This window comes from Homalodisca vitripennis, chromosome 4, assembly GCF_021130785.1.
Source record: "Homalodisca vitripennis isolate AUS2020 chromosome 4, UT_GWSS_2.1, whole genome shotgun sequence".
NCBI classification, from domain to species: domain Eukaryota; kingdom Metazoa; phylum Arthropoda; class Insecta; order Hemiptera; family Cicadellidae; genus Homalodisca; species Homalodisca vitripennis.
In genome coordinates this window covers 149,867,657-150,135,897 of record NC_060210.1, presented here as the reverse complement: position 1 = coordinate 150,135,897, position 268,241 = coordinate 149,867,657, and the positions used below count along the sequence as shown (strand labels likewise).

General features: G+C 32.8%; 2 protein-coding genes across 4 annotated transcripts; both read left to right on the top strand.

Annotated features, from left to right (window-relative positions):
- Positions 1-76,799: 76,799 nt before the first annotated feature.
- LOC124360329 (zinc finger protein 107-like) lies at positions 76,800-208,093 on the top strand. Of its 3 annotated transcripts, none has more exons than XM_046813858.1 (4): positions 76,800-76,911; positions 139,434-139,483; positions 150,705-151,156; positions 206,621-208,093. In XM_046813858.1, exons 3-4 carry the CDS (start codon positions 150,709-150,711, stop codon positions 208,090-208,092), a joined length of 1,920 nt encoding a protein of 639 aa, XP_046669814.1. In that variant the 5' UTR covers positions 76,800-76,911; positions 139,434-139,483; positions 150,705-150,708; the 3' UTR covers position 208,093. The 3 variants fall into 3 exon arrangements, with proteins under 3 accessions (XP_046669814.1, XP_046669817.1, XP_046669815.1); XM_046813861.1 differs by lacking the exon at positions 76,800-76,911 and adding an exon at positions 138,151-138,295; XM_046813859.1 differs by lacking the exon at positions 76,800-76,911 and adding an exon at positions 138,512-138,599.
- Positions 208,093-245,121, top strand: LOC124360328. The gene is made up of 15 exons (XM_046813857.1): positions 208,093-208,649; positions 209,528-209,709; positions 211,931-212,252; positions 213,351-213,460; positions 220,005-223,565; positions 225,573-225,701; positions 226,985-227,143; positions 230,178-230,358; positions 230,470-230,632; positions 233,076-233,198; positions 233,398-233,472; positions 234,177-234,455; positions 235,785-235,897; positions 238,394-238,456; positions 243,443-245,121. The coding sequence occupies exons 1-15, from the start codon at positions 208,301-208,303 to the stop codon at positions 244,513-244,515; spliced, it is 6,882 nt and encodes a 2,293-aa protein (XP_046669813.1). The 5' UTR covers positions 208,093-208,300; the 3' UTR covers positions 244,516-245,121.
- The last annotated feature ends 23,120 nt before the right edge of the window (positions 245,122-268,241 follow it).

Here is a 268,241-nt window from a genome sequence, read left to right as displayed (position 1 = left end):
CTCTTATTGGGATTATAGAGCAACATGATTTAAATGAGTGTGAAGTAAAAATATGTTATTATAAAGCTATTAATTGAGATCCAGGTTGAGTGCAACAATATAACATTTTTTTAGAAACATAGTAAATATATAAAATATTGTCATTATAATTTTGTTTCAGGATACTTGAATAGACGTCTAGGGAATACTAATTTAAACTATAAAGTAATATCGCATTTTAACATTGTAATTTTTTGAATTAGTGTTAACAGAAGGTACCACAGACGTGTAGATGACATTGTATTTCGACCCGTATAGACAATGTTCAGAAACTTCTAAGAATTCACCAGATTGGCTGAGAACGGCCTTAGATCGCTACCGATCGTATCTCGTAAGTACATTTGTAAACAAATTAAAAATTCAATATTTTTTAAATCGAATTTGTATACATATATAATTTTAGAAGATTTATTAACAATACATACAACATGAGTTAGTTCTTTTTAGGTACGGTATCGATAATTGAAATTAGTCTATAACTTACGCCAAATTTAATTTAAATCAAGCCGTTCCAATGGTCTCTTACCATGATTTCAAATGTACTGCTACAAAAAATTAAAACGTTATCTTTTAGAAAGTTTTATCATATTGTTTATATGCATTACTTGTGGTGCGAGTATAAAACTTGTAATGAGAAATAATATGATACAAACTTTATTCATCTTTGTAAAGACAGTTTTATACTTTTCAATAAACATGAATTATATAAGTACAAATTTAAATAACGTGTTTTTAAATGTTTCAGTACCATATCTGACCCAATTAGTAATTTTTCCTGTGAAGTATCTAAGCACGTACCTACACAAATGCATCAAATTTTCTTTGTAAAAATCCCCACGTTATGGTATCAGAGGTTGTTTCTTATTCATATTCAACTTCTGACATAAACGTTGCTTTTGCACAAAAATCATGCGTTCTTCCCTATGTACCTTATATTGTATTTGTTAAGTTTTAGTTACATTTGGCAATCAATAAAGTAGTTTTTAGAATTAGTGTAAACGTGTCTATAGTAAACTTTTGTATGGACGAGGCCGATTTGATAATAATTTGCAAAGTTTTTGCGATAACCCGGTCGTAGGCTCATATTTGGGTAGTGCTATCTCTTAGAGGAATATCCATTAATTTTTAGATCCTCATCTTTCCTACTTTTCAGACGTTTCTCATGAATTACTATCTAACATTAAACAGTGGCTAGCTGGAAAGAGTTAATACATATTTGGATATAATTAGTGAACTGAGTGTCTATATTGTGCAATTATACAAAACCTACTGTTGGCATAAACATTAGAGCAGCTTTGGACGAAGTGTATACGCCATAGAGGAAGTTTTACTTTTACAAGGATTTATCAAAAAGCTCTCGTATACAAACTAGCTTACCAACCAGATTTGAAACAAAACACTTCCGATTTGAAGCACACGTCGCGTATAAATGTAAAGATGTTCCAGATGTTTCAGTTTGTTTTTCCTAGTTCGTTCTCTTTTAACGAGTACTCACGTACTCAAACTGCAACAATTAATTAATGCCTCTATAGTTTAATTGTGTTTACTAGTAGCTAAGTTTTAAATGGGTCATGGTGCCTCTTTAACAAGTTTATACTACCATTGGTGTATAATTAATTGTCTTGTAAATGGAACAAGCTTTTCTGACCATAGTATCACACAGTATATTAAAAAGATGTTATGCCAAGTTTTAAGGAATATAATTTTTGTTATTCAAATAATTGTATTGTATCAGGAATATATGTGAACCAATGTTTTGTCATTGAAATGTGTAATCTGAATTACATAAAAAATTAAAAATTCCTTGAATTTATGACAAGACGGTTGTGATAAGAATAAAGGACAAAAGACAAAAGAAAACAGATAGTTACTGTGTTATTCTTTGTTTAAAGTTTGTTATTGACGATGGGAGGGTTGAAAGTATAAAAGGATTTTGGACATTTGCCATCGTTAAAGGTTAAAGGTGTTATAACAGGTATAACACAGCGTTTTGAGCATTGGCATCTATCCTCTTCGTCAGGTGGGGGAGGTATTAATATATACAAAAATAACGAACAGAAAGACACAAAGGAGGGACCCTTCTCTTTCCCTTCTATACTTATTTTTGTTCGTTATTTTTGTATGTATTAATAACTCCCCCACGTGACGAAGAGGATAGATTTCAATCCTCGAAACGTTGTGTTATACCTGTTATAACCTATAACGATGGCAAATGCCCGAAATCCTGTTAATGTGTTTATTTCCAAGCAATTTTATTTAATGAGTGTGTTAAACCAGTTCGAAAATAGAAGACGATATTTCTGAACTTCGATTAGCAACCAGCTGTATTTGGAGTTTTAGAATTCAAGACCATCGATAAAATTAGCAAATAAATTTTACCGTTGATGTCCTCTAACGTGTTTCCAGACCCGATGCTATAACACTAGGTTAGATGCGAGGATGAGGATTTTTCGAGTCCATTTCTAGTTTGGAGAAATCTTGGGAACATACCTACGTTCAGGTTAAAAGATCCAATAACGCTCCTTGTAAAGATCAATAGCTTCAGGTTGTAGTGCAGTGAGACTAAGTACGTTGTTATCAATGCATCAGTTTATTCCGTGTCTTATGTATACAGTATATTTATCTAGTGTTATCGCTAGAATATGCACAAGAAAATTACTGAGTTAGATTCTACTGCATCTTGTGTGTATTCTCAATGTATGATGTACCGGTACATGAAAACGCACAAGGTCGAGGTTTGAAATATCAACATTGGACAACTGCTATTATTATTTAATATCTGTAACACTTTATTTTAATACAGTTAAAACTGTCGACCATTATATTGGCTCTAAATTATTATTTTTAAGTGTGATCTTTTTTGTAGATTTATTGTTTCTTCAAGATTCAAGATATTTATTCGTAAATGCAAAATAAATATTTACATTACACGTAAAATACTAAGAACTATATCTAACCTAACAAATCTTTTACACAGTAACAGCATTTATCAAGAAAGCGTGTCTTTAGTTTTTGTTTAAATATACGTAAATTGTGCTAATTTTTTATATCCAATGGTAATGAATTGAAAGCTTTTGCACCCAAGTAGTATGGACTCCTCTCAAATGCGCTGGTACTATGTGCGGATTCTGTGAATCCGGTTTTGGGGTTAATATTTAAAGTGGACTTTCAGAAAATTTTTTAGTTGAAGTTTTATTGTTTTTAAGTTGGCAATTTTGAAAGTTAATTTAAAAATAATGCTGTGTTTATATCATCAATTATAAATTAATTCTTTTATTAATTGTATTTGATGAATCAATTAAATTACGCAAATATAAATGGTATATATTATATATAATATATGGTATATATATATATATATATATATTATTATACATTCTATATCTATTATGCTAACCTGTTTACTTGATGGTTACAAAGTTTAACAGTAAAAAATGAACAATCTATATTTAGCATAAAGTAAAATGGCCGTATTATTAACTAAACATTCTTATGTATAAGAAATTTGCAAAGTGAGCTTTACGATCGACCTTGTGGAACATCCAATAGAGAACGCCAAAATCGGAGAATATCTAAGTTTGTAAAAAACTGAGTAAAATCATATAAGATTTTTATATGTCGCATTTTTACACGTTTATCGTGTAACCACCGCAACACGTACAACATTTTATAGACTAGTTCAGTATAATTTGATTATACACTATCATTGAACAAAACAATTAATGTATCATGTGGGAAGATATCACCCATTATTCAATGGGATTTGGTTGAGCGTTAGCAAACATGTTTACATTGGACTTAGGGATTGCCATGATGGCATTGAGAAAATTGCAGAGTGAATAAATTGGTTAAAAATCTAAGTAAAATCATATCAGATTTTTAAAAGTAACTACAACCTAACTTATGCAACACATACACCATATTTTATGTTTTTTTTAAGTAGACATTTATTACACACTGGTATGAAACTCAGCTTATTGGGCAAAAACATAATGTATCGTGAGAAAATTTTTCTTGAGAAGAATGGCATCTGTCTAAGTTAAGTTTTGCACGAAGCTTCATTTCTTTATACGCAACATTGAGTTGGACGATGTTGCATGTCACTCCATGGAGTTTGGCTGAGCGTTAGCGATAATTTTTACCTTAGTAAACCTAATGCAATGAGCTTAATACTTGAAGTTTGCATGGAAGCTTATCGAAGCCTGTTACACGACACTTGGTGAGGCGTACTCCCACCTTGTACAAGTAATAAACAACTCTTGATGAGCGACTACAACAAGCATCAACAAGGGCATTCCAACTAATTAGTGTTACGACAATTGCCAGCATATGAACAGGTTACTGTTAAAAAAACTACCAACGTGTAGATCAGAGTGGTGAGTGGTGGAGGGGTTGGGTTCTGTGAAAGAATTCTGTCAGATAAGATTGTAGTAGTTCTTATAATTCACATTTTAAAATTCCTCTATCCCTTAACTCCTTCCTTGCGGCCTCGTACTATCTGGACTTATACTGAGAACCATGATGATTGCAGTTGCCGTAAGGTATCTATCGCAGTCAACGTGTTAATGATTTTTATGGTTAGTGTTTTCACAGTTTACTTTTTTAAGATAAAACTAGTCAATGGTGAAAATCTTGAAATAAGTAGTACGTGTATATCTGAACTAAAAGCTGTGTATTGTGGTAAAGGACGTTGTTTTTTAAAGGAGATATAACGCCGTCCATAAATCCATAGTGAAAGGACTTCGGAGAGAAATCTCTTTCCTCTGGAGCATATCCGAATTAACATGAAAAGTTTCAAATCTTTTGTTTCAGTAGTTTCTGTGCAGGCTGTAATAGCCAGTGGGCCAGATCTCTGAGCTAGACGAGATAAATCGTATCTAGAAGCAAACAGTATTAGCACAAATGTTTGGGCTGCCCCAGCAGTCGATTCAGTAATAAATTTCGTTGGCAGCGAACATACATCTGTAATGTTTCAAAACGTTTTGTTTTCAATGTTTTCTCCATTATTTTGAGGACCCGTTAGGTTCCGTCTGTACGTACATGCGACCTTCGTACTAGAGACTCGAAACTTGATATATGTAGGAGCTAGTGTATCTTGTGTAAAGAACTTTAAAAAACTTTCTGATATTATAATATAGTTTTCGAATAAATAAAACTATAAATTAACAATACGTTTAAATTAAGAATAAAATGTTATGAAGATTAAAGCAATCAAAGTACAGTGTTAATATAATATGTTACTGATTGTAAAACGTATTTTGGAGATTGTCCAGCATTTCTTGTTACTTGAAGAACAACATAGACCATAAAAATATAAATGTTGATGATAATAATACAAATTAACTCATAAGCTATGTATGTTGCTGAGCTAATTATCTGAGTTAATTATCTCTCAAATGCTTGAACGGTTACTAAACGATGAGAATGCAGGTATGAGATAGGATAGGACTAGATCTGTGAAGCGGCGAGGCGCTGCCTTATAGGGGTGGGATAAATAATCACCTCCACCCTTCGTGAGGAGAGGGGATGGGGTCGCACCCTTCGTGCTCGCGGCAGCGGCTGTAGACTATTTCTTGTTGCTTTGCTGGCCTCGGCCGCTACCTCTCCTCGTGCGCCACAACACAAAGAGTTACCTCATACAACACAAAGAGCTGTCTGAGATACCTGTTTTGTAAAGCAAATATATATCGTATTATTAACTCTTAGACAATTTTAGCAAATACACTAACTGAGAATATTAGGACAATATCAGAGACCCTCGTACATAAGCTTTATCGAATATGCCGTACTATGACTGATTTTATGTTTCCATAATGCATAATTTAAATGTTCCGATATCACACTCAGTTATACTACTAGTTGAAAAGTCGATGCAAATTGCTGCTCCATGTTTCCTGTAAGTAAAACATAACACAAGAACACGATGTTTTCACATATACATTTGTGTTTAATATTTCTTTGTCCTTATTACATTTCCTCTCAACATAGGCACGTTCATTCATTCTTATCTGCTAATAGAAACAACATTGATTGCAATATCGATGAAATGTCAAAGGAAAATTGTAAAACCTGTAACAATTTTTCTCAAATATGAACTTGCATTTTTATTTTATTTACATAATTATCACAGAAGCCTTACAAGCACAATGCCAAAGCAACGACTCGTCAATTATTACAAATTGTATACTAAACTAATAAAACTAAATTTTTAATACACCAATACACAACAAATTGTACATTTTTTTCTTTTCTTATAGCAAGTCGGATGTCTCAAAGTCCTGACGGAGAAGCCAAATACTCAGCTACACTGTAGAAACAGTGAGAAAGTAGATAGTCTTTTGAAAGTATTTTGACTATTGGAAGCGATTTTTCTTTCCTTATTGAAGGTGGCATTCATTAACTATACCTTTACTTGAATGACCAAATCGAGGTGGTTTACAACCTTAAACATTGGTATAAAACATCTTTTTCACTAAAAAAAACCACCAAACATTGAAATATTCAACTTCGTACCGTATGAATTACGACGCGATACCATCCATACGACACGACGGGTCAAGAACGTAGCCAGGAAAACATTTGGGGGGGGGGGAGGGGGGCTCAAGGCAACTGATATTTTTCCGTAGTGGGCAAGAATTAAGTAAGGCAAGAGCAATCAACCGCTCATTTCCCATTTTCTTCCTTAAAGTATTCTTGACCCGTTCCAATGTTGAGAACGATCTTTCAGCAGTACATGTCGGTAATACTGAATTATTTAAATAATAATAATCGTTCACTAAAAAAGTGATTGAAAAAATGACAATCTGGTGGGGTTCCGGACCCCTTGGACCCCCTCGCTGGCTACGTCCTTACGATGGGTGTCTGATTAGTTATCCTAAACGTATAACGGATAACTACTAGAGCTATAAGGATCAAACAAAATGGAAGCCCTCTAAATTACATACAGGAAATACAGTTATAATGAGTTCATCCAATTTTATGAATAGAGAATGATATAACTGAAGGGGCCACGATCGAATCTAAGAAGTTTCAAACCTATACCTCTCTTTTAGTCTCTTGTAAAAAGAACATTTTGAAAAAATCCCATTCCTCTCCGATATTAAACTGCTTTAAAGTAGCGGACTAATAAAAAAGTTATGGCTTTACAAAAAGATAGAGGCTGTATAGCAATTATCTTGACCTTTAATGAATTTTCTCCAAAATAAAGTGTTAAATACTTACATTTACCAAAAATGTCGAAAAACTAAAATAGCCAAACCTCAAAAAATGTCTTTGGAGATGCACAGCATGTGGTAAATGTGGTAAACGTCTTAAAAAAACTATTTTGATATTTTAACCATGTGAAAAGTTCCATCTAACTGTTTGTTATCAAGACCTCTAAAAAAAATTTAAACTTTTTAAAATAAAACATTTCTAGTATTAGGCCTACTGATAGATACTGCAATGTTTTAATGTGGGCGTAGTAATATATTTAATATATAATGTAAAATACCTTTTTTCAATACCACGCAATAAAATAGTATAGCACAATAACCGTAATATGCAAGTAATAATAATTCTTTATTACAGTAAAACAACTGACAAACTTGTCTTGCAAACGTCATTTCATAATATTGATTTAAACATCTATAAACTAAACCTATCTTAAATTATCATAGGCAGAGTCAATTCCACATAGTAATGTGTGAAACAATATATTGGTATTTTGCATGTTTCGGATATCAGAAAAGGAGAGTAAAATAATAATTAAATGCTAATATGCATTCCAGTGACCTATCGTACACTCCTCAACAGAGTAAAACAGTGGTATACTTTAGATTCTACTGTTCTCCATGAATATTCTGCGTAATAAACATTACTTTCATTGAGGAAAGCACGGTTGGAATTGTTATAAAAATTTTTTTAATCAATACCTTGTGAATTGTTTATAACTATACAGGTTTTTGTTAATTACAATTTTTACAGGTGCCATTTTGTTAATACTAAAAATTCAATTTTTGAACTTTTTCGCTTATTTGTCATAACCTATGTCCACTTTTGTTTGAATTATAACTAAATTTAGAATATTACGAGTAAAAATATTGAAAAATGGACGTGTCTGAGCCATACATTATTAATATAATAAGCATTAAATGGCATAAGTAAAAGATTATATCTCTGGTATAACTGGTATAAATCAGGTACTGAAAACTCAAGGACGTAATTGTATAAATTATGCTGCAACTCTGATGTCGAAGTCAACACAGTTTCGTTATTGTTTATTATGAAATCAAGAGGAACATTTGGATAGTAGTCGTAGCGTTCTCTTGCAGGTAGAAATCCATCCTTAGATCTACCTGCGCAAGGGACTGGACTTCCTCTGCACAACCAGTTTAAACGAAACAGTTCGGTAGAAGTTGTATAGTAAAACTGGGAAGAGCTATCTTACGAAAATATACGTAAAATGCAAAATCATCAAGATGCATTACAAAGTTTTGAGAGAAAATTAAAAACATTTAGAAGTAGAGGGAAGGTTATTCGAGGATCTGCTGTGAATAATGCGATAATGTTGAGAACATTTTTATTGTTATAACTCATATCCAGTACTTTTTACTGAAAATAAAACTATATCGTACACAGTTAAACTTGTATTCTAAAAATGTTGTTCACTCAAAGAATACGTGCACGTCACACGAAAATAAAATAGCATGTCGACATGCCAATTATGCCTTAAATCAAAATTTGTAATGTTTCTTGTAGAGTAAAAAACGCAACAACATTTATTCTGAGATTTTTTCATAATAAAAACACGTGTATTATTTATTTAGTACTTAACATACCATTGAAAACATATACCGAGGCAGTAGTTGTAATTTGTAGTAATAATACAAGAAGTGTTTTAATTTTTAACATTTAAATCAGTTTTTGAACTGTAAATCAAAGAAGAGATATAAATACAACTGTTTCGGGACGTAAAACATATTTCTTTTATGAATGCGTTTAATATTAGGTAATCCAACTGCATAACCATACAATAACATATTATATAACACATCATATTTGAGTTACAATAATTTTAATCTCTCCAAAATGTACTTTTTTAAAGATAGGAAAACTTCAGTTTCCTATCTTGAATCATTCCCTTATTTCATAATAAACGTTGCAAAAGTCTTTTGGCACGTTTATTGTCAATGCAAAGGAAGGAAACTCATTACAGGTTCAGATATGTTATGTTCATAATTTATTTTTTATAAACTTTGAATGTGTTAGGTTTTTATAAAATCAAAGATTGTTTGTTTTTAAAAAATAAAAAAAACACTTCACAACACTGTTGAATATCAGTTTGAAAACGTATGCCTTAATCCACAAGAAAAAGTTTGCATTATAATATTTAGAGATTTGAACATAAAACTTTTTATTTTTGGTACCCTCTCTTCTTATCTCGAATTGGATCTCAGTGAACTGCATTTTGTTTATTTTGTTATAGTCTCTGACAGTACGCATTTAGGGACATCTAATAACGATCGCCCTGTATATTATATACTGGATTGGTAGTAATATGGCGAGATATTATAGGAAATGGCCCGTTCCTTTCGGCCCATTCTTGGTTGGAGTGATCTATAATTGGCTGCTTAATGCAACTCAGGTGTTTAACAATTCCGGTAGAAACCTGATGGATAGTGTGTTCTGTCGCTTCCTCTAGAGCTTCGATAGCCTTATCTCGATCAGCTGTTGGTTTGCTGGAAGTTGGACCGAGTTCATGTAATTCAGTTGAATACATTGTTTTGCGCTGTATCACGTTCTGCCTAACTGGCGAAATGAAGGCGCTTATCGCATTATGCTATTGATTTGATAGGGCCCACGCTCAACTGTACTGTGGTTTCCTAAAAGCTGTTTGTGATAATACTTAATAATATATCAAACTAACTAAAAAATACAAACTAAAAGATGTTTCATATTACGAAATTCACTAGGAAAATTATCAAGGATAACGCATTAATTAATATAAATGGACAACTCAAAATGTAATGTAGTACATAGCAACAAAAATCTAATATGTTTTAAGACGACACTACCTACTATTGTCATTCTTAAATTGAAATGAAACTTGTTAATATGAAATAAAGCATCTGTTTGTAACATGTAATGAACTAACAGAAAATATATCGATTGTATTTTTAATACTCAAGTCTCTATAACATCTGTATGAATATAAAAATATTCTATTCATTCAAGTGAGAAGGACTTCCAAGTACGTCTCGTAGAATGAACTCCAGTGCAAGTTGAAACGGTTTTACGAAGTTTTACTTGTAGTATCTAAGTGCTGAGAGAGTGACCGTGCCTTAGGCGGTAATGGCACTTTAGTATATCAGTATACAAATAGAGTACAATAAAAATGTGCACCGTACCTTATTTTTACAATACCATAATAATTTTGTCTGCTATGAAGTATCTAATGAATAAGAAATCTTTTATTTGAGCGGGTACATAATAATGAACATAGGTATAGGTACTGTAAATGTGTATTCGATATATTTATTTAAAATAAAGACGTTATGTACGGTACCAGGATAAAATAACACGGCTATTTAATGTGATCATTGCTTGATTTTAAGGTTTTGAAGTACTCGTCTACAAATAGGTGACAGAGCTAACTCGATATAGTGAAAGTTTATGTTTATGTCCATTACATTCCTGTAATCAGCTTATCGGAGTTGTAGGTTGTATGACCAAGTATGAACGTATAACGAACTTCTTCCGAATGTGCTGGAAAATAGTTCACCTTGGTTGCATCAAGTCATTAAGTAATACATTGGTCCAGGCAATGTACCGTAACCTCATGCCACGTTAGGTAACTACTATAGTTATTACAGGCATGGAGTGTGGTAGTGTTTCATTTGTGACGGCAAATTTCAAAATGTAAGCTACTTTTAACATTTGAAAATTAGTCCATAGTTTGTAGTAGGCTATGTTCGTCCAATAACACTTTGAACTGTTTATTTTCCTTTGTTTATGTTGCGCTCAAACACGGAAAGTATTACCCTACCTATAACCCAAAGTGGGTAAAACAAAATATACACAACGGGTCGTAACCATTTATATTATGGCCTTTTCCTCAGTGAAATATCTACATAGTGTTTATTTACTCGTTGTGAAATAAACACACATATTTACACTTTTACTTCGGTCCAAGATAACTACGTCTCCACAGTGCGTTGATAACGCTCTGCATTTTCGAGAGGCTACTTTATTGACAGTTTCCGGGATAAACGTGATTTCGTAAATTGTACTGTAATTATTGTGCAGGATGTTACGATGCGACTAAAAAAATTTAAAATCAAATTTAAAACACATTGACACGAATATCACTTTAAAAGTAAATAGCCTAGGAATATTTTTGCTCATCCATTTAATTTACATCCATTTAATTTTTGCTCACCAATTTTTAGTGTATATAACTATTATGGTTGCATACAGTATTGATAACCAAATGTGTATGCTTGTTACCTTTTATAAATGACAAAGTAAAAGCTCGCCAGACCTCATGTTGCGTAACAGGCTCCGCTGATGTTGCATGCAAAATTTAAAGTTTATAGCTCATTTCATTCTTGAGGTTTTCTATGGACAGTCAGACCAACAGAGGAAAAATCAGAAAAGAAAATTTTACATCCCCTCGGCAGACAAAAGAGAAACTCAGACTATTGAGTGATAGGCTTCAACGAAGCTCAGGAATTGCACCATGCACTATTACAGAATTCATTTCTGTCTATGAGATAGTTAAGTTTTATGCGAAATAAATAAAGTTTTATGCTTTCACCGTTGCACACAGATGCCAGGACCTACAAGTAGATGTTCATTCTACACTGTAGTATTATGTCCATTATATTTACTTCCACCCCGCAGCGTCTCTGCTCTGATCGCAGATTACTTTCAATAAACCAATCATTACTTAATACAGATAGTGCTTTCTTGTTTTCATTCCACCCAGATCCAAACTATCGTATTCTAGTTCGTATTGTGCTTGAGTGACGCCATCCTTTCGATTTTTTCTTTATTATTGTATATACTTCTCTTAGTATTTTTCTGCCATCAGTAAGTAAATTTATTTTTCTAAAAGAAAGTTTAAAGATTTTTACAATGCCATAACCATGTGATAATATTAGTAAAAGATATTTTATTTTAGCCTAATCTTTATTTATTTACGTACATATTCAGAAAAAGTATATAAATTGTTACTGTTAGCCGATTCTCAATTTTTATCAGCATAAATTAAAAACATAATTGTCATAATTTTACTTTGTTTTTAAGTTTGTAATAGCACATATTGTAAAATGTTAAAATACTAATACTTAGATTGAATGCAATATATTATGCAATATAATATTTTAAACACGAGTTTGGGTCAGTTAATTCCCACGCGAGTGTACAACATCATTCCTATTACCTAAACATTACTCCTTAAATAACTATGAAAATATCACAGATGTGCCTTGTGTTGTTGCTAATGAAATAACTGTGTCTCTTGAATATAGCAGAAGTGTGGGGCTGTGCAACTCCATTTAATATCTTTCACTTAGATCACCAGTAGTGCCAATTTTTGTGTCTCTAGCCACGTGTTAGGAAACATCGATCACACAGAACACATCCAACGGTTCCACTGATATAAATGGATGTTTTTTTATAATTTTTTACTATCATATAACTGACCAAAGTCTTCAACTTTTGAACGTGTACAATTTACAGATAGCCTGAACGGTCCGAAATAATTCTTTGTTATAAAAAAGGTGATCCACATTCTATAAACAATTACAGTTCAATTTCCAATCTTCTGGAACCAATTAAAAATGCCTAAGCAATTAATTGTTCTTCAAATAGTCTATTATTTTCATGGATTTTCTTCTTGTTTACTCTTGTCTCATGATTCTTCGTGGTTCGATCTGATACCATGTGTAAAGAAAATTTTGGCTTCCAGAAGGGGATGTGTAACATAAACGCAGTCATATAGTATTGTTATGGATCGGTCAGACAGCAGAAACCAACTATTTGTGTGTCTGAAGATTTGTTAAACGTTATTGACAGTATACGTTATCTGATTGAACCAACTATAAAAATAGAACTGGTCATAAAATAAAGCAGCTATGCGCTAGGAAATCGACTTTTGTGATTGGATACGTGCCTGGATTAAAACACATAATATATAAAATATATATAAGGTTTATCGTAAAGCTAATTTTTGAAATATGGAGTTCTACAAGAACCATCTTAGGCCCATTTTTTTGTTTCTGTGTTAGAAATTACCTCAACATCGTCATTACATTTTGGATAGGCTACATTATTCGATATACTGTTTTCATTCCTTGTTTCAAGAAAAATAGTTGTAAGGGGCACAATATAAAATTAATGTTTTGAAGTTTATATACTTGCATAACATTTCCAGAACAAATCAATTATAGAAAATATTTAAAATATAATTAAATCCTGTCAGGGTAAATAGCACTAATTAGTAAGGATCGTTTCAGGATACAGAGCACTCTGAATGTTTCGATATTACTTCTGAGTGAGATAGCCATCTCAATCTGAAGTTAAGATAGTTTCTCAAACGAATTTTAATAGAAGATCGTCTTTTGACACTATCTTGACGATGTTCGTGTTAGGCTGGTATAAGTTTATGCAAAGAAGTCGTCATATATTTGAAATTGAAAATTGGGGCAATATTTTTGGTTAGTTTCTAAAAATGACGTTACATGATCTAATACCATTATAGACACAAGTCGTATAGAATTACTTTTAGTGGGGTAGTTGTCAGATTTACAGAGTTTTGCAGCAATAGTTTCTGAAAATTTAAACCGATAAATCTGCCATCCATGTAGCTGATATACGCAAAACTGCTGTTTGTTTTTTCATCGCGGTATAAGTGAAGAACATATGGTAATTCCGTATCCATAATAAATTGAAACACCTTCTGGTGGAGGAAACCTTTAACAACTTTTTCTAGTTTGCAGTACGTGAACCATAAAAAATTAGTTTGGCTTATGATGAACATTAAATCAATTTAGTATTTTTCAGTCTTGCCCTTGCTTTTATTACAATACTGAATGTCTACTTTTAACGGCACTGTGTCACATATTAATGTTTAATTTATGAAAACGTTATGAAGAAGAGGTTCTGTATAGTATACAAATAAAATAAGGACAAATAGTAAGACTAAAGATTTCATATTTTTTAATTTTTTTTAAAACAAACTGTAGTTCTGTAATAGAGAAATCAGTACGCGGTGAACACATAGCCTGTATTATTAACGAAAACAATAAACAAACTATGTTATCTTGGAGCAATAAAACTAAGGCTAAGGCAGCTTTACAATCGATACTGATTGGATTGAATCTCGAATCATTGTGCGATAAAATGTCAGATTTGTTTTAATATGTATGCAATAATCTTGTGTACTTAAATAATTGTTATACTCTACGAATGATTTTCGCAAAGAACAATATTTAGTATGTTAAAAACGCGTTTAATTTTAATTTACACAAAATATCATTGCCCCAACCTGAAAGTTTTGTTTAAATAGGATCTCATTTAAAATTAAAATTAAATATGTTTGAATTTGTTTACGAATCAGTTGCTTACGTTGCCAAGTTGTTACGTTGCTGCTATTCACAATCAACTTTGGAATGAAGTATCGTAACGCATCATAAAGCAGGAAAAGAGTCAAATACAGTATACGTTGTAATGATTATAAAAATAAACTAAACCTATAAGAGAGAACCGCGAATACGATAAGCATATACGATGAATTAATAATTTGAATAATCGAATAAATGCTAAATATATTTTTTTAAATCCGAAATTGGTTCAGTCTATTATAATTAAAGTGTATATTACTGGATTGAATCTAGAATGAAGAAAAAACTTTTCTTATTAATGTTAAATAGTAATTTTACTTATTAATTACATAAATGAGTACATTTATTGTTATTTATCTTACTAATTTTAATTAATTCTTTCCGTACATACTTCGTAATATACTTTGTTCACGATATACTCTAAACCGATTAACTCAAACGTGATTAACCGAATTTGGATAATAAGAAAATGTATTATGACATTTTTGAAATATTTTACTTATATAAATAAATAATGATACAATAAAATTTAGTTTAAAAAGGAGCTTAAAGTAACTCAAATATAGTGTCATGGCTATATAGTAGTATTTCATGCTTACTTAAACGTTTGCGGACCTCACTACTAAAACACAATACCTCAACATGTGTATTATTCCATATTAACTGACACCGTTTAATCAAATTACCTAGGTCATATAAAATTCGGTCATATAAAGAAGTTGAAAATGCGTCCTCTCACCTACTACGGGAAGAATGAGCGTACACCTAGTATTGTGTTTGTGAAAAGGTTCATGCTACTTGTGAATTTAAATTAAACACCGATGTGCATTTGAAAGAATCAATGAAGGTAAGTGACAGTAATAACTACTACTATTGCGTATTGGAGTACATTGTATGTCCGTACTCACCACGAGTTGAGCTGTTGCATTCATTTCTGTGCAATCTCTTCCAACGATTCAGTTCTCCTTAGGAACGGAGCGTGCCTTCATTGTTTTTGTTAGGCAACATTCAGTACTGAAATGTGTTGGTGGCCTATGACGACGCCGTACCGTTTTACACAAACAACACGACATTCGTCTAGCATTGACTCTCACTTATATGGTCGAATATTGCAGTTTTTTGTCCACCACTGAATTGCCGGTATGTATTCAAGCCTTTAATATTGTCTTGTGAATATTGCATTCTTGAATGTTAATTATAGGTTAATTTTGTTTTAACATATTTGTTTTTGTACTTACATTAAGCGTTTTCTAAAACTGTTGTATTAGTGTTCATGTAGGTTTTTCCTTCTTATTGGAATTCTGTATTGTTATTTTCGTCCAGACGTTATTTCACGTGTAATTGATATTAATAATATTAGTTAGTACATAACTTTTTTCGTCTTCTTTAAAACATTGATTTTTAAAGCAATTGCTTTTACTAATTTGGACAATGAGACAGAAATAAAAAATATTTCAGAAATGTTTTAGTGAGATAACAAGATTACGGTATGTTATTTATTTATTTTTGTGACTTGTATGTAACACGTTGATTTGGGATACATTCGTTGCAATACATAAATATTGCAATTAGTAACTTCAATTACATAACTATTTACCTTTTACAATGAACTACTGAATGAATGTGTTTGTAAAACTCAATTTGACACAGTATACGTTTAAAGAGATTTCTGAAATATCCTATGCAAGCTACAATTAATTTCTGGCAGATGGCCTACTGGCATATCTCTCAATCAGCTTATTTGCTATAATGGTTAAATGGCCTTGTATATTATGTAACTGCACTGTAACTAACCAGCTCAAATACGTAACTAATGACAACTGTAATGTACATATTTGTAAAGTTGACGAGCTCGTATTTCGGACATAATGGAAATTAAATAAGTTTCACAATATTTAATAATAATTTGAGAGATTTAATGTGAAATGTAAGCTTACTAGTTAAACGTATAATCGGTAGGGAGCGGGGATATTTGGTGTCGGTGTGGTGGTACTGCAGTAGCCAGTGCCAGCCTGGCCCGTGCGATAGCGCTATACTACAAGGCTGAGCCTACTTACTGTGTACGTGACTCTCCGATACTCGAGGATGGAGTCTAAACTAATGGTATTGTTTACCGAGTTCCTCATTCCCTTCGCAGCACCACTTCAAATGTGGAACATACAACATAACAGACACATTTTAATATAATGCTTACCCCATTAATTAATTTTTACAATATTTTAACTCATGGAACATTTTTACTCGATTAAATTCAAGTTACTTTAGTAAATGAGTATGTTTTATTTCTTTCGAATCGATTTGATACAAATACGTATTAATGAGGTCTAGTTTTATGACATAATAACAAATTCAAATATAAACTTCATAACTAATTTAAATTACGACAAATCACACTTTTACATCATCTGCTAACACACATAGGAGTAAGAGTAAAGAATATCCACTACAAAATAATAAACTTTTTTCTTGAAAAATGGCTTCAACTTTATTATTTTAATGTATGGAGACGTTGTAAATAATAATAAAAGTAGATGCATTACAGATCTTCGGTCATTTCCAAAATATATGTTACAAAAATTGAGGTACTAATTTTTGTGAACTGATTTATCTATTGGTTTGTTAATTTTGTTGCGTAACTCAGGTTTTCACACTTGAATAAGCCGACAGTTTCGGTTCACGACTCAGTGCTTAAATCTTTTTTTAAATATGGAAATGGTTTAAAATACTGCTTATCTTATCAATACTATATAAGTGTGAGTAATGCGCTATAAACCAAAACAGACGGTTTTCTCAGTAAACTAATTCAATGCTAATTTTATAGGCTTTAAATTTTGTGTATATTTTATGACTACTTATTTAACTTCGTTGTGTTACTGTAAATGGTTCTATCTATACTATTTATATATTTGACATAACAGTCTCAAACAGATGATGCGAAATTAGAAAACCTAAACTTTAAAGGTCTGAATATTATAAACGATCATGTAATTATTTATGATGTAACTGATCGTGATTTTGAAACAATTGCTATTCTAATTGATTTTCCTAATAGGCAATTTTAATTCCAACCATGCTTAATCTTGGAGGGTTCATATTCAACTAAAATGTCTGGAATGTCAACAATTTGACATCGGTCAACCCAGAGTGTTATTCCTCACTGCACTATTCTACTTCTTTTGATACTGTCATCAGAGTATGCACATTATGAAACACAAGTTATAAATCTTTAAGTATTTTTTTATATGTATGTGTTATAAAAGCTGATGAAAAATTGAAATCAATTCAACAATTAATAATTGCCTAGTTCAAGTGAAGGCATGAACGGACTTTTTAGTCTTAACTTCGCATCATAAAATAATAATCGTTATTATTAATACTATTATTATTGGAAGACACCTGTGTTTTATCTGTATTTAAATATAAATTTTGACTGAAAATGGCACGAAATAGTAATAAAATGCAGTTTTCATAATTATTTCAAAATGTGAACTATAGTGAATATGAAATTATATGTCTTACTATTCATTTATTAATTCAAAACTGCACCAAGAAGCGTTTGTTTATGTTAGTCCTTAAAGTTTACCCACATAAATTACATATAAAAGCAAGACATTATACGAGTATAGAACGTAACATTTTCTGTAATAATTATTTTTAACGCTTTAGGACATTTCGCATTAGAATAATATGCAAAGTGTTTCATAATACAATAACTACGTATAGAGGCGCCATTTACTAGATAGCGAAGGTTAATACACTGAAAGTGAAGTGTGTCATTGATAAAGAACATCGATGTTTCTGCATAGTACTGAAACCGACAGAAATATTTTCATTGTGTGTATAAAACAGAATAAAAACACTGACCAATACGTGAATATGAGACTGAGTGGTCTGATTCTGTTACCAGTGTGTGGGTAGTGTCACCACGATCAGTAGCGTGTCCGAGCCGCGTGCTATATCTATCCGCAACTGATAATAGCGATCCGTGATGCCATAACAGTCCAGTTATACGATAAATCACGTAAACTTGTTAGCATTCAACGTTGAGAACATTTGTGAATGTGAGACTGAGTGGTCTGATTCTGTTACCAGTGTGTGGGTAGTGTCACCACGATCAGTAGCGTGTCCGAGCCGCGTGCTATATCTATCCGCAACTGATAATAGCGATCCATGATGCCATAACAGTCCAGTTATACGATAAATCACGTAAACTTGTTAGCATTCAACGTTGAGAACATTTGTGAATGTGAGACTGAGTGGTCTGATTCTGTTACCAGTGTGTGGGTAGTGTCACCACGAACAGTAGCGTGTCCGAGCCGCGTGCCATATCTACCCGCAACTGATAATAGCGATCCGTGATGCCATAACAGTCCAGTTATACGATAAATCACGTAGACTTGTTAACAATCAACGTTGAGAAAGTTTGTGAATATGAGATCGAGTGTTCTGATTCTTGTACTGTTGTACATTTGTATGGCAATTGTAAGATGGCAGTCATTTGAGTATAATATTGTGACCTTCTTTGGAACATGGGCTTAAAAATGTATGGCTAAATAGCGTTTTAAATGTAATCAACTGTTCTGCGTTAACATAGTTTTATGACAGCACAACCATATGTACAATTAATATAAACCAATATTATCAATTTTTTTATATATTTTGCATTTATAGTAAGCTTGATAGTAACACCGCTTCTTTTTCTACCTTTTCTGCAGCCGCTGTTGAGCATAGAGTAAGGAAATGTCCAAATAATACTATTAAAAGTTTTATTAAAATATACTTGTAAGTGCTAATTTTAGCAAATATTAGTATGCATATTCAATGCTTGATCAGTACCTACTGTAATGCAGATATCAACGTCAAAGATACTATCTAACTTTTACAATACATTTAAACCCCGTTATATAATCCATCTTAGTTGGGATTTTTACCTTAGTACGCTTCTCAGATCTGTGAATATTTTCTTAATTGGGGTGACAAGGCAAAATCAATTCGAACCAGAATTGCTTATACACTTGCAAAGCCTACGAATATGTGTGCGAATCCGCCGGTAACTGAAGTAGTTCTACACTAATTTGATTTTCAACTCGTTAAAAAATATAAACCAACGTTTAGCGTTTGTCCATCTAATTCTGAAATAAATATTATTAATTTAACTAATGAATTAAACATTACGTAGCAATACGTGTTCTACAAAATACATACTGAAATTGTTCATATTTAACGGTTATAAAACTATTCTATCAATTAAAGTAAATATATATATATAAATTTACTTCATCACCCAAATATAAGAAGAATGTGCATATTATTTGTAATCCTAATTGATATGGATTTTTATTTAATAGAGCCATAAATGCAACAATTCACTTAAGAATGAATAATATTTAATAAATAGCTATATTAAAGGACATTAATATTGGTTTTACTTTTATTATTAATTATCATAGTTATTTATAACATAAGTTAAAAGTACGCTTCATCACATAAGAAGCTTTGCTGAGGTTGTATGCAAAATTTTATTATTGACAGACAAACACAAAAAAAGAAATAATTAAATACTCGGGCAGGCGCTTCAATGACGCTCAGCCGAATTCCATTATTGAAATTAGTATTGCATATATAGAAATGTGGTTTCCTGCAAGTCTAGGTGAGTTGCATTTCGAGATATTGTGCTGACAGACGTCTATCGAGTGATAATGCTCAGCCATTAAAAGTATAATTTAGAATTCTTAGTGTGTAGTCATTTTTTTATCATAGAACAATCCTTTTTTAGGATTGGAATGGGAGGTGTATATTAGCTGTTGCTTATGTACAACTCATTACGCAGTGCTTGCGTTTGTTTATAAGCAAAGACTGAGGCAGCAAAGTTTCGAAAATTAATAATAAAGTATGTTAAATTTATTTAATACAGATCATCATTGTAATTGTAATGCCATTTTGTCAAAGCTAAAACAATAAAGTAAATATTTGTCTCAAATATAGTACAGTTAGATGTTGGTTTTGGTATACCATAAAAGTAGAATTTTTTTTAAATATCTTTAGCTGTCCCACTTTGGTGGCAACCTTTGTAAATAATCGGATAATAATATAATAATTTTCATAACGCTCATCTAAATATATATTTTTAAGTTCATGTTTAAATACAGTTATAGTTGATCTCACTCAGTTAGGCCCAAGCAGGTATTATTACTGGAAGCTAAATGTGACGTTGAAGGTAGTGGTATTTAAATGTTAAATTTTCTCAATAATTGTCATGTTATAATCAAAACTGATCTCACTCAGTTAGGCCCAAGCAGGTATTATTACTGTAAGCTAAATGTGACGTTGATGGTAGTGGTATTTAAATGTTAAATTTTCTCAATAAGTGTCATGTTATAATCAAAAACCGTAAGAGTGTTTCTTTCAATCTTAATTGTATTTGATTTCAATCTGGCCCTTATTTGATTAATACTAATATAGCAAACGTTTACTACTGACATTTTCATCGACATTATTAATTAGACCGGTGGTTAATCTTAAAAATGAACTAAATTTACATGACAATTAACATTCTTATTTTAAAAACCTGTATCACTTTGAAATTTAAATATAAATATAATAAGTATATTTTATATTACTAATTCATATCATATCTTCAAAGGTCTTCTTGAAATTTCTTTTATATTAAGTTTGAGTACATTGTATTGGTTACAATTTTCATTTACTGTATTTATACAAAAATAATTTATTTATATACTTTTTGTCATTCAGAAATATATTTGGAATTTTTTTATATTTAATTGTTTGAATATTCATAAGCTATAAACTTAAAAAAAAACTAAACAGCTTTTTATTGAGCAATACCCAGGGTTGTTCTATTTCCGTATCAATCCATTTAGTATGATAAACATGTCACGCTTAATTTGGTTCTTCGTTGTATATGTGGTTGTGTACTATTACTTCCTCAAAATGCACTTTCTTTCAGAAGATTGTGTACTGCTTGAACTTTTTAAAGCAATTTTCGTTATATCCATCTCAATCAATTTTTAATCGTTTTACCCATTTTTTACAGATTAAGTATCGACATACAATATACTAAGCGGTTCATCTAAATATGTGTTATTTTTCGTACGCTTGTCACAAAAAGGCTTTTATTTGCAAGAAGGCTTTCTGAAATCAGCAATAAATAAGTCCTAGGCTAAAGAATCGAAATTGGAATAATTTCAATTCAGTGCCCTTTCCCAGAGTTAATTAGATTGTGGAAGTCCTTCTTTCTTTAACGTGCATCGAGAATAGGTCTAAAATATGACCTTATTTGATTACTTATGAGACTTGTGTGAAATGTTATTGCGTAATTTATTTCAACTTAAAACGAGAAATTCATCAATTATTTACGATTAATACAACATAATAAATAATGTGTTTGTAATGATTTTGTTTGACCTTTTACACTTCTTTCTACAATATATTTTTCTTGTTCCTTCACAGTCTTGAGTATCATGAACGCATGGTTTGACAACTTACAATACCAATCCTCTATTGTTTTCTTCCACTTGGATCTTTAATGCCTAATACATCAAAAGGACTGTTATACAGCCCAACAAGTTTTATTAACTGCCCTGTTAAACCGAGGGAAATTAGTGATGTCATTGCAAATTAAGCAATTCCGAAACTCTACAAACTTATGAGGGGAGGGTGTTTATGGGGTAAGCCTAACCCCAGTCCCAACTAAAAAATGAGTCAGACGACAGTGTTCAGAGAGAAGGGTCTGTTTGTTACAGATTTTATCCATTACAACTTTCATACTCCGTCCTATACACTGAATCCTTTCCCGTTCAGGCTAGAATTTAAAATTGAAATATGAAGACGATCTTACAAGTTGAAATGTTCAACCTTTTTATGAAAGCAACCTAACTTCATCGCAAGTGTTACTGGAAATCGCTAACTTACTGGAAAATGTCATATGATTTACTTTCACAGTACACTCGGTTTACTAATTTGTTTATTAGGCATTTTCCTCGTTTTAATATTCTTGCTTGCAAAAATAAGGGCGCAGTATAATTCTTACTGCACGTTAATGCAGTGCAACATCATCCACTTCTACGCTACGTTCAAAATTTCAAGTCTCCAGGTCTTCGTGAAATTAGTGTAAAAGTGATTACAAAACTTGTATTTAACAGGCAGACACGATAGTACAAGCGTGACAGCTAGCATCTCCGTTATATTTTAATTTCGCTATTTTATTTTCGCAACGTTTTGCGACCAAAACTATATAACAACCATCACCGTCCCCTAAACATCTTGAATGCATAATTTTGTATATTAACGTATTTAATTTTTATATTGCACAGTAATGAAAATAATTTTTTCAAGTAAATATATTTTGATTAATCGAGTTTCAACTTTTTTGAGACAATTATCGTTTCCACAAGCCGTGTTTAGTAGCATAGCTGAGGGGTTATGTTTGGTGAAGTTATGTGGGAATTTTCCTTAAGGGCTGCCGTGAGGAAAAAATGCAATAGGCCGATTTTACATACAAACTCGACCTGAAACAACCGACAACTGCAAGTTCTATTATAAGTTTCAGATCTTGTAGATCTTGCACACAAAATTTCAGACTTTCGCCACTGTTCTCCTCTAAAGTTTTAAGCTGTTTAGCTATTTTGATATAAATTATTTGAAGACTTAACAAATAGATAGTTTCGAAATTTCATGTAAGTTTTGAATACTTATATTGACTTTGACTGTTTTAATGAGAAAATTCAACGAAAACCAAGTGTAAAATGTTACTTTCTCTGAAAATAATTTAAACATATTCTACTATTTCAAAACCATTATGAATTATTCATAACTCACTTCATAATTATAATGAAATTACATAAACAAGAACATAAGTGCATTACTTGAAAACATCACAACCTGAAAGAAATCTTCAAATATGTTTTATTAATACCACCAATAGCTTTAATAGTTTTCATTGAACATTTCCTTTTTTTAAAGTCACCGTTCAGGGTTATAAATACAAAATTGATTGTGATAATTTTCTTGTGTAAAATATCATTCACATACAAGCAAAAGCTGTACGTAAAGACCCAGGGTTTACTACAAAAAAATATAAACGTGGAAATTTATATTAACAATAAAACGGCAGGAACATACTACTTTAATTTCAATTATGGTCACCATTGTTTTATTCCTGATACAAATGTTTGACTTTGAATCTAATAAACTATAACGGCGTGATAGGCATTTGGTCATCCCTGACAAGTACAACCACCACCGAAGTATATCAGAGCAGAATCAATTTTGCAATCAGTTAGAGGAATAATACATAATAAAACTACTCTTAATATATTTATTCAACGTATCAAACATGACAACATTATTATTAATTTGCGCCTTGCCAGAATCATAACATTGCTTAAAGGGTGTCATCTGTTTATTTTCTCAGAGAATATACAATACTAGCTGTTTCCCGCGGCTTCGCACGCGTCTCTTAAGCTTTGCCCGTATATTTCTTTGCCTTCAAATAGTGTTTGGATATTTTAATATACGTAACTACTGTTTTGTAATTGCAGTTTATAATGTGCAGGCGCTTTGATAACTTTTATATCTTGCAGTACAGCCTGGTGGTTAGTTACATCAATGGGCATTGCGTATAAACCTTCTACATAGAAAAATACAAATTTTCATAGTGATCGGTCCAATAGTTTCTGAGTCTATAAAGGACAAACACACAAACATTCATTTTTATATATTATGATTGCAGAAACAGTTTAAACGAAATTTGTCGTTTCTCTTAAGCTTACTCTATGCTTTAAAACTATAAGTGTAAAGAAATTTATATATATAAATATATTTTTTGTCGCATTATATATGTTTACAAAGAACAGCTGATTAAAAATTTGAAAAGACTCTTTCACTTAATAACATATGTTTGCTGCAATGCATTTCTTACGGGTATTTCTGTAACCAGTGGGGCGGAATCCTGAATCGGGAAAGGGATAAAAAGTATCCTATAACCTTCTACAGATCAAGACGAACAAATTAAAAAAAATTAGGCGAATCCGTCCAGCCGTTTGTGTGAGTGATGCTGTTACACACGAACAGTTTCATTTTTATATATATAGATATTCCATTAGCTCTGCCTTATGCAGCATTATCGGTACACCAAAAACTTGTGCCACTTAAAAAATACAGTTAACACGTTAACAAAATGTACTACAGAATATACTAACACTTTTAATATTCTGCAAAATCAAATACATATTTTCTAATAATGGTATACTGGTTACTTACAGGTTTTATAACACTAGAAGGACCTACTAGTAATATTTGATTCTGCGGTTAGGACGCAAAGGTAATTTGTAAAGTTAACAACTTGTGACATCGTAGTTGTGTCACTTATAATTTTCTCATGCAGCATGGGTATACAGTATGAGCTATCAGCAATGTTATTGAAACTACAAGCTATTTTACAACAGGGGCCGTATCTTCCATTTTGTCGCTCAATAGCTAGTACATATTAACGGATAATACAAAATTACAACCAAACATTACATTGTTAGAGCATTGTGTAAGTATTTCAAAGTTTGCGAAAATGTTTGGAATGCAGCTGGGTGAAAACTGACACAGAGTTGTAAATACTGTTCGCTGGGTCCTTTGTGTGAAAGCGTGCGAGGCAGCATTGACGACATAATTCCAAGAAGGCTTAGACGCAGAAGACCTAAGGGTCGTGTAAGGGAACAAAGGATAAAACTGGTTCTCACAAGACACCAGTTTCTATAGCTACCTCTGTCCAAGTTTTGGAGCGATAGTTCCGGAGCTTCACATCAAGATTTACAAATATGAATATTTGAATGCATTGGTCAACTCGGAGATCTCCAAATAAAACCTCGTAATTAAATTTAAAACATGGATCAATTATAGTGTTTATATTTGTTAAGAACCGGCCGTAGTAAAAATACCTTGATTTTTACCCCGAACAACAATGAAAAACTCAAACACTTGTAGGTCCTTTTTGGCGTGTGATTATGAAAGATATTTTAGCCTATAATATATAATTAATCAGCATCCAAACTCTTTTTAATTTTTATTGTATTGTATATTTTCTTTCGAATATCAAAACAATTAATTACAAAATCGATTGAGGTTTTTTTTTTAATAACCAATAAAAATATTCGAAATAAGACATTTTCCGTCATTCTAGGACTAAAATAAGGCCATACAATTTTTTGAAACTTTACATTGTTTTTAAGGAGCTAAAATTAAGATGGCCACCAAATACACCCGGCTCTTAAAAGCCATTAAAACTGGCAACTGGATGTTAAGCCTAGCATTTTTTGAGGAGTTTACGAAGTATGCATTTTTATTAGCCGTTTATATCACGTATGCTGGTGTAGTAATTTGTCATACAAAGAGCAACTAATAAAGAAGCAGCCTAATGCTTAGAAGAGTTTCTAGTTCGACACATTAGTAGAAAGTACGTTTTGTTCATTAGATGCGGATGAATTTCTCATATATTCTTAAGTACTTGTAAGTACTAGAATAGATTTGGAATATAACTCAAAGTAAACCTGACATAATTAATTCTTTTACTTTAGCTAGAATATCCACTGATACTATGGGACTTTCTCACTGATCTTTCAAGTTCAGTTCGAGATGATGCCACTTTTGAGAAGTTGCATTTTTATAAACATTTCGGGAGAAACCAAACGGAATTATATGCAGAGACGGATTTAACTTAGACTCAGCCTTGTAATCATAGGGAAATTCATTTTTGTTTCGGAACAACGTCAAAACTGGGTTTCATATGCAAAATTTCCTAGAAAATTGGAGAATGAAAAATTTAAAAATCGCAGCTATTTAGCTATTTCAAAAATGGGATGGGATCTATTTTATAACAGAGTTGTAGAATGTAGACGCCGATCTACTAGAGAATCTGTGGAACATGACGTGAAGCAACAGATCGTCCTCAAGTAGTCAGTTGAGATGTTATGCAGAGATTATAATTTATTAAAATTACGATATCAGATTTCAGATCAGTGTTACTACTAGTGGGTCACATTCTACTTGGCACAGTGTCAGATGACGTCTGCTCGGAAACAGCGTGCAACCTGTTGAGCGGCCAAAACACTACAACTATAAGTGAACGACACGATAATGTAGGCTATATCTAACATTGACGTTAGTTTAAATTAATCTCTCATCTAAAACATAGGGTTTTAACTTTTAAATGACGTGTTCTATTAATAAAATGACATTAGTAGCCTATTTACAAATATAAGCACGTGCTAGTTTTTGAAAAAAAAAAAAAAATCACCTGAACAGTTTATTATAGTCTACTAAATATTAATCAGTGGACAGTTAAAATATTTTCATCTTTAAATAGAAATACTAAAAAAACTAGTGAATATTCTATTAATACAATGAACTAAACAGAAAAAATCATTTTAAGTCTTAGCTAACCTTAGTTATTCAAAACGATCCAAATTTTGAAGTCGACGCAACATTTTGAATAAATTAAACAATAATGAAGTTGAAATTAAAAAAAAAACTATGTAACACAATTTTAAAAGTAGTAATCCGCAAACAATTGGGGAAGCATTATAATAGACTTGTTTTGTTCTCTTAGGACAAGAAGCTTATAAATCGCACTTAGTCCTGTAAGGACCTTTACGCTGCTTCCGGAGTGATAGGATATTCAGGATGGGTAAGGTTAGGGAGTAGGGGCCGCCTCCTATCGAGATCCATGAGGAAGAATTAGGGCACTACATCTCAAAGTCATCCCGGAAGAAGGGAGGCCAGCTGTGAACCAGCCTCTCCAGTCAAAGTAGGCAGGGGGTGGCACACCCTTGTTGAGGTTAACAAGAGCCTCTGAGGTAAGGGAACAAACCCCACCAACTCCAACAGCCATCCTCCACAGTAGGCTAGACCTATCGAATTGCCCATGAACCCCAGAATCTCAACATTTGCGGTTAGTGATGTGCCGCTACTGGACATCCATAAGGTTGCCCAGATTGAAGTGGCACATCGGTGTTTGCTGTGCCCAGTAGTGGGTTCAACTGGTAGGTATAAACCAGCCAGAAGTGATCCCTGATGGGTGTTATAATAGACTTCCCCCAATGTTTACCTATTGTTTTTTAATTAATTTTCGCTTGTAAAACAGATTATAATTCTTACGATCCATACTTCGATAGATAGTACACATTTTCATGTGCATTAACACGTGTATAATGATATCCACCACCTATTGGCTAATACTGCTATAAAATGTTTATTATATGATGTAAATATTTATATTCAGCTATTCAATTCGTCACAGTTATAATGGTACGTGCCAATCCACGTGGGTATATAATGAATTACTTAGAGATTAATGATAATATAATGATGATAATATAATGATAATGATAATAATATATAATATATTTCATTTCAATTCGTTGTAGACTTTCATATTTGTGTAGTACCGTGGGTGGCCTTGAACTTGCATGAAATAGACATTTTTTACTTTTTGTGTTTATTAAGTATACAGTTTTGAGTTTTAAGGTTTTAGTTTATTTTAAACACTCGTTTTGTTGATTGTCTTTTTAAGGATAAAAATTAGTTATTTATTACACATTTCGCAGCATTAACTTCTATCTAAGGTTTACATGCTACGGAAATGTTAGATTAAGCGGCCATCTTGGAATTATGACGTCACACTGCGGTTTATACACAGTTCTATACAAACACTCGACACTTCACGATCCTACTGCTTTAAATGTTTACTAAATGCTGAATAATCGCTCGTCATAAAATCCCAAGCAATGCAATATGCTCTTGCGCTGTGTCAGAGTTTCCAAATCAATCAATGTTTGTAGTAAGAATGCTGACTGGGTTTCTAACCTAAAAAGAGAAAAAAATCAGCTTCGCCAAAAGCTTCATACCTTTTTGATCGCTGACTTTTTTAAGACCTTTGCGATTTTATGTATGAAAGAATAGGGACTATCAGGTTTCTAATTTTCAATTTATTTGATCTGAATTGTCCATTATAAATATTCTAATGGTGGATATTGATTTTAAAATTATGTTCGAAGTGTTAATTTCGTTATTTGTTTCGTTGGAAAAAACAAGATTCGTAAAAAGTCTGTTTTATCTGTGTTTGTCCGTTTATTTGAACTAGATAGTCCGTTTATTTGAACTAGTGCGTTTTAACTGCTGAAAACCGCAATTATAATCCGTTTGTAAGTTATAACTTATAAATAACTTGGGCCCGTTTTATTTCAAAATTTTAAATTGATCACTCAAACAAGTATGTTTTTAATAAAAACCATAATTAAAAGAAATATAATAAATAGTTTTAGTGGTATTATTTTAATGTACACAATTTACATTACAATAGTAAATAAATTGTTGTAATCAAATAGTTATAATAATTACAAATTGAAAAACATTCAAATGAAATTTAAATTGAAAATGCGATTCTAACCATTGTTAATTTATGGTTTACAATTTATTATATTCTGATTAAATATCTTTACGCTATTATTTGTTTTTATCAATGTGAAATATTCAGGTTTTAATATTCAATAAGCGTAGTAATAATCAAAAATAGTATTAAAAAATTATTAATAATACTCTTTTTACCTCAAAAAGCTTTAAAAAATCTAATCACGAGCTTAAGAACTATATAATTGACCACTATAATCTGACCACAAAACTAGTTGTTAAAATAGGTTCTTGGGCAATTTTTATTTTTTTACATTTATGTTAGATGTTATGCAAAAACACGCCAACTTGCCCTTAGCGTGTTTTAGTATAGCATCCTTAGTTTAAGAATTGTATTATTGTATTTATTTTCTTCAGTAACTTTTTTTCTGGATTATTGCGAGTTTCCCGCCCGTTGAACTTTTGACCCAAAAATCAGTCCATTAAACCAAGAGAATGCAATGTACTAAGCGTCTAGAACATTTCTATCAAAAGTTATCGCTCAGGACAGAAAGACGATGCGATTTTAAGATAGATCTGTCAAAACCTTAATAAGCAATAAGCAATGTTAAATAAGCTAAAAGGCTTTTGGATACGTTATAATCCGATATTAAAAATGAGTAATTTTTCATGTTTCTACAAATAAGGTTTCAGTTTTGCAGAATCACAAATAATCTCGAAGTTCATTAAAGATATTATTATAATTTGTGTAAACTTGAACATTACTTTAACGAAAGCACGAAGAGCAGTCAGTACTAAAGTCAGTGAATGGAACTGTGAGAACGTAGTCTAACGGGGTATGTATAAAAGTTTACTTTCTACAATAACCCGGATTACCTACATCGCTTTCACAACAGTATCTAAATATCTAGCACAGGCGAGTACACTCCTGATAACCAGAAATGTCATGGATTCAACAGAATCGGTAGTACTTCTTAATTTAAACAATAATATCAACTTTTGTACAATGAAATTATACTACCACCTAATAGTACAGTGGAATTTAGTCGAACATGGAAATAAACGATGCTTTAGATTATTGCCGTAAAAGAAATTTGTCTAATAGTTTTAAATGTATTGCACCAGAACTGTCAACTTCAAAGATGCCATCATCAGGTGTGAATGCAAACAATGGCGTATTAGATGTTGAAAGACCTGGTGTATTAGATTTACAACCATTGAACTATGATTTTAAACGCCCTGTGCATTTCTTTGAATGCAATACTTGTTATCCAATAAGAGTTCCTCCTTCAAGGACTAAGCATAAAACATTTCAAGTTTCTCAGAACGCCTGCTCCTGACAACAGTTACCAAGTAGCCTATCTTTGTGTACACGTTGCAGGCAGTTCACAGTTAACCTACTTCTGACATGGTTCTGCGTACGAGAACAGTAGGCCTTGTTTCCTCGTACACCGCTGCCTCTCAATGTTGTTATTGTTAGAAAATATCTGTCGCACACTGACAAATAGAATTCTTTGCAGCATAAAGATAGTGGTCGAAGCGACGTTACTAACACGTCGTGTATATTAAGCATATATTGCATATGATAACGTACCATCAGAGTAAGATATCATTCCTTCTGACATGGTAGTACGAGACAGAGAAATTCCCTAGATGAACATGAATCTAACGCTGAGAATTCATTTGTTTATTGCATGAGCGTTAGCCAAGCCAATTAGTCGAAGGCCTGGAAAATTTTTATTTCTGTCTCTCTCTGTGTCTGTTGGTTTGTCTCAAAAACAACGGACCTATAGACTTGAAATTTATTGTGCATGAAGCTTTACTGCATTTGAGGAACACTGGGATCGATGTTGGTTCGTATCTATCCACGGGATTTTGATAAGCGTTAGCAATTATTTTCACATTTATCTGATGGGTAATTAACGAGAAAATATAAGAATACACGATTTTTAAAACATACCGATAAGAGATTCAAACATGTGACATATAATAACATATAACATAATTATCCCAACACACAAAACATCATTTTAGGGTAATTTAGTGTGTGTAATTATAGACTTTTATTATTTAAACACTGATATGATACCCAGTTTATTGGCTAAAAATGTAAATGTATCATGTGGCAAGATATGACAAGAAAGATTTCATCTATAAACTTGAAATTTTGCATGAAACTTCCTTTCTACGTAGGCAGTTAGGCAGAAATATCATGTGATTCTCTTTGATAGTGCATGTCTAACCATGGAATGTTACTGAGCGAAACTCAAAAGTCTGACACAATTTTGTTTTGCCGTGGAAAAACTTTCTTTCCCGTTTGTTGTTCTATCTATCAATAATGAAATGAGTCGGTTTGTCTGGAGTTTTATAGACTATACCATTTTGCACTAAACTTCAGCGAAGCCTGTTGTTACGCGATGTGTGGTGGCCTCACCTACCCTGTAATAGTAGGCCATAATAATAACACATGTTTAGTATAATCGATCTAATAGGAAAACATTAGCGTGGGGAAAACTTTACATTTTAGAACTACTTAACCATTAATTATCTCTATTTACAACATTCAGGTTGACTAATCCCAGAGTTGTGGTCGTCTCAAGAGAACTTGTCGATACTGGGAAATAGGTAAATTTAAGCAATCTCCAAATTTTTTACAACTTACCCAAACCTATACTTTTAAGGCCTCCTTGTTCAATGGGATTACTTTAGGTCAGTAACCAACGACTTCAACTACGTATCTATCTCATATAAAAGATCTAGAGTTTTGTCTGTGAAAAAGTGCTACTGGTGTAGAACAAAGAATGAGTCTCTAGGTTTCAAATTGATTGAAATTAATTGTTTGGTTTCTTAATAAGTTTATTTCCATTCAAAGACTTTAATTATTTTAATTTTATGTTATGAAATTCCAACGCATTTCATTTATATGAAACATCTTTCACATTTTAATATCCCTGACTATATAATATTTTATAATTATAATGAATAATGAAATATTTATATAATATTTTAAGTCTATATTTTATATTTATAAAATAATAAATAAAATTATAATAAAGACAGTATTGTTTTGTAAATAACCTTTCAAAATATATTCTTTATAATACACGACTACTTTCTTTCTATTCTTAATAGCAGTAACATTAAAGGTAATGTTTTCAGTAGTTTCATTCACTAAAGAGAATTTTGTGAGTGTATTGACATATTAACTATTTATTCTTTTCAAATTAACAGATTTTTTGTATTTGCCTGTATTGTTTGCATGGAAGATTTTGCTTTTCAAATCATTCATTATGTGTAATGAAGAATTTCTAAATTTAAATCAGTGGAATGTATTTTATAAACGTAGTTCCTCTTTGTGTTTCATGCCGTAGACTAGTCTACAGTATGAAATTTATAGCACTTATAGAAATGCTATAAATAGACCATCAAAGTGTTTCATCACGTTTTGATTATGTTTTGCTGTGCGATAAAGAAGATTGCATATTTTCTGTTTCTTTATATAATGTTGTTAGAGGCTACAACATCGTCCTATTTAAAATATGCAAACAGGGGGCAATTAGACATTTTTTGAAACCTTAAAACCTTATTCAGGCCTAAGTAGAATAAACATTTACAATGGTGAAGAGTGCCAAAACAAAGAGCGGATAGCTATTATTACTTATTAAACATATGTACAAACATCACCACGTAATAAATAATCAAAGAACATTCTTCAAAAATAAAATAAGGCAAGCCTACAAAAGGCAAACACTATAAATTATGAGACACGCGATACACCGAGCAGAGGCGTGCAATACTCGTAGTCTATATCACCCAGAGAATAACACAACGGACCTATAAAGCTCAAAATTGAGTACAATCTCAAACTGCCTCTATATGAAACAATCTCGTGAGAAACCAATAAATCAATTAATAACGCGTCCTATTATAAATAAAATCAGTAAATTCAATCGGATTATTACTATTTTGAATACAATCTTCCGATTATAATCTAACTGCTAGTTTTAAAAATATTTATCGTAAATTGCTGAGTAACGTGAAAAAATAAAAAGTCAATCATAATAGATGCAACGTATTATATGAGTAACGCAGAGTTGAAATCGCCACATCAGCATACTGAATACTTACTGGCCGTTTCCCGCCAAGACAGAGAGTGTATAGAGCCGCCATCTTGGCCTCTCAGTCCCTTCACTGCCTGCTTTACTCGTAGATCAGTAGGCCTACTCTGTAGCGTTCAGTCAATCATTATTATTTGAACGCTTATTGCACTTATTTCGAGTAGTGTTCAGTCATCAACATTGTGATTTTTAAAGATTGACTGAACGCTACGTAGCACTAACTATGAGTAGTGTTCAGTCAACATTGTGATTTTTAAAGATTGACTGAACGCTACGTAGCACTAACTACGGAGTAGCGTTCAGTCAACATTGTGATTTTTAAAGATTGACTGAACGCTTATTGCACTTACTTCGAGTAGTGTTCAGTCAACATTGTGATTTTTAAAGATTGACTGAACGCTACGTTGCACTAACTACGAGTAGTGTTCAGTCAACATTGTGATTTTTAAAGATTGACTGAACGCTACGTTGCACTAACTACGAGTAGTGTTCAGTCAACATTGTGATTTTTAAAGATTGACTGAACGCTTACGTTGCACTAACTACGAGTAGTGTTCAGTCAACATTGTGATTTTTAAAGATTGACTGAACGCTTATTGCACTTACTTCGAGTAGTGTTCAGTCAACATTGTGATTTTTAAAGATTGACTGAACGCTACGTAGCACTAACTACGAGTAGTGTTCAGTCAACATTGTGATTTTTAAAGATTGACTGAACGCTTATTGCACTTACTACGAGTAGTGTTCAGTCAACATTGTGATTTTTAAAGATTGACTAAACGCTTATTGCACTTACTTCGAGTAGCGTTCATTCAATCATTGGGTTTGTTAAAGATTGAGGTTTACTATTGTTTGACTTGAAAACGCCAAATAATTACGCGCAATTTAGATCACACATGAATAACCTCTTTTGAGTTATCCAAAGTTTAGAGTACAGTTACCGGATTATAGTTATTTTGTGTTTAGTTTGACGGGATATAAGTGTTATAAAGCGTTTCATTATACTGTAAGCAGCGCCTAATTAGGTCATCTCCTTGGGTTCCTAATACTAAATTAGTAAAAACACAAGGAGTATTAATTAGCCGCTGTTTACAGTGTAATAGAATTGTGCAGGACTAAAAATTGTAATTAATATTGATTTACAAGACAAAGCAAATCATCGTTTCTTTTGTCAGAAATTTATGACTAGGCCTTCTAATTGTACTCTATTATGTGAATTCTCGTAGCTGCTGCAGTCCGCACTGATGGTCGGGTCATTTGGACACTACAAATACTTTCTAATCTTGTTCAAACAATCACAAAGACTGTTTTTGTTAGTTTGAATTACTATGTCAATAGTTAAAATATCGCAGAAAAGGTCGTTTTGGCGCAGTAACCGAAACTCGACCGAATAGTTGAATATCCTTATTATATCAACTGCACATTAAAGTATACGATCTTAATCATGTATACCGATAATAAAAGTTTATTTAATTATAATATTTATTGAAGTACAAATAGACAATAAATTTCAAAAATCTAATCTTAATGGGTAATCATTTTGTGGCAATTTACCCCCAAAAAACATAAACCAGATAACACCCACAAACAGTCAGTTTCAAATGTAATACAAAACATCAATACACAAACTAATATTGTTTCAAGTGTAATTTGATTTATTTTGGCTAAGGTTGCAGTGACTAAATAACTTAGAAAAGTAAGATGAACAACTTTCGGAAGTTGCCGAAGAAAGGTACTTACACCCTAGTTCGAATGCTATATTTACTTTTAGTTTAAAGAGGTTGCCTATTGAATATGAGAAACGTAAAACGGCATTAAATCTCGTACAAGTGTTCATAGCAGGGAAAGAAAAAATTGTGTATGGCAGTGTATCTGCCATTATTATCATTTTTCAAGCTAAGCTAGCAGCTATATTTGTCCAATTCTCTGAATGACACTAGACTAGTAGAAATCTCGAAAAGTGGAGTCCGTAATACAGGACTCGAGCGAGTAACATTTACAAAGAATGTTATTCAGTTAGAGTTTATAAACTCGGCTGCTTTATCCCATTTGATCCCTTGTCGGTTTGTATTTATCCGTCTGTTTTACAACCACTATTGGCAGTGAAGACGTGATACTGATGGGCAGCATTGCAAATTTGTCCTGAAGTACATACATCATCATCCTTGGTTCATCCAAATTATGTCTTATCATCCTTATTCTCCCCAAGAGAATTTTGGAGCCACGTGCAATTTCTATAAAAACTTATACTCCAACTCAACGTGTCCTGGAAGGATAGACTCATCCTGTAGACTAAAAATGCCTAAGTTGGAAATAGATTCTGACCACTGGTTGCGTGGTCTCTGTTCGTTGGAAAGCATGGTATGTGATTCGTGGTGACATCATGCTTATATATCCAGCTATTCGTAGCGGGGCTGTCTTTCATTAAGCTAGTAATGATAATGTTGAAGTTTGAACTTATATAGGAAAATCTCAGGTGGTTACTTCCACAGATCTGTCCGTACCGACAAATATAGTTATTAATTCATAGTATTGTTGGAAGCTGCTGTGCTATTTATAAAATTTCTTTTTGAATAGCACGGAAATCTTATTACGAGTAACAAGTCCTATTATATATACAGCCGCATGTGAAACTGACTGACTGACTGACTCACTGATATATAGATACAAATTCTAACATAGTTCTAGAAAGTGCTGGAAAACTTGAAATTTGGCATGCAGGTACCTTTTGCAATATGAACCCGGAGGAAAAGTCTGAAAACCGGAACCTTTTTTTTACTTTTAAACCCCTCAAAAAAATTCGAGAAAATTCATGCATTCTTCACCCCTGCAGGCATTTTTTGTAAGCCCGATAGCGGGCGAACCGTTGGAGCTAGCTCGGATCTGACGAAAAATTCATGGTCAGGAATGAAGTGAACTACAAAAAAGGTCCAGTGACTTTTTGCTCTATCTTCCATGGTTAAGCGACAAAACGCTCTAATATTTGACATTCCAGAGATTTTTTTCGCTAAAAATAATGTTTCGAGCCCGAATAGCGGCCGAACCGTTGGTCGTAGCTCAAATCTGATTGACCCATGAAGTTAGAAAATTGCGCGATCTACAGAAAAAGGTCTAGTGACTTTTTGCCCTATCTCCATTGGTTTGTCTGAAAAACGTAATTACGTGCATTTTTTGTGTAATTTTTTACGTGAAAATTTTGTTTTTGGGGTAGAGATAGCGGTGAAGCCATTGGTCGGAGGTCAAAATAAAAACAAAAGGTGAATTTAGGAAATAAGATGATCTACAAAACAGTTTTAGTGACTTTTTACTCTATCTCCATTAGTTTTGACCGCAAAACGCGATTAAGTGAAAATATTTGGAAATTTTCGCGTAAAAATTTACATTCCGGGCTTGATAGCGGCTAAACAATTGGTCGTAGCTCAAAACAAATTTTTAAAAAGGATTTATGAAATTGCGTGATCTACAAAAAAATGTTCGGTAACATTTTTGCCCTATCCTCAACGGTTTGGCCGCATAACGCGTTTTAAAGTATTGATTTTTAGGTTTTACGTGATATTTTTAAACTGCCCAGTGCAGTCTTTTGTCCTAAGCTCTGTTCTGCCTAAATTATAGGTCGTATAGCTTAAATCTGATGGCATAATCGAAAGACAAAATTAAATTTTCGACAAGAAAGGTCCAGTAACCTTTTTTCTCTTATCTCTAACAGTTTAGCCGCAAAATGCCCTTAAATTCAAAAACTTTGGTTAAATCAGGATAATTCGATAAAATAGGTCTTCTTTTAACTCCAAGATCCCTAATCTAATGCTCGGACATAAACTTTCTCCGAATACCGCTAATCCAGTTAACGAGTGAATATACACTAGAACACATTAGAAATTGGCTGAAAAACGTTAGCTAAGCTTCAATAGTAGATAGGGATAAAGTGAAATTTTTATTATGTTCACAGACACAACACCTTCAAAAAATAGGCCCATGTGTCATTAACCCCAGGTAACATTAACCCCCCCCCCACGGAAATTTCCTGGTATGACCAGATAACCTCGAGGGTAAACTAAACCTCCTGATGTCTTAACCCCCGGTAACATTAATCCTCCCCCCAGGGAATTTCGTGGCATGACCTCATGTCCGAATTTTACCAATCACCAAATCCCTCTTATCCCCGAAATTGGCAAACACCCAAAAGGGGGTCTGGGTTGGAGCTAGCTTGGATCTGACGGAAAATCGTTAGTCAGGAATGAAATGAGAACTACAAAAAAGGTCCAGCGACTTTTGGTCCTATCTCATGTGGTTAAGCGACAAAACGCGGGAATGTTTGACATTCCAGAGATTTTTTCGCTTAAAATGTAATGTTTGGAGTCCGATAGCGGTCGAACGGTAGGTCGTAGCTCAAATCTGATTGACCCATCAAATTAGCAAATTACGTGGTATACAGAAAAGGTCCAGTGACTTTTTGCCCTATCCCATCGGTATGACCGGAATACGCGATTATGTGCAAAGTTTTTGTAATTTTCATATGAGAATTTATATTTCGGGCCTGATAGCGGCGAAACCATTCGTCGTAGCTCAAAACGTGTTATTACATATTAATTTAGGGTATAAAGTGATCTCCAAAGAAAGTCCAGTAATATGTTGCTGTATTTCCCTTGGTTAGGCCGTAAAACACGATTATGTCCAAAATTCTTGTAATTTTTTACGAGAAAATTCTGGTTTTGGGCCCGATAGCGTTCATACCGTTGGACTTAGATAAAAAAATTCCCTATCGTTATCTGATAACCCCCGATAACACTAACCCCCCCCTCCCAGGAATTACTCCTGAATAAATGAAACCCCCTGATCAACTTAATAACCTGATAAAGACAAAAAAATGTGTGCAATTCATCCCGGTTCCAGATTGAGTATGTATTACTATGTAAACAAATGACTAGTATACGTCTTCTAGCCCACATTGCGAATTGACTGAGCGTTAGCTAAGATCAATAGTAATTAGGGCCAGAGTGAATTATATTTATACTCACAAACCCAACACCCTCTAGAATAGGCCCAAGTGTGTCATTAACTCCGGTAACATTAATCCCCCCGTGAATTTCCTGGTATGACCAGATTAGATAACCTCCTGAGTAAATTAAACCCCCTGATGTCTTAACCCCTGGTAACATTAAAACCCCCCTTGGGAATTTCCTGGCATGACCTCATGTCCGAATTTTACCAATCACCAAATCTCTTAAACCCTTCCTTGGGAAGTGTTCCTGGTATGACCAGATAACCCCCTGATGTCTTTAACCCCTGGTAACATTAAACCCCCCCAGGGAATATCCTGGGCATGACCTCATGTCCGAATTTTACCAATCACCAAATCTCTCTTATCCCCTAATTTAAGGCACTTACTTTGGGGGCCTGGGGGCGAAGCCCCCAGCGAGCCGAAGGCGAGTCTATAATATAAGTTCAATATTTGGATTTTACTGGTAACCAGGTTTTTCGCTACGACTCTATTATATTTAGTTGTTACGTTAAAAACAAGTAATTGTCTGTGGTATCATTCATTGTTCGTTTATTATCCTGGTGAACGATTCCTATCACACTTTCCAACTATTTTCCTGACAAGATGGGGATAACATCTTTTTTCCCAACATTCATAGCGAACGAACGATCCACCTATCCAACATCCATATTAAACCATCAGAGACGCAGAACATTAATTACCCGGTCCAATTGCAAAAAAATAAGTACAATGGAAGTGATTTGTTTGTTCTTTATGCTATGCCTTGTTCTTAGATGACAAATAATTTGGATTAAATTAATATTATTATTCATATTGGTTTTAACAAACATAAAGACTGATTCATATGAATTGTCTCAGACCCTTTTGATAACGGATATTTGACTTATAAAATAAACATTTAATAAAATGTATGCTATCAACAGAGCGGAAATATGTTTTTATTATGGTTTGACAAGAAATTCAAATTAAATCAAATTTCATGAGAGGCAATAGAAATTTATTCTTTGTAATTTTTAAAATTATGCACGGCACAATAAACTTTATTGAGATTTTTTGTTACGGCATATTTAATACAATTAAATCTTGAACTTTTTGAATTAATACAGTTTTTTAACTAGTCTTGAAGCATGCTTATTTCGTTTTAAAATATTATTAACTATAGTCTTAATCTTGAATCCGTTAAAAAATACAATGTGTTTTTCGCATTATGTCCAATATTGCGAAACGACTTGTATTTAATTTGCACTTTAACTGAATGATAGGATTTAACGTTATACGTAAATAAATAATCCTTTTTTACTGACTGAGTTTCAAACTTTAAACCTTTGGTTTTTAGTGTACCCTGATTTTGAAACAGTTTAACATAGTATTATATTGTTACCATCTCATTTGATTTATTGGGTTTTTATTTAAAAGTTTTCTTGTATTTATTCCTATTAAAGCAATTAGTTGTATATACTCTGTACACGGCTGAGGCAAAATAAGCATGTTTACAAATACACAGCTCGGTTCTTAAGTAGACAAGGAATAACATAACGATAAAAACAAGTTTCTAATGTCCTGTACAGCTATAAAAGAAAGATACACCAGTACATGTTTTGCAAATACAGTGTAGAGAATTAGAGATCTCAAACAACAGGTTTCGTTGGAGATAAGATAAAAGCGTTTATCTACAGTAGTCGTTAGAGGGGAAGGAGGAGCGGTTAGTCTGTGTCACACCGCTATGTCATCGGTCATCGTCAGGTCCACGTGTAGATAGATGACCTTGATGATAGGCTCAACACCCTCCATGCCTGTGAATAGTAAAATATCTTTATCGCCGGTCTTCAACATCCATAACGACGTCAACTGGAAGATATCCGTTATTAAATTGCTGATGGAAGTTATTGATAGTGTTCGTTCGGGAGAAAAGTTTAGTCATTAATTAAGAAAGTAAGTCCTAATCTTAGGACTGATGTTGTGAAGCGTTAAAAAGAAGTTAATTATCTCCGACATGAGGCCAGCTGTAAAAGTCATGTCACTCCGTGGCCGAATTTTTCAAAACATTGCACTTAAGTAAATCAAATTTGGAATCTGTTTTAAAGCTGTGAGTATCTTCCAATAACACAAAACTCACACCAGAAATACTTCATATTCTGTTTTAAAACTATTTCCCACAATGCCTCTGCACAAGAAAAGCCGTTCTAGCTGTATGTGCCAAGAGTGTAGTGGTCAGTTGCTATCAAAGATAATGATGGTTCGGTGACTGATTGTATTGAGTATATACACTTGAAACTTTGGGAATTTTGGATTCAGACAATGTAAAATAGCAGTCAGAATAGATACATAATGGGGTGCAACATGCCATCAAATTGTTGGTTGGTTTTCCTACACATAACTGGGAGAGGAATTGTTATTTATTTCTATATTGACAAAGAAGAATCCTTTTAAGAGCAAATTGTAGTGTGCGAGAAACAATGTCGTTATTCACAATAAATAAAAATATTGCCCTAACCTAAGACAAAGAGCCAATTGGTTGACAATGTCCTAAATTTAACGTCTCAGCATAACAATTTTAACACTGCTGAAGCAGTATGTGAAATGTTTGTGTTTCAGAATAGGTGGTAAAACACTGCGAAACTAGCCTATTTCTTTGTAGCAATGGTTCACGCTTCCAGGCAATTACAACACGACAGCTCATGCGAATAACAAATATTGATTTTGTTGGGTTCCTATTGAGGAGCTATTGAGCCGGGTTTCCTTACAATTTGCGGCTCAATATTTTGGAGCCATCGTTAAGAATATTGTGAATGCAAGAACAAGATGGTAATATGTATATTATTTCAAAGGTAACTCTTAGGCAAGAACAATGATGTGAGAAAATTTAATATGGTTTTTCTTTACAAGAAGCGGCCATTCAATGAACTATATTATTTTGCACAAATGATTTGCCAGAAATTGGTATAAAAATTAATTTCCCTGTATTTACATCCTTGTTGTAGCTTTATGTAATAGTTAGTTACAACATAGTCACAAGTGGAATTTCCTTTAAAAGTTATTTCCCATCGTCAAAGATCTCCTAAAGAGGGGTTTGAACGATAACCCGTAAAATTAATTATTATCATTTTTTGTGAACCATGTGTATAAAATAATATAACTAACGTAAACAACAGTGACTTGAGGCAGTTTGGAGTTCTTCATGTTTGTTGTTCACAAACATTCGTTTACAGTTTGAAAAAAGTCTAAATTTAGACACATTTTGACACTATTAATAATTAATAATACAAAAGATATGTATTAATTAATTAATTAACGTAAATAACTACTACAGATCGCATGTTTACAATAATGCAGAACATAAGGATAGAATAAATTAATATAACTTAATGTTTGGTTATATCTATTACTAGCAGTTACCTACGGCTTCGCACGCAATTTCATTTTGCAAAATAGGGACACCATGAGCATACTCTTTTTAAATGGTATTCCAAACAATCCTGAAACGAGTGATAGTTACTGAAAGACATTACAATCTATTTATCCATTTTACATTTAAGTTTAAAGATGGGAGCCTTGAAGTAGGAGAGTGAAACTGTTTTTATAAAGTGCCCCTGAAACTTCTTGAATTTCTCACCAATATTTCATGATATTTTATGAATAGCACCAACGATTTCAGTAACAATTTAACTATTTTATCTCGGTGTTGAGATACCGTAAGTCTAAAGGGAGACTAAAGTCAAAATCCTTAGTTTTTCAGTTAAAATAATTACGATACTATAAATGGCGGCATTTTACTGTAGTTGATTAAAATCTCAATAAAAATAGACACAAAGAAAGAAAAGCTTGTGCACGTAACATGCCATTTGAGAAGTGTTACTGATTTCAACATATGAGGTACGACAAAAATGTATACGCACTTGTTTAAATGTGTATAAATTATTTTACTTATAATTTTTTGTTTTGACAGGTGATTAATGACACATTTATTATTTGCTGGCAGTTCATGAATATAATGGATAATGGAGTGTTAAAGTAGTTTCAAGACCATTGGGACGTAGCCCGGAGAAAATGCATATTTGTTGACCAGAGACCCTAAGCATGTACATGTTAAAGATTAGAACAATCGGTCAATACGTAATTGAATAACACACAGATAGATAGCATTAGATATTTATATAACAGTATGGATTTGAAATATAGCAATATTGATCAAAACAGAATTTTGTAACAATACTGTAATTATCAAACATTTCTGGGGTATTATAAAATAACAAGTAATGGAGTAAGCTAAATGAAACCGTGGCTCCAACCCCGAGATCGCGATTGGCTGCTGAGCCCGAGGAGGGGTATCGACCCGCTGCTGAGTCTCTCAGTGTGGCCAAACTTTGGCTTACAACAGTCCAAAAGTGGGGTAACATGTTCAGTCAAGACGCTGCAAATCATGATAGAAGTCTGTTACCCACAAGTTTTAAGGAAACTTTTAAAACTATTAATTTTTACGATGTGGAACTTTATTAATTGTCACTGTTCAGCAATACTCTTTGTAAAAATTAAATAATGTTTTCATTGTTTAATTTAAATTTGGAGTGAAGATTAGTAACCGTGAAAGGATTATAATTATTAATTGGTCAGTGATAATTTCAAAGTTCGAAATATCTGTTTTCGTAAACGTAGTATCCACCCTTCATTTTTCTGTATCAGCTATCCACTGCAGAAAAGCTCGTTATTTATGTCTTGAGTTTGGATCTTTATCTCTAGGAATCACATTATTTTAACGAACTCACAGAAACAATTGAAAAACGTATGATTCAGTAAACAATATCATTGTATTAACTACAATTTTTATGTTACACAGGTTGGCGATAAATAACATGTTACGTTAATTTCAATGTAATGCGTCGGCAGTGTATAAAAAATATGTATCTTTATAAGGGTAAATCAAATTTGTATTACCAAGACCTAATAGCCTTTCAATTAGAGAAGAGTTCTTACTGATGAAAAGTTTATTGTAAACCTTGTTGTGATTATTTGTTAATATTCAAACAAAAACCCAAATTTACGAATTTTGTAAACTCTTTTAGTACTTAAAATTTATATAATTACAAGTAATTAAATTAAATTAAATATAACTATTGAATATATAATTTAACTACTGTACTCAAATAAACCCGTGTATAAGTGATGTTTATAAATAAAAGCTTCCATAAACTAAGTTTTTCATTACATGAAATTTTATTATAAGCCCAATTAATTGGGGTAATTGCCATTTTATTAATTATTTTTAAATACTTAGGGGTAATTCATTTAATGACGTTTATGAGTTAAGCTTTATTTTGAAAGTCTTAAAGGGGGAGGTATATAAATAATACCTCCCCTATATTCTAATAAAAATATACATAACTATATTCTATACATTTCTAATAATATACATAAATATACATAACTAGTTCCTATATTTCTAAATAAAAATATACATAAATTCAAATTTCCATACAATACGAGTAAAAGTGTTACAGTCACAAGATTCTTTTACAAGCTACATGGAGCTAAAGAAATTCTGAAAATTTAATAGGACTATGGGACAACAGTTTTAATTGATTTTCCTTATTTATGTAAATTGACATTCAAACATACTCATTCACTTGAATACATAGGTCATTATTATTATAATGACACCTACATATTATACACCTACATTATATATTACTCGTACATAATATAGTTCACGACCCAAAAGCCAGTTTTGCACCGTAAAGGCGCATAATATAGTTTTTAGTAAATTAGATAGACAGATTTTCCCTCAGAAGGAAATCATTAGTCAACCACGTTAGTCTAGTGTTTGGTAGGGGTGGGCGGTAGACATGAGAGGCTATTGAAAAGAAACCTATACATTTTTGCATTGGGCTTGTAGTTTGAAAGTCTGTCATTCTGTTCTGTCAAAATTAAAAAACAGATAGTTCCGTTTTTGTGGAGTTTTATGATGATTCTCTAGTTGTAAGGTAGTCTTTGATGATAGCACAGACTAAGCTATTATTATGTTTCAGAAGCTTCAAACCTTGCATATATTAAAAGTGGATTTTTCTAATAATCTTTTTAATATTTAACTAATTGAACAACGGATTTTATCACTGATATCTGTTCTCTTCTTCAAAATAGAAAACAAATTTAAAGTGGCACGTCACACGATCCTGGTTGTGTTTAAAATATTATACCTTATCTAAGATGTCTGGTTTAAGATTGACTCCAAAACTCAAAGCTTGCCAAACTGAGAGTAAGTTTTTATTTTGTTAACGAACAATTTAACGTCACTGTTGGGATTTTCATAAAATTTATTCCTTACACATACACTCTATATGGATAATTATATGCCGTAAATAATTCAATCTGTATCTACAATGTTTTATCTCTTACATTTTATTTTGTGACATAATTATAAAATGAGTATTAAAAGTAACAATTTAAAGTGATTACTTAAAACCAATGTTTACAAGTATTGTGAACAATAAAACATAAATGCAACTTATCTCGAAAACAACCTACGTACCTGTAGTAGAACAAACACCATACTTAACTTTTACCCGGGAGTAATAATCTGTGTGTACAGTATGTATTTTTACACCGTTACAGCGCTATATTTAACTGAATGGCGTTATGGCGACTAATAGTGACGGTAGGTGCGTTTTGTGGCTCCTGCAAAGAAATAGTGAACTCTGAAGACGACGCATTATCTTGCGACGGATTATGTGAATTGAAGTTTCATGCATCTTGTGTGAGTGTGACTTGTGGTAAATTTCAAGATATCTACAGCTTACAGTCAAAACTTCAGTAATTGTGTGATAGTTGCGTGAAAAGGTTATGTTCAATGAAGAATCACTTAGTGTGTACAAGCGGGTATTTTAATCTCCATTAAATCGTTGGAAACATAATGTGGTTAGTAAGGAAAATAGTTAATACCAGTTTAAATCATAAATAATAAATTGGACAAAGTTTCTTTGCAAGTCTGCTCATTGCAATCATAAACATATGGTTTATTCTAAATCGGAAGTTGAAAATATTTTTGACGTCAGTCACTAGTGAGTCGACGCCAGTTGATATACAAGAGACAAGTTCGAAAATGATATTACATTCCTCCGCGAGAGTGAGCAAGGAATGGGATAAAAGAAGCAGATAAACAGAACGGAACATTTAAACCTTACCAAAGAGAGCAGGAATGCAGAAAAAGAAATTTAAAAATCCTTAATGTCAGAGTTAGAGAACCGAATAAAGAAGACAAAATAGTGGTTGGGAAGGATTATGGATCTAATAGTTCTAGTGTGTTTTTAGGTTTTAACGATTTTCCTAATTTTGCAAAAGAAATGGAAATGGTTGTGAAAGACAAAAAAAGAGCGTTGCATCAAAATTAAAGAGAAACGACATGAAAGAAAATAGGTCTATAGGACAAATCAACTCTGAGGCTAAAATCAACACTTACCTTTGGACTAAGAGAAAAAGGTCCAGGAATAGACCCAAGGAAAACGTTTTGATTGGCATAGCCGAGTCGAATCTTATACTAGGAGTCAAAAGGCAAGCTAAAAAATTGTAAATCTGAAGAAGACGTAAAGAAATGTCTAAAAGTAAATTATAATATTGAAAATACAAATCGCACTAGGCATAGTAGGCTTATTATAAATAGTAATGAGTCTGGATTAAGCCCTAATCTAGGACTAAATATATTATTCAATAATATCAGATCAGTTTTTAATAAGGTAAAAGCACTGGAGGCATCACTTTATGAGGATAAACCTGACATCCTATTGAAATGTTGAAGATGGAGCTTGTATTGGCTACTTGTTAACTTAGTTACATTCAAACACATAAACCAAACACAAAAGTTGTGATCTGTGTGAAGAAGATAACCTTGCTATCGAAAGGCTTCACAAAAATAGAAGTTTTAAAAAGTGGTTTATGTGTTTGAATGTAAATAGAAGTTTTAAAAATTGGTTTATGTGTTTGAATGTAAATAAGCTTACATCCTATTTTTAGCTGAAACTTGGTTGTCCAATGATAAAAATGTATCTTTTAAAGTCGATGGATAAAATAAGTTAGCAGATAACTGCAGAGTAAATTGGATTGGTGGTGGTGTTGCAACGTTTATTAACGTGACTGTAGAATTATAGTAAATCCTACAAACTTTAGTCAAATTCTGTTGAGGATATATTTAAATATTGCGGCAAAATCGTAACTTCTAACAAACTGAAGTTTATTTTGTTTAACTTGTACAGGTCATTTGATAAAAATAATCACTTACAATTCTTAGAACTACTGGATAATACATTACGTTTGTTAAGCCATTACTATTGTGATTTAGGCTTACTATTAAATATTATGTGGTGACCTCAAAATTGATAAACTTGCTGAAACATGGGGCAAAGAGTGTTTTAAAGATGTTCTTGACTCTTATAACCTCAATATTGCTTTTAAGAGCGTGACCCGGGTAGCTGATAAATACAGTAGGCCTAGTCAACTTGACTATTTTATAACTGATCTGGATAATACTATGTACTCCGTTAATATATTGTCACCTACCCTATCAGATCATAGCCCAATTGTTTTTCAACTTAACTTGAATGTTGCCAGGAACTTAGTAAAAAAAACTCGAAAAAAAAGGAAAATAAACAAATCCAACATGGCCGTGTTTGAGCATCTACTATCTTCTCAACCTTGGCCTCAGGATGGCCATAACATTGATGTAAATGTAAAATATTTTTAACCATTTTATACAACCTTTCCAAAGGCGATTTTTAAAACGAAAGACGACTCACATGTTAAGTGGATGACCGAAGACGTTATAAAATCCCAAGATCACCTGAAATAATTATACTGGAATACAAAAAATTCACCTGATAACAACAGTGTAAAACTTGAATCTAAGAGGACAAAAGTTCATCATGCAATATTACTTACTGATATAAAAAAAAACAGTTTTATACGTTTAAAATTGATATTTTAAGTAATATAAGTAAAGAGTCATGGAAGGTGATTAAAGATTTAACACGTGAAGAAAATGTAAACAACACTAATATAAGTTTGATAGTTAATGATGAGCTCGTTACAAATATAGGTAATGTAGCAAATATTTGTAAAATTATTTTGTTGAAGAGGTTGACAAACTAATAGGACAAAACAACGATCTTCCAGACCAACGACAGACTGAACATCCATATAACCCTAATATGGCTTTCTATTTGGCTGTGGGCCACCTACTTAGAGGTGGTGAAAATGCTCATTGATAGAGTCAGTACCTACTAAAACAGTGCTGGTGTAGATGAAAGACTATGCAGTATATTAAAGATGTGTTAGGAAATTGTGGCGGGACCTCTAGTCGTGATTATAAATAAATCATTTGATTCTGGTTATTTTCCAAGCATTTTAAAGACTTCAAAGGTTTTCCCAATCCATAAGCGCAACGATAAAAACTTTGTCAGTAATTATAGACCAGAAGCAGTGAAGAGTGTATTTTTAAAGGTAATTTAAATAAATTACCTTCTTAAGAAGACTAATACCCTACTTGAATTAAAAAATCTCTTAACCGATAACCAGTACGGATTTAGAAAGCACCGCTCAACTAAGGATGCTATATTTGACCTTCAAATTCAAATATATGATAATTTAGATTCAGTAGGTGAATCACTTTGCCTCTCTTATGACATGACGAAGGCCTTCGACCTCCTTTCTCACAAAGTTTTTGTAAATAAGCTCATAGCAATAGGTATAAGAGGAAAATCACTGAAATGGATTTCAACTTACCTTCAAGATAGGAAGCAGGTGGTAAATGTCCTATACACTGGGCTGGATGGATTAACACAGCATTATCGTTCATCGGTATCTCCTATTATAAAACACAGGTGTGCCACAAGGGTGTAATCTTGGCTCTGTGCGCTTTATTCTTTATGATAATGACTCACCAGATTCAATCTCTGAAGGCAAGGTTTGGCTGTTTAATACACCAGAAAGATGAAGTCATTGATGAATAAAGCACAGATAGGACTGAATGAGATGAGCTACTGGTTATGAGCAAAATAAATTGTTGCTGAACAAAAAGAAAGCAACACCTTGATGGGTCCAGTAAGCCGTATTTGAATCCACTAAATACCTAAGCATCACTATCAGTAGTGATCTAAGATGGTAGAAACATATCGAATCCGTATCTACAAGGCTTTCAGCAGTATGTTACATGGTACCTAGGTTACAGCCAGTCGTTGGTAAAGATGTACTTTTGAAAGTTTATTTTGGATGTTTTCACAGCATCGTGAAATATGGATTTTTTCATGGGGAAAAAGCCTATTAGCCCAACGCATATTCTTGCTACAAAAACGTGTAGTTAGAATCATTTGTAAGGAACATTATCCGACACACTGTAAATCTTTGTTCCTGCAGCTAAAAATATTAACCCTGCCAGTTTTTATTTTTTTTTTTTTTTATTTTAGAATGTGCGTTGTTGGTAAAAAGCAATTCTGAGACTTTTATAAACAAATGAAGAAGTACATAGGTACCCTATTAAACAAAAGGAGAAAATCCATGTACCTATAGTATCCATATCCATACTTTCTATAATAGTAAAGTCTGGTTAGGCTCATAATGGACCAAAATATACCTGTACAAAAATCCATAACAAGGTTCCTCAAGAAATAAGAAATATGGAAGACATAGAAAAGTTTAAATCTATGCTAAAAGAACACATTGCAACGAGGCATTATTCTGTAGAAGAATTTTTAACTGAAGAATATGCCAAAAAATCCATTTTGACGACCACGGTGCAGACTGCACTTCTAGTAGAAATATACAAAACAAAACAAAACACCCTTGCGCTAAATACAAATGACATGTGTGGTTGACGTAATTTAAACAAACAATGATTCCGTGTATGAATTGTTCTGCCTTCGATCTGTTCATTGCCCATTAACCTCGTAGTTCACCAACTTTTCCTCTATTCAGTTCGCTACTCATTCAGTACCGAGTACATATACACATATCGACCCATTAATTGGTATAGAATACAATCCAAATTCCTGCTGGCGCGTTTTATTTGACTGATATCTGTAGCTATATTTTTATCATCTACGATGATACGTGAGACGTTTATCAGGATTGATCTTTTCCACAATTTTTTAAAATACACTCTTTTACTGTCCTTTATGTCCTTCGACAAAAATATTTCCAGCCTCGGTAAAGATTGAGACAATGCATTTTACCATCACTAGGTAAATGTGTAATTGGAAACATTTGATTAATGTTATTCCGTATGTTATTAATTTGATTAATGTTAAAGATATTTCTGATTATTGCTTAGCTGTCAATAAAGCATACGAACTCTTTGAATGTTCTCAATTACTAACTCTGAACTACAGTCTGTTTTCTCGGCAACTTTAGATTTTTTTTGGCGGCAGAAACATTAAACGACTTTACAAAATATACAGTAGGACTGTAATAAAATTAACCGAACGAACTGTTCCGTTACTGCAATTAAACGATTTGGCAAAACCAAACGCTATAATAATGTGACTAAAAGACTAACCGAATATCGTGGCTGAAAAGAAGTTGTAGCGTGGAAGGAAAAAAAGGATTCCAGAGATGATACCTGAGGATTGCCTTTCCTGCTTTTGAAAGAATAAGCTAGCGTCTGCCCAAGGTTAGAGAAGGATCGGGAAGGATGAGGATAGGGAAGAGTCAGTGCTGACTCTGCCGCGCCTTAGGTGTAAGTACATATTAGTAATGAATACGTTGAATCTGCAAAGCTGACATGGATGTTCCATTCTCCAACTTAAATGTAACTGTTTGTAATATCGTTCGTTTATTAAATTAGAATTTTGTGCACACTTTCTATAATCTAATATTATTTATTGTAACCCATTTTGTCCATGAAATCTTCGGAATTTTAGATAAATATGATCTTATGACGTTTCAGACTGCATACTACCCTCCCTGGATGCATCTGTGAAAGTAGTGAATAATAAAGACTGCAGCAAAGAGAAATTATAATCTTATTGTTAACGATTATTGTCACAATACGCGTACTGAATTTCGCTAGAGACTATGAACTCCTAATTTGGGACTAAGCCTATAATAAATAGTTAAAAGGATATTATATTTCGCAAAATGAAGAATTTTCATTATATGATAATTTAATTTTAAAACTAATACGAGAGTGTAAAACATGTAAGACTTATTTTATGAGAGCCTGTTCTTTGTCAGCTTTGGCAGAGGGCTTGCTACATACGACGGTGCCAAATGCTATTAAATGTGTCCACAATACTTGAAAGTTATTACTACGAAAACAGCGTTTATGAGGCGGGTGAAAGAGAACCAGATCTCCATGCTAAGATCAGTAATTCTCAGCGAGTTAATACAAAAACCGTTATTAAAAGTTGACTGAAAGGATAAGGTATCCGTGGGGATGTGTTTGAATGAAGATTTCGAAAACAATTAATATAAAGAGTGGCTGAAAGCTTAAAAAATAAAAGCACAGTCATAATTTAAGACGTTATTGAAAGAACACAAGGTTTACATAGGAATATGTCAAGTTAAGGAGTTCCTCGCAAAATAATGCAACGGCAATAGGTTCCTGAAAAACACCAGAAATCCATAAAAACGTGCTGAGTTTATTTTTAGCAAATTACGAACGCAACTATTTTAATAAGTGGTTGAAATAATGATAGGTATCCGTAGGGATCTAATTTAATAAGCAGTTTTTTTTAACAAATTAATGTAAAGCCAGTGTTTAAGAGAGAGCTAAAAGATATACTCATGACAAAAACATTAAGTATCTATTGGGATCTGCTCTGTTGAGGATATTTGTACAAATTAATGCAATGTCGGTAAGATGTGGCTAAAAGAGACCGTCTTAGCGAATTAATGGCTGAAACAGCACCAGGTATTTGTGGGATCTTAACGATTACCACCTTTTTGTTGACTTTTGTTTTGTTTACCGTTGATGTTTTTTAAGTAGTGGCCATTCTCCCTAAATTATAAATAATTTCAAGAAATAGTTTACATTTGTAACTATTATTCATTTACTTAGCATTTTTTTTTTTGACTCTGTATTATTTTTAAAAGTAATTAGATCAAAGAGAAAATAGAATCAATATCAGTAAGATCTAAACGAAGTTGATATCTAGCCAAGATTCAGACCAAACGCTTGAATAGTAGACAACCAGCAACGACTGCAAAATGTATGTTTGGTTAATTAGTAGACTAATGTAAGTATAAGAGATTAGAATATACTTATTTTAGTTTTTAGATGTTTATATAGGAATTCAGAACTTATTATTTTGGGATGAGAAATCTCTTTTCTTCCTACAGAAAAGATTAATTTATGTTCTCTATTTTACAAGTATTCAAGCTCAAAAGGTTCGAACTCGAAAGGTACGCTTTAAAATGGAGTACTGTAAACACACTTTTTATTTATGAGTTTGATGTACCACTATCGTCTTGCCAACCTACTTTTTAACGAGATATATCCTATAAAATATGTTCTGAATTAAAATATATTGCATTAGAAGTCACCTTTAAAGAAATATTTTTTTTATTTGCAAAAAATATCAAACATATTAATAACAGTCAGACTAATGTGTGGTTGTCATCTCGAAATATGAAACTGAAGATGCATTATTAGTTGTCAAGGTTAACGTTTGCGCTGATTGTATGACGTCTCTAATGGTAATTTCTGTAAAATCTGTAATTTAATAAAATCGTAACACCGTAAAATTTTAGAAACAATATCATCTTAAAACCTTAAAAAATTAAAACTGTTGTGAATTTAATCACGTTTTATTTGATATCACACTATATTTGTTAATAATTTTTACAGCGGCTATCCTGAAAAATAAAAGCAATGCATAATATAAGAACAAATATTTTTAAAAGTTACTAGAGAATTCTAACACAAACTAAGTTTGGCTCTATGATGCCTTATACCACTATATTATGAATATTCTTTCCAAACTTTGAACGGATGCCGCACCATCTTGGTGATGTAATAATCGTCGTTGAAAAATGTGTAAGCTTGAAACATTTTTTAATTACCTAAAATTTCTGCTAAACGTATCAATTTGATTTGTGTTCTGAAAAGGGCGAAATAAAAATTTACACAAATTAAAACAACCGCCGTCTTGAAACAGGGAACGAAGAACGAACCAAGCCATGTCAATCAAATCAAATCAAATCAAATTCTTTTATTGCAAGGACAACATGTATGAGTTGCATAGCAAACGTCAATATTGTACGAGTAATCTTTAAAATTTTAAACATTCATACCACATTACCTCATTCAAACATCACAGTTTTACAATCACGCATCTTTCATTCCTGGCCAATGAAACCCACTTCAAACATTGGAGTCAGTCATTCCAATTGTGTGGTCTCCCAGTCGAATTCAAAAAACTCATCTGCATTATAAAATGCATGCGACACCAAAAGGCGTTTGAGACGAGCTTTTATCCAGTAGTTTTTATAGAGTTGGGCAGTCTGTTGAGGAAATATTTACACCTGCCGAAGGCAAGTGTTCACAAACTACCGTGCACTGTTGAACCATCTCGTACGGTATACTCTGTTAAAATATGTCCCGGCCTCTGGTTTTGTACATACAAAACATGGTTGTTTCTAAAATGTAGAGACACGGCAACGTCAACAGCTGCAATTTCTTGAAAACCGGCCTGCACGACTCTCTGTAATTGATTTTTGCGATGATTCGAATCGATTTTTTTTGATTTGAAAAACTCTCTGGAAGTGAGTGTTTGCACACGCTGTACACCACAGAACCAGACCGTAGGATAAATCAAGCCGTAATACGCCGTTATCAGTACCTGACTCGGGCAGTATTTTGCTAAAGACCTCAGAACGAAATTAAATAGAATTTTGGCACAAACGTGGTCAATATGATCATTCCAGGTCAACCCTCTATCAAGGTGTATTCCCAGGAATTTGAAGAGCAGACTTCGTCCAGTGTGGAGTCCCCAAGAAAACTGCGGGTTCACTAAGGTTTTCCACCACACGCAAAGAGAAATTCAAAACATTTGATTTTGATGAGTTTGCTGTGAGATTGAGGCTGTTGAAGTGTTGGACACAGTTGTTGATGTCAACAAAAGCCTGTTGTTCCAAAACTTCACTGGATTTCCACTGAAACAGAGAGTCGTATCAAGCATACTGCACTAGTTTTCCATGCCGAAGTGATGATCCTATGTCGTTGACATAAAGCAGGAAAAGCACAGGACTGAGTATGGATCCCTGTGGGACACCATATTTCAGTTTTATTGGCCTGGACAGTTGATTTGAAATTTGGACAACTTGGGATCTGTGGCTTAGGAATGAGCTAAGCCATTCAAGGGGCACGCCTCGAATGCCATGATGTTTGTCTCCAGTGTGTTATGGTCAACGCAGTCGAATGCTTTGGACAGGTCAAGAAACACACTCATTGTGTGTTTCCGATTTTCTATCCCCTCCACAATCATATCAAACAAGACTAACAACTGCGTCAGTTGTCGATTTGCCCTTTCCAAATTGTTCATCAGAGAACTGATTGTATTTGTCCAAAAAAGAAAGCATTCTTATGAGAAAAAGTTTTTCAAATATTTTGATACTGGCAAAAATTGAGACAGGCCTATAATTATTGATAGACAGCGGATCATCTTTCTTAAATATTGGGACAACTTTAGCGACTTTCAGGAGGGAGGGAAAACTCCACTTTGGAATGAAGAATTTATCAGTTGGGTTAATGGTCTCACTAAGTGCTTGAAGACACTTTTAATGAGCCATGTTGACATAAGATTTAAATCGTTTGATTTTTTGGCTGGGAGCTGCTGAATAATTCGTTTAAGCTCATCCTCAACAACAGGCGCACAACACCATGGAGTCTGTGGGGCTCTGTCTTCGCGAGGGGCGTACTTGAGGTTCAGATGGTCGAGGACTCAGCCCACCAGCAACGGTTGCGAAAAACCCGTTAAACTGGTTCGCAATCTCAGTTGCATCTTCCTCAAGTTTTGTCCCCAATTTTAATTTTGATTTGCTTGTGAACTTTTGTTTTATTGTTAATGATGCTCCAAGTTGTTTTTGAAATGTTTTTGGAAGAGAGAATTGATTTAGAGACATCATATGCTTTTGCAGCTTGGATCACTTTTCTGTTAAATGCTTTTATATTTCCTAAAAAAAAATTTTGAAGTTGTCATTTGAAGTATTTTTATTAATTTCCGAGAAAAACTTTAATTTTTCTCTAGAAACCAAAATGCCTTTAGTGATCCAATGTTTGTTGTTTGATTTTTTTTCGCCAACACTAATTTTTCTGGTAGGGCAGCAGATGTTAAAATGAAAATTTAGAGTGTCGTTAAACGTTTTGAATTGCTGCTCTACAGGATCAGATGAATTTAGAAAAATTCCATGTCTCTTTAGACAGGGAAGTGTTGAGGTGATGTCTAAATACGACGGCTTAGTTTGAATCTCCTAAAATTATATCAGTTGTGGCAGAATAAATTTCAAGATAATATAGCAGTATAATTATTACCGTCCGATGTTTATATTCTTCCATCGAACCCTTCTCACCTACGCTCTAAATCTTTCTTTGTATCTTTACTGCGCAATTTATCAGCAGTTAGTATAAAAATATTTTAAATGCAAATTCCAGCTAAGCAAAAAAATTTAAATACAATTATTAATACTACCAAGTATTTAAATCGGTTTACAATGACCCCCATCTAGTATTAAAGCATTTAATTCATAAATATTTCTTTTATTAAAAGCCATTTTACTTTCACAGTGAGTTAAAGGCAAAGCAAATTCGACTTTTTCTCAATCAGTTTCACTACAGTATACTTCAGTAGCAGGACTGATGTATGTAGCGTTTACAGTATGATAATTACTTATGTAATAACATTTAGGTTATGACTGTGAGCCATTTAATATTTAATTAAAATTTATTTAGTTTTCTTGTATTTTATTCTTATTTTTATATTTAATTTTTAACATAGCCTAATATTATTACTTTTAGTTTTACTTCTTTTGAAATCATTGGAAATAGTTGATAATTGAGGGTCATTTGATTGAAAAGTGAGTTTGAGTACTAGTAAAATTGAAAAATTACAAATAGCTTTGAGGCCTCACAGAAAAGGAAAATCTCTTCGAATGTAAAATTGTAGATTCAACTTAACAACATATTTAAGCCTGTAGACATTGAAAAGATATAAATGTAGTAGAATTTTTTCCCCTTAAATAAGCTATAGAATTAGTTTACGTTTGGAGTATTTATTTTTTAATAATGAAAATTTGTTTGCAGCCGTTTATGATAACCAACCATTTTTAAAACTCAAACAGATTTTATATGTTTGTAATTTAATTACAATTGTGAATCGTCCCAACCAAAAACTTATATACATCTTTAAAACTTTTTATATCTTTATTTCTGGCATAACATATACAAACCATCACCGAGGAAAGGTTACCAAATCGGAGTACACGAATAAGCTTTCAATCAAACCAAATCAAATTGGTACTTATAAACGTCGCAGTTCAAGAGAAGAAAACTGATCCTGCAAATCCTGGTACGAACAAAAAGATACTTTAACGAATTTTTATCCAGCATTTTTGTAATACTTGAAAATATTTTAATGAAACAGGCAGAACAAAATAGGTGCACTGTGGAACCATCTACAGTATACTAAAGTTAAAATATTCACGAGCGGTTTTTTAAAAACTATTGGATTTTGTAACGCCATTGACTTGACTCAACGCATGGATCCAAAACCTAGTCATTGTTATTAAACTACGACATTTTAAGATGATATTTTAAATTATACCTGGGGACTCTGTCCACCAAAATAATTTATTTTAAAATGGCTATCTATACTGTGAATGTTCCAGGCAACACTGTACAACTGTTGTCATGTACATGGAGGTTGAGTCACCATTATCAAAAAACAGGTTAAACAGTACCTAGGATTATAAGTTATACAGATCATATTACAAGCATGTAGCATAATGTTTGAATACTGGCCGCATAACTTCACCGTATACTTTACCCCCAAATACATGTAGTAATACCTCAGCATCAGAATCATTTTAAAGATCTCTTAGTTCTACTTCTCTACTGGTGATGGCCGTTTGACAATAACCTTAAAACTGGTCCTTAAACATTTTTACTTATACATCGCCCCCCCTATACCAAATGTAACTTAATAATAAAAATGCTAGTCACGTTATAAAATCCATGTCAAGGTCCTCAAAGTTTATATTACATTTAACCTTATCGTAATTTAGGGCTTATGTATTGAGACCTCTTACATTCTGTGTTTTGTCTAAGAATCTTCTATGTAACGAACTTCGACTTCTTGTAGTCTTTGACAACAAAATTGCTATCTTTAATACAGTTTCATCCATAATTCACACAGGCAGAACTATTGTTTCAATAGGTTTAAATTATCAGGTTAATTACTCAATTACTGTCAAATACAAAGCAGAACAATGTTACTTAAGTTTTTCAAAACGTTGCACTGGATAAAGCTGTATAAGTAAACCCAACTATCAAATGACGAAAACCGAGGTTTACAACTCTATTGTTAGGTTTGTGCCATATAAATAGCTTATTTTTCTTACTGTGTCCCCAATTTATTCTGTTCTTGTTTCGAACAATTTTCAAATTGTTTTCAAACTATGAGTTGCACGATGATAATTTGTTTTGTGTATATTTCGTTGTAAACATAAACACCAACAAGTCAAAATAAATTTAATTAATTACTTAAATTTACAAAGAAAAAGCAACTATTATTACTATAATATTTACCGGTTAGAAACTATATGAATAGCAATTACAAGTACACAACACGGGGATTTAAATAACACAAATGTTAACGAATTCATTCAGAGTCTGCTGGACAGGTTTCGTTGTGTGTGGGAGTTCGTAGTTAGGTGGATATTATTTTTATCACTTCACTGATGGAATGCTAACTGGTTAGACTACAGAGATGTGTTAAAAATATAGCGAAATCGTTGGTACAAAAAGCAAATAAAATCGTTGACAATTAGAGAACGGATAGGGGCTTTCACATTTTTAAGTACCGAAGATAGTACCGTCCAACAATGGCTAAGTAAACTCTTTCCAGGATAATGGCTCGGTCAGAGAAAATGGTGGAGTGAACCCTTTAGATATTTTCTTTCTTAGCCATTTAAAACTGTTCTCTTGCAGCACAGCTGTTCTTTGTTTGAGATATTAGAAAAAATATGCAGAGAGTAGACAAAATAGTTTATTTCTATTTCACCAATACGCTTTTACTAGTTATATAGGTTTTAATGGTATAATATCAAATACATGTTTAATATAATGCATAAAGCCCTATAACAATAAACGTTTGAACCGATGGATATAAAATGAGTATTTATATTAGCACACGTTATAATACTATACATTAGAGGAGACACATAACTGCTAATAATTTATTAATAATAAGATATCTATTGTTTCATACTTTATTGGTCGGATGAAATAACTGTTTTTATCAGAAATTATATACTTTTGTAGTTCAAATCCATATGATGTATCACATTTTTACTTTTTAACAGCTCAGAATATGGGTGTTATTCACGTAAATGTCTGCATGCCATATTAGTAGAATTACTGGAATTTTAGTAGTTGATATTATACTTTTTGATGTTAGTATGATATGTCCTAAATTAATGTCAGAGAGCATAACAGTTTCTGTATTGTCCTTTGTCTGTGCCTCAACGATGCAATATTTTACATAGCATTTCTTGATATTTCAATAGTTTCAATATTGAGCTTTTTTTCGAAGAGATTTCTTTTGTAAGATACATTTTCTTATGGTCTTAACTTAGGTATGTTGGAGCTCCGTTTCAGAAGAGTTTGGGCTAGTATAGGAGTTGTAGAGTGTGATTTTTTACTCTCAGGACTTCAGGGTAAAAAAATACTGTTATTTAAACTTAAATCTAAAATGGATCACGAGGTTGGAATATGTTTCAGTGATTATAACATCTCAGGAGTGTTTAGAATGTCCTCTATAAAGAATATGGCAATGTTGCTCCTGTTTTTCCAATAGGAAATTAATAGAGAAATATGAATGTCTATAATAATTTACTTCGATTTGCTTGTCTCTTAGCTTGAATTGATAAAAACATTTAGCTTTCTACTCGGCTAAGTTCAGTATTGAAAGCTCATAATATAGAACCTGTTTTAGAGTGTTGGTCTATTGATATTTTGGTTGATATTTTAGAATAATGTTTGTTGTAAAACTGTATTCAGTCGTACTTTGGGTCTTGTGTTTTCTTTGAGACACATGATTTTAAATTGGATATTATTAATGAGATTAAATGTGTTGGGAAAATACCAAAATAACAACATATTTAAGGGATTTAAAAGATTTAGATGGACATTTTTTGTGCAGCTTTTGCAGTATTATTTTGTTGGTTATACACTACAGTGTAATAATTTGTACGATAAAGTAAATATTTGTTACATAAAATAAAATAACGGACAACATGTTTGATTCTTCTTTAATATTACATTATTATGTATGTATTTTGTATTTAAATGTCAATAATTATACGATGTACCAAATGTATTATATAAAATTTCCAAATGTACATAAATAGTAACAGTACAGTACTTTATATTTTGATATTGTAGGTTTTGAAATAAATAATTATTAATATAGTAATATTGTAAAATTGTGTTGGCAAAAAATAGGAAAGTTGCATTCATACTGCTGTTTGATATAAAAACTTTGTTCTTTGAGTTACTTTAAAAATACTCAATTAACAAACATTTGTTCTCTTTTAACACCATAAAGAAGAAATAAATAAAGTATGATAGTTAAAATCAAATTATATCTACCGTTACAATGCCAAAGTTTGGATAGTTTAAATATGCTGTAACAGATATTTCTTCAGCCAGCGGACATTGAAGTTGCTTTTCTTAGCTGTTGCTGACTAAGTTTATGTCATATTCCAAGTTGTACATAATGTCTGAAATAATTTTTTTTTGTTTTATCGATCAGACCCTCAAATCACGAAATATTGGGAATATAGGTGGTACCTGTAGGTAAGATTACAGCCGCAATTCCTGGCAGATGACAGACCAAGCTTAGAGAGGAATGAATACATTACTTTTGATACCTGGCCTAGCCTCACTCAATAAAATTACTAATCGGACTTTGATTAAATATGTATGGATTTCTTTATTTCTTGTTTCGAAAAAATAGTGAATTTTGTTCGCTATCAGCGTTATAGAGCAAGAGATACAATACGGTTTAGTAATTTTAGACCGTTGACAATAACTCTTGTTCTAGTGAATTTTATAATTGTCATAACAAGTAAAGGTGAACACGGTTATGATTATGAGCAGAATATTATAACATAGCAGCAATGTGAGCAAACACAGACACTACCATCATTCTAACTGATAGCTGCCAAACATGGCTCGACAGTGTTTATATTCTCTGGCAGAGTCTGTACGCTATCTTCATCAATTAAACGATTACATAATAACGGCTGTTTGTATTTTGTAAGTATTTTTTACTCAATTATTTAACATTACAGATTATCTTATTAAATTATCTGAAATTGTATGATTTTCACTTACACTCTACGTACAGCAAAAATAAAGAATTAGAAGTATTCTACACTTTTGAATAGGTAACCAGTTAGACAATTTGTAAGGTGACAGAATGGTGGCGCTTTTACGCGTTTAACAATAATATTAATACTTCAGTCGTTAAAGAAATGTTAAAATAAACAACTTTGTATAATTAACCTTCAATGTATTTCCAATTTGAATCTCAAGATAGCTGCCGGGCATGGAATCTACGTTCAACGAAATACTAAAAAAAAAAATTTTAATACTACTGTTATTGTTGTGTGCCTGCATTTTTATAACAATTAAAATATTAGTGTTGTATAATGAAGCCCGCACCGTATCACCTATCTACTTTCTTCTATATGAGTTACACAATCTTGTAATTAAGTGTAAAATGGTAATGAGCGTTATAAATAAACTCTACATAACCTGCAGGCAGTAAAAGTAACTAAACAAGAATAAACATCAGCAGCGTGTAATGTAAGGTAAGAAGTGGAGCGCCGGGTGGACTGCGGATAGGCAACAAGTGATGCAGAGATTTGGCAACAGCGCACGGTATCGTGCCAGTGCCCACGTCCACACAGACATTGCAGGCCACAGCCGTTTCTACTCTAGCCTTGCCACTCACTTCGCTTCTGCTACCACTCTACTCGTCACCGTGCTATTGCTGAGCCTGACTGGTCGAGTCTCGCAATATCGCCTTACTACAATAGAGATGTGATTGTACAACACGTACAAGTATACGGCACACTTGGTTTACTAATGATATTTTAGTGTTTTACTCTAGGTAGTGACTTGTATAAATGGCCGACCTTAATTGGTCACACGATTTCTAACAATTCCTGCCCCTCGAGTTGTTCATAATCCTTTACATAGGCTAAAAGTCCAGTGAATAAATATGTTGTAACATTTATATTTATTAGAAGACCAGTAAAACACTGAAATAGAAAACACAGCTTTTGTGTTGAAAAGGTCCTTTCTTCATTTATTAATTCGTATAAAGTATTGTTAATAATTGGTATATCAACTTCTGTTTCATTGCTTACCAAATGGAGCTATTCAATTACATGCTCTTGACATATCAGCATAACGATCGACGGATGTATCAAGCACAGGTCGTTCAAATAAAGGTTTTGACCACCATCATAAGTAACATACTATTATTTATAACACACAATTTCGTTTTTTTACCCTAGAACTGGCAATGGTGTCACTCTGTACTGGCGGCTCTATTTTAACAGCCTCGCAGACGTTTCTTATAATGTATCACATTTCATAACTGTTAGTCCAAATATAAACTATTATAATTTATGTCAATGTATTCACAACTATATGGAGAGCATTATAATAATAATATCTTATTGTTTCCATGGAAACATATTTTTTTTTTTTTTTACAAAGTGTAAGAAAACATTTTTTTGGACATTATTTTTGTAAATATTCCGTTGTGTAACTGCTTAGCAACAAGCTTTACATCAAAACTGTAAATGTATAACTTATTCAACATTTTGTCCTGACTCCAAAAAATATACAATTATTGTAACTTTTACCTCAAAACGTTTGTGTTACAGGGCTTTGTATGAAAAATCACGCGTATTTACTTATTTTCAAAAATGCGTAGATTTCTAAATAAATATTATTTTTCGTGGGTAAAAATAATCTCATGACTGGATTTTTACTTATATAAGTATGACAGATAAAACAAAAATAAAATAAAATAATAAATTTTTAATCTTACCTTATTTACATATGTACAATATATACAAAGTTTCATTTTTCACTCAGCGTCACTAGATTTATCGGTCTCTAAAGTTTTCACCCATACTAAAACTATAATCTAAGAAAGCTAAAAAAACCATAATAACAACACAAAAAAAACTATAAAATACAATTTCCACAAATACTATTGGATTCGTAACCTCAAACACAAAACCCGGCACTTGTTTACAGTTTCACAACAATGTGGTTGACCCGTACTACGTTCACGTCACCTGTTCATAGAGAACGATGTTTTACGGTAAACAAAGAAGATAATAATCGAAGTAAGAACAGTAAATCGGTATAGTTAATGCTGTTCCAGAATATATCAAATAAAAATCATTTATATGACCTTAATTGCCTAAAATTATAACTGTACATGTCTACTTTGGCGATGAAAATTCGTTTCATGCCAGCTGGAGGGTTAAAAACAAGCAAGTAAAAACACCGAAATGTTATCGCAACCGTCAAAACGTTACTTTCATTTGCTGACTCGATTTTTAACAATTCCTGCCCCTCGAGTTTTTCGTAGACTCATTAATATTCCTTAACATAAGTAGACTAAAAATTCAGGGGGATATAACAAAAATGTTGTAACAATTATATTTATTAGAAGACTAGTAAAAAACACTGAAATGAAAAACAAGGCTTTTGTGATAAAAAAGTCTTTGTTTCTTTTTTTTAATAGATTACCGTTCTTTTGCACACTAATTTCTATTTAATTACCAAATGGAGATATTTAGTTTCATGTTCTTGACATGATTGATGGATATATCAAGTACATGTTGTACAAATAGAGTTTTGACCACCATCACAAGCAATATACTATTATTTATCACACAATTTCGTGTATTTAAATACAATCAAGTAAAAACACCGAGATGTTATTGCAACCGTCAAAACGTTACTTTCATTTGCTGACTCGATTTTTAACAATTCCTGCCCCTCGAGTTTTTCGTAGACTCATTAATATTCCTTAACATAAGTAGACCTAAAAATTCAGGGGATATAACAAAAATGTTGTAACAATTATATTTATTAGAAGACTAGTAAAAACACTGAAATGAAAAACAAGGCTTTTGTGATAAAAAAGTCTTTGTTTCTTTTTTTTAATAGATTACCGTTCTTTTGCACACTAATTTCTATTTAATTACCAAATGGAGATATTTAGTTTCATGTTCTTGACATGATTGATGGATATATCAAGCACATGTTGTACAAATAGAGTTTTGACCACCATCACAAGCAATATACTATTATTTATCACACAATTTCGTGTATTTAAATACAATCAAGTAAAAACACCGAGATGTTATTGCAACCGTCAAAACATACTAAAAGTTTGCATTTATCCACTACGTTAGAATCTCATATGTACATTCAACTTTTACATTCACCCCAATAGTCCGTATTTTCCCACTCTTACCCCAATGTCAGTCAGCCAATCACGTGGTCTGCCAAACTTGAGTCATAAACTCGTCTATACTGTTGAATGTTTTTACAATCAATGGGGTTCCAGACGAATTTTAAATGCCGTGGGCATTGCAGAATATTTGATTGAATTGGGTAGTTGATTGACAAATTGAACTCCTATCTGAGAAGGCAACAACAGTTCATAAGCTACCGTTCTGTGTCTCCCAGTTCGGTAATTGTGAGTTCATAAGTGTAGCCTATATTCCTACTTCTAATAGGATTGGACTTTATCTTAAAAAAAGGGACGTCTCCAAATACTAAATCTCATTTAATCTACACATTCCGATGTATAACTTGTGGTTTAGTAATAAATGTTTAAATTACAATAACACTACTTGATAAGCGAAAAGCGTTGAAAATTTGTTGTACAGTAATAAATTTGACGTCTGATTGTAATACGTTCTAATATTGCAAGCACAAGTGTTTTATTATGATGCGTAGCACTTAAAAATATGTGTATAGGATTATTATACGTTCGGATATTTATATGAAACGTAAAAATCTGTAGCCAACATGCCTCTATATTTTTATGTAAATTTCATAGAATCTTTGTGTTATAATCATCATGGATTTTTCGGAAGTTTTTGCCCATCTTTACTCTTAGTTATAAAAATAAATTTGATTCTGAGATAGTAATTACGAATGCCTTAAAACAGGCGCTTTAGCCATCCTCAGTTTCATAAAACTTCAAGTCGACGGTAGTTTCTATTTCCGAAAAGGTTTCATATAACATATATTCCTCAATACAAACTAGAGATAGTTTTTAGAAACATAAAACAATCTCAGACAACTTTCATGCCTGCACATTTCACGGTATATTTTTAAGATTGCAAGTGCATTGCCATTTAAAGTATCAAAATGTAATAGTTGCATTTCAACCATTAGAAATAATATAGAGTAAACGGAGAAGAGTACGAGATTCCTAAGTCATTTACAATAATGTTTGGTCTTATAAGGTTTTAAGATCTTGTCAATTTTAATAATAGCGACCGTACACAATTTTGAGAAGAATCCAATAGAATGGCGGCAATACGACGAGTAATCGCGATAACTTCAGCAATAATTGATTCAAAATAATCTTAGTAGAGAATTATCATTTGTAACCAATAACAAGATTCAATTTGAGAGCAGTGTGTATTTGTACAATAATTATATACTAATTATTTATAGACAAAAGTGGAAATGTTTGTTGGAACTTGAGCAATTTCAGTTTATATTCACACATTTTTAGATGTCTCTAACAGTTTTAAGATAAGCGACGCTTATAGTTTCCAAATGAATATATGTATATATAAACTATTACGTATGGGAGAGTCTCAACTGTTATTGTTATAATATTTTTTTACATCTCGTAAGATTTCTAGATATTTTTCATATGCAATTATGAGAAGCAGTCTTGTGCAGCCTAGATTGTTGTAAACGGTGTTATTGTATATAACATGGAAGCTATACACGTAAATACGTTTTACAAACATAATTTATAACTGCTTGGCTCTTTGAAAGACATCAGTCGGATTTCTGAGTGCACCCAAACCCTGCACGATTACATAAATTATTAAGTAAATGTACTGAAGGATTTCCATCCAATTAAAAGTTTCAGTATGACAGCTTTATTTACTAATTTGTGAAACATTTTTTCAATGTTATTTCACAACGAAGACTAATTGTTTTATAAGATTAATTTAGATGATCTAAACTTTTGTATCCATATAACCTTTTTCTTTAGGATTCAACCTTTCTTTATAATCTAAAACTAGAACATGAAAAAGTCAAAAGTAGCCTATGCTTAACATTATTAAAATATTGTGAATCTTTAAGATCATTGCGCTTCTAAACTATGGACAATAATATGTTAACAAGCTAACTGATAAATCACGAAGTCATCGTACCATCAGCGTTATATAAATTATCTTCTAAACTAATAATGCAATGTGAGATTTTGAGATGGCAGCCATACACGAGTTAGGTTCTTTAAACTGCGCCAAAGGGATAGCTAGATTAGGAGACGTAACCAGTAAATGTTTTCAAGATAATGATGTATCCACAAATTGTTTTATAATCGGAGATAATCAATTACCACTTTTGTCAGTTATAAAAAAAATTATAAGTAAATATTTGTCAGTTATGAATACCAAATTAAACGTTATTTAAAGTATTACACATATAAAGGAGAAGCTGTCTCCCGAACATTAAACTGCATCACATTGACAACTGATGTCAACATGGGCGACCAGGTTGAACCCTGGTCCCGAATTTGTAATGTATCTTCGTACGTTTTAAAATTGTCAATGATGTCTTTTTAATATCTCTTTGAATGCCCATCCGTATACCCACTATATCCCTCCCTTACTTTATAATTACTCTTATTACTTGATATCTTCCGTAATGAATGGTATACTCTTGATGATTTATAACATACTCGTATAGTTTTCACATTGAGAGGTCAGACGTGCAAGTATGCTAAATTGTATAACAAATAAGGTTTTAATCGAGCGAGGCTATCAGTGTCAACTTACTGATTATCCGCCGTTATCTCTCGTCAAGTAAATTGTAAATTGATTACTGGTAAGGCTCTTTTGCTTACTGTCACAGAATAATGTGAGCTAGTGAACGAATAACACGCCAGCTCAGAGCATCACTATATTACACAAGGCAACATATAGTAGATATCACTGGAAAATTTCCACTTCATATAGCTGTACATTACAAATTTTTGTCAAAACGATATTACTATTTGATTTTGAAGAATAATATAATTATACTATAGACCAATTTTTATGGCTTACTCTCATTTTTTAATATGTTTACCGAATTGTGTAGGACAACTGATATAGGATTATTGTTTTACAAACAGATAGGCCTAATTGTTTGATAATCGTGGTATTTTGTTAACAAGACTAATCTAACAGTTAGCGAAACGTGCGAACAATGTTACACAACAATATCAGTGTTTAATACAAACATATTTCTACTGATGTACCATTACTACGGCAGGAAGCCAAACTGTGTTGATGACGTCACTCAACACCGACACTCCCGCCGTGCGTCATCTGAGTTACGTCACTCGGGTTTCTCTTCATCTCGGTTAACTTGCGATAATTTGTGCTTATCACGTACCCACAACTGTAAGAGTATTGCTGTATCGTGTCTTGGAAATATTTTCGACTATTAATGTCACATATTACATTACACTAATCAAGAAAGATAAAGCTACTTTACGTAGGCCGTAAAATACCTCTTGACAATTTAAAACGAGTTTAGACAAAATTAAATTAAAAATCTAAAAACCAGACATTTCCTTAACTAATTTGATGTATATTAAAAAACTATAATATCCCACAAATGTTTAGTATAGCACTAGCCTTTGTGTTCGTATTTATTTAAAGTGATACATATCCGTGATTAAACTGCCTGATTAATGTTATTGTTCCTTTTAGTTTATTTATAAGCTGTATAAAATTGCCAAAGTAAAAATGATAATCCCTCAAAGATAAACAAAGTCATATTAAAATAAACGTAGGTACATATCACTGAATTCACGTAACCATATCCAAACTAAATTTTAGGAACTGCACGTTAATATAAAGAACGTTTTCTGGTAACTTTACAATGTATAACGTTTCTTGGCGTTAAAACATGACTTTAAAATGTTCACTTCTCTTATTTGTGAAGGAAAAACAATACTGACAATACTTGTTGCTGTCACAAACAATACAATTATTAAGTAGATGAATAGGAATAAGTTTAAACTCCATTTCACCTTCCACTTTGTGCAGCGTCTGAAGTCTAACGCTGTGGCAGACTTGACTCCTGGAATCTGGAATCAACATCCGTTTAAAGAGATCCGAAACAGTCAGTGACGGAGAAGCTCAAAACGAACTCTTTACGTCGTTTCGACATTAGAGACACCTAGACTACAAACAAATGTAATCCAAATGAAATGATGTCATTGTCTCATCAGGTGCAGTTGAGTGCACTCATCATTACATCACACACTTCAGACGCTGCACTAAGTAGAAGGTGAAGTCAAGCTGAACTTGACATTCGTTATTAAAGTAACCCTTCACACCCTTACGTTATGTGTAAAAACAGATTGTGATAGCAAATACATGCAAACACTACTGAATGAAAACTTTAAAATTGTGTTTTATTGCAAACTCGTTAAACATAATAAGGAGAACTGTAATGCATTAATATGTAGTTTTAGATCCCTAATTGAGACCAATATTTAATCTTACATGTAAATAGGAATTTATGCGTTCGCATCTGTTAAACGATGGGGTACAAGAAAAAAGTTTCAGTTACATAAAAGTTCTTTAAGAAAAATGCGTGTATACACTGGAGATTTAAAGGTAAAATGCATTTAGAAAATAGAGGGAACGTTTGAATTTTAATTGTATATGTTAATATCACACAAAAATAAGATAAAGTTAATTCCTTACTAAAAAATTGTTTCCGTTGTCTCAGTTAATAACATCCAATTGGAGGTACATCTACACCAACTGTTGTATATTTTTATGATACCTAGAGCACATTGTGTTATTAATTATAAGCCGCTAAAATAAGCCGTGTTTTATTATTCTAAACTAAAATAGTAAGCACACACACATTTTCTCCTTAATCAATACAAAAAAATATATTTCCCTCTTCTGGCTTCATCAGATTTTGTCCTTTTGTAGCAGAAATGTTTATTTATGAAAGAACCACACTTGTTACTTTTCCGCAAATTAATGGTGGTGATTATTTAACCCAAAATTCAAAATCTCTACATAATTTATTTACAAAAAAAACTCATGTCTTTTTAAATTGATTAAAGAAACTGGCATGTTATTTCTTTATTAATTTTGGAATGCAATCAATTACATAGAGGCCAGCGATCCAGGTAGTATGCATTTAGATAAGGGGGTTTCTTTAGTACATTTATAATATCCGATGTCTGCATCTTCTTCCTTGAAAATATAAATACATCTTGAGAAATTTTAGGGTTCAGATAGCCAGGCAATTCCACTCGGAACACGGGAATTGAAACGACTACCGCAGATGTAGTAACAAGGTTATATAAGGGTGCAGGTGATACGGTTTATTCTAAAATCTAATCGTGCCGCACATAACCACTCAAAACTCCACAAAATAGAAAATATAAATACATCTTGAGAAATTTATTGACAAGGGTAGGATACGATTTATTCAGTGCCGCACATATCTCCACTCGGAATTCACCAGGGGAACATGGGAATTGAAACGACTAACCGCAGATGTAGTAACAAGGTTATATAAGGGTGCAGGTGATACGATTTATTCTAAAATTATAATCGTGCCGCACATAACCACTCAAAACTCCACAAAATAGAAAATATAAATACATCTTGAGAAATTTTTAGGGTTCAGATAGCCAGGCAATTCCACTCGGAACACGGGAATTGAAACGACTACCGCAGATGTAGTAACAAGGTTATATAAGGGTGCAGGTGATACGATTTATTCTAAAATATAATCGTGGCCGCACATAAGCCACTCAAAACTCCACAAAATAGAAAATATAAATACATCTTGAGAAATTTTAGGGTTCAGATAGCCAGGCAATTCCACTCGGAACATGGGAATTGAAACGACTACCTGCTAGTAACAAGGTTATATAAGGGTGCAGGTGATACGGTTTATTCTAAAATCTAATCGTGCCGCACATAACCACTCAAAACTCCACAAAATAGAAAATATAAATACATCTTGAGAAATTTTAGGGTTCAGATAGCCAGGCAATTCCACTCGGAACATGGGAATTGAAACGACTACCGCAGATGTAGTAACAAGGTTATATAAGGGTGCAGGTGATACGAGTTTATTCTAAAATATAATCGTGCCGCACATAAGCACTCAAAACTCCACAAAATAGAAAATATAAATACATCTTGAGAAATTTTAGGGTTCAGATAGCCAGGCAATTCCACTCGGAACACGGGAATTGAAACGACTACAGCAGATGTAGTAACAAGGTTATATAAGGGTGCAGGTGATACGATTTATTCTAAAATCTAATCGTGCCGCACATAACCACTCAAAACTCCACAAAATAAAACATATAAATACATCTTGATCAGCAAGTGCACACCACACATATGCAATATACACACGCTTGTAAATGTGTCGCCATGACCTGTGAACGCGTACGAAACATCGGAGATTAGAAAGGTTACCAAACTAATTCATTTTTATCAAAAGATCGAATTTAAGCACATCGCAAAGTTAATTGATAATATAATGGTAATAGATATCAAGATAGGTTTCTTAAAGGAATCAAATAACATATGTACGCCATAACACTGTCAGGACCTCAAAAACTAAGCTTTGTTCATTCTAATACCAAGTTTCAAAGTTCCTTCCGAGTTGCAGTTTTTTTCTGCATTAATAACATACAGTAGCCGGTCTCTGGCCCCTGTTGGTGTGGAGTAAGTAGCCCGTGTCATACAGAGGCTGAACTCAACAAGTCTACTGAAACAGCTAGTCATTCCAATTTTTTTTAAAGATGATCCTTGCAAAACTAGCAACTATTGTCCAATTTCAGTTCTACTTTAAAAAAATGTTACTGAACGCTAAGTAAAATTTTTTTAAAGTTTTATGTGAAAGATTTGAAAGCTTTCTTGAAAGCAATGAAATTATCAATCCTGATAAAAAAAGGAAAATTCAGGAAAAAAATTAACAATTGACGCTGTAAACAATCTTTTGAATGTGTGATGGCTTTGAAAGGCGAGAACAAGTGCTCAGAATATTTCTTGCAGCAGACTCAACTCAGTGTTCCAGCATGGTGATCTGATTCAGTATGCCGATGACATGACTCTCTACTTCAAAGGAAAAACTACGCAAAATTTGTAACTCACGTTATTTGTGGAACTCAATTCGTGCATTCAGTAATTTAGTGACATGAATTTGAAAACGAATCAATCAAAATCAAATATCATCTTTCTGCCTAATTTGCAAGGCAAGCTGTTGTATTTCTGAATAATGTTCTATTAGAGCAATCTGGATCTACTAAATTCCTGGGGATGTACATTGATTGAGGTCTGACTTGTGACGATCACGTTGACAATATATGTGCCTTTTGTTATATGTATGAGTTACATTTGGTATATTCGCCTCGCGAAGTCTAGCAAGATACTGTTCCCCCGAAGTCTTACTGAAAGGATAGTTTGGCCTCATAAATTCGCATTTTGCGTGTGGATTAAAAATATGGGGAGGAGGGGGCGGGCTGTGCCAAACACAAGGCGGAACGCGTTTTTAGGCTTAACAAAGGGCTATTAAAATTATTGCAAAGTTGAATTATAGGGAGTCGTGTAGGGATTCTTTTAGGGCGTTAGGTTTGCTGATATTGCCCTGCCTCTATATGTTTGATGTGATCTTGTACTGTCAATCGAAGTACGCTAGGGTCTGGAGCATGGACTCTCATCAATATGGAACAACAGGCAGGAACAACTGACCTCTGAGAGTCCACAGCCATAGACTGGTGTGTCCCAGCACTTACCGCATCAGGTCGGCGTCAATTTAATCATCAAGCTCACTGAATGAGAACAATCAAAACCGATTCAAAACTCGTCTCAAACGCCTATTGGCGTCAAAAGGATTTTATTCGCTCGAGGAGTTAATGATGAGTCGCTGTGAATCTAAAAATATCTAAAATTACCAAAATTTAAAAGCTGGATCCAAAGACAGCGTGAATTAGTGTGAATGAATGGTGTGTAGGTCTGACTGAGTGTGTAAGGTATTTGCTGCATGAATATTCATATAGCCTATTGACGACTGCTATACAATGTGATAAATTGCCAAAAAGCAATAAAGAGTTTATTAGTAGTCTAATGTCCAATTTCCAATCTATTTTATATTGAAAAACACATACGTTATTCTACAAATAGACAGATGAGTGCATTTTATCAAAATAACATATATGCCAAATAGCAAATAAATTATAATAGTATAACGTTAGAAATTAGGTTTTAGACATATTTTAAGTACATGACAAGAACGAAAATATTTGGAAACACTAATATTTTATGGAAATAAATACTTTATGTTAAGACACGAGTATGTTTTAAAGGTAAAGTTTTTGCGGTTCAAGCCCACTTTTCGTCCTATACTTCAATACAGATTTTTAAAGCAGTGAATTATTTTGAGTAACAAGCAAAATAAAAATCCAGCACTCACTTTTGATTTACGAATGAATGATAAGAGAGAATAATAAAGTAGCGTATTATTGACGCGATAGTGTTAATGCGATAAACCAAGATTACTAATCAGTAGTCAAGTGTAAGGCGTATGGTGCTTGACTGCATGTAGGCTACAAAATTAAGATCTTGTTTTCTTTTACATACAGATTTGTATAAGTTGAAGAATAAGTAAATAATTTTAGTGTAATATTACTGTAAATGAGAAATTAACTAAGTTATTGCGGAACGTTAGATAGTTAGATTCAAATGTAAATTAACATTGTTTTTGATCTTAATTATATATATATATATATATATATATATATATATATATATATATTGTTATTTGGACATATTATTCGTTAAATTTATTTTCTTCTATGTACTCCATAATAATATTCTCTATATATGTCTGTTGTGGACATCTGTAGAAGAAAATATTGTTGCAATTGTTATAAGAAACAAACAGAACATATTATAAACAGAAGAGAAATCACAAGGAAGTAAAATTAATTTTGTATGACAAAGAGTATTTAAATAGTTTGGCACTATACAAGGAACATTATATTGACTAAAATAATACAGTATGCTAATGAAGTAATTTAAGTAGTCAATTTAAAAGACAATATCCAAGACGTTTTTAAATTTAAACTAAATATGAATATCTAAATACATCTTATATTCAATCCGTTAGGATACTTCGTTTCTAGAACCCTCTGATAAGCTATTTATAAATTAATAGTTTTAACCTTATGTATATTTTGAATTGTGCTGCATGGGTCAAAATCGAATAGAACTAAAATTATATAAAACACAAATTTGTTAAGAAGGAATTTATACAGTTTGATTGATAGTGTGTTTAGTTTGTAGGCTAACCTTATTCCACATTAATAGCCAACCAATGCTAGTGTTAACGAACGTATATAATATAATATAAAATATGACTGTAGGCTTATGCAGCAGTCGAGGGGATTCTTATTAATTTTTCAAGTTTTCTTTATGAAAGAACAATATATCCCTTCCAGCTTAGTTGGAAAAAGGTAGATTTCATACGTGGCGGTCTTCTCTAAATGTCAAACTGAAGATGTTTTAATGTTTTAACACTGATTGGACATTAACCCTCAATGTAGTACTTTGAAACATTTAGAAATTCCATAATGTTGAAACAAAGACTAAAATTGTTATAAGCGTATAAATTTATTTGTCAAAGCATGGTCTTGGTTTTGCAACAGTCAATTAATTCTATTTTTAAACATATTCACTTGTAATGGTTCAATCGTATAGGCCTACTTCTATAATTTTAAACGGTCACTATGTTGAAACCGTAAGATTTATCAACAAATAAATATAACTAAATGTTACTTAAAATTGATTGACGATTTTAGTAAAAGTGGAAATTTTGATTTGAGCTATGAAATATCAGAGATTGAAATGTTGCCCAAATGCGAATGATCGCCATCTAGAAACGTTTTATTGGTTAAGACTGGCAAACGAACTCAGCCAAGCTATGTAAAGTACTGTACCTGTACCACGTTTAGTCTGAATCTATTAAAAACTATGGTAGTTAACGTGTTAACAATTATTTCCACAACGTCGTATACTACTTAAAACTGTGTACGCCCGATATCTGAAACTCTTATGAGATATAAAAAAACGTAAAAATAAAAGTTATTGTAAATAACGTGAGAATTATAAAACACTTTTATCGTTTTGCGCTATAATGCATAATAACTTATATGCAGTATAACCATTTCATTTCCAGACTTGGAATGTCCGCTATAATGAAGCCTACGAGATATCGAAAAAGTAAAAGAATAAAAGTTGTTTATAATTACCTAATATATTTACGAAAAATTGTTTTGGGCCTATGAATTAGTTTGGGGTTAAGAATTACTTAAGTTAAACATTTTGTTCTAAAGATTTACTCACAAAAAGTACTTGCTCCGCCGGGACAATACATATATGAATCTATGAAATCTACCTCAAAACTTGTACTACTTTAATTACGCATCAGTGGTCATAAAATAATAGGGACTTTGTTTAGATCTATAACCTCCAAAAACTGGTCATCCCATATAATGTTTTAAAAGCTGGAAAGATAACTTAGTTAAAAAAAAACATTATGGCTACAATTGTGCGATATTAATCAAACTTTTACTGTTCTGTTACGATTTAGAGAGACGGTGTTGAGGAAAGCTGACTGCCGAGTTGTTATAAGTGCTGGACTTCGAGCTTGGACCCGAGATAACGTGAGATCAATATTATCTTTGAACTCAGCATTGCATATCAGTCCAATACTTTACCATTATTCTTTTCGTACTCAGGACATATGTGTTCAGTTACTGTACTGGATGTTTTCCTTATGGACCTTCATAAAATCATCTTCCACTCAAGCCTCTGATCCTTCAGAATATCTCGTTTTAATTCAAATAAAGTAATCGAAACATTTGCGTTACCTGATGATAGTTATGCAAAACTTTTAGTCTATGGTCATTTTATTCTCTTATATGTCCTGCGGACAGATAGACAAACTGTCAAACATACAAACAAATTGACATAAAAATGACGTTGAGCCAAATTCCATAGTTGGACACGCACCATCATTCTTGTCCATGTAAAATGAAGTTTACTGCAAAAATTAAAGTTTACGCGTGACATATTTCTTGAGGTATCATGCCATATTATACATTCACACTTTTGTTCATTAAGTTAGCTTCCATGGTAGTATTCGAATAATAAAAGCTCCAGTGAGCTAGGGAGAGAACTACAACGCAAGAGTGTGCTAAGTGTGTAACCGACGTTTAACATTGACTTTCACTATGTTAATTTTCTTTTTCCTTTATGAATAAAAATTTAACATGTTAAACCCTAATATGATTGTACCCAGTTTGTTAGCAAATTTATTTATTCTATTATTTTCTCGTTTCCATTAAGGTTACCCATTAAACCAATGTAAAAATATTCATGTAAACCCTTGCACCATCACCGAAGTCAGTGTCGTCTCTATAATTGAAGATTCATGACAAATTTCTCTGAAGGTCTGTTCATTCTGGAGATATCTTGTGGACAGACTGAAAGGCAGAAAAAAATGTCCAGCCTAACGGGGGATACATTTATCTGACGCTTAGCCAATAATTATCACTACATTAATTAATAAAATATTATTTCAGTCAAAGGAAAATATTTTACTTCTTTGGAACTTATATCAGTAAGGGTGATCGCGATCCAAAAATCTGTGTATTTCTGAATAACTGTACATTTGCAAACTGTTCTAAGTAACACTCCAAACTCATACAAGAGCCAATATATCTCAAATGATTAATTAGTTACTAGAGCAACTACGAACAAAAGTTTAAACATTTTTACACCTGAAGAAGAGCTTAGATAGAATCCTCGAAACGTACTGTTCTATTTTTGTAACATATAATGGTGACAAGTATTCAAAATCATATTGTCTATTAATTCCCAGTAGTTTACTACTGTAGTTTGTAGCATAGGGAACGTTAGTTTTAAAATACGCTATTTTCCCTGGAAGCCTCATTTCTTCCTAAATTCCTCTGAAAGGAACACTAATTTTCCTATTTACTTGTCATATATATTTATGGTAAATTTAGAACTGTCTATGAATGAATTTAATCTTGTTTTTTCACAAAGCGATTGGTAATGTCTTAATACAGCTCAATGTGTTAATAAACTACATTGTTATACTATTCCTTGAGCCTAAATACTACACTTAGAATTTAAACGTAAATGTAAAAATCTAGGTTTGGTTTTTTATATGAAAAATTTCATGTAAGTCTAGATATATAACTGTTAAATAATCTTTTATGCATGTAGCACAAAACACAAACATACAAACACAGAAAGTATCAATAAAATGATCTTGAAATTCTTTGACTGAAAATGGATAGTTCTTGAACGTTACAGTATTGACCTATAATAACTTATGAGTCAAATGGCTAGTTTTGTTTATTATAACTGTTACCATTAGTGTAATATGATGACTCCTTCGGGAGTTATAATGATGCAAATAACCTAAATCTTCTACTCGGGAAGAAACATGATCATGTAACGCGTTGTACATTGTAGACAGTTAGAAGAAAGGAAAACATTTAATGCTTTGTAGGACCATTATATAAAAATAATATGAATGTTTTTAAAATTGAATTTTAATCCTATCATAAATATTATGCTTAATAATACTTATAATCAAAGCCAACAATATACAAACAAATTAGAGAGAAACCCCCAGGAATTGTATATATGTAATAAAATATTCATAATGTGTAAGTATTTTTGAAGTTGTAATTTATTTGTCCTGAGCGTTGGCTGAATAGGAGGCACTAAAACGGTACTAAAAACGGTCCATAACGGTACTAAAAACACACTGTAAAATATAATCTGTATTTCATTGAATTATTACTTTTCGTATAGGTAAGGAAACTTTAGAAATAGTCTACATAAAGCAGTTTTATTTTATGTTATCCATAATGTACATGCAATAATAGCTCAAAGAAAAAAAATTGAAGATTTATAAAATATAACCGCCCACCATGTGACATTGGCTATGATATTTTACTTAATGTTTTTTTTAACAATCTGAAAATTAACAACTGACATACCCAAACTTATTCTGTGGTTTGATCTGACGCGATGATTGAAATTTAAAATCTGTTGTTTTGGTAACAAAATAAAATTATTTGCTCATGACCAACAACTTCAGGCAGTACTGGAATGTAATTTATTATTGTTATATTAGGTAGAATATATTAGATTAGAACAGAAAACCCTGCCTCTGTTTAACCTGTAACTTTATTTCCATAGTTATATTTCATAGCGCGCTAAAGGTTAGTTCTATGGTTAATATTCAATATCAATACACCTGTGTAACATAATATATCGTAATTATTTTCATCCACAGCTTGTGATTTCTAGGGCGCAATAACCTATTGTGTATTATATTTCATTTTTATTAAACACGTCAATATCTGATTTGAATAGTAATTTTTATTATTTTGACTTTCATCTATCCCTTTGCTGCACTCTGCAAGTACTAGGCTAGAGAGCTCTTGTCCCCCTCCACTCTCAAAAGTATATTTATCTAAATAATGAATTGCCACAAAGCATGAACAATAGCAATGAGAAATTGTGTGTCAAAATAAAACAGTGCTTTAAAATAACAAATATCTATAATATTGTTAATGAAATAAACTGAAACTCACTACAGGGTTACCTAGCCTCTTAATTTAGTAAAATATAAACAATATTAAAGCTAATTTAAGTTAAACTCATTAAAGTTTAATTTGTTTGTCGTATAAAACTACTTTTATACGGTAAGAAATTAAACTTAAAAGGAATCACAATTTTTATTTCGGCCTCGTCAGTAAATGACACAGGGTCAAAAAGAGATTATTTTGACGACTTGTAAAACTATAGGATATACTAAATAAGAAATATTAAAACCAGTCTGCTTTAATCATAATTATAATAATACAATATAGTTCGATTGTAGTTCCTATTTTCCTATTGCAAGATGAGGAGGAATCCACATTGCACACTCTCCCCGAATATAAAGGGAAATTTCTTCGGTTGTGTTGGTAGCGCGCAGCACACGTCCTTGTTTTGTATTCTCTCTTATTTGTGTATTCGTGTTTCGCCTTGGATGGACGGTGACTGTTACAAGTGTACGAGTTTTGTTGTTGATCGCTTCAGAAAATCAAAGGTAAGTTAACATATTACATTTAATGAGTTTAATATTGTTACTATGCTTTTACAATGATTTCATTTCAGTCAGAATACGTCATGGCAGGTTATTCTCATTCAGAAAATTACACTGTATAGAACGAGTCTCCTCCCACCCCTCCATTCAAAACAAATTTTACTCACATGTCCACCGTCCACCACCCCTCGGCTTTAGCCTGATTCGCTGTGCTCTGCTTCGTATCCTCTTTCCTCCTCTACCAACCGACTAAAGACGAAATTCCTTATTGTTTATTACTATGGTCCTCATCTTAACGTTATTAGTTCGTGGCTGCTTATCAATAGTCTCTTGGCATTGGTAATTTTGCTTACGTCATGCATGCATGCATGGTAGCCTAAATAATAATAGTTGCTATGTTCATTTGAGTAGAGTTATAAACATTACTTGTTTTCACCCTTAATTTAGGCTATTCAGAGAACTATCTCGTATTAACCTATGGAAAGATTGATTTATTCCATGATTAAAAATTTGTATAAAAATACTAATTCAAAGATCAATAATTTTAAAGATAGATATCTTAATAAAATATAAATATTTTAATGTTAATGTATACTACATTAATAATTTAAGCTGGCTATTAATTTATTATAGCCTATTAGTGACTGTTAAAAAGTATTCTTTAACAATCTTTTCAAGATGCACAAGTTCTTTCTCCCCTGGAATCCTAATACAGCTAGGGGTAAGCTAAAATTTGAATTGTAATGAACTTATTAAAATAATAAAAGCTGAAGACTATGATGTGAATAAATATAACTTAGTCATGTGAAAATGCAATATGGCTTCAGAAAATTTAAACATATGTAAATTTGAACCTTCTCTTGCAAAGGTATACTAACTTTGATGATTCACATAAACTACTATTAAATTAAAAACTTTTACTCATTAAAGTTCTTGGAAATCGTCCTTGACTTCAATTTTTCTTGAACAAATATATATATATTAATGTATATTACCGATCATTAAAGAACAGAATAGAAGTCTGTACTGTACTCAGAAAATGAGAGTGCTATTGGCAAAGTTTGCTTATAAATTTGTTACATGCTTACATACATAGTCTATTTTTAAATATTAGAAAAAAATATTAAAATTTAAATTAATAAAATCTTTAAGATAGAAAGAAAGCCATACATATCATCTACAGAGTACCATTCAAAAGCCTTTGTTGGCTATCAAAATCATTTATGACAGTTCCTTCATTGTGTGTTAGTAAAAATCTTATATACATCTAAACCATTTATATTTCATATCCACAAAATGATTCAGTCAACTCGCACTAAACATATCTAATCAGAATATAATCAACTTTAAATAATAAGAAATCCCAAAAATGTTGAATACATGTATATTAAACTGGAACTGTTTCAATATCAAATTAAGTTACATTATTAAGCTGTACATCTTAAACAAATTAAGAATACTACACGTAATAACAAAATTATTTACTTTTTTACTTTTGTAATACATTATTGGATGTTATATGGAATAAGCATTTAGTATTATCAATATCAGATTGCATTTTCACAACAGCATGTTATTTTTGTTAACATTTAAATAAAAAAAAATATATAAACTTAATGATTCATAGATTAATCAGTAAGGTACCTAGTAGGCTACAAGTGTTAATGTACACAATGAAGTAATTACCTCTCACTGCCTACAGTAGGCTTACAGACCTATACCTAGTTATAGGCACTAAATCCTGTCTGCTGCCTAGCAGGCTTGCAAACATCATTGACCTATCTTAGTCAATCACTGTTCTAATTGTTAATGAATAATATATTCCCGTTTTGTATTCTAGATAGCATTCTTATTGAATTATTTATTAACATGTAGGTTTCAACACATTTAGCTTGTCATCAAATATATTAAATTGTTAGCCTGAATTTAAATATAAATTATGGCTATTTCGCAGTTTAGGCCTATCCAAAATTTAGATTTATTAAGCTTACATATATATTTCCAAAGTTGAAGTAAAAACCTATTAAATTTATTAAGTTTAAATTTTTTTAATGTACTAGAATTTTCCTTCCAGAATGCAAATTGAGTTACGGATCTAAATGAAAATAAGTCTTTAACGAGATATATATTGAAAACATTACAGAATTATTTGACTGTACAATCTTAATAGTCTAAAACGGCATACATTCACAGAAAAACTTTTAACATGTTCACTGCGTTCATGCTTTACAGCACACACTCACAGAACAAGTAGTGGCACTCAATATAGACCAGCAGTGAAGGTGTTAAACACATCTACAGTATCCAAGCAAAGTCTAAAACTTTGTTTATAATTAATTTTATCATTTGAAACCAGCTTATAAATGATTCACCTTAAAAACTAAAAAAAAATAAAAAAGTACAGGTTTTAAACCAATCTCTCACCCAGAAAAAGGCTTGTACAAATTTTGACGTTTTGTAATAAATTGTGACAAAATTGTTAGAAATAAAACATAAACAAGAAAAATAACGAAGCGTGTTTGTAACACTTCGCATGTTGGTTTTTTAATTGAGTTTATTACTTATTGCTAAGGCAACAATTCTATGTTTCATAATAAACACAACAGATACTGTATTTAAAACACTGAAACACTGAGGTATATTGTATTGAATTGTATAAAAACAGCCTATTGCAATTGTCCTCATGGTAACACTTACCAAAAAGCCGGAGCCCTAAATCAACCCATGTTCAAAATGTTTTATGTATATTTTGTCTGTGCTGTGGCTTGTGGAAATGATAACTGTCCGTGGTACAAAGATTGATTTTGTAAATAGTTCATTGGTTAGCCATTTCAATTCAATATGGCAGACATTCAAACTTTAAAATAATTCATAACTCCATTAATTATAAACCTAGAGAAAAAGAGTATTCTGGAATGCTTATATAATTTGCTAAACATTTTGTATTAAACAGTTTTTTTAATCTCAGAACGGTTTTCAAGATATCGAATACTTGTATTTTCCCTAAGAATTTTCTATCACTAAGTACTAGTTTCAGAAATGTCACAAGTTCAAACTCAGGAAAAAATTGATTTTATAATTATCTTGACTAAGTTCGAAGGCTAGCATGGTACACCATTTTGTTTTGTTATAACACACGTTAAAAATTTAAAAAAAATTCACAGCTCCGTTACTTATGGATCTAAAATAAAATAAGAACAAGTTCTGGAATGCTTATAAAATTTCCTAAACTCTTGTATAAACAGTTTCTTTTGAATCTCAAAGGTTTTTTTTTCGATATTAAGTACATGTAAATCCCAAGAGAATAAATTAATAAAACTTTAGTTATTGCGAGATCTACCTACTGAGCCAGGACTATTTTATTTTTAAATGGACTTCGCTCCAGAAAGTTAAAATGGTTCCAATAATTTATATTGTCAGCATTCACCATTTTAAAGGGAGATATATTCCCTATACCTATATATATTCATTTTCCTAGGTAAATGACCTGTTATCTTAGGAAGGTTGTTATAATTAAGTGACATCTTTACCTTGTTTTATGGACATGATATAAAATACATCATAGCAGATTTTAAGATTTTATAAGAAAATGTATGATGTAGGAATTTTCCTTGTAATATGCTAATTGCTCATATTTTGTTGTTTTTCTAAAATTTCTATTTTTAGTACTTTACACCAAAGTGTTTGGTGTAAGTGGGTGGTTTTTAACTAATGTTATAACATATGGTAAATATTGAATGTGATATCATTAAGTACTTTGTGAAATATTGGATTATTTCATTTCATGGAAAAACAATTTTTTTTACTGGAAAATGTTCACAAAAGATATTATACACAAAAGACATTAATAGCATCAGCTTAAATTATATTTTATATAAAACAATCCAAAATCATAGTCTTCCTCTTCCTTCAATTCTTCACACTTCATGTTATTTTCTAGCATTCTGAAATGCTTTTGGGTTACTTTGGTTGCAGATTAGTATGTTTTTTTAGCTTTATTAACATTTAATAGATTGATGTTATGTAGCGTTTTAAAGGAGTTATGTCCAGGTTTTACACCTAAAAGCCTGAGAACTTCTACTCTACCTTTGGATCTGCCGCTTTATGTGATGACAGCATGTAAAGCTTAAACTTTAAAGATTTTAAGGCCTACAAAATTAATTTTAGAAACAATTGACAACAGTAGGGGGTTGAAAATTTCATTTACGTTGTGTGTACATTCGTTTAGGCATTTTTTTTAAACAGATTTGGGTTAAAAGTGCTTATAGTGGGCTACTTTTCTACAAAAGAAGATAAAGGGTGTTTTTACAAGTGTAGGTTTTATTTATACATAGCCTACCACATGTATAGTATGGGTTTGTACCACTTATAATTGAAGCTTTGAAAAAATTTACATAAACCTCCCCGAAAAATAGAAACATTTTTGCCTTGCAAGCAGAGCTGGTTGGCGGCTAAACTTATCTCAGTTTATGCACAGAATTTAAACATTGCATAACAAATTTTAGAGCCTAACGCAGTAATGAAGTCCTGAACTGAAGCTTGATATTTAAAAAAAAAAAAAACAACTAAAATTTTAGACTTCTCTTAAACAAAAATATTAGTAGGCCATCATAAATATTCTGCTATAGGCTATAGCAATTATTGGGTACTTATAAAAATTATGTACTATAGGATATTTTGTCACTCAATTGATCTTTACATTCACACCTAATTAAAGAATACTTTTTTACATAATAAATTGTATACTACATTGATATACGGAACAATTCTATGACAAATTGTATTAATAAATAATTATATGTATTATTAAAAAAAAACCATATGTTATTTGTTTATCACAAGGCAGAAAAAAGTATGTGACATTACGTGTCATGTAACAGGCTTCACTGAGGTTGCATTCAAAAATATCAAACTGTTCTCATTAGGCTCATTTCATTAGGTTGCATATGTTACATGATAAGATGTCATATGATTGTACTCAGTTTGTTTACAAATTTATTTATTCTCTTATTTTCTTTTTGCTATCATGGTTACCCATAAGACAAGTCTAAAAATGTTCATTAACACTAATTCTATTGGAGTGACATTCATTATCATCAAACTCAATATAAATTATATATTCAAATTATATTTAGAACTTAACTAAATATATGTAAATCTGAAGCTTCGTTCAAACTTTCAAGTTTTTATGTCAGTTTGTTTACGAGATAATGTATGGACAGACAGACAAGCTTGAAATTTTTACAGCCCCTTCACTTTTTACAGCCAACAAGGGTTATACACATAAAATACTGCTCATTAACAATAAAAAGAAGAAATAAAGTCTCATTAATACTTATGCAGGGTGTGACACCCTGAGTGGTATTGCAAATCTGTGTAAAATAAATAATTTATATTGGATGATAATACAATAAATGGCCCAGTGACCCAGTTTTGTGTGGAACACATTGTGAGATAGTACTGATAAAGGTCATGCATGCTTAACAATACTGCCTTCAACATCATGGGTACATATAGACCACCATGGGTACATATAGACCACCATTCTCCAGGTTGGATTAATCACTTTACATCTTCTGAAGAACAACAATTGAAGTAAAAACATTTGAAACTCTTAACTTGATAATTATGGGAGATAACGATGTAGACTCCATGGCACCTAATAGAAGATCAGTGAATCTAATTGAACTTCTTGACTTCTTACAACATCTGAAGATTAGAACTACCTCCTACAACAGTGACCCATAACACCAGATTATCAATAGAAGGAATCTACACTAAGATTTGTGATATGGTTTATTCACTGTAGTTTATCAGACCACTTCCACAAACCTGCACATTCAACATAAAACATGTTACAGAAAGTTCTAGCAGCATGTATCGTAACATCAAGCAAGAAAACCTATTTCAATTGAATTTTTAACTACAGCAAGAAAATTAGCAAGATACTGTTCCAGTTCCATCTGCTGAAGAAGCATGCAACTGTTTGGTTAGAACTGTGACATTAGTGCCAAAAGGAGCTAAAGAAATTACAATTAAAACCTAAATAAAAAGCTATTACAGATTAGGAATCTTTCAGGGTCAGGGAAACTTCTTAAGAATACACCAGGGACATGAAATAACAGGCGTTCCTGCCATAAGACTTGAGGCAATTAACATTCAAACAATTTACAACCAGCGCTTAAAGTTTCTAAGGCAGCTAGTCTTCACAAAATATATAGAAACTGAAAACAAATTGAGAGCCGTTAAATATAATCAATAATGCCTGCAATACAAAGAAAAACGCTGTCAAATGCAATGGAAAATACATGTTGCACTCACAAAAACCCTCAGTTAATAGCAAAAAACTACCTAATTGATTGCTATAATGATTCATTCTTTATCAATATTGCTGAATCAACTCTATAACAAATTCCATCCAATAAAAAGAAAGAATTTACACCTGTCGAACCTATTGAAACCACAAAAATAGAGAAAGTTATACGACAACTAACATCAAAGAGTCATCTCTGAACGGAAACCAAAAGTCACAATAGGAATTGACAAACTATCCTCCAAAGTCTTAAGACTTTGTCCCAATTAATTAGCTCCTCCACTGGTTACTATAATTAACAAGTATTTGTAAGAAGGAACATTTCCTTCAAAATTAGAAATTTCTATAGGTTTTTCCGAAATTCAAAAATGGGTGTAGCACTAATGCAAGCAACTATAGAGCGATCTTGCTTATTTAAACTTTTTCAAAAGTTTGTGAAAACACTATGCTCATAAGACTTCTATATCATTGTGCCAAATACAACTTACCGAACAACTGCCAACATGGGTTCATTAAAGGAAATGAACTACTTTAGCTATGATCAAGATTACTGAGACATTTATCAATAGTATAGAAGAGGGAAATTTTACAATTGCAGTATTTTTTATTTTATTTATTTTATTTTATTTTTGTATTTATTCTATTATTTTATTTTATTTATTTCAGTAAAGCATTGAATTTCCTTATCCACAAAATAATCATAAAGAAACTAGATTCACTTGGAATCACAGAAACAGCAAAGAAATGGTTTGAGAGCTACTTAAAGGGACATGCACAGCTGGTTAAGCTGAAAAACTCATCAAATGGAACTATGAATACCATAAAATCTAATATTCTATGTGTGCAAGTAGGAATGGTTTGAGAGCTACTTAAAGGGACATACACAGCTGGTTGAGCTGAAAATCTCATCAAATTAAACTACGAATACCATAAAATCTAATATTCTACCTTTACAAGTAGTTGAGCCTGTCACAAGACTCTGTTTCAGAAGCAGTACTTTTTATACTCTTTACCTACCTTTAAAACTAGGAGACTACTGCACACTTCTCGTGTATACAAATGACAACTACTCTTAAATCAATGTACTTTGACAGCCTGGCTGTTTCATCCTACATAGCTCTCAACATGTCCTTTCAATATTGTTACACAAATGGTCTTTCGATAAAATCTCCAAAACCAATCAAATTGCCTTTGGAAGATCATCAGAAGTTTCGCTCATTCCTGGTATCAGTTTAGTAACAGAATCTAAATTTCTCGGCATGGCCTTAAATACACAGACTCAAACTGGACTCAGCATGTGGACAGTCTCAGCCAAGAAACTTAACACCAACCTCTTTTTGGTAAAAATAAATATTTTCTTTCTTAGGAGCTTACAAACAGAATAAAAGCTTATTTCTCTTTTTATAATCCAAGTTACGATATGATCTTGTTGCATGGGGTGGAACATCTGTTAAGAATCATCATTATACAAAAATGTATCTTTGAACATTAGCAAATGTCCACCATCAGGAAAAATGTAGAAATTTCTTTCAATAATAATTATAATAATAAAACAACAGGTTAAGTGTACGAAAGGACCTAGTGTTTATAACTTTGCCAGTATTAATAAAGAACTTAATCGATCATTCAGTAATCATAATAATAATAAGACTTTGCCGTAAAGATTTTACAAACCATTCACAAAGTCATAGTTACGATACATTTGCCATACCAAATCAATAAACATAAAAATATTTAAAAAAAGGTGAATTGAAATCCAAAAGGAAACAACAGGATCCTTTAAAAACTAACAAGAGAAATAGAAGACAATAACAGAAACATTTCATTTTGCAACATTAGATCAGAGTAGATATACTTACTAATATATACTAACAGTTTTATTAAAAAAAAACATAAAATGGCCCTCAATAAAACAAAAAAATATTCAATCAAATTCAAACCATAACTAAACCAAATAGGAAAATTCTTATTTAAATTTCTTAGTTTACAACTTAGTTAAATAAACATAGTTTTTTCTGCTTAATATAATTTTATTTCTTAAGTTGTATAAAGTATTAGTACATTTTTAGTTAAAATTAACATCACTCTAAAAAAAATTGTAGTAACCTGTAAAAGCGGGTTTTCAAAAGGCGACAATAAAATTTATTTTTAAGGAATATTTATCGATTTTAGTCTCTAATTTATTTAAAAGTTTTAGTTATATCACAGTATGATTGTTTAAAGTTTTGGATAAACAGGCAAACATTTATGGAAGTCCTGTTCTTACTGCGTTTGTTATAGCTATTGATATTGTGATTTTATGTTAAAATATTTGAATGATTTAAAAAAATATACAACTAAACCATAAATAAATAAGTTTATTATTGTTTGTATTTTTTTTAAATTTGAAAATAGGTTTACAGTGTTCTTTGAAATATTCTATTAATTTTTCTCAAACCTATCTTTTGTAACATTAAAATTTATTTAACCCTTTGGCTGTTACCCCAATGTGCTCCAGAATCTCAATAAGAACACAATAAAACAATCTGCCACTGTTAGTTGAGTCTCACATCTCCTACTTAGTAAATCTATGGGGAGTTAGTTGTTTAATAAAAAATAACTTATCTATGGGGAGTTGTTTGATAAAAAATAACTTTGCTAAGTCGTATAACTGGTGGTCCCACCAGTGGGAAAATTCAAGATACCTGAAATTCAACTCCCGTTTAGAATAAATTTTAGAAAAAACGCTTAAGTGTTTTAATTTTTTTGTGTCCCTGGTGAGTTGCCCAGTATGATTAGCTAAGCAAAGAGTCAGAAAATGTTTCTCTAATCTCATGGCTCAGTTAAACGAAGAAGTAGAGAATGATTGTTAGAATGGTGGTGCTCCCTTAGTGTTAATGGTTATTCGAAGTCTTAAGGTGAGAGAGCACTCCTCTCCATGCGATCTCTGCAGGAGGCAGTCCTAATCCTTCACCCTTTTGTCATCTTGAAATTCTTGAAGCTGTGCAGAAGAGTATAACTTTTAAGTGCAATGAAAAATTAAGAATTTAGAAATTAAAGAAGGTGTACATCAAGTGTTTGTTTATGACCTCTATCATATTATAATTATTTAAAAGGTTTGCATCAATTGGTCAATGATTACTCACTAAATAAAATTTGTTTATTTGCTGATGATGGGATATCTCAGTGATTTAAACCTATTTGACTTGGAACTAACATTTTTTTACAGTTTTTGATAATGTAAATTATGTTCTAAATGAACATAAACCTATTGATTAATGAAAGTAAAACTAATTTTATTGTATTCTCCTTTAAACATACTAAATTAATCATTAAGCCAGTAATACCATTTAAAGACACATTGTTAAATTAAGTAGAGTCAACCAAGTTTTTTGGGTTTAATTCTTGATCAACACTTAACTTGGGATTTGCATATTGATCAAGTTGTTAAAATACCTCTTTTTAACGGTTTATTTGTAATTTACAGAATGTCAAACATTTGTTCAATCGATACCTTAAGACTCCTTTATTTTTCTTATGTATACTCTGTGATTGTGTTTAGCTTATGCATTCATGGAGCTACATCAAAATTTAATTTAAATAGGATACTAATGCTACAAAAAAAGGTGTATTTGTATTATTTTGATCCTTGATTGGAATGATACAGTCAAAAATAAATTTTATAGTTTGGGTATCATGATAGTTTATAGTCATTACATGTCAACCTATTCTCTACACTTAACAATCAATGAAAGCTAACATAAACTACTGTTATTAGGAAGCAATCTATATTATCACACTAGACATAAGGACAATTTAGCAACTGAATTGCATGAACAGGAACCTTAAAATACTTACATTGGTACAAAATATTAAAAAAATTAGATATATAAAAAATGTACCGGTAGTGTTGAAAAAAATTTAAAAAGTCTAAAATATAACTTCATTATCAAACATTATAGAATTTAAAAGTGTTTGAACCGTAACTGTGCATTGTTTATGAGATTAAGTATATTTTGAGATTATGATATTGTAATTATTGTAAAATAGTGTTTTATTGAATTCGTTTTTGCTGCATTATTTAATTTAAGACCATATGTACAAATTGGCTAATTAATTGTATAGTGTAGTTAGCAAAGCTAGAGAGATCACTCTGTCCTATAAATCTCCCTAAGCAATACCTTCGAGTCCATATGCGCCAATTGGGTAATTAATTGTATAACAAAACTAGAAAGATCGCCTTGTCCCACAAATCTCCCTAAGCAGTACCAACGAGTCCATATGCGTGAATTGGGTAATTAATTGTATAACAAAACTAGAAAGATCACATTGTCCCACAAATCTCCCTAAGCAGTACCAACGAGTCCATATGCGTGAATTGGGTAATTAATTGTATAACAAAACTAGAAAGATCGCATTGTCCCACAAATCTCCCTAAGCAGTACCTACAAGTCCATATGCGCAAATTGGGTAATTAATTGTATAGCAAAACTAGAAAGATCACATTGTCCCACAAATCTCCTTAAGCAATACCTACGAGTCCATAATCCATGAAGGTTGAGCAAGTGATTGATTTCATGTAAAAAGAAGTAGGACTGTTTGAAACATATCACTTACTTATAAAGTCAATATTAATAAACAAAGGTTTCTGTATTTTAATTAACATTGCAATGTGCTTATTATAACTTTAAAAATGAAACTTTTAAATTTTAAAATTAAGAAAGTAGAAGATTGATTAAAATCTCTACCACAAAATATTAAATTTGTAGCATGATAGACATAAAATTAATAATCAGATTTTATTGATTAGAGCGAAATGTTCAGACTAATGTGTAATATCTGTTGTATGACTGCAGTTTCGTGACCCTGGATGAGTTTAAATGAAAATAATTATAACTTAGTGAATCGCAATAAGTGAGAGTTGAACTGTGCATTCTCTCTGAATTGATTTGTTCATGATTAAGTGACAACCAGATCACTGTATAATTAATGTAAATAATGATTTTGCAAAGGTATAAGATATAATACTTTTTTTTATAGTTTACTCATTGCTATTGTTTATCAATTTAGCAAAAGTAAACTTTGAGGTACAAATTCAAGTATAATATTTGTCTTGAATATAAATAACTAAAATTATATTTATAAATACCTCATTTCCATGGCTCTATGAATTGCCTTACATTCTTTAAACTTAAGCTTTTAAATATGAACATGGACCCTATTAATGGAATATTTTATATAACATTACATTATGATATTGATATTGCAGTAGCATGAACATCTATTAGAAGATAAGTTTTGTTAAAATCTGTTGCCACTCGGTAATAATGGTCTATCTGTGTGTGAAATAATTATTATAAAACATTAGAAGTACAACAGTATTAAGATCTGGCTGAAGTGACATGATCTTGAGTTTTACTCCAAGAGAACAGTTAAACATTAAACTTTTTTAAGCTCTTATTCTTAATTGTAGGGATACTATAAGATGCCTCATTATAAAGGTGTAATCAGTAAACTGTCCACATTTATTTTTTCTGTAAAACTCATACTTTTTGAGTATTTAAACAATGAAGTAATAATGTCTGCATCTTTTCTTTAGAATAACCTAATATTGAAACAACTAAATGCGTTTGGATCTTGTATATGTTTATAGCTTCAAAAATTGATATCTCCCATAATGAAATGTTCAGCATAAAATTAGGGTTTAACAGTACAACTGGTTCTACAAACATTTCTTATTGGGTAAAAAAAACATAATAATAAAAGCAACAATTCATTAAAGTAAGGATAATTAATTGAACATTCAAAACTGATTTACTATTCAAAGCAGAAGATAGGTTCAGATTGCCATAAAGGACTATGATTTCATAGTTACTTAGTACTTACATCAGTTTGTATGAGTTATAGTTAACTTAAAAAGAACATTTTAGCGGCTTAACAGTTTGTTATGTGTTTATAATGTCTTTGATTGGAAATATACAGTTTTTTATCTAAATACTTGTATAAATGTAATCTAAATTACAAACAATTGACATTTTATTAGTATTGATATTAAGTTCTGTTGACAAAATATGCCTCTTTAAAATGTGATAAATTGATGTTTTGGAGAAAAAAGTTCTCTGATTTGAAATGGATGTTGAAATGCATACCTGTACTCTGTTTCCTCTGCCAGTTTAGTTGGATGTCCTACTGGCTGAATGGAGAAGTGTAACTTCATTGGTTTAGGTTCTTCATTTGAATGGGAAATGTTACGAAGATTTAGATTTTTCTAGAAATGTTTCTAAAAATGAAGTCTTTAATTTTTTAAACATTTGTATTCAATTTATTGAATAGGAACTTAAGTCCCAAAGCTGGAGTAGTGTTGATTATTATGAAATTAAGTATAACATTGACTCGTGTGGTTCACATGTAATAAAAGTGTTTATTTGATTTTAAACACATAAGGCTATTGTAAATCGTGCTTAGCAAAATGAGTGTGTACAGTACACTTATATTTTTATAAAACATTGTATTAATAAAGCATATTGCATAGTGGGAAACCAAAATAACAAGGAAGGATAATACTGATTTTAGCTAGAAGTTTTCAATGTTTTTTTATGTTTAAGAGAGGTAAAAAGAACCAACATTTAGCTGCAAATTTTAAGTCATTTTAAAATTCCTCGTAAGTGAATTTTGTTTCAGATCATTTGCTTTGTTTTAATTTTTTTCCTTTACTTAAAAAAGTGGGCAAGGTAACATGTACATTCAAACCATTTCATTGTGCTGAAAATCAATCCTACATTTGTACATAAATAACAAATTTTTCATTTAATAGATTTTATATGAGTCTGCATTGAACCTTCTTGATTTGTATAAAAATTGTTTATGCATATATACTGTTTGCATTCTTTAGATTCCAAACCAATCCCATTTAAAAATTTGTGTGTGTTCAATATGAGTTGAGGTTAGTGGATAATACCTGCATATGGCTCAGATAGGTTCACTAGCATATATCGGTCCATACAAATTTTCAATATGATAGCCAGTAATATTAGTGGCATATTTTTACTATTACATTATAGTAAATATATTGGCCAGTTTTGAACCTATTTTAAAACTGTAAGTAATGTTTTGTTATAATATATTTTTCAATGTCTCTTCAGGTTTTAAAATTTTGGCTTATGAATCTGAAAGGTTTTTGTGTTCGCTATTGAGCATGGTAGAGTAAAATTGAAAAGTATATTAGATTTTTCATAATTTGTGCCAATTTTTTATAACTTTTCTGATATCACCTAAGATTTTTTAAAGTTGCTGCTGTACACACTTTTTCAAAGTAAGCAATAACACAGGATCAATACATTGAGCACTGTAGTTAGTGTAATCTTATATTTATTTTAACCAAACTGAGCCTGTTGTATTGCATTTTATGGCTGAACAGGTCCTAAGAGAATTGTGTAATTTAGTAAAAAAAGATTTTCTGTGTAATTTAAAAACACATTACTACCAAAGGTATCAAATCTGGAATCCACCTAAAAATTAAATACACTTATAAAACCTAAAACTGTTAATTAAATATCACTAATATCATAGTAGAATTTCAGCAACAAAATTTAAAAAATGGAAAAAATAAACTAATTTAGAGTAGTGTAAAATTTTATTCAGGGATAGTAACATGATTCGAATGGAAAAAAATATTTACGGCAAAAAAATGAAATATTGTAAAAATTTTTTTTTTATATTCATATTGGAAATTAATTAGTAGTTAATGCTAGAATTTTTTATGTTTATGCAATAGTAATTGGTTAATCAAACTTCAGTTCTATTTGATTTGTCTCTTTGACCAAAATGTTTATATATGATATTGTCACAAAATTTATATAAAATACTTTTAAAACATGGGAAAGATGTAGGAGTCTAGGTGAATTCCATGAGCATGACTTTTTATCATTATAATATTTACCAATAATATACATGTTTTTGAACAAAAGTTTTATATCACAATACTTTTTATATCTTTCAGTTGGAGTTCTTGATGAAACAGAGTGTGTTGTGTGTGTATTGATTGGGCAACTTGTTATTATTGTCTATAAATCTCTGCTGGACCTGTAAATACAATCAGTATAGTCACAATTTTTGTTGGAAGAATGCAGTCTAAATTTAATTATTCAACAAACACTTATGCATGTTTCATATCTGATAAGTTTTTGGAATTACATCCAGTAGTTTTTGAGTTTGGTCAAGAAACCAATAATTTTATAAATGGTTTAGGATTGTTTTTATATATAAAAATGTATACGCACATAAGTTTTACCTTTGTTTGGGCATTCAGAACAAACAAAAATTGGTGTGCAATATTTGAGGTATGGATTGGGCCTTTAAAATGAGCATAAGCGTTTCTGTCATCCATTAATAAAGTTACTCAGAAAATGCATTCTCTTCAGAGTTTACTAAAAAAATGCATTGTCTTCATTGTATTTAATTAAATAATAATAAATTAAAAGTCAAAAGTATTCTCTGTTTAAGACCATTGTTTACTCTTCTGAACCTTTCTTGTTACATCAACATTTTGATGTACAAGTAAAATTTGAAACAATTAAATAGTATAGTATCAGCGATCTATAGACTACCATTCAAGAGTTGCATATTGTAAAACAAGAAAAGAAAAAAAAACACTGGTAGACATGTAGCTAAAGGTACAAATTGATATAGAGAAATAATTATGTATTAACAAATTTTTTCTATTTTTAACAAATTTTACCAATGTCGATGTTGATGTGACCAATGCACTTGTTTTATCAACTGTAAAACATTCCAGCTTTATGTGAATAATAGCATAATACAGTTCACATGGTGTGCAATTAACCTTCATAGTATAAGGGTAACTGTAAGGGTACCATATTTCAATTTAAAATATTTTGGTTATGTTAATGTTTGTTTTAAAATGTGGCGGGTTTAACCCATGGAATCCACTGAACTATTGAAGTGTTCATTTATTCACTCTGAACAGAATTCGATAATATCAAAATAATCTTATAAAATAAAAGTTGTAATATGCAATGTGGCTAATCATTACCTGACCTTTGTGTAAAATGCCACTTAACTTAATTTGTAAGTGCAGGAACAATTTAACTTTCTTGTGTTCGGTGTGAGTAAGATAACTGATGGATTCATGTAAATAATTTTGTTTGTCCCAATGAATTGTCAGTATATTAATTATGAAATTCGCCTAGTTTCCTCGTTTGTTTGAACCCCATACTAATACCTCAGTTAATCTGTTAGATAATGTTTGAATTGACACACGTATTTAATGTTGGCAATCGTATGGCGCGGTTAACACCTCGGGTGTCGGGTAGGCACATTCTCTGCGAGATGGAGTGACTGGGGCGCTGTGGGACGCGACGTTGCCAAATGTCTGCCACGCGGCCATCCAATGAGCGGGCGTCACGTGACACTTGACAAGACGTGGATAGTACAGCTTTTCTTAGAGTCTTCGATCGTTTCCTGAGTCCTAGAAAGTGAGAAAACACGCGTTGAGAAAAGGTGTGGAGTAAGGTATATTTATTTTAACCGACAGTTACTGGTTATATACGCCTACTGCCTATTACCTTATTCCGAAAAATAGGGCTTTTTTGTACTAGTCAGCAGTTTACTTAGTTTTGGAAATTAAGTATAAAGAAGTTGGCTTTACATAATAATGAATGTAAAGTAGGCGTCAAGCTCAAGTTTAAAATTAGATTTGAAAATTGCAAATCTATATTTAGAACTGTATTAAGTACGTCATACTCGTACATATACTGTACGTACATATTCGATAATTTAAGTGGTTTATGGAAGTTTTCTTTGTAAAGATTTAAATCATACTTGAAAATCGTAACAATGAAATAAGCCTCAACGCCTTTGTACGTTTATAGTTTAGACAGATGTAGTTGAGTGTAGTATTTGCTAAAATTAAACTTTTTGCTTAACGGTACTTATGCATTAAAAGATTCAACTTAAATGCCGTATTGTAGGCAATGTACGAAGTCTATGACAATGAGCAATGTATTAAATCAAACTTAATCGTGATCTAAGTTGAAACTACAATAGCGAGCGAATCGACTGTTTGGCGAATTTATTGGAAAATGATGCTGCACACTGTACAGTTGTGGTGAGATCGGGAGGTGTGACTGTGACTGTGGCAGCACCAGCGTACAGGAAGTGTGGTCGGGACAGCAGCGGCAGGCAGTGCAAGTGTGACGTCACTCCGCCACCGCCGCCGCTACACTGTACTCACCGTGGACGTTAACTTAGTGCCATTTGTATGTATAATATTGATTTTCAGATAAGTTAAAACCTGCCATGGCCTTTTTCCGTTATTTTACTGATGCGGTATTTCTTGGGTTTAATATGTACACAACAGCGTTGTTCACGGTTCAACCAGGTCTCTGTACTGGCGCTACGTGCAACAGTTTCATTTAGTACCACCGGCCTCGCTACGTAGGTGTGTAACAGATTTTCGACTTATTACTACTTGTCGCGGTGTTATTTACAACGTATTTTTTCATTTGTCACTAAATTTGTGATAAAATGGTGGAAAATTCCTTAGGCTCGTGGATTTTGAAACATTTTATTTTTATTATATTAAATTACCGAAAGTAGGCTTAAAAGTGCATTTTTTGGTGTTAAACAGTCGCTTCATTTTAATAATTTAATTTATTTACTTTATGAAACAAATTAAAGGCTTTCAACATTGGTAAAGTATTACAAAAATTTAAATAAAGCTATAAAATAAAAGAAAAGTGTATTTTATAAACGAATAAAGTTACTTTTGGATAAAAGTATAGATATCCGCGTTTGAAAGCTTAACAAAAACTAACTAATAGCCTATAGAGGAACAGTGGGGAGTGACATTAAAATTTAGCTTTTTCACTTCTGCGTTTATACGTACAAAAACAAATTAAGAAACGATATCTTATATGTCAACAAAGAAGAAAAGGGTACTGGTGTTTGGCGAAACTGCACCTTCTAAAATTCACAATTCAGAAACATGATCAGATTAAGATAAAATTTGTGTACAAAATAAATACAAGTGTACTATTCTTGGATTTTTAATTTTAGAATTGTATGAACAAAGTTGTTACACCATATAATGTTATGTAATTAAACCATCTTGACTTTTATTCTGGATCATCCGTAACACACGGCATTGGTCTAGTTATGGGGCTCTGAAAGTCATTGTCCTTTTGTGTAGTTTTTTAAACCACTATATAATTAAAACGTTAAAATTTTATCACACATTCATTATATCAGATGTTGTTAATTTACTGCGGCTGGTGCCTACTCGTTTGAAGAATGGTGTTGCCTCGTTGTTATGAAACTATATCCTGTTCTTTTTTTGGAATGTTTCAACATTTAAATAGTATTTTCAAATGTTGTAGCTATGGAAAGGGAGTGCCTTACCCATTTAGCGCGTTAGTTTACGTTGGGTATCCCACCCCTGAGAGAAAAGCAATCTGAGTATTTTTGTTGATTGGTATTGGGAAAAGGAGTGGATCAGTAAGTTACTGTGTAGAATTTCCAATATTGTAATTATTTCAGTTGTTGAAGATTAAATTATTTCGTACTTGTGTTTTATACGAAACCAGAGATTTACAGGCAGTTTGTTCTTGTAGGTTTCATATAGGAATTATCTCTTTTATGCTGATCGTTCACAAACGAATGTAAAAAGTTTGTTTGTAGAGCAATACTGTATGTGAATAATTATCTCTTCATTGGTCAGTTACCTCCTCCATAGCCTTGGAATGAGTATTCGGCTCTTTAATCGAGGGGTCACGAGTCCAGTCCACAGAATATATGGAATAGAGAGACTTTTACCAGTTTACCAAACAAGACAGATCTCTAATAAATAAATATGACCGGTGTTAGATGACCCCGCTGTTATGCACACGGTCGGCACGTGGAAGGTGGACAGTATGTGGTCACGTGACAGGCTAGAGGCCGTGTGCCGGAATGTACGCCTGGGCTCCTCTACCATTCTAATTTCATCTACAAGTAGCACTTTGTTGTTAGGGTGAAAACTGGTGTTAAGATTTATGTACTATATGTGTGTACTTCCGGAAAGTCTAATCGTATTGTAATATTCGAGATTTCATGTTGGTCAAAAAGTAGCTGCAGGCCGTGGTGCTTATATGTACTGAGAAGGTTTAGATCAAAACCAGTATGGATCCACGATACAAGAGTTCTGTTATAAACTCAAAACATAAACTACAGTTTAAAAGATTCCGTTTGGGTTATTTGAGAAAGATTAAGCTGCCGCTTCTATTACATTTAAAAGAATTGAAAATAAAAAATGTCACTACACTTGAATCTCTTTGTTTGGAGAAAGAAGAATTTTATAAAGAAATACTATAGCGTCTTTACAAATGAAGAAAAAACTGGAAAACAGCAAAATTTTATTTATTAAATTCTCGAGGGGTTTATTTTCCTATGATGGGAGGTAATGAAAGTTTTTAGCGAACCGACTGTAACTATTACCCCGGATTAGTGCTGTCCTTTGATCTCTTTACCCCAAAATCAATAGAGTACAAAGAAAAACCAAGTTTCAAGATTACGACTGTATCAAAAGCCATCGCACAGACAGATGACACATGTTTAAGACGGACAGGTCCGGTCCGGAAAGTCGAGTATAGATTTGAGTGTTAACTCCTTTACGCTCAAGGCCAACTTTCCTGAGAGCGTCTACACGAGGCGAGTTTTTCTGATAAAGGAACGATTTGTGGAGGAAAAAATAACATTGGAAGCCAAGTATAGATATGAATATTAACTCCATTACGCTGAAGGCCAACTTTCCTGAGAGCGTCTACACGAGGCGAGTTTTTCTGATAAAGGAACGATTTGTTGAGAGAAAAATAACATTGGGAGCCGGGTATAGATATGAATGTTAACTCCATTACGCTGAAGGCCAACTTTCCTGAGAGCGTCTACACGAGGCGAGTTTTTCTGATAAAGGAACGATTTGTTGAGAGAAAAATAACATTGGGAGCCGGGTATAGATATGAATGTTAACTCCATTACGCTGAAGGCCAACTTTCCTGAGAGCGTCTACACGAGGCGAGTTTTTCTGATAAAGGAACGATTTGTTGAGAGAAAAATAACATTGGGAGCCGGGTATAGATATGACTGTTAACATTGGGAGCCATAACGCTGAAGGCCAACTCCATTACGCTGAGAGCGTCTACACGAGGCGAGTTTTTTCTACACGAGGCGAGTTTTTCTGATAAAGGAACGATTTGTTTAGAGAAAAATAACATTGGGAGCCGGGTATAGATATGAATGTTAACTCCATTGCTGTCCTTTGATCTTTACCCCAAAATCAATAACGCTGAAGAGTTTCAAGATTACGACTGAGCCATCGCACAGAGTTTTTCTGATAAAGGAACGATTTGTTTAGAGAAAAATAACATTGCAAGTTGAGTGTAGATATGAATGTTAACTCCATTACGCTGAAGGCCAACTTTCCTGAGAGCGCCTACACGAGGCGAGTTTTTCTGATAAAGGAACGATCTGTTTAGAGAAAAATAACATTGCAAGTTGAGTGTAGATATGAATGTTAACTCCATAACGCTGAAGGCCAACTTTCCTGAGAGCGTCTACACGAGGCGAGTTTTTCTGATAATTCTATCTGATAGTGTTGTACGTAGTTTGTGAACGATGTGCTAAGAGTAAACTTACACATAGCATCACCGAAGAGCTGTCTTACCAGAGACTTCCGTAAAGGTGTAATTCGATTTTTTGGTTAACGAAACGAGTTATTCGTATTCACATAAATTATTATTTGTTCATTGGTTAGGTGGTACATATTTAGTACATTTTAATATACACGTTGTTTCATAACTCTCACTGTAAACTGTAGGATATTGTTCCGAGACCACCAATCAGATCTAAGAACTAAATGCATACACGTATCTCTTTCGTTTATTCTTTTTCGGTATGTATATTTTTTTATTTAAAAACCCCACATTTAAAACTAATCAATCATCTGTAATCAAACTTTGGTTAGCTCTTTATGTTCGTGATATAAAAATAATAAGCCTTAACCAAAATTTAAAAACTATTTATTTGGAATGCATTAACTTATTGCCACTAAATCTATGTTGGTGGTCTACTTTATTATTATGATTTTACAAATGCTTCTTTCATTAGCAAGGAAAAATGTAACCTTGAACATAAATAAAAAGGTACTACAGACAATTGAGAATAACTTTAGACTTAGCATTTACTTCGTGGCCAGTGAAGGTGATGGTATTCGTACATCTTGCGAAAAGTACATCCAGTGGTACAATTAAATTATATACAGAGAGTACAATCATCTCTATGTGTTTGGAATAAGAGTCAGGAAATTCCTTATTATTAAAATACTACTGATGAGGCACCTGTTTCAGGGGTGTGATATTTAATTCTCGCAATGACTAATGTTTGGGGTCATGCAAATAACCATTTGATTCCAGTAAGAGATCAAGGATGTTACCTGCTACCTACTAGCAGCGCCGGATTGTTCGTGGCGGACTTGCAGCATGGCATCCGAGATTGTTTTGTACAGTACTAACTTTAACTAAGTGTCATCATTACTGGAGTTACTGCATGCAATTGTGATCAAAATGCTTTTTGTAATGTGGGAAACTCGCTGAACACTCATTTCGTGCTATGTATTGGATTGGGAGACTGTGTGTGATATAGTAACACAATGTGTAGCCTATCCGCAAGGTGTATCTAGAAAGAATTCAATTGTAAACTTCAAATTTTGTATGAAACTTCATTTTTACATAGACGAAAATGAGTTGTACGATGGTGTATGTCCTTCCCTGGGATTTGACTAAGTGTCAATGAAGCCTATCATTCAGGTTAGCCTAATTCCTGTATAGTCAGCCACGGGGGTTGTAAGAGTTTCTGTTCTGCCTGTGTCTGTCCACAGGACATCTGAATAGAATTAGCTGTAGACAAAAGTTTGCATTCAAACTCGGCGAAGTTATAAGGCAAGGCGTGCTCTGCTTGTTTGACTTCAAAATATAACAAATCTCTCTGAAGAAGGAAATGAAAACAATATTTTACAGTAACAATAACTAGTAACAACAAATTTTTATTTATGCAATAATAAACCTTTTTAACACTGATGTATTTTTTATTTCGTACAATGTACATTTCAAATTCTAAGAATGGATCATCAGGTACCTGGTTTATTGTTGTATACATATACATATATATATATATATATATATATATATATATATATATATACAGGGTGTCAATTAAGTCTGGAACCTCTTTTTTAATTTTTGAACCACAATAGAAAGAAATACCAAAGTTCACACGTGCTTACTGGTAAAAGTAACGCATACATCTGCCCAATTACCGACCGGATAATCCCTTTGGGGGGACGGTCCACAAGGAGTCAGACAAAATTCTTAAATAGCAGCATAGGTCAAGTTTGGTTTTTATCTCCGCTGGATTTTTTTTCTTTGGGGATACCTCAAAGATAAAGTTTATCGTACTAAGCCTCGAGATTTGGCGCACCTAAGAAATCTCGTAGTCCAAGAAGCTCAAGATATTCCTCGTGACTACCTTCAAAATGCAGTGGATGGCTTTTACAACCGCCTAGGACATTGCCAGACGATGGGAGGGGAACATTTTGAACACTTACTTTGATTACAGGTACTTAAAAATTGGTGTTTACTCGTAACACTTAATAATTTACATTGTTCAATTGTTTTAAAATTCAAATAGCTATAACTACTGAATGAATCCACCTTTTGAAGTCCGGTTTGCGGCATTGTACTCTGCTAAGTAAGACCTTTAATTTGATACCAAACTTGACCTATGCTGCTATTTAAGAATTTTGTCTGACTCCTTGTGGACCGTCCCCCAAAGCGATTATCCGGTCGGTTATTGGGCAGATGTATGCGTTACTTTTACCAGTAAGCACGTGTGAACTTTGGTATTTCTTTCTATTGTGGTTCAAAAATTAAAAAAAGAGGTTCCAGACTTAATTGACACCCTGTATATATATATATATATATATATATATATATATATATATATATATATATATATATATATTATTATTACCGTGCAAAGGTTTTACACAAGGAAGCTGTCTGTAAAATATGTGAAGTAGTGTTTAGTTTGACTTATTTAAATTTGAATAGTTAATTAAAGAAGTATTTGTAAAATTATAATACTAAAGTATACTGCCAGCACAAATTTTGTGCCAACACATTCCAAATAACTCGTAACTGTTATTTGCTCCATTGTTGAACCGTTATCTTACTGTGAAGAAACTGATACGAGACATGCATGGTTGAACTAAACGCGCAATTAGTCAATTGTCTGTTTCAAAGCTAAAATTTTAAAATTGTAGTAGTCGTTCTACAAAAATTTATTTTTGTAAAATTAAGCTTTTTCGATATTTTAGTTGAAGTACTATAAATGGTCCCATTTCGAAATTTAATTTTCAAATTAGACTGGAAAGGTTGATCTAAATTTATAGATCCTACGAAAGTAAGAGTTTAGAGCCGATTGTAGTAACGTCCATCGTGATTTTAGTCCCATAAGAAAGATTTTAAACCTCATACACTTTTAAAACTTTATTTTTAGTAGTAACATTATTTTAAAGATATAATTAATACGCATCCAAATTACGTTTTTACCTATTTTCTATGTCTTTATTGGTTTTGCAAAAAACCTCAACCTTGTTTGCACTTCATCATTGAAATATTAAAAAAAGTTAAAACTTTACAAGAAAAATAAAAAAGCCCCATAACGCTAAGATAGGAAATAATGACGTAACAGTGCTTCAGATTTTACATCGTTCTTTTGGGAAAAACCCCCGAAGGTGATTTCACTACAGTAGGCTCTTAACCTAAATTTGGTTTTATTTTTACAACATTGGTTACAAAGTTGGTTGATCAGGTAAAGAAATAATACATTTTGAATAAACATTTACACAGATGGACAGATGGGAAACGAAAAGAGATAGAACATTGCTCGTATTTTAGTTTCAGGCTCAGTTTGGTCCTCGGAACAAAATCCTACAGAAATTTGCATGAAACACGTGTTTAACTTGCAATGTATAAATAATATACGGTTCACATAACGAGACGTACTGACATGTATTACAACTAATTATTTGTCGTTGGGTTTATTTTAATGCAGTTACACAATGTTACACTCCTATATGATGCGCGTACGTTGAATGATTTATTTATCGTAATTTTTTAGATTGAATTTAGTCACACTGACACATTGATTTAGATCCACTGGAATATTAGAGCGGACTGTGGCCTTGGCATGTATTACAACTAATTATTTGTCGTTGGGTTTATTTGAATGCAGTTACACAATGTTACACTCCTATATGATGCGCATATTAGTTTAGTTTGATTACGCGAACAGCCTTGAATGATTTAGATCCACTACACAGGAATATTAGAGCGGACTGTGGCCTTGGCATGTATTACAACTAATTTGTGTCGTTGGGTTTATTTTAATGCAGTTTACACAATGTTACTCCTATATGATGCGCGTATTAGTTTAGTTTGATTACGCGAACAGCCTTGAAAGATGTAGAGCCACTACACAGGAATATTAGAGCGGACTGTGGCCTTGGCATCTATTACAAGTAATTTGTGTTGTTGGGTTTATTTTAATGCAGTTACACAATGCCATACTCCTATATGATGCGCGTATTAGTTTAGTTTGATTACGCGAACAGCCTTGAATGATGTAGATCCACTACACAGGAATATTAGAGCGGACTGTGGCCTTGGCATGTATTACAAGTAATTTGTGTCGTTGGGTTTATTTTAATGCAGTTACACAATGCCATACTCCTATATGATGCGCGTATTAGTTTAGTTTGATTACGCGAACAGCCTTGAATGATGTAGATCCACTACACAGGAATATTAGAGCGGACTGTGGCCTTGGCATGTATTACAAGTAATTTGTGTTGTTGGGTTTATTTTAATGCAGTTACACAATGCCATACTCCTATATGATGCGCGTATTAGTTTAGTTTGATTACGCGAACAGCCTTGAATGATGTAGATCCACTACACAGGAATGTTAGAGCGGACTGTGGCCTTGGCATGTATTACAAGTAATTTGTGTTGTTGGGTTTATTTTAATGCAGTTACACAATGCCATACTCCTATATGATGCGCGTATTAGTTTAGTTTGATTACGCGAACAGCCTTGAATGATGTAGATCCACTACACATGAATGTTAGAGCGGACTGTGTGTGGCCTTGGCATGTATTACAAGTAATTTGTGTCGTTGGATTTATTTTAATGCAGTTACACAATGCCATACTCCTATATGATGCGCGTATTAGTTTAGTTTGATTACGCGTACAGCCTTGAATGATGTAGATCCACTACACAGGAATGTTAGAGCGGACTGTGGCCTTGGCATGTATTACAAGTAATTTGTGTTGTTGGGTTTATTTTAATGCAGTTACACAATGCCATACTCCTATATGATGCGCGTATTAGTTTAGTTTGATTACGCGTACAGCCTTGAATGATGTAGAGCCACTACACAGGAATATTAGAGCGGACTGTGGCCTTGGCATGTATTAGGAGCGTCCACATTATCTCAGCTTGCTTGTACTTGTCTTTTAATACTTTATATTATACCTCGTACTGTGTATTATTTGTTAGCAAATTAAGTACAAATTTTTATTTAACAAAGACATTTTTGTGATACTAGATCCATTTTGAGATATTCTTTTATAAGTGTTTATAAAATGTATATGTCGTGTATTTGTAGCTCTGAACAGTCGCAAATAAATTCATACACTGTTAAACCACAGTGTTTTGTAGTAAACTGTCATTACGGCGTTATGGAACATCGTGTATGTGTTACTATTTAAATATTTTGCTGGTTTAACATTTACTACTTTCTTATATAATTCTTAACTCATTATTTTTATGTAAAATGCTGCTCACAAGAACGGTACTGTTTGTAACAATAAGTATTATTACATCAAGTAATAAAATGTACTTATAAAGTTGTCCACTTTGTTCATCTCGTCTGTTTAAGATAAATTGAAATCAAATTCCTATAAAATGGCATTTAATGGACTCGGAATAACACTTTTAAGTACCTAAAATTTAATTTAATTAAATCTGGCATCCTTTTTAACTGGAACTCGTTTTTAGATTCTCTGTTGTAAGAGGTAACTATAAAGACATTTGTATAGACAATTATTAAAGAAAAGGCTAAATCAATAAAACATGAAGTAGGTGTTTATCTGTGTCGCTTATCTCAAAACAGAGGCGTGACAAGCTTTTTTGAACTATCTTTAAATTAATTATCTTAAACATTTAATTATCTCTAACATTTGGAAGACGTCAGTTTTATATTTACTAAATTGTTTCTTAAAGGTATTTGAAATACATCAGAAGAGAAATTGTAAGAGCTATTCATAAAACAATGCACTGCAAGTATTACAAGTCGTAAACGTACTGTTTGTTATAAGCTGTTGATTTTTTGGATAACAACAATAAGAGAAACCCAGTAAAAACATATCACTGTTAATTTTATGACTAATCTCCTTAAGACTTGCAAAGGGAACTGTGTTATGTAAACACCGCAACGCGAAAGGCTGTTCACATTCCGTGTATTAAACGAGATTGTCTTCTTCTTAAGTAAGGTTAATTAATATTCATATCAAACAGAGGTAGTAAAGGGTTTTCTATTTATTTTAACTCACTGTAAAACTGTACTGATCGACTCTTGATCTTGGATTGTGTTTTTCTTATCTTGTTGTAGGTGTGGAAGTGAGAGTGAGGGAGACATTTTGTTACCGAACCATTGTCGCAATAGCATGATTTAAATACTTGTATAATCTATTTTACTTGGGGTAAATCATTCATGTACTATATACCACAGTCTGGCACGGAACTTACATGAGATAAAATGTCTGGAGCACAGTGTTATCTTTAGTGATAACACCAGACCATTATCGTTTAATGTGCCAATAACAATTTGGCCTCCGTCACAAACAAGGTCCAGAATGTACAATAATGTCGATTTTGTGTTTGTATTAAGTTAAATATGACGACGATAAAAAATTGACGAAAATTAAACAGTCATACTATGTAAAATATTTATTTATAAAATCGGAGAAATAGGTAATATTTATATACACATAAACTATTTATCCGACTCTACAAAGAAATTGTTACATAGTATCACTGTTTAATTTCGGTTAATTGTTGACTGTCAACTCATTTAACTTGATAAAAATAATAAATAAATATATAGTATACATACACACAAACACATACAGTATTTAACCTTGAGAATAAAATTCTTAAACTAGTGTTGCCTGTGTATAAACCCTATTGTGTATGTCTACCTGCGCTATATAGTAACAACGATAAATAATAGGCTATAGTTTAGTTATTTAAGTTAAGTATTTTTTATGAGAAGTATCGTATAATTACAATAAGTAGAACAAAACCACGTGTTACTGTCTCTCATTTAAAGTATTATTCCTCGCGGTAATAGCGTATGTTATCATTACAAACCTGGCCGTTTCGTTTTATATTTGTTAATAATGTAAACAGATTTCAATTTATAATTTTAAAACTAGTGTATTACAAGAAACTCTTCTGTACGCATACGAAGATTAAACAATATATATATATGTAAGGCCTGAGAACCTGTAATGACAGTTTACTCTCCACATTCCAGGCTCGCAAAGATGTCTCGTAGTACAATAGTATAGGTTGTCAGTGGGCTTACTTACATACAATACTCAAAGAACACAGTTTCCAATTCGGAATATTTATTATTTATTGTCCGAATAAAATTTTGCGTAGATTTGCGATTGTAAATCGATGTTGAACTACATCATTTGGACCTTCATCCAGATTGATTAATAAATAATAAGTATGTATAAAGTAGAGATTTACGTGGAAGGTTTATGTCGATGTCGTGATGTGACGTTTTCACCGTTCCGCTGATGTTCGCATAAAGTTAACGATACGGCTAATTAGATGATGTTTAATACCAGTGTTAAAGTTTCTTTCATCCAGATTGATTAATAAATAATATAAGGTTAGAAGTAGATATTTACGTGGAAGTTTATGTCGATTCGTGATGTGACGTTTCCCATAGACCGTTCCGCTGATGTTCGCATATAACGATACGGCTAATATGATGATGTGTAATACCAGTGTTAAAGTTTCTTTTCATCCAGATTGATTAATAAATAATAAGTATGTATAAAGTAGAGATTTACGTGAAAGGTTTATGTCGATATCGTGATGTGACGTTTCACCGAGTTCCGCTGATGTTCGCATAAAGTAACGATACGGCTAATTATGATGATGTTAATACCAGTGTTAAAGTTTCCTTCATCCAATTGATTAATAAATAATAAGTATGTATAAAGTAGAGATTTTACGTGGAAGTGTTTATGTCCGATGTTCGTGATGTGACGTTTCACCGTTCCGCTGATGTTCAACATAAAGTAACGATTACGGCTAATTATGATGATGTTAATACCAGTGTTAAAGTTTCCTTCATCCAGATTGATTTAATAAATAATAAGTATGTATAAAGTAGAGATTTACGTGGAAGGTTTATGTCGATGTCGTGATGTGACGTTTCACCGTTCCGCTGATGTTCACATAAAGTAACGATAACGGCTAATTATGATGATGTTAATACCAGTGTTTAAAGTTTCCTTCATCCAGATTGATTAATAAATAATAAGTATGTATAAAGTAGAGATTTACGTGGAAGGTTTATGTCGATGTCGTGATGTGACGTTTCACCGTTCCGCTGATGTTCACATAAAGTAACGATACGGCTACATTATGATGATGTTAATACCAGTGTTAAAGTTTCCTTCATCCAGATTGATTAATAAATTAATAAGTATGTTTAAAGTAGAGATTTACGTGTAAGGTTTATGTCGATGTCGTGATGTGACGTTTCACCGTTCCGCTGATGTTCACATAAAGTTAACGATACGGCTAATTATGATGATGTTAATACCAGTGTTAAAGTTTCCTTCATCCAGATTGATTAATAAATAATAAGTATGTATAAAGTAGAGATTTACGTGGAAGGTTTATGTCGATGTCGTGATGTGACGTTTCACCGTTCCGCTGATGTTCACATAAAGTAACGATACGGCTAATTATGATGATGTTAATACCAGTGTTAAAGTTTCCTTCATCCAGATTGATTAAAAAATAATAAGTATGTATAATAGTAGAGATTTACGTGGAAGGTTTTATGTCGATATCGTGATGTGACGTTTCATCACCGTTCCGCTGATGTTCGCATAAAGTAACGATACGGCATAATTATGATGATGTTAAAACCAGTGTGTTAAAGATTTCCTTCATCCAGATTGATTATAAATAATAAGTATGTATAAAGTAGAGATTTACGTGGAAGGTTTATGTCGATGTCGTGATGTGACGTTTCACCGTTCCGCTGATGTTCACATAAAAGTAACGATACGGCTAATTATGATGATGTTAATACCAGTGTTAAAGTTTCCTTCATCCAGATTGATTAATAAATAATAAGTATGTATAAAGTAGAGATTTACGTGGAAGGTTTATGTCGATGTCGTGATGTGACGTTTCACCCGTTTCCGCTGATGTTCGCATAAAGTAACGATACGGCTAATTATGATGATGTTAATACCAGTGTTAAAGTTTCCTTCATCCAGATTGATTAATAAATAATAAGTATGTATAAAGTAGAGATTTACGTGGAAGGTTTATGTCGATGTCGTGATGTGACGTTTTTCACCGTTCCGCTGATGTTCACATAAAGTAAAAACGATACGGCTAATTATGATGATGTTAATACCAGTGTTTAAAGTTTCCTTCATCCAGATTGATTAATAAATAATAAGTATGTATAAAGTAGAGATTTACGTGGAAGGTTTATGTCGATGTCGTGATGTGACGTTTCACCGTTCCGCTGATGTTCGCATAAAGTAACGATACGGCTAATTATGATGATGTTAATACCAGTGTTAAAGTTTCTTTAATCACGTTGGTCAGTAACTCAGCCAATAAAGGTTTAATGCTGGAAATAATTCTCTACAAGCTGAATTCTTCGTTGACGTCAGAGCACTATTAGACAGGATATTTTTATTTCCTCGACTTTTTCCCTTGAATTTTTTTCTACTTATTTCGCTTTTAGTAATTATTTAAACCCGCTATTTAACGTAATTTAACGAACTCTTTTATTTTATTGGCAATTATTTTCTCCAAAAGATAGTCTTTTAAACGTTTTTGTGATAAGTGACTTGATAAATTGACAAAATATAATTTGTTAAGCTTTACAGGTATAATTTAGAAATATTGCTATGTTACATTTAAGTCATCGGTTTAAGAGGAATTAAATTCCACTAGAATTTGTAAAGAATGTTGTCAGCTTTAAAATAATGTACAAACAAATAACATGTAGCCATACGGTGCTGCACGCGGCAAGTGAGCGAGTATCTTCAACACGTAACGAACTGTGTCAATCGTAACTAATTATATTATTTTTATTATAATATATGAATTAAAAATATAATTATGTTAGTATTACTAAGTAAGTAACAATGCTAAACATATACCTATACTAACCTTATACAGTGCAAAGCTTAAACTTCAGACTATATAGGTGTGGATCCTATAAGTTGATATGTAATCATTCAAAATGACCAGTTTTGGTTCGGGGTGACTTTATCGCTACCCAATAAAGGGCTTTCATTGTCCACCACCTATGGATCCGTTCTCAGGAGTGTGATTTACCGGAAACCTTCACAGTCTATTGATCTTTCTAAAGAAACAATGAAAGAAACATTATATGACGGCATCACGGACCATGTATCCTTCAGTATAACATTCTAAAATGTCAAATAAATCAAATTATTTTTTGTAGTAATCTGTCACAAGTTTCATAAACATTTATTTACTTGTACATATGTTTAAATTAATTTGGTAATAATTATTTGCAAGGATACTAAAATGGGCCTAATTTCAAGAAAATTTACTCACGTAACGCTATTTAAGAACTTTATCTTCGTACTGTAAGTTATTCAATTCTTTGTGTGGTATATTCAAATACGTCATTCCGACTCAATGATGATTCACTTCTGGATGTCTCACAACCAGTCCTGCAGTAACAGGTCATTAGAGAAAGAAAGTACCAGAAGCAAGTAGCACGGTAGTGGACCAAGATCTTAATACTTTGAATACCTCCAGCCCCAGTCTGTTGGTTTTAGTTTGTTCCAAAATTGGTTCTGCGCTAGTAAATGAACCTTTAACAAATGTTTGTGACACTCGTCATTTTAATTGTAGTTTTGTGAAATTAAATGTGAAGTTCAAAGCAGATTTTGACGTTAGTCTCGTATTTATGTTTGTAGTAACGAGATTCATTTAAATGTGAATAATCTTTTTACCCCTCACGTAATGAGAAAAAAATCTTTCCACGTTACTAATAGATCATGTTTAGTTGTTTCCTTTCCTACAAACGCTTCAGCTGTACGTTTAGCTTCTGCGTTTGGTTTTATAGCTTCCATACTTTTTTATCTTACACACACTGTGCATTGATGAAGTAGTATCTTACTTAACCTGTAACAGGACGTGCGAGTAACTGGGAATGTAGAAAGTCTTTGTGTCCATTATGTACTGAATTTTGAATGGGACCTAACCACCTCACCTTAACGAAAAGTTTAGTTTTCTTCAGGTACTTCGCTCACAAAAAATACCAGGCCAGCCAGTATCTGAGTTTACAGCAACTCGTGTGCGAATAATGTGATCTGGTCTAAATTTGTCCTGACAATATCATTATCTGTATCACTGAGCAATGACGGTCCTCAAACCTGATTGTTTAAGTTCCTGATAGTAATGCGAGTAGTTTTTTGGTTCTTCTCTCTGGCTAAGAAATCTTTCTTTCTTTCTCATTCGTTGGGTGATAGTGTTAAACCCACTATCACGTGAAGATCTGCTTACTGATTTGCGCCTTTGTTGCCTTAGGACATCCATAAAACTACTGTGGAATGTCTCCTAAATGTTGCCATGGAGAAAACTCGAGTAAAATTTAACTACATCTTTCCAAGTAGCTTTAACCATAGAGTGAAGTGGATAATCACAATCAGTGCCAAATGGAGCATTTGCAATGTTAACTGTTTCACGTAAACTGTCACTAGACATTTTTACCATGGACGACTTGGTCCTTTTTCGTAGAGATTCATAATAAATATAAGGGGGTATGACGCTTGCACACGACGTACGAACGTCATAGGTTTGTTAGGACTGTCACTACACAGTATTAGATGTAGTGTCAGAGTTAGTTATAGTTAATCGTAACTCTTACTGTTCTTATATGGCTGCAAATTAGTTCTGCTTGTGTTTTATCTGCAAAATACACTCCTGTAGTGTTATGCATTGTAACGAGACCTACTTCGCAAACGTTATCACAATTGACACTGATACGTGTTCACGTAGACAAGGCGTAAATTCTTATTTTTTGTGGATTCATGCAGCTCTAGAATCTGCTCAGAAAAACGCAATGTATAATTAATGTTTAATAATGTATAAATATTGTATTTTGTTCATATTTAATTTCCTTTAAGTACATTAATATTTAAAGCAAGTATTAAGGACGTCGGTTCAGGCATATTATAACCTTATAAAACCGCAGTTCTTAAACTTAGACGTCTGGACAAATTGTCAGTGTTGATCATTTTAAAAGTATTTCGGAAACTTATCTTTTAGTACAATGTGTAGCGTGTCAAAAAATTCAGCTCGACTAGCACATAACAATGACACATTGTAAAGTCCGCTGGTGTACGGTATGTAAATACGAGAGCCACATAGGTCAGGCGAGAGGCCATACACCAGGTTAGTTACACTCCTCGTCCGGGCTGTAGGGGGGTACGTGCCATTTATATTACTTTAAAGTGAGCACTATACCCTGTCCGGACTGACATGGCCTCTGAACGATTATAGGCTGTCGCCGACCTAAACGCTCTCACACGCACGCGCACTCACAGCCCTGCTGATTGGGCTGTACATTCCATCATCGAGACTGACTGACTGTCTCTCGATGTGCAATCTGCAGCTTTGTCAATTACTACCTCGTTCAGTTAATGTTATTACATATGTAATGACCAATGTAAAAGTGAGTTCAAATACTAAATCCTATATATATACATATATATATATATATATATATATATATATATATGTATATATATATATTCATAAGTATATATATATATATTACATAAGTATATATATATATATGTATATATATAGAATTTAGTATTTAGTATATATATATATATATATATATTCATAAGTATATATATATATTACATAAGTATATATATATATATATATATTCATAAGTATATATATATATTACATAAGTATATATATATATATATATATATATATATATATATATATATACTTATGTAATAGTATATACGCATCTTAATGAGTAGTTTTTAAAATAATTATTTCACTACTGTAACTTAATCACATTTATGACCTGTTTACATTAATAATAATAAAATATAGAAATATTTTATAAGTATATTTTAATATGTAAAAAACTCAAAAATATATTTTTTGTTCTCTATGGTACCAATGAAAGGCAGGTAGGAAGGTGCCGGCGGCTAGTTGTGGGATTGTGTAGTAGTACTCGAGCAAAGGCTCGCCGGACCAATGTTAGAAATGACATTTCTCGACATCTGTCAAATATTGTGAAACCAAACCGACATTACCTTGTCATGAAAGATTATAGTTGTGTTCAAGCAACAAATGTTTTGTCTATGTAAGTATGATGAATGGGAATTTTAATGAATCAGTGTTACATGCAATCTACGAAGTATGAAACTGTAGACACATAAGTAGAAAGTAAATGCAAAAGTCCATTTATAATTTGTTAAGCGTACACTCTTAAGCCTAAACTATTTCAGGATGTTTGAGTATGCAACATTTAGAGGAGGGCAAGATAACACTGTAATATCCATCACACGCAAAATCCGCTCCGAAAAAGAAGTTGGCCGCACATGATGGTTAGATTAAAAACAATTTATTTCCCTGTTTAAGAACGTTATTGGTAGGTGTAATACGCATAAAGTACTACTAATAGTGCGTCACAACTACAGATCAGAATTAATTAGAAAGTCAGTAACACAAGTCTATTTACGTAGTTCCCTAATTTGGCGAAGGATACTTGTTGAATAATTCCTTAGTTGAGACTATCGTTCTAAGCAATCTGAGATTTTAGGACGCAAAACTTGGTGACGATAGTGAACAAAGCGGCTGGGAACGTGTTTATTTTTTTACCAGAGATGCCGAGCCAACGAGATATGAACTTATCTGCAGACCGCGCCACTGATACACAACGCTCACTCGACACATCACTGATACACTCACTCGTATATCGTGTATTGTTTATATGCGTTCGTTTCCCTCCTATCAAATACGTGTAGTAAGTGTCGTTAAGTATTTATTTATTTTGGCAAATTATAATGAACGATAATGTATGACGTCGGTTTAGTTTCATTGAGACTCTGAAGTGATTACTTGACAAGCACTCTACCCGGGACGGCTTGCCTTATCACAGCCGCCCGCCTATTCTGTAGTAATAGGCTACAGACAGCAGCAACTGAGATACTTGAAGTATTCCTATTTCCTCCACTCATACACTCTAGATTGGTGACCCATTCTTTAAAATATTGTTCATAATTTGTGATGCAATATCGTTGAAAACCTACTCCGTATAGGCTATTTTATTTTTTACTACATTTTACGGACACAAGCAGTACAGGACAACCCGTGTAATCGTGTAGTATACTGTGACTAGGTGAGATATCGTGTAGTATCGTGAATAGACACAAAAGGTACAATTAAATATAACGAATAATTCATTCAATAAGTAATTCATGCCCTTATTCAGTTGAATTGTTATGTACCGATTAACTACGATTGACCGACAATTACGAAAACTGGTCCTTATGATTTCAGCAATTATAAAGTTGGAACTTGAAACTGCAATGAACAGTAAACACGTAAAGTTAGTGAGTTCCCGACCGCTCATTAGAGCTGAAACCTTCCATTCCTAACGGCAGTAATTCTAAAGTCGTAATTTATATTATTTTGTAATATGTACTATACTTATATTTACAGGCCTCTAGGTATCTTGTTTTATTAATTGCGAGTCACATTTCGGCCTAACTAAAACACGTTTCTAGTCACAATGAAGCCTTTGTGACAACTTGCAAGGTTGTCGTGTGTTTATTTAATTACGAAATCACAATTAAAGAAGGAATACGTTTAAAATTTGTGTACCACAAAGGCTAACATAAATACATCAATAATGTATGCGTTAGAATGTTTAAACAATAATATACAGTCGAGTGTTATTAAAGCTACATGTTGGAATATAGCCGCGTATTTGAGACTAGCAACGACTCTTCTCATCAATTTTACGTAAAAAATACAAAATAATTAGTGAAATAATTTATTGGAATAGTAGTACAAATAGTATTAAACATTACATTTTTGTCCCTCGTGGGGTTTGTAGTAGAGTCCTTTTGGTGATCGATGTCTCTGGAGATGGGAAACGTTGATAATGAGTGCAAGTCTAGCATTTCACTGGAGGAGTTATCATCTTTGCTTAGGTTTTTGTTTTTGTTCTCTTAGGACAAGAGACATTCTATAACACTTCCGACTACGCTTACATCTCAATATCTCGACGTTCGCGATTGTAATGTAGGTGTGCCGCTCCTGGACATCCATAAGGTTGCCCAGATTTAAGTGACACGTCGGTTTTTCTACACCTAGTGTAGGTTCAGTTGGAAGGTATAGACCATCCACAAGTGAAACCCTCTGGGGGTTTACGTTCAGTGTTAATCAAACTGCGTTATAAATTAACGTCACATAGACGTTTTTATGACAGTATTAAAATTACTTGAATACACTAAATTATAAGCTGCAATCCAAAATACGAATCAAATGTTTTATTACTTATGAAGCTTAAGTATTGTACCAATAAAGTTAGCATTTATGATTTTGTTTATGTATTTTAAAAAAATTAGAAGTTTTAACCAGATATAAAAACATTAAAAGTCATCAGGGATTTTGTACGATTAAACACGTTATTTTGGGCTAAAATAATAGTTTGAACGATATCATTGTAAGTTATAGTGTAAAATGTGTCTTCTGACGAGGAAAAATAATTTTAAATAAGAAGTGTAGATGTAGTGAACTGAAGCTGGTTGGCTGGGTTTTGATTAAAAATAATTGTTGTATAATATTAAGATACCTGTTGAGGGGAGAATGAAATTATGTATTTTTTTAACGGGTTTCTAATTTTAACACATTTCGTTTTAATAAGTGGGATTTGCAATATTTTAAGCTTCTAATGTAAGGTTTTGACCATCAACTTGTTTAAGTTACACGTCTCTTGGTTTCTGGCACAATAACTACATATTCATGTACCTCGGCGGAGATAAAGTTACCGTGCGACGCAACTAGCATATCGCATAGAATTTTTACTTAAAACTTCATTAGAACCCTAAACTGCCACTAGGGTTGTTTAATTCCTCCTAACATTTCACAGTGATTAAACGTATATTATAATAACATACGAGAAATCTTGCTTATTACTTAACTGAGACATATGACACTCGTTGTTAATAATGATAATACAAACCATATCGTTTCCTACAAGTGCCGATGTAACGGGCATAGGCTCGTTGTGTAGTTGCGGTGGTGGTCATAGTCTAACTCTTGGCGGTCGTCGTTATACCTTTGTATCTTGCTTATTACTTAACTGAGACATACGACACTCGCTGTTAATAATGATAATACAAACCATATCGTTTCCTACAAGTGCCGATGTAACGGGCATAGGCTCGTTGTGTAGTTGCGGTGGTGGTCATAGTCTAACTCTTGGCGGTCGTCGTTATACCTTTGTATCTTGTTTATTACTTAACTGAGACATATGACACTCGCTGTTAATAATGATAATACAAACCATATAGTTTCCTACAAGTGCCGATGTAACGGGCATAGGCTCGTTGTGTAGTTGCGGTGGTGGTCATAGTCGAACTCTTGGCGGTCGTCGTTATACCTTTGTATCTTGTTTATTACTTAACTGAGACATATGACACTCGCTGTTAATAATGATAATACAAACCATATCGTTTCCTACAAGTGCCGATGTAACGGGCATAGGCTCGTTGTGTAGTTGCGGTGGTGGTCATAGTCGAACTCTTGGCGGTCGTCGTTATACCTTTGTATCTTGCTTATTACTTAACTGAGACATATGACACTCGCTGTTGATAATAATAATAATACAAACCATATGGTTTCCTACAAGTGCCGATTGTAACGGGCATAGGCTCGTTGTGTAGTTGCGGTGGTGGTCATAGTCGAACTCTTGGCGGTCGTCGTTATACCTTTGTATCTTGCTTATTACTTAACTGAGACATTATGACACTCGCTGTTGATAATGATAATACAAACCATATCGTTTCCTACAAGTGCCGATGTAACGGGCATAGGCTCGTTGTGTAGTTGCGGTGGTGGTCATAGTCGAACTCTTGGCGGTCGTCGTTATACCTTTGTATCTTGTTTAGTTGTTGTTAGTAGTAGCTAGTGTTTTATCTAACAACATTATTTAGTTGAATAAGTTTTAGCGGGGCAAATTTAGATCTAAACTTCGATGTTTACGATTTGTCAAAAATGATCCTACCTTTGATCCGTACTATGGAACCTTATGGCATGGTCATTAAAGTAGTGCAATCATTTTTAGGTTCGAATATTTTTTTAATTTTAAATTTGAGCCTTTCTTAGTACAGAACAAGTGGGCAATTAATTTCTCAACAAGAGATTATAGCCATTTAATTTTGGAAATTTAGGAAATTTTGTTATGAAGTTGGACTACGGCTCCAATAAAATTTAAATTTTTGGAGTATGGGGCTTAATGAAATATAATTTAAGAATATTTGGCGTTTTAATACAGGTTTATGAATCATACTTTTTCCCATATAAATACTGAACAACATTAATGTCATTATCTTCAACAGTTTTTCTTTGTGCGGCCTGATTGAAATGCCTCTAAACACTGCTTCAAATGTCTACTGCTCCTTGTGGGAAGAATGAAATGGACAAATTTTATATTTCTTCCTTGTCTTCAGAAAAGATACCTTATGGACTGAGATAAAAATTTTTCTTAAAAAAAATTCTTAACCAAAATAGGTTTCACCACTTTAAGATACTAACTAATAAGGTAGGAGTTTTTTATAACATGTCCTCGCACACGAATTATATGGCTTATATGGAATATCGCCAGGACAAGTGTGCGGGATTGTGGCATAGCAAAGATTCCTACGAGGAATGTAGTAAGCCCGCTACAAGCTATAATCTGTATACCTGTGAGACACACCTGAGGGTATGTGTGCTAGTGAGGCGTTAATAGGGACTTTAACGCCGCGTGTCAGTCTTCCTTCACGTCAGTAAGAATGGAATTGATTAACCTTATTAGATGTAGTAATAAACGAATGGCCGCCAGGGGCTGCACTGATGTCATCTGATTCTTACCCCAAGTACGGGATGGAGACTAATTTCAATTGCACCAATACTGGAGCGCTTTCTAACTATTCCTTTTTTCTTGCCAGTTTAGTTCCATTATTGTTGTGCGCTGTTCTGTCTCAGAATGTAGAAACTGACAAAAGTGCTTTTTTCATAACTGATATTTAAGTCGGTACGATAAATAATTCGGTGGTCATATTTATACTGCAGTTCAACTTTCCAAAACCCAATTTGAAGTCATCACTTAATCAAAGCGAAACAGAATTCTAAATAATACAATAAGTGTAATAATAGTGCAAACATGTATACCGTAAACAACAATTATGCAATCAGCTGTTCTGTACAGTGTTTGAAAATTATTACGAGGAATATAATTTAAAAGGGAAACGAAAATCTAGACAACCTGGTTGCTTAGGCCTTAAATTTAGCCTATTCGTGTTTTCAACACTTTTTAAATTGTAGATTTTCATTAGGTTCAGGATTTGTTTCTGATACTTTTATAAATCCAGTTGTATTTCAGAATATTGATGAATAGGATCAAACAGATTTAATAATTTCTTACTGTTAGTGATTGTTTTTCAATGTAAATCTTTGAGGCAGAATTTACAGGTTAGTTGATAGTTTAATGGTTGTTGTATTGCAGTCGATTAGACATATGATATATACTTCTTTGACTATTTTTAAATACTGGGACTTGAGTATCATATTACAAATACAGCAACCCAGTATAGAGCTTGCGCGTGTTATACTTTTTCTGTTGTTTCACGGGTCAACATCGTAGTTAAGTGATCAAGAATTATGTTAATTGCGAATTGAAAATTTGGAAAATAGTGAGTTATGAATTTATTGTTATTAGGATTAGTAATGTATAAATTGTTTTTATATGCACTATTCTGTTGATCTATGATGTTCACTTTCGAAAAGGACATTAGAACGTTTATTTAAATGGTTATGGAATGAATTTGATCGTTACAAAGACTCTTTGCCCTAATGGATAGACTTTTAGGGATTTAGTGTTGTGTGTATTATGTGTTATTATTCTGTTGATCTATGATGTTCACTTTCGAAAAGGACATTAGAACGTTTATTTAAATGGTTATGGAATGAATTTGATCGTTACAAAGACTCTTTGCCCTAATGGATAGACTTTTAGGGATTTAGTGTTGTGTGTATTATGTGTTATTATTCTGTTGATCTATGATGTTCACTTTCGAAAAGGACATTAGAACGTTTATTTAAATGGTTATGGAATGAATTTGATCGTTACAAAGACTCTTTGCCCTAATGGATAGACTTTTAGGGATTTAGTGTTGTGTGTATTATGTGTTATTATTCTGTTGATCTATGATGTTCACTTTCGAAAAGGACATTAGAACGTTTATTTAAATGGTTATGGAATGAATTTGATCGTTACAAAGACTCTTTGCCCTAATGGATAGACTTTTAGGGATTTAATGTTGTGTGTATTTAATAGCAGGTTTTGTAATTAGAACTTCTTGTGTTAAAATTAAATTTGTAATCAGTGAATACTGCGGTATTTTAGAACTTAACTTAATCTGATTCAAGAGATTCCATGTTAATTTCAAATTTAAAACTCACAAGAACGGAGAAGAATGATGGCCAGACCTAGGCGCGCTCATAGCTCAAATAGTCGACTGTATTCCCGATATGTGCTGGACCAGTGTTCTTAATATTCTTATTTGATTGTGGTTAATTTCATCGCATACGTAATCTTCATAACAAAGGGTCATAAAATGATGCACTTATGAAATGATCAAATGTGAAATTCAAATGTACAGAGCTAGTTCAAATTCGTTACACTACCACTTGGTACGTTTAGGCCATGTATTCATTCCTTTATTTTTAGGAGAGAAAACATTTTCATATTATTATTTTTAGTACATTAGCAAATAAAAACAATATTTTGTACGCATTGTTCCCAGTTGATGAGCTACAGTAAGGTTACTGAGGTCGTGTGCGTGTGTGTATTGTTGACAGCCTGTAATCCTTCAGAGACACGGTTTGCTGTATAGAGTATAAATAAAACAAAACACCATGACATAAAAATAAATACATAATGTTTACTGAAGTTTCTTCAATATCTGTCCAGTTGATAAAGCTCTCGTCGGGTGCCTTCTCTTACCAAAATTCGTCAATCATTTAAATGAGTCAGAGTCTAGTAAATAGATCATTTGGGGCACTATGTAATGTCTCTTGGTTATATCCAATATCATCAGTGATTTCTATAATAATGATAAGATGATTTTTATAAAGATGGTAATTACTATAACAGAAGGAAGTATCCAGCATGTGTAATGGCATAGTCAACTCCTTTCTCCTTCACTAATGCAGGAAAACTATTCCCTTAGGATCATTTTCTGATAGTTCAAATTAAAACTTCTTGGTGGTTGGACAAGTAATCATCATTATCAAAGTAGGTCATCCATTACCATTTACTAAAATAAATTTACTGATCACATTGTCAATAATTTCGTCAAATTACATTCGTCTTGGTGATGCATTTTTTGACATTGTAAATATCATAAGACTAACAAATAAACTTTCTTATGTCATTAGTTTTTCACTAATTAATTTAACCCCCTTTTAGTATACTCTGTTGTTTACATTAATTTTACTTTATATATATATATATATATATATATATATATATATATATATATATATAATACCTAAGCAGTATTCCTCATCAGTGATAAAATGGATTCGACGTGCTTTGAGATTCCATTGGCTATTATAATCACAGACTCATTGCGCTCGCTTGTTTCCTGGAATTGTAGTCATGGAGTGAATGGTTTGTGGAAACATGTTAATGCCCAATCCCTTCGTTCTTTGTCCCCTCAGTTACTGTAAATGTACTGTCCACAATGTATAAGGAAACCAAATACAATACCTGACATGTACACATTCACAATTTAGACCAAGATGGGATATTTTACTGCTTTAGTGACCAGTGGGGTGTAGTTCAGAGGGATGTTCCAAATAAGAATAGGCATATATTCATCCCAGGGACCATAAGAATGTTCATGTAAAATTTCAGTACATTCACTTGAGTAGTTTACACGTAAACAAAAACAAGCATAGGCACTTTCGTATTTATAATAGTACTGTGATTAAGATAAAGCAGAGATTTGAACACGTTGTCTTTCCAATTTTTCAGAATAAAATTGGCACAAATAATATTTTCATGTAGCTCTGGACGAGTTCATATGCTAGTTCTAAACAATACAGTTTTAAGCCTATTTATGAAAAAGTGTTAACTACATTACAATGTAGACTGAGCATTACACATTTTTTAATAATAGATACTTTTAAATAACTTTTATTCTTGTACATTTTTTATCTTGAATTGTTTGAAGAGAGCGGCCGTTCAAAGCATTGAGTAGTATGCAATAACATTACGCAGATAATGATGAAAACAATTTATGTAAATTCCTGATACATTCAAAGTGAAATTTGCTACAGGGTTAGTCACATCACACTTCACACATTACTTGGATGAGTTCGTTACCAGTCCCAAGCAGTAAATAGTTTCAAGATGGCGGTCATTCGCATTTTTCAAAAATTTATGTCTCCGACGTTTCATAACGTACACAGAACATGACACGTTTTTACAAAATTTCCAAGCAGTTTCGAGTAACTGTTGTGTTTACAATTATGTCAATATCTGTTTAAGATTTCCATATTGCGGCCATTCCAAGTTTTAAAAATTGCTATCTCAGTTATCTTAGATCATTTTTGTCATCACGTGAGGTTTCCAAGATTGTCAGTACTTTTGTATAAGTATATATAACATAATATAGAATCATTACAAGTAAGTGTGTTTACAAACATAATTGCTAATTGATTGCGTTTAAACCAAGTTTAAACCAAAACTTTTGTCTTGTTACCATTACCAATCAGATATGGTAGGAATCTCATCTACCTAGTGTTTTTCTTCCGGACCTTATACCGGAATGAACTTTTAAAGTTTTTACAAATTAAAATTATCATGCAAAATGATTGTGTAAAAGTATCAACATATATTCAACACTTTAGTGTTAAAATATTATTCTTACTAATTTATCAAATGTAAAGAAACGCGTGAAAGATTGAAGTGAAGTGCTGAACTTAACGCCAATCCTATTGTCAGCCTTATCTGACATCACGATCTAAGGACTGATGTTTTGCGGAGAAAAATGTATGTGAACGTCAATGCGTTACCAGTTGACCAGTAACTTTCTCTCGTGGAGTTGTCGTGAACTAGATTCTGGACTTTGCTGATTCGTTAGTGAACGAAAACCTGTGTTGACAGGACTTGTGTCATAGTTGTGTCGGTGTATTATATATATACATAATATTGTCATTATATTTTAATAAATTCCATGGCTTTAAATTATGCTGAACATATTAACGCCAGCCAGGTTCATCAGTTATAATTAAAAAGTATTAATCTTTATATATATATATATATATATATATATATATATATATATATATATATATATATATATATATATTTCTTGTGTTCGTGTGTATGTGACTGAACTCCTCCTACACGACTGGACCTATTTTGAGGAAATTTTGTGTGTGTTTTCAATGGAATTCGAGAATGGTTTAGATTTTCAATTCAGTCCAATTTAAATTGCTTATTTAATTAATGTTTTATTTATAAATTTTTGTTGATTTTGGAATGTTTTACCTTCGATCCTGCAGACTGCGCTACGACACGTAATCACGTAATACAAAGTGAAATAATACTTAACAGCTGTTAATACTTTCAGCTGAAGTTCATCAAAGAGGCAGAAACATTTTTTTACATTTAAAATTTCGAAAATTATTATTGTAAAGTGCTTGATCAGTAGTATAATGCAGATTGCATAGAAGAAGTTAGTGCCTAATTTTAAATTTAGATTGCACCAATGATCAATAAATTATCTAATGCAATGAAAATACTATTAAACGCTGTTATACAAAACCACCTCATTGTACAAAGCCGTGAAATTTTGCACGGTAATCGAATTTGGTTAGATCGAAGGTAAATGAAAAGAGCCGAAAGAGCACGCTTTATGATCGAAATTGGTTTTCGTTGATACATTTTCTTGATCGGAGCACAAGGCAAACTCCACAATAATACTGGAAATATCTTAGACAGAAAATTAATTTTAACAGACCGAATTTGATTCTTTATAACCCAATTAGTTTATCGAGATTCATCCATATAAATTAATTGTACTGAATAACGTATCAACACCTAGCAAAAATCATGAAAGATAGAGGCAGGAAATATGGTACATACCTTATATATATATATATATATATATATATATATATATATATATATATATATATCATGCGCCCAAGAGGCTCACGAAGGAATGACTATCAATTATCTCAAGTGTGTTTAGAATGTGATAGAAAAAGAATACGTGAAAATAGTGTGCTGTTTTTTCAATAGGAAATTACGTGCGAAGCCGCGGGCAACTGCTAGTGCTATACAATTGTGTGATTGGCTAGATCGAGTGTAATGTTTAATTGTGCAATTTTCAAAACGATTTTGATAGAATTTAATACTTATGTAGCTACTCACAGGATTTACTAAACTATCTCGTCAATTAAAGCACTGCTACCATCCTGCCTTTATGCATCCCACACAGCTGTCGACTATCTAAGAGACCCGTTACTGTTACCAACAATTACGACATCTTAATAATAAGTTACTACACTATTTAAAAAAGTGTAAAATCTACGTATAATATGCCAGTTTTAAGTAAATATGTATTTTACACATTCTTTGAAAACGCACTAAATGACAAAGCAGAATTGAATCTTATCGTCATAAGACAGATAAACGAGTCAAGCAATACAATACAATACAATATATACTGCACTGTAGCTTCTTTAATTACTAATTTAGTCACATTTTTTTAATATCAAGTAAATATAAGTTTGTTTACATTTTTTTTAGAAACTTATCACCCTTAAGTAAGTTAAAAAAACTCACAACTGTTTTTCGCTGAATTGCATAAAACGAACCAAGGGTTAATGTTATTACAATACATCCTAAAGTATTGGCCACTAAATCAAAATTATATTTAACTGAGTGATTACACACATATGAATTGTCTATTAGTTTGTAAAGGAACTTTACCCAGTATTAGCCACATCACTAAGTAGAACTCAACATTTCGAAAGATGTAAACCACATTTTTTATTCACAATGAATAGTGAAAAAGATAATAGGATTTCGGATATTCGAAATCGTTATTTGTTACTATATGTATAACACCACATTTGGATGTAAACTGTTGTAGTTTTTAAGGAGTATGTTTTGAGAGCCTGCATTGCTGACGGCCATGTTATATCCTTATTTTGGCCCGTACAATGATGGATGTTTCATATCAAAGATACGAGTCTAATTCACGCCCAAACACATTTTAATTCTATCGATATTTTTATCAGTTGTTCATAATAAAAATATCAAACTTTTAGTAAATGAATTGTTTAAATATATATAAAACATACGCTTAATAAGAAAACCTACAATTTGGATACGTATTATCACATTTTTTAAATGATACATATGCAATAATCAAGAATAAAAAATAAGAGTTTAATAGTGTTTGAATTTCAACATTGCTCATTCGGGGATAAAACTTAGGTCGTGTCACAGCAGCCGATTATTAAACTACGCCTCTAAGGTCAAATGATTTAGATTCTTTCTAAACAACATTAATTAACACGTTCACTGTGGCTCTGTAGTGAGTATAAACTTAATACGCCAGTACGGACAAGGGTGTGTGCACAATCAATATGTTAATATATACTTCGTAAGGTGGTTTTGTATTGCATTTGGAAGCCGTCGAGTACTTTTTCGAACTATAAGACTTAAATAATTTAAATTAAAAATCTTTAGCACACAAATTACTTTATAATATGTATATAAAAATATCCCTTCAGTGCAGCTGGAAGAAATTGTATATGCGACGGCTATCTAGAAATACTCGTATCAAACTAAAGATGCATTTCCTGTGTTGGCGGGTAATTTATACACACAAGTATGACATGTTCATGTACTCGGGATGCTTTTTTAAATTGTGAATATCCAGAATCTTTAAACTTTATAATATTTAATTAGTATAGTTATAAGCATATACGTGGTTTCGAAAAATTTGGACTATAAATGTAATTATAAATGTTGTTTTTAAACGTATTCACTTTACAGATGCGTTATTATTGCGCAGTTTTTCGTAACATAATTTAGTATGGAAACCTCGTAAGATTTAAAAACCTTCTTGGACCAGCATTTTATTTAAAATTACTTGATAATTTATTCTGAACACCATGTCCGTATATTTTCCAATATCTAACAACAAAACATTGAAACATTGAACGGTTGCCATCTTTAAAAGTTATAAAGGTTGTTTGAAATATTTTATGATCCTCAAAAACGTTTCATTTCTGTTTTATGTTATAGCTGAGCATATAAATACGAACGGCTGCCATATCGAATGTAAACGAACTTGTCCAAGTTTTGTTTCAGTCATTAATGGTTCAGAGTTATGGCATATATTACGTTCACTCTTTATTACTGCCATGTTATATACTCATCGAAACTCTAACGGCCGTTGCATTGTAACCTTAGATAAATAAAATCATTTAAGAATGAACACGGTTTTTAACATTATGAGTTCTTGTGTAGCTAAGTACACTTCTTCATATATATAATGCTGTCTGCACCATTTTTGCCGCTTTAATAGTTTTAGATAATGAACCTCGTATAGCTTTTTACTTGTAGAGCATTAGAACACTGGTTAAATAAGTAATAACTCAACCGTGTTATTCTCTGATTAACCCATAAAATTACCAGTTTCTTGTCCCAACTCTACGTGTAGTGCGAATGTTGCGTTAAGGTCCATAAGGCGTCAGGTCCAGTTCACCTTCAAGTGCACAGATGAGACAGTGAGATTACACTATATTGTTATATCTTGTAGTGTGTATATGTCTCTGATGTCAAATCGATGTAGAGTTTATTTTAAGCTGTTTGAAGCCGATTTTTTAAATCTCTTGAGACGAACATGACTACAGATTCCTGAAGTAAAGTTTGTGCAAGCGTCGGATTCTCGGGCTGCGCTAAGAGGAAGGTGAACTGGAGCTGAACTCAACATTCGAATTGAATTAACCCTTCCCACGACTATACACGTTATGTATACATTTTAATGTTATCAGTTTTTATTGAAAGAATGTTTAAAAAAAATATTTTACACTAATAAAAAATGTAATATCTGACACAAACAACACAATGACACAATATGCTTAATCATTTTCTTGTAATTATATTGTATTCTAGTTGTCATTGTAACTTTAGGGAGCGGTGAAATGTAAAAATAATAGTACTTTATTAGTTACAAGACACGTAATTACAGTACAATATATATTGCAAGGTGGGTTGTGCGAAATAAACTGTTGTTTGAAGCGCTGAGGCCTGAGATATACTGTTTAAACTTTGCATGAGTATACAATATTTGCTTCTTGGGATAACACTAGCGTAAAAATTATTAAATGAGAATTCTTTACATTATAAATAAGTACTAAAGCCAAACGGTCAGACTTGCAGTGATGATGTCTCATACATAGTGTAAAACGACTGTGAGATCTGCAGTGAGTAACATACTGACTGTAGAGCAATAGTTGCTGACTCCGCCTGCAGTTGAACTGCGCATTTCCGGCATTCAGACTACAAGCGCTGTATATTAACATCTGCAACGTGACCTTAAATTAGGTTATAGTTTGTATGTGAGTCACATTTTCATGCATGTTTTAATAGGGGCCTTTCCTGTGGTTGGGTGTGTGCATTTTGAGTTTTAAGGCGCAGTTCGAAATGGGGCGTTTTATGTTCATATGAAAGAACTTTAGTAATTTTTTACGACGTTTCTGTTTTCGTGCTAAATGTGCGTCTCTATAACGAGTCCAAAACATTCAAAAGTAATAATAATAATAATAATCTTAAACTGGATTATATGGAATTTACTGAATGTGCTCGTGTTATTATCTTGTTAAGTCGCGATTACACTAGGTAGTAGCGCAGCTAAAGGTTGTAGCAGAGGTATTTAGTAGCAGCAACATTTAGCTTTGTCACACAACTAAATGTAAACAGTCGTGTGTTTTTTGCTATATGGCGGAACCACATAATGTCTTTTGATCTTTACCGATCACTAGTGGAAACCGAATTTCCGCTGTATAGCTCCCAAATCGAGCTATATAGCCGTGAATTTGTAGTACAGCGTATAGCAGCCTAGTGAAAACGCGGCTTGGTGTCTCGGCAAGCAGAGTGGTAGAGCCGCCACGTTGTGCACGCTTGCTTGGAACTGATGGACCTAGACACGGTTTACTCACCTACATTGACTATACATATGTTTTGATTAGCTTGTATCTGACGCTGGAGTGTTTCAGTGTCAGACGCTTACGAAATATTTCTGCTGTTACGAAATCAGTAGAAGGCTCTCAAGCGAAATTAATGCTTTTTGCAATAAGAAAATGCTAATTTAATAAAAAAGAGTATCGCCCTATTTGTCATTTTAAATACCATTTGACGTTTAGTTTCCACTAATATTTAAAATATGCAGTTATTCTTAATTTTGAAAGTCAAGAAACACGGTTATCAACAAAATACCGTACATCAACTAGTGACCAATAAAAACTAAGCTCAGGATAATCGCTTCAAGCAGATTGTATCACTACTCTAAAGATCTTGGTTGTTTAACGTAATGTTTGTTTAGTTAGATGTATCCATTTGGTACGATAAGACAATGCCTCAAAACGGTATGTTTTGAAGTAAAGTTTAGCTAAAGACCATCGAAATTGAAGGCCAATAGACTGCAGGGATCGCTATGTGGCGGGTGGTCCTGGACGAGGTCGCGGGCCGAGGTAAGGACGATGAAGCCGCAGCCACGCCTCAAGGCCGTTATCTCGAGTGGTGATAACACCTCGCCAGTCGCCACCCGATACTGTACGGCTGGTACTTCACTGCAGTGCCATTTCACTAGTGCAAATCTTTTCCTCACATCAGATACACTGTAAATGTTATGTCCAAAACATGATTATGAGGGGAAGTAAAAACAATGTTACAAAACGATATTTCAAATTAATTAAATAACTTATATGTAATACTTAAAAAGAAATATAATACTATAAAATATATATATATATATATATATATACAAAAATGTACTAACATATATATATATATATATATATATATATATATATATATATATATATATATACAAATATTGGTAAGTTATAAATTCCTTGCAAGTTACATAGTCAACAGATGAATTGCACTTTCAAATCAGGAGAGAAACTATATCATATGACTTTTCAAGATAGTTAAAGCTTAATAAAATAACAACTAATAAGATTATGAAAATATATAAAGAATAATACAAGTTCAAACAGTCCACGTGTAGCGGGTTACTGATGGCTCGAAACTGTTTTGAACCTTGTTCCAAAGAGACCGGAGAACGTTATTCCAATATAGCAAGCTGATAGACTTCCTAAGAATAGTTTTCGCTTCGTTTACGCTAAATAAATTTAATACATAAATGTAGTGTCCATAACACCACACAGTAGTAGTAACAACGTCTAAACCAAATTGAAATGGTTGAATGTTTAATTAATTGTATACAAGTACAGTAGTAAGTTAATAGCATTGCGTGAATGCACACAAGCTGCTTATGATACATATATGATTTATAGGATCCGCAAGTTTAGACCAGAAAGTGGTGCTGTTGGATTAACAAAGTAAATTTTAAATTATGGATGAATTGTGATCGTATATCTGTCATAATTCTCATATCTTAATTAATTTTACTAGATGGGATTCCGTGTTAAATACGGTAAAGTTTAAGTTTAAATCGAGATTTTCGTGTTCTCTTTATTGCTTGAAAGTAGTGAAGCACACTTGGCATGCAGTGAAAACGTAAATGTAAATATGTCTCTCCTGTAAACATTATAAAGACCATAATATTATCTTTGCGATTGTCCTCCAACGTAGCACAAGCCTTTCCTTGTAATTACGAAATATAAGCTTACAACCATGAAACTATTTTCAGTAATTACTCTACATAAAGTCGTGCTAGTGAAGGATCCTTTACTAAACTTATAATCCTCAAACCGATATAATGCGATTATATGTTAAGCCAAAGTTGAATCTATTATAATAAATGGGGGCAAAAGATTTGGCTCTCATTTTGTACGGGTTTAACCCAAATTTGGCCTGGATATGCCATGGGTCTTAATCCAAGATTGTTAATGAACAGGTTTTGAGCTAAAGGGACACAAGTCCCCGGGGAAGCAGTATTAGTTGACAGCTTTAGATAAGCTGAATATAGTGAGTTTATTGGTGCATATTTCAAGAGCAAGGTATGATGATGATTCAACACTATTCTTCCATTATCGTATAGCTACGCACTATTACCTAGTTTAAGTTGTTCTAAATCTTTAATGTAAATTTTATGTTGTTGATAGTATTAGGTTGTGTTGAATTCCCCTCCCCCATCCCCCAATCCCAGTTTGTATATGGAAAGTGGGTAAATCAATGGCCTACGTAATGAAAGATGGCAAACCCAATTTGGAATTCAATGTCGGGAGGAGGGTTTGCTGCCGTAGTAGAAGTTGTTGTCTCTTGTCTCAGTCGAAAATTTAAAGAAAGTTCAACGCATTTCGTATACGAACTGAATTTAGTATTTAAGTGAAAAGTAAATTAAGTACTTTTTCTGTCTGTATTTTAAATTCTTTTCTGTTTTAAATGCATGTTTGTAAAAAGTGCTTCTAAACCAAAGTAGGTAGAAAATAATAATGAGTGTGAAATGTACAATACGCAAACACAAATGTAACTTAAAAACTGCAATGTTTACTAGGATCGATACATATTGAAAAAGGATAAATTATTTATGAGGATTGTTTGGAAAGGAAATTTACATGCATGAGGTACTAAAAATGAAAGAAATGCATACTATCAGTATTAATACTAATTAGACTTTATTGATCAGAGCTCAATTAACTATCGACAACAATACATACTCAATGAATGTGCCCTGCAAATAAAATAATGCCTATTGACCTACACGGGATGAAAAATTATTAATCGTGGGACATCTTAAGCTTGTGTCCACAAACCTTTTCTCCAGAAACCCCGAAAATGTTTACGGATTTATAAACATCGGAACACGGACTGCATTGGCCATAGCGTTCTAAATTTCAGAAAATGTACTCGAACTAGAAAAATGAAGGTTTAAAACTAATTGATACAGTTTCTATATGTGTAAAATTGGAAATAAATCAATAATATTCCTTGAAATCCAAAATGCTCTATGCATCCTTTTAGAATAGATAATTAGGAACTGTTTCACGCGGAGTACCAATTGGAAATAAAGCGGGAGATATGTGGATTTTTACTTTACAAAGCTTATAATAAAAAGTATTCCAAGAAAAGAAACAAAAAGAAGCTTATGAAAGTCCAAAACAGAGTATATCTAAAAATGTTTTGACATGAATCATGTGACATAAAATTGAGTTCAGATCAAATGTGTGCGTACGCACAAGACAATGAATAGACTTTTTGGTATTCCGATAGTGGACTAAAGTGAATATGAAATGTTTCGATTGTAATTGGCGCGTTCCTAAACCCGGGCGTGTATAGCCATGTTTTACACAGCTCACTGTATAGCTAGTTTTATTATGTATTTCTGTGAAATTTATTTGTCAGATATGTCAATTTGAATAGTTTGCAAGTTAAGTACAATAGTTATTTATAGGACAAATGATAAAATTGGCATTTTTTGATTATGCTCATACTTATACTTATAAATAAAGCATTTTGCTAAAATTATATAGTATAGTATGGATATAAAACAATGTAGGGGTATCTTTATAATTAATATTAAAAGGAAGAAAAAAACCATTGTTAAACTTGTATTACACTAAATTGTAGACACGCGGTTCTGCACTAAGCCATTTTTAGTGTACAATTTAATAATTTCTAAAACGTATTTCAAATGTTGTATTATATTGACATAGTTGTAATATTGATTAGTTTTCTCGATTTACCATTTTAATTTTTTTTAATGAATAGTTTGACTAGTATTTTTCGTGCCATCATCAGCTACAATATTTCCAAGGCCAAAGACCGAGCGAGGAACGTGTGTGTCTCGCTGAAACAAACTGCACGATCTGAAACAAACTTGTTATTGTTATTATTGTTGTCATTTCACTTACATAAATCGTAATGCTTCATTTGGCATATCTATAAAATTACAGTCTTTAAGAAGGAATAGTTGTTTGTTATTTATGCTATTAAATTACTGTAGACAAGGTGAGTCCGAAGATATGATGGTTTTTTTAATGTTTGCTCTGAAAATTTAAATTCTATGCCAGCTGTGATTAAGTGATTTAGTTAAACAATAAAAATTATTAAATATCAACTTCAGTAAAACAACCCATTGCAACGATATAAACATAACATATCGAACTACACCTGCCTTTACGGGTAACTTTTAATCTATTGTTGATTCCTGCTTTAGTTTAAAAGTTTAGGCCGCCGTTACAGAAGAAATAGTGCCTTTAGTCGAGGTATGAAGTTTACATTACTTTATTATAATATATTTCTCTTGTGACTAAAAGTCACGTGTTTCATAAAACATTGGAATACAGTTGGATTATTTTAATATACACTACTGAATTATTGTTATGGTTAGAATAAATATTTGATGTATTGTATTATATTAATTAACTTTGGGATCATTTGTACTAGAAACAGGCCACACTAAAATATAAAAACTAAAACCTGTACAAATTAACAATTGCTGACGCGTCAATAACATAAATGAATAGATAGGCTACACAAATCTACATTTAAGTTTCATTAAATTAATTTAAGTAACATTGAGTATTTTGCTAATAATTTATTTTCACCTCCGCCAGTTAGTTCACCTGTGGCAGTTACGATATACTCGCAGGTGACACACGGTTACCAACGTAATCAGCTGTGTAATGTTACAGTTCCGTACTCAGTGCTGAAGCTGCAAATAAACCAATGTGGCAAGCCGTAACACCTCCCCCACCTCCGCCAGTTAGTTCACCTGTGGCAGTTACGATATACTCGCAGGTGACACACGGTTACCAACGTAATCAGCTATGTAATGTTACAGTTCCGTACTCAGTGCTGAAGCTGCAAATAAACCAATGTGTCAAGCTGTAACACCTCCCCCACCTCCGCCAGTTAGTTCACCTGTGGCAGTTACGATATACTCGCAGGTGACACACGGTTACCAACGTAATCAGCTGTGTAATGTTAGAGTTCCGTACTCAGTGCTGAAGCTGCAAATAAACCAATGTGGCAAGCCGTAACACCTCCCCCACCTCCGCCAGTTAGTTCACCTGTGGCAGTTACGATATACTCGCAGGTGACACACGGTTACCAACGTAATCAGCTGTGTAATGTTACAGTTCCGTACTCAGTGCTGAAGCTGCAAATAAACCAATGTGGCAAGCCGTAACACCTCCCCCATCTCCGCCAGTTAGTTCACCTGTGGCAGTTACGATATACTCGCAGGTGACACACGGTTACCAACGTAATCAGCTGTGTAATGTTACAGTTCCGTACTCAGTGCTGAAGCTGCAAATAAACCAATGTGTCAAGCTGTAACACCTCCCCCACCTCCGCCAGTTAGTTCACCTGTGGCAGTTACGATATACTCGCAGGTGACACACGGTTACCAACGTAATCAGCTGTGTAATGTTACAGTTCCGTACTCAGTGCTGAAGCTGCAAATAAACCAATGTGGCAAGCCGTAACACCTCCCCCACCTCCGCCAGTTAGTTCACCTGTGGCAGTTACGATATACTCGCAGGTGACACACGGTTACCAACGTAATCAGCTGTGTAATGTTAAGAGTTCCGTACTCAGTGCTGAAGCTGCAAATAAACCAATGTGGCAAGCCGTAACACCTCCCCCATCTCCGCCAGTTAGTTCACCTGTGGCAGTTACGATATACTCGCAGGTTGACACACAGGTTACCAACGTAATCAGCTGTGTAATGTTACAGTTCCGTACTCAGTGCTGAAGCTGCAAATAAACCAATGTGGCAAGCCGTAACACCTCCCCCATCTCCGCCAGTTAGTTCACCTGTGGCAGTTACGATATACTCGCAGGTGACACACGGTTACCAACGTAATCAGCTGTGTAATGTTACAGTTCCGTACTCAGTGCTGAAGCTGCAAATAAACCAATGTGTCAAGCTGTAACACCTCCCCCACCTCCGCCAGTTAGTTCACCTGTGGCAGTTACGATATACTCGCAGGTTGACACACGGTTACCAACGTAATCAGTGTGTAATGTTACAGTTCCGTACTCAGTGCTGAAGCTGCAAATAAACCAATGTGGCAAGCCGTAACACCTCCCCCACCTCCGCCAGTTAGTTCACCTGTGGCAGTTACGATATACTCGCAGGTGACACACGGTTACCAACGTAATCAGCTGTGTAATGTTAGAGTTCCGTACTCAGTGCTGAAGCTGCAAATAAACCAATGTGGCAAGCCGTAACACCTCCCCCAAACTCCGCCAGTTAGTTCACCTGTGGCAGTTACGATATACTCGCAGGTGACACACGGTTACCAACGTAATCAGCTGTGTAATGTTACAGTTCCGTACTCAGTGCTGAAGCTGCAAATAAACCAATGTGGCAAGCCGTAACACCTCCCCCACCTCCTACATATCTATGTACGAGCATGGGCATGTTTGTATGAGACTGACCTCTGGTCTCGCTACTCGAGTTTGGCCACATTATTGACTTACCCTTTTGACGTTAGATATGACACAAACTACGCTATTGAACAGCTTTCACTTGGTTACAAATCAATATCTAACAAAACAAAATTTTCCTCAGAAGCGGTCTACCGTCATACAGTATTTTATCATACATTAGTACGTTTGTTACAGTCTTGGGGACAAATTAATATGGTTCTCTAATTTTTTTCCAATGGAGCCATTACGTTCACAGTTACAATGTTATCAGCTTTCCCTCATCCGTACAAGTCAGGCAGCAGTTGAATAAAATATATGTTTCTAGTTTATGTTCTATATTGCCAAGTCTCTGTTCTTAATCCTTTTTACGCCTTCGTAATCAAAAGTTCCGGCAATCTATAAAATCATCCTGATTATATTAATCATCCAATACTGCAGATAGAAACAGTTCTTCAATTAACGTTTTAGATGCTACAGTGTTACACTTAAATGGTGGGGCTATTTTGGTCCTTTCAAACTTTTGGAGTGGAGCGATTCAATATTTTTAACCCCTAACTTTTGATATGTCATTTGGATACATCACATGAGATTTCACAAGTTTTGAATGAACATTTACAAACTTTTAGAACCCACCTGAAAAATTGCCTTCTAAACGTTTACTAAAGTGTACGTTTCTATCTAACTTATTCAAATGTAAATGAGGGGACGGGTATATACACAAAGTTTACCGGTATATTTAAACACTGATCGATAGTTTTTCTCATGAAAGTTAGTGATAATCTTAATTACAGTATATCCTAGATTGGCGACTACATAGAGTTGAAATTTAGAGCCGGTTGTTAGAGGGACCATTTTGAGGGTCAGCCTCATTTGAAAAATGTTAAACCTCACTTTTAAAAGTTACTTGTTAAAAGGCACTGTTAGACCTTGTTTTGGTCGTAGAATAATGGGTGATGTTTCCTACATAATTAATACACATCGAAATGCTTTTTTTAGTATTTTTTATATTTTTATTGGTTATTCAGAAAAATCTCAAATTGTATTGTATTTTGTCATTTAAACCTTAAAAAGCTTTTGTATCCGTAATAATAATATCTTGAAAGTGAGGCATGTCACATAACGATACGACGAAACATGATGTTTAACATTGTTCTTATGGGAAGAAACTCAATATAGTTTCACTACATCCGACAAAATAGTGGTTTGACCGACTACGTTGAGTTTTTGGATAATTTTAGTTACTTTAAAGTATAATTATTTAATTTTTTTTTATTCATTACAGAAGCAACAATTTTATAATTCGTGATTTGTCGGAACACTTATAATAACAACTTTTACAAGTGTTGTACTACCGTCTAGAAACGGGTTCCATGCATTTGTTATTGCATTTCGTGTATTCCAGACCAACAATTTAAAGCGGTAAATCGGTAAAGCGGATCCTGTATCAGCACGAAGTGGCCACGTTAATCAACACACCGGTATAATATGTATAGATATTACCTATTTCCAAACTGGTCGCACAGGTTTTCTATGCGATAGCATGTATTCCGTGTTGGCCCTTTTTAGGAGAAGCCGTTCTCGTTCAAGTCTTATTCTGTCCCTTTCCCATGCGATACCGGTCTGTGTGAGACACTAATGAGTGAGACGGTGTAGATGATCGGTACTGATAACAGCGTTTACGATTTGACAACTCTACTTGAGTTTACTGTTCATGCAAATATACTATCGTTACATGTGCACACGCAGATTGACTCTTACCTTAGCGATGTGTTGTACTCATATAGTTGGGTTCTGAACGTTTCTAAAATACATTAAAAAAAAAAAATTAATTTCGTTGATATATCGTGTATTACAAAACCATGTGGTGGGTAATCCTTTTTTGGTTATGATGTTTTGTTTATAATTTTAAACTTGAAACCATAATTTAAAATAACGTCCTTGAAGATGGAAAATGCAGAAAAAATGTTTCCATCATGCTATTAGGTATTATAAACATTTAATGAAGAAAATGTTTGCAATATTGTAACCTGGCCAAAATAGAAACGTAAGACGGTAGAAATGCGAATTTTTCAGTATTTAAACGTATTGTAGCTTGAAGGAGTGAATTCAATGATTTAATACCAAAGGGAATTATATTATAATGAAACCGAATTTATAAAAAATTACACGTTTTATTAAATATATTTTAAGCGAATTTGTTTTATAAATATAACATGTTATTTCTTTCAGTCGAACTACATAAACATACTGAAAAAAATGCTTAACCTTATCTTTGAAGTTTTTCTTTGGACCTGATTATATAAGTGCATTTTAATTATGCTTCAAATGTCTACCGTCTAGGAATTTTAAAAACATCATTTGTGTCTTCAGAATTTTTAGTAATTATGAAAAACATTTTAATAATAAAATATTCAAACTGAACCACGATAAGAGCTGTCTGAATGTTATATTGTAATAACTAATGTCATCTCCTAATCTGTATAGAATGATAGTAGACCTGCTATAAAATACTATTTGATATATACATTATTGTTTCATCGAACTTCTGTTGTTCGGTGTGATTTCTTCAGTACCGACTGAGCGATAATTGTGTTCACTTACAACATAGTTCAATTTTATGATTTACTTCATAAGATTCTAATAGAACAAAATTGACTGAAATTATCATTATGAAGTTATCCCTGAATTATATTCGTATGACTGTGTTGCAGTGTATTGGAACAGAAGTTGTGTCTGATCGTTGCGAGTTAATGCACTAATAGAAAGCGAAGAATAGAAAACAAAATGATCAACACTAATGTCATGTCTAGACTGATATTGTTTGTTAACATATGTTTTAGAGTGTGTGTGTGTATCAAGCAAGCCTCTTATTTAACTAGTATCCTTTTTAGAAACTTTTAAAATAAAAATGAACCTTGATGCTACTCTGATTTTTTCCAGTTTAGATAGCAATGAGAAACAAAATATAGATATTAGTTGTAACATGGAACTTATTATTATGGATTGATGTTAAACTGTGTGTAATTTGGATCATTCTACTTACTCTCTGTCTTTGCATTCAGATAGTTGTATATCGATATCTCGCCTACTACTAAATTAATCTTCAGTAAACAATTAGTAATAATATACATCCTCCAAAATATCTCTATCTTTATCGACAACAAGTAATGTTAATTAATTATTTTAAGAAAATAATCTACAATTTCACTTATTCTAAATAAAATTAAAAAAAAAATAGTATTTTTAGTTTTCTTAATGCAATGGATATACAATTCCCTCATTTATTTATTTATTTTATTAGAACCTGTGATTTTTAAGACTGTTATGCGATACACATGATTGCAAGGCTGGCCGTTTGGCTTAATTTTGTATTAATAATGTAGAGTTAACATTTAATCATCCTAATACTAGTTTTAACGCAAGAAACTAGTCCCTCTGTACTCACGCGAAGTTAAGCGACGTATCGCTGGCATGAGCGCATTAAACACAGTTTATTTGTCACAACCCAATAATATGTTTCGTACTACCACCTCGTATTAGCGTACAAAGAACCGTATTTTATAATAGAATAATAATTAAGATTTTTATAAAGGATATTACACCAACTTCGTAACTTCTTTGTTTGAAGTTTGTTTTTGACGATGAAAGGATTGTGAAGGAAACAGGATTTTTTTCGACATTTGCCATCGTTTAGTTATACAAAATGGCAAATGTCCGAAAAAATCCTGTCTCCTCCTTTGTTTAACTTCTGTTGGCGATGGTTGGTTTGAGAGGAAAACAGGAGTGCGTACGTCTGTCACCGTCACGCCATGTAAGTGATACGTGTAGTACAGTATTACCGTCGACTTGTTTTGGATGAAAATAAACAACAAATGCTCCACAATTTGTGTGTGTGTGTGTGTGTGTGATATTAATGAGTTGTTTACCAGAAATATCGTTGGACACTTATTTTGAATACAGTATAGTGTTAATTTAGAATAAATATCTTACAAAAAGAATGCTGTAACTTGGAAATATTGTAGTTGTTATAAGAACAAACCTTTGGATTTAGTAATATTCGAATTAATTTTCGTTACAGCTGTTGGTCCACTGTATGAAATACCTATGCAAACATTAGAACCTTTCCGTAAAAAGGCGTTTGAATGAGGAATTGCAAAAAAGTTACGATTCGTTGCGTTAATTATATTAGTAAGATTTAAAAATTCTTAGAGTAAAGTAGAATGTTGTGCAATTAAATTTAGTTCAATTTAAAACGCCAATATTCATATGTTATTATATCTGACGTTTACACGTACATGTGTCTGTTGCCTACTTGCTCTGAACTAATGCGTTAATGAAATGTTTTTTTAAATAATTAATTAAATTGTAAAATAAATACTAGAAATGCATTTGTTAAATAATGCCAACTTAACAAGGAGTATATTGTGTGTTATGTTACAATCAATTATATGAGATACGTAACTCTCAAGTAATCTGTCAATCAGAGATTTCGAATTAACTTTGCAAATTGACAGTTGTAATCCATTTTAATTATTTGCGTCTGAAGTTTAATATTAATACGGCATACTTCAAAATAATATCACAATTTCTATAGTCTACTATGGCGCGATTATAGAGTGTGTGATGTTATCTTGATAGCCTACCGAAGAGAAATAATTGTGTGTTTGAATGTTTACTAATACTTTTTGTAGCAACTTTTATTAAAATATGGCTGGCTCTTTTCTATTACATACTGTAACGTTTATCAAATACAAGTTTTTGATCTTTTGTGATAGAAATAAATTTTAATAACAATAAACTTCTTTAGGAAGGTAGGAGTTACGCCACATATCGCGTAACAGGCTTAGCTGCGGTTAAATGCAAAATTTCATTATTGTCTGTAGTTCATTTCATTATTGAAAGTTACAACGGCAGACATTCATACAGCAAGGCATTATTTTTTACATCCCTCAACAAACGAAAAAGAAGCCTACTGAGTTGATTAGCTTCATTGACGCTCAGCCAAATTCAGTGATTGTACATGCAAAATCGTAGAACTAATTGTTGTCCGTGAAGAAATGAAGATCCTTGCAAAATTTCTAGTCGACGGATAAAATCTTTCTCTAGATATCTTGCTACATGTTACATCCACATTTTTCTTAATTAAATTCGGTTTCGTGTCATTGTTAAAATAATAAAAGTCTACCCACCATAGAATGATTTTTGATGTATTGAGATAATTGAGCCTATATGTGTAAATAATATGCCACATGTCAACATCTATTATCAGTATACTGAGTGTTTTTTAAAGTTTGTTATTGACGATGGGAGATTCGAAACGATAAAAGGATTTCGGACATTTGCCATCGGCGTAGGTTATAAAAAGGTATAACTGGATCCTCGAAACGTTTACTTATTCTATTTTCTCGTTAACATCGAGGTTACCTGTAAGACCAGTGTATTCGCTAACGTTCGGCGAAATCTCATGGAGTAACATGCACTATAATCTAACGCGGTGTTTCTAATACAGAAATGACGCTTCATGCACAATTTCAATCTTATAGGTCAGTTTGTTTTCGATATATCGTGCGGACAAATAAACATAAATAGTATTTTTTTCAGTACCAAGATTGGTAGGTTTTGTTAACGCTTAGGCAATTATAATCTAAACCAATGTTTAATTTTGTTAGTATATAGCTGTATAAATAGCTGTTATTTCTATTTTTCCTTTTATTTTTTCAACTTGACAAAGATATATAATGTATAAGAATCAAAAGTAATACTAGCTTACAAAACGAAAGTTAAACCATTCTGAGGATATACACCATAATACAACCAATTTAGAGGTAACTTCGAATAGGAATGGTCACAGCGTTGTTTCCAATCCCAAAATCAAATAAATAATGTCAAGAGGGAGCAAAAAACACTCAGGAATTAAACGTATCTTCTGTTGTCATGTGGAGTAAGTGACATGTTGTGAATACGTTGACGTGTGTATTATTGATGTGCCAATCACGGCCATTCTTCTGAAGATCGTGTTCTTGAGAGTGGTATAAATTATAATTTTGACATGCACTGATCGTACTAAATATTTTCGTTACGTGAAACTTAATTTAGGAGATACAGAGTAGTCGTGCGTCCGAGTAAAAATCACAAAAATAAATGCAGTTATAATATAACTATAACTAAAAACAAGTTTTCACTTACGTTTTATTGTAACTGACATTTCGGTTTTTAATTATTTCATGTAAAGTACAATACGTGCATGTTCAATTTAACTGAAACAATTTTTCGTTAACGTTTTAGTAAATTAACAAACGTTATAAAACCTGGGTTTCGTCTACAGGTCAGTTATTACATTATCTAATGTAGTTATATATTGCACATAAAAATTCAATTTATATTCCTTCTTTAGACATTTCAGCGACTTGGCACTCATGACCATATATCCTTACATAGCGCGAGGGTATAATATGTATCATTATGGCTTTGCTTTCGTTGAACAAATATTATGGTTAATAAGGGCACGTGCGTATATCAGTCACATGTGATTTTATTATTATTGTTTATCCTCACAGCCCGTAAGTAAAATTTATTATTGTAATAAATAAGAATTTGTGGTTATGTGTAGTTTTACAAACATTTAACTCGCCTTCAATCTAAACTATAATAATTAAGTTAGTTGTAAAACTAGATTTTAATTAAATCTATATGATTTTAATGTCTCTTTAATTATGAACATGTAACGTCTCATAACATTTTACTATTTACTCATTTTTCGAAAGTTGTGTTTAACATGGTTGTAAACTTCTTATAAACACTGTTTAGCTAAAATTTTATGTTTAGACGCAAGTTACCTTTCTGATTAAAATATACTGTATACAAATTAATGAATATAATTGAAATAATATTGCACTCGGCTACTATTAAATATTCAATTTGTAGTGCCAATTAATTGTGCATATTGTTTACTTGTATTGAACTAAACACCCAGAAGAATTGATCTTATTCTGGTTAAAATAAAATCATTTCAGTAAAAGTGATTTATGTAATAAATTATTTCGTAAGTTTATCATTAAAATAATAAGTTGCAATATTCCATTTTTAAAACATAATGATCTTGACAACTTATTTTAACGTTTGTTATTTGTTCATTTAGAGCTGTTTAGGTTTTTGTACTATCCGATTGTATTGGATTTTTATATTTGTATAACAATTATTTGACAAATTTATATTTTTTTGATCCGTGTATATATTTAACACTATGAATAAATTGGTATTTAAAATTATATTAATCAAGTTTTCATAATCCTCTAGTAAATCAATGTTGTTGTATAATAGTTTATGAAATGTATTTTGTCACATATTGAATGTTTGTACAGTTTTATGTATGTAGTTAATGTAAGCGCTGAACCTACGATTTAACAGTATCCCAATATAATGTTATGCCACTGCACTTGTAGGATTTGCGTACGTGTCGCGGGCTCGCCCATCGCTCGCGAGGGAAATTTCTTGGTGCAGTTGGCAGTATGTGTCCCCTATTGATAAGAAATGGATAGAGAGTAGTCTCCGGCTAACTCTTACTTTTAATTTAGTTCAATTCCTGTGTTCTTTTGTCTCTCACTGATTTCTCATCAACACTGTGTACATTCGCGTTATTGTGTCACGTTATTCGTGTTAGTTACGGAAGTAATAACACGATAATTTCTTGGGTAAGCTGTTTCTTTCATATACATATTGTATAGGTAAGTCGTTAACAGGTTATTCGAGCTACAATAACAACGTACTCGTACATTACAGTACGACACGAGGCAAGGCAGTGAGGGGCTAAAGTTGTTTATGTAAGCATCGGTGCGGTGTGACGACATGCATGGCTATGAGCTCTATGGCCTGTCCGCCATCTTTCTTCTTTTCCTGGCAGCCGTGGCCACACTAGTCAAGCGAGCGACTTTCATTTAGTCTACTCAACTTCAACTAGTGCCTAGTGAGCTGTCTCGTGTGTATCGCCTTGCACTGGTGAGTGTGTTGCCGCTGTCCTGTGTTATTGTACCGTATTGTACTCGTACTGTACACTGTACACTGTTCACCGTACAGTCGACCTACCGCCCGGCCCGCTCTCCGTGTTCTCTATTACTCCCGTGATTACTGCTCAAGGTTATTATTACATTTCTCTGGTCCCTGCCCGTGCTTCTCTCCTCTACGTATCCGTTTACAATTTTTATCCCCCGTGTTATTTTATTGCCAATACACCACTGTTAGTCTAACATCGGTTGTTTCCTAGGTCTCGGTGGTCGATATTTCTTTAGTGAAGTGGCTCGTGATGGCTTGACCACTTTCTCCGATACGATTAGCCTATAATAGCGTTGCAGCAGTTAATATGTAGTCGTGGTGTAGTGAAACGCCCTACCTCGCGCTTCGTACTCCTCTCCCTTGTCCGTCCCTTGCAACCCTTCGCCCATCATCGCCCCTCTCCACCACCCACCCCCTCGCTGAAACTGTATGAATGAGTTTATACAATGGTGATTGATAAAAATTCATACATTTTTCTTTCACACCGCCTCACGTGGAATAAACAATATGTGTTGTTTGCTTGCTCTAATTTGATACTGGTACATTCAAATACAAATAATTATATTTCAAACTTTAATTAGGGTGAATATAAAATCAATGTGATGTAACTGGCCAAACAAATAAATAATTTAACCACAGAAATGTATAGCTTTGTCCATTTAAAAATGTATGTTGCCTAGTTATTCGCATATGATACATTTTATATTTGTGGTAATTCTCTTGTTTATTTTGTACTAGCAATGTTGTATTGTAATTAAATATGTTTCATATTTGTTTCAGATGGAAATGCACATTTGGATTTGGAAAATAAGACAAACTTTTAAAATTAGGTAAGAACCTAGTATTACGACCTCGACCTATCTATTTGTTTAGCAGGGTAATACTTGCTGTATATACAGGATTATTAATTATCTCACTATAATTATATATCAGTCGTTGTTGTTTTCATTTAGTTTGCTTATATGTTTATGTAAATTAAAGAAAAACAATTTCTTATTAAATTTATAATTGTATTAAAATTTATATAAAACCGTTTATTTTTGTAGATTATTGCTATTTTAAACAACCATACAGGCTTAATTAATTTGAAACAGATTCAACAATAATATCTCTTGTTGTTAATATGTGAGTCTTCTACAAGTATCTACTACATTGTGAACAAAGAACTGTTCAAAACAAAATTCGGTAACTTGTTGGAAATTTTGGTCACTTGAGCATATAATACATTTAGTATTGTATAAAGGACAGTACATTATATCATTTTAGATTTTTGATTTGTTTAAAATAAATATGACTAGTTCCAAATCTACACAATTTCAGTTCTTAAACATTTATTAAATGTGTTTTTGATAATATATTGATTTAAAACTTTGGATGAATGACTGTTTTCTAATCATCCAACAATAAAATAAAAAATTATAGTTCCATAGTTGTTATAGCACATCTAGAATATATTTTATAATTCTGTAATTCATACAATATAAATGGACAAGAAACCATCAATGCATAGCAAAAGATATGATAGAATCTCTGCTTTAAAATAATTAGGCTGTGAATTACTAATAGGCCTACCATATAAAACCTGCATTATAGTCACTGGCAATATTGTAGACAGCATCTCTGCCAACAACTAGTAATCTAACAAAAATTGTAGAAATTTTTATTTTGAATTGGTATAAACATGTTTACTAAAACAAGTGGTTGTAGACATTATGTGGTACTGAATAACAATACAAACATTGTGAAAAGTAGGGGTTTCAACAAAAGTTTTAGTAGCTATACTAATACAACGTAATCTATATTAGGTAACATATAAAAATATTGGTGGATACATCTAAATGAAAATAATGGCCAAGTTATGTTATTACATAATGTTAATTAATGTGCGAATTATTTGATACTTTCTATTTGTGAATGTTCCTTATTTTTACTGGGTATGTAAAATATTATTACAGGAAAGAATAAAGGCTGCATAATTTAAAGAATAGTTTTATTTATTTTATTACTGCTTTAATATACAGGGTGTAAAAAAAGTCTCGCACTTGATCATTCCCGAAGATTACAGGTAAAGCAATGAAATTTTGTACATCATTACTGCATCTATAAATTTACTTTTTGAAGTAACTACTATTTTTTGTAAGTATTACATTAAGTTAAAGGTCTCTTTAGTAGAGAACAATGCTGTAAATCCTGAAAAGGTTCACTCTTTAAATAATTACACTGGTTTAAAGTTTGAAACATTTACAATGTAGGTTCTGTTCTAGGTGGTTAAATATTCTTGTCTTGGCTCAAGTTGTGAAAGTTAAACTTAATAAATGAATATTGGACGAAGGAAATAGTTTTTAGGGTAGTAATTGACTCTTCACATCAAACATTGTTCGTTTAAAATCGTATACATTTTTGGATATGTTTACGTTTAAATTTTTTGCTGCACTCCTTGTAGACCATCCTCCATTGGATATATACTGTTTATAAATATATAATAAGTTCAAAGTAATGCTGTCAACAGTTTTAAATCTTAAATTAAATACTAATTGTATTTTTAGTTTATAGTGGGTTATATCAATGTGGATTTACATTTGGGATTCAACTGCAATGTACATTTTCATAGAGATACCGATAAAACTGTTGTAAGAATTAATATTCCACTTAATAATTTTCATAAAAGTGTCAAAGATGTCACTATCTTATAATACACATTTCGCTGACTTTGTATAATCGTACTAAACTGAATTAGTAAGAATATAATATTACACATATACTTTTATAATTATTGGTGTTGTACTAGTAATTAAATGAAAATACAGTTCTAGAATTTTCACATCATATTGCTGTCAATGTGTGGTTGATTTGAATCGATTAAGTAGGTTCAATTGAGCTACAAGAAAACACTCTACAATCAGCTTGTCATGAGCCCATCAGAAACAAAGAATGAATAATGAAGGACTGATTCCTAAATATGGCTATAAGTTGACTCTTTGGAACCTTAACACTGTTATACTTATTTCATTATGGTTTACAACATATGGATGTTTTAATATTTATACAAAAATCAAGTAGGACCCATGAATGATTTCAAATTACTCTCCTTGTTACTCATGGCAATACAGGTAGTCCGTTGTAGTTTTTGTGGTTACTAAAAGTGTATTGAATGTGTAAAAACTATTCTTGAGTAATCAAGAGCACTAGGGTAATTTTAATTTATATTCTAAATTTAAAGCTATAACCTCTTAAAGTCAAATGTAACAGTGTGTTTACAATGACTGTTTAAATTTACTGCTTTATTTATATAATATTTATCTCTATTTTATATTTTTAATATTAAAATTGTGCAAGAACTAGATTTATTTTTCTGTTTCCTGCTTTATTAAAAAAATAAACCAGATCAAGCAACGCCGAGCGTGGCTGCTGCTTGGACAGGTGACCGCTGAGCGATCCTGTCCTTGCAAGCGGCCCGCCTGCCCGGCCATTGGTGGTGGTTCGGAAGTCACCTTTAAGCCGTTGGTCCCCAGGTTAAGTGTTAGAGAGGGCTTCTTAGCCCTAACTTCGCCTGGTAAAATAAGACATTCTTTACTTTACTTTTTTTTTTTACTTTATTATGTAATTTTAATAGATATATGCAAATTTCAATCACTCTCATTTCAGAATTCCAGAAAACTTTAATGATTCCTAAACCGTAAAATCATCACTTTTAAATGTATAAATTATGTATGTGTGAGCTTAAGAAAATAACAAAGACTAGTGGATATAATAACTACCCTAATTTCCAAGTGGATTTTGACAACTAAAATTTTTTAGCAGAAGTACTTACAAGAAATGCCCTTGATACATTCTTTAGGTTGAGTCAACCAATAAAAGTTGTCAAGATGGTAATTGTCCACATTTAGTGAACTAAGTTTATCACTGTTATTAGACACCTAAGATATATATGTATATATATTTTTGAAGTTTAAAACCATAATCATCCAAATTTTGAAAGGGAATGGTTATATTTCAGCTAATAGATATCAGAGAGCAAAAAAGGGAAATCTTTTAGAATTTTTCAACTAATTTACAATAACTGTTGTTGTAAATGTTTTTATAAGTAATATAAAATAATCTTGTGGGATGTTGAGTTTTCTTAAACTGTGATATTGCCCAATCAACATATTATTTATTGAACAACCTTGACTCTCAAGCAAACATTTTTTTATCAACTAGATGTTATTAGTTTCGTGCACAATTTTCTGCTGAACAATTATGTCATTACTATATCCTTTCCTAATTGCATAGCACTCATTAAATAAGTGGTGGTCAGTGAAATATATTCCAATCCCCTGATTTATTGAACAGTGTTTTTGAACCTATCAAAGTGAAGCAGTTTTTATAACACCAATGAAATAGCTCTAATTTCTGTGCAACATTTGATTGAATAGCTGTGCAACAATTTCCATAACATTTGAACTATTTTAAGCCAGTGTGGAGGAATGTTCATGTCCTCTGTCGCTTTCTTAAGAAGAGCAATTATGATGTAACATGACGAGCCCTATGATAATATTAAAATGGAAGTCCTTAGCATTGCATATTACATTTTAGTACATATTATTTCAGTATTCATGCTAAATTTCAACACAATCGGTCATAGTAGCTTTTGCTTGATAGAAACACAAGCGTCCAACTATAATAAGCTATTCTGTTAGTCTATTTAAAATGATTTTAATTCCATTTAAAATGTCAGTGTGATTCAAGGGCCACTTGCCTCGCTGTCCTTGATAGTACCCTTGTTTCTCATTCTTGATGTACATATAATAGAGTGTAGCTCCTTGCCCTCTGATCTCTGTTTGCTATATACTACTTATATATACTATTTTGCTATATACTACTTTGCTATATCCTATTTCCTTGTCTCATTCTAGAAATTGTTTTATACCTAATCAGTATTATATCTCTTATCAATGCAAAGCAGACTTGCTGCCCCATCTATGGTTTTCACAGCCATAAAAACATCTGGTTTGTGTTTGATTCCTTGCTTTAATCTACTTGAAATAATCATTGCCTTGCCGAATTCACTTCTTTCCACAAATTGTAGTGGACACAACAGAGCGAATGGCTCATTGAGTCATGTTAATGTCCGGTCTTTTTGGTTTTAATCCTTCAGCTACTTTAAATATTCTGTGCCATTTAAGGTACTCCATATCGGGTATCACAAGGGTACACATATTCACAATTTTGTTCTTTACATTGAAATTTTATTGCAATGTTTAAAAACAAACCCCAGAATACACTGAATGGTTTCTATTTGTCACTCACTGGTGCTATTTATAGTAGAAGAGAAGTAATGCTATTGTCCTTTGTTTGCAGTACACTACATCCTCTTGTATTGCTTCTAATTTAGTATTCCCATGGGAGCTCCAAAATTTAAATATTTTTACTTTTTTAAATTTTTTCTTCCATAAAAACCTTACTTCGGTCATTACAAACTTTTTAAAACAAATATTGCAAAAACAGTCTAGTCGTTCTCGAGTGATGTGAATACTAATAAATAGCATTTTATTTATATTTGTATGGATAAAAAGCTTATCAAAACAGGGACTATATTTTCAGAAAATGTCTATAATTGCACTGAACTTGAATATAAAATTTTGTAAGATACATTTGCACACTTTTTATTTAAAGCAGTTTTATTTCAGAGTCCCTCTTTAAAAATGAAATATAACGTATCTTATTAAAGTATCTATCAAACAAAATACATTAAAGCACACTGTATTGAGTTGTAAAGATTGTCATTTTGCCGAACCATGAGAACACAAAGATGAGGAAGAGCACGGACAAAAGCTCCACAACACTTGACACTGTTGTTGGCCAACAGTGTAGAGAGGGTACAAGGCCTGAGGTCAAATATCCTTATCTAGTGTTAGAGAATGTTGTAGCTATAAATGTGAATAGGTTTTAATGGTCAATACTACAGCTGCCATTCATCCTTCCCACTCTTTCTACTGACAACTTGAAAGTTGTCAGTGGACACAAAGTTATAAACTTAAATATTCCATTAATCCTTTGGCCGCCGACGCCCGATTGACCAGACTTACAAGGTTCAGTCGATGAATGCCAATGTCCAGTTGAGAAAAAACATACTAAAACTGTTAAGAACTATTTTTGAAGTAAATAACACTGTCTATACATAATAATCAAATTGGTAGTTCTAATTACCTTTTGCTAGCTGTTTTCAATGAACAAAATTGTTCTGTATGCAGTACAGTGAGTTACTGGCAGGAAAAGTACTAAAATCAAGGTACTTTATCAGAAACTATGCATGTCTACCCTTTTTGCCATACTAAACATACTATTGCAAATAGTTATGACAAAAATGTATATACAGTGGAACCATAATATATATCGAACCTCAAGGGGAAATAAAACTTTGGTATATATAGAGAATTTCAATATTATGAGGTTTGATACATCAAAACTGTTTTGGGCAAACTTTGATGTATAGAGATTTACAATTGCTGTTTTGTTATTCATTATCAAGGTTAAATTGGCACAGACTTTGGTATAAAGAGGTCCATAACTTTACAATAACAATGTAGGCTTGATTATTAATACTTTATCAGAAAATGTATATTAAGATATTATAGCAAGAACATAAATTTAAATTTTTCAATTTTACCAAAATGTACAGTGTTACAATATAAATAGTAACATGAAATAATAATTGAAAAATTTATGTAAATACAATATGTTTGCCATCGCACTTTTACACAAAATACTATCACAGTTGAAAATCTAACACGCATAGTTCACTGAGTTAACTTAAATTCCCTCGAATAACAGTAACCTTCAAATCAAACTGATAGTGGAGTGGTGTTTCACCTCTGGTGACAACAGAAAAGAGAGGAGTGTCTGTGGTGGGGGTTTTAAGTCTGGACATGAAAAATATGGTTCTCTATTTTGGTTTGTGATGTTGTGTGATGTTGACAATCTGAAACTCGATATATAGAGGTTAACAGTATACAAAATGAAGAGTGGAAATTCAATATATTGAGATTATTTATATTAAACCTTCGATATATATAGAGGTAACATTAGCATTGAAGCAGCAAATTCAAGGGGAATGATAAAAACTTTGGTTTATCAAAGAAATTGAGGTTTGATATATCAAGGTTCCACTGTATTTGTAAATACGTTTTCTAACATTTGGAAAATTACATAGTGTAAAATCATGTAATACCATATAACTATTATCAAACATATGCTATTGTTAAAGTAGTTGTAACAATATATAAATTATTTCTAATGTTAATGCCTGTCAACAATACTGCCAAACTTTTTCTCAAAATATAGATCTGAAATTCTGTGAACAGTTATTACATGTAACAACTCCACAGAATAAACATGTTTGTGACATATAAAACTATTTTTAATACAGGTTTGTTGGTTGAAAGTGATTTTTTATGTAAAAAGATACTGTTTGGCATTACCATGTTTTGAAGTAAATATATAATGGTTTTGTTAATTAATAAATAACTAGCTACAAAATCATTCAGTTTGTCTAAAATCTAAGTACAGTACGTAGCAAAACCTACTGCATTGAAAAATCGTTAAAGTAGGCATTAAGATTTTGGGTAGTTCTGCTGCCTGTGTGCTGGTGGTACAGGTCGGATGCCAGCCTTTTACCTTGACATCCAAAAAGTTCATTGAATTTCTGAATATATAATTAGTTTTATTTTATTTTCCTGTAACTAACTGTTAAGATGTGAATACACAAACAGTGACTCTGTGATGGCATGAGACGTGAAACTATGAAATACAGTTAACATTTGCAATAATATTCACAGATTACATCAACCGCAACAAGGAGAATAATAATTAATGCAAGATTTGCAACCTTTCAAATCGTACATGGTGAAAGCATGATTGAGGATGCTGTCGCACATTGTAGTCAAATCTTTGAACTACAGCCTTAACTATTGTTAAATTGAAGCATGAATAAAGTAATCCAACCATAATAACTTTTTTAACTTTACTTTAATAAGCACAAAATTGCTATAAGAAGACAATGAAGAGAAAATAAGCCTAATGTTTACAAAGGAACCTTCGTCATCTTATCAAGATAAAATTGAATACTGCCTCAGCCTACATTACTTGGTCTGATTCATTCTTGTAGCCATACCAAGGTAACAAAACATACCTGGAGAATAAACTTATCTTTTCCAAAGCTGTTTGTTAACTTTGATTGGCAGCATAAGCTAAACATACCTCATACCACAATGAACATATTTCCCTCCTGCTACAGTCCAACACTATCAAAACATCTAGGGAAGCAACATGTAACTGTAACAGGATATGATTGTGACATTTATAAAATTAAAAACAACCATATAAGAAAAAACTATTACACAGACAGTGACGTAAAACTATTAAATAGATGTCACTATATGCAATCAAATTCATAGATCGTGTCAACATACGTTGTACTTGCATTGTCAAATTGAAAATGAATCTGTATTGAATGAATTAAGAACATTCCCGTGGCTTTCTGCAATGTTTGCATTGCACATCCTGTAGCTGAACAGTGGATTTACATGGATTACATTTTAGCTTTTGTGATTTGAAAATGTGTGATTACATTTTCAAAAAAAACAATTATGCTTTGATGCTAACCACTTAACCCTTTACATTTTGTAAGTGTCCCTTTAGATACATCACATTGACTGTGTTTATTCTTAATTGTGTGACACACTCACTATATATTGCCAAGTAAAGATTTAAGGAACAAGTATTTAACTTTCTTGGTTATTGGAAAGTAGGAAAATACAAATGAGAGTTGATGAAAGATTTGTCTCGGTTAGATACTTGGAAACCTATTTAAATAACCATAAAAGTAATAGAAGCTAAAAGATATTCATAGATTTTGTATATCTTATAATCTAGTCTAATAATCTTACAAAATACTACTTACTTAGTTAAGTCCATACGTTTAAAACTACAGGCACTGGTACCAATTTTGAGCAGTTGAGGTCTGGTACACAATATTCACAGTTATGCATTGATGTAAGAAAAATATGGATATAATATGCATTCATATGGCTGAAGTGCATATTTACTGATTTTAATTAATAGAAGTCAGCTAGTCATAAATGTTTACATGGTTTTCGTAGTTTTCTTCAAATATTGCAACATTTAATGATGATTACTGCGATTGCTAAATAATATTTGGAATAAAAAAAATCGTGGAACTGGCGGTCATATTTTTTTTAGATAGCAGGTCATTTTTGAGTGATATGTACCCGTACTTACTATAAATACATTTGTACTAAAAAACCTATATATGTAATACACTTTTCAGGAAAATGTGGAGATAATTATGGTATAACAACATTATTATACTAGAAAGCAAAAAAAGGAAATCTAGATGTCATTGTCAAGGGCTAGGTTGTCTGAGCCTGACAGGTCAACAAGTTCTCTGTCAGACAACATATCAGCAAAGTTTTGTGACATTATTGAAATGAAAACCTAAAAAAGTTTATAACAAGCTATAAACCAACATAATAAACCATACCCATGATACATCTCTAATTTTCAAAATGGCTAGATGAAGACGATTTTCTGCCAAGTTTTATGACGTCACCGTGACATCACTGTTGCCAAAACAGCAAATTTCAACATTGAAATCAGCACCTCTTTCTGTTTGAAATAGTTTATTAATAGTGGTGGTAGTTTTCATTTGTGTACTATTGTGTTTATGTACTGTCAAAACACATGTGTGTCAGATCGACATTATAATGCTGATTGCCACTATCAAACTAATTATGATAGACATTATAGTGTTGATTGCCAGTTCCTGGGTTAAAGTAATATTTGTTAGTTACATTCTCTTAAAAATGAGGTAATGGTTTCCTCTTAAATAGGTCATGACTTGGTTGTAAATATTGTTATGGCCAAATCTAAAATCTTTACTTAAGTCTGTTTGTCATTTATTTTATGGTATAAATGTTCCAAATTTAAGCTTTCTAGATTGTTAACGCGTAGTAGAATTTATTGTAAATGAATTGTGATGGCTTTAGTATACATTATTTGTTTTGCATATTTTTACTAGGACATTTTGTTTTATGTGGGCACCTAGAGGTATCAGATGAAAAGCACTAGGACACTATTTATGTAATAAAACCTTTTGATAAAAGTATCACAGTTTTCTAGGAATCCCCACAATTAGACACACAAGTTGGTTTTTTGTGCTGAATTCAATTGGAAGCAAAAGCTAATGATGGAAATAAAATATTTACTGTTGACGCCACACAACATATTAAATGGTAAATTATTTGTTAGAATTTTCCAAAACAAAAGTGGCTCCCTTAAAATCAAAACTTAAATATTTGTGACTCACTTGTTGTTTGAAGGTAATTTCAATTTACTTCTGATGCTATTTTTCGGTCACCAGAAGTTGTAATAGAAATCTTTTCAAACAAAATAATGTAACACATTGTTCTACTTCCAGGTGGTCTTTGCATAACATTTTAAAAATTATTCCATTAGCTTAACCATGTTGCCAATTTTAGCAGTACATTGTACCTTTTGTTACTGGAAGGTCATTAAAAAAACTATTTACAAGGATTAAACAAACAGTTGTGGACTATCTAAAACTAACAATAAAAGAAAATGTAAAACTACAAAATAATGTAGTAATCTAATACATATTCATACAAATTATTCTTTACTTAAGTAATATGCTTGTAAAGTGGCATTTGAGTGAGATAAGTATTTGCAGTGAGTATTATTTTTTTGAGATTATGTTAGTTTATTGTCTAACTTTATTTACTGAATATTATATTCCCTGCTAATAAGTATTAACTGATATACAGAATAATGTATTATTTGATTCGCATGATTTGATCTTTTGTTACGCATATACATAAATTACTTAATTCTGTTGAAAACATGATTGGATTAATAAAAGCTTATTACTTTCAAAATGTGTGAAGATGAAGGGGCTGAATAAATTTATGGTTTGCATCACTGTTGAGATTTGAATTTAAACAAAAATCACATAATACATTCTTGCAATATAGAAACAGTTTTAAGAATCAGCCGAATTCCTACAGAATGGCACTCCATCTTTTTTGGAGCCATAGTTTTTATACACATTTGCGTTTTAGAATAGCTTATTCATTAGAAGCTTATTGCCTAAATGCTATATTTGCAGGCTGCAGGAATAAAAACAGAACCCTCTGAACTGGTCATTTATACAAGTGCTAGAGACTGTAAGGTAGTAGCACTGCATTATAAGTCAGCTGTAGGGAAATGGCCCTTACGTTATATCCTTTAAGAATAATGTTAAAATTCAAATATGTTTTACGCTAATATTTGTGGTTATAGCATTTTTTGAGATGTATCAATCGAAAGATATAGATAGCATACCCCAACACTATTTTTAAAGTTTTGAATGTTTAAATGATGAAGTAATACAGTTTTATGCATATTTTTTTCAGAATAATTATTAAAACATTAAAACAACTAAAAGTATTCAAATGTGTATTCATCATATTTTAATATGAAACACATCCCGTAATTCGTCAACTAAAAAATATGATTATAAAGTGATTGAACTTTATCTTTGCGCTTGTGGGTTAAAATCAAGATGTGTACCAGTACAGCAAGCTTTTAGTTATGAATGTATGTTAACTCTTAAGTGATCAACACTTTTGGAATGTTGACCTTGTATATCTTCTTTAATAAAACACCAAATATAGATATTTGGGACAGCAGATGGATTAAACAGTTAAATAGCAATCATCACTTTCAAACCCTGTATTGTTGAGCCTACATTGAAAATTACATATCTGATTAACTGCTCTGTTTTATATAACCGAAAGATGTTAAAACACCACCAGTGTGAGGCTTGTCACATATGTATCAAATACTTGTAAAGATCTAGTTTAACTATATATTATTTCCTAACGATACTAAAGTTTGGCTGATATTGAGGAGCTAATATAGTCTAAAACTCAATATACATGTATATTTACATACTTGTATACAGGTCTAGTCACTTGATTATTTTTCAATTTCCAGATAAATGTTTGCTGCCATGGATATCAGCGCAATGGATAGCACATCCTACGGCAGCACCTCCTCTGATTCAACAGTCATTGACTCTGAAGAAGACGATCGTGCGTTTATTGAAATTTCGGAATTAGACAAACTTCTCGGACTCCCACCTCCTCGGTTTGATTTGAGTGTGGCGGAAACGGACTCAATTAAAGTGTTTGATTCGGCTGAAAGTAATAGTAACTTTGACTCGGATACAGATCTAACAGTGCCTCATAAGCCAGGTTTACCTCAACGCTTAAAAATGGACAATGGCTTTGAAACGGAAGTGTGTTATAATAAAGAATTAGAGAAAGTGTCAGTGATAAAGAGTGAATTGACTATTGAGAGTGATGGACAAGAAGTAGAAACAGAGTGTAACAGTTACCTTACAGAACCAGTGCCAGTACCGGTACCGGTACCGCCTTCTTCAACAGGTAAACCGTTGTTATACTTTGTTACTCATATTATATTTGTAGAGCGAGAAGTCTAATACTGTAGATACAGCATTTGCTGCTAGCACAACTGAGAGTTATTATTATTACTGACTTATTGTGTCTAACAGAGTTTTTTTTTGGAACTTTCTTTTAATCATCCTGATAGTATCAATACTTGTGTATTATTATTACTGACTTATTGTGTCTAACAGAGTTTTTTTTTGGAACTTTCTTTTAATCATCCTGATAGTATCATAGTTGTGTATTATTATTACTGACCTATTGTGTCTAACAGAGTTTTTTTTTTTGGAACTTTCTTTTAATTATCCTGATAGTAATCATAGTTGTGTATTATTATTACTGACTTATTGTGTCTAACAGAGTTTTTTTTTAACTTTCTTTTAATCATCCTGATAGTATCATAGTTGTGTATTATTATTACTGACTTATTGTGTCTAACAGAGTTTTTTTTTGGAACTTTCTTTTAATCATCCTGATAGTATCATAGTTGTGTATGCTGGTGGTATCCAGCAACAATGTGTAAATCTAATGTGCAAGTTTGGTGCAGAGTTACTCCCAAGTAGTCAGTTACTTTTTTTAAGTAGAGGACTCTTTTTGGCCTTATTCTCTACATTTTCAAGGCCATTCTCTATGGCCATTGAAAGATCGTATTAAAAAGATTTTAAAGGGAGAGAAGCCTAATCTAAATTGGGCTAATATTTTAGTGGGTTTACAATGTATATTTCAAACTATGGACTCTGTTATACATAATTCTTTGTCTCAGCAAATTTGTATTAACATATTGAAGTAATAAAACCTTATTAATTTTCTAATTTTCTTATTGAATGTTAGGGCTATATTTAAACTTGGTGCTTGAGTGCTTGTAAGCTATTATTAACCCGTTGTCATTTCTATTATCCTACAATAAAGCAGGGATATTATAGCAACTTCCTTTTGGACAGTATCACAAGCATCCATGAGGTCAGTGATTGTCACCTATGTTACTCGCTGGACCATATCCAGAAACCATCAGGTGTTGGCCTGATCTATTACACTGAAAAACTTGTGAGGGCATTAATCGTGGGGAAAATTCTAGATACCAAGTATTTCTCATTCAGGATGAGAAAGAAATCTTTTTAGAACCAGAAATTCCCTTACTTCCAAAATCTTGCAATACAAACTTGGGATAGAGATCTCAGTATTTACATTAAGTATTACTTTTTAATGACATCCAGTTCTGGCTATTAAGCAGGTTTAGTAGCAATTAATTTGAAACTGTTATACAGGGTGGCTATAATGTCACTATATTTGGTTGAATATTTAAAGGATGTCCATAAATTACTTAATCAAACTTAACCATAAGATTTTCAGATCAAAATAAGTTACATATGTTCCATAAACTATGTTGAATATTTAAGTGGAAACCATTATTATTAACAGATAATAGTATGTTTTAACTCATTAGCATTGAGACACTAAAATCTAAGTCTCAGAAGTGAACATTTATGGATTTGAGAAAAGTTCCAGTGTATAACGCAGTTTTAAACCTTATCCTCATGTTAAAGTTGGAGCCTCATATGAGCAGCAGGCGGCTGACTAGCGTGCCATCTTAAATCTTGAACACAAACACTTTTGATTGGAATAAACCCATCCATAGACATGTACCATCAATGATCTTATTCTTATCCATGTTGAAATAAAGTATATATATATATATATATATATATTCTTTCAAAATTTAAAGTATACAGATGCAATTGCTTTTGGGACATCTAGCGGACAATTAGGCTATATAAATCCTCAGCTGAATCCCATAAAAGGAAAAATGCCCATCATGAAACACAAAGTTGTATATGTAGAAATTGTTACTTGCAAAATTTCAAGTCCATAGTCGGTTCATCAGCGAAAAATAGACAGAAAAGAAATTTTTTAGAGTCCTTAGTAATATCTAAGCAAAATATAAAAAAAAATTAATTACAGCTAAATTCTCAAAATATCACACTTGAGTTGTAGGCTTTGTAAAGCTCAGCCAAATCTCTTGGAGAGACATGCACTAACATTGAACTCTATTTTGTCTATATGCAAACAAACTGAGTCAATAGTGTATTGAATGAAGTATCCAACAAAGATAACAAATGTCTAAAATATCAGTTGAACAAAGTAACCTCATTACATGTTTTCTTATGTCACATGTTAAAATGTCAAATGACTGCATTCATTTTGTTTACAAATGTTATTATTCTATGATTGTCTCCATATGGTTATCCATAAGACCATTGTAAAAATGTTCATTAATGCTCAGCCATATCTTAATGGTGTGACATTCACCATCATTGAATTCAATGTTGCCTACATAAAAATGAGGGTTAATGCAAAATTTCAAGTTTCTAGGTCAGTTTTGTCACTGATCATGAGTGGTAGGCTTTGATAACGCTCAACCAAAAATATAATGTATTAAGGGTTATTAGTAATTTTTGTTAAGTTTTTATATGATGCAGACTAGACAGTGTTTTAATTTGGTGCATTATTATTCATTATATTCCATTTAGGCAATTTTTAATCCTGTATTTCTTTACAAAGTTTATTTAAATATTAAATCTTTTCAACTTTTTTTAACTCTTCGAGAATGAACAATGTATAAACAATTTGAATGTAAATATTTCAATTTGCAATTTGTGTTGTTTTTGTGAATTTTTCTATTTAAACCTATACTCTTACTGTGTATTTCTGTGTTGTGTAAAATAAAATAGTAATTTTCTTCTATAAGATGATCAGACATTTTTTAAAGTATAAATTATGTATTTCCTGTTTTAAAAGTTATTTTGTTTTGCACTGTAACTTTGTTGTATTTTAGAGTGAACCAAAACGCAATATTTCTGTATAGGGAAATTAGTTTAAAACTTGATATTGACACTGAAAGATTATATATTTCCTATTTAAACTTAATGTTTTCAAAAACAAAATTCTTATTTACTGCTTGTAAATTTTGTATGCAACCATATGGGCTATCCAATTTTAGATAGGCCTACAGTTCACATTTTGAGAATATATTTTATGAGTATAAATATTTATGGTTGCAATATATATAAAACTGTTGACTACATGCAGCCTATGATACCTATGGCAAGTCTGTTGCATTCTTATTATTAGCTTCTTATACTAACAGTAGTTAATAAAGTACTCAGTGAGCATTGTAATGAGAAGAAAATAATTCAAAAACACTTAAATGTGAAAGGTTATTATTAAATATTTTGTACAATTAAAATTAGCTTATGGTCCTAGTGTGTTGAATATGAATAATGAACGTTTCATAAAATGCAGACTTTATGGTTACCATGCAACACCTAAGCAAGTGCCGACTATAATTTTCTTGATTGACATACTTAAAACTAAACGCCAAACACATAAATAAAATCACTGTGAGACAACGGAATAAAGAGACTGTCATCAATTTAAGTGTTATATGTGGTTAATTGTCGCGGATTTAGCATTTATTTATGTATCTGACGGTTTGTTAAAATGAGTCAAACTGAAAGAAAAATATGATTTGAGAAAAGATTATCATTTAATATTTTTAACCTTGAATGCTTATAAAGTGCAAATTGGCTTACAGTTCCTGGACTATTTGTTCTGTTAATGACAGTAAGATGGTGCTCCAGAATGTATACAAACATTGACATATGCCATCTGAACACAATTCTAGAACACAATTATGAGGTCTCTGAATATTAATAATTTGTCAGGGGAATATCCCCAAGTCCACGCTTTTGGGTTAATTTGTACCCTCTAAACTAAAAAATAATGTTCTATATATATATATCACAGCGCTTTATTGTTTGTTCTTGGTCCTATACTAAATTGTCTCGTTCTTATTTTTAAATATCTAATTGTATAAACAGATATGTATAATAGCTTTCATAACCACTGATTCAAAAACCCAATTAGGTTTATTACAACATTAATTAATTAATTTCAAGAAATAATTTGCTTGTTTATCAGATTGTATATGAATATTGAATATGAAATGATATAGTATACTAATAAGGATAAATACAAAAATCAGTGTGTTGTTCACTTACTAGAGTCTAGTTGTCATTACAACGATACAATTGACTGCAACTTGCATGGTGAAAGTGGGAGGCAATCAACAATTCTAATGTGAAACTCTCACATCATAAGCTTTCAGTGTAAACACAACCAAGCAGACAGTCTCATATGCTCTGATCATTTATATCTGTTTGTTATTTCTAATCAGAGTAACTACTTATTATTTGTTATGTCAATACAACTTAAAGATGTTTTACTATTTGTTTATATTTTTTATGTAAATAATTATAAAATGTTTGATATTCTTTTATAAAATATTATTTTGTATCAGTTCACAATCAAAATGACTAAAGTTGTTGCCTTGAAATTTTATTGGGCGGGTTATTAGAATCTTTTTATATGTAAAGGCATTATGGTAAACTTTGTTCATTTGTTTTTTTTTTTTTTTTTGTAACGTAATATTTCAGTTTTTCTGATTAAACATCAAAGTTGTGTTAAGAAAAGTACAAAACCTACCATCAATGAATTTTGTTATCTCAAACGAATTGCAATTAACCTCTGGTAAGAAATATAACCAGGATATATGCTGATTGTAAATTATGTGTTCAGTTAAGGTTGTTTGAATCTTTAAAGAAAATTTGTCTCTAGTATAGTTAACGAAGGTTCAGTTTCTAATCCTCTTCAGAAGAACTTCTTACATTGGTTGACAAAATTCTCCTTTTGAGCTTTGCAGCATCATTCTTATACAAACAAAATTTAACTATTTGGTTGCCACTATCTTGAAATCTATATGAAATGCTAAATTTATAATTGTGGTTTCAAAGAGAAATCACAGAAATGATTTATCAAGTTTTACAATTTATTTTAACTTAGTATGGTGTCATAATTGAAACAATTAGAAACTTAAGTGAACCTTGTATGTACTTGATAAATATGCATTTATTAACCTAAAAGCCCAGTATTTGAAATATTGTAATTGAATTCCAATACTATGAATATTATGAAATTACTACTACCTATGTTTTGTTCCACATCTATATATATATATATGTATATATATAAATTAATGTTTGTGTGTTTGTCCTTTATGGAATCGTAAACTAATTAACCGATCATTATGAAAATTTGTATGTATATGTATTTTTTGACGGAGAAGGTTTATATGCTATGCCCATTGATGTAACTCACCACCAGGTGGTGTTGCAAAAGATAAAAGTTTTCAAAGCGCCTGCACATTATAAACTGCAATTACGAGACAAATACGTATATTAAATAGGCAAACACTATTTGAAGGCGATAAGTTTTGATGTATATTGGTCTTTAAGATAAATTTCTGGTTGAACTTAAAGCTTGAGTGTTAGACCACTTTATAATAAAACACATGTACGTGTACAATGGCTATAAACATATACAGATTTTCTTGATCGTAGCAACAAAGCAAACTCTACATCGGCGTTGGAAATATAATTTACTTGAGCCAGAAGTGCACATACACGGGTAACGCTTACGAAAAGCGTGCGAAGCCGTGGGAAACAGCTAGTATTAAATAAATAAATGCTACATAGACTCTTTTTAAATGAATAGAAATTACTTACAAACTTATTCAATACGGTACATAATAAATACAATTTAATTCCAATCACATTTTTAGTTTTGCTATAGAATGATGGGTAGATGAGTAAAATGACTTCAAGTTCAAATAGCCATCATTTTGAAATCTTGAATTGGGTATACAGGTAACCATCTTGATTTTAGTCTGATAAGAACCATGTTAAGCTTCTATACTCTTACTTTTGATAACAGATTTGGAGGTGTCTCATTTTAAAGATAATTAGAAGCAATCCCTAAATAGCTTTTCTTTCACTCTCTTTTACTACTGATTATTTAAAAACATCTTAAACTTGTTTATAGTATATTCAAAAAGTATACACGTTAGGAAAATTAAGAATGTTTATGATGCATATTAAATATATCTTGAACATACAGTAAGACAGCTCCCATGGTTCTATAATCATTAATAATGGTATGGACAAATTATCACACTATTTCTTGTATTATAGTATTTTTGCATTTTGTAATTTTATTGCTGGTAATTTAATTTTTCCAGTGTAATGTAAACTGTGAAAGGTAAAACAGCCGCTATTTTGAAATTACTTAATCTCTATCCCTTTTATTTCTAGTTGTTAGTTGAATCTTTATGTAAGTAGTAAGACAAGAAAGTATACAAAGTAAGAATGAGTTAACTCTAAATATTTATGAGTTATAAGTTATGAGGTAAAACCAAGTAATTCAGGACACGTGTTTATTTTTGAAGGGGCCTTTTTTATGTTTATTATCTTGTAAAGTATCAGTAACGATTTCTTGAAGTTTGGTACCAAGTCACGAAAATTCCCTGTGTATTTTATGTATCAACCTAATTGATATCATTCTTTATTAGTGTACTGTCATACTTCATCTCCAACAAAAGTTGTAAAGAATATTGATCTAGATGAGGAACATGAAGTAAGTCGCGGAATGGCGATCCCCTGGGCCAGACAGGCAGTACTGTATTGTGTACCCCACGAGCAGTACGGGGCTGCAGGCAGGCAAGACCGGCCGTGGTATGCTGCGTGACGTCATGGCGATCGATAACTTTTACTGACGCTGAGCCTCTGAGACCTGTTTTCGGCAGAAAACCCGACCTGGGTCTGCGAGCCTAGTATTGTATCTATATATAGGCGTTCCTTTATTAACCAAAGGACAATGACAATAGAGGATTCCATTTGCCATCGGCTTTGATTTCTTTTGTGCGGTTTTTATTTGTCGATGCCTACTTTCATTTCAAGAGTAAAACTACTCCCAAGTAAGTTTTTGTTATATTCTTATTCATATTCATATTAATAACAACCGGTTGTAATCCTTCCTAAAGGAGTCTTATATCTTAAACAGGATTAATGCCGATTAAGATTTAGTTTCCTATTTTAAGATTTTACTGTTGCAACTCGTTTACATTTAATTGTCCAAGTAACATTTTATAAAATTCTTAAAAAGTGTCATAAAGCCACAGTATTATCTATCGATATTCATGGGAACAAATACTTATTTTCTTTCATAATTCTATTATCAAAAGTATTTTTGTAATATTATAAAAAGTTACTACGTTTTCGTATTAACGTAGAAATATTTAAACATGTTATGATTAGTTTTATTTGACTTCAGACAGTATTGTGGAGATAATGCGAGGAAATAAAACACGGAAAATATTTGCCACTCTTATCAGTCTGTTATAAGCCAAATATATTCAAGGAGTAGTTGCAACATTACACCAATATGGCATTACATATTTGTTCATATTACTGCCAGTAACAGTGTACAATTATTATGAATGTGATATAAGAAAATTGAACTATTTAATCTACTTTGTGTTCACGTTAACTACCGCATCGTGCAGTAATAAAAGTGTATGTTAGGTTTGATGTTGTTGAAACCCTTTTACTATTTAGGCCCACACTAAGTTGGCATAAAACAATGAGTCAGGTAGAATCTTGTCAAATCACGAACGCGTTTCACAAGTTCTAAAACTGATTAAGTATCAAAATCAAATGGAAAGAAATGCTGGTTTATATGTAATTGATTTTCATAAAAATCTATGAAGTCGTTATTAATGTCAATATATTTTCATAATAGCAATCAAATGACCGGAAATGGATGGAGAAATGGAAAAAGAGTAAAGGAATAGTAGCTAGAGCTGTACCACCGCATGCCCTATCACGTGGGGTGGGTAGTCAAACTGCATGATCTCGCGATAGTTCCATCAGAACCCCTCTTAGCGATTCCTTCCTGCAGCTGAAACACAAGACTTGCTCATGTACGACCAGCAGACAACGCTATTAGTCAAGTCTCTGTTTACGTGGCTTTCAAACAGTGTCACGATAACGCACCGCCTGTCTCCCGCTGAAACGTGAGACTAGCTCATGCACGACCAGCAGACAACGCTATTAGTCAGTCTCTGACTACGTGGCGTTCAAACACTTCTCACTAGCCGTGTATCACAATAATCTGCCGCATGGCTGCAGCTGAAACGCGATACTAGCTCATGCATGACCAGCAGACAACGCTATTAGTCAGTCTCTGATTACGTGGCGTTCAAACACTTCTCACTAGCCGTGTGTCACAATAATGTGCCGCATGACTGCAGCTGAAACGCGAGACTAGCTCATGCACGACCAGCAGACAACGCTATTAGTCAGTCTCTGACTACGTGGCGTTCAAACAATTCTCACTAGCCGTATGTCACAATAATGTGCCGCATGACTGCAGCTGAAACGTGAGACTAGCTCATGCACGACCAGCAGACAACGCTATTAGTCAGTCACTGTTTACGTGGCGTTCAAACACTTGTGTGTCACGATAACGCACCGCCCGTCTGCCGCTGAAACGTGAGACTTGCTTATGCACGACCAACAGACAACGCTATTAGTCAGTCTCTGACTACGTGGCGTTTCAAACAATTCTCACTAGTCGTGTGTCACAATAATGTGCCGCATGACTGCAGCTGAAACGCGAGACTAGCTCATGCACGACCAGCAGACAAATTAGTCAGTCTCTGACTACATGGCGTTCAAAAATTTTCTCACTAGACAATAATGTGCCGCCTGACTGCAGCTGAAAACGTGAGACTAGCTCATGCACGATCAGCAGACAACGCTATTAGTCAGTCTCTGACTACGTGGCGTTCAAAACATTTCTTACTAGTCGTGTGTCACAATTAATGTGCCTCCAGACTGCAGCTGAAACGTGAAACTAGCTCATGCACGACCAGCAGACAACGCTATTAGTCAGTCTCTGTTTACGTGGCGTTCAAACATTTCTCACTAGTCGTGTGTCACAATAATGTGCTGCCTGTCTGCAGCTGAAACGTGCGACTAGCTCATGCACGACCAGCAGACAACGCTATTAGTCAGTCTCTGACTACATGGCGTTCACATTTCTTACTAGTCGTGTGTCACAATAATGTGCCTCCAGACTGCAGCTGAAACGTGAAACTAGCTCATGCACGACCAGCAGACAACGCTATTAGTCAGTCTCTGTTTACGTGGCGTTCAAAACATTTCTCACTAGTCGTGTGTCACAATAATGTGCCGCATGTCTGCAGCTGAAACGTGCGACTAGCTCATGCACGACCAGCAGACAACGCTATTAGTCAGTCTCTGACTACGTGGCGTTCAAACACTTTCTTACTAGTCGTGTGTCACAATAATGTGCCTCCAGACTGCAGCTGAAACGTGAAACTAGCTCATGCACGACCAGCAGACAACGCTATTAGTCAGTCTCTGTTTACGTGGCGTTCAAACATTTCTCACTAGTCGTGTGTCACAATAATGTGCTGCCTGTCTGCAGCTGAAACGTGCGACTAGCTCATGCACGACCAGCAGACAACGCTATTAGTCAGTCACTGTTTACGTGGCGTTCAAACACTTGTTTGTCACGATAACGCACCGCCTGTCTGCCGCTGAAACGTGAGACTTGCTTATGCACGAACAGCAGACAACGCTATTAGTCAAGTCTCTGACTACATGGCGTTCAAACACTTTCTCACTAGTCGTGTGTCACAATAATGTGCCGCCTGACTGCAGCTGAAACGTGAGACTAGCTCATGCACGACCAGCAGACAACGCTATTAGTCAGTCTCTGACTACGTGGCGTTCAAACATTTCTCACTAGTCGTGTGTCACAATAATGTGCCGCCAGACTGCAGCTGAAACGTGCGACTAGCTCATGCACGACCAGCAGACAACGCTATTAGTCAGTCTCTGTTTACGTGGCGTTCAAACACTTCTCACTAGCCGTGTGTCACAATAATGTGCCGCCTGACTGCAGCTGAAACGTGCGACTAGCTCGTGCACGACCAGCAGACAACGCTATTAGTCAGTCTCTGTTTACGTGACGTTCAAACACTTCTCACTAGCCGTGTGTCATTATAATGCGCTGTCTTCTCAGAAATGCGTAGTCAATAATCTTTTAATAAATGTTTATACCGTATTGATATGCAGATCGTTTTTCGACTAAAGCATTTACTATTTAATGAAAACCTTTATATAAATAGTATATACTATTGAGAAAATAGGAAAGACCATTACTTCGTACTTTTTTTATCTGTAGTTTAGTATTACTAACATGCTTATATAGTTCAGTTATTATTTTATAATGTAGAATCAAGTAAAGTTTTAGCTGTGTTCCAAAGCAAAAATATGCACATAGGCCTTAGAAATATTCTATTGCATTTTCACTATATATCTACGAAATAAAGGTTCTTCTAGTTTGGATAATGGAACTTTAACTCTGTTAGAAGAAGCTTATCATTCTCAGGTTGCTGGGAATTCCAATGTCAGAATAAAAAAACTGAAGGCTAAAATCTAGCACCGTAGAACATTTTTTAATGTCACATACTAATTTGTATTGTTGTGTTTTTTGTTTAAGGTGTTGAGGGTATCCTCATTTGCTTGCATACAGTTTAGGTTTGTTTAAACTTGATTTAAATCATTTTACATAAATGTTGGTCTTAAATATACCAACACGCACTTAATAATTGGCCATGAACGCTAATTTTTGTTTTTTAGTTTCACACAAGAGCGTCGATGCATGGCTTTGTCCTGAACGAGATCTAAAAGTTACGATTTGAGTGAAACAAAATAAATGTAATCATATAAAATCAATCCGAGTAAAACTGTAAATTGTGGCCATGGAAAGGTGTATAAATTGTGCACCGTTAATTGTGAATTAAAAATTTTGAATACTCCTCTATTACGTGGATGTAGAACGGATAATTATTCTCGTTCTCGTCCGGGCTCTACACATCTGTTGGTATTATTGTTTTTTAAAGCAGTTACTTCTTTTGTTTCATCCTTTGGTCTTAGTTGGATTCGACGGCATACTTGAGGAGAGGATAACCAAGTTTTGAAAATTACAGTAGTTTTACTTGAGCTGAGAAACAGTTATCTGTTATAATGGCATATAAAAATATAAAGGCAAAAGGTTTTGTTCTGACTTATTTGGCAAACTTATTTGGCAAATTACTCTGTGCACGCCCTATGGCTTGCGCTACCATCGGACACTACCATCGTGCCGTCAAATTAGTATATTGTTTAGAGTTAAAACTTGAACTAACATCGTTTTACAGGGTGTTTCAGACCACGCGGGCGCAATCTCCTGTGACTGAACCGTTTGACATACAGCGATGCAATAATATATCTCATACGGCGGACGACGCGACGCGACGCATAATTGTTTTTGTCACATTTAAAATACAGGGCGAAGGGCAAATGAAGGTCGCAGGTTCGAAACTTAAAACATTTCAAGTAGCGGAATAGGCAATGTCGTACATCATTTTAGAGGTCTCTGAACGCCGAACAATTTGATACAACCGTATTGAAACTATCTTAAGTCTTGTCCAAATGGTAGAGAATTTGTATTTTTTTAGTTTTTTCTTTTTTTACTGAGATACTTATGTATTTAAATTTGCGAGTGTAAATTGTTATGTTGTAAAAAGCAAAGATAAGCTTTTGAGCGGTATATCGTTTGTCCGTTTTACAAGTTTTTCCAAAGCAAACAAATTTCAAATTTGGACAACTTTGCAGCACCGTGCCAAAAATATTTTAAATGTAAAATCTCAACAATTTTGCAACGTACGCCGTATTAGCATTACAGTTTATTTCATCGCTCTATGGAAAACGGTTCAGCCACAGTAGATTGCGGACTAGAGGTCTGGAACAGCCTGTATACATTAATTTCCTTGTATGGTGTAATCCAACAATTTTGTCATGGACCTCACCAGAAGTATAAATAAACTTTTTGTATCAAGTTTCATAATGCTTTTAAGCTAATTTTACGATATAAATTGGTTGGATACGCAGTATCAAAAAAGGGTACAATCTTCTTGTAGTCTCCATCATCTAATGAACAATAATACTAGTGTTCCAACCTTCAATTTTTATTCAATTTCTATAAGCCTTATAGTACTATCATTTATACACAAATTTATTCTTGTCGTAATCGTAATCATTAAAATCCTAAGCATGTTAATGCGAAAGTACCTTTGTTTTGATTTCACTCGTAAACTGATTGTACTGAAATTTTATATGATCATTCTTACCGTTCCTGGTATGAATATAGGCCTATTCTTATTTCGAAACTGCCGCCGAGCTACACCGTACCGGTCTCTAAAGTAGCGAAAATCCCATCTTGGCCTCTTAACGTTTTGAAATATTCATTGAAAAAGCCTGTTAAATATAATCAATTGTTCTGTTTAACCATTGTTTTTTTTACAGCACAGCCGTATGTGTAATTAATTTAAGCACTATTGAGTTTTTATGTATAGTGTGCAAGCATATAACAAGCTAGATTCATGACACTTATTGTTTAAAATTACCGAAACCGTTGTTGATCACAGAATAAGAAAATATCCAGAAATAAAATTAAAAGTTTTAGTTATAAAGTACTGTTGCGTTTTTAGCAAATATTACATATACAAAGCAAGGTTACTTGTCGTAAAAATCTAACTTTTACTATAAGCTTATTAAATTTTATAAAACCCACCTTAGTTGTCTTTTAAGAGGAGTAGACTTCTCAGATTTAAGTACATATATTTTCTTGATTCGGTATACAAGGCAAAATCAACTATGGCATGAAAAATCTAGGCCTAGAATAAATTATAAATGGCCGTAAATATACCGTTTTAACTTTAGTTGTCTTTTTAGAGGAGTAGACTTCTCAGATTTGTGTACATATATTTTTTTGATTCGGTAAACAAGGCAAAATCAACTATGGCATGAAAAATCTAGGCCTAGAATAAATTATAAATGGCCGTAAATATACAGTTTTGACATATTTTCATGATCGTGGCACAAAGGCAAACTGAACATTGGTGTCGAAAATATAATTCACTGGAATCAGAAGTGCTCGTTACACGTGCAAAGCTTACGGAATTGTGTGCGAAGCCGCGGGTAACTGCTAGTATACTCATATATGGATTCAAAGCCAATCCGATAGTGTCACGTACACGCAAAAATGCCCCAATCCGTCATATACAAGTTGTACTTAAAACATTCAAAATGTTATTTAAATTAAATTTCCAAGCTTATTGTACAAGATAGTGACAATCAGTAGAATACCTTTTTAAGTTTTCAATTTGTAAATTAAATATATGTGTTAATAAATTAATAAACGACACACGGAAGATAGAACCTGCCATATACTTTTGGCTTCAACTGGGCTACTGAAGTTTTCAAATATGTCAATGGTTGATTTAAATATCCTTTTCTATGGACTTTTCCTAAAACATTTCAGATGTCAAAGTTAGGGAAAGTGGCGCACAGAGCCAGGCAGTCAGTATCAGTTACATGGCAACCGAACCTGCACTCGTAAAACAAATCTAAGTATGTATGAGTTGTAACAAAATCAAGACAGATTTCTAAGAAAATCTGTGTATTAAAATTAATAACAATCCTTTTTACATTTGCTGATTTGGATTTTCTAATTTGGCAAAATCGAAGTACATTCACACTATGTGGCATTATATTTTCAACTCGAATCCATGCTGGTTTGTTTATTCGTAATGCCTAATTATTTCAATAGAAATCTTGTTCCTGATGAAGACGAGCATTAAGCTTGAGCAATTCGGCCAGTCGTTAGTACAAAAGATAAGGCCGACCCATTAGTGGAATGCAATTTTAAATAAATAACTTCATTATCAATGCTGTACAAACAGGAAATCGTTAGCTTAGGTTGTTATTTGATTTTAAGTTTCTTTTAAGTGCAAAATGTGTTCTAATAAATGAATGGCGAAGTGAATTAACGTAAATTGAATTCATGGAACGATATAATAGATGGAACATTGTACTGGAAACTGAATTTCAACAGACTAAATAAACACAAGATAGGATTTACCTAAGCCGGACTGGACAGTTGCCTTGGTTTATTGCACTATTAATTAGCACACCTGCTAAGCTCCAGTCGGTCCTTGCAAGCCTACAGATTACTTACTGTCTTATCAAACGCACATCTGGGTAAGTTGGCGTTTCGAGTTGGTATTTGGGAAGTGTTATACAGGGCGTTAAAAAAGTCCATCTTTATAACTCCCAAACTATTACAGATAAAGCAATAAAACTTGGTACACCATTACTGCACCTATAAATCTACTTTTTAAATTAACTACGATGTTTCGTCATGTCAGGGGGATGGCCCGCAAGGAGTCAGAAGGAAATCTTAAATGAGAGCATAAGTCAAGTAGTACATCAAAGTAAAGGTCTTTATTAATAGAGTACAATGCCGCAAATCCGACCTCATAAAGCTCACTCTTTAAAAAATTACGTTGGTTTTATAAGTTTAAAACATTTACAACGTAGGCTCTGTTCTAGATAGTTCAATATTCTTGTCTTGGTGCAAGTTGTGAAAGTTAAACGTAGTAAATAATTACTGGTCTTAAAAAATAGTTTTAAGGTAGTTAGTGACTCTTCATATCCAATGAAGAACGTTGGTGCCAAGGGGTACGGTAACAAACTTAACGTAAGTTTCGATCAACACGTACATCATTATAAAGGCGTTGTTTTGCAGAGATGAATGATACTGGAAAAAAACGTGGCCTCATTTTTTATAATAGAAAGAGCTTATTTTTTAGGTTGAGCTTTGGACTTTTGTTTGATGTAAATCTTACATTACACTTTACAACTGTGTACATTACATTTCCCCCGTAAAAGTATTGAAGATCCGTGAGCTACAGTGTGAAATCAGTTTTACGACTGATCTAGCCGGTATCGCGTTGCGTTGCCAGTATATTGCACATGTGAGCTGAGCCCAAGGTCGGCCGGACCCCCGGACTGCTAGCAGTGCACGGCGCGGTAGGCAGAACACAACGCGCTGTCAAGGTTGCGTCGCCTCGGTGGGCAGGGGCTCTCGCTCTCTACTCAACAAACTAATTCGTAAATAAAACAGTTCACGTCGTTTATTGACGGTAGTAATTAATGTCCATTAAGAGCTTTTTCAATATAATATGATTGGTTTTGAAAATAAATTGCTGGAGACAAGATTCACGAGATACGGAGGTATCTTACAAATTGTCGTTCAGACAGCCCGATCGATATCGCAGTAGTCTTCTGCCGTACGATGATGGCCTGTGCGACCGCTGCATGAGCAGTAACCTTCCCATGTATAGTAGCCTACAACACCTCAGTTCTGTTTCACATGTTGCAGTCAGTGTTCAGTGACATGAGGAAAATAAACCTCTAGCTGAGTGAGAGGTTGGTTGGAAAAATAGGAATCGCCATTGGTAGTATTTCCGTTAAAGGTTTTGTTGTGTAATGGAACATAACATAACTATGATTCACATAAATCTAGCGTACTTAGTAGTGAAGATTTTTTTTAATTATTAGATTACGAAAATAAGTTTAAAAAACTAGAAAATACAGATGATTTTTGTAATGGAAAATTGAGACACTAAAGTGAAAGCACAGCGGAGAGACGTGTCATTGAACAACAACAAATTAAAGAAACAATAAACTTGTGATGTTGCTGATAGGTTATTTTATGTTCAGATGTAGCAGTGCTTCAACAGTGGTGCTACTGTCAATATCAACAGAAACTTTCTCTGTTGTCAGAAAATTTCATTTTGTTGCAGCTATTCACAGTGGGCACCACAAAGAAACGTGCTTAAAAGTATAACTAACTTATTAATTTCACCTAGAATTTACATTTTAGAAATAGAAAAATATTTGAATCGATGTACATCTTCATGGAAATTACCTCCTAATGTTTCCTTTGTGACCAGAAAAACTCCATTTCTCGCCGATTGGCACCTCGTTACAGACTGATAAACCTTCATAAATCCTTACATGTCAAAACATCATCAAGTTGATTGTTCAAGTTAGCAATGACATGACTATTAAGATTTCGTTCTCACCGTGAATGCTGTCTTCATTCAACAGAAGAACTACTGTTAGTTAAAGTTAAATATCTTCTGCTTACTGAAGATGACTCTCCACAACAATAACGAAATATTCAAGAATTAATTGTGTACACAGACAGGAAAACTCAGATGTTACATAGTTAGGCAACGTAAGCCTACTACACGTTTAGAAAATATCGTGAACTATTTGTTGACTGAGCCGAATGTAAATATTTAATGGCTGTGTTAGCTTACCAAATCCACCGTCTTCTGAATTAACACACGAGGAAAAGAAAAAAAAAACGTGCATTTTATACAGTAGTCTACACCCACACGCTTAGGTTCAACTTAGGTGTGGAGATGCTTCGTGGTACTAGTGGTGACATAGTCTTTCCTTGTTTCATTGTTCAGAAATGCAGATATTACTACTAGCGTTAGCGTTGATTGTATTATATTGATTGACTGTTTCACCTTAACACAATTTGTAAGAATCGATGGAAGTAATGATGTCCTTACAAGTGGATAAATTATTTTTGACGCATCGACAGAGAGTGTGTGTATTGATGTTTTATGAGAAAGTTGACATGTTCAAGTTTTGCTTGGAAGTGAGTGCGAATTAGCTTCAAGGTTGTACTGGGAATCTGAATTTACTACTTATTTCATCTGTGTACAACATCATTTCAAGTTCATTTAATCTCTATGATCATATCTCTTGCTCCAAAGTAATTTAGACTATGTTGCTCCGTTCTGCATCTTCGTTGTTGAAACAATGTCGAATTATGTTTTGTATTGATTGCAAAGACCTTCAGTGAGAGAAATTTGCTAATTTTTAATCAAAACTATTTCTTACAACCAGTAATTATTTACTATGTTTAACTTTCACAACTTGCACCAAGACAAGAATATCAACAGAACTATCTAGAACAGAGTCTACGTTGCAAATGTTTAAAACTTTTAAACAAACGTAATTTTTAAGGATTGAGCTTTTTGAGGTCGAATTTGCGACATTCTACTCTATTAATGAAGACCTTTAATTGTATGTACTACTTGACCTATGCACTCATTTAAGATTTCCTCCTTACTTCTTCCGGGCCATCCCTCTGACATGACAAAAACATTATAGTTAATTTAAAAAGTAGATTTATAGGTGCAGTAATGGTGTACCAAGTTCAATTGCTTTGTCTGTGGTAGTTCGGGAATTATAAAGCGGGGCTTTTTAACGCCCTGTATAATTCAATGAGAGAAATATACTAATTTTTAATCAATTAAAATAAGAAAATGATTTTGACGTTTACTTTGTTAAGCTGTGTTAAACTCGAGACTTACTCGCAAAAAGTTCAGGATAAAATTTAACGTTCGTTAAAAATAAATCTAAATGTATTTGGTTAAGATAACGAGAATAGAGCGAATGATAAATGCGTTTGGTGTGAAATGTGTTAGTTATTGATGAAAAGATTCCCTCATTTATTTGATCAACTTCCATTATTGAGATCTTCATTTTTCGGACTGTTACATTGTCCCGGCGTTCTTAACAACTGTAATTAAATTTTTCCAGCGAATGTCATGTACTAAACCTTTATGTGAAATGAATAAAGTAATAGTTGCAAATACTTAGCTATTTTTAATCTGAAACTGCATTTAATGTGAATGAAGCGTAGTAATAACGATGTTTTAATTAATTGTGCTACTGCGCGTGTTGAAGAGACGTCAGCTGAGGTATAATTAGTAATGGGCCGCCTTGTACATACGTCATATGTTGGAACATTTGGTTTAATAAAAGTGTAATGAATTATCCTTTCTTGGAATTAAAATTAAATATTTTTTTGATTCCTTGTCTCCAACGAATTCAACATTAATAAAAGCGACACAATGAGAGATTTTTCCACTTTAACTAATGTTTAATGATAATTGTTCAGTCCTCAGTTGTAACATGTGATGATGAACATGATATAGATAATAATAATTATATAACACGCTTCTTAATATTTTTGAGACGGAATACATTTCAAGACACCAAACTGTTCAGAAACACTTTACTTTAGTCTAAAACTTATTCTTATATAACAATACTGTAAATATGCCATAACGCCTATATATTGAGTGTATTTTAAACATAAACTGCGATCTAACATACGAACTTTGGTACAATTGTAATTGAAAATAACATATTCTAGAATCAATAAAGGTATACTTTCACATTATTGTTAGTTATGACATCACTAAACAACTGGATTAGATTAAGAATTATTGTGAGTTGTGTATGTGAGAATAACAATGCTATTTCTTGAACTTTTTAATAAGATTATTCTTTTCTGGTAATGGTGACTATGTTAGCCACACAGATTAACATTTTCTACTTAACGCGACTTTAATGTATAAATTAATATCTTCTCATCATGTATTTCCCCATCAGAGTTTGCAACATTTCCTTAAACAGCATTAGTAGGCTTCCATGTACTACTGTACATTATATCCATGGAATTGTTTCTGCATACGTTCTGTATATTCATATTATAATTCTGAGCTACATGTGGTGAGTATCCGGTTAGACATTTCAGACCTTATTCAGTTTTTGTCTTGAAACATAACGGACATCTTTTTCTTGATTATCACGTCCTCCCACGCCAATGTAATGTACAATCGTAGACCGTAACTGTTCTGCTGTAAATACTTCATTTCATACTTCAGTTTCAACATTCCAAAGTTCTTTGTAATTCGACTAGTTTATTTAAGTTGTATGATAATTTAATTTTGGTTGTTCTTATACTCAATTTTGTAGTTATCAAAGTATACCTCACTTTTTTCCGCGCTTGGTATATTTTTCTGTAGGGTAGTGTTTGGAAATTCGAATTTCCTTTATTTTCTTTCAGAAACACTCCGTAATATTTGATTTAACGTACCATGTTATATTGTATTTTGTGTTACTTCGATCAAATATCTTCTGTAATGACTAATGTTATATTGTATTTTGTGTTACTTCGATCAAATATCTTCTGTAATGACTAGTTTTTTGCTTGAAACCTGAACACTAGTGTGTATTGCTTGTGTATCTAACACTAAATATATGAAACACTCCGTAGAGAAGTGAAACACTAATAAGATCTTAAATTATTATTTCATTTATTTCAATTAAAAACTGTTTCCATCTTTACATTGTATATGCTATTTCAAATATTACAGTAATTATAACATTTTAACTAAGATTTGCAGTGGAGTTTTAAAGTGAAAAAATGATCATCGTTGCTGTTCTATTACTATTCTATTACTGTTATATCACTAAACCACATTACGTTATTTTTACAACTGAAGTATAAACACGTGTAACAGTACAATCGATTTAGTCCAGTGTTTAGTATTTATATAGATTTATAGCTATACACCTCTGCCATGTTCTTGCTCCGTTGTATTGACTCACGCAGTTATTATATAAATAGCATTAACCACATTGAGTTATTATTACAGCTGAAGTATAAACACGTGTAACAATACAGTCGATTAAGTCCATTGGTTAGTATTTATAGATAGTTATACACCACTGCCGTGTTCTTGCTCCGTTGTATTTACTAACGCCGCTAGTACGTAAATGTCACTTAAAGAGAAGAAACATTGAAACATGAAATAGAGAGTTTTTATTAAATTTGTTCTTTTAAATGCCTTGTATCTCAAGAAGAAGAGAATTTATAGTAAATTTCTGTTTCACGAGAAATTTAGAAATTAACTTCACTGAAATTAATATTTTTATCAAATGCCTTTTACAAACGCACAAATGTTTTACTGTTAGGAAGCTGAATTAATTTTTAACACAATAATATCAAAATAAATAGTTTATTTTAAAGAAAAAATAGTATCATTTACTGCAGCTTTTGTAGGCGTCTACACGCTCAGCAAGTAGGGGCATCATTATTCCTTAACAGCACATATTATTTAATTTCACCATGTACTAAGTATCCTCTAGTTTGATTTTCAGCGAACATGGAGTGTATTTTCTTCGGCCAATTCTTATGATTATTTACTTTTAAGTACTAACTCTTTGGTCTAGGTTTTCTTGTTATTGTTGGTCAGTAATTCCTTTTTACGCTTTTCCTCAGATTTCTCCATATATGTGTGTATGCAAGTCTAAGCTAGAGGAACACACATACTATGCAGTATTAACAGTATTCGAAGATACGTTAATAATTGTATGCAATTACTACGATCTTTAGTGTTAAGCTAGTAATTGCACAAAACCTAGCCGGAATACATTTCGGGGTTGCCATTGTAGATTATTACTTTTTTACTATATTGTAGGAAGTTCATTTTCATCGCACTACGCAGTATTCAACAGTTGTTATACTTGCTGTTAGTGTATAAAACAGCTTCTTTACAGGCTGAAACTTTAATGATATTCATTGGTCGCTGGCAAATATTGATTCCGTAAAGATTTCCTTTAATTCATTTATACCCTAGTCCGAAAAAGATTTACAAGCTTCAAACAGATTTAAAATTAGCACGAAATACCAATTTGTATTAAATTTACAGCTAACCTCAAGTATTGTTTATAGTTTTATTAGATCTTAAGTAATAATTGTTTATTTAGAAGATGAATTTGTTGTTTTTTTAGAACATATGAGAAGGAATTTGTTTTTAAACCTTATATTAGTTCTTTTTATGATTTGCTTTACTCACACAAAGACACGCACTCGGATTAAGGCAGCTTTTCTTGACTAAGAGAAGAGGTCATCTAAGAACGATAAACATCACGCCGTTGTTTGTAATGTTTATTTTATTATAGACGTTTTAATGATTGTTTCAACATTTTAAACAGATTTCAGGGTATTCATGTTTTGAAAAAATAAGATTCCCAAAAGCATTCGGCTTTACATTAAATAGCAGACCGTTGGGTGCAAATTATAAACTATTTTATTAAATCGTAAATCAAACTCTTTCCAATATTTCTGGTTCAAATGTTTATATGCGTTATATACAAAAACAGTCTTACACAAACTAACAAGTCTCAAGAAAGCTTACGTGAGCTTACAACTAGACCTAAAAATAGCAACAACAGTTTATTCACTTGAGATTTTAGTTGTAGATACCCCGTCCGGAGAAATGTAAGCTATTACTAGAAAGGTGGTTGCTGCTTTATTTTTTTCACATAAATCCTCTAGTTATAACTTTGAAATAATAGAGGATTAGCAACGATATTTGATCTAAGAAGTTATTAAAGAGTGTTTATATAAACCAGCTTCCGCTCAGGACAGGCTAGATATTTAATAGCTGTATGTTTGATATTGATTTATTGATGTAAACACCTTCCTTATTTACTGAAAACTAAAGAATTTTGTTGATGCGATATTAAAATATCATTATGGCTTTGAATCTACTAATGAGGCAGTGACATAAGAAGACAATTGTTCCAAGTTGTACTCTGTTTACTACATTGTATAGTAAGAACAAATCCAACAATCATTATAAAAAGATGAGGAAGTGCCGAATGTCGATGTTTGCTGATTAACACGTTCACGACGACGTGAACCCCATTGAGTACACGCGATCTTTCACAACTACCATCGTGTACCCAAAAAGCGTCCCAAAAAGCTTAGCGTTTGCCTGTCTTTGTGGTTTGTTAAATTTGATCCAGGGCTTAAATAAATACATTGGACTATCGTGTACCCCGTCGGGCACACGGTTGCTTAATTTTTAAGGCATTTTAGGAGTATTTTTTAGATACTCCTCGGGCTACACAGAGAAAATTTATAATTGAAAAAAAATCGACTGCAAATAAAAAAAGTTCGGAAATAAGCCGTCGTCGTGACCGTGTTAAAAAATTAACCTTTCCTCTTCCCTGCTCTGTGCTAAATGCCAACTCCGCAAGTACCGTGAGTTCAACGTTGTAACCAAGATATTTAGGTAAATCTATTTTCGTTATAGTTTTAGCGTTCTGTTTATGGTGTTGATGTGTGAATATCGCAGTATTCATTACGAGATGATGTGGACACGTTAGTGTATAGAGTTGTGTAGTAAGGTGAAGTAGTCGCAAAGTATCTCACAGGCACTGCTCACTCATTGTTCTACTGTATTTGCCACATTGAAATAACTTGTGATCCGCCTCACTGTAGCTTGTTTATGGTGTGTGGACACGTTAATGTATAGAGTTGTGTAGTAAGGTGAAGTAGTCGCAAAGTATCTCACAGGCACTGCTCACTCATTGTTCTACTGTATTTGCCACATTGAAATAACTTGTGATCCGCCTCACTGTAGCTTGTTTATGGTGTGTGGACACGTTAATGTATAGAGTTGTGTAGTAAGGTGAAGTAGTCGCAAAGTATCTCACAGGCACTGCTCACTCATTGTTCTTCTGTATTTGCCACATTGAAATAACTTGTGATCCGCCTCACTGTTTTGTTTGTTTATGGTGTGTGGACACGTTAGTGTATAGAGTTGTGTAGTAAGGTGAAGTAGTCGCAAAGTATCTCACAGGCACTGCTCACTCATTGTTCTTCTGTATTTGCCACATTGAAATAACTTGTGATCCGCCTCACTGTTTTGTTTTGTTTATGGTGTGTGGACACGTTAATGTATAGAGTTGTGTAGTAAGGTGAAGTAGTCGCAAAGTATCTCACAGGCACTGCTCACTCATTGTTCTTCTGTATTTGCCACATTGAAATAACTTGTGATCCGCCTCACTGTAGCTTGTTTATGGTGTGTGGACACGTTAATGTATAGAGTTGTGTAGTAAGGTGAAGTAGTCGCAAAGTATCTCACAGGCACTGCTCACTCATTGTTCTTCTGTATTTGCCACATTGAAATAACTTGTGATCCGCCTCACTGTAGCTTGTTTATGGTGTGTGGACACGTTAGTGTATAGAGTTGTGTAGTAAGGTGAAGTAGTCGCAAAGTATCTCACAGGCACTGCTCACTCATTGTTCTTCTGTATTTGCCAGATTGAAATAACTTGTGATCCGCCTCACTGTAGCTTGTTTATGGTGTGTGGACACGTTAGTGTATAGAGTTGTGTAGTAAGGTGAAGTAGTCGCAAAGTATCTCACAGGCACTGCTCACTCATTGTTCTTCTGTATTTGCCACATTGAAATAACTTGTGATCCGCCTCACTGTAGCTTGTTTATGGTGTGTGGACACGTTAGTGTATAGAGTTGTGTAGTAAGGTGAAGTAGTCGCAAAGTATCTCACAGGCACTGCTCACTCATTGTTCTTCTGTATTTGCCACATTGAAATAACTTGTGATCCGCCTCACTGTTTTGTTTGTTTATGGTGTGTGGACACGTTAATGTATAGAGTTGTGTAGTAAGGTGAAGTAGTCGCAAAGTATCTCACAGGCACTGCTCACTCATTGTTCTTCTGTATTTGCCACATTGAAATAACTTGTGATCCGCCTCACTGTTTTGTTTGTTTATGGTGTGTGGACACGTTAGTGTATAGAGTTGTGTAGTAAGGTGAAGTAGTCGCAAAGTATCTCACAGGCACTGCTCACTCATTGTTCTTCTGTATTTGCCACATTGAAATAACTTGTGATCCGCCTTACTGTAGCTTGTTTATGGTGTGTGGACACGTTAGTGTATAGAGTTGTGTAGTAAGGTGAAGTAGTCGCAAAGTATCTCACAGGCACTGCTCACTCATTGTTCTTCTGTATTTGCCAGATTGAAATAACTTGTGATCCGCCTCACTGTAGCTTGTTTATGGTGTGTGGACACGTTAGTGTATAGAGTTGTGTAGTAAGGTGAAGTAGTCGCAAAGTATCTCACAGGCACTGCTCACTCATTGTTCTTCTGTATTTGCCACATTGAAATAACTTGTGATCCGCCTTACTGTAGCTTGTTTATGGTGTGTGGACACGTTAGTGTATAGAGTTGTGTAGTAAGGTGAAGTAGTCGCAAAGTATCTCACAGGCACTGCTCACTCATTGTTCTTCTGTATTTGCCAGATTGAAATAACTTGTGATCCGCCTCACTGTAGCTTGATTGGGGTCTGTCTGTCCTGTGTATATTATTATGCACGTACATAGCAAACATCGTCGCTACACAAGCCTCTTTAGCCGCATGCGGTGTTTACGTGTCTTATTAGCATATTGTCGCTGACACTATAGTATTGTTCAGATCAATACCATTGTTTATATAAAAAAATCTTATGACACGTTTGACCTTGAAGCTTCTGTTGATCTGAACGCTACTTATAGCAGACTCGTTGTACTATAGCTGCTGTCACCGTGTTTTTGTGACTATCTATTTAATTGGTGAATAAATTCGTGGTAAACGCCTTTCCTGTACCGGCGTGGCGTTGTCCTATGTTATCAGTAGCACTGACACTCCTCTCGTGTTTCTATTATTGATTGACCTCTTTACTGATGTGACACATTGTTTGTGAGTCTATATTTGTCCTAACACAGAGGCAACATTGGCGATACACTATCATCGTTGGTCGGTGTTATCGTATCTTTATCACCGCTTTGTCTAACACAGTAATAATTTCCTCGAGATGTAAATATTGATACGTAGCATTAGCCATCTTTGCTGAAGTTACTTTGTTAGTGGCTCTATTTCGTCTTATACAGAGGGAACATAGGCGATAAGCTAGCATCGTTGGTCGGCGTTATCGTGTCTTATCACAGCTTCTTCTAACACACTAGCACTTTCCTCGAGATGAAAATATTGATACGTAGTGTTGGTCATCTTTGCTGAAGTCATACCTTGTTAGTGAGTCTATTTCGTCTTATACTGAGGCATCATTGGCGCTAAGCCAAGCATTCTTGCTCGGCGTTATCGCTTCTTATCACCGCCTTATCAGTGACCAGTGACACTGCCATCGTTCACTGCCTGTTCTAGAGTTGATATCATTGACATGTAGTTTTGGTCTGCCTTAGCTATGTCATTGCTGGTTTTTCATCGGTTCGGAGAAGAGGTTTGCTAGAGGAGAGTTTCCTTGGCCGTCGTTATCGCTTACACTGGCACTGATAAGTCACTGATTCGTACATCAACAGGATCATATATATATATATATATATATATATATATATATAAATATATATACGGTAATATATATATATATGATCCTGTTGGTGTACGAAACAAACTAAACATTGCTAAACACAACTGTTTTGTTACACTGTTGATGAATGCCAAGTATACTTCACCTACTGACTAAGTCCTTTCTATTGCTATAACATATGATTGCATAGAACATCCTTTAAACTTGATTAATATTAATTCGCGAGGAAGATTAATACGGTCCTAATTCAATATTCGGTAAATGGTGTTTTAAAACTTGATCTACTAACTCCATACATGCTAATAAACCTTATTTTTTATGTTGCGCTTGTTTTTGCTCTATGATTTTTGCTTAAATACTAGTTCAAGCACTTAACTATTGTTAACGCATCACGCGAGGCCCTGATGAGTTTACCCTTATAAAATAAAATAAAATAGGTAAATGCTTATAGCGACTTACTATCATCAGTGATTAACATTTCTAGACACTTTACACAATTCAAACTTGGAGTTATTTAATTTAAAATGGAATCCCTCATTTAATGAAGAACATTATCTGTTAAAAGTTGAATATTCCTATCGAAGTGGGATAATGTTGCGTCGTTGATATAAGATTTGAATTTTTAATGGCAAGGAAGCGTTTCCGCGTTTGAAGAGAAAATGTTATGATTCATGTTTAGATCCAAAGTCAATCCATTTTTCAGTTATGGGCCAAAACTTAGGTTTTTGCTTATTATAGACAGATTATAATAGTAATAAAGTATGTATATAAAATTTAGATACACCGAAAATGTCAGGAGGATAAAAATATAAAATTTAAAAGTAGAAGCCCCGTTATAATCTCTTCTAGGAAGAGGAATGTCGTGTAACTCAGACTAAAGTAGCCGCCGCTCTAGAAAGTGTAGTGTTTACTCAGACTGAAAACAATGAACCAAGGGGATTCCCAGAATGCTAATTCCCAGGTTTACCCACTGCATATTTTCCCTTGAACGGCGGATGCGTTTCATTAGGGGTGAGAGGCATTACGGTCCAGTGAGCAATGGTTCAGTATTGTCGACGTTTTGTCCCTTTCTAAGTGATATGCGTTCTTGGAAGGTTGGTGAAGGGTCCACCATATACATGTGCTATGTCCGACATTCTGGAAAGACATCAGATTGGACTTTGCAATAATTAATACCTTTATTTTAAATGTTACAGGATATTATTAAAATAATTACGATTGCGTAATAATGTCCATTGCATCATATTAGGTATTGTACTTTTACATTGTTTTAAATAAACAAGTTATTTGTACTTGTATTCAACATTATATACTAAATATTCTCTCTCAGAGCTATCACTTGTATCGTTTATTAAAATATAATTGCGGAAGGAAACAGATATTGTCACCTGGTATACTGCCACGTTCGAACGTCTACCATCCGAGGTTGGCGTAAGGTTCATAAATAAGCTCCCTGAAGAGATAAAAAATTTAAATGATCCTAAAAAATTCAAAGCTCGATTGAAAAATCTATTGGTGTCGAGGGTATTGAAGAGTTTATGTTGACTACTCTGTTGAAGAGTTTATGATGAGCCGCTGGGAATAAATTTGAAGTTAATTGAAATAAATTGGTCAAGTCCTTTAGTTCTGTTCTAAATTATAATCAGCATAGCTGAAAACTTTTTAATGACTGAAAAGACTTGCATTTAAATTGATTTATTTAATTAGTTTAATTCATTTTAATACATGTATATTGACGATTGTACACAATTTGCTTAAATTTTGAACACAATAAAGATTTATTATTATTATGGTAAAACAAAATTTGATAGCCACTAAGTGTGAAAAAGAGATTTATTTTGCTGCTAACCCGTATGCCTCCCGTAAAACTGTGCAAATGTACGGTTAAAAAAGGTACAATTAATTCCTCAATTTCTGATCTGGCCCCTTTACTGATACTTTTTGCCAGTTAGAAGTTATGTTTATTGTTGCGACGTATGGTATGTTTTCACAACTGAATATCATACTGTATATTTGATGTATACATTTGTGTAGACATATATTTATTTAGATTTTTAAGTGGCAAAGGAGATAAAACTTTCTACGCTTGTGCGTGACTCATTTACAAATTTAGACTGAATAGTATTTCCAAAAGTTGTTAAATAAAATAAGTAAGTTCAATAAGGCATTCAAGTTATATAGTTTAATCCACAGACAGTTGAGAATTGTACGAAAGTATTTTAATAGAATATTGAAATTAAAACAAAATTAAATGATAGGTTTACTCTATAAATAGTTCAATTGTTATCCAATATTTGTTAAGAACACAGATAATCACTTGTTTTAAAAATAACTGATTTATATATGTAAATAAGAAATACAATTTTGGAGATCTACAATTTTACCGTAGATAATTGTAACATTGTAATCTTGATTATCCGAGTTTAAAAAATCAAGAATTATGGAGTTTGTGTCTAAACAATGTTTTCTGGAGTACGATAAGCGGTCTTGGTTTTTTTATATCGATACGGATTAATTAATTTAAAAAATAAATTACTTACATAATTTTTTATCAACTGTAAACCATTTTCCAGGTAATAAAAATAATATTTTACTTTTTAATAAAAGACTTTGTCGAATTCAAAATGGCAGGCAACTTAATGGAATTGCTTTAAAAAAAGATAAAACGTATTTTTATTGGTTTGAACATTTTGGCGTGTGCCGAAAACCCCCCACAATGTCAATGAACCATAGTCACAAACATGTGGAAGGCACATTTGGGTAGAGTGAATGTGGTTTTGTGCATTTACCATCAACCTTATTGACCGGGTAGCTGGTACTTAACTAATGTATTTAAACTAATAAATTGATCGTTTCTTGATTTTTCTGCAGCTAAGAATACAATAAATAATAATTTCCCAATTCTATCCAATATTAGTAATGCGAGAATTGTAACCACGTTGGATCTTACCATGATGACAAACAAGTATGGCTAACTGCCATTCTGGCTTAATAATACAGTTACTATTAGATTAAGCTACAACGGTAGACGTGACATAAATACAGCCTAATTCGTCGAATTACAATAGGAAAATACTTATAAGATTTGCAGCAATCAGATATTAAATAACGTTGCATCATTCTAACGTGGTCTTATCAATATCCACATTGTCACACAGTTAGTACTGTTTAAGTGTTAGTTATATTGTTTAAGTGTTCTATTACACACTTTACTACTTAATTACATTTAATAGTATACAGTACGGTATATAGACATGTTCATTGTTGAATACTTTATGGGTTAGCATAATTCACGTAACTTACAAGAAATACTTATACATTATACTCTGTAATTATTTCGCAATGTAGAACAAACGGCGGCAATGTGTGCAATAACGGAGCGCAATCTATTGACACATTTCTTAAATATTTTGAAAATTGATTGTGTTTTTGAAGCTTGATGTGTTTTTGAAAATATTATCTTATACGCCTCAAGGACTTAGCATAAACGTTGGGAATTCGTGCCAAAACTATTGGTACATAGTTTATAAACAAGAGTGAAATTGCACTCTCAACTTCACAGGCATCAAGTTATCAGTTTAAAATGTGTTGAACTTCTTTACAATAACTGATTATCTGTTGTGCATGTAGTAACGTTCTATCTATAAAACATGAACTATAGTTGACTGTGTTTTGCATTGATTTTTGACTACGGCAGGGTTGGTGGTGGATTTTAGACGATTAACATTCTTCTTGCAATCTCTGCCTATGATATACATAAGTTTTTTAACTTGATGACCGAGACCTCTGTGTATATAACAGTGCAGTTTTGGGGTCGATGCTAGGGGGCGCGGTGACGAGGCAGGGAGTACCCTGTGCCCGAGCAGGTAGTCCGGTCCTCGGCCGCGGCTCTGGATCGGCAGTCTTTGTCTTCATAGACCGAGATCTTAAACAATGACCTGCACTATCCGCCCTAGTAACTAAAGATTCCCGTTTTTTTTCTTACGAATTTTTATTATTCTGCATTTAAGAACGAGTCTTTCCATTTTGTTGTTAAGACTGTGTGATATTTTTTTTAGAAATGTAGTAGTACCTACCTCAATGACAATAAACTATCGGACTTATTTCATATGATGAAAACTCTAAGATAAAAGCCAGTATTTCTGTGTTTTTGTGGACGCAGGCCATTATTACAGCTAAGAGTTAATTCTGCTTGTGTACATTTAACACTGCACTCTACATTAATTATCATCTGTGGGTATAACGTTAAAATTAATTTAGTAACATTCGTTATGATCCGATCATTTCTTTTAAGATACAGTAGATCGTTTAAAGAATCTCTAATTGGAGGTAGGGTTTAACCCTCCCAGTGGCAACTACTTTTTCTCCAAGTGGCGGGACTTTTTCTCACATTTTGTATTGTATCAATATATATATACATATTTTTTAGCTCTAAAAATTATATATATGACATATTATATATCAAATTAAACTGCACAAAACACACAATGTAACAATTTTAAAATAATTTACTTACCTTGGTTTAGTTGAAAAGTAGATGAGTTGAAAAACCAAAATATATTTTTCAAAATTTTAATTTTTATGTTTGGCTTCAATTATGAAATTAAAAAATAGCTAAAATAAACTATTCTTGATAGCAGTTTTGTTCTAAATTTAATTTTAATTTGAAAAACACACAGTTTGAATGAACTAAAAAAATACACTAACACTAATTACATAAAAACAACTATGTACATAAGTTTTTATGACATTTTAGTCTGTATCTGAGCCATCTTCTTTCCTCCTCTTTCTTCCAGGCCTTAGAGGTCTCCAATAATGTTCCAAGTAGGGAAAGCACTCTCTGTGAACTCCACAATTGCAGGCTGGACACCAAAAGTGGCTTTTACCTCTTTTTTGTGGGTCCACATACAGCACATAGTCTTTTTTTCTTTTTTTCTTTTTTTCCTCTTTTTTAAGCCTCAGCTTTAAGCTATGACGGCTTCATTGAACACTGGCTATTTCATGTTTATTCTTGATGGGCCCTCCCCGGGATTTGAACCCGTGATCTCTCAGAGAGCCGAGACTATATCCATTAGTCTACGGAGGAGGACAACACATAGTCTTTCTTTGCGTCCAGTCGTTCTATTAACGCGACTCGCCAACGGCGTTTAAAATCGATATACAGTAAACAAAACGTATAGCCAGTACAATAAAATACTATATGAAATTAAAGTTTGGAATCTGTTCTTTCTATCCATACCACTTCAGCGCGGATACGTCGCGGAATGTTTTTATAAACCGCTTAACAAAAAAGGCTTACATAAATAGACGCTGCAGCGTCTTTGCCACTGGTAATAGAAAATAAATAGACGCTGCAGTGTCTTTCATCACTCGGAGGGTTAAACTATTTAAAACATTCTCATAAACTTTAGAACTTAGATAGTTGTTAATCAAGCTAATAAAATTTAAGAGGCGGAATGATTTTCAGCAAATGAATTATTATAAGTTTGTACTCATATTGTAAATTACTACCAGTTACTCGTGGCTTTACACACTATATTCAAAATCATACAGAGTAAAACTAAAAGATAGTTTTCAAACACTAGTAATCTAACACATCTATTTCAACTAGTTCCGTGGTTAAGTGACTTAAAAGTGAAATAACAATTCTACTGATTTATATTCCAGGTTTGATATGTGTAGCAGCTTACATTTCTGGTTCAAATCAATTAAATTTCTGACGTCACAGTTTGGTTTGACTAATGCCCCGATCAGGAAGATATACATATAAAATTCTCGGAAACCTCGGTAAAAAAGCGTCTACTTCGGCCCTTCTAATTTACTTCAACTTTAAGATATTTCTAGTTTTGTAAGTTTCGCGTGGTAGAAGACTTGTTATCTGTCGAACTGTAGTTTTGGAAAGAATGGCTTGTCGAGTCTTGTTTGTAGTAATCTCCGTTTTTCCTTAAGCTACAGTAAAGATTTCATACACAATGTCAAGGGAGTCAATCTGCTCTTGTACCATACGTACAAACATTCACAGTTTTTTTCCTTTAAGGTGAGATTTACAACACCATTTAAATAGTATTTCTAATATGTTAATGCATTATTAGATGGTTTAATTCCGTCTCTGGTGCAATCTTTAGTAAAAGTTACATGGTAATTTCGTCTATGAAATCTGCATTTCACTACTGATCAATAATTATAACTTAAAGTTATTACTGTCTATCTAATAATTTATACAATTAAAATGTATATAAATGTTTCTTTTTCGAACTTCAACTCAAAGAGTCAACAGTTGTTTACCGTCAATTAAATTTGGTTTGTGTTTCATAAATATTATTATTATTTAAAAATGTTCCGGCAATAAAAAAATCCTCCATATAAACCTTCCTCGTTTAACGAATATTTAATAGAAAGAATTAGCGAATTGGCCCAGCCGTTCCTACAGTTAGCGATTCATTGTTACTTATATGAATATTGTTAAATCACTGATGACTTGTAATACTACTACCATTTGTCCTTATCTCCCTTTATTAATGTTATTATAGGAATAATTTTTAATGTGGTCGATTGCATCAGTTTCAAAGGAATTGCCAAAAGTAGAATTTTATACTAGGCATAGAACAACGTGCGGGAGATCACGAAACATTGAGAAAATTATTCCAGAAGTCAGGCCTTAAACCAGAACAAAACGTAAGAGATTGAGATGGATGGATGGTCACGTTTATAAAAGAAAATGTACCGTTACAAGAGGGGAGGTGAAAACAAAACTGGGTTTAGACTTGCGGTGTTAGCAGAGACTCACCGAATCACTCATATGTTCTTAGAATGGCAACGGTATGGAAAATTTTGAGTTGAACCAGTAATATTAGAACCGGAAAAATAGCTGTATTAACGATTTGTATTATAATTTCACATTTTAAGTTTATTTTTGCTGTGAAATGATTGTGAAGGAAACAAGATTGCTCGGACATTTGCCAACGTTTAGTGATACACGAAATCAGCTTCCGTCCTGAGTAAGAGATCAGATTGCAGATGGCCGAAAGAATCCTGCTTCTTATCTACATTTATAAAATTATACGTAACTAAACTGTTTTCATAATTTAGAAAAACATGTTTAATGTAAAAGAATAGTAGTCAAGCAATATAATTCAATTATCCTTAGCCATCAGGGTACAACGCTTCTATAGTGACGTCATTCTTTTGACGCTCACTTCCGTCAAAATTAATAGTACTGTCAATACTTTACAGAGTACTGTACACGATAACTGGATTGTGCATTAAAATTGTGTAAAACTAAAGAAAACATTTCTGAATTATTTTGTGTTATACATTGTGGTATACAGCTGATAAAGGTGAGCCAGAATTTACGGATTGTTGGGATTAATGGTTTTACTTTATAATTTCCGGCAGACACTGAGGGTTAGTTAGGCTCCTCCCCTGTTTGTATTTATTTAACTTGATAGCATTCAATAGATCAGATCGTTTCTATCGCATTGACCTAGCTGTCCGGAATCCAAGGCTTATCATGGGTAGTCAGCCTTGCTTGTGTACACGCTCCTTCCTTTTGACCTTTGAATCCCAAAATCAATGAAGTTCTCCCTTGGACAAAAGAAGTCTCTAGGACCGTTATATCAAGAATTAACGGACAGATACAAGATTTTATTGAGCCTCTAACTGGTCCTTCATGAGGAATGTGTTGGACCTTTTACTAGATTATTTTATATAAGATTATAAACAAAGTGGTAAAAAACCATCAATACAGTTCATGGAAAAAGTAAACAATGAAATGTGTATATAATTAAACGAATTCGTAACAATAATACAAATTCGTGTGTTGATACAAAACTATGCAAAATGTTGAGATTTTCAGAAGACGACAACTTCTAAAAAGTTCTTGATAACAGTATATAAAGGAAATAAGTAAACTACCAAATAAGCTTCGTCATCTAAACAGTAACTAGCTGAACGGATCAACAAAACTCTGTATGCTCCTAGACACACGTTTACCTAAACAATTCCAAACTAAACTACCAAATAAGCTTCGTCATCTAAACAGTAACTAGCTGAACGGACCAACAAAACTCTGTATGCTCCTAGACACACGTTTACCTAAACAATATCCAAACTAAACTACCAAATAAGCTTCGTCATCTAAACAGTAACTAGCTGAACGGACCAACAAAAACTCTGTATGCTCCTAGACACACGTTTACCTAAACAATTCCAAACTTAAACTACCAAATAAGCTTCGTCATCTAAACAGTAACTAGCTGAACGGATCAACAAAACTCTGTATGCTCCTAGGGACACACGTTTTACCTAAGGCAATTCCAAACTAAACTACCAAAAGTAAGCTTCGTCATCTAAACAGTAACTTAGCTGAACGGATCAACAAAACTCTGTATGCTCCTAGACACACGTTTACCTAAGCAATTCCAAACTAAACTACCAAATAAGCTTCGTCATCTAAACAGTAACTAGCTGAACGGATCAACAAAACTCTGTATGCTCCTAGACACACGTTTTTTACCTTAAACAATTCCAAACTAAATCTACCAAAAATAAGCTTCGTCATCTAAACAGTAACTAGCTGAACGGATCAACAAAACTCTGTATGCTCCTAGACACACGTTTTACCATAAGCAATTCCCAAACTAAACTACCAAATAAGCTTCGTCATCATAAACAGTAACTAGCTGAACGGATCAACAAAACTCTGTATGCTCCTCGAGACACACGGTTTACCTAAGCAATTCCAAACTAAAACTACCAAATAAGCTTCGTCATCTAAAACAGTAACTAGCTGAACGGATCAACAAAACTCTGTATGCTCCTAGACACACGTTTACCTAAGCCAATTCCAAACTAAACTACCAATTAAGCTTCGTCATCTTAAACAGTAACTAGCTGAACGGTATCAACAAAACTCTGTATGTGCTCCTAGACACACGTTTACCTAAGCAATTCCAAACTAAACTACCAAATAAGCTTCGTCATCTAAACCAGTAACTAGCTGAAAACGGATCAACAAAACTCTGTATGCTCCTAGAACACACGTTTACCTAAGCAATTCCAAACTAAAACTACCAAAATAAGCTTCGTCATCTAACAGTAACTAGCTGAACGGATCAACAAAACTCTGTATGCTCCTAGACACACGTTTTACCTAAGCAATTCCAAACTAAAACTACCAAATAAGCTTCGTCATCTAAACAGTAAACTAAAAGCTGAACGGATCAACAAAACTCTGTATGCTCCTAGACACACGTTTACCTAAACAATTCCAAACTAAACTACCAAATAAGCTTCGTCATCTAAACAGTAAACTAGCTTCCTGAACGGATCAACAAAACTCTGTATGCTCCTAGACACACGTTTACCTAAACAATTCCAAACTAAACTACCAAATAAGCTTCGTCATCTAAAACAGTAAACTACTGAACGATCAAAAAACTCTGTATGCTCCTAGACACACGTTTACCTAAACAATTCCAAACTAAACTACCAAAATAAGCTTCGTCATCTAAACAGTAACTAGCTACTGAACGGATCAACAAAACTCTGTATGCTCCTAGACACACGTTTACCTAAACAATTCCAAACTAAACTTGCCAAAGTTAACAATCTGATTACGCGATGGATTTTAATACTCTTAATCTAATTTCTCCACCTCCTCCCTACTTTTTCCACATTTCTTCAGATATCGATTAGCAAGTAGGCTACTTCATTTTCATTAAGCTATACATTTTGGCCGCTATCTTGGATCCGCCGTATTGGAATTGGGTACTTTTGTAATGTAAATGTGGTGTTTTGATATAGTATTTCATTGTATTTTGTACACGGAACACGAGGCTTTAATTTGTTTTTCCAATATCTTTATTCGTTTTTGAGATAGTGGTACTTTTAGGAATAATACAATGGAGTTATCAGTATATTTATCCTAAATAACTACACTCATAAAAATACTTAAGCTTACCTTTACAACACATACAGAACCTTACCTACAGCTTTACTTAGTTAAGTAGTTTCTGGCCTCTTAACAGAGGTATATCCTCCTACTTTCGTTCATCTTGAGAATATTTAGAAGTGACAAACAGTAGAAGTGTACATAATATCTATCACATTGCTACTTTCTGTGTATAATCTATAGGTTATCTCACCAATGCTACACACTAGTTGTAGAGCACGTGTAAATATCATACAACCTAGCTGAATTGTAATAATATAAAGTCTAAAGTTGGGCCTAACTTAAGCACTGCGGTCGTACCCATTTTTAATCCCAATTCTTAAGTTTATAAATCTTTACTAATATTGTAATGTTATTAGTAAAAATACTTTTCATTTTTGTACAGGACATTACAATTTTCTGTATCGGTAGGAATGACACTTACTAGTTATGGGACTAAATTTTATCACATATACAATAATATCACCTGTTTAATTATATTTATCTTATCTTTGAGATACACGTAACTTTGAATTGGAATTTATTATAGAATTTAACGGACGCTCCGTTGTGAATTCTGTGAATTGAAATTATGTTTGTGAAACTAGATCAATGTCTGCATCTGTTATAGATCAAACTAAAATTTACCATTTAGACGGGAAAGACGATTTCGACGCTTGGTGCATAGCAAAGACAGTCCTCTCAATAAATGTGAAAGTTAGTCTGGTAGATGTCAGCGGTCGGCGAAGGTACAAGGAAAGTACAAGGTTCAAGAGCCAGTTTCCGCCTGAGTGCGTAAGTACAAACGTATGGATGACGAGGGATGGACAGGGCAGCAGAATTTAGGGTTGCTAGGATTTACGACACCGGCTTGAGCTGAGTCTGGCTCGGCCTACTTTCTCCCGGACTTGGGCGACATCGCTTGTCTTTCGTTTGTGTTTGACTGTACAACTTCGGCTAGTAAGGGATGTCAACAACTATAACTATACAGTTAACATTGCCCTATAGTCTTTTATATGGTTTACAGTTTTGTATGTCAATTATTCGAAACGGCAACCACAGTTACCGTTTAGTAACACATTGTTTAGTAAACAGTTACCATGATGTCAATCCTCATAAACAACTGACCATAACGTCGTCCTTATAAACAACTGACAATGATGTTGATGGAAGAGATCTCGGTTACGTATATAAAATAATATTTAAGGTCATTGTTGAAAAAACAATCTATCCGTTATTATGGTTCTAAACTTTTACATCTAATCCTTATATACATACTAAGTTGTATTATTTTAATTGTATGTTATTTTATAATTATACCCTTTAAACGTTTTCTATAAATATTTCTGCAATACATTGCAATAACGATTTTGCACTGTCATTAATCACGAGTTCGGTTCGTCCGTTGCATATTTTAATTTTCGACTAGAGTATTGGATTTCTCAGGATAATAGAGATAGTTTTGCTGGATAAGTAGATTATATAGTGGTTCCTTACCTACGCTACTTAACACAGCGTAGACGTTTTATCTTTATTGAATAGTGAACCAATCATGTTTCTGATGGTAAGCGTTTTTGTAATATATAAGTAGTTGTTAGGTTACAGTAAATTATCTTCTGTGCTGAGTTATAGTTTGGTTTTGATGTTTAAATTAGTAATCGAGTGATACTGATAACGAAGGCAGATTAGATTCAAACAAGGTAAGGTGAGTTAGCTGAGGTCTACTAGACGTATATTAAGAGGACAAATAGTGATATAAATAAGAAACAATCATCAGCCATCTAAATCACATACCAGGATTTAAATTTTATTTATTTTTAAAATATTTCTGTTAACTTTAAGGAAAATTTGTGCCAAAACTGGAGCCTTGGTCCCAAAATTCAAAGTGTTTAAAAACAAGCTTTTAATATGTAGAGTATTTTTGCGTTTCAGAATAGGGGACTAAAACATAACAAAATTGATCATGTACATAAGCCAAGTGTTTTTTATAAATTTGAAAATAAAATAGTAAAACCATCAATTTCTTATACTGCAATAAATGTTCTATACGATGAAAAGTTACATAAACATTTACTAAAATTCTCACTCTCCGTCCAAAAATAAACACTTTTCACACTTTTGGTGCGAGAACTAAATATCGGTTTCTCATGTACAAAATTATAACCTATCTAGTGTTGTTGATTTAGATTATAATTAATGGTGGTATTTTGAGACGTAACTCTGTTCCAAATGTTTCTCTTGAGGTTCAAAACCATATAACACATGTTAAAAGGTACATATGTAAATATGTCTCATAAACTCGCAAGATTTGTATTTATACATTTTGAGATTCGAATCCTAGACCTCCAGTTTAGGCACACCCTGTTCCTTAAATGTGATGGAACTATTTGAATAGGCCTCCTGTATTTTTAAAACAGATTAACTCCGGTGAATATGTTACTTAATGTTACTTATGCGTTTGTCACATTTGCATATGTTTTATCAGCTATTGGAATGCCTTAATGTAAAATGGATTTTCATAAGCAATTTGTTGCTTTTATACTCATAAGTTTAGTGTAACTAGTTTTCAAGCTCACTCGCTACCTTTCATCGGCGGTTTCTTAGTAACGGATACCAGTCAGAATATAAAGAACTACACGTGTATAGGGTTAGCAAGAGTAACAGTAATCAATCATATAGTGGATTAATCCGACCGACTCGCCTCTAGGTTGTATCGACCTATACGGTCATACATGTAACGGTTTGACAGTGTTTAGAAAATTAGTGCTAAGCGTTTGCCATTTTGAAGCTGTACAAGGCAATAATATATTCTATTTCTTTACTATTACAAGTAGTACTCCAAACCACGTGTTGCGTAACAGGCTTCGCTGATTTTGGATGCAAACTTCCAAATCTATAGCTCATTTTATTCTCAAGACAGACAAAGATGGACAAAAGAGAAACAAACATTTAACCTTCAATGACGCTCAGCCAAATCCCATGGCTGGACATGCACCATGATTTTGACTCATTCTTCTCTATGTACAAATGATAAACAGATATAAATATGTAGGTAGGAAGCTAAAGCTCAGCCAATAATTAAAGTCGCTCCCAATATCAATACCAAACCTCAGTACTGTAACTTAAACGTTTTTAAAAATAAACGTATACAGACCGACAGGCGGAAAATAATATTTGCTGATCCATGTTTTATTGATTTTATTTCTTGTGTTATTCCCTGAACCAATTAATAACATATATTGAACATCAGTTATTGAATACTCTTGTTTTTCACAAAACAATCAATGCCTTCTGTTATAAATAGTTCTTACAACATGCTACCTTCACTGTTATGTGCTATAACAATTTTACAACAACAAAAAAAAAAAACTCCTATTTACAACTTTTATTTTCAGAAAAAATGTGTTTTTATAACATTAGCCCCAGAACTACAGAATTTTTTAATGAGTATCGGGCTTTTATTCTGATCCGGCTACTTTCGGCCATCTTTATTTGGATCTTTGTTATGATGGATAATCTTCATAAGATCAATATTAAACTTTAAAATATTTAACCTTTAATTTTAGTCGTAGAATTTTGGGGATTGTGTCAGTTTAATACACAACCAAACGCGTTTTCATTTATTCGATATGGGTATTCAACAAGAATCACAAACCTTGTCTACTTCACCGTTAAAATATTAACAAATGTTGTCCCAACGTTCTACTGGTATTAGGTGTAATGTATTCGCCATTCAGTTTAATTAAATATTCATTTTTTTTCATAATCAACATATTTAGATAAGACTTAATTTATAATATTCAATTCTGTTTTCGGTTTATAAAGTGTTGGTTTTTCTTTTCCTTCGTTAATTTCTAACAGAAGTCTGAAAAATCATACAGCGCACAATTTACATTTTCTCAGTGCGCTAACTTATAATTTTTTGTTATTATTTCAGTAGACGTAAATGCAAAACACACATTCGTTGTTCTATACATAAACTTGACATTATTACAGTACTAGATTGAGTTATTTTGTAACCAAAGTGAAATAAAAAGTGTAAATTTTAATGTGACTTTCGAAGTAAAAATGTCTAGGCTTAGCCTCGTTCGTAAAACTGGATTGTGCATAGAAAACAACCACTTTTGCTCATTGTGATTAAAACAATTATTACCTTTATCAGATGCAATAAAGACGTATATCTTCAGTGTTAAGGATCTACACTGTAATCTTTATACGTACAAAATCTTTTAACGTACAGATTTGTTTGACCGTTGCTTCTGTTCTTTTATTAAAAAGTGAATTTCATTTGTACTTTTTAATTATCTTGATAAGCTGTAGTTTTATTATCAAATAAATAAACACTTAAAAAAATGACAATTTCGCGTTTTTTAATAATTAGGTATAGATCGGAATAGAACATGTTCCCACGTATAAAGATTTTTTACTAAGTTCAAAGAATAAAAGATAACTAACCAACAAGACCTTATAACTTGTTATAAATTCAGAAGGTTACTACGAGCTCATAATTATTTACTTTATGGTTTAGTTACACATTATTGTTGCACAGTTAATTTACTAAAAAATTATAAATTCATCCCCACAAGGATTGTAAAGCAAAAGTAGACCTCAGCTATTTCTCCATGGCTTATCGGTACGCAGCGGCATCAAGAGACTGCTGCTCAGAGCTGAAAAGTTAACACTTTACAAGAACAACAAGAAGTGTGTGGATGCGTACTATCGTGATAACTCACATAATTCTGCAGCCAAAACTAAGGGATAGGAAGTTTTTGGACTTCAACATTGATCTTATGTGATACAATTCTAGGTTGTTTTACTTCTGTAATCCTTTTTTACACATAAACAACCCAAATTAACGAATACCCAACTTATATTTACTACACATTTTCTTAATTTACGAAGGATTGTGATAATCGGTAAACGGGTGTGTTTTACGAGAAATCCAAACACTGAAATATACATGTTATTTATTTTGCTAAACTGTGTAACCGCCGGAGACGCCATATTGCGTGTTGTATCGTGAAAGCGACCAAGGTCACCCAGTGTACACAATGTTAGTTGACTAATGCAGTATTATTTAGAGTGTGTTCGCTCAGTCTGTTTCGAGAGAAATGAGAGTAAACCTAGTTTTAACCAAGGAGCGTTTATCATAAAACACGCTGAAGTCACCTTAACTTATTACCATCCATAACGTAGTAGATGGAATGTTAAATTATGGACTAGTGTTAATTGAAGAATCGTTTGATTAAGCGATCTAGTGCGTAGAATGTCGATGACGTGTTAACTTCCAGAGAGCGGAATATGTGTAGGTAGGCCTACGGTGTGACTAGCCGTAGCCGTAGCCGCAGCCGCAGCCGCTAGCGGGTGTCGGGCCCAGGCCTGCGGCTGGTCGCAGTCGCCATGTTGAGAGCTAGCTGCCACAGCCACCGCTACCGCTATCCCAGTCAATGACCCCCGGCCTAGCCACGGCCGACCGTGCATCGCTATTGCCTACTTCCTCTAACACGGCGCGACCCGAACTGAATATCAGCTTAGCCTTACATAAAGTACAATGCATATCAAATTGCAGTTGCAGTATATAAATATTGACTTTAAGAACGTTTATTTTGTACCATTTCTTAATTTTAGTGAATTATCTATTGTCTTCCGATGATCTTTTGTAATGTCCAGAAAAATTTGTCATTAAAAAATGTATTTTTGTTTCATTAATTTTGAATACTTCTTTTAGAATTTAGCTCTTTCATGTAAAGCGAAATACACGAATGTAGTGCATGATGTCAGACTGATACCGTTCTTTTGTTTTATATAAGTTTTGTGGAGTATGATAAAAATAGTAGCTTCCCAACAGTTGTGTCTGCAAGTTTGCTTTGTATGAACCCACACGGGTCAAATCATCAGATTCATAATACAGTTTACTTTATTTTTATCCATTGTTACAGTTGTTTTATACAATATTGTATCTGTTGTAATAAAATTAAATGGACACTATTTCATTTTAAATTATTATTTCTCTTAATACATGTTTCTCTTAAAATGTTGGAAATAAAATCATATAAGGTGTTATGAATGTAGAAGTCAACGTTTGTCGAAATCAGGATTTTAATCCGAAGAAGCACTTTAATAGTTTGTAATCTAAATAACACTTCATTTAGTGTGTTGTACTTTTTAGTCTTCTATAATTTTTTATTTCGACATTCTTTCGCTTTGCATTACATTGTATAACACATTACCGTACTTGATTTGTAGGATAGCCTTCTTCAGTTGTAATTCTGTGGTACAAATACAAATTTGCCGTGTTTATTGAAAGCAAAGTACCGTACTCTACGTGAGCGAATATAACAGATATAATACAGAACATGTCACATATTGCGATGGCTAATGCTCGGAATCTTGATATAGTTTTAATAATATTCTTACATTTAAAGCATAATAAAATTGAACAATTTTTGATGTATTACGTTCATAGGGCTGTTATACTGATATGTGTTGACTCAATTCTTCATTTCCGTTTCCTGTACTGGTCATTTACAAATTGGGAATACCCGCTGTTGTTATACAACTACAGAAAGTATTTTTGTGGGAATTTGAAAACCTAATCTTATCTTGTTGAAAACAGAGAGTACTGTTGTAAAACGATAAAAACAAAACTTATGGGCACGTTACAATAAATTTTCAATTTTAGTTGTTTAGTTGCATTGTATAGGTAAGACATGTTCATCTTCAGATGAGGCTATTACAATACTTATAAGTAGCGAAAGTGCAATGTTATCTATCGTGTTTATTCATGCTCATGTTAATGCCTGCATGATGGTGTATAAGATACAAATCTTAAATATTGCTCGTAGCTGTGTGTTTAGAGTTAACCAATTAAAACTATCATAACAAGTTCAGGGATATTTTAATAAATTCAGCGTTAATTCAAAATTTTGCTCGGCTTCTCTAGAATACAGAATTATATCTACATAGCGTATAAATGGTTTCCAACTAGTAATTCTGTATAATAATTTTTGCTGTAAATATTTTATGATATTTACTTTTCAGTAGAATAAAATGTAATAAAATTCTGTTGTGCCTATTAAAAACAACTTTGACCTGACGTATTTAACGAAGTAATGTTTTCATAAGTAAAAATGTTAATTACAGATACACAATTAATCAACAATTTCATTTGATAACAAACATAAAAGTTATAAATTGGTCTTAAAAATATTGTATGTCCATTAAAAAATATGTCATTACGATTTATAAATTGTAATTTTAACACAGCAAAAGTATTGCCTTATCTTTTTAAACGAGAATTTAAAGTGGACCTGTTTCGCGTCGCTAGTTTCTATACAAGAACCGATAAAACATTAGATTCTATAATTCTCATTACGCTTGGACCGGAGGAGTGATTGTGACTATTTTAAAATCATATATTGAAATTTTATCGCGAAATTGTATTTTTTTACATATATGTTGAGTATGGTAATTCTGGGATTTGTTTTTTTTTTATTTCTTGATGTTACTGAGTTAAATGTAAGTGTACGCGTAAAATCACAAATATCACTTATATCCAATGTATGTACTATCAAAATAACCGCTGACTTGATTTAAATTAAGTTGTTATTGTTTTTTGTTAACTGTAAGGTGGTTGTTATATGGACTTTTTACGACTTAACATAAACTTCTTGATATCATTCTCTAATCTAAGGCATGCTGATTGCCAGTCATGCTTGTAAATGTAAAACATCAGTGAATGATTCTTTTTATACATCCCATACAACATAAAAAAGGGTGTAACAAGAACACTTGCTTGCAGTCTATTTAAACAAAAGTCTTGTTTATACACTTTTGCCACAACACCATTGATTTAATTTGCAGGCTAATATATTTTAAGTGCAACTTATAGTACATGTACTGTGTTATTATTGTTCATATAATGAAGCCCTTATTTATACCACGTTTCGAGTATACATCTTAGTGTTCCTTCCTCTTAAGCAAACAACCACGGGTGTGGTGTTTGTCCCATGTTATCATGAGCACGGCTCAGTTCAGAGTCCAGGGCTCCGGTTACTCACACTCCTTTGTCCTGAGCAGCGAACCGCGACGTCCTGCACTTTCTATCCCTTGCATTCTTAGTTAGCTTAAAGTGACGGAAATAGAATTCCATTTAAAATACAAATATTGAGTTTGACTCATTTAAAACTGGTTAGTGCATATGCAGACAGTTTCAACTGCCTATCGAATAGTTTTATTTCCTGAAGGTATTGGACGTACATATGGAGCTCTAATCGTTAATGCCCTACAAATTATTATAAATGTACACAAACTTGTTTGTTCCCTTGCATGTTTTTCATCATCGTTGATCGTGAAATTCGTTGTTAGTAAGAAGTATCAGTACATAATTAGAAAAGTGCTCATTTTAATAACACCTCGCAAGATAGAATTTTAAAAACAAACCAAGTTTTAAACAAATTGTTAGTGTTTAATTGAAACTGATATGTGTTTAAACAAATTTGTGCCTTTTTTAAGGTTGTTGTATTGTTTTTGTCTTGTTGAATGATTAAAATATATGACATTATTTTTTTGAAAAGGAATTTATTCTAAATATAGAACTACAAAATGATACTTTTGAAATGTTTGATGCAATGTGTGAAACATTGATGAACATGTTATACGTGTGGAAAGTGGTGTGCTGCTTGTTATAGTATTGTCCGACCGGCCAGCACCAAGTGCCGTGGTTATATTTATACGTAATATGTAAAGTGTAGCCTATACAGGCTGACTTTTACACTCTTGCCTACTTTTAATTGGTAGTAATACTATCCCAATATACGCTGTAGATGGTAGAGGTAACGCAGGCAGGAAAGTGGTGTACTGCTATAGTATCGCCTGACCGCCCAGCACCAAGCGCCGCAGTTATATTTATACATATGTTAACTGTAGACTTTATAGGCTTACTTTTACACTCTATCCTACTGTTAATTGGTAGTAATACTATCCCAATATACGCTGTAGATGGTAGAGGTAACGCAGGCAGGAAAGTGGTGTACTGCTATAGTATCGGCTGACCGCCCAGCACCAAGCGCCGCGGTTATATTTATACATATGTTAACTGTAGACTTTATAGGCTGACTTTTACACTATATCCTACTGTTAATTGGTAGTAATACTATCCCAATATACGCTGTAGATGGTAGAGGTAACGCAGGCAGGAAAGTGGTGTACTGCTATAGTATCGCCTGACCGCCCAGCACCAAGCGCCGTTGTTATATTTATACATAATATGTTAACTGTAGACTTTATAGGCTGACTTGTACACTCTTGCCTACTTTTAATTGGTAGTAATACTATCCCAATATACGCTGTAGATGGTAGAGGTAACGCAGGCAGGAAAGTGGTGTACTGCTATAGTATCGCCTGACCGCCCAGCACCAAGCGCTGCGGTAATATTTATACATAATATGTAAAGTGTAGACTATACAGGCTGACTTTTACACTCTTGCCTACTGTTAATTGACAGTAGTACTATCTCAATAAATGCTGTAGATTAACGTTAATACTATCTCAATAAACGCAGTACATTGTAGAGGTATCGCAGGCAGGAAAGTGGTGTACTGCTGTAGTATCGGCTGACCGCCCAGCACCAAGCGCCGCGGTTATATTTATACATATGTTAACTGTAGACTTTATAGGCTGACTTTTACACTCTATCCTACTGTTAATTGGTAGTAATACTATCCCAATATACGCTGTAGATGGTAGAGGTAACGCAGGCAGGAAAGTGGTGTACTGCTATAGTATCGCCTGACCGCCCAGCACCAAGCGCTGCGGTAATATTTATACATAATATGTAAAGTGTAGACTTTATAGGCTGACTTTTACACTCTTGCCTACTGTTAATTGACAGTAGTACTATCTCAATAAATGCTGTAGATTAACGTTAATACTATCTCAATAAACGCAGTACATTGTAGAGGTAACGCAGGCAGGAAAGTGGTGTACTGCTGTAGTATCGGCTGACCGCCCAGCACCAAGCGCCGCGGTTATATTTATACATATGTTAACTGTAGACTTTATAGGCTGACTTTTACACTCTATCCTACTGTTAATTGGTAGTAATACTATCCCAATATACGCTGTAGATGGTAGAGGTAACGTAGGCAGGAAAGTGGTGTACTGCTTTAGTATCGCCTGACCGCCCAGCACCAAGCGCCGTTGTTATATTTATACATATGTTAACTGTAGACTTTATAGGCTGACTTTTGCACTATAGCCTACTGTTAATAATTTACAGTAATACTATCTCAATAAATGCTGTAGATTAACATTAATACTGTCGCAATAAACGCTGTAGATAGTAGAGGTAACGCAGGCAGGAAAGTGGTGTACAACTATAGTATCGCCTGACCGCTCAGCGCGGAGTGCCGCGGCTATATTTATACATATGTTAACTGTAAACTTTATAGGCTGACTTTTACACTCTATCCTACTGTGAATTGGCCGTAATACTATCTCAATAAACGCTGTAGATGGTAGAGGTAACGCAGGCAGGAAAGTGGTGTACTGCTATAGTATCGGCTGACCGCCCAGCGCCGAGCGTCGCGGCTATATTTATACATCTGTTAATGGTGGATGTGGGCCAAGTCAGTCCGACCTTTAAACCCTTACACTAAAGCCTACAGTAGTACCCAGTCGTTAGTCTTCATTACGTTATTACTCCACTATATTTATTATGCTGCCTTATTAGTAGTATCTGTATACATTAATAGTATTAACTAGCATACACTCAAGTTTTATAGCTATTTACATTTCTTGTACTTATAGCATCTTTATTATCATGTAAAGTTTTAAAGCGTAAAAGAAACCTGTGAAACACTGTAAAGAATACCTTAATATAAACCTGAATGACGACTACTGTATGATTGTTCTTGTCCAATGCAGAGTTAATTCTATTCAACTGTTTTGAATAGTTGTCAAGAAAATAACTATATTGTTAAACAAATTGGTGTATTAGATACTTTTTCAGGGAAATAATGGCAAAGTTCTATTATTGGGCTCTAAATTTAGCTCCATCCCCCCACACCCAAAAACCTTCGAATTATAGTACAATATAATTGCTAAAAATCTGTATAAAACGCATGCGTTACAATTCGGTGTTGGAACCATCTATTGTCGCTATATTGACGACCAGTAATACCTATTGTAAAATAGGTGAGATTACTATATTTAGCACATTACTGTACAATCCTTAGCCATTCATTTCACTAAACAAGATCAGAGTATTTTTATGCCTTAAAAACGACTGATTTCATTAATCCTGATTAAAATAAATGACAAAAAGATAGTTTTTATTCAGAATGTTTCAAATTATAATGAATACTTTTAAAATCTCAGTATTTTTAGCACTACTGTAGGCGGAGCATATTTTGCCCTTAAATCCTTTTTGTAGTAATTGTTAAAAGTATAAACGGTGGTGTTTACTTGAAATGCTAAACATTTTGGCACAACAATAAGTCAGTTTCATCATACGGGGAGAGACTCCGTGTATAAGACTTCATACAATCAGATGACATAACTATGATTTTAATTACGAAGGTAAAAGGTTGTATTACAAAGTTAATCTTTTTAGGCACAGATAATAGTATTGCAGACCATGTGGTGTAAAGCCGCAACACTGAAGTTCACTATAATAGTACTGCTGACACATACACAATTGTTAAGCACCACGTAGGAAATCATAGTTGTGATTGTAAATGTGATTTAATTCATCTTTCAGTTGTAATGTAGCCTGTGGCAGCGTCCTGAGTTATCCTGGTTATCAGAGGACTAACTAAGTAACTACAGGTACGCCGTTTTGTTTGATAGTGGCATGGGACAGCTCATGTCAAATCAGAGATTAGAAAAAGCTTGTTGAAAACTTCATTGTTCAATAATTTACGGTAGAAGAGTAAATGATTCAATGGCATAGGTTCCAGTTTCAAGTTATTTAAATTTTTAAATTTATTTAAATTTTAAACTTCTACTTTATTTCATAATTACTTTTGTTAGAAATGCAGAGCGAGAAGCAATGCTGTACTAAACAGTTTACATTTCATAAGCGTAATTTTATAATCAATGTGAATTTTGACTTCTACCTAGTCTAATGTAGGGGAGTTGTCTATTCAAAAAATTATCCACCCATCAGGTCACCGTGCTGTAGGTTTTGTTACTTTTCAGTTCTCGGTGCTCTTATTCAGATATGGAGGTTTTCTGCCTATGATATAAACATTAAGTCTCTAAGTTTTCAGATATATAAATACAAAGTAGGAGTACGCCAGACCACTTGTTGCGTAATAGGCATCGCTGAGGTTACATACACAGTTTCAAGTCGTGATATATTTTGTACGGTTTAGTTGGTGCCTTTTCTGAGTTAAGTTTTGAAAATTATCAGCTCATAAGGCAATAGTGTAAAATGAATCATCCAGCAACATTAGAAGGGTAGCTGAGGGACACAAAGGGGCAAAGATTCCGAGAAGAATTCCTCTCCACATTCGGATATGTTTGAAACATCATTACCGTTATAGGCTTTTGTCTTTTGTATCCCTGCCGAGAGCCAATTACCAGTAGTTTGTCCATACTTCCCGGGCGGGGATTGGTCAGGCCGCCAGAGTGTGCCCTCCCCCACCACTCCTGCATCCCTCGCTGTCCTCAGCTCCGGTGTTAGTGTTAGTGTACTCCTTCAGTCAGTTGACATCAGTGGAAGAGTTGCGAATGATAGCGAGCTTTTATCGGCCGGCACCGCCTGTTCCTGCATGTCTCGAGAAGGTAGGAAGCATCAGTGCATTATATTTCGACTATGCTCACATTGTAATAGTGCGCGGCAAATTCATATTGAAGCGACAAGCTGTACCGATATAAATTATTCGAGTACGGTGGGCGCTATATAATATATTTATATACTAGTAGTTACCCGCACGCAACTTTCTGTTGAAAAACTGGACAATATATCTATGTATTCTTTTTCTATGACATAATAAACAGTCTAGAGATGATCGATAGTCACTCAAAGCTATTCCAATCTCCTGATCCATTTTAGATTTAAGTTTAAAGAACAGAGGTTTGGGATCCTGAAGTCGTAAAGTGAAGCAGTTTTTACAAGATTAGTATTTTCCTCCTACATTCCATGATAGTTTATTGAAGTTATTCGATGGCTTCAGTAACAATAAGAGTTAGCCTTTTTATCCCAATGACGAAAGTGTATCGTACAACTAAAAAGTTACTGCGGTCAATATGGGTCTGTTCTGGTCGTTTAAATTCACTCCTGGTCTAATCTATTTACGGTTCTAAAATAAATTTATGCTGTTGCACTGACCAAAACAACTGTCTCATATGTTGGTTTCGGAATCTAACTTAGGTTAAATTTTGATGATTAAGTGATTTTGATATTTTTACCGATCACTAAATGTGTATTAGGGGTATATGCTTCAAGTATTAGGGCAAGAGTATGTTATCTCCATTTGCTTTTCAATAACTACAGTAAAAAGGCCATACACAATGTTAAAGGAACTAACCAGATTAGATTACGTTATGTGCAAACATTCACAGCTTTATACAATAAGATAGTTGTTATAACACCGTATAAATAGCATTTCTATTGTATTAGATGGATTATTGATCATTGGCGCAATCTAAATTTAAAATTAAATAACTTTGTATTTGCAATCTGCATTACACTACTGATATATATATATATATATATATATATATATATATATATATATATATATACGTAAAAAGTGAGGGCTCTGTGGTGTAATGGTAGCACATTCACCCGGCAAGTGAGAGATCCGGGTTCGAGTCCCGGCGGAGCAAGCAGTTTTTGCGATTCAATGTTTATTGAAATTATATATATATATATATATATATATATATATATATATATATATATAAGACATGAATGAGGTGTCATATTTTCTATCTGATTACTTTCCATTGTGAGCCGTTCGTTAAAGTCTCTTAACGGTGCTCGGCAGAATAGACGGTCTTATTCGAACTTATTCTTGTAGTCTTTTAATTTAAAACATTGTATTTTAGCTATTTTATAGAGTAAGGTGGAGCCTGCAGATAATAAGATGTCGTTGTAGGCCTGTATCGTAACAAGTGATTATGTTGGATTTATACAATGTCACATTTTAATTGCAGACCTGAATGTATTATTGCTTTCTTCCTTTGTACTTAGTATTTGACATGACTAATTTGAGTATCCAGATTTGTCACATACGATGTAATGTTTCACCGAATATTCATTTATTTTATGAGTACAAGATATTTTTAGTATTTACAGAATTTTATTTTAATGTTTGTAAAGATTTTTAAAATATCCTCCAACACATAGGCAAAGTAAATAAATTAAAAGAAGTTGTTTTTATAACATATAATTATTTAAAATTTTGAAAATCATATTATCCATCCAAAACTTCCATCATCAAGAACAAACATTAAACTATGAAAAACTAGTCAATTGTAAGAACATTATAGTGTAAATAATACAACGATCATATTTTGTTAAAATTTAACAATGAAAACCTCCAAAATGATTTTTATGTTATAAAACCTTATATCTCAGATTGTTTGATCGTGTAACCTACTGAAAAGCACTAAAATAATATTGACTGTTTTTATAATATTTTGTTATACAATGTGTGTTTATTATAGAGATTATTTGTTATTTATTTTGTATTTGTCATTAATCATTTAAGAAGGGTGTCTAAACAAAAGTATAATAAATAATTCATAACCTTCAATATTTACAAGCATTAGGCCTATTAAAACTTGTTTAAAGTTTGTGTATTATTCAAATCTGTACTTAATTATAAAATTAAAAACAGACACATAATAACATAACATAATACGGAAATTCTAAAATTGAACATAATAAGGAAATTCTAAATAAATATTTTGTCAAGTGCAACTTTAAAGTATTTTAAGGTTTATAAAGGCACTTAATGAACGATTGTTGCTATATTTTTATGTTTTGGGTTTTGATTGTGGCGCTATTCAACCAAGCTACAACTTTAAAACTTAATGAGTCACAAACTTATGTGTATTCGTACCGGGGATGACTGATAAAATCTGTCTTCAAATGGAACACAATTTTTTAATTATATTTATCGGTTCTCAGACATTAAAAAGCCAAAGATTCCTAAAGATCTCTACTTTGTAAATTTAATTAATTACAAATATTCTACAGGCATGTTGTGAAGGAAATATCTGTAATTATATCCTTTTGTACCCTCCGAAACACTTGAATCTCAACCCAAAGCGTTTTGTAATTGCTATTTTCGATAAATTAAAGTTTACTATTTACCTACATCATTGAGATGCACGTTGTCTAATTGTAATAAAGGATCAAGCTCTATGAGCAGTCTGACGTATTGACCAGCGCAACACTGTGTAACACATAATTATTATAAAATGAAGCCTATGTTAATAAATATTGACATTCAACAAAAGCAGGCATGAGATGCACCGCGGTCTAATTGTAATAAAGGATCAAGCTCTATGAGCAGTCCGACGTATTGACCAGCGCAACACTGTGTAACACATAATTATTATAAATGAAGCCTATGGTAATAAATATTGACATTCAACAAAAGCAGGCATGAGATGCACCGCGGTCTAATTGTAATAAAGGATCAAGCTCTATGAGCAGTCCGACGTATTGACCAGCGCAACACTGTGTAACACATAATTATTATAAATGAAGCCTATGGTAATAAATATTGACATTCAACAAAAGCAGGCATGAGATGCACCGCGGTCTAATTGTAATAAAGGATCAAGCTCTATGAGCAGTCTGACGTATTGACCAGCGCAACACTGTGTAACACATAATTATTATAAAATGAAGCCTATGTTAATAAATATTGACATTCAACAAAAGCAGGCATGAGATGCACCGCGGTCTAATTGTAATAAAGGATCAAGCTCTATGAGCAGTCTGACGTATTGACCAGCGCAACACTGTGTAACACATAATTATTATAAAATGAAGCCTATGGTAATAAATATTGACATTCAACAAAATCAGGCTTAAGATCCACCGCGGTCTGATTGTAATAACGCAGAAGTCAAGATCTACGTAGTAAAATTAACATTTTAAGTTGTGTTTCGAGTTCTAATCTATTGTACGGTAAAGTACCGGTAATAATAACGCCCGATATACAGCAGCATCAATAACTGGACTACGAGTTACGAAAGTGAGGAGTTCAGTAGGTTTTCAACGGGCAATGCCTAACACGTATTAAATTATTTTAATATCAAATTATGTGTTGTTTTCGAGAGCTTTGTACATGTATCCAATTATGTAACCTTTAGTTTTTATTTTTATTATTCTCGTTTTGTTTTGTACCACCTAAAATTGAATAACGAACTCACTCTGGGATCAAAACGTTTAGTTGCTCGTTTTGAAAGTTAGCCATTAACTAACCATTATACTTATAATAATGGTAATTGTATTAAAATGTAGCTTGTATATTTCTGTTAAGATATACAAAGAAAATTATTTACAAACAGTGACTTCCAGTTTTTATGTCGATAACAACGAAAACGTTTCCAGTTTTTGGCGCTTTTCAACCAAGCTATAACTTTGAAACTTCATAACTCACAAACTTGTGTCTATTCGTATAAGCAACCGTGTGACCTTCAAACAACACACGCACTACTACTTGTACTTATTCTTGTACTTTTAGTGTTTTGTCCTGTATGAGTGTACCGTGTAGGCAGATTGATATTTTTGAGGAATATTTTTGAATCCATTAACGCTGCTGCTCATTTACAAAATGAAATAAAATATTTAGATTCTATAACTGCGTATGCCTCTTTAAAGTATGTCTCTGGTTGAATTCGTAGTTTTAAAGTTGGGTTTAAAGCTTTCAATCAAAAAATTTTACAGAAGATTCAAATGTAACAAACATTTAAAAATATTTATAATGAGATGCGACATGACCTACCGTATAATTCGTAATAATTTTAAGAGTTACAGAGATTTAAGCTTCTTCCAAAAATGTATATTTAAGGCGTACTACAATTTAATTAAGAGTTAAAAACTTATTTTTATTTGTGAGAAATATAACATAAAGGGGTGTAGAATACCGGTTTGTTGTAAACTCCCAATGTGTGTATGATTAGGTCCGCCATTTTGGAACAGTGTTAATATTTTAATTTTAGTAAGATTTCACCACATTTTATATTGGACTTTTAAAACTATATAACGCCATGTGTTATTGGTTTAAGTTTGAATTTTTTGTTATTCGAACCCGGTTGCAAACATGTAATTAAACTATGTTTAATGAAGTTACGCGCATGTGTTGCGACGTGTACTCTATTTTTTTGTTATAGATATAATCGTTGTATAGTTTTTTCGATATACCTTTAGAATGGTTTACTAACGCATCATTAATAAACACGTGCCAACGCTAAACCAGAATCATGTTTCAGATATTCGCTCACTATAAAATCCTTTTTTACACCTGTAAAGTACCCAGGTAATAATTAATAACCCGAAAGTTTTGCCGGGTCTCGTACTACATACTTCATTGTCCCTAATTATAACAGTTAAAACGGCAAAACATAACTAAAACTAACAAGCCATGTTAATAATGGCATAAAATGTAATTTTATATTGATTCTTTTTCGACACTTATTAGGAGAAAAGTTTTTAGTGGCACGTCATCCCCACAATGGAACTCCATTTATAAGTTAAGGAAATATAAGTTAAGTTAGAAAGCAACGTTACATGTTCGAAGACACTGTTATAAATATAATATAAATGAGAATTCCACGACAACTCTTAATTAATGTGTATTCCAAGTTATTTGATACGTTCAAGTTATGTCAAGCACTCAAAAACAATCATCGTTTGGGATGTGCCTAATTTGGAATTAATGAGGTCCAACGTGATTAAGTTGTCGTTTGTTTCGTTTTTTAAATTTAATTTCCTGATATGCGTTTGCTCCAAACACACGGCTGTTTGTATCGAAAATGGAACCTCGTATCAGTATATTGGACTAGATTGCCCATTTGTGTTGCTGAATTTATACTGATCGCATAGAGGAAAACAACAAGACCGAGCGTCAACACTTAGTAAACATCACTTACTAGACCTGTGCTGTTTGGCCAAAATCTGCGCTTGAGTGTGCTGATATTAACCACTTATGTGGAACTCTTCAAATACCGTATTATGTAAATGTTAACTAGTAAAACATTGTGATCGACCAGGTTAAGTGTTTTAGTTAAGTTGGCGAATTTACTAGCTGAGCGTATTCCAGTATGTTTAATAGCTAGAGATTACCTGTTCTGTGTAAATATAAATTTATTTTTATACTATTGTTATTTCACAACATTTTAATAACGTTAGATAATCTTCTCTTTAAAGACAGTGCCATGAGTAATGTATTTTGATTGTACATGACGAGGATCATGTATGGGTTGACATGCAAAGTGGCGTGGCAATAAAACAGCAGAACTATGTTAAAATCCTTATTGTAAAGTGTAATACAAAGTGTTATGTACGTGTGTGATATTGTAACTGCAAGGCAATGTTATAAATGTTGTAAAATTTATAAAGCGGGGCATAACAATTTCATAAACCGTTTCGTGTAGTACGATACGTGGTTTATGTTCGTGTGGATTGTAAGACATAACGAATATCGAGTTGTGCGCATCCTGAAGTAATTAAGGTGTTTGTAATTCTTAATAATAATTACTGGCATAAAATGGATATGGCTAGGTTGTGGGTCTTTTGAACATTTTCCCGCCCACCAGAAGAGGTGAATTGTATGAAAGCAGTTAGTAAACGCGTTAGCAGCAAAGTATCGATTTTGATTGTGTGAGGTGTAGGGATCCCTTAGAGTAAGCTCCGCCCCCCACCGTTGTCCCCCCCCCTCCACCCCGGACTGTACCGTGTTCGTAGTACCGAGTACCGTACTGTCGCTAGTGAGCGAGCGAGTGTGCGGTAGCGGCCGACTACGAGGCTCACTCTGGTCCGGTAGGTACTACCATTCATTTCACTAGTCAGGTACTACTCTTCTGTACTGACTAGATATCGATTAAATAATACCGATGACAACATGCGCTGCGCGACGCGTTACGGCGTCCTACCTCACCACTGGCGGCATGGCAGATGACATCTATCTCTCCGATCCCGTCATCTTTATCTCTGCAGATGACACGTTTGTTTACATTTCGTATTGGTAGGAACATCCAAGTTTCTGCTCTGTTGGCCACTGATGCAGGATTTGTTCTAACATTATGTCGTCAGTAATACGAGTAATTAAGTAATACTACAGGTGTTACTGATTTCTTACGTTACTGGACGATTGTTAAGTATTTGTATTTGACTACTTACATAGACATTTTTTGTTTTACGTCAGAAATTTCTAAATGCACACGTAAGTGGCTAGTTTTCTTTTTCTTAAATTTTCAAACTAACGCTGTTTCACTACTGGGCTGTTTTGTTGATGTTTTAAAACTGCCTTTCCACGAAATTCGGGTTAATTTTATCGTATACTTTATTTGCATTTTTTTATTATTTGCTTCTTTCTTGCAGTACTGCAAGTATCTCTTTTTTATATTGTTAGAATCCTCCCTAAATTACTTTTAGATGATTAATAAATTCTTATTAATAGAGATTTTCTGCATAATATGCATCTATAAACATCTAGTTAGCCTTTCATTGAATTATATGCTAACACTCAATTTTCCTATAATGATATTTATTTTCTAACTTGTCATAAATATCACCATTAAAATGGGAAAGTTAAAAAAATCAACTATAAAATTTGTGTAAATCAGCTGAATACTTACTCTTATATGGCTTGGATAATTTTTATTTGCAGTGATTGAAAATTCTGTTCAATAACGTATTGTTCAGTTAAGCGGCAAATGATCTTCTTATATATAATACATAATATAAAAAAGTGATTAAAAAGGCAAGCACTATCTCCTACAGTTGTATCACTGAGGGGAATAATAATTCTATCAACATATTAATTTTCTACTGCTATGACATCTGTGTACTTTATTTTTTTTTTGTGTGTGTGTGTGTATAATCCAATATTACAAAGAGTTGGGTTGACAGGAGAGGATCTATTCTCAGTTCTGGATTATATACAGATTTCTATGTCATTTATCAATAAGATTATAGGCGGATTCTAAGAATTGTATAACATATCTTTATCATATTGTCTAATATTTCTGTTTCAAATAATTATAGGAATAAAAATTATATGAAAATGGATTTTTTCAACAGGTACAAATTGGTAATAAAAACTAAGATTTAAAATTATTCAATTAATGTAAAAAGTATAGGAAACATTTGGCAACATAAAAAACTGAACCTGTAGTAACTTGTAAAAATTGTAATTACTTTTTATATAGTAGCCTATAGCCTAACTAGAAAGTTTCACTATACTTACAAGAAATTAAGCACAGGTGTAACAGTACTGGTATGAGGTGTGACAGATAAATTTAACTGTTGAGAATGGTTTTAAAATTAATATACTTCTAAATACAAATTAATATGTTGGAATTCATATTTTGAGAACTTAATATGATGTTGCAGATGACATGCTGTATGACAGGCTCCCCGTGAGAGGCTGCCCCCAAGCCGATAGTGCGGTTAGTAAAGTTCTTGCCAAGACTGACGGCAACAGCATACATCTTCAGTGCCTACAACCCTGTGATATAAGCAACCAAATACCAAAGAATCCTGCGACCATACCCTCTCCCGTACTAAATAAATTGAAGAAACTCGGCACATCTGTTGTTGTAGAGCAGCCTGCATCTGCTTCACATGTGAGTGTATGTGAAGCTGGTGAAAATCCCAAGACTGAAAATATTCATCCTGGTTATCTGGAAATCATGGAATCAATAGACAAGGCTGTAGACCTCACTTCCGATCTCACAAAGAAAAGAAAACGAGCCCCGAAGAAAACTATCAAAGATCAAGTGCCTTCCCTTGATAAAACTCTAGAACAAGTAGAGAATAGTAATAACGGAGATAACCTTGCAAAGTTCCGTTTTCAAGTCAATATCAGCCAAATAATTAATATATCTGATCAAGAAAAACTATATTCTTGTGATATATGCTCAGGAGTTTACGGTAGAGGATTTAGTTTAAAACGTCATTACCTGAGGACACATATTAACCACAAACACATTTCAAAACATGACCTTCACAACTGTGGAATAGCAGTGGATCCCTCTGTAGCAAGAGGAGGAGCACAAAAGAAGAAGAAAGCAAAAGATGACAGCCCCCCAGTTGTGAGTAACCTTTCTCCCCCCAACGATATACCAGATCTATATCGCTGCCACACATGTCATCAGTGTTTTATGTTGATATCAGACCTCAAGGCACATCTTATGGAGCACCCACCGATATCTGTTAGAAACTTGGCAGAAAACAATTTTAAAAATTATACCTGCTCAAAATGCGATGCGAGGTATCAAAACAAGAAGATGTTCCTTCGTCATCAGGAAATGTGTCAGCCGAAAGTGCCTCTTGCTCCGGAATATTTCTGTCTATTTTGCCATTTAAGTTTTTCTTCTCATAAACTACAGAAGCTACATCAACTACAAATGCATCATCCGAAAAAGAAGATTCACCAGTGTTATTTATGTAACACAAAAATATTTAAAGAAAGAAGTAAAGTATTTAAACATTTAATTTCCCACCATTCAGATGATTATTTTGCATGCTTTACTTGCAAATTACGTGTTGTGAATTGGGAAGCACTAAAAAAACACAATAGAGAAAATCATAAACATTCAAATAATGTAAAACCGAACCAACAAAACATTGTTAGTACAAAGGACGAAAATAAAAATGAAAACAAAGTTGAAGAAAATGGACGAGGAAACTTTACAAATCACAGCAATTCAGGTTTGACACTCAAATGCACTGAATGTCCTAAAATATTTGCTTCCCATTTGAATATGACTCGCCACCGACGTTTGGCCCACAAAGAGCTTGGTGACAAGAAAAGGAAAATTGTTAAAAAAGAAGGAAAATGCTTCAATAAAAAACTTAAATAAGCGAAAGACTCCAACTCCACCGCCTAAAGAATGTGTACTACCTCAACCACAGCCCCCTGATCCAGATGCAGTCTTTTACAGCTGTGTAGCTCTTAATGTAAAAGAAAATTTGACACATCACTTGGACGGCAAATTAGATAGTCAAGAGATCCTTGACTATGATCTCAATAAAAGCATCACAGAACAAGAGCCCCAGGTCAATGTCAGTATGGAAGAAGCGAAATCCATCCAGCCAGAGTCTGCAAAATCAACAATATCCCAACATAAAGAACGTCGTAGTGCACCAATAAGCCCAAGGGTACCTTGGGAAAAATTCAATTTTCCAAAAAATTATGATGGCCGATGTGGACTCACTTTTATGAAGGATTTATCTTGTTTAGACATTGCAACACAAATAATAGTTAAACGCAATCTAGCTAGACAAGAGTCATCATCTGGAAAGGAGAACAATAAGGAGTCTCCTGCCAACATCCCTGCTGGACTATCGCTTGTTGAGAACAATAAGATGGAGACTGACTGTGCTGAGGCATTTGGAGATCCAAACAACAAAAACAAAGGTTTGAACAGTTTTTAATGATTACCTTATTATCTTAGCTAGAGAAAACAGCTATGGTCCAAATATTTTAAATTGCTTGCTTTTTCACATTTCTGGCTATAAAAACTCTTTAAAATTGCTTGAAACTGTGCTATACAGGGAAAAGTTTCATGATTATTGCATTGCAGATGTTATCAATACTTATCGTTGTGGTTTTTGCATCTTGTATGTATTGTTAAGTGGCATGTAACCATTTACACATAATGTTGTACAATATGCGTAAAATCTCCAGTACATTTCAAAGTAAGACCTGACAGTGTTGTTATATGAATGTTATAAACAATCTAATAACAAAATGGGTAATTTTATAAGGCTCAAAATTTTCCTTACATAGCCAAATATAATAAAATATAATTCAAAGTTAAAATATTTATAATAATGTAAAAATTAAATTAAAATATTTGATATATTGTTTTGTTACTCTTCTTTTATAAATGTCATATATTTTCATAACAAGTTACTTGAATCTGTAAACAACTTATTTATGTGAAACTTTGCACTTAATGTGGCTTGGAAGTTATTAATAAATAATGCTGTTATTTGGAGACAAATTTTAGAACTAAATATTTGTGTAAGGTTGATTATTTTTTGTGTTACTTAATAGCGCAATGTTTTTTTACTTGTGTCCAAGTTTATTATGTCTGTTTTCCATTTTTTGTATGCTGTCTGTAATAAGTAGGTTTCTTAGAAAAATTTATTGTTTCATTGTATATGTAATAAGTGATTAACCAAACTTCAACTAGTATGTATTTTTATCTTGTAATTTTTCTTGTAGTCAAATTATATTTTTCATTTTGGAAGTCTATATTTAGCATTTACTAATGTTTGTGACTGTCACAGATGGTGAGAGTTCTCTTCAACTGAGTGGAGAATGGGTTTGGCCTCATACATACCTGTGTGCTGCGTGTGGCTACAAGTCTACCAACCTCTGGGACACAGAGGACCACAAGTTTGCCCTTCACCCCAATGTTTGGGTGCCTCACATCGAGATAGTGGCTGAAAAGAGTTCTGAGTGGGATTGGGTCAGTATATACACTAATCCAAATAGTACAATTATACATACAGTTCATACTAGTTATACATTCCTGGAATTGCCATAATTAGGCTGAAGTTATCAAAGTTACAGCTTAGGCTATTGCAAATACCTAGTTTGATTGAATTCAGCCTTCAATGCATAAGAAATGGAAGGAATTCAAAAGGCTAATGACTTTAAAATCTACATTTCTTGGAGTTATCATGGTATTCCAACATTAATGCTCAAGAATGTTAATCAAGAACTTACCAAGGTTGCTATTCTATTTTTCATTATTTGTGACATTTTTCTACATCAGCTTAAAATCGCAAATAAAAACTCATTGTGTGTAAGGTTTGAACTCATAAGATCATATGTCTGATAATTGTATCTAATAAGCTTCTGTTTGTGCAGATAAATATGTTACAAGTAATTATTAATATGGCAAATCAGATTTTAAATAAATTAAACTCTGTGTCCCTTAATTTTAACATCTCTCATTTTTATTCTATTAACACTTTTACTGTATCATGAAATTACAATCACTTACAGTATCATCCGGTCTCACAGACCTGAGGGAGGTATTTTGCTGTTTTTGGGCTATTCTTGTTTTTTAGTTCAGATTTAAACACAAAATATATTTACAATTATTCCCTGTTGATAACAAAACTACAATTAATATTTTTAAAATTTTTATAATTGCAAAAAATTATAAAATTTAATAATTTGGGGAAGTTAGGATGGAAAATAATATTCTAGAATACTGGTATAGTTAAAGCTGTATTTACAAGTATCAGAAATACACATACATTTTTACCAAAGCAATTAAAACTTAAGTACATAAGTACATACGAAAAAAAGTATTCACAGATTTTAGATATTCTGAACACATGAAATGCACAACTTTCTGCTGCACTCCAAACAGATGGGTTGTCCGCATTTGTAATTGGTTTTTCTTTCCTTAGCAGCTGGGCACTTGAAACATGTCTTCCGTTTTTCCAGTTTGTCACTAGGAACACATTCATTACGATTTGCAGCTTCTGTTTCTCCAAGTTACTCCGTGTTGACGCGTCTAATGTCTCTTGGCAAATTTTGAATTTCTAGGCTTCTTGTCATGTGAGGCTTTATAAGTTTTAAGGTCAGACGTTTTATGAATTCAAATCTTGTAATGAGTGGATTGTTACCTAAGGCTCTTGCTCTTGCAGTAGGCCCGGGTAATGGTCCCCTCAAAATGTTATGTTGAGGTGTTCTGCACTGCTTGGGTGGCTCCTTTCTGCACCATATGCTACCATCTTTCCCCCAAAAAAGTCATCTTCAGATTCCTGAACCAAATAATTTTCGACACTAGAGTGGATGTCATCTTCATCTTCCAGTTGGGGTTCATCAACAGCAAAACTATCATCACTTTCACTTTGATTTAGTTCGTTATCAGACATTACATAGTTTGGATCTTCATCCGAATCGTCAACAGGTTCATCGTCACTATCATCCCCTTCAACGTTATGTAGGAGTTGTAAAAGTCGCTCGTTAAATCTTCCAACTTTAAAATTTCCGAGTCACTCATGATTATAACAAGTTACAATAAAACATAAAAACTAATATATACAAACACGTAATAACTATTCACACTTTAACCGTATCACCCGGTATGACAGACCGGTAGAATAGTTACAGTAACCGTATCGTCCGGTACAGTTGACCGTAGCGCTCACAAAATAACTGGACTGATTCAAGACATAACGCCCTAGACAAACTAAAACCAATCAAAAACGGCTCAGTAGGGACCAGTTGACAGCTACTGAGCGTGGAGGGGGCAACCGAACACCAGTAGTGCCAATTTCAGAAACATGAAATTCCCTTCCGGTCACACAGACCGGTGATACGGTAAAAGTGTTAATACAGACAAAACAAAACTTAATTAATTTTAAGACAAAATAGTGCAGAAAAGCCCATTTGGTGTACTCACCCTACAATACAATAGTAGAAAACTCTAGATCTGAGACAGAGTTTGTTGATAGTACTTCAAAATAGCATGTCTATAGAAACTTCATATTTTGGGTCAGTACATGGAGAGGGAGCATAATGTGTGATAGTTAGTATATTTATATTAGTATAACTTTCTGATGCCTAGACAATAAGGATTGTTTTGTATTGACTAGTCAATAGTGTTCAGATGATTAAATGCAACATTTAGATAGAATTTAAAATATAACTGTTGGGAATACTTACAGTTCTACCACCGTCGCTTGCCACCTGGAACAGAAGTTGAAATGACGACGCCGGCCATACCAGTTGCACCACCACCGTGCTCCAAGTGCCAGCGACAATGCGCCACTACGGCAGACCTACACCGTCACATGCTAGATTGCGGTGGAGACACCACCTGGATGGCTACGATGCTGCCGATGGCAAGCCCCGGCACTCGTCGCAGGAAATGGCGACCTTTCGGTAGTCGCCGACGCAGGCAACAGGGTCGTCGAGGACTAAAGCGCAACATTCCCAATACTCCCGCAAAACACTCATGCGGTCGAATTCGTACGAAGCCTGGCGACAGTAAGTAACTTTTTATTTTATTCTTTTATTGAATATACCAATATTTAAAACTTTGTTAAAAAGGAGTTAAGTGAATGTTGAGTTCATTTCTATTAGATACTGAAATGTATAAATAAAGCTCTTAGGTTAATGTTATGAATCAAGTAATGACCTCAAGTTTTAATAGTTTTCTTTATACAGTTATGTTAAAATTCTTACTTATTGAACAAAATTATCTTTGTATATGGTAACTTATAATATATATTCTGTTGGTGCAGGCCCCTTCTTTCAAAATAGTTCATTGTTTGTTTATTAATTTATGCTTGTTGGGTAACTGTTACTCAGAAATTTACACATGTATAAAGTGCCAAGTTGTTTATCATAAGTCATATACAAGAAATTGTAACTTATATTATAATGGGTATAGTCTTCTCTATACCGGACTATTGGTGGTAATGTTGATTTTAAAAAAGGGTTTAAAACAATATTTACATCTCTACAAAATGTTTTAGCACTCGTGTTCACCGAAACAATTTGGGTTAATTACTTTTTGACAATGTAGACAAAATACCTTGCTTTTATTACCCCCACCTGAGTGCTTTGAATGCTACACACAAAATTCCTTACCATTCTTCCTGGTAGGAAGAACCTACCACCGTGAAGAAAACAGAACATTCACAACCTCCTGAAATGCAGCTGTGTGCAACAAGCATGAGCGAGCAGTCAGTCAAGCCGAACTGCAATTGCTGTCACAGACTGACAAAATACAAAGTCAAAACCTAAAAAACTAATATATTTCGATACAATACATCTTTGTGCACATGTGTGTGGAATTTCAAAGCATTTGGTTAAATAGGTGGCCATTAAAATAATAAAAAGTGCACGCCTGCACTATAAGGACATCAGGAGTTGACACCATTTTTACAATGTTTGTATAATATGGACATCGGGGTCAAAATATTTAATATCAAATCATAGTGAAAGTGATACATTAATGTATAATTAAAAGAATATTTTGGATTCACATAAGGCACAACAGCACTCAAACTAATTAGATTCAGTGATTGCTTTGTTGAAAAGAATATAATTAACACATACTCATTTGAAATTTGTTTGCAGTGGACACAATACAGAAAATGATTGCTAATCTCCCGGCCAAACGCTCCACACGCCGTGTAATCGGCGAGGATGCGGACATCAAAACAAGAAGCCAAGGGACATATAACAGCGTAAGGAGCAATAACATTTTTCATTTTTGGAATTTCAACTTGTAAATATGTCTGTCTACCCTTTTATACTATATACTTTTTGTAATTTTTGTTACATCTTTTATATTGAATATACTACTTATTCTTCAATACTATACTGTATCGAATTTCAAATATTACAACTGTATATTTTTGTATTTTTTGTAAAAACTGTACGATCAATATTTTTTGTATAATTTGTTTGCTCTACTATAAAATGGTTATTTATTTTATTTATGAAATGGAAACATTGTAAATAAAATTATGGCATACATTGATCTCAATGATTCTGATTTTATTAATAATGTATATTTTTTCTTATTAAAAAGCTGTTTAGAGTTATTGAAATTTGCATGTGCTTTTTTGTATTTCAGAAATAAATTTTTGTATATACTTTTTTTGTTCTTAGAATATATTTGAAATTATGATGTAATAGAGCATTAGTTAACACAATTTTTTACTTTACTATGCATGCAGGGTGCTTTTCATCTCAAATAATTTTATGTTATCTCAACCAAAATTCTAATAACTGTAATGGAACCTCTCAAGTGCATGACAGTCATATTTACCTTCTTCAAGAGTATGCTCTGAAGAATATTTAGACACTTGACTGTAAAAATATGTTAGTAAAAGTTGGAATTGATTCTTTTTTACTTTTAACTAATAAAATTATTAAAATTCACTGAATTAATATGTGTGTATTTAATAAGGAACACTCTTTAATATGTTACCTTATAGGTAACATCGTTAACAGATTGTCATTCGATTGAATGTCTGTGTTGTGTATCCAAAAAAAGTTGAATATATATAATGAAAATTGATTTTCAACAGTACAAATTGCTCATGTAATGTATAATCATGATCTTTATACACATAACCATACTTTTGATAAAAGTGGAATAACATTACAAAACATTTTGTTTTTAAGTGTTATATAACTGAACTACAACACAAGGGTTATTTGAAAAGTGTTTCCCTCTTAAGTAAAGCTACCAAAATATTTCCAGTTATATACAACTCAATACAATACAACATGTATGCTATTTCAATATACATTTGATAAAGCAACTTATATACTCTTTTCCCACATATAACAACAGTGAATGGTTTATCATAACTAATAACATTCCTTTCGATACCCAATGTGAATGAAATCCTACAATATGTGCAATTATCTATTGGTCAATGGTGAAACACTGAGAAAATTAATTAATAAGTTTGCCCAAAGAAATCAAATAACGCTGACTTCACAGTTGGCAAGAGAGTTTATTGCATGAATATTTTGAATTTTATTCTGAAGCTCGTGTCACACTATTGGGTGCTTACTGAACAGCACCACCAGATCTCAACTCTATTCCCAACCATTCAATAACCTTCATAGTGTTGCTGCTGGGTGCGTACTGAATAGCACCACGAATAGATTCAACTCTATTCCCTTCCATTCAACAACCTTCATAATATCACCGTTAGGTGCTTTTTGAACAGCACCACCAGATCTCAACCCTATTCTCAACGATTCAACAATTACACAGAGCCGCTATTGGGTGCATATTGAACAGCACCATAAAATAGATTCAACTCTATTCTCAACGATCCAATAATTTCACAGAGCCGCTATTGGGTGCATATTGAACAGCACCACAAAATAGATCTCAACTCTATTCTCAACGATCCAACAATTTCACAGAGCCGCTATTGGGTGCATATTGAACAGCACCACAAAATAGATTCAACTCTATTCTCAACGATCCAATAATTTCACAGAGCCGCTATTGGGTGCATATTGAACAGCACCACAAAATAGATCTCAACTCTATTCTCAACGATTCAACAATTTCACAGAGCCGCTATTGGGTGCATATTGAACAGCACCACAAAATAGATCTCAACTCTATTCTCAACGATTCAACAATTTCACAGAGCCGCTATTGGGTGCATATTGAACAGCACCACAAAATAGATCTCAACTCTATTCTCAACGATTCAACAATTTCACAGAGCCGCTATTGGGTGCATCAGCACCACAAAATAGATCTCAACTCTATTCCAACGATTCAACAATTTCACAGAGCCGCTATTGGGTGCATATTGAACAGCACCACAAAATAGATCTCAACTCTATTCTCAACGATTCAACAATTACACAGAGCCGCTATTGGGTGCATATTGAACAGCACCATTAGATTCAACTCTATTCTCAACGATTCAACAATTACACAGAGCCGCTATTGGGTGCATATTGAACAGCACCATAAAATAGATTCAACTCTATTCTCAACGATTCAACAATTACACAGAGCCGCTATTGGATGCATATTGAACAGCACCATAAAATAGATTCAACTCTATTCTCAACGATTCAACAATTACACAGAGCCGCTATTGGGTGCATATTGAACAGCACCATAAAATAGATTCAACTCTATTCTCAACGATCCAATAATTTCACAGAGCCGCTATTGGGTGCATATTGAACAGCACCATAAAATAGATTCAACTCTATTCTCAACGATTCAACAATTACACAGAGCCGCTATTGGGTGCATATTGAACAGCACCATAAAATAGATTCAACTCTATTCTCAACGATTCAACAATTACACAGAGCCGCTATTGGATGCATATTGAACAGCACCATAAAATAGATTCAACTCTATTCTCAACGATCCAATAATTTCACAGAGCCGCTATTGGATGCATATTGAACAGCACCATAAAATAGATTCAACTCTATTCTCAACGATTCAACAATTTCACAGAGCCGCTATTGGATGCATATTGAACAGCACCATAAAATAGATTCAACTCTATTCTCAACGATTCAACAATTACACAGAGCCGCTATTGGGTGCATATTGAACAGCACCATAAAATAGATTCAACTCTATTCTCAACGATCCAATAATTTCACAGAGCCGCTATTGGATGCATATTGAACAGCACCATAAAATAGATTCAACTCTATTCTCAACGATTCAACAATTTCACAGAGCCGCTATTGGGTGCATATTGAACAGCACCATAAAAATAGATCTCAACTCTATTCTCAACGATCCAATAATTTCACAGAGCCGCTATTGGATGCATATTGAACAGCACCACAAAATAGATCTCAACTCTATTCTCAACGATTCAACAATTTCACAGAGCCGCTATTGGGTGCATATTGAACAGCACCACAAAATAGATTCAACTCTTTTCCCAACCATTCATATAATTTTTTATTTAATTATAAATTATTATAAACTTTATTCTTGATATTATTGCAATTAACTAATTCTGTAAGAACAATGACATTAGGTTTTTTTCTGAGGCTCCTCGATGTTTAGAGTTTTTCAGTAGGTGGACACTTTATGCTAGTTCTCCATAGCTACCAACATGAAAATAATTCAAATTGAAATGTACCAATTGAGGAGGAATGCTTTATACACTGTCATTCTGACAAAATCTCATTTTCATCAAAAGTATTTGTGACCTAGCTATTGATAGACAAAACTGGTTGCATGACTATAAACATTAAGTGATTATTATTATTCCTTAGATTTTTATCTGTATTGTAATAAACAAACTAACAGGCTGTATTCTGTTTTACGGCAGAACCGATTGTTAAGGAAACGACACTACAAGGTACTGAATAGTTATTGTTTATATTGTTGAAGAGTCTTGTAGTATTCATTAAATAATTTAAGAAATTCTAATAATCCTATTAATTAATTAATTAAAATTAAATGTAGATTGAGGTGTGTTCAAAGTTATAATAGTTGATCAGTTTAGAGACTGCATTTGAAACGAAATTAGCAATGAACCAATGTTTCTGTGGTTTAACACAAAACTAAATTCCCCAGTAATTTATTATAACTTAATAGAGAAAAGTTGGATGTGTTATAAATTTTTCACACTTACAATTATATATTGCTCTTGAGATATTTAACTGTCTTTCCCACAAGTGAATTTAGGCACAACTTTGTATCAACAAAATCTCTTCCTGTTTCTAAAGTAACTTCCACCAAGAGAATAATAACAGCACAATTGGAGCTAATGAGATTACTATACAAGATCCAGAAACTGCCAAAATCCTATACCATTTAACTGTAGATACATATTAACAATAGTTGGAATGAATATTCTAATAGATGAAAGGTTTCAATAGATGAAGTTTATTCACCAACATCTCAATAGCACACAATAATACATGTGAAAATATAGATTCTAGTTCAAGAGGTTTGCATATCAACAGCTCAATAGCACACAGTAACACTAGTGAGAATGTTTTCAGTGAAGAAGGATTATGTATCAACATCTCAATAACAAACCTAACAAATGTCAGAATGAAGGTTTTAGTGAAGTAGGAGGTTTACATATCAACATTTCAATAACACACAGAAACAAATTTGGGAGGAATGTTTTTAAAGAATTTGAGGTTTCATATCAACATCTCAATAACACACAGATTTAAAAGTAGGGGGGTTTACATATGGACATCTTAATAGCACAAAGTAACAAATGTGAGAATGAAGGTTTTAGAGGATTAGGAAATTTACATCCAACACCTCAATAACACAACAATAAGTTGGAGAATGAAGGTTTTAGACTAGGTTTCCATAACAACACCTCAATAACACATAGTATCACATTTGAGAATAAATGTTTTAAAAGGGTAGGAGGTGTACACATCAACATCTCTAAAACACAGTAACAAATGTGAAAATGAAGGTTTTAAAGTATGTTTACACATCAAAATTTTAATAACTCACAGTAACAAATTTCAGAATAATGGTTTTAGAATAGGAGGTTTACCTATCAACATCTCAATAGCACACAGTATCAAATGTAAGACTGAAGGTTTTAGAGGAGTAGCTGGTTTACATATCAAAATCTCAATTAGCCTACATACAGTAACAAATGTTAGAGTGAAGGGTTTATGGTAGGAGGTTTACATATCACCGTATCAATTACCTATATTAACAAATTTAGGAATGAAGGTTTTAGAGTTGGGAGATTTATTTACCCATATCTTGATGACACACAATAATCAATTTAAGAATGAAGATTTTAGGATCGGAGGAGAATAGGATAGGATAGATGTTGCATATCAACATCTCAATAGCTCATAGTATTACATATTATCTTCACCTTAACAACACACAGTAATACATTTGAGAATGAATGAAAAGGGTAGGAGGTGTACACATCAACATCTCTAAAACACAGTAACAAATTTCAGAATGAAGGTTTTTGAATAGAAAATTTATGTATTAACTTATCTATAACACACAGTAACAAATCCGAGAATGAAGTTTTTAGAGTGGGAAATTTACATATCAACATTTTAATAATACATAGTAACAAATTCGAGAATGAAGATTTTAGAGTATGTTTACATATGAACATCTCAACGACACACAGCAACAATTGTGAAAATGAAGGTTTTATATCATTAATATTATTTTGAGACCATAAATTAATAATTGAGTGGGATATGTTAAAAAAAGTTCAGAACCAAAATTAAAATTTACATAGTAATAAAACTTATATTGAGTATTAGGCATATTTTGGAATACTCACTAAAGATACTTCTTCACCACCAGAGTGTTAATGTGGAGCTGGGAGGGTTAAACTGATTTATGTAAGAATGCCATTCTGCATGACTAAATTGATTATTAGGGATGGGTCAGTTCCCCTCAATACCCCTGAGTATATCGATACTTAGTGGTGACGATTGTCGGTACTGCACTCTTTTACTCGATTCCTATACCAATATTTTCTTTGTATTTCATTACAAATAATGTATAAAATCAACAAATATTGTTAATATACATTTAGCACTTATATGTGGAAATAAATTGAAGAACTTATTTTGTCTTATTTTTTTATTAAAAACATATGTATCGGCTCTAATATCGAAGTTATAAGCTATGAATAACATTTTATTCAGTATTTTCTTAGGGAGTTAATTAATTATTACGTATCAGACATTATTTCAACAAACAATTAAAATAAAAAATTTATTTACACATAATAATAACAATTTCAGTTGGAAATTTTTTTATCGTATCAGTGAAACAATTGCTTACAGTATTGATTTACAACATCTAATATATTACAAACACCTACAAAAAATATTACTACATGTATATGTTTGTTATATTTTTAGCAAAAGGACATTTCAGAAAGCCCTCCATCATAAGTATTTTACAACATCTCGTTTCATGACCATAGTAACTCAGGCTACAGACCAAAATCTAAATAATATAAAATTCACTGGAAATCTGGGTGACTTTATAAAATGTGTTGGTTTTCCTTCACCTGATAAAGTATCATTAGGTCAACAGAAGCAAGTTAACACAATCCTACCCTGGATGGATAAATAGATTTAGATCTAGTAAGCATTTGATTTTGAATACATTTTATAAACTGCAGTGCAAGTAATTCTTGCATTAATAATGCATGTATTACAATCTTTAAGTACTATTTTATTCTATTTCTATTTATTATTTGAATATTGGCAATAAACTGTTTGTTCCAGGTGCCTATATCTTCAGTTGCAGTCTACTCGGCACGAGGTGTGAAATCCTCTAAAGTTGGAAAAAGCTCAAAAATAAACAAGAAGAAATTATTACAATCAGAAGATATAATGAAAAGCAAAGTAATGACAATTAAAAATGAGCCTTTGGATGATATTACCATAAAAGAAGAAAACTTTGAAAATGACTTCCAGCCACTGGATGACGAAAATACAATTCAACATTCTGATATTTTGGCGAGTTTGCAAATGATGCCCGTAATAAGGAAAAATCCTACTGCTGTAGTTCTGGAAAAAGAGGATACGCTGGAAGAACAACCCATAGAAACATCTAAGATAATCGCTGCTATGAGAGAAGCTATGTTAGATACTAAAGACAAAACAGAACAAAAACAGATTGTAAAGACCAGCGAGAAAAAGAAAAAAATATTTAAAACTGATGAGAAGATGAAAAAAACTGAATTTTCTAATGATGGAAAGAAAACTGAAGACAACTCTTCAGATTTGATAATTTGCAATGGCTGTGGGATGCAGTTTGATAATTTATCTGCTTGTCATAGGCATAAGAAGAAATGTGTCTATTGGAAAGAGGATAAATCAAGTGATGAAAACAAAACAAACAGATGCACACATTGTGGTTCTGTATTTCCTTACCTTATGGCATTATTGAAGCATATCTGTAACAAACTTGATGTAGCAGATGAGCCTGCTATGCCACAGTTATGTCCAGAGCAACCGGTAGAAGAGGTTCAACACAATAGTGTAGAGGATATACCCATTCTATCTCCTGCCGAGTTATCCAGAGATGAAGTTATTGCCAAGAGGCTTTCTCACATTGAATCAGTCATCAAGGAAGTTGGAAGTGCGTCATTTGATTTAAGCATATACCATGAGAAATATTTCAAGACTGATAGTTCTGTCAAGGATACTCCTCAACAACTTCAGGAAGGGGCAGAGGTCTCTACAAAAAGTAAGAACAACAATGCGTTTGATGGAACTAAAGAGTATTATAATGAAAATACCATACGTTCATCAAAGTTCAATGCCATAGAAGCTTCAGGTAAACTACCAGGAACAAAAAAACTAGTTCTAAACAAAAGTCCTTCAAAAAATACAAGTATAACGAAGTCTCATGAGGAAAAACAATCCAATAAAAATATAAAAGTATCTGATATCTTCAAGGAAGTAAAGAAACGTCGTAGAAAGAGGCAAAAAGGTAGAGTAAAATTAGTGCAAAAAGTATCAGGAGCTAAAACAGGAATCCGAAAAGGTATCAAAATAAATTCTCTTTCAAACTTGAAGAAAACAATTGTTAAAAAGAAACGTTCATCAAACTTTACAATGCTTATGAAAGAGTGGGAGAAACTCGAAAAAGAAGGCGCAGTTGGTGTGGGAAAACGTAAAAGGTTATTATCTCATTCTGATATATATGTTCAGCGTACACGTACTCGCAGAAGTTTGTCTTCATCTATCAATGGGGCTGATTATCTAGAGATAGAGTCTTTAACTACGGACACTTCTAGTATAAATGATTTTATAGAGTACACACCAAGTAAAAGGTTAAGACAGTCAAATTCAATAAATGATATAGTTCAAGAAATAGGCCAAACAAAAATGGAGCTTTCAAGTACAGAAAGCAAAAGAAAAGAAACACTTGAAAACAAGTTACTTGGAGAGAACAAACAATGTTCAGATGATGTAAATGAAGAAAAGTCATCTTCATCAAATGTTGTAGTAACCAAAAAGAAACCAGGAAGACATAGCGCTAAGAGCATTTCAGAAGAAACTGAGAAGCACATAATAGAAACTATTGACAGCATTGTGAAGCGTTCTGGGGAAGACACAAATGAACCTACAACAGTTAATGACAGTTTATATGGTTCATTGTCGACAAAGCAATGTGCTAAAATTACTTCAAAAGATGAATTGGCTAAACAAAAAACAGCAGAACATATAGACCAAGCAATAGAAGATACTATTAATAAAAGTTATTTGACTATTCCTGATGATATAAAATGGGAAAATGTTGAAGAAGTCATTTATAATGTTAGCATTGGCAGTGCTGATGTCTTTAAGGAGGAGAACAATGAAAAGACAAGCTCTTCCACCATATGTCACACTAAACCAGTTGCAAAAGGAAGGAGAGGAAGAAGGCGAAAAGGGATTTTCAAAACACTGAAATCAAAAAGTAAAATTGAATCTAAATCCAATATAAATAACGAATTTGATAAAGAACAAATGAAGAATGTAAATGAGGAAGGATCAACTAAACTAGATGGGGACCATTGCAGTAGTGACAAATCATCAATAACACCTGAAGCAACTGACAATCAAACTGTAACTAATCCATTAAAAAACTTTTTTTCTTTTCACTCTACCTCAAAGACTAACAGGAAACTCTCATATGTGGAAGAAGATGCCACGAATACAAACAAACCCAAGGAACTAAAAACCAAACAGCTTTCAATAGCTGATTATATAAATATATCTCATGTTGCTAAAAGATCAAGTGAATCTCCAAAACAAATGAGAAGTGATGTCACAGAAATTATTGAAAATGAAAAATTACTGTATAAGAAGAATTTAACAGCTAATGAAACTGATCAATCTGTAGAAGCATCATTAGCATCAAAAAATGAAGACGCTTCAACAACAGTTCGTCCAAGTATTGCTGTATTGGCAAATGCTATTGAAAAAATGATAAAGAAAAACTCCAAGCAAACCGAGATTAAAGACGAAATGCATAAAAATGATTCTAGTATAGAGGACAAACCTAACAGTCCTATCAGTTCTAGTTCAACTGATGATTTGGCTCTCAGTGTCATAAGAGACAAAGTTATTCAAAAGAAGAGGAAGAAAAAGTTCAAGTTGAAAAAGTTACTAAAAAATAAATGCATTGATGTTATTGACCGTAGAAATAGTAAAATAAACAAGCCAAGAGTTTTATATAAAGATGAAAGACAGTTAAGGATTGAAAAACTTAAAAGAAAGAAGAAAGTCAAAGTAGGAGTGTCAAGAAATCGTTGGGAAGTATCAGTTATCGAAAATAAAACTGAACAAGTTGAAATTTTGTATGATGAAGAAAAAAATAAAAATTCCAATTGTAGCATAAAGAGTTTTTATTGTTCAGTGTGTGAGAACAAGTTTGACTCATCGTATCTGCTATATGAACATCAGCTGACTCATGAGCATAAATCAAAATGTGTTGAGGCTGAACGACAAAACTCTTCCTTAGATGACAGCGATGCTGTAAAGTACTGCAAGTCTATCGGAAATATAATAAATGATTTAGAAAAACGCAACCCGACCAAAGTAGTACAAGTGAAACAGAAAGCAAACACTGAAGCAAATGAAACACCTTTGTTGGAACCGACGAGCAGTGGCACGGTTAGGGCTTTGGAGGAGAACAGACCAGTGCTGCCAACACAACCAGTGTGGCAAACGCCAACTCAGGAATGGTCTTCACGCTCTACTACACCCCTCTGGGAGGGTCACCAGAACTGGGAAGTAGACAGCTTCTCTACTGGCAATAGTCTGGGCTCCATCATGGATACAGTCAACAAGGTAATAACGACTATCACGTTGTTTACATTACCTATATTGTGTAATATTACTGTGTTACTACACATACAGAGTTTAAAAATTAGTAAAATATTATTTTAGAGATTTACTAGAAAAAGATGTGTGAGAATCAAGTTGTGTATAGTATTGGACAATTTTTGCTATGTTTTGCTGACAGGTCATTTGCCTAATATATTTGATTTTTTTTGGTCTTAATAAAGACCAATTTCATAAGTAGCTGTCACCTCGAAATGCCAAACTGAAAATACACTGTTGGTTTACACGTTTAATATTTACTACAAATGATTGTACGATGACTCTTAACGGTTGGCTGGCATGTTATATACTCGTAACACTGAAATATTTAGAAACTGTTATCATCTTTAAACATTCCAAGATAAAAATTATTATAAGCATATAAATTCATTTGTAAAAGCGAGGATTTGATTTTGTTTCAATCATTCAGGAGTTGTTTGTAAACTTATTCATTTATAACAATTTAATGTAATTGTATAAATGTTAACCCATTGCGGATCACTGACAAGCTGGGCTCGTCACGCAGCGGCCGGGCCTAACGAGCTCAAGCTGACGAGCTCAGCTCGCAAAAGCGGTCTGCTTTTAAGTTTCCCTCCAAATAGTTCTAGTAATGTCTGATAGATCGGGCGATCGTCTTCACTTGTCAACTAAGAGTGTTTAACAATGGTCTATGTTTAGAGTTTTATAAATATCCTACAGATCGCAGTTGTATGTCGAAGTTGAAAAATCATTCATATGAGTTTACTATCTGCTTTTTAGCGCTTCTGATTGGGTGTTTTCCACAGTTGTTATTATAATACTTTTGAGGTTAGTGACAAAGAACTAAATGACGCAGACGTACATGTTGGCGGGTTTAGTCTAGACAATGGCTCGAATGTTGTAATTGCTTCGCCCGAGCCGCTTTATTTAGACTATGATTCAAAATATGATTCCCTGCCACCCCGGCACCTTGCTCGCGTGTTATCGTTCCTACATCACGTATACCCCAGCAGGCCCATGTCCCATCTGAACGAATACCTTCACAGCTGAATTTTCTAGTATACAATAGCGAGCAATACGATGTGGCGCACCATTGCTGTTCGTGCGGCCGCTGACCGTAAATTAATTCGTACCCACTGGTGCCCGGGCGCCAAAACAATACGATCCGCAATGGGTTAAGCTTTTGTTTAGATCTTATATTAACATTTCAAAAATATTAAAAACCATGTAAATACTAATTAATATAAATTCAAATTAATATTAATTTGTATAAATTAAATTAATTTCAATTGAGTAATAAATACCCATTCCAAGATTACAAGAGCATAAGTGGTGGGAGGGGGGTTGAGTGGTTATGTGAGATATCAGTGGAAGGTTTTAACGAGTGTTTGAATATTATTATTCTTAACTGATCAGTGTTTTATACCACAAACTGTTTTAAGACAAGTGAGGCTTAATACTGGAGAAGGGGTTGAAAATGTATATATATATATATATATATATATATATATATATATATATATATATATATAAAACATAGACAGGCACATGCATCTGGTAAAATAATGTAAATAACAAATCAATAAATCATTTTTAACTTACAATAAATTTAAACTTACCTGTCTGTATTTAGGCCATGCCAAAAGGGATTATTTAATCATATTAAAATGAAATAACAACTCTTAAACTTTGCTTGTTTTGAATAAAACTACAAATTATTTTAAAGCAGCATTATTGGAGATAGCAGAGTATTCATCAACAAGTGGAGGGTTAAATGTTTTTTTTAAGTTATGTTGTGATTGGTTAGTTTGTAAAAAGTTTTATAGGGTCACACAAACTAAGAATGGAAGATGATTTATGTATGTAACCAATAATTCTTCTGCAAAGTTTAAAATGGCAAATTCAATGTCTGATCGTTCTTTTTAATGTCCAAGATATAAATACAAATCATCTGACAGTAGTAACTTGTATTAATGGTAACAATGTTTTTGTCAGTTACTGTCATCAGATCAAGAGGTGTCTGGATCATCTGTGGGCTACAGCTGGGCTGATCTTCAGTTGGCGATGGGTGCCAGTGACGAGGAGATGGCGATGTTAGAGCAACTCGGAGAACACTCACTTCAGGTAGGGAGAAGTTACTATCAATTAAGAAGAAAAATCTTAAATGGATATAGGTAATACTCAGGCCTGTACTTAGACCGGTTTTTTCAGACAATTTTACTGGGGCCCGGGCCTTCAGGGGGCCTTGCCGAAACCCGCCACAAGTCTACGGGATGACTGGGGTGAAGTGGTGGGAGTAGTATTATTTAAACACTGATATAAACCCAATTTAATGAAGAAAAAGTTTATTGTATCATGTTAAAAAACATCTCTACAAAATATCTGCAGACTTGAAATTTTTGAAACTACATTTCTATATAGATAAGAATGAGTTACATGGTGGTGCATTTCCAACCATGGAATTTGGCTGAGTTTTGTTGAATCCATCTTATGAATGAAATGAGCTATAGATTTGAAATTTTGTATACTACCTCAGTGAAGCCTGTTACAACACGTGTTGTGGTGTTCTACATTGTTTCAGACATTTGACATTTGTTTCCTGTGGACTTCTTAACTATGAGGGCTATATTGATAAGAACAGATTTTTCTTATCTTCGGGCCTCGGGTTTTAGGTTGTGATGAACAACTCAAAATTTCCAGCTCTTAAAAGGCTTTTAAAATATTTTAATATCTTTTACAAAAAATTAAACATTACAAATTTCTTACTTAAAAATTGGGGTACTTGACCATGTAAAAGTTTATTGTCAAGACTGTATCCCTTTCGATATCATTTTATTTTGTTCCCTACCAAATTAATATAGTTGACTTCAATAGGCTACATGGTTACCTGGTTTCATGTGATTCCATTATTGATTTTACAAAATTAGTTTATACATTTTACAATACAAATTGGCTCTCCATTCCTTGATTAAAAATAATATAATAATAATTTTTATTACCAGTTACTTCTGTATGTGATTGGTATATCCTATTGGCATCAAATCTTTAGATGTGCAAAAGGTTTTCTTTTCAGCCATATTTATAACAATAGCCTATTAATATTTAATCAAAATGCTTCGAGATATATTAGTATTGAAACTAATAAAAAGTAGTTATTTCCTGTTTATTCTAATTTAATGTATAACATATCCAACAGAGGTTCTGAAGGAATAATTGTTTTAACTAAACAGAAGAAAATGTATTATTCACGTATTTTTTTCTATAAATAATCTTAACTGAATAAAGGTCACTTAAGCAGCAAAAAGTAGAACTTATTTGAAAAAATGACATGTATTTACTTACGAATCTTATAAAAATATAACATAGATATTTGATGTTGGTTTTTATCTGAAAACTTTATTACACAGGAAGAGTATGTGTACGATAGCTCACGACCCAGTGCGGGGGGGGACTGGTTGCCACCTGAAGACAATCCTACGTTCACTGATCTGGACCATCCGGAGCAGTCAGTAACTGCTACTTTATCGCAGGATGTGCGTAAACAGGAGCCCCTCAGTGACTCGGAGGTCAGTGAATATAAGAATTTTTGTTTAAATCAATATTACTTATCAACTTACAAATTTAAAATCAATTATAGTACAGGTGTGCTGAACTCTAATGAAATATTTTAATATAAATATTACGATAACACTCAAGTCTATCCAAAGGACCATGTCTAGCACACAGACTCAGTCCATGTAATCAGGCTGCCCTTGCAACCTACACTGTTAGTTTTGTTCATTTATATTTTATTCAGTTAACTTCAGCTTATAACATCATATTAAAAGAAAAAGATAAAAAGTCCAAGTACAGTGTATTCATGAAATGGTAAACATTACATTTAAATGTGACTATCAACATTTTTAAACCTTTGAGTGCCCAGCATTTTCCTAAGCACAAAGTGCCGGACTGTTGTTAGCATATTTGTAAGCTTTCGGGTAAAAAGCTGTTGTAAAACTACAATTCAACAGATTTTAATAATTTTGTTGTTTTTTCTAATACAATATAAGACATATGGTTACAAACAAAATTTGTTTTATAAAAAAATTCAGTTTTTACAAAAAAAATTTTTCCCTTTTTTATAAAAAGTTAAGTTTGAACTTAACCCTTTTAATGCCGACGTGCGCCGCGAGCGCACGTCATTAGGTTTTACGAAAAATGCTGACGTGCGCTGGGGGCGCTCGTCCGGTTTTTGTTATATTGTAGTTTTATTTATTGACCAAATGCCACTAAACTTTGCATACTGTATCTAGACACTACTACTATTGATACAAACTCAACATGTGATGACGTTATCAGCTGTTTTCAACCTCATTTACGTCCAATCATTCAGTGAGCGTCTTTGGTTGCTGTGGTAATACGTTGTTGCTAGGTTATGTTTTAATGGGAATTATTCGTGCTTTTCTTTTGTTTATTTCAGTTTGCTTATATTATTATTAGTTTTGTGATTATTGTAAATAGATTTGACCATGAGTAAAAGAGGGGGATTCATACTTTGTGCTTCGGCAAACACAAGTGTTAAAAAATTTTAAATTATGTACCCTATATTGTAAATAATTAATTTTAATTTTATGTAAACTACTTTCTTTATTATTTCAACAAACAATTTTATACATTGGGCTAAACAACACATGTAAATAAAGTGATTTTGAATGAAACTGACCAAAATATGTTTTACTGAATTTTACTGTAAAATGTGGACTTTACAAGGTTTTCGATAAAATGCTGTAACTTCACTATTTTTCAAGGCAAGTTCTTCAAATTTGGTGTGTGTGTTAACAATTAAATATAGTACAATTGCCAGTAACTTATTTTTAGTTAAGGCTAATAATAAAGGTACCTTTATATGTTCAAACTAAATTTTCTTTAGTTTTTGTTTTTTTATTTTTTGTTTTTTACAAATATAAATTATATAAATTTGTAAAAATTTTAATAATCATTTGTTTTAAACACTCCACATTATGACATAAAAAACAACACCTCAATGGATAATTTCCTTCAATAAATAAAAAATTTATACATTTTTAAAAAATAGTTGTCAAATTATGGAAAAAGGGTCTGGCATTCTTCGCATGTACTTTTTGAAAACAGGTTGGCATTTTTCGCATGGTCACTGAAAAAATGTCTGGCATTAAAAGGGTTAATTTAAGTATATACAGTATTTTGAAGATTTCTTTTTCTTTATACCATGACGAAGGCCATAAATAAAATTCTCGTATTCTACATTAAAAACATACATGGAATTATATCTATATAAACAAAATCCTGCCCGGTAATGACATTTCATAAATTGTGCTTCATTTGTCAGAGTTTAGAAATTACATAGTATTTGTGTAGTTTTCACAATACATCAAACAAATATCAAAACAACATAAATAAATGTGATTAATAAATGTAGAGAGACAAATATAAGCTTAAATTTCTTTTGTATGGGTGTCAGCAACTTTGTTAAAACAAAATAACCCTATTATATTTATACTGAAAACTCACGTTTTTCGCTTGGGCACAACTCAAATCACTACCTTACTTTTATAAAGAAATATGGTAAAACACTGTATAAAGTACTATTTTAGTTTGTACTTACTCAAAAGCTTGGTTATCGGCAAATAAACAACAAGAATGGCCGTTACGCGACACAGTACTTGTCCTACGTCATGACTGGAAGACAAAATCATCGTATAGGTATTTCGGTATTAATGCAGTCCACTATTTTTGGATGAGTTTTCCTTATTGGGAATCAAAATAAATTTCATTATACGTTCCTAATACTTTCCTTCTTCCATAATAAATAACAAAATATTTGATGAGTGATATCGCTAAATCGCCTACAAATAGGCCTACACTAGTGAGGCCTAGACGCACGGACCACCTGTCACTTTTGAACAATAAATAAATAATAACGTTCTTTTAGTTTTTGTTTTCATTGATTGACGTAATAATTTGTAAATTTCAAAATAGGTTAAAGAAAGTTCTTTTTAATACTATAATTTATTTTATTCCCAATAAGGAAAACTCGTCCAAAAATAGTGGCCTCCTGATAAGTACCCAAACAACATATGTTTCACAAATCAAGAGTAGGGAAACAACATAATACTGTACTCATATTTATGGATAGTTTGGAACCTATTGAATACAGCTTTCTGGTTATTTGACTAAAATAATCTTGTATTTTATAAAATATTATTGAAATACAAAACGTCCAAATTAGCGACGCCAGCACTTTATGCACTTTTCGTACAGTCAAAATTAGTGACGCTGCGGCACTCAAAAGAGTTAATATAAGATGTTATAGTTATGCCGTATTTATATTTATGTTATTTTAATTTTTGTAGAGTTGACATATTTTGTAAAACTATTCCAATGTATTAAAAGATATAATTGTTTTCTGTATGCCACAGCACCAGTAGATAAAACATAACTGGCAAATAATAAGAGTTGCTGCCACGTATAGTCTCTGTTATCTCTGTGTATTATGTGCATACTTTGTATGGCTGGGTGTATGTGTGAAGTTGTGATTAATCCTGTTGTGAAACAAAATCTATATACAAGATATTTTGTTAGGACTCCAAGTCCTGCCGAGGTGTCAGTAGAAGTCCACGCAGGCTACATTCTGATTACGAGAGTCGTGAGATGCTCTGTCCCACGTGCGGTAAACACTTCCTGGGTCTGCCTGCTCTACAAACTCATGTGGCATGGTCTCATTGTGTCCCTGTGCCAAGTGTCCCCGTGGCAAACCTTCCCCGTGAGTTAACACATTGTAATAAGTAAATAATGCTTAATACGTAACAAAACTCATTTGTCATAAATCATTTTAATGCAATTTCCTTATAGTATTTTGTCTGGTGATTTGTAGGGTTGAAGCGCAGAGCTCTGTTGAGTGGGGAAGAGATTGACCGACGGTTGGTGTGTTTCGTCTGCAAGGAGATTGTGTCATCTGCTTCCTTGTTGGAAGCTCACATTCAGGCACAGCACACTAAGAAATCTGACCAACTCGAACCTTCCAAACCAAATCTCACGTAAGGAATTAAATTGTATTGAATTTGTAGTAAAGTGCAACGTGAACTTAAAGGTCTTTCGTGCTCATCTACTCTTATCTTACTGGTGGAAAAATCCCAATAATAGAAATTGTGCCCTAATTCTTAGAGTACATAAAATTACAATTGAAATAGAAAAGAAAATGGATTTTTGTAACCTGTTGAAATAGATTCTTTGTTATTATTTATTAGGATTATGCCTATGTGTAGCCAAGTTTGAGTAAATGTGTGAAAATGATATTTCTAAACTTTGTTACTAAAACTTCCTTGGTATTTTATTATATATTTTGGTTATTTAAATGCCTCATTACTTGTAGAATCATTTTAAACAGCTATTCATTATCTACAAATGCATTTTCAGCCAAAGCTTTGTAATTGCTAGAAATACAAAATAAAAATAAAAAATTCTTCAATTTTTGTGGATTTTAAATAGATGTAATGGAAGCTGCTCCTTATTGTTTGAAATTTAATTATTTTCAAAAATATAACTTCTTAAATTTAATGTATTAATAGTTTGTGAAAAAGTAATATTGTAGAAAAATTAAATTTTATCAGATTTATCGTTTGCAAGTTCATGTCATGAGGTATATAACAAAATATGTTATCTTGCTTTATGTTTAGTAATAGTAATAAAAAAACAATTCCGTTAAAGATTTTTGGTTTAACCCCCTCCCGGGCAAACGCCTCGAAACGCCTCGGCAGGGCGCCTGGCGCTAAAGTCCAAACGCCTCCAATCGCCTCCAACTGCTTTATCAACGCCCTCTGCTTTGTGCTGCTGTCATACGGTTGTTTGGGGAACTAATACTGGAAATATCTATTGGCAGTGTCATTGTTGCCTTGTTTATTCATAGTTTTATGACTAGGGACGCTATGTAGGATTAATAATTTGAAACGGTTCATTGATTACTTCATTGACGGTGATATCTAGTTGTTCAGTAGTACAATTCTTTCTGACTTGTGCTGCTATCTTACGTAATTTGATGAACTATTTGGGAATTTTTATAACCACTTATTTACTGAAATCATTTCGTTAGTTGTTTTTGCAGTCTTTACATTTGGTTCTGTATTTCATAGATGGCAGGTTCAAGGTGTTAGCGTGATAGCATCATTTTTGTTTGATTTTAATTTACCTCATAAGGTTGATACTTTTTTTTATAAGTACAATGTTATTATAGAGGGTTTAATCATCTTTGTAACGATGTATAATACATAATAGTTTTATTAAAATAAAGTTTTTAACTTAGTAAAAACGCGAATAAGTGTCCCCTCGCGGCATAGCGGTTATTTAATTCAGCCCAGTAGCGCCAAAAGCGCGTCGCGGTAATTCGACCGGGAGAGGGTTAAACCAGATTGAAAAAATCACACTTCAGTTCTTGAAATAGTTTGGTGTTGCAGTGGAGAGCCATTTTCAATCTACAAATGTTTAACAAAAATTGAAAATAATTCGAGAATTTTATTGTTAGCAATTCTTCAATTTGGTTTGAACTGGATTAAATGATGATAGTTATGACATTAGCCGTTTATTAAGAAACCCCTCCTCTTATATGTAATTTAGGTCACCATTGTTAAACAAACAGAGATAATCCATTCTTTTCAGAAAGTGTGTAGGCTGCAAACACCTTTAATATTTAACATAACTCATGTTTAAATTTGAAATTTTTACGTTTAAAAATCTCTATGTAATACTTAACACCCTTTGACTTTAAATAGTTGTAAATATTCTAAAAAAATTGTTTGGGATCAACTTGATGGGGAAAACATTTAAACCAAGCATCTACAGAATGTTTTATAACCACTAGACATTGGGGATTGATGGTTGGCCAGAAACACTCTTGTTTATGTATTTTATCATTTATTATGCATAGAAAAAATGTCTAAAAAAGAATTAATCTTTTAATTTAATCTTAATGAGTGTATATAGCATAATACCAAGCATTATCACGGTCACACCAACCAAGTGCGTCTTCAGCTTGTGACAGCCCACTGGAAAATATAGTATACCAATCTACACATAAAGTATATCTACATATTGCTGCTAAATGCTACTGCAATATAGAACTAGGATTTATACACTATCACTAAACTAGATATTGCAATATGTAAATCAAATTAGCTCTCATTAAGAACCTTAGACAATTGCTGTGCCCCTTCATTTTAGAATAAATTGTAAATGCTTTGCAAGCTTTGACTATTGTTCGGTGTATTTGAAAACAATTTTACTGATTTTTGCTTTAATTCTTTAACAATTGACCTTCAGATTCATTGCAATAATTATTAGTTATGTTTATTAGCCATTATATGAGTTTTTTTGAAAGTTCATAATTTATGAAAAACAATACATTATAATAAAATTAAAGAGAAAGAAATTACTGTTCAGGAAATATACTGCTTAATTTTAGATAATAAAGCTGAAATTCTTTTCCAGGGAGTCTGCAGAGAGATTGAAGAGCAAAATGTCACTGGCTCTCGGTGGACTGGTAGACAAAGCCCTTAACAAGCTGCTAGGCACCGGCAAGTCTCAGCCCGAGCCCTCCACCAGCCAGGCAGAGTGAGTAACATTGTGTAGAATCACTTCTGTTTGGAGGTTTGAACCAAAATTAAAATACTGAAAAATGTCTTTGGAGTTTGAATATTTACCGTCTCTTCTCCTTATTGTTTAAACTTTGTTCTCAGATTAACAATCTTAGAGTCTAGTTTTGTTACACATTCAAACATAATGTAATTTAAATTTTACTATGGTGTTTTAGTCTCAACTCTGGAGCACTGCAGTTGCTTGGGAGACTTTGTGCTGCCAGAAAGAGAGATGGTAGTGAAAACATGAAGTAAGTGTTTCTCTGTATATTATTATTTAGTTCTCTTGCAGTCATTTTAGCAGAAAAGTTGTGATTTTTTATATTTATTTAATTTTTTTAATCTTTTATTTAAAGATCATATAGGTAAAACAATTGTAAAACTATAAAATTGGGATTCTTACACATACATATTAAAAAATAACATTGTTTTAATAGCACCAGATTTCAGTTTTGAATAAAAAAGGTATTCTAGTTTATTGTGAAAACAGCTGTATTTAAAGAATGAGTTTATGTACTTTTTCTTGCATCTGGAAATATTATTTGCTCTACAGGGTGTAAATATAACTAAATTAAATGTAGATATCATTAAAATTTGTTTTGAATATTTGAGATTAGGTCTCTGTAATAGTGTGTCTCATGCCTCAACATAACTTGAATGCATGTATAAAATGAAAAGTTGGTTTAATTATCAGTTTTTGGGGATGGATTCTTGATTTCTTGTCTTGTTTATAAATAATGAAAATAAGTTACATGAAAAGAATATTTAATGAAAAAGTCAATTAGTTTTATATTATTTATTTAATTAATGCGAAACAAAAGTGTGTTAATGCCAGGGATGTACCTTTCTAAATCCTCTGTTTATTCGAAACATTGATTCCTGAGTGTCATATTTTTGCCTGAAATTGCCTTGATGATCTAAATAACAAATACTTATGTATCGTTACTGTTTGTAGGCTGAGTACTGATATAATTCAGCTGTTGGGGCGTTTAAGAGCTGTGAGCCACAAGGAAGAATGGAGTAATCGGGCTTACAACAGAGCTCTAGCCAACGAAGTGAGGCAGATTCTGAGTCGAGGCAAGACCATCGGAGTGACAAAAGGAGCACTGCAGGCCAGTGTCAACAACAGCACGTCAGCCTCAGATATCAAGCCCACCAACCTCTTAGACCACCTGGCGGTCTGCTCACCTGACGTACAGGAGCGTCCATACGCCTGTCCTATATGTGATCTCAGGTAAACAACATCACCATTATATAGTTTACTTTCATATCTTATACAGGAAATCCCAAAGACTTTTACCTTCCAGAAAATACTACTTATGTAAGTACTTATGTTTACGTATGTACGTAAACATGGATGTTTGAAAAGTAAATAATATTGTTTATTTAAAAAAGAAATGGAAAAAATAATTTTATTCTCGTGTGGGTTCATATCACAGGAGTGCCCATTTGAAAAAAAAAATTAAAGGACAACACTCTTCTATACACTTTAATCTTTTCTGTACATTTTAGACCACCATTTTGAAAGAAATAAAGATAATAGCAATATGTTTAGAATGCAAAGATTTTAAAAATAATGTACATCATGACATATGTTTACGTTTTAAAGTTTTGAGATTTGAACTTGAGTCTGTTTTTGTGGACACTGTATTCTTACAGAGTTGAAATTATTTTAAACAAATGTTTTAGGGTCGATTCAGTGGAGAATCCGCTTAACCTAAATCTCTGTAGTTAGCCGATAGACATTTAAGATGGATGCCCTGTACACTTTTGCTACGCCTCTAAAAATAACTTTCAAGCATATTGATTCATCATCATCCGACGTTTCTGTTATCACGGGTCGTCGTACACAGCCTCCTCCACTTTTGTTTGTCATTCCAGGTCTCCTCTTCCTCCACGTGTATTTTCTGTAGTCCCCTTCTCTCTATGTCTTTCCACACTTGGTCCTCCCATCTTCCTCTCGGTCTTCCTCTTGGTCTTCTTCCTCTTTCCTCCTTCTCCAGTGCTATTCTAGGCATTCTATTATCTCCCATCCTCTTGCATAATCAATGCATAATCAATATTAAGCATATTGATTAATAATGAAAATGTGGAAAGTTATGTACAAGTAAATATGATGTCCTGCCATACCCTACCATGTTTTTCCAATTTCAGATCGCTTTTCAAAATATCTGGAAGCTTACAATTTTCGGATTAAGCATACTTATTATATAGTTCTTACTACCTGTTACAAAGTTGTAGAATGGCTTCTATCTTCATTTACAGTTTATTTGGCTAATTTGTATTGCAGTTATAATCACTCATGTTAATATTGCAAAGACTAAATAAATATATTGCATGTACAAAATCCAAAGCACACATGAGGCTCATAAGATTGAGAGTTAACTTTGAACTCAGTAGAGATACACTGCAGTTCAGTTCAGCTCACTTTATAATTGTTTATGGATACAAAATAAACCACATTAATGTTTTAATTTATTAGATACACAGTAAAATTTGTGTCTTTAACATATAAGAAAAGTTTTGAGTTTGGTTACTTACCACTGATCTGCTAATGTTTCAGATTTCTGATCCCAAGCACACGCAACCGTCACATTGCTAGGGCTCACGGCAAGTATGGTCGTCGCTATGATGAGGAGGTGGAGGAGTCTCATGGGCACGATGAAATAGATAATGGTGAGCATGGTACTAACTCAAGTTTTAGTTCAATTATGATTGAAATGTACAGAGAAAATTAGTATTACAAAAGTTTGATCAACCATGAAACATGGCTAGCAATAATATTTTTTGTGGGCTGAATATACATCATATTTCTTTCATTTAGAATATAGTTAAAATCTAGATTCTTTATTTTGTGCTCAAATTTGAGTAATAAAAGTAATAATGAATCTATTAATGACAAGATTTTTAAATTTTACTGAGGCTTTTTAGGCTATGTTTATTTTCTGCAAACTGGCTATTTTACAATTCATTACTTGGGCTTTAAAACAGTATTTTTTAAACACAATTTTAATTTTAATAAACTTATGACAATGAATAGAAAAAGTTATTATATTATTAAATAATAATAATATATGTATTTTGAAAATAAATATTTATTAATTACATAAGATTCATATGAGTACAGTAGAGCCTCGATTACCTGAAATCCTGGCATCTAAACCTCGCTTAACCGAAAGCTCTTCAGATAGTAGAGTAAATTCAAAATTCTCCCCACGTTTGTCATTACATAAGTAGTTGGCAGGAGATTGTGTGTTGCAGCTGTCCGGTTGTTTTACTTTTCCAAGTCCACCTGTACACCTAACCTCACTTTTTATCGCTTACATCAGTGGTTTTTTTTAACTTTCCGTGCTGTATGTCGTCTAGCAATGTCTGTAAAACTTAACCATGATGTGCTTTGCCTTTCTTACAATCTCAATGATTAACCCTCCATCAGGCGCTTAAAATTAGAAACACTATCAGGCGCTCACGGAGGTTTCCTCCAGGTTAGCGAATAATGGATATCATAGTCGTTTTAAACGGTTTTTATTTGTTTAAATATTCATACTGATTTAATTACAATGTAATATATTCATTTTTAGAAATTAAATAAAAATTACTCTCTTATGTAATGAATTTTTCAAATAAGAAATTCAAAATCTTAAAAAAATGTTATTGTATAATAACAACATAATTTATTTTAAGAAATAATGCAATTAATTATAAAAATGTTTAACCTACTGTAATAATATATGGAAATTAACTTAGTTTTTAACTTCTTACAAAAACAACTTACTTCAATTCTTGAGATATTATACAATTGTAATTTCGATTATTATTCTGAAATCAAAATTTATTCTTTACTAAAAATCTTTTTCCACACTACACAAAGTTTAAAAACATTTTCTTTCTGGTTCTTATAACGACAATGATCACTCCATAAACGTACTGAAATGTTCCCTAGCACACGGGTACTGTACTGACAAGTCTCTCGTCTTCATTCTCCATTTCACAAAATTCTAATAAAATATATTGTAAAACTTAAAAAGAAACCATCACAGGCCACACATGTAGGCGCACAAGGATTATTACTCCATAAAAACTAAACACAATAAGGCGCTCACGGAGATTTCGTCCAAACACAACATCGGGCGCTCACGGAGGAATCGTCCGGTCTTGCACGGAAGTAGACCTCATACTGACAGATTTTGACAAAGATAAGCGGGAGGCTATTGTTTCGCTTCCCCGAAAGATGCTCGTGAAGTACACTGCGGGAAACTACTGCCAACATCAGAAAAGTAGTACTATTTTTAATAATAAAAAATACACGGAGGAAAACTCCGTTTAGCGCCCGATGTAGGGTTAACAACCTCAAGAAAATAGATCAAGCTTATCTGTTGTATTTAAAACACCTACGAGACTGTAGGAAAATTTCTGTGGCAAATGTCAATAAACAACGTCTCATTTCTTTTGTTCTAAGGTCTTTGTTTTATTTAAGTAGCATGGTAGCATATTCGACTAAAGATTTATGTAATATTTACCTTGTGAAACACTTTAATCCATGAAAAACAGCTATGCATCAATTCATTTTTTCTGCGTTTACATCCAAAGTCCACTGTCTAATATAATTTCAAAATACTAACTATTATCGACTAATATTAATTTAGGAACAGTCATAATGAGTTGTAATGCCAATAGGAGCATTTGTGATGTTAACTATTGGTATATGGCAAATATATCCATCCTCACGTTTGTTCATTGCGTGATGCACTAACAAGCAAGTCGTCAGCATAACCCCAAATTTTAACTTTTCTCACAATGCTGTAAATCTTGTTTGTATAAATATTGAATCTAATTTCCTCCAAATCACCTTCCTGATACACTCCATTACATTGTTGGTTTAACTACATTTTTAACTATATATAAATTAAATCATTACAACAATAATAAAATGATTAACATAAAATAGCTAATAATTACTAGCAAACGTTCTTTTAATGTTCTTATTATACATTTTACTTTTGTCTATGAGTTGCATGGCTATTAAAGAGGAATTCAATAGAGGATCACCATTAGATAACATCAATATAACCACTGTATCAGCAGCAGACATGATGTAATAGTAAATAATGACAGTTAATACCTCAATAAAGTGTTATTGAGTGGTTTAACATTTTAAATTGTATTTTGCAGGATGGAAAGACTGTGGTGTTGAAGCTAATGATGACGAAGCCGGAATGTTACCCATGTGTTCAGGTGAGACTTTACTCGATTCTAAACTGACTGTAGTTTGAGATACACAAGTTTTGCTTGTTTCTAAGGATAGACAAGTCGATAAACAGGTTCTCACAACAGTGCATTAATTGTATTACATAAGAACAGATCATAAGAAACGAATTTTATGTAATACAATAAGTGAAAGATTATTACTTGAGGAATTATAGAAATTTAAAATTGTAATTTTGGCACTTTCGTTACAAGAACTTCTTACTATTTTATCTTGTACATTGCTTTTTTGAATAATAATTAAAAAAAAAAAAAAAAAAAAAAAAAAAAAAAAAAAAAAAAAAAAAAAAAAAAAAAAAAAACTAAAGAATATAGGGGACTTAAAACTTAACTTAATGTATTCTTCATAATTTTACTTTTTATGTTAGTCTCATGACTGTTTTGAGTGTCATACTTTTTTTATGTATGAGTGACAGTTTTTTCTATGAATTGTTGAAAAATATGCAAAACATGTGTCTGCCACTGAGCAGTTTTTATCCTTTCCTGTAAGAGAGTTAATGAATCATGATTGGAGGAAATGTCATTTTATGAATAATACTGGAGAAAATTATATTTTTTATATATGAGAAAAATTTCATTTCTACAGTCACTTCTTGTATAAATACTGTAACAGATCATATACTCATACACCTACGATTCATCGTGTAATGATCAAAACATTTTCTGTTCTTGCTCTCTTCAGGAAAGGATAAAAACTGAGATACGTTAAAATTTAAATAAATAGAACCAAGTTAATAAAGAATGTTTAGTTGTCCATTACATTGCTTTTATTTTGATCCCATGATAGTAGAAATACCGGGTGTTTATAAATAAATATTGGAGTTTTAATATTTTGTAGTATATATAACCTAACTATAACTAAGCTTCAAACTATAATTAATAGTGAAATTAAACAGCAACTCTAGTTATACCTACAAGCTTACATATGCTCAATGTTAGCTCCAAGTCTATAGTCCAGTTCTTCTCAAACTTTGATCAATGTGTCCGGATTGATTGTTACAACAGCTGCTTCGATCTTGTTCCTTAAGACAGTAGCGGAGACACATACACACAATCCTTTATGAATCCCCAAAGGTAGAAATCACATGGCGTCAGGTCGGGTGAACATGGATACCATGGGTAACAAGCTCTGTCATCAGGCTCCTTGTGGCAAAAACAGCAGCCGGGTACAGTGACGTTTAATCAATCGCGTATTATTATTCCAGTTAGGCGGTGCACCATCTTGCTGCGAAATGAAGTTCTGTGGTTCATCTTCTTTCAATTGAGGAAATAACAATAGTTCTAGAGCATCAAAATAAGAAATACCGGTTACAGTTCCTTCTAAAAAAAGGCCCATAAACTTAATGCCTAGATATGGCACACAACAAATTCAATTTAGGGGAGTCTTGTGAGAGTTTTCTGAGCCCCAGATACCCATATTGTGAGTGTTTACATGTTCACTAAGGTGAAATGTACATTCAATATTGAAAATGACATGAACTGAAAATCTTCATTGTCATGCAACAACTTTTTGTTGGCTAGATTGGCACAAAAACCATAGTCTGCAGGCTTTAGAACCTGTAACAACTGCAGACGATAAAGATATAGTTTAACCCTCTAAGTGGCGGTCATTTTTGGCCTCAGTGACAGGCCCGTTGTCGGGTAAATTGCCGTGATCGTTAAACTTATTTTAGAAAACCTAGCAACAGTGATAACCTAGCAATATTATATATTTTTGTTTTCCTTATGAACTATAGAAAAAGAATAAATATAATATTTGGTTCCTTACCTTTATTTTCAGATGAATATCATTGTAGATGTGTAAAGATTTTGTTTTTTGAAAAAAAATATTGTTTTGAGTTCTACTGCCCGTCACTTTGAAACTACTAGAGCTACAAAATTATGTCAAATTCACAGAATATAAAAAAAATTTATTCTAAACAAATTACTTTCTATACATTTTTTTTCTATTTACAAGAACAAAAAAGTTATATGGGAAAAACTAAATCTATGTACAAACTGGTTTTTTTACTCCGAGTCACTAGAAGGGGCATGTCTTTCCCTCCCAGTAGTGTAGGGCCTATAATAGTGGCTTAGTTTGTCATAGCACAGTGGATGAATGCCACAGTTGCAGCCTGGGCACCAGTATACCACTTTTTCTTTCTTTTTAACTGTAGGGTCTTTTGCGCAAATTATGCAAACCCTTTCTTTTTTTCCTTTCCAAATGAACAATTGTATGTTTTTTACTAGGGCCTACTTGGTGTGAACCTGCAACCAAAGTGTCAGGAATGGTTTCTTTTCTTACTAATTATTTAACCACTGAATCTCTTGCCATTAGGCTGGTCTGAGTTTTGGAAATACAATATGTAGGCATTGAAAATCGCGATGTCAAGCATATTGAAAAATATCTTTTTCCAATACTTCTTGCTTTGTCTTGCGCAATAAAGGTTATAAATACTCTTGTCACTGCTGTCTACAGCGCCCATTTTTAAAGTTGTATTTATTTATAACAACTGGTTTTACTACTTGCAGTCCACTTTTGCTGGTAATTAATTTATTTTCAGTGTGACAGCCAGTTGTCAATAAATATACAGGTTTCCTAGATTTTGTTTGTTTTGTATTTTACAAGCAAAATTTCACTTTGCCTATAGTAAATACTTTCTTGCTCCCCCAACTGAGCAGCAATGATATTCTTTACACAATTCTTTAGAATTCTTATTTATTGTTCCAGTCAAAAATGTTTTCTTACTTAGTAATTCACGGGCCAGCGGGAGTTTTGGTGTAGTAATTATCTGTAAAAAACATGATGACCTTTATTTAGAAGGTTACAAGAAGTTAACTGGTCAATCACAAACTTTTTGTGTGAATGGGCCTGGATTTTGTGTTAAAAAGTCTTTTCCAGTGTACAATGCCACATTCAAAACATAATTTGTGTTGCTATCCACACATCTCAAATTTGTTTATTCCCATACCGGGCATGTTTTTTTTATTCGGCATGTGCATTATAAATACACAACGGTTTTTCATAGCTATGAGGGACTCGTCTATTGCACATATTTTGCCCAGGTACAAAATGCTCTTTTAGTTTTAAATTGAAATAATCATAAAATGTCCTAATTTTATTCCATGGATCAAAATTTGGATCACTACGTTGTACATTTTGAGAGCGGCTTACATGAAACATAGAGCTAATAAGTTGAAATTTTCTCAGAGTCATGTTCTCGGGAAAAAAATGGATGGTATCTATTACTTTTAGTACTCCAGTAATCTACTATATTTTTTTTTTTGCCTTACTAGTCCCATATTTAGTATCAATGCTATAAAGGTTTTTATTTCACTTTCTGTGAGGTTAACCCATTCTTTCAGCCTAGAAAATCGTCTAAGCTCACCAGAATTTCTTTTGTCTCTCATAGTTTTTTTGCAGCATAAAAGTTAGTTTCGTTTGTTATCAGCTTCCATAGGTAGTTAGTAAAGAAAAGGTAAAAATATTCTACAAGCCCTAGAGTTTCTGGCAGGACAGTCTTTGATACCAGGGTTTCTTTACGCTGAACTCAGCTTCAATATTTCTGTCTGGCTCGGGTGGAAGTACTTGGATCCAAGTAAGCGGTTGTGGGGGGTTGTGGAAGTCTATGTACAAGGGGGGTTTCAGAGTCAGATGCACTTGAATCTTCATCACTAAGTTGGTTTTCGTCTTCACTGCTTGACGAAATATCTCGCAAACGAAACATTGTCCGGTATTTCATCAGCGGGCACATCACTTTCCTTGTCAGAATTCAGAGTTTCCTCTTGCAATAATTCAAGAATATCACTAGAACCAACATTTTCCATGACGAACGAATAACCTAAACATTTTACCGGTAACAATAAGTACTTTACAAATTACTTACAAATTAATAAACAATAATATACTGACAATAACTTTCCAAACAGTCGTTACTGGAATTGCTAATTCATGACTAGCCTTCTGAACTGATTTCTGTGGGCTACGTGTGAAAGTGAATACCATCTACGGATGTTATTATCACTTGGAGGATCTCAACCAAACTTATATGAAACACACGTTGCACAGTTACCACAAATTCAGTCTTTGCAAACTGCAGAACACTTAGCCTTCTGTTCACAAGTCACCATTTTTGCTACTCTTGCTTTCTAACAGGTAACGGAGGAAACATTGCCTTTGCATTCACACAGGTGACAACAAACAAAACTGTTGTTCTTTAATTTGTTGATGTATGAATTATAATTTTAAGTTATATGTAAAAAAGCTACAAAGTGTATTTTCCTTAAACGCCAAGCAGTTTTTCCCAGTTCTGCAAACTTTCTAAAATCTGTAAAAAATAGTTTTTATACTGGAAACCTAACTGTATCTGAATTTTGTTCACAATGAATAGTATAATACAATTATACCTAACTAACTAGGGGTAACTAGGGTAAATATTTTAATTAAAATTTTTTATGGTGAGTGGGTACATTTTTTTCATGTACAAAAGGGAAAGGGGTGTGCCTGTGAAACTATTTTTTATGCAAAAACGAAAATAGCAACATGATTCTAAAATTACACGGCTGTCATAGAACAATAAAAAAAACCAGTGCTGTGTTCGGCAACTCTTTACCTTTCCAATGATGTCTGGATCACATCAATACTTGGTTGTTTATGGATTGTAAAAAATGAGATTAAGCCGGCGAGTCCAGGGGCCGAATCATTGGATATCCGTTCATTGGCATTTAAGGAACGAAAATAAACAACGGATATTAATTAAATGGCATTCTCAATCTCAATATCTCAATAATCTCAATAAAAATTCAGGGAAGTTAGGAACATTTTACTGTTCATCTAGCAAACACATAAATATAAATAGGAATCCGCAAATTTTAAGTTTAGATTATTATTATTATTATATAAATTAAGATAAGGTGTATGAGAGAGTGTATTCATATATTTATCTTATTAATATAAATGACTGTTATTTTTTTCAGATTGTGGTCTAAGTTTCCAGAGTATTCAGGAAGTAGTTCAGCATCGAAAAGAGGATCATCCCAGGAGATTTTCTGCTGATGGTTTCCAGGAGGATGTTAAACCATTGTGTAGTGAAAAGCAACTGTTGGAATCAAGCTGTGAGAAAGTCAATCAATCACAAGACACTTCAAAAAACGATGTTAATTCATTACCTGTAAGTGATAATGCCATTGACTCCACTAGTACAATTAAAAAGAAGAAAGGAAGGCCAGCTAGGTTACCTGAGTCGAAAACCGGAGAGAACAAAAAATTGTCTGGACTCAAAAACGAAATTTCAGAAGAACAAGCCAATTACAAGAAGCAGGGAAGAAAGAATAAGCAATTGTGTGAAACCACACATCCTCAAGAAAACACTTCAGAAGATGAGGAAGAACATGACAATGACAGTCAAGTTGATTCAGATTCTCCAAATGAGACTAGTCAAGAGGAAAGCACAACCACAGAATCTAACACACCCGAAATCGACAAGTCAGCAGATAACCTCAACAATCAACAGTATAATATTCACAGCTCCGAAGAGAACTTAGCGGACTTGACAAAAAAGGATAGAAGAAAGGTCAGTAGGATGGGCAACATGGCTGAAGAGGCTGTGAGAGTAAAAGCTGAAGCAGCTTTGCGTGAATTGAATTTGGCTAGAAAAAGTAAGTCACCTTCTTCTAATGCTAAATGGGGTATAAATGCTGTGAAATTTACAAAGCAGGTGTCACCAAGCTCACCCTCAAATCATCCTAATGGCTCTCCTTCAAAGCCCAGGTTCTTATCTCTTGTTGATAAAAAATGGAAAGCATCAACTACAACAGGTTTAGATGTACCAAAGCCTGAATTGCTAGATGTAAAACCTGACATTTATGATTTTAGAGATGAGGATTCGTGTGTAAATAAGAAACCCTTTCAACAGTTCAAAGAATCATCACACCAATCAAGTATTGTTGAAAATTCAGATAGCAATAAATCGATGCAGTCTCCTAACTCGAATGTTACTGGAAGTCCCAGGAAAACTTCCAATACTAGCAAAACTATTTCAGATTCTTGATTTTGGTTTATTTATGACCATTCATTGTGGCTGTGACGGCTTCGTTCGGTATTCTTCCTATCTTACTCGTAAACCATTGTTTTCTAGTAGGATTTTCTTTTAGTTTTCTATTTGCTAGATATATATATATATATTCTTTGTTGTTAGAACATTATTGTTTTAGAATTTTATTATAACCAGATCATATCATAGGTTTGTGTAGTTTTATACAATTTTTAATTTTGTGACAAATACTGCCAAAATGTGCCTTTGTTTCATATCCATTGCACATATACAGAATTTTGAATGTTAGTGTTTAATTTTCTAAAGCATAAAACATTTATAAAACCACATTTGTTTTATAGTTATTTGAACTTTCATAGTTCTTATTTACACTTTTCCTAAGTAATAAATTGTAATGCAATGAATATAACAGGTATAAAATATTATACTTTTTGTTGATTTTGTTTGATCAACTTTAGTTTTAGAATAGTTAATATTTTTTGTAACTTGTATATTAATAAAGTATAGAAATTCTATTTGTCATTTGACATGAAAGACTGATGGTGCAGCTCAAACATGGCTGTTTAGAACCAATAATTAAATTAGTTTAATTATAACAAAAAAGGTTGTCTTACTTTACCTTTACCTCTTACTTTATTATTTATTCACTAAATTCTAAAATAGGTCCCAAGTTTGGGACTCATGTTGGTGTGGAGCACAAACTGATTGCCATCATTATCTATAAAATGAATTTATTCAGTGTTATAAAACTAAATAAACAGCCTTAAATTCACAAAAAAAGACTTTTTGGGTCTGAGTTTCAACGTGTTGTCTAATTCAGGGGAAAAATATTTAATAAATTAATACATTGTCCTCATAGAAATGAATTAAAATTTATAGAGAAAACAGTAAAACATTTATGTGAGATGCCCAACCTGTGACAGAGCTGAGTTACAATGAATAATATGCTTAGGTTTTATTAATATAATTGATCCAGGATTAGTAATTTTAAAATATTTAGGAATAGATTAGAAATCAAATGGTTCTTTATGACTTCCCCTCAGACCATAGTTGTATCAATATGACATTTAAAAAAGTTATTAAAGTACAGTTCATATGTTATTTCAGCAGAAGGTTTTCTTACTCTTCAAAATTGCTAGTTAAGAAGTTGTGTGTGAAAAGTAAACAGAAACACAGTATTTTAAAATTATTCAATATAGAAGTGAAGTTGTATTTCCTTAAATTTACATGGTTTAATAAAAACTACTAATATTTTATTTTATCAATATGTAAACGGCGTACTTGGAAACACAAAGCGATGAAGTACATAAGTTTAATTTGTATTATCAATGCTTTTCTGCAAAAAATACCTCAAATACAAACCAAGGTATAGGTTCAGTTGTTATTAAGATTTAAATCTACCTATGAATTCCTGGTCACATCAAGAGAGTTCTAGTTCTAGCTTGTGTGCTGCAATACAACGTCAGGTATACTGTTCGGTTCCATAAGGACAATAAGCTCTTTCTAAGATTTATATCCGGGTGGTTAAAAAAGAGCATCGGTTTTGATATACCACACAAGAAGTTTATTTAAAAAAAACCAAATACATATATATATATATATATATATATATATATACATATGTTTATCTAATCTCATTTTATTATGAAAAACTATGTTGACTTCTGCGGTGCAGGACAAGGCAAATCAATCCATGGAGACCAATACTACATGATGGTGAATCTACTTTCAGTTGACAGAGCATTGAATGCTTTAATGATGTTAAAAAGTCCATTGAGTCAGAAATCTCTGCCAACATTATAATTTAAAAATTTGACATCAAACCTAAGATGTTAGCATTTTTCTAATCAATTTCAATGGTTTGTGAACCTTTCCTAAGAAAATTTTAGTCCCAAAAACCTCTACATCTGTTTCTATACTCAGATCTTGAGATTCTCAATTGAAAGATACGCCTGACCAAATAAAATGGCTCCCACTAAAATATGCTTTTGATATTCCAGTCTAAGAACTTTGTTACCAAGAAACATTTTGTGATTACAACATTTTGGCATTGGACTTCAAAAAGTGTAAAACCCGTTCTCAGGCCACTCAGAGATGGCCGTGAGTCTAATAGTAGAAGTCAGGTCTTATAGTAGTCTTGAAGGGATAAAACAGAAATAGGGTGCCACATTGTTTAGAAAAGGTCCACAGTAGCAAACGAGAAAAGATACCATGGCAGGAATAGATATACAGTAAGGTAGATATATATACCTTACAATATATTGCAAAGTAGAATTAGCAGACCCAACGTAATAAACTCCGTTCTGGAATATGACAGATTACACCATGATGGCATTAGTTGATATTTCACCATAATTTGTTTTCATACAGGTTATTTGTGGATTAATACTCAGGTTAAGTTTATAAAAATTAATTACAAAATCTATTCTAATATAAATTATTACAGAGAGAGATTGATTAAATTTATACTAAGACATGTGAAAGCATACAATTTAGGATAGTTAACTTTTTGACCGAGTCCAATGTCTAAATAAAAGTGTATCATTTAAAACTGATATCTACCTAATATATCAATCTAGTATATCTATCTACCAAAATGTAATATTATGACTCAAAGATCTGACATCTTGAACTAAAAATAATGCTCAATAATAAGAGTCCTGGCTTTGGTTTGGTACAGAGATTAGTTGATGGAGGTAACGCATATATGGGTGAAGGGGAGGTGTGAGAATGTCCCAAGAATATTCTCATATTCTCTGAGGGACCACAGAGCATCCTTTGTCGCGGAACACAATTGCAGACGTACACACAACTTACAAATACGAGGAGTTGCCCCAGAGCTGTTCAGAGAAATGTTTGGACCATGAGGAGTAATGATTTCCTGCTGCACCTCTAAATTGTACAATTGTATACCAGTCAATGAAATAGGAAGCAAACCTTTAATTTGTGGAGTTTATTTGAGACAATAAATTGCATTGAACAATGGAACATGGTTTTAAAAAGTATTTAGTGTTTGTGTGAGAATTTAATATGTAAGTTGAAAATGGTTATTATCTCAGATTGCCATTAATCTAAAAAACACGAGAGGTTGCACATGGAGGATTTTACATTCAGGTTTAAAATCGAAAAATCATGTACTTGCAAGCTGCGAACAATGTTTAATACTGTTAAAAATGTATTTTTTTTTTTAACCAAAAATTAAATAAATAATGTAAATAATTACATGAGTAGCTTAAAAATTACCATTCCCTACTATATAACAAATTACAACTCGTGAAATGAATATAGTTTTAACCCTTTCAGGGCCAGGACCAAATATGAGGATGTTATGCAAAAATTTTTTCACATATCTATCATCCCCATGTGACGCTAGTCCAAGGAAGGTGCCAGGCTAAAATTTGGCGGATCTTCACTGCAGTCTCTTAGATTAAAAGTTTATTATAACTTTTTCATAAACATTAGGAGAATGACCTAAAAGTTGCACCAAATTACTCGCTATAGATAAACTACAATCAACCAACAAAATATAAAGAATGTATGTTTAAAGTAATTTAAAATTTTTAAAAAATATAATGTTATTAATAGGATTACATAAACAAAATTTAGAATTTTTTAATTTTTTTTCGTAAATAACTAAAAAAGGAAAAATAATTTTTACTGTAGAAAGCTATGTTATTCATATTGTACAATTTATAAAGGAACAACCATAACCAAAATTTTGTGTTAATTCTCTCATAAATAAATTTTTTTATGACACATTTTGTATATAGAAATACGCCATAATTTGTACTTCGCAACAAGTGATTAAAAAGCGAGACTGACTCTTAACTGCCTGCAAGAAACTTAAAATAAATATTCACATTACGGGATGTTACCCTGGTAAACCAGATGAATTGTAGGATCCATAAGCAGTTTCAATACAGTTAAAAACAAGCTATTTTACCAAGACATATTTACAAACAATTTTATTGAGATTTATGTTACACTTTTTCTATTGATACAAATATGCATTACTTTAACAATTTCAACATCTCCCGTGAGAGTCAGCTAAATTTGTCAGTCCATTGTAACTACTAACACACCAAAATAGCTAATCAGGTTTAATCAATACTAAAATTTTAATCAGACCACATAAATAAAATAATGAAGAAGAATCCAGCATACAATGGTACGATTGCAACCAACGAACATACTACTGGAAACGACGCACTGCCCATAAGCCACATGTTGTGTTTTCCCGGTCGCACACAGCTTGTGCGTTACTGGTGTATCCATGGATATGCAAGGGGCCCCCGCTTAAAGTGGGCAAAGAACTCTACCCGAGATATTGTACTCCATGCCAATGATGCCTGATCCTTAGAACACATTAACTATTTTATTGATTTTAAATCTAAGGGTAAATTATAAGTAAGATCAAGTGATGATGTATACGGTATATGAAGAATTGTAAAGATAATTATTATTTTGCTCTAGTGTTAACTTCAAACAAATGCCACCCACTTCTAAGTTGAACGAATTCAGCTGGAAGCCACGAGTATTTTTAATGTAAAATCTTGATACTATAACAAATTTTTTAAAATAATAACTCATCACTCGTAAAAAAAAAAACATAACACTTTTTGTACATTATACGAAAATCCAACTTAGAAATACAGGCAAAAATTTGGTCAAAATAATTTTATTTTTTCTAACACCGTGAGAATTAAGTGTGCATGTTTGTAAATTTGATGTAGTTTACTTTGAAATAAAATACTGTCCAATAAAAGTTGATTTTTTTCTTCAATACTGGAAAGATATTTAATTGCCTGTAAAATCTTTTGTTTCCGACTTTGTAAGAAGAATAAAAGTCAAAATCTCAGGTTATTTTGATATTGTACAAACCAACCTATTTTAAACTAAAAAATTAAAAATCCACGGTAAAAATATCAGCTACTAACATTTTGGTAAATACTAAATAAATTGAAGTATAGCTAAACAATTGTATTAAGCATAGAGACGTCGTTTTAAAGTGATGGTTAGATCATTAGACTATAATGCCTGCCATATGGGCGGAGTTTAGTTCTTTGCCCTTTCCAGCGCCTGCAGACTCGGAACGCAGCCCAGGATTTCGTCTCGGTTTCTCCGTGCCCAAAGCGCGTTCCATTATTATAAATTCGTTTGTTGGATTGCACTAAAAGGCATAAAGAATTCAATCAACAATAGATCGAGTCACCTAGATAATGTCACGAGACAATTACGAAATTAAAAATGCATAGAAAAAGAAAAGACACCTCCAAAATAAAAAATTTATATTCAATATTGAAATATCTACAAATAATACCATGGGAATAAAAAAAAAACATACAACTTTAATTCATTTGATGTCGTATGTTTTTAAAGAAAATTACGAATATCAAAGGCGGCAGATATAGTGCCGCCTGGCGCTTTTCGCGTAATGTCACCGACCGGCAATATATTGCCGCCTGGCACATTTTCAGACACGATCTATGAGGCGGCAATCTATATGCCTCCTGGCCCCGGAAAGGGATTTAAAGTCAATAACTTAATTGGATGTGCTCAAAAACGTGGTATAATGGAGGGAGGCCCTTGTGAATGTTACTGGATGCACTGCCAGTCAAAAAATTAAGCCAATAGTAAAAGTGAAACTTGGGTGTGAGATTGCTAAGAAATAGGCTCGTTAAGTAAACATAACGTTTTTGAACCAGTGCAGGTCGCAAAAATATGAGAGTAACCCGGAAAAAAGACTCGGTGATGTCACCTCTGAAAGGTTAACTACAATCCACGTTTTGGCTTTCTTGATAAATGGATTATTTAATGTAATGAAGAATTGGAAATAGATTTTTCAGAAATCATCACATTCATGTTTAAATATTTTAAATAAACACATAAATCATTATTATTACAAATATGTTACAAAACTTGACGATAACAAATAAAAAACTAATTTTATCTGTTTCCTTTGCCAAAATGTCTTAAATCCATGTCCTTATCTAGTAGAAATTAAAAGTTGTACTTTCTCTAATTACTAATGTTCCTTAACTACTCAAGCGCTCGTTTCAATGAAATGGTTGACCTTAAATAATTTTTAATCATTTTGAGTTCTGAAACACCTACCTTTCTGGGCACTGGGCACTGAAAAAGGATTATTAAGAAAAAATTAGTAAGCTAACAAATGTGTTATGAAATGTAATCACAACACATGAAATTCACAGTTAGATAAGATAATGCCTGTTCAATTGTCACTTTGGCTCTTTTTTGGTACTCAAAAGTGATATAAATAGAAGCTGATTTCTACTAACTCCCTTTATCTGTTGTACTCATTTTCTATTTGTCCGAACTGATTTTTTATTAAAAACTCATTAATGTTTCTTTCTTTTACCATGTGTTTGAAAGACTACGTACTCGTATAGGAGCTTACATTTTAAAAACATGTGATTTTGTATTTTTTTTTTTTCAAATCTTTCTGTCAAGTAGATGGTATAGAAAAGTGAACTCTGAAAAGAAATTTGCCCTAGTTTTCTTGTAGATTCCAACTTCTCTTTCGATAACAAAACTATTATTTCTATTTCTTTGATATTCAAATTTATTTTCTATTAGTCAAATTAATAACAAAGATACAAAACAGGTAACATTGTCAACATATGTCTTTAACATAAATTTAAAAATTATATGCCAGTGTTTAATTTAACAATCAATGATTATGTCAAAATTGGAAAATATTAACATAATTGTTATTACAATAATATACAGAAGTCTAAATACATTTAGCGTATTATTTAGAAAACTCAGTGATAGTTTAGAATAATTTATCATACAAATAAGTTTTTTACTCATTCCTTTAAATTAATTTGTATTACTTATACATTTAAATTTCATGAGTAGAATTATTTTACAACTTTTTCCTTGATTAAGGCTCAGCCTGGTTGAAGCGCTTGGGCTCTCTCCATCAGCCAACTCTTTGGTATCAGTAATTAGTACTATTGATGTTACTAATTGTAACTATGGAATACTTAATTTTCATTGGGACAGTGTGTGCAGGTCGAATGGGCAATCGGCCCTGGGCCCACCCCCCCCTTTTGGTAAACTTTGGCCATCCTCCAGGGGCTAAGTACCTACATAGTAGGGCCTATGTTGTAACAATCTGTATGTCAATAGCTTACTCAAATCAATGGCCTTTGCAATAACTAGGTGTTATATGCTGATCGATATCTACTCTCAGTCCTCTAGTAGAATAGTTTTTTAGGAATTAGAGATAGAATCTCATGTTTTAACTCAAATGTAATCAATTTTAAAAAGATTCTTGAGCTAAATCTTAAAAACTTTGACTTTTTCTAAAGCTTACAATTTCATTCTCCTCAAGATTTTGCATTAACAATTGTTCGCTGTTTCTGCAAAGTTTATGTAGTAAATTATCTGGGACTACTCTCCAATCGATTTCTGATATGGCGTACTCATAATTGAACCAGCGTAATGCCAGTATCAATCATCAAATGTTATTTTGTGTAATGTACCTCGTATTAACTTAAAAAATATCGCAATATATTTACTCCTGAACTTTGTCTACTAGTCCTCCTCATTGAGTCAGACATAAGATACAGCTTTACTGAATCCCTGGATCAGCTCATACATCGCACTGACAAGCACAGATCTATTGTGGTGCAATTGTGTGTAACTTACAGGCTTAAAGTATAACAGCTATAACAGGCATTACGAGACAAGTGTAAGGAACTGTAATTTCAGAAATCAATTTGCTAACTCCCCTTTTCCGTCCAATATATAGTTTTGGAAACCATTATGTACGCCCAGGGTAGTACAGCACTCATCTTTCGTGGCTTAGGAAAAGATATTCTACCAGGTACCCCTGGCATGTTTACCGCCACCCACTCTGAACGCCCGTTGACATCTCCGGTCCCCTTCCAAATAGACGTGTGACGAAAGCACAGTACGTTAAAATGTGTCCGACAAAAAATACCGGACTGCAGTATAGGGGCCTGTGTACGCCAATTTACCATAGTATAGCAGTTACCTCTCTGTACACAAGCACAATACCTACCCATGCTCGAGTTTGAACCTATTGTCAGGACCCCGCAACCAATCCCTCATTGTGGCAAGTCCATTTTGCACAATGTTGTTTGTTTGAGGAAGTGCTTTTGGAAATATTCCCTTTAATGCATTACAGGATAAGGAAATAATTTAAGAAAAAGCTAAAAACACAAATTTGGGACAGGGTGTTTTTATTTGGTGAGAGAGTGTCTGTCCTGATAATAATCGTAATTTTATAAATTTTTAAAATGCCTTTGTCATGTATTATTTTTATTTTCAGACAATGTTGTTTAATTTTTAAACCATAATAATTATGATAATTTATGTTTATTTTGAAGATTATGTAACTTAATTTAATTGCAAGTTAATCAACACTCTATTATTGTTGATCATTTATTGTTAATGTTATTTTTGTGATGTATAATTCCTTAATTGTTGACGTCATACAACCAAAGGTTGCCATTATGACAATGAGAAATATTTGTATTGTATTTGTACTTGACAGATTTTGATCCAGTTTATAGCATTTCAACCAGGCGATCAGTCTAATAAATCAACACTGATTTAAGACATTTAATAATATTTATTTATTTTAGGGCCCATAAGAAATTCTTTCAATTTTGAAGAAACACTTTTCATTTGCTTAGAAATTAGAATACAGTTATATGAAACTAAGAGAGCAGGATGTAGCTATAGACTTGAAATTTTGCATTACTCAGTGGAATTTTAAAATTCTTCTCGTGTGTGTCTATCTTTCACAGAATATCTTGAGAAAAAAATGGGTCAGAGACTTAGGTAACGAATAAAATTTTGAATGACACTTCATTCGTACATAGGCAAGATTAAGTTTGATAATGGTTCATGATTATCTATGGGATTTGGATAAGTGCTAGCAAAGACTACCATTCAGTGGGTTATCTAGAGCACAAATTGACCTAGAGGCTTAAAATACACCAACAATTTTGCTATCAATGAAGGAGCTGGAAAGATTCCTCTCATATCTTACATAGGATATCTCTGGGACAAATTGGGCTCCAAACAAATTTTTAAATGGAACTTCTGCAAAGCCTGTTACACAACACCAATTTAGACCAAGACAGACATTTTTAGAAATAATGAACAGTTTGAAACAACTGTTATTTTAACCATTTTATTTACATCTCTTAAATGTTTCTAGATGAACAATTGTTCAATTTTTTGAAAATCGCTGGTTATTTCTCAGTTTTAAGGCATTGCAGAGAAAAATGGCAGGATTTTAGAATTCTCAGATCATTTACAAGAAAATTTGATTAAACCTGTTTTTGATATCATATGAGATTTCAAGATAATGGCTGTTTTTTATGAAGTAGACAATAACATGAAGTGCCTGATGATGGAATCTTTGATTCAGAAAGGCCTTGCACAAAATAAAAAATTATATATTGGAAAACGTCGTATTTCTTTATCTAGTGATACTACAATAACTAGTTTTTCCAATGCTCCAAGATTCTACATTCTACAATAACATAGTGGCAAAAATAATGAACACACTGTTGTAATTTTTAACTGAGTTAAACTAAAGTTGAACTAGCAATGAACACAATTTGTAACTAAACCATTCCATCACATAGATTAAAACATTGATCTATTTCAGACAAATTTTATACTTCCACATTTTTACATTTTAAATTTCACCTGCTCCAATTTTCATAAAGAAATGTTTTCATTACGGGAGTGAGACATCTATTCCCTCAGGAGAAATGTTTCAACTGTCTTACATGTTAAGTTAAGTTTGAAATGTATTTTCCTGATGTAGAATTATGAACTCTGATCAGTAAATCAGAATTTTGATGCGTGTTTCCCAGAATATCCAGATATATACACATATCTGAGGTCATGACTAAGTCACTCATTGCTGCTGTTTTTTCCATTTATTTTAACCATCCTTATTGCTCAATTTTTAAGATAATAAACCAATACAACAAAGTATTAAAGGACATAACACAATTTAGTGAAAGCTGTTACCAAACTAAATGTCTTTTTCTCAGATGAGTGAAAATTTCAGTCCAGGTTGTGAAAGCAATAAAAAAGTTATGAGGTTAACCTGTGGCAATGGCGGTTGCATGACTTGACAAGAATAGTCATGATCTTTTGTAAGGGGGTTCTTTCTACGGATTTTAAAATTTATTCCCAGTATATGTTGTGTACCATAACCTCATTAAAAATAACTTGAGGTATAACAGGTGTGTTTGCCCCAAGGTGTCATTAGCACAGGTCAGTTTCATAGTCCAACGACCATTTTATAAAGAACTGACAAGGCAAGACTAATAATTCTCATGTAAGTTGAGAAAGGCTTAAAACTTGTGATTAAATTTTTCCTGAGGGTTAAATTTTTCAACATATGATTATACCAATGCATAATGGATTTTAACTATAAACAATTATGACAGTTCGAAGAAATTTTAACCCAGGATAATTCATGAATGACTCAGAAATAGGATTTGGGGGGGGGGGAGTGGCTCAGCATTTTTAAATGTAAAGACCCATTAAGTGACATCTCATTTGAAAGGTCTTGATGAAAGAAGAAGAACAGCAGAAACTAGAGTTATCTATATTAACCCAGTACTAAATGGTAGCTAATTGAAATTAATTAAAAATTAATTTAGGCACAACATGAACACCCACATTCAGAAGGTAAATAACTTCAATAGACAACCGCTTTCCTTAAAGACTCAAACCTGTCTTAGAGTTGTTACCTGCTGCAGGGCAGACCTCCCTTATCCTATCAGTTTTGAGGAAGTCCAGTATCATGTTCAGTGTTGGAATTAACAAAGTTAACTCAACAAAGTGTTTTTTAGATACTTTACCTTGATATGGAATGTTTAAAAAAGCACCCAAATGCGTGTGAATTATGACTAAATAATTTTTATGTTCATAAGACTTATGACTTTAGAATTGTCTAAAGTTCTTGACTGTTTCAATTTTGTGATAGTTTACTTTGGTATTTTTTACTTTTACATTATAGAAAGCTATTAAAAATTTTAATTCCTGGCGCGTATTCAATTAATTAAGGAGCACTAAATTAAATGTTTACTTATGTGTCAACTGATTGAATGAATCTTCTGCACAATCAACAAATTAAAAACATAATCAATAAGCACTTTATTTATTATAGTATAGCGAGAAGTAAATTTAAATGGATTGTTAACACAAAAAACCATAGGTGCCTTTTTTTAACGCTAGCATACAATAAGGAAACGTATTTTTACAATATTAACTACTTATACAGGGTGTCAATTAAGTCTGGAACCTCTTTTTTAATTTTTAAACCACAATATAAAAAAAATACCAAAGTTCACACGTGCTTACTGGTGATAGTAACGCACATATCTGCCCAATTACCGACCAGATAATCCCTTTGGGGGGCGGTCCACAAGGAGTCAGACAAAATTCTTAAATAGCAGCATAGGTCAAGTTTGGTATCAAATTAAAGGTCTTACTTAGCAGAGTACAATGCCGCAAACCGGACTTAAAAAGGTGGATTCATTCAGTAGTTATAGCTATTTGAATTTTAAAACAATTGAACAATGTAAATTATTAAGTATTACAAGTAAACACCAATTTTTAAGTACCTGTGATCAAAGTAAGTGTTCAAAATGTTCCCCTACCATCGTCTGGCAATGTCCTAGGCGGTTGTAAAAGCCATCCACTGCATTTTGAAGGTAGTCACGAGGAATATCTTGAGCTTCTTGGACTATGAGATTTCTTAGGTGCTCCAAATCTCGAGGCTTAGTACGATAAACTTTATCTTTGAGGTATCCCCAAAGAAAAAAATCCAGCGGAGATAAATCAGCGGAACGAGCAGGCCACTCTACTGCACCATGTCTTCCAATCCATCTGTGAAGGAATATTGTTTCCAAGTATTCTCTAACAAGGAGAGCAAAGTGTGGTGGCGCGCCATCTTGTTGGAAATAAATTCTTTGAAATTGTCGACCAAGAGCAGCTTGTAGTGCAGGAATTATCTCATTTTGGAGCTTTGCTAGATATGAGTCACCATTTAAATTACCATTGATAAATAATGGGCCCATAATTTGGTTTCCTATAATACCTGCCCAAACGTTAAGTTTCTGTAGATGCTGTGTATGACTCAATCTGCCACTTTCACATTCTAACAGTAGTTGTGTTATTGGTAATAATTATTGATTCCTGGCTTCGATTACTACATTGTCAGATGATGGGAGGGGAACATTTTGAACACTTACTTTGATCACAGGTACTTAAAAATTGGTGTTTACTTGTAATACTTAATAATTTACATTGTTCAATTGTTTTAAAATTCAAATAACTATAACTACTGAATGAATCCACCTTTTTAAGTCTGGTTTGCGGCATTGTACTCTGCTAATTAAGACCTTTAATTTGATACCAAACTTGACCTATGTTACTATTTAAGAACTTTGTTTGACTCCTTGTGGACCGCCCCCCAAAGGGATTATCCGGTCGGTAATTGGACAGATGTGTGCGTTACTATCACCAGTAATCACGTGTGAACTTTGGTATTTCTTTCTATTATGGTTCAAAAATTAAAAAAGAGGTTCCAGACTTAATTGACACCCTTTATAACATCTTAATTTTGTGCAGAAACAAAAAATAAATGAAAATATGTTTTCATTATAGAGAACAAACTGAAATTAATTACAAAACATTTAATAAAAATGTTAAAATCGCTGCACTATTTGTGACATAATGGAACATGATATAGAGTAAATATGCGTATCGTATAGAAATTTTAATATTAACGTTTTCTAGAACATATCTACAATCTATTCTGATGTTTAGCTACTACTCGTAGTGGACAAGAATTACAATCAGAATAATAAAATTCAAAGTACTATTTAAACTCACTTTTCTACAGTGTTACTTAACTAGCAGCAAACACTCCATTTCTATTAATATCTTGACTATGCCTTACGCACAGTGCTTAATATCATTAGTCAAAACACATATAAAGCTGCAGTCAAATTAAAACTAATGCAGAAGTTTAAGATTCAATCACTACGTTGAAAAACACACCAACCAATACTGATAATTTTTTATTCTGTGACGCCTTTTAATAGCAAGGCTATCTTCTTCAGACTCATTACAAAAGTAAACACAAAAAATTAATTTGTTTATTTTTAATAATAGATTGTTACATATGTGATGTAGTGTGTAAAACAGAAATAAATTATTACTGGAATTATAATATATACATTTGTAACGTTATTTAAGTAGAATTAGTAGTATAGAATTTTGTATTGGCCCATCTTCTTGACTTTTCTTGATTTATGAAATAGGATTCCCATGCATTTAAATATCTTGGTGTGTTAACACGTTTTAATAATTTTAGGTTTTTTTCTGAAATGGTGTGTCCAGTATTAATACAGTGGTGTGCGACTGCATATTTGTCTTCTCTGTTGAATTTAATGAGTGAGCAATGTTCTTCATATCTTGTATGAATTTTTCTTTTTTTCTCTAATGTATATATTATTGCAGTTATCACATTTTATTACATATATATCTGATTTATTTATTACAAAGTAACCATTAGAGAACATTGTAGACAACTAGAAGTACATGTCCGTATTGTGTTTTTCACAAACAAATATAATTAGGCCTACATAATAGAAATATTATTACAGATTTATGATAAGATGTTTAATTATGAGTATTTCAGTGAAAAACCATAAAAATCTGAACAAAATTAGCTAAGCTATTGATGTTTTAGTAAACCCAACTTGTCCTACCTTGGGTCACCATGATAAAACAACCAAGTTAAAGTTTTAAATATAAATATTAATTTAATTTCTTAGTATTTAACTAGAAGAAAGTTTTCCAAAAAATCCAGCTTGATTCAAGACAGAATGGTGAAAACATGAAAGTAAAAACAATATTTATTAAATGTTGTAAGTTTATTGCAAGTACAATATAATTAACTATTCAAAGTTTATTTAACATTTCAACGATACAAAAGTAAATGTTAGGTTTATGTGAGGTATATATTTTCAAAACATTATTGATGAAAATGAATGTGTGGAGTTGAAATATGGTAAAAATACTGTAAAAGGAAAAGACAAACTTTGTGTGAGTAAAATTACAAGGTAAAAATACAATATTTACCAAAAGACTATTTTACACATCCATAAATAACACCAAAGGTAATAAAAAAACATATTGATTTCATCAAACTTTTCAGAACTTAACATCTCACACAAACATTTTCAATTTCATCAATCAAATATAACAACAGGAAGTGATAGGAAACATGAATGAACAATTAGACATTGAAGACAATATTGCGAGCCAGCTGGAAGTCTGTTAGGGCGTCCATCTGCAACAAGAATAAGGTTATGACAAGTGGTGATCTACAACAGTATCTTTCCACAAGCATACATGATACTCAGTCCTTCAGACTAACTTGTGTACTGCACGTGACTTGAGTGCAATGAACAAAACAAAAATTTTCTTCAGGAATTTTAAAATAATAAAAAAAATTAATAACAGTATTTTTTTATAAATTTTTGATCACGAATATATAAAAGAACCTGAACTGAGTATAAATTAAGTTACCACACTCACAACAACGGGTTATTTCTGGACTTTTTTATTTGTCTTTGAATTTCTCGGTTGAATAATAATGGTAAAACACCATAATACGTTTTTTTACGCTAAATGTCTAAGTAAAAGGGCAAATTTATATAGGCTTTATAATTTGGCACAAAAAAATTGATTTGAATAAGTTCTTCCAATGTTTTTCCATGTACCCCAAGTGGTACTTAAAACTACGAAAGCCCGATGTGTTACGCAATGAGGTACACAATGGCAGTTGTGAAAGATACCATGTACCGGATGGGGTACATGTCATTATGAACGTGTTAAATATACACAACGAGATATGTTAATAAAATGTTTGAATTAGAAGCAGTAAAATTAATCACATTTAATAAAACTTTATATATAATAGTAAATTATACATAATTTTATTTTGAAATAATACAATAAACGCTCCCTTATATCAAAATGTTAAATTTAAAATTTACTCTGCCTCTTCTGAAAGAAATTCAGGTGCAATCTTAGATAGCATGAAATGAATAAAGAAAAACCAGCACATTGTTGGAAATGTGCTATATATGTTTAATATATAACATATTCACTTACTTTGTATAATTTTCTATAATCATGTTTAAATTTATATATGTTTAAATAGCCATATAAATATATCACATAATAGAAATTTTATTTCCTTTTAATCTTACCTGAAAAATATCTTTAAACTATAATTCATTATTGATATTTCATTTATAACCTATATTACTATTGCTTAATATTCATAAATATGATTGGGTTTATGTTTTTCTAGTCAAATGCAATGAACACAGATATTTGGCAAAAGAAATATTATGTAAACGGTAAGATATTAAGTGCCATAACTGACTTACATATCAATAATATACAGCATTTCCATGAAGTATTCTTTATAAATAAGTTTTTTTATTCAGTTATAAAGGTGGAGCTGGTGAAGGATTAAAAGCTACTTGGACATGATGTAATCAGCAAATTTTACTTGACCCAAGGAGGTGAAGTGGAGGAAAGGAAGGCAGAAGACATCGGTAGAAAATATCAAACACAAGCAATAAGTCAAATTTGTATACATCTAAGAAATTGTTGCTGATGTTTGTTTATAATTTTTTTCTTAGTTCTTGGACTTATGCGGCCGGTGTCATGACTAAAGTCTAAATTTTCCACTTCACACTGTGTTAAAAAAAAATTAATTACATTCTGAAATATTTTGCCTTGGCTGTGAAGAGCCATCTTCGTTCAAAAGATGCTAAACCAAAAAATGTTTAATGTAAAATAAAAACTCATATTAATTTATACATACAGTGCATCAATAATTGTGATTTTAAGAGTCCTAGATAATAAGTGAAAATGGGGGTTTTTGAAAAATTGCTTTGAGAGTGTTGCCCCTGCCCGCTTTGATTGAAGAGGATGGACCAGAGCTGGCCTTTCCTTCTTCCAAAGTGAGATGAGTGAGTATAGCCCACTATCCCTCTACATGGGATCTTGACATGTGGTGGCCTCTAACACCAACTTTACCCATCCTGAACATCCCATCACTTTCCAAGCAAATGGAAAGGTACTATTACGTCTAAATGCAATAAGAGGCTTCTCAGCTTCTTGTTCAATTAGCCTTGCAACGTTACATACCCATAGTGTAAAAATTGGAAGTCAGGTACCAGTCAGTAATATCATGTTATAACCAGGGCTCGTCCTGTTCCGGTTGTTGATATGCTCTGGCAACGCTAATAATACGGTTGTACAATATTAGTTTTGTACCTATCTCTTTGTATAATTATATAGTTGAGTAACATGTTACTCATGCTGTGAGTTCCTCATTTGTTTGATAATGGTGATTTCCCTGATTTTAGTTACTTTGATTAATTGTTGTTGGTTTAATTGCCTCACGTTGTTGGTGCCACTTGTAAATCGGATTCTTTTTATAGTGTTATTTGCCCCACGCTGGTGTTGGCATATGTCTTGGATCAGATTATTGGTGTTCGAGAGCCTTCCAGTTGTGGTGCCATACAATGTTGATCAGATATTATTGTGTTGTTAATTGCCCACGCTGGTATTGGCATATGTTATGGATCAGTTTAATTGGTGTTCTGGAGCCCTCCAGTTGCGGTGCCATACAATGTAGATCAGATTTTTTTGTGTTGTTAATTGCCCACACTGGTGTAGGCATATGTCGTGGATCAGATTATTGTTAGTTTAAATTGTTGTAAGAAACTGCCACTCACATACAGAAGTTCGGGTTGTGTTGTTTATTTAAATTAATTGTGTGAATAGCATAATATATGTTGAATTCAGATAAAAATGAAAATATTGAATAATATTAAATGTCATTGTTCAATTCACAATGATGTTAACACAACCGGAATATGTCGTCATCAACATTTTTTTTTAACAATGTTGTTGAATTCCTACATAATTTCTTTCAATTCCAAATTAGTATTTGCATTTGTCCGTGCGATTTCTATTTTCAATAAATTTGTAATATAATTGAAAAATAAATTCATTGTGGTTCTGTCACTATAATACTCTACTAATCAATATATCATGTTTAGGTCAATTAAATAACTCATTTCTCTTTACGCTTTATATTTGAACATTGCATACCTCTTCACTAACCAATTTCACTTGTTTTTACTTACAATCAAATAACATAAACTTTTGATAAGATGTGCTTTTTCTACTAGCACATCACACATGTCCTCTTCTCTAAGCTGCTTAGACCAGAAGGAAGCGAGAAGGCTGAGAAATCCGCCACAATCGTTAGGGTTTACACAACGGGGTCCAAAAAGCAGAAGTCATCAGCTCTTCAGCCTCCTACACAGCTTCTTCCTTTATTATCATTGAACTCACTACATTCTTGAACAAAGTACAAACTAGGAAGAAAGATATTACTTTGTTATATTAATAGATATTTTATATTAATGCTATTCTATGTCCAGTGGCATTATTAACTGATATTCTACAGTGTCCAGAACCTCTGTATAAGGTGTTCAGGAACTTCCCACAACAGTTCCCCGTAAGGATATCACCGTTCCTGTGCAGTGACAAGCAGACAGGTTGCAGCGAGGAAGTTTTTTCTATCCTCTTACACTACTCCTTTATATTTTCTTCTTATTTCTATCTATATGTCACCTTGCCTTCCCCTCCTCCACGTAATGTATTGTTAACCCATAAATGAGCGCGCGGGGGCCTCAACGACCCCACGAGTAGATATATTGCTCTATTTTTCGAAGTAAAAGTCGTGACCCTAGATACCTTCCGGGTAGACGATGAGTAATCGCGCCCTACAGTCAGTTTGGCTGTGACCGTCGCAGGTGAATCGTACAGTCCGTTCCAAACAAACATTACACGTTTGGGTCGTCTAGACCCCCGCGCGCGTACTCACGTTACCTACTAGTGTTGCAATTACCGGGTCATTTTTACCCCCGCGCGCGTACTTGTGTTATATGTGCATTGAAAGTTAATATTTTTATATGTGATACAGAAGGAGAATTTGTATGTATATACATTGCTAACGGATTTTGAATATAGATTGTGTCTACATATTCTGTTTTTGTGTTGACAATATTTATTTATTCCGAGAATGGGTTCTGAAGATTTCAAAGTGGCTAGAATTAGAAATTTTTTACTTGAAACCGAAGAAGATGGGGACATATTTGAGGATGAGAATGCTCAGTCGGATCATGACGAAACTGATCATGTGAGTGAGTCGGACCACAACACTGATACTGAAGCTGATAACACAGATGAAGATCCAGACTTTGACCCACAGACCGAGAGAAGAGATGAAGATAGTGATTTTGACTCCGATATTGTACTGATGAGTGATAATGAAGAACTACCCGTACCGACAGCCAACGAATATATTGAAAATATGGACTTAGACGAAGTTGAAAATGTTATTGAAAATCATATGACTGTAGAGAGAGTCATAGAAGAAGTTGTACAGGGATCTGGAAGTATAGTGCAAGAATTTATTGGAAAGGATAGAGAAACTGTATGGAAAAAAGACCCAATTGTTGCAGATACTGCTCGCGCTCGGCCTGCAAATATGATAAGATGTTTGCCTGGCCCAAAAAATGCAGATAAGCATGCAAAAACTCCTTTGGAATGCTACAGTCTATTTATAGATGATGAAATACTAGATATAATTGTAACATGTACTAATATCTACATTGAAAGAAAAGGACAGAGTTTCCCTAGTTCCAGAGATGTAAAAAGTACTGACAAACATGAAAAGAATGCATTTCTAGGTCTTGTACTATTGGCAGGAGTTATGAGATCTAATCACCAAAATCTTTCTGAGCTGTGGGAAAGGGATGGATTTGGAATCGAAATGTTTTATTGCACAATGAGTTTGAAGCGGTTCCACTTTTTATTGCAATCTAAAAGATTTGATAATAAAAATGATCGAGCACCTAGACTTGCTTTAGACAAACTAGCTGCACTCAGGGTTGTATTTGAAAATTTTAACCGAAAATGTGCTGAAAATTACGTTCCATGTCCTTTTATTACTATATATGAGCAATTGGTAGCCTTCAGAGGAAAATGTGGCTTCAAACAATTTATGAAAAGTAAACCAGCAAAGTATGGTATTAAAATATTCACAGCAACAGATTCCAAATGTTTTATGTACACAAGATGGAGATTCACCCTGGTGTCCAACCACAGAACAGCCCATTTGAACAGTCAAATAGACCTAAGGACGTTGTTTTACGCCTTATAAGCAATCTTGAAAATTCCGGCAGGAACATCACAGCAGACAACTGGTTCTCAAGTGTGCCATTGGTGAGGGAACTCCTAGAAAGAGGCATTACTTATATAGGAACACTAAGCAAGAACAAAATAGAACTACCACCAGAACTTCTTTCTAAGAAACGAATTGCCTATTCGAGTATCTTTGCTTTTCGTGATGAATTGACTGTAGTTTCATATGCACCAAAAAGAAACCGCTGTGTTATTCTCGTATCATTAATGCATTTTGATGCTGCTATCGGCCCTGACACACTAGACAAGTCTAAACCAGACATAATTACTTTCTACAACTCTACCAAGTCTGGGGTTGATGTTGTAGATGAAAAATGCGGTACTTCCACTTCTAGGAGATGTCAAAGGTGGCCCCTTGTTTTATTTTACCGCTTGCTTGACATCGCAGGCATCAATGGGCAAGTTATTTTCTTGAGCAACTGTCAAGAAGAAAAAGTAATGGAAAGAAGGAAGTTTCTGAGGCTGAGGGAAGTCGGCATAGAGATGATAAAGCCTCATGTAGCGAAAAGGGCAACTATTTCTTCGCTTCCAAAGACGCTGTAAGGTAATCATCGATCCTCAAGGTTGCTAATATGCAAGAGATTCCTCATTGAGAATCAGCACTCAATCGGCCAGCGGGTTCGAGAGTAAGATGTGTTGTTTGCTGTATAACACATTTTTCACGTGTTTAATTGTGAGGTATATTTCTCATATAATTCAAGTTTTCTATACTGCATATCTAATGTCATCTGAGGTGTGTTCAATATTCAATAAATAATTTTTTCTTTATCAGTGATTTTTTTCCAACGTTTACTAGTCCTACTTTTATCTCCCCAAAACAAAGTCTTGGTAAGTTCAACAAACACTATATAGTATTTATATTTATATAATACTTTAAAAGCAAATATAACTTATTTTACAAAATAAAAAAAAATAAAAAAACTGAATTGTATTTTTATTTTTATTATTAAATTTTACTACAAGATCGTGGAATTACAGTTTTATTTAAATCGAATAATTCAGTATGTATATAGTTATTCTTATAATAATAATTTTATATCATAGTATAGTATAGCACATATATATATATATATATATATATATATATATATATATATATATATATATATATATATATATATATATATATATATATATAAATATGGCGATTTATGCAAATACAATTTTCTTAAAAGTATAATTTAATACTTTTAACGTAAAAATGAATAAAAAATATAAAAATCATAATAACTATAGTTATCTTTAATTAAATAGGTATTAGACATACGCAATAATGTAATTAACTATAGTTAATAACACAAAGAAGGTAAGAATGCATTCATATTTATTATTTTCTTAATGGGGGTCTAGAAAACCCCACGCGAGCACTCACGTAACTTTAGGAGGCGCGCTCACTTAAGGGTTAAATAAATTTTATTTGTCTTTCAATTGAAATGGTGAATAAGATTTATTACTAGTTAGTCATATCAGAAAACATAACTGATCCTGTATTCTTCTGAAATCTTTTACATTTCCAACCTTCTTAGTATCCAAACAATTGACCAGGCATGAGTCCTTGCATAAAGAATTACAATATGATCATTATTATTATGTGTAAAATTCTAGAGTATTTTTTGTATTACTTATAATTATCAACACTGACTACTAAATAATTATATTTTAGTTTAATTTATTGTGATATGAATACCCTGTTAACCATTTTAAAAATCAGCATTAAATTATCAACACCGAATACTAAATATATTTCAGTTTAATTTATTGTGATATGAATAACCATGTTAATAATTTTTTTTAATCAGCATTATTTGATATTATTTCAAAACTAAGCTTTCCAGGAATAAAACTTTCACTTTTATCAAGTAGAGTTAAAAAATTACAACCAACAAACTCAGGTAAAAATCATAAATTTGTACAACAGCACATAAATTCATTTACAACATAAGTATTAAAGGTATTATCACTGGATACTCTTGACAAACTGATGGTGTTAATATTTTTGGATATTAAATATACAATGCGATTTCTTACATGAGGTTTACTAAGAACAGACTAGCCATATGAATTTAGGATAAATTATACCTTTATTGATACAAATATTTTATTAAGTTTTATTCAGCTGATAGTTCTTTATAATTTGTTAAGAATATTTATACTGTTTCAAATATTGTTTTAATTCACACCTGACAAAGGCTTCTGTGGTGTTGAAAAGACTCACATTTAAAACTATTGGGCAATTGTGTAATATTTTACTGCAACATTCTATTTTGTTTACTTAAAAAAAATGAAGTGAAATGAAAAATGCCTTCATTGAAAAGGCAGAGTTACAGTTGTCAAGCCTTCTCTACCACTCAACATCATATCATATACAGTAAATTAACAATAATTAAGTACAGACACTTGTAAACTTTTAACATACTTATACTTTATAATAAAATGTAAACAAAATCGCTAAATTCACATGAAATAACTTATGAACTTAATAATATAATAACAAAACTTAAACAACCCTAAATTTAAGACAAGAAGTCAAGGTTGACTCTCATTTCTTAGTCTGCAAGTACTTAGCTTATATGCACTTAGTCCTATAAGAATCCTTGTGTAGCATCCAGCATGCTAGGATATTCAGGATGGGTAAGGCGACCTCCTACCAAGATCCTCTCTGACAGTCACATATTGGACACTATCTCAGTTGTGTCACCTGAGAAAAACAGGAGTCTGTTCCAGCCTCGCTCAGTCAAAGCAATAAGAGTAAGGGAGCCTCACTATTCCATCAGTTATCCTCCACAGTAAACTGGACTTATTGATTAACCATTTAACTAAATATTTTAACATTTGGAATTACACAGTGTCATGCTGCTCCTGTACAATGTATGATATTCAAATTGTAATACTTCAAAGCTTAAAGTTGAAACTGGACATCTTTTAGGTTACCCATATTGGCACATCAATTCTTACTGTGTAATGTTCTAATAGCAGGTATAAGCTAGTCAAAAGTTTTCCCTCCTAGAGTGGCTTAATTGTTTGGTAGCTATGTGAAAAATTAATTTTTAACTAGCTCCCTCTCCCCTCTTCAAAATATTTCATTTTACCCCCACTACAAAAAAATTCATTTTGAGTTCCTTTTGTCCTTCATTATATTTTACTTAATCTTGTGATAAATGCAATCTGTAAAATGTTATAGCCTATTTTATATCCAATTCAGAATAGTTAATATTTTTTAGGATGGATCAAATTGGAGTTTACTCATGTAAATTTTTCTTGTCTCACCAGGACCTATAAAGTTATATGCATTTTACTTAGTAGTATACATTGAATGTTTTCCAATGAATCCTTCTAAAACATTCTTCCCGGAGGTGAGAAAATGCTGATGGTTCAATAAAAGTTACTCTTAGATAATTGTCAAGTTTTTAGGTAGATTTCAATAATAAGAAAATAAATAATAGGAATAGGAAATCTTCCTTTTTTTATATTTGAATCATTACAATGTTATTTAGTCATTTTCTGACAAATTATACAGACTTCATTGTCATGTCTGGGTAGAATAGCTGGCAAAAAGTAATCATTAAGTTTTTGAGATTTTTTATATGAACATTTTTTTGCATTTGTCTAAAAATGTCCCTCCTGACTCCTTCTTACCTTCTCTTCACACAGTTGAGTGTGATGTTGATTGGCCTTAGCTTCATTGAATTTCATTTGAAACAATTTTCCATCAAAATACAGATATGGAGAAGTCTGTAAAAAACATATAACATGTAAGTTACCGCATTTTAAACTTAATATCATACTTTACTATTTTTGCTATAGTATTGAGTACTATTTCAGTTAAATATGCCTCCTGGAGCTATATTTGTGATGAGAAGTAATACAGTTTTTGGCAAAATTAATGATGTTTATGCAGTTAAATTTATAAAAAAGAAAACTGTGTGTTTACAAAGGACCTTAAAGTATGCATTGCTGCAGTAATTGATTTTCAGTAATTTTATTATGGAGTTTATTTAACTATCATATCAATGAATCGTGAAATAAATCCTTGATAAATAATAAGTTCCAATAGTTTCTATGAGAATCTTGTCCTTTTTATTAGTCAAACAATTATATCTTAAAAATAAATATTGTAAAGTAAATACTTTGTTAAATGGCATATTGAGTACTAAAATAATACAAAATGAGATTGTGTCTGTCTATACTAGTTGCACCACTGTATGTTGCCTGTATAGAAATGAAGCTTCATGCACAATTTAAGTCCATAGGTCAGTTCGTTTTCAAAATATCATGTGGACAGACAGACAGACATGAAATTTTTCCAATCCATAGAGTAA

What these genes read in the sequence shown, in the direction of transcription:
- LOC124360329 (XM_046813858.1), top strand. Translation starts at nt 150,709, where the DNA reads ATGTTTGCTGCCATGGATATCAGCGCAATGGATAGCACATCCTACGGC. An exon ending in GGTACCGCCTTCTTCAACAG is followed by an intron (nt 151,157 to 206,620) that starts GTAAACCGTTGT and finishes ATGATGTTGCAG; the next exon opens with ATGACATGCTGTATGACAGG.
- LOC124360328 (XM_046813857.1), top strand. Translation starts at nt 208,301, where the DNA reads ATGGAAGAAGCGAAATCCATCCAGCCAGAGTCTGCAAAATCAACAATA. An exon ending in GCCAAGGGACATATAACAGC is followed by an intron (nt 213,461 to 220,004) that starts GTAAGGAGCAAT and finishes TGTTTGTTCCAG; the next exon opens with GTGCCTATATCTTCAGTTGC. An exon ending in CCCCGTGGCAAACCTTCCCC is followed by an intron (nt 230,359 to 230,469) that starts GTGAGTTAACAC and finishes GGTGATTTGTAG; the next exon opens with GGTTGAAGCGCAGAGCTCTG.